The 288,358-nt window shown below is 41.3% G+C and overlaps 15 protein-coding genes and 2 non-coding genes across 21 annotated transcripts in view; 12 read left to right on the top strand and 5 right to left on the bottom strand.

The window, feature by feature from the left end:
* Positions 1–83,695, top strand: part of LOC110956441 (membrane-associated guanylate kinase, WW and PDZ domain-containing protein 1-like) — a 102,061-nt gene extending 18,366 nt beyond the window's left edge. Inside the window, 30 exon segments of the mRNA XM_051950056.1 lie at positions 21,527–21,643; positions 46,022–46,101; positions 46,103–46,142; positions 48,342–48,373; positions 48,376–48,501; positions 48,503–48,533; positions 49,681–49,739; positions 49,742–49,804; positions 49,806–49,851; positions 49,854–49,871; positions 49,874–49,901; positions 50,196–50,240; positions 50,510–50,592; positions 51,170–51,208; positions 54,121–54,178; positions 54,407–54,519; positions 56,312–56,434; positions 57,472–57,657; positions 57,882–58,493; positions 65,449–65,483; positions 68,213–68,468; positions 70,710–70,801; positions 71,656–71,851; positions 71,979–72,281; positions 75,774–75,977; positions 77,156–77,243; positions 77,362–77,422; positions 78,549–78,692; positions 78,807–78,945; positions 80,460–83,695. Coding sequence (XP_051806016.1) covers positions 21,527–21,643; positions 46,022–46,101; positions 46,103–46,142; positions 48,342–48,373; positions 48,376–48,501; positions 48,503–48,533; positions 49,681–49,739; positions 49,742–49,804; positions 49,806–49,851; positions 49,854–49,871; positions 49,874–49,901; positions 50,196–50,240; positions 50,510–50,592; positions 51,170–51,208; positions 54,121–54,178; positions 54,407–54,519; positions 56,312–56,434; positions 57,472–57,657; positions 57,882–58,493; positions 65,449–65,483; positions 68,213–68,468; positions 70,710–70,801; positions 71,656–71,851; positions 71,979–72,281; positions 75,774–75,977; positions 77,156–77,243; positions 77,362–77,422; positions 78,549–78,692; positions 78,807–78,945; positions 80,460–81,568 — 4,526 coding nt within the window. The 3' untranslated portion in view covers positions 81,569–83,695.
* Positions 83,696–86,638: 2,943 nt separating this feature from the next.
* On the bottom strand, positions 86,639–88,137 carry LOC110956443 (rhodopsin). The gene has a single exon (XM_022201932.2). The coding sequence runs from the start codon at positions 88,045–88,047 to the stop codon at positions 86,989–86,991; it is 1,059 nt and encodes a 352-aa protein (XP_022057624.1). The 5' UTR covers positions 88,048–88,137; the 3' UTR covers positions 86,639–86,988.
* A 45,912-nt stretch (positions 88,138–134,049) lies between these two features.
* LOC110948281 (prickle-like protein 2) lies at positions 134,050–169,858 on the top strand. Its single transcript, XM_051950057.1, is given in 10 exon segments — positions 134,050–134,552; positions 159,865–160,029; positions 160,032–160,048; positions 163,843–163,956; positions 164,055–164,192; positions 164,428–164,631; positions 165,808–165,994; positions 166,581–166,735; positions 166,851–167,652; positions 167,739–169,858. Coding segments are annotated over 9 exon segments (2,691 nt in total). The 5' UTR covers positions 134,050–134,552; positions 159,865–159,917; the 3' UTR covers positions 168,701–169,858.
* Positions 169,859–171,431: 1,573 nt separating this feature from the next.
* LOC110948282 (periphilin-1-like) lies at positions 171,432–179,862 on the bottom strand. The gene is given in 8 exon segments (XM_022189738.2): positions 171,432–171,954; positions 172,763–172,872; positions 172,875–172,920; positions 174,996–175,054; positions 177,167–177,384; positions 177,524–177,627; positions 177,742–177,822; positions 179,507–179,862. Coding segments are annotated over 8 exon segments (840 nt in total). The 5' UTR covers positions 179,546–179,862; the 3' UTR covers positions 171,432–171,771.
* Positions 179,863–182,509: 2,647 nt separating this feature from the next.
* LOC110948284 (receptor-type tyrosine-protein phosphatase beta-like) lies at positions 182,510–186,686 on the top strand. Its single transcript, XM_051950060.1, has 7 exons — positions 182,510–182,779; positions 182,876–183,201; positions 184,135–184,257; positions 184,397–184,557; positions 184,696–184,831; positions 185,680–185,741; positions 185,850–186,686. The coding sequence occupies exons 2-7, from the start codon at positions 183,121–183,123 to the stop codon at positions 186,067–186,069; spliced, it is 783 nt and encodes a 260-aa protein (XP_051806020.1). The 5' UTR covers positions 182,510–182,779; positions 182,876–183,120; the 3' UTR covers positions 186,070–186,686.
* LOC110948283 (transcriptional regulator QRICH1-like) lies at positions 186,637–194,569 on the bottom strand. Of its 3 annotated transcripts, none has more exons than XM_022189739.2 (12): positions 194,334–194,569; positions 193,368–193,646; positions 193,183–193,275; positions 192,945–193,085; positions 192,061–192,849; positions 191,779–191,956; positions 191,487–191,641; positions 191,252–191,366; positions 190,029–190,137; positions 189,641–189,789; positions 189,452–189,542; positions 186,637–187,892 (listed from the first exon to the last, which is right to left on the bottom strand). In XM_022189739.2, exons 2-12 carry the CDS (start codon positions 193,620–193,622, stop codon positions 187,706–187,708), a joined length of 2,262 nt encoding a protein of 753 aa, XP_022045431.1. In that variant the 5' UTR covers positions 193,623–193,646; positions 194,334–194,569; the 3' UTR covers positions 186,637–187,705. The 3 variants fall into 3 exon arrangements, with proteins under 3 accessions (XP_022045431.1, XP_022045432.1, XP_051806019.1); XM_022189740.2 differs by having other exon boundaries at positions 192,073–192,849; XM_051950059.1 differs by lacking the exons at positions 193,368–193,646; positions 194,334–194,569 and having other exon boundaries at positions 192,945–193,102.
* Positions 194,570–195,337: 768 nt separating this feature from the next.
* qars1 (glutaminyl-tRNA synthetase 1) lies at positions 195,338–203,662 on the bottom strand. Its single transcript, XM_022189741.2, has 23 exons — positions 203,445–203,662; positions 202,934–203,084; positions 202,305–202,414; positions 202,139–202,214; positions 201,992–202,056; positions 201,841–201,894; positions 200,819–200,879; positions 200,667–200,741; positions 200,466–200,551; positions 200,280–200,366; positions 200,089–200,188; positions 199,912–199,990; positions 199,589–199,828; positions 199,386–199,478; positions 199,125–199,262; positions 198,083–198,170; positions 197,834–197,980; positions 197,602–197,703; positions 197,399–197,491; positions 196,521–196,648; positions 196,372–196,438; positions 196,152–196,277; positions 195,338–195,973 (listed from the first exon to the last, which is right to left on the bottom strand). The coding sequence occupies exons 1-23, from the start codon at positions 203,553–203,555 to the stop codon at positions 195,923–195,925; spliced, it is 2,328 nt and encodes a 775-aa protein (XP_022045433.1). The 5' UTR covers positions 203,556–203,662; the 3' UTR covers positions 195,338–195,922.
* Positions 203,663–203,807: 145 nt separating this feature from the next.
* On the top strand, positions 203,808–206,670 carry ogg1 (8-oxoguanine DNA glycosylase). The gene is made up of 7 exons (XM_022189742.2): positions 203,808–204,364; positions 204,492–204,856; positions 204,955–205,134; positions 205,499–205,677; positions 205,795–205,942; positions 206,052–206,101; positions 206,190–206,670. Exons 1-7 carry the CDS (start codon positions 204,255–204,257, stop codon positions 206,400–206,402), a joined length of 1,245 nt encoding a protein of 414 aa, XP_022045434.1. The 5' UTR covers positions 203,808–204,254; the 3' UTR covers positions 206,403–206,670.
* A 4,526-nt stretch (positions 206,671–211,196) lies between these two features.
* On the top strand, positions 211,197–224,998 carry LOC110948287 (mucin-5AC-like). The gene is made up of 4 exons (XM_022189743.2): positions 211,197–211,837; positions 218,833–219,754; positions 219,856–220,182; positions 223,990–224,998. Exons 2-4 carry the CDS (start codon positions 218,914–218,916, stop codon positions 224,877–224,879), a joined length of 2,058 nt encoding a protein of 685 aa, XP_022045435.2. The 5' UTR covers positions 211,197–211,837; positions 218,833–218,913; the 3' UTR covers positions 224,880–224,998.
* Positions 224,999–229,175: 4,177 nt separating this feature from the next.
* LOC110948288 (cytosolic sulfotransferase 2-like) lies at positions 229,176–233,090 on the bottom strand. The gene is made up of 7 exons (XM_022189745.2): positions 232,854–233,090; positions 232,621–232,749; positions 231,390–231,490; positions 231,177–231,303; positions 230,990–231,087; positions 230,554–230,728; positions 229,176–230,437 (listed from the first exon to the last, which is right to left on the bottom strand). Exons 1-7 carry the CDS (start codon positions 232,990–232,992, stop codon positions 230,325–230,327), a joined length of 882 nt encoding a protein of 293 aa, XP_022045437.1. The 5' UTR covers positions 232,993–233,090; the 3' UTR covers positions 229,176–230,324.
* Positions 233,091–234,807: 1,717 nt separating this feature from the next.
* naca (nascent polypeptide associated complex subunit alpha) lies at positions 234,808–243,378 on the top strand. Its single transcript, XM_022189746.2, has 8 exons — positions 234,808–234,875; positions 235,492–235,566; positions 241,889–241,974; positions 242,218–242,295; positions 242,408–242,554; positions 242,700–242,828; positions 242,907–243,029; positions 243,256–243,378. The coding sequence occupies exons 2-8, from the start codon at positions 235,497–235,499 to the stop codon at positions 243,268–243,270; spliced, it is 648 nt and encodes a 215-aa protein (XP_022045438.1). The 5' UTR covers positions 234,808–234,875; positions 235,492–235,496; the 3' UTR covers positions 243,271–243,378.
* LOC127534606 (small nucleolar RNA SNORD59) lies at positions 242,051–242,124 on the top strand. The gene has a single exon (XR_007942849.1). It is a non-coding gene; the product is annotated as a small nucleolar RNA SNORD59 (small nucleolar RNA).
* LOC127534605 (small nucleolar RNA SNORD59) lies at positions 243,106–243,179 on the top strand. The gene has a single exon (XR_007942848.1). It is a non-coding gene; the product is annotated as a small nucleolar RNA SNORD59 (small nucleolar RNA).
* A 3,210-nt stretch (positions 243,379–246,588) lies between the features above and the next one.
* ptges3b (prostaglandin E synthase 3b (cytosolic)) lies at positions 246,589–252,667 on the top strand. The gene is made up of 8 exons (XM_022189747.2): positions 246,589–246,773; positions 247,934–248,047; positions 248,167–248,236; positions 248,331–248,429; positions 248,575–248,664; positions 251,298–251,354; positions 251,537–251,564; positions 251,659–252,667. Coding segments are annotated over exons 1-8 (480 nt in total). The 5' UTR covers positions 246,589–246,771; the 3' UTR covers positions 251,679–252,667.
* A 1,328-nt stretch (positions 252,668–253,995) lies between these two features.
* On the top strand, positions 253,996–271,718 carry baz2a (bromodomain adjacent to zinc finger domain, 2A). The gene is given in 31 exon segments (XM_051949324.1): positions 253,996–254,190; positions 255,471–255,594; positions 255,752–256,624; positions 257,643–258,839; positions 258,871–259,677; positions 259,915–260,190; positions 260,288–260,662; positions 260,780–260,840; positions 261,187–261,295; positions 261,438–261,539; positions 261,697–261,919; positions 262,668–262,729; positions 262,815–262,880; positions 262,991–263,383; positions 263,489–263,743; positions 263,842–264,056; positions 264,179–264,253; positions 264,350–264,521; positions 264,597–264,659; positions 264,745–264,889; positions 264,981–265,597; positions 265,694–266,027; positions 266,428–266,583; positions 266,673–266,833; positions 267,146–267,211; positions 267,312–267,595; positions 267,690–267,825; positions 267,988–268,134; positions 268,267–268,496; positions 268,602–268,745; positions 269,763–271,718. Coding segments are annotated over 30 exon segments (8,028 nt in total). The 5' UTR covers positions 253,996–254,190; the 3' UTR covers positions 269,923–271,718.
* A 3,077-nt stretch (positions 271,719–274,795) lies between these two features.
* LOC110948291 (aquaporin AQPAe.a) lies at positions 274,796–280,135 on the top strand. Of its 3 annotated transcripts, none has more exons than XM_022189750.2 (6): positions 274,796–275,026; positions 275,537–275,674; positions 276,764–276,925; positions 277,045–277,209; positions 278,783–278,863; positions 279,561–280,135. In XM_022189750.2, the coding sequence occupies exons 1-6, from the start codon at positions 275,012–275,014 to the stop codon at positions 279,771–279,773; spliced, it is 774 nt and encodes a 257-aa protein (XP_022045442.1). In that variant the 5' UTR covers positions 274,796–275,011; the 3' UTR covers positions 279,774–280,135. The 3 variants fall into 3 exon arrangements, with proteins under 3 accessions (XP_022045442.1, XP_022045440.1, XP_022045441.1); XM_022189748.2 differs by having other exon boundaries at positions 274,800–275,026; positions 275,537–275,731; XM_022189749.2 differs by having other exon boundaries at positions 274,802–275,026; positions 275,540–275,731.
* Positions 280,136–283,806: 3,671 nt separating this feature from the next.
* On the top strand, positions 283,807–287,185 carry mipb (major intrinsic protein of lens fiber b). Its single transcript, XM_022189731.2, has 4 exons — positions 283,807–284,973; positions 285,287–285,451; positions 285,554–285,634; positions 285,751–287,185. Exons 1-4 carry the CDS (start codon positions 284,614–284,616, stop codon positions 285,934–285,936), a joined length of 792 nt encoding a protein of 263 aa, XP_022045423.1. The 5' UTR covers positions 283,807–284,613; the 3' UTR covers positions 285,937–287,185.
* Positions 287,186–288,358: the final 1,173 nt, after the last annotated feature.

Here is a 288,358-nt window from a genome sequence, read left to right as displayed (position 1 = left end):
TCTTAGGCATCAAATGTGTGTCATTTGAATACTGCGGCTCATTGTTGTGTGTTTGTCGTGTGACTGAGCATCGGAGTGTTCGTATTCGAGACACCAAAGGAAGTTGTGCTTCATAGTTAGCACAGCCTCTTCAAAAGATATAAGCTCTCAGTGTCAAGAAACAGTGTCACTTAAATTCACTTGTTTCTATTTTCGTCATTATTTTTATTATATTTCTATTTTGGTTTAATTGTAGTCGAGCTTGTTAGTCTGGAAAATAACGTTTTCACTTACGTTAAACTATCAGTATTTTATGCAGCGGAGAATGAAGAGTTTGTATAATTCTTCTGGTAAAAATAGAAGCAGTTGGCCGTGCTGCTGGCTCTGATCTCAGTGATAAAAGCTCCATCTCAGTTTATAGTTCTAAGACAAATGAACCCTGAGCTTCCTCAGATGAAGTCGTCCCCAAACAGCAGCAGCAGAAATAGGATAATCTGAGCAGTTCTGAAGGAGCTGGTTATTTGATTTAACCAATACAACCTTTACCAGGTAAATGGGAGATGTCTGAGAATAAAATATACTTTAAAAAACATCTAATGGCATCAATAGTGGAAGACATTGACTTTGTTTTCATGGATAAATAATTTAAATGAATAGACCACACTATTAATCGAATTATTGATTAATGTTATTGACACATTACTACTAAAATATTGATAAATCACATGTTTGTACATATTTATAGAGACATATTGTTTATACATAGATTATATTCATTAAAAAACATCCTTATCTGGGTTTACAACTAAATCATTGTCTCCAATAAACAATGCTACAGTTGTTTGTTTACTGCTTATGCTTTAAATGCTGCACAGGTGGACTTCCTGCATTGGAGGAGTTATAACCTGTATTATCTAACATACATTTGCTGCTCACTCAGTGTGTGATTTACTGCCGTGTATAGTATTGTGTTCTGTAGCTTTGCTTTTCTTGTATGATTAATGTCACTGTATCACTCTACACATGTTTTTATTGTAGTGCCCATTCACTGCAGATAAAATTAGCTCTAAGCTCACTCGGGGACAATAAATGAAATGGCAACGTTTGTGCTTAATATTGTACCTGCTCTTTACAAATTATAAAAATAAATGAAATATGACAGGTTTGAGCAATACCATGATTGACATCCTGTATTCTTAAGTGCGAATGAAGAAAATTTTCTCCATTAGCTGATTAACCCTCTGAGTTTCTGCACTTCTGTTGAAACAGCACAACCCTGGCTAGAAGTAGAGAGAACACAAAAATGTCTTTTGTGTAGTATGACATAGATATAGTACCATAAATCAGAAAAAGAAGTTGAATTTCTCAGATTTTTTTGTGTTACAAAAATTGAAAAAAAACAAAAAACAAAACTGGAATCAGCATATACGACAACATACAATGTTGCCAATACGAGAAACTAGAAAAACACTCATTGCCGACGGCTGAAATATTGTGGATCCAGACGATAAGCTGCATGACTGCCAAGTTCTGATCAACTGGTCCTTGTGTCATTTATGACTTTCCCTGAAAATTTGATCCAAGTCCAATAATCCATTTTTGAGTAATGTTGCTAACAGACAGACAGACAGACAAACGCCAACTGTCACACAACTCCGCCTCCTTTGCAGAGTAAAAATGGTGCTTGTGCATACTATGCATTTTTTACTACTTAGATTTGTTTTAATACTTGTGTCTTCTCTGCTCTGCATACAGGGCTGCAGCTTAGTTGAGCCGAACTGTCCCTGAATCCCGACACATGACTTTTGGTTGCAGTGAATCACTAAAGATTCATGGTGAAGACATTAGAATTTTTGTTTTTTCCAAACTTATTTTTGACAAAATGTCACAAATTTTTAGCATAGTTTTGAATCTTTTCCCCAACACAGCAATGCATTACAGCTGCATTGTCGAAAAGTGGAAAATATGATCGTTCTGTGAGATTTCATAGTTTCTAGTTCTGATAAAAAGCATCTGGTGATTTCATGATTACACAAAGATAACTTCAAACTTTCAAACCCACGGACAGTTTTGTTGGTTGAGAGGGTTAATCACTTGATCTATAAGAAATAGTAGAAACTCTAAAAGTGATGTCTTAAGATTTCGCAAACCCACTGTCTATGAACAAAAATAGAAAAGGTTGTATTTAATGTTATCAACTTGCAACTTGAAGCAGGAAATTTTTAAACAAACTTCTCAGTATGTTCATTTTAAAGTAGTACCGTGCATGTAAGACATGACTGTGAATGACTGTTGCATGATTTCAGCAGGAAAAGCTGTTAAAAAGGCGCAAGGTCTTATACGTTTGACTACAATTAATACACATCCTCCCATGTGTTAGACCTTGAACTCATCCCTGACTTAAATATGCCTGGGTAAGCACTGGAAATTTTCCAGTCCCATTGTCATAGCCTCTCCAGCTCTGGTGGATTTCTTGTCATTAGTATGAAGGATGTGGGAAGGAAGGAATTACTAATCAGGTTTTAGCATTCATGAGACAATAGCGTTGAATGCAGCAATGATACCAGAGAAGGAGTTGAAAGAAGGCGACGAAACACAAAATACAAGGCTCCATGTGAAATCTACAAATGGCTGATGGTTTATTTTGTGCCATTAAATGCCTTAATAAATATTCCTAGTAATATCTGTTCTTGATATATGGTCACCAGTTTTGGGTGTCAGCAGGCTCTCATTACCAGAGAGCTGAAAAGGACGAGGACTTGACACTTTATGTCACATCAAACACAATGAATCGGTGCCTCATTAAAGAACTCACAGCAGCCACAATTAAACACTACAGAGGCAGACCTGCTTTGAGTAGGAAGCAGCACTCAATCTCATTTTAGTGATCGCAATGTGGTAATGTATTAATTCTGTTATCATTTCTCATCTGGAGAACTGCTCATTTTATTGTGTTTATTTTTAAACTGTAAACACGTTTTGACGAACTTCTTGCTCATCAGTCGACATCAGTAGTTTCTAGCTGCTCAGAAGCTTTGATCAGAATACGTTTGATGCAACCATTTGGTCTCCTTGTCACACTCTTCTCCTTCTGTTTTCTTTCTTTGAGCTTTGAAGCACAGCTGCTGCAGCTAATGACGTTACTGATTACTTTTTTATTGTTCGGTGAATTGTTTGGTGTGAGAAATGTCTGGGGAGAAAAAGGAAGTCTGTCCAACACTATAAGAGGGCAAGCGGATGTCAAATATCTCGTTTACTGAGCAAAAGTCACAAACTAAAAACACATCAGTTTTCTATCATAGAAGATTTAGTGTGTTCATGTAGTGTTTGCTCTGGATCAAAAGAAGAAAACAAACACTTTTCTTTTTATTCTGGTTTGATTTGTGTTCATGTTGACTTTTTGTTTCTTTTACAAAGATAAAGCTTTAAAGATGAAGTCAGAGGGACTGACAGTTAACTCATTTATTGGACAGTTTTGGTGATTTCATCCTCCGTCATCAGTGCATCATCTGGGGAAACTTCTGTTACAGTCCTGTACGCTCAGTTCTCAGGGCCTCTGGGCCTTTGTTTGGGCTCACCAAAAACAAAAACAAGCAACAGTTTGCAGCAATCTCTTGAAATTATGACAACTTCTAATGAAATCACATTCAACTAACAAACTATATTAAGTTTTGGGAAGTAAGGGAATTAGCCCTTCCTCTGCAATCAAACGCATTGTTAATTACCACTTGATTCGTAGCATAAATGTTAGTTCTTAAGTTGATTACTTATGAAATTCTGTTGTTTAATTAATATTTCCACTTTATTTGAAAAGACTTGTGTTGTTTGCTAAAGTACCACAAATATGAAAACAAGTTTTTAGGCAAATTTAAAAAGTTAAGTAAAGGAAGGAAAACTATATTATCTGCAGAAATTTAATCCAATTAACAGCATAATTATGTCAACACAACCCATCAAAAATAATGTTTGCATTATGAAGCCAAATCTGAAGATGTATTAAGTTTTAGCACTTTTAGACATACAGCTGCTATCATAGCCTCAAGGCTTATGTTTACATTTGATAGTCAAAGCTAATTGAACAAGACTGGACTAATTACCAGACAGCGGAGTCAAAGCTCAGTGTTATTTTTTAAAATTATTTTCAGCATTTTATATTTCCCTGTCATTTCTTATGCATGTCATTTTTCTGTAGAGAATAAATGAGTGATTTATTAATATTCAGTAAATGTGTTTGTTTCTTGCTCATTCTGTTCTGTATAGAGCCGCATAGACTGACAGATGGAGCAAAATGCTTTAAAGGAGGGAGGATGGTAGTGGGACTGTGCGCTGTCAGGTGTGATTGTGTAGAGTATCAAATAGTTTACACTTCCTCTTGGCAGAGTTTTTCTCAAGGCTCCAGGGAAGTCGGAACCGGCTCTGAGCACATTAGGCTGCGCTTTAATGTACAATATTCTCTGACTAATTGCCTATTTAAATGACTTGAATAAATGTATACACCCAGGCAGAGTAGTTGCACAAAGTCCTATATAACTGTATTGTAGTGATTTTTAACTTCACAAAGACGAGGGGTGCTGAGTCAGCATATTAGAAGTTTGAAGGATTCAGTGGTGCTGTTGAACCGTGTTGCAATATACTAAGAGGTGTTTTTAATATTTTGTGTCCCCATTAGTAGAAGTCAGTGGAGACTAAATGTTGGAGAGACTTCTACAATGCACTTAAAAAAAACCTGCAAGTTTCAAAATCTGATAATATCGCTGAACAAAATAAAACATTGTAAACTAAAAAAAAAAAGCATTATTTATTGCAGGGTTCTTGTATTAGACGGAATTGCTTTCCTTCCTGGTTAGTGACTGCTTCAACTGCATATGTACTAGTATCTGGTAATTAAATCGTGTTGTTGGCAGCTTTTTTTAGGGCCCGATCGATTTATCGGCCGGCCGATTATAGCCCTTTTCAAAATAATCCTCATCGGCAGGAGTTTTTCCGGTTAAACGCCGATATATTCTTAATTTTTCATAAAACAGTAAATGCTGTTACATGTCAGAGTCGCGCAGAATGATGTTCTTGTGCCGTTTGTCCAGTACATGGAGCTCTGACTCCATTCAATCCTCAGTAGCATACAGGAGCAAGGTACAGCCAAGCAACATTACAGGAGTGGGCTGAGCCAACAGGTAAGTTTATATCGACGTTAACAGTGACTCAACATGTCTCTCATTTCGGTTTAACTCTCTTTCCCATGTGCAATAACGAGTGCTTCATTGCGTTGGTCATGCTTCTCATTTACGTTGCATTGCTAAAGTTGTGCTAATCTCGCTTAAGTTACTTTGTGTCTGTTTATGTTAGCAATAACATCGCTGTAGTTAAGCTAACCTAGCATAGCGTTAGCTTATAGCTTAAAAGCCGGTAAGTAACTGTAGAAATAATGTAAATGTACAAAATAGTTGAGAGTACAGAACAACCGTTCATCACTCTATCAGCACCCTTTTGAGGTGCATTTAAGGAGCGATGTGAACGCAGAGGGGAGGGGGTTTATTCAGTACAAACCCCAAAAATTAAATTGATTAACATTACTGTCTGTCTTCAGCAACCGTCATGATGTCACTCTTAGTTTTACTTTGTCAGAAAATACTATAACATGACACAGGCTGTAACAACAACTCACTGTGTGTGTCAGTATGGAGAAACATTAGTGTCGAACTATTTGTGACCATTATATATTTGAAATGCAACTATGTCAAAGATGACATGTTTTGAAAGGTGAATAGTAAAGGGCAAAACATTGTAAAACTGTAAAATGTTCTGCCTGTAATTCATATCTTTGTTGTTGTAAGTGTTAAACGACCAAAAAAGAAGTTATTTTATTCATTATATGTATTTTAAATTAATCGGCCGATTAATCGGTAATTGTAATTTTTTTCTGCCAAATATCGGAATCGGCATCAGCCTCAAAAAATCCATATTGTTCGGGCCCTATTTTTTTTTCCACAAAAAAATTGGCAGCAAAGTAAAGGCCTGGCACTTCTTGTTTGAAGAAATTTCTGAAATTTCTGAAATTGATCCCCAAAAGAAATGTTTTTCAATTTATTGACATATGTATATAAAAGACAGGACTGCAATAAATGCTCACTCATTGTGGAAACAATTGCTTAGTTATTAAAAATAAATTCTCTCAAAGGCCTTTCCATCTTTTAGGATCACTGCTCCCAATCACCATTTCCTTGCTGCAGCCACATAATGACCCGTGCTCACTCCGTCTCCATCCATTTTATCTCCATCACCTGTGGGTTATCCCCTCATACTTCCATCTCAAATGTCTCGCAATCATCTGTGTTCAACGCTATCTAGCTGTGAAGAAGAATCTGTGATTTCTTACAGTCTGAAGGTCAGGTGTTTCATAGTTTGACGGTGAGTGGTTTGTGAAGGCTGCACAGTGTGATTGCAGTCAAACATCTCACACAGATACGTATTCACCTTTATTCGGAAGCAGTTGAAGCGTTTGAGACGGAGATGGTTCATGTTAGTGGCTTAATAAACGCTCCAGTTTAGTGTCTCCACTGAGCAGAATGAGGAGATCTTAGACAGCTGACATGGTTTGTCTCGTATGAAATGTCTTTTCGATGGCACAGTGAGCATTTTGCAGGAAATGTCAATCTTTTTGTGTTTTGTCGACTTCTTTTTGCCTCTGTTTGGTAAGAAGAGCATTTTAAAGAATCTTTTTATGTTGATGTCTGTCCATTTTTGCATGTTTCTGTTTTCACACAGTGCTCACAAAAAGGGACAGACTCTTCTGTTCTCTGGACCATCTGTTATGTTGTCACCCCATCGGAATACTTAGATTTACCCGACGAATCAATCATGTTGCATCACCAAAACCCACCAGCAGTGCATGAGTTTGGGAAGTAGCATCTTACAGCATATCATCGCTTTTTGCTGTTTACTTTCGATTTAGTCAGCTTTTAGTGTTCCGTGGACATATACCAATTAGCAATTTTTCTTTCACAGCTTTATTTGTGCTGTTTTCTGTATCTTTTTAGCAGGAAATAGAGCTTGTTTTGGTGGGCGGTGGAGGATTAAGTGTGACGAGGCAGGGCTGAAACACACCTAGGAAGGTTTTCAGCATCATAATAAGAAGACTGGCTGCTGATACCCAGGCCCCCTTCTTTAATCTTACCTCAGATGTTGATCCCCAGCTGTCAGTCTTCTGAGTGCTACCTCTGCCCTCAGACAGTTTTGATAGTAACTGAGACATGTGCTCTGCTGTAAGAACATCATTCTTGCATTTTATTTTCTCCATCTGTCTGGAAGCCGGATGCTTGAACTCCAATTTTAAAACTGTAATTTTCCCCAATGTTGCCTCACTTTCTGGCAAAGAACACTTTTTTTTTTTTTTTTTTTTAGCATATTAGCTAAATCCTCTGACAAACATGCCCAGTTGGCATTTCTGAAATAGTGCTTCCTCTCAGCACAAAATTCTGGTAGCAGCATCCATTGGGTAACAAACTGAGGAAATTCACATGACAGATTAATTTAATGAATCTCCCTGTGGGGGCTCTTGTCTGTCAGCTATCTCCCTACACACAGCTCTGCATATCTGATGGATAGCCCCTCAGTTAAAGGGTTTATCTTTGTAAAAGTGGTGCTCCATATATGTTAATTAATACGAGGCGTCACACAGCAGCGAGCTCAGACACTGTAGGTCACTGGATGTCTCATCTTCTAGTCTTCCCTTCAAGTTAACCGACTTGTTTGTGCAGCTGCTTCAATTACAGCCCTCAAGGTATGAATTAGTGGTTATTAAACTCAGTGGAAATGCTTTTTCTATCCTTCAACCGAATGCATATAAACAGTAACTCACGGATAACTTCTTAGCTTGTGTTTTATTGTGTTTCATCATATTAGCGGGCTGGTGATGACACACTTTTCCCCATGGTGTGATGTTTTCTCGACTGCTGCCGCTGCCGATGGGAGGAAAGAGGGAGGAAGGAGGGACATAGGGGGAGGTGTGTCTCTCCTCTGTCTCATTGCCCGTGGTCATCGGCTCCTGTGAAAGAAGGGGCTTTAATGACAGAGGGGCTCTTTGTGTGTGACGGCCAGGCAGGCAATGACATTTAACAGAGGCAGCCAGTTAGAACTGATGGTAGCCTCTCATACCGACTGTGCTTTCTATCAGCATCAGGGAGGATTCAGCTCGGAGCTTCAGCATTTCTACACGTGTTGCCCATGGGAGGAAAGAGATATAACGGGAGAATGAAAGTAGCTGCTTTGTGGCCATTTTTTTAGAAGTATATCACAAAGAAATGTTTTTCCTTCACTTTGCGAATGAACCCAGAGGTGAAGAATAGAGATCCTGCCATCTGGAGTGTGTTGAGTTTACTGTTCCAGTATTTGACAGGAATAACTGTCCATGTTTAGTCTCTGTTCAAATGTTTTGGGTGCAGGCCGAATGCAGAAGTCCACATCTTTCAAAACTGACCCCTCTCTCAACCCCCAAGGTTTGACTCTTGCTTTTAGTCGTTACAATTGCACCAACCTTTCTTCTTCCTCCATGCCTTCTTTTTATTTCCTCCCTCCATCCTTTGGCCTACTCAGCTGGTAACACAGAGTGGAGGGAGCGGTAGGCCTGGGTTCCTCTGGTTATATTTAGCAGTGAACAGATGCAGCGCACTGGAGCGGAACATGCCGCCTCTGCTCAGTGTGTGCATCTGTGAGTTTGTGTGTGTCTTTGTCTCTGACTCTTCCTTCAAACCAGTTCTCCCATCATGCACTGCTGACTCTGACTCAGCAGCATGGCGCTGGAGAACTAGGTCAGAACTGACCCACCCGGGCCTCCTCAAAGCGTCCATACGTTTCTGCACGTTCAATAGTCAAAACCGGAGGGTCCAAATCGTGTCTTCAGTCAACTATGTGGCGTTCTCTTTCTGTACAGCATCATGGCTGCACAACAATACCAACTAATCAACTATTTTGATTGATCGGTGATTTATGTGACTTTAAAAGACAAAATGCCAACAATTCTCTGACTGCAGTTTCTTAAATGTAAAAATATGCTACTATTATTTTGATCAGAGTTTATTTGAGGGTTTTATTGTTGGTCAAACAAATCAAAAAATAATGCCGGACACAATTATGGGAATGTTTCTGACTTTTTAGAGAAATTGTTGATTCACAACACAATTACCAAAACTAATAATTTTGATTAAAATCTTGCTTGATACATTTCTTTCTAGATTATTCTGGTGTTGTTGTTATATTTAGTTTGGTTTTTGGTGTGTCACGTATGAAAATAGCATTGCACTCTTCTACACCAGTAGACAAAACAATTAGAAATCATTCATGTCGTGTTGACAGCACTTGCAGATGTTGCTGTTATGGTATGCTGCAGTAGAAATAGACCAATATTTTCACAAATATTTTGTGAGACAGATGTTACAATATAAAAACATCATGCCAGATTTGAGACTATGTGAAACCTGTGTCTCTGTTAATGTAAAATGTGAAAATGTATATAAAAGAACATATAATCTGATTTTTATCAGTATTGTTTTGTTCATGTTGAACAGAAATGCTATATTCTGTAGTTAGCCTGTAGTAGTTTTCTCTTAAACTCACAAAAATTGTTAGCAGTACCCCCATCCCACTCAGAAATCCAAACCTTCTACCAGCACTTAAATGCACCACTTGAATAGGTTCCTAAAACATCCCATAGAAGGAAATTTAAACTATTCATGTAAAATTGCTAAAATAGTAGAAACCAAACCAAATCAAATGAAATTGAATGTTGAAGTCTGACTATACTGAGAATAATCTATGCAAATGTATGCTTGAATACAAGATGAAAGCATTTCCCACAATAAATGGCTGTCATACACTCTACAAAAGCAGTAATGTAATACACAGCTTTTATGGCGACTTAATTTTACTAAAGTGCCTCTCTTGATAGAATAACACTCTGAAATTAAGTCAAACTTTTTGATTTATGTTTATTAGTGTTGTTAGTTTGAAATGTAAACAAAAGTTAAAGTTATTAAACAAATAAAGATTGGAAAAAGACTTTTGCTGAATATGATGGTTTGATTTAGGGCTCCTGCCTGGTTGCTTCATGTTCCCTGGTCCCACTTAGCGAGGCCTTACAGTGGGAACAACATGAGAGGAGCTCTGGGTGTGGCTGGTTATGGAGGTAATTACAGGAGGAGACGGCAGAGGACCAGTCCAGAGCTTTATGGCAGACCTCTCTGTGATTGTTGTTTTTTCCTCTCCACCCCTGCCACTCCTGATTGCAGGGCTCATGGTTGGCAGTAATAAGACGGCGGCTGCTAGTGGTGAACATGTGCAGCGGACTCAGGCTAAATATGCTGCTTTTATATCAGTGTGTGTGTGTGGGGGGGTGTATGTGTGTAACAGATTGTGCTTAATTGACATGAGAACAACAACAAGTGAGAGCCATGTTTAATGTCATTATTATCGTGTCTTCTGTATCAGCTGTCATGAACTCTCTCAGTCAGGATAATGGCTGTGTAGTAGCTGGAGATTGCAGCTGCTTTATCAAACCAAGAGAAGCACTTCACTGAGAGCAGGAGCATTTGATTAGTTTTGTCTCTTGCATCCCTCACCTCTCTCCGAAAGCCCCTCCTTATATTACTGGATAATGTAGAGTTAAATGCTCTCATCTGTAACTGGAGAGTCCAGTGTTGACTGACGGGATGTCCTGAGACCCACAGGAAGCTGCTGAAACAATGGAATTTACTGTTTAAGAACCAGCATTTCCAGTTCCTACTCTGTGGCCATTATTTAGAATCTGCCAGAGGAAATACAATATTATTTGTCCTCTTGAGGAAATGCCACATCTTTGTCTGTTTGAGCTCTGGGTTATCAGCCCGAGATGACTCGAGACTATCGCCGAATTCGAAGGTGTAGAAGATGCTTCGGATAGATAAATGTCTAACGGACAATCGGTGTGTGATTTTGTGTTTAGTTTCAGCTGCTCCTGTTGTACGACCACTCCCCAAACACATAGAAGGATGCAGACAGGCTGGAGCCTTCTTAATCAGAATGTGATAACAGACAGGCTGGTGAAATCACCAACTGATTTGAGCTCTTTCTAACTTTGTAGAACCTTGAAGTTTATTGCACTGCTCCAAACATCTGGATGAAGTGTCTGCTGTCTCAGTGATCGTGTAAATAGAAGGACACACCTCCCTAGCTGGGAGTTAGGAGAGGAGATCAATACCACTTTTGTATTTGTAGAGTAGATATGAAAGTATTAGAACTGGAAATGGGCCGAACAGTCAGACTGCCTGTGTAGCTGCATACCAACACGTCTGTAGCTCATTTATTAGCATGTTATACCTGTTTCCACCTGTTTTATGGCAAGATAAGCTGGCTTCATATTCAGCAGACATTTGAGAGAGATACTGATCTTCCGACAAACCTGGAATGTTCATGCCCAAACATCCAGACAGGGTCAATTCAGCCCAACAGCCTCTGCTGAGGATCAAGCTTGGGAGGGCGTCTTGTCTCGCACCATAATCCTTTCTGTCATCACTACAGGTGGCGTTTCATTAGCCGGAGCGGTGTGCGTGTGTGTGTTTGTGTGGGTGGGTGTGTGTCTTCCAATTACTGCAGGATTGTCTGTTCTCCTCTACAAGAAGTAAGGGCAACCTGCCTGTCATTTAACACCTAATCTGTGCCAGCAGCAACTTCCACGGGAGAGAGAAACACACAAAGACAGATCTGACCACTGTGGACTCTTATTGTTGCCATCTTTGTCGATTTTTCTTCTTTCTGTCAGGTTCCTCCAACATCTGGGTGGAGTTACAGCATTCTCTTTTTTGAAGTTTGTGTTTGTTTGGAATCTGTTTTAGTGTAAATATAATGGGAAAACCAGAGTTTACTGTTCTGAACACAACCACGCTCATCTTATCATGTAATACATATTTTGCTTGCAGTAATTACTCAAGTACTAGTTCCAGAGTATTAACTGTGTGGCATTCTCCCAGGGAGCAGCTGTAATTTAAGGATTTTTCCTGCTGTGGTCAGAACAAACCTAGACCTGCATGTGTGGTCTGTATCTTGAAGTTAAACAGTTGTGTTGATATTTTACAAAATCCATTATGCTAGATTTGTTCCAGCTTGGTGGGAGATTGTTTGTGTGTGCTAGCCAACTGGTTTGCGCTGCCAGGAAGTTTAAGGTGCGTCTTCAGTCATTTAGAGGTTGGAAGAAGTTTTCAAATAGTTTGTTTTACCCTCTGAACTCCAAAACTTGCTGGCAGGTTTGAAAGGCTATCTTTTTTGAATATCCCCAAAAGTTGCACCATTTTTTAGAGCCAGAAACTGAAAAAAGCAGTAGATTTTTAACTTTCAGATGGTCCTTGCGATGCTCATCTGTGTCATGCAAAAGTACTCAAATCTAACCTAAAATCATGCTAATGCATCAAAATTACTTTATTGTGCATGCATTTAAAAAAAAAAAACATATGTTGTCTAACCAGTTTTTGTTAAAAAATATCAGCATTTTCCTCCAGTATTAATACCATCTTTGGATATTTAGAAAAAGGTATACATGCAGATTCTGGGTTTCCATTTTTATTTTTTTTGTAAAAACAAAACAAGACAAGGCATTTTATTTTTATAGTGCATTTCATATACTGTAGTAGCTCAATGTGTTTTAGGTAGAAACAAAAAATCCCAGCAATTAGAACGTTCAATTTAAAATACAATAAAACCTGATTATGAATACAATTTAAAAAATAAAAAGAAAATATGAAGGCAACAAAAAAAGAATAATTTGCATTAAAATTATTAACAGAACAAACGGTGCAAATAAAAGATTAAAATGTGAGTGATTTACAAGGAAAGTTTTAACCTGGATAAGAAAATATGTACAACGACCAAAACAAAACAAAACATTTTTTCTTGTTATATAATTTCTGACATTGTAACTTTGTTTTACTTCACTTGTAACATTTTTGAGTTGGCTTTACTTCCAGCCATTGTAGTTCTGTATACATTATTGTGTTTCTATTCTGTTTATATAATTGTGAAAATTGAACCCACAGTGAAAGAAAATGTGACGGGAGCAAAAACCACCCAGCTTGGGACTCAGAGCATTAAGTGAAAGTAGGAGTACCATTCTATATAAATTAGCCTAATATAAATATATAATCAGCATAATGTGCTCATAGTGTCAGAAGTAAAAATAATGCTCCTTTTTGTTGTGTTACAATATCATAGATATTCTTCTTTTTGAATATCATTAAGGATGCACATTTTACATTGACATTTTAGGGTTGCAACTTTCAGATTAATACTTTTAATAAGAATGTTTTCCGTTGAAATATAGTAAAAGGGGCTGCACAGTGGGTAGTGGTTAGCACTTTCGCCTTGCAGCAGGAAGATCCCCGGTTCAAATCCCGGGGTGGGCCTGGGATCTTTCTGCATGGAGTTTGCATGTTCTCCCTGAGCATGCGTGGGTTTTCTCTGGGCACTCCGGCTTCCTCCCACAGTCAGACTGACAACCTGTCCAGGGTGTCCCCTGCCTTCGCCCGAGTCAGCTGAGATAGGCTCCAGCACCCCCTGCAACCCTAGTGAGGATAAAGCGGTGTATAGAGAATGGATGGAAATATAGTAAAGGAAAAGTATGAAGTTATACTAAATGGAAAACCTCACTTAAAGCAAACATACCTCAGACTTTCACTTAAGTCTGTCCTCCTCACTTTCCAGTCGGTAGCAGATCTTAAAGGCCATTTGGAATCTTTAAATTACCTCCAAGTGCAGCCACAAGGGATTAAGAGTCACATCTCTGAAGCCACATTCGAAGGTCTGTGGTTTTTTTCTCTTCTTTTTCTTCCAACTTCATCTTATTAAGATCCACCATTGGGGGGCAGCATCCTATAATGACCACACATGGCTCGTATCAATCTCTGGTTGGCTCTGGGTTGCCATGGTAACGGGTCTGCCGTGAAGCGCACTTATTGGTTGTGAGGCTCGGAGACACAGAGGGCAGTGTTGAGCTGCGGCGTTGCAGATGAATCCCAATCAGCAGCTGAGCAGAGCGCCACAGCACACACACGGATGTGGACGTTTCCTGAAATGAATGTCAGTTCTGGAGATGCTGTTGGTTTAACTTGGCTACTTTTGCATACAAAGAATCACACACACCCACAGCACAACTGCTGCTTGGATGTCTGACACTCTGCTTTGAAATGGAAACCACCTGGAATGTTTATTTGCACAGGCGTGATTGACAGGCAATAGCAGTGACTTGTAGTGACGACAGCTGCTATGTGGTACTACAAACATGTAGCTGCTCGGTAGAGTCTAGTGCTGATGTTTTAGGCAGCTGCGATTATATATTTGGGCCCTTTTGCTATCTGTTTTAATGCATGAGTTCTTCTTAAATCCTCTCCGAATTTAGCTTTTTTTAGGACCATGCTAAAAGGACCCCTCATGAAAGCCATTCCAGTTAAGATCACATCTCCATGCATGTTGTGCGTGCATCTATTTCATGTGTGAGAATGTGTGAATCGATGTCTATAGACGTTTGAGTGCACACCCCCCCACCTCTATTCCCAAAATGAGACAGGGATGCATAACTAGATTTAAGGTTATGTAATGCTGACTGGAGGCATGGAGGATGTGTATAATCCACTCTTATTTGGGTTAAATCCATCTCTCTCTCTGTCTATCTGTAAGAGGACAGGAGCCTCACATCCTCACACATCTCCCTTCTGCCTCATCAGGCTTGAAAAGCACCAATCGCTGTCACACACAGTCTTTTACCAGCCAACTTCACAAACACAGCAGCTCCCAGGAACCAAATCTGAACCCGCTAAGGTTTCTAGCATCTTAGACTTTTCAAGATGATGTGATTTCTTCATTTTTTGCCATGAGAGTCAAGAATATCCACTCCAAGCTCTGACAGGATCAATCTTATCTGAAGACAGGCTGATTGGCAGTAGTTTTCCTGCCAGAATAACATGGCATTTTTAAGGCTGCAACATAACAGTTTGTCATTAGTTAATCTGCAAAGTCCTGCACACCATCAGCCAGTTGCACACACTGTACTGAGATGCTTCTGTCCAGGAAAGGTTCATACACCTGAGATATGAAAATCTGGGGACATGAATATTGTTTATGAAGTACAAGTGACAGTTTGCTGAAGTTTCTGGGCCTTTCATTGTTACTTTATGACCCAACACACCTGTCAATGAAATTTTTTGGAGAACAAGAACTCTGTGTGCTCTTCGGGTGTGAGATGATGTCTGTAAATTGCTTCTTTTTTGTCACTTCATATCACTGAAGCAAATATTCACATTTAAATGTTAAAAGCATACATTTACTTGTGGAATTTTAGTGAACACGAGTCAAAAACAATTGCCGCAGGTTCATTTTCTGTTGTTACAACAATTTGTATCAACTCATATTTTTAGCTACCTTAGCAGTCTGGTTCTCTGGTCGGCTATGTTCATCTAAGTCCTCCATTTCCCTTGATTCAAGCTAAAATATCTGAACAGCTACTGAATGGACTGCCATGACATTTTGCTCAGGCTTTCATGGTCCCCACAGGATGAGCTGTATTGATTTTGTTGATGCCACAACCAGGTTGACATTTGCGGGTTTGAGGTGAATCATTTAATGTGAACCAAATTTCATGGAAATCCATCCAGCTGATGCATCCCACCATCCATGTATTCAGTTCATGTTTCTATCAACAATATTTGTAGTAACTTGGGTGATGCTTTAACTTTTGATTTAGCACCATTATCACATCGATTTTTCTTTTTTCATTTGATGCCTCAGTTTCTGGCCAAATTCCTGCAAAACTGACCGACTAAATTACCTTCCTCAGCTACATTAACACTAATCCTGCAGTTTTGTTTCGTGCTATTTAACAAATGCTTGTGAGGTAGTACACTAAACTAAGTGCTGTACTAAGTACTGTTGGCATTTAGCTCCAAGGACTACCATGTCCCTGTACAACGTCACAGAAATGCCAAAGTGTCTACAGTGTTCCACAAAACAGTGCATTTACTGGTGCAGAAAGGCAATTTCATGAATTACTCTTTTTCTTGGCATATTTATACTATAAACATAAGTTTGTAGAGTGCAGGGAGTAACTATAGTATTCATTCAGATGTCCTTGAACACTATACATTCCAACCAAATACTTACATTAATATACTGTAAGTGATATTGCAGACTGACTGATGCCAGTTCACTATAAAAGAGCTTCTCTTCTCCTACGCCATTTGTTTACAGACAGTAACATCTTCTTATAATATTATATTGAAATGCAAACCTGTAACAGAATGTTTAATCCAATAATGCCTGCCATTTTTAGTCAAAATATCATCATTTTGCGGACTATATTTGGGAGAAACAGACGGCTGTGGATTAGCAGATACTATATGAGAATGCCCAGCACATTCCCACTAACAATACGCCGCTCTTATCGTACACAATACTGGGATCTCCATTCAGTACGCATTGTGAATTGAACAATTCGCTGTGTGTTTTGTTCAGAAATCTATGGAACACTGCAGCGCCCTGATTGCTGAACTGAGATTATATCAGTTCAGCTCCACTTTTCCCACCACATCTGGTTGTTTTTGTTACATCTTCCAGCTTTATTTTTGTTTTTTTTTGGTTTTTTTCTTACATGCTGCTGGGAAACCGCTTTAAATGGGTCATCAAAACAAAATCTATTGTTTTATTCCACAGTCACAAAATCCATATAATACTTTTGCAAAGCTGATCATTGGAAGAAAAATAAAATGAAACTAGCGTGTGCTGAGGCGCTCCGTATTTTTCTGTATTGAAACTGTGACACAACAGAAATGTATCAAATCTAACCATGAATCTGCCGTCTGCCTTAATTTGATCTGCTTCTTTTTTTTTAATTTCCATTTTTTGACGTTCAGAATGCTGCATCTACAGCACCACAACATCTGCTTATTTGTTTCACGAAACGGCTATTGTGATTAAAAATCCATGGAGAGACTGAGCAAACAGCATATGAGCTACACACACACACACACTCGACACACACAGACATGCACCCGCCACAGTGGTGTGATTGTAATCTCTGATTCACACGGCTTTAATCCTCATAAATATTGAATATTTGATGACTTTCTCATTGATGGAGCATGACACCTGGGCAGCCCGCCCTCTGCTCACTGTGTGTACCCACAGGAGGGGGTTGTTCCTGACAGCGGTCTTTATCTCAGGCAAAGCATCTGAGCCAGCAAAACTGACAAGACAGTGAACGCAAACACTAATGTATGTCTAACATATTTTATTTTTGATGAGGTGCTGTTTATATAAATCAGATTGCTACAGGGATGGAGCCACAGAGGATTGAAACACTGCATGTTTATGTTAAATAAGTGTGTGTGTGTGTGTGTGTGTGTGTGTGTGTGTGTGTGTGTGTGTGTGTGTGTGTGTGAGAGAGAGAGAGAGAGAGAGTGTGTGCTGTTGTATTTGTTTTTCCTTTTTACAATCTGACTTCTGCTTGCCTAGCAGGGACCGTAATGATGGTCGTCAGCACTGGCTGGTTGCTAGGTAACAATTACCTGACAGTGCTTTGCTTGCACTGAATTACACAGTGGGCTGTGTGCATCTGTGTGAGTGTGTAAGTGTGTGTGTGTGTGTGTGTGTGTGTGTGTAGAGGAACGGAAAAATACAGCAAAGTAGAATACCAACCAGTATCTCCACTTCTGGGAAGAAAATGCCCCACACCAGAATCACATTCATAGCTATGGTAATATTAGCATAGCGCTGCTAACCTTAAGCTGAATCATGTATCATGTTATCGTTATTGTTGTCATTGTGCTTCAAATTATGCTGCTTCACATCTCGTCTCATTCATTCTGACAGATGTATTAGTGGCCTGTTTTGTTCAGATGTCATTTTTATTTTCGTTCCTGTTGTCGCTGTTGTACTTTGGGTGCTCATGTTTTCAGATTCGCTGCTTCACATTATCAGTGTTACTTCAGTATTTATAGTCCATGGGGGGAGGAGGTGCATGTGAAGCCGAGGCTGACAGATGATGATGTCACCATGGGGCCACACCTCGGGGCAGATGACTGATACTCCTCTGCTTTAAGAGGAGTTTTTACTTTCTCAGCTGCTGCACTGATGCTTCTGATCCGTCTGTCCCTTTTCTTGTTTTTATCTACAGTAGTCTTCCACTCGCACTTCCTGCCTCCTCTCCGACTCATGTAGTAGAATTTCTAACCTTCAAGTACAACTCTGGCTCTAGCCTTAAAGGTATAGTGTGACAGATTTAAGAAATATGATTATCTGCTCAGATGGGAGATCAGAATTATTGTCAAATCTGCGCTGTGTATGTGAAGCCAGCAGCTTTGGTGTAGCATAAGGACTTGTAAGATGGCTGGTAACGTACCAGGTGTCTCAGCTGGATGTTCTATCAACTTGTCCAGCTAGGAAATAGTTCAATGCATAAAGTGTTATCCTCTTAACTCTCGTTTTTAATTGCATTGTTGTGTCGATCCCCCTTGTGTCACCAAAGCTGCTCTGTCCATTAGATACAAACAGGACTATGGACATGGGTGTCCTGTGATATCTAATTCGAAGACTTTGGCAGAAGATTCTCCGTATTCTTTGAGTGTAAGGGTGAGGCCTCAGTGGATCGTGCTGTTTTGGTGCATCTATGGATGCTCAACTGGATTGGGATTTGGGGAGTTTGGAGGTCGAATCTACTTTGCCTGGGGATCTTTAGGGCTCTGGAGGCCTTTGGTGTTGGGCTATGCCAAGGCTATAGGGGGTTGTCTGGTCTGCAGCAAGGCAAGGCGCAAGGTACATGTCAAAGTGTCATCCACATGTATACCAGAACCCACGGTTTCTTGACAGAACATTGCATTGTAGAGATGAAGATGAATTGTGTCATTTACTGCAGCTGTCTGTGGTTTTAATGTTTTTAATGCTGATTGGTGGATGTTGTGCAGCTGTTTCCCCCAGTTTCCACTCTATTCCAAACTAATCTAATCACTAATCGTGGTATTAATCTAAACTAAGTCTTGATGAGTAAGTGAGAAAGGCTATGGTATTACTGAAATATACACAGATCAAGTGTTTTTGTTCAATTATTATTGACATCTATTTTCATGATAACACGTATCTCTTTCTTCTGTTTTATGACTCATCTGAACTCCATCCTGATTGAATTATCCAATCAAATATGACGTTTGTGTGTCACTGAGAGCTTTTTGGCTATGGAAACTAATAGAGAGATACTGAGGCAGCAAAATGGCCTGATAAATTGTTGTGCAAACATTCAAAATGTGATTGTGACCTATTTCATTGTGACAGCGTCCTCTAGTGGTCATAGTGTCAAAGTCCTTTATAATGCCCGTGTTAATGGTCAGTCATGTAAGGTCAAGCCCATCCCAATTGTCAAAACATGATTTACATCTCCAGAGACTTTATCAATTTTATTAATTTCTCCTTAGTCCTTCACCAGTTGGTCTGAAAAGGCTGCTGAAAGAGTTGAATCCAAACTTAACAGTGTATGTTACCACATTGTTTTGTAGTTTCGAAGCCAAGCCCACTTTTTTATCAAAATTAAGAAATTTGTTTAAATCCTTCAAAACAACGTTCTCTGTGCAAAATGCAGCTGAAAAAGTGCTTCTCTGCTTGAGGACAACACTACAGTAGTGTTGAAATGTGAGTCTGTTTGCATAGTAAATACTGTTAATTAATCACTGAGCTTCAGTTCTGTTTATTACTGTTGATCAAAATTCTGCCCTTTAACTTATTTTACCCACATATTCTGTGTCATATGGCTGTATGTAATAGAAACTAAAGATGCTGCGACTGGCATTTCACTGTGGCTTTAAATCACGTTGTAATCCCCACCAGTTCCAAAGTAAACTCTACCTACTCGGTTAGCACACTGACCCTGCCGTCCAGCCGCACAGAGCCAGGAGAGACTCCTCCGCTGTGATCTGAGGCCGACAGGAGGCCGTGGCACCTCCCCCAAGAACTGCTTGCCAGCTCTGCCAGACATGGATGATATATTTGGAGATCATTAAATGGTCCTAAATGAGACCCTGGCGTGAGAGCGAGCTCTGACCATCTGGCCCCATTGTGAGCGGCAGAGCTCTGTTCAAACTTAGCCAACAGCATCAGCACGTCTGATTGGATGGATGCTTAGTACGCCTAAGAACTCCAGCCAATCAGAGACTGTGTTAATCAATTATCCAAACCTGCCTCAGTCTCTACCTATCGCATTAAATGAACCTCTGTGTTACGTACCAGGTCTTTCTCATCTCCTCCCACATTGCTGATATGGCATATTTCTCTATAATTGCTCCCTACCATAATATGGAGTAGAATGAAAATTCTCAAAATGATGCATTCAAGAGTCACTTTTTTCTCTCTCGATTTCATATCTGTGTCAAAAGTTGCAGGGTTTTTAGCCTGGTAGTGATAGGATGACCGCTGTGGTCAAGACTGAAATACCCCAGAATCTATGTGACAGACTGCCATGATGTTTTGTACGTAAATTCAGGTTGCTGGAAGATGAATCCACATGATTTTGATCCCTTAACTTACCACACTCTTTTTGAGTGAAATGTTGCCAGGACATTTGTTGAGTTACCCTCAGTATGAATGCTAATAACTTTGCTACACCAATTATCCAAAGTACTAAATGCCTGCAATCTGAACATATTTCAGCCTGTGCTTTAATTTGATGGTAATTAGCAAAAGTTAAAAATGCTAAAAAACTGAGTTAAGGATATTTAACACTATACCTGGTAAATATCATAAACATTTAGCACACAGCACCACTTTGTCCAAGTACAGCCTCACAGAGCTGCTAGCATGCTATAGACCTGTGGCCTTAGCTATTGTACACATTGCATTACAGTTTTTCAGTTATTTTGTTTATGCAGCTTTACTATACTAATTTATATTGCCTATTATTGTATGCATTTGTGTTTCAGGACTTTGCACAATTGAATTTTTGTATAATTTGGAATTTTATTATCAGTTATAGCCCTTTAGCATTTTATATGTATATTTATATATGTAACATTTAAGCAGCCTATTTACTGTCTCCTTGTCTGAGAGCGGTTTTGGTTCCTACATGCAGAAGAACAGATGTGAGTGGACTGGTCTCTAAATAACATGTGCTGCAGAGATTAGGCTGAAGTGTATACTGTCCTATAGAGAAAAATTCAATAAGAAAATGTAGTTCATCCGCAGACTGGAGAGTCTGGAGAATATGCCCCACTTGTGCTTTATATTAACTTAAAAAACAGTTTAATATGGTTTCAGATTTGATTTTATTCTTCGACACTGAATTTAAACACTATTCTAAACACAAAAATTCTTTTACTTGCCACAGGAGGTTGACGAGGCCTTTCTTGTGCACTGTCAGTATTTGAACAACTGAAATGTCGTGCCATTTCATGACCTTACTTTAGACAGCACGAAAACATGTAAACAGTGGAGGGATGACCATTTCTTTTGTGTAGAGGTTTGTTTATTTGAGCTGTTCCTGTCTGTCTGAATTTTCCAGGTCACAAGCTCAACAAGGACCTGAAGCACTACCTGAGCTTGAGGTTCCAGAAGTCTTCCCCCGACCACGAGCTGCAGAAGACCATCCGAGCCAATCTGTACCGTCATGCTGTGCCTTGTGAGTAAAAATATCTCTGCTTATGATTCCGTGATGGCAGATGATAAAAACCAGGACATCTGGCTGACGAATGGTGTCTTTAACCAGCCTTAAACATAATTTCCTCATCTTTACCCCAATGACCCACTTTCTTTTGGCTTCTTCCTCATTTGTTTCATCTACTTTAAGTCTAATTATTATCTTTCACTCACCCATAAATTATCTTTTTACACTTGATTTCCACTTTATCGTTTAAAATCGTCACTAACCCTGCTGCTAATAAATGAAGAGAGAAACAAACATGAATTTTCCAAATACCCTGTAGCTGTATATTTAGTTATTACCGCCCATTAAAGCCACTCTTGTAATGATCGCACCAGAGCACCATTTTTGCAGCTGTCTCACATAACAGTGAAATATACAAAAAGTGTGGCCTGAGCCAAAGCCCCAGCACCATGCCAGACTCCACAGCTGGGCTGGGTTACGTCACAAACAGTTGGATGTGCGGGTGGGTGACACAGTCCAGCTCTACCGAGTTCAATTTCCTACTGTACTCATGTCATGTTTGTGTTTACAAAGCCTTTTGCTTGAATTGTGACGTCCACAGGGCCCAAGGCTTTAAGCATTTCAACAAGGCACTACAGTGGATCTTCTGGGGATGTGTTAACATGTGTGTTTGTTTATGTGTGTTTCGCCCTAGAGAAATTGATTTGATTGTCACACAAATGCACAGACAATAATGAGCCAGCCAAGAAAGGGATCATCGTCCCCATCAAACGCTCCCTCCTGTTTCCGTTGAATGACACATGTTGCTTTGCATGTTTTTGCATCGCAGTGCTCCGTAATAAAATGCATCGTCTAGACTTTTCCTTTCTCTTTCTCTCTTGTTCTTTGCTTTTTCACTGTCTGCCTCTCAATCTCCGGCTTTCCGTCCTTCTCTTGCGCTCAGCCATGTGACTGGTAAATCCGGCTCTCTGAGCCTCCCCGGGTGCCCTGCCTGGGATTATGATGTTCTGATATATTGAAAATAGATTCCTGCCTGATTATGTGACGAACACGTTGGGCCCTTGCAGAGGTCACAGTGCGATGGAGAGGCCCCTGTGTGCAGAGGGCAGACAGCATTAATATAAATATTGAACACAGGAAATAAAAAAGCTGAATATGTTTCAAAGTGATGGTTGTAAGGCAAACTGAGGACACACCAGATGGTTGAGGAAAATATATTAACATATTTTTCAAACTTTTTGATAATTTTTGCTTTTTCCCTGCAAAACCAGACACATTTGATCCTATAAAAATCATTACAATGAATGAAATATATGTGTTCACCTCTATAGGCCTGTGAAATCTTTAACATGAATAAAATATGATATGAAATAAAGCACATGCATCTATCACTACGCTTAGAGTATAACTATTACAACAGTGCTTGTTTTAAGAAGTGAAGATTTTATTACAGATACATCATCAGCCATATAAAAATAACTTTGGGCTGCAACCTTTCAGTCACTGAGGACTGAGATATAGGAGAATCATTGTCAAGGTCAGGAGTCAAGAGTTGTTTTTAGACCTGTTGTCCTTCATTTGGCATTACTGCTGTAAATGAAATCTGTTTCCTATTTTAGTGACTGACAGGACTGCTTCACACCCAAGACAGTATCAACAAATATGCAGATACATTATATATATATAAATGCATTAATTCTTCGTTCTAAGCAGAGTTCAAATACTGTAGCAGCAACATGCTAACATGCCGATGTTTGTCTGTTGTAACGTCTACAGCGTTCAGTATCTTAGGTTAGTGTGTAGGCACAATAACATTTGAGTAATTTTCACGGAATACACAGTGCACCCTTGATTAGTATAACTGTATTGTATCCCTCTTAACCGCAGCTTTACAGACAGAGTTATTTAACACATGTGGTAGTTGTCTTTGAAAATGTATAACATGACATTATGGGTTCAAATACTGAAAATATAATATCAAGTCCTTGGACTAGGGGCCAAAGCAGTAAAACACTGCTTTGGTTTTGGTTCATGAAAATGTTCCCAAATGTTTACAGTGCACCAGCGACAGTAGAAATACGTTTCCTTCCGTTGCTTTTATATTTTTAAAATGTAAAAATCTCGACCACTGACCAACAGATGCAAACAAAAACAAGCATTCAGTTGAGTTTTTTTTTGCAATAAAACAGTCAAAGTGAAGGATTATACAGTGACCACTCAATGTGCATAAAGAATATTGTGATGAAAACTTCAAATCCTGCTGACCTTTTAAATAGCTAAATAAGCCTCTACTGAAACTGGACATTAGATAAGGATACTGAATAGATGGTATTTTGGACAGAACACAGTGTTAGACAGTATATTTTTACACATCCAGTCACCTGAACACATGAACACAGTACAATTATTAATTATTCTGCTTATTCAATAATTAGAAATATTCCATTTTTTTCTGCTTGCATCACAAAGAGGCTCCAGTGTTTCTCAATATGGACCATAATCATTGACTGGCCTCAGAAAAGCTGGTGCTTTGTTACATTTTTCTTTTTGCCAAGAGCCAGCGTGTTAGTCCATGTCTAAATACTTTCAAGCTTCTCTATCCTGAGGGTGGAACAAGCTCACAGTTTCTAGCAAATGTTTGTTTCAGGAATGTGTAGTTTCATTGTTTTTCCATGTTTCTTCCAGAAAGCACAGATTCCGTATTTAACAAAGCGTTACTCAAGCAGGAGGGAATAGTGTACTTCGGGGAGACATTTTTAGACATGAATTTGCTGCATAAGTGAGTGTTTACAGCAGCAGGGCAGCATATGTGGGATTGACTTAAAATACAGTACGCTGCCTACATTCGTTGTGATAAAAGAACGTGTCAGCTGTTGAAACAGTATGGCTCATTGGTGTATTTTTAATCGTTTTTGGACTACGGTGTAAATCTGTCACGTTGTATCAGGCTTTTTCTGCGCTGAAAATACATTTGGATGCATTTATTGATCACCAGAAGTAAGTTTGAGATCATTTTAGTGCATTTTTTCTAATGTTTCATCTGGTTTTGTCACTAAAAACAAGGCGACAGTGGGTCACAACACAATCCTGGTCATCCTGATACTGAAATGTTTATACTGTTTACCCCTCCTTTCTCTCTCTCTCTCTCTCCCTCTTCCTGTCCCTCCCTCTCTCCCTTTCTTCATGACCTACTATCGCTGCCACCTCCTCTGTTTTTTTTTGTCTCTCTCTCTCACACACACACACACATGCAAATATTTTCTTAGCATGACAAGGCAGGATGACAAAAGCAGTCACATAAAAGCCACACTTCTCGGCCCTGTGTTCCCTTTGTCTCCACGTCTCCTCCCCCTCTCCTGAGTACATGTGTTGCTCCCTCTCCCCATGCTTGACTCGAACAGGTGCCTTTCCCTCCACCACTGGCCGAGGTGGTTTTTTTTCTTTCCTCTCTCTTTCTCTTTGGGCCATGTGTGTTTATAGGAGCAGCACCCTTCCTTCCTCCCTCCCTCCCTCCATCCATCCCTCCCTCCTCCTCTCCTTCATAGCCTCGCTGCTACAGATGGCCATTGTTATCATGTGCGGCAAATGTCACAATTGATAGAGAAGTCGCTCTCTCGTGGGATTCATTTCCCTCTCTCACGTCTACAGCTGCTGCTTGCGGATGAGGGTTATCTCGGCGTTATCCCAGCGTTTGAGCCACAGAGCGAACCAATCCCCCCCCACCTGATCTCTCTTCTCCCCCTCCGCTCGTTTTCTCTCTCTCTCTCTCTCTCTCTCTCTCTCTGTCGTTCTCCCTCTCTTCACTTCAAATCCTCCAGTGAGTGTCAGCGTCCCTGTGGCTCGGCAGTGGCTGCTGCCTTCCTCCGTCTCTCTCTGTCACACTCTAGCTGCTCCCACTGTCTCCCTGCCTCTGCTGCTCTCACCCTCCATCTCCTCTCTCTCTCTCTCTCTCTCTCTCTCTTCTCTCTCTCTTCTCTCTCTCTCTTTCTCCCTCCCCTCCTCGGCGTCTTTCACTCCCTCGCTTCCTTGTTTTCCACTCCATTGCCGATCTCGGGGAAAATCATTGTGGGAGACAAATTTCTCTGTTTGCCGCTCACACAAAGAAAGGGATTACGGGTTGATTTGCTGGCTCCGGGCTCACTCTGCATCCAGGCAAGTGGCAGCTCCTTATTCTCTCCTTGTTCTCTCCTTCTTCTTCTTCTTTTTTCTGCTCTGACCACCATCCGCCATCCAAAGCCTGTGATGTATGCATGGCAGAGAGAGAGATTGTGTGTGTGTGTGTGTGTGTGTGTGTGTGTGTGTGTGTGTGTGTGTGTGTGTGTGTGTGTGTGTGTGTGTGTGTGTGTGTGTGTGTGTGTGTGTGTGTGTGTGTGTGTGTGTGTGTGTGTGTGTGTGTATGTGTGTGTGTGGTTGATGCTGTGTATATAGGCTAAGGGAATCAGGGAAGGTGGGGGTAGGGGTGGGAATTATGTGAGGGGCAAAGAGGGGGGCAGGAACACTCGGAGCAAGCACGTCCAGCCCAGAGGGACAGATGGCCAGTAGCCCTGGTGCTTTTTCCTCTTTGGTTTTCTAATTCACCCTGCAGGCTTTGTATAAGGTCCACTAATACACAGACCTTCTTTTCAAGAAGCAAGAGATGGGTGCTCTCCTTCCCTGGAAGAGGCAGGGAGGAGGTGTGTGTGTGTGTGTGGGGGGGGGGGGGGGGGGGAGTGGGGGGGGGGGGGGCATCTGTGTGTGAAGAACGGACAGGGTATATAGGAAAGGAGAGGAGGAAGAGGTGGTTGGAGGGTGGAGGTGGAGGTGGGGGGGGGGGGTTGCTGTAGAGGCAGAGCAGGGTTGTTTTTTTTTAAGAGGAGGCTAGGACAGGAGAGGATAGGAGAAGATATGAGAGGGTAGCAGAGAGGGGGGTCATCAGCCTTGAATGCATGGAGGTCAGGTCCAGATGCTGCTCAAACAAAAAGGCTTCTCTGGGGAACGGCAGGGGGAAGCGTGGCACTCGCCATTGTGTGTGTCGCTGCATTGCAGGGAGCTGCCGGGGAGCCTCATGCTAATGATGGCCATTCATTCTTGTAACGGATGAGTGGGCCCCAGCTTCTGTTTGCCTGCTTTTCACATACGCACGGCTCATATTTTGTTCATGTGACCGCCTATCTGCTGCGTTAACGCTCGATCCTCTCTGGAAGCAATGAGAGATGGGGGGGGGAAACTACGGCTCCTAAGCTAATTGAGGACGCTGGGCAAATATGTGTTTTTGCATAGTAATGATGTATGAAGACAGGTGCAGACTCTGTGCGTGTGTGTGTTTACAAGGGCTGTGTGTGTATGTGAGGTTAATGTTTAATGCATGTGTTGGTGTATTCTGTGCCACGTTTATCATATTTTATAGATACAGTCACAAACAGGCACCATTTGTCACCATTAAAATGAATCCTATGCCACATACAGGCCAAAAGAACTGCAAATCTTCTTGTTTTGTCGTCAGTGTGATTGGCAAGTGGGTGGTAGGTGGCCCTAGAGGCTGTGGTCTCTAACGTTGTTTTGTTATTGACAATCTCCTCCAGGGCCATTTCAAAGGCATCTGATTGTACATTATCCATAACAACAGGACAACCACCGTTTCTGGTACTGCACCTGGGGTTTAGAACAAGCTGTACCCTGAAGCTTAGATCAACTTAATCGATCCCAATGAAGAACCACAGTGAATATAAAAGTATAGCTCACAGTGATGGTGTTGTTGTTTAAAATCCTCATTCATGTGTCTTGGCCAGTCTCAGGTAAGACATTTGCCTTTTGCTCTTGTGAAGTCTCAAGTAAGGATGAGGTGGTTGTTGACAGGATCACCCCAGTCACTCAGGTGAAGTTAAAGTGATCAGTCCCTGATTAATGAGCAAGAGTAGTAGTGCTTCATGTAGTTCTCTCTGTACTACTGTGGAGGACGGCGGTCTCTGCATGCTCATACTCACTACATACAAAAAAAACAAACAAAAAAAACAAACAAGTCCAGATTGTTGACTAAAACAGTGTTTGTGGATTATTTTTCAGTCACATCACCACTGTGTCAGTATATGGTGATGGTGACAATCTTGCCTTTGAGGTCAAGGAAATAAATTGTTTAAAGCCAGTTCAGTGACTGAACAGAGATTCTCTGTTGCAATTATGACGTGATCTTTGTGTGTGAGTGTCTTGTGATGATATGGATCTGCTGTGGTAGCCCGCTAGCCTACATTCAAGCTAGGCCCAGTGCCTCCGAGCTTTGAGTGTGATACTGCTACATTGATCTAAAATTGAACATGCTTTGCCTTTCCTCGCTAAACGTTTTGTTCATGTAGCTGCAGTATATGTTAATATTTCGATTATATTTACTGCTGTGGACAAGCACTCCCCTTGTCCCTGGGCCTTATTTGTTGTTTATCTATAATAAAGTGGTTTTAGATGGTGAATTGCACACAAATCATTGATCTATTGGAGCAATTTGCTTTATTTTTTTAAGCAGTCAGTGAAGTAATTTAATGCTCTTAGGTTGAGCAGTGCTTTTGGCCAACTTGCACATGATATACAGCATGTCACACTGCTGCCATTTTGTCTATGTAAGAAATAGAATAATAAAACTAATAGAATAGTTGATTTGGGGGGCAGATAGAGAAGATTGACAGCACTTTATGTCCATACACTGAAATGAAACTAGAGCCAAAGTTAAAGCCTGAAACTGGGGGAGTCGACGAGCTATTTTACATGGTATGGCTGTTTGCTTCCTGTACAACTCGCAGTAAGCTGCAGATTGCTGTACTGATTAAACAAACCAGATATTACAGAAGCATCAAGGTGCAGTTATGTTCACTTTTTTGTCTTTACGCAGCCAGTCATCAAGGTAGTCTAGGCTAATCTGCTGGCTCTACCTTCATATTTTGCATACATTCATGGGAGCTCTTCTTGATTGTCTCAGTTCCTGTGTTGTTTCACTTCAGTAATCATATTAAAGTTGAGTTAGTTTTTAATTTTTTTCTTACTTTTAACTGGGGTACAATGAGGACATGTGGCTGAAATTTGGACCATGTGAATCCAAAAAGAAAGCTGCAGTCCTTTTCCCTCAGGGCAGCTCCTGGGTTTTGTGGTCTGGTTGCCTGGGCAGCAGTCCATGTCCGTGCAGGTACAGGCCTGTGCTGCCAGGTACAAGCTTTCCTTTGGTCAGCCGTTGGGCCCTTAATCTCCCAAGGTCCTAATCAACTTCAGCGCTCTGGCCTAGCCTGGTCAAAGGATAGTAAACAAATCCGAGCTGCAAAGAAATAATGCATCAAAACACTAATCACTAGCCTTTCTGAAACAATTTGCCATCTTGGTCTTACCATCAGCTGCATTTTCTACATCCGCTGAATGTCCCTCACAGCTTTCTGCCCTCGACACCCTTCTTTAACCCGGTGTTCACCCCTGGAGAGGTTTTCTCAGTCGAGAGACCTGCACGAAGCTGGCGGTTTATCACGAGGGACCATGTGTTAGGTAATGTCAAGAGTCTATATTTATGACTAAGATAGCAGGAGAAGGAGAAGGGAAGAAGAGAAAGACAGAGGAGAGAGAGGGAGGGAGGAGGCAGTGGGCGGGAGTACGCGGGGGGGGGGGGCTGTGGAGCTGCAGCCATTGGCCTCAGACGGGAACTAGAGTGTGAATAGCTCACATTGGCTTAGCCTCTAAGCTGGGCTGGACCTCTAATTTGCTCTGCTTGTGGAGCTTTGAAGAAAAACGGCAGCTGCCTACTAGCTGCCTGCCTGAATGAGCTTGCAAGCTGGGAGCTAGCACTCGCTCACAGACAGCTGGATGATCCATGGATGGTTTGGATGGAGCAGGGAAAGCAGAATTCAGCCGCCTTGGATTTGTCTTTTTGAATATTTCTGTGGAATAACGTGCAGGGAGGAGAGAAACAGAAGCGGCAGCTGCGGCGGTGGTATAGAGGTAATTCTGTGACATTTACTTCTTCTCCTGGGAGTGATGCCCTGGCTTCCGGGATTAGATTGGAAGAGATGTGGGTGGGGAGAGTAGACGGATACGCTGAGGCAGAAATACAGGCAGGTGGATTTTTTTTTTCTCAGAGACTGTGGGAATCAGTGCCAAAGCAGATTTGTGGTGTGATATTGATAAGATGTGATGTGCTGTGCTTTGTATCTTTGATGATGGTGGATCTGTGCGTGCACACATATGCATGTTTGCCTGTCTGAGATTGTGTTTGTTTAGGGGCTGAAATTAAACACTGATCTGTTGACACACTCGCCTGCTGTTAGAGGACATTTTCCCCTACCGCCGGCTCCTGCAGCCACATATTTCCCCCTCATCTGTTTCTTTCCATCGTCCCTTCATTTTTACCTCCTTGAGTCTCCCTGTTCTTGTGCACCAGCTCCCCTGTTCTCCTCTTGACGTTACCGTTTAAATGAAAGCTTCTTTCTCCTTTTTCCATCTTGCTTTTTCTCCGGTAAACAGTGGCTTCTAGTAGGACAAAAAAACAACTGCCATCTTTTGTGTCATTTTACAAGATTTTCCAGCTAATGACGCTTCAGATTGTATGTGCTTGCCCACTATTCATTTCCAGCCCCCCTCCCTTATTCTTTGCCCCCATACTGAAAGGGGAGGGATGGGGAGGGAGCAGGGAAACAGCAGGAGAATAGTGGCTGGACTCAGCTGTGAGGAGTGTTGTGGCGCGAGCTGAAAGAATGGCCTGTTGTGTTGGCAGCAGCAGTATTGTGTGTCTGGCCTCTCTCTCCCTCTGTCCTTCTCCTCTTCAATGGGCAACTCCATCATCCCTTTATTCAAACAATCACAGCGAGGAACCTGCTCTTTTTATGAGAAAAAAATAGGCTCTTTGATAAAGAAAGCTGCCCTTTATGTAAGTATAAGGTTATATATTGTTTGAAATCTTTCACTTCTAGTGTCGATAAAATACTTGAAGTACACTTGCGAGCACAATACTTTGCTATATGCCTTACTTTAAGCAATAGATGTATCTTTGGAGCATACTTTGTACTTCACAAAAGAGGCCTTGAAGTCTTAAAGGTACGCCTCAATAGCCATATCAGAGGATTTCCTAAACAAAATAGTGTACAAATATCAAACATTTGGAAAAGACAAAATTGTGTGAAGTATGAGCAAGTACAGGTATAAAGCAGACAAGGCATTTATTGTCACATGCAGTGAGGCTGCCTCTTTCCTACTGATTATCTATTATTTTCAGAATAAAGAGTTTTCACAAATTTAGAAATTCTCCAAGCTCAGTTGAATTTCCAGGTTTTCTGCCAAACAGCCCGGCACTTAAAAATAGAAAAAAGTAGCAAACATTCACATCTGAAAAGCTGAAACTGGAGAATTCTTTGCGTTATCACTTGAAGATGACTTAAACAGCTTAGTCGCAGAATAATTTTCTGCCATTTGACTAATCGTTTAAGCTGCAAGGTCACGTTTTTGCTGCTACAATAAAAACACTGACATACATAAATGTGACACTGCAGATACGCAGCACGGAAAATCCTCAAAGATTTTTTAGGGCTTAAGGTTTAAGGTTTTAACATTTGCATTGTTTTGCATGTGTGTTCTGCTTTGGGAGACAAGAGGAAGGCACTGTGGCTCCTCACTGAAGCTTTCTCAGCCCCACGGTAGTTAATTGAACCTACTATAGCGTGGTGTGGTCTCAGCAGCACCTCGGCTCCTGATAGGAGTGGGTCTGCTATTTTCTTAATCATTAATCTGAGGGCCTCCGCTACATTGATTCTCTCTCTGTTCCCCTTCATAAATCATTATTGGCCAGCATTCCCTTTAATGGAGGATGGAAGTGCTGATTGAACACAGCCATAGCACTCAGGACGTAATACTCACCTCGGTCTCCAGGTCAGCGGATCGGGCCTAAGGATACAGGTCCAGTACCTGTCCAGCAGCAGACTTCTTCTTCTAGCTTTCAGGCATGAAAAAAAAGGCACATCCTTCATGTTCAGAAAACCTTAAACTAAAAAAAACTTGTAATACTCTGTACTAGTCCTATTAGAATCCCTAAAAAGATTTGTCCCACTGATACCATAATGGATGCAAATGGCCATCCATCCGTAGTTTGTGGTTGAGACGCTCCCATCATCTGACCAGTGTATTAAGGGACTACTTGTGTAGATGAGGCCTTAAAGTGCTGCCTCAATCAATGCAGCTCCAGTAATTGGCTTAGAGGCCCAAGAGAGTTCCATGCTAACTCCCTGTGTGACTGTTTGCCTCCTCTGCCCCTCCTCTGCTCTGCCTGCTCTGAGATGCATGCACGTAATTTCTTCTCACGTCACCTCTCAGCCTCTGTTTTCATAACACACACTTCCCCATCAACGCAGAGCTTGTGTTTGTTCTGGAAACAAGACCCAAATTTATGCCGTAGCTATGGCTTAGCAGGTTGTAGAGGGGGTAGTTACAAGAGTTTTTGGGATTATAAAGCCTGTCGTTTCATTGAATTATAAATTAATATGTGTTATCCACCTGCTAGTTTCATTCATTAACTATTGGGGCATTGTCCAGCGTTAATTTTCTTAATAAGAACAATTTCTCATCACAAGTTAAACTCCCACCATCAGGCTATTCTCACTCTCAGGCCAGTGCCTGTTCTCCCACCGCCATGATCACACTCACAACCAGCAGGGGTTAAAACAGCAGATGTTTGGCTGAAGCGGTGTGCGTGTGTCTCTGTGTGTGTCTACAAGTGTGCGTATGTCTGTGTTAGACAATGAGTGGAAGCTACCCAGACCATCAGCAGCAGGAAGGCGATTGAGGGTATCAGATGTCACCAGAGTGCTGTCAGCCCACTGCCTATTGTTAATACACAGGAGGACAGTTTTTTTTTTCCACCTGGGTTTGTGTGTGTGTAAATAGGATTGTTGTTGTGGTGCTGTGTGCATATAAGGGTTCATTGTCTGCATCATTTTATAAACACAGAAATGTAGCCTTCACTGTGACTGATAGTTTGTGTTTTTTAAGATGACTGTCAGAGCAGTAAAAAGTCTGAGCAGACAGGACTGTGCTGTAGGTCATGTGAGTGTGGACGGAGAGGCTTTCAGGCCCCAGGTAACGGTGACCCAAACTGAACCGGAGGTCAGACCAGGACAACAGGAGAAAGGCTGCAGAGATAGAACAGATAGATATCACTCTTCTCCTGACATCCTGCACCTTACCTGTTTTTTTGTTTGTTTTCTTTGTTTGAGCAATACAAAATATAAACATCAAATGTGAAAAGTCCGAGCAAAATCCTAACAGGTATACCACACAAGCAAAAAAATTAATACGGTAAGAGCAGGAAAAGCTGAGAAGCTTACTGTGTGGCTCCCAGTTTGGCAATACGTGACCATAAGGAACTGAGTCTCAGGTGCAGTGATTGAATGAAATAATCTACAAATTCAATGCCCAGTTTTAAGTAGGGTTTTATCTATAGACATAAAGTCAATGTTAGCGATACTGAAAATCTGAAAAAATTGTTTGCTGTCACTTCCTTACCAGGCGACTAAAGGCCCTTTCAGACGGATCATAATTTGCACTGTGGTTAGCATTGAATTATCCATCCATCCATTCTCTATACACCGCTTTATCCTCACTAGGGTCGTGGGGGATGCTGGAGCCCATCCCAGCCGGCTGGGGCGACGGCAGGGGACACCCTGGACAGGTCGCCAGTCTGTCCCAGGGCTACATATACAGACAAACAATCACACTCACATTCACACCTACGGGCAATTTAGAGTAATCAATTAACCTCAGCATATTTTTGGACTGTGGGAGGAAGCCGGAGTACCCGGAGAAAACCCACACATGCACAGGGGGAACATGCAAACTCCATGCAGAAAGATCTCAGGCCCAGGCTGGGATTTGAACCGGGGATCTTCTTGCTGCTAGGCGAAAGTGCTAACCACTAGACCACTGTGCAGCCCCTATTGAATTATGGTTACAGCAAATAGGCAGAGTTTTAAAAACATCCTTTCAAGCAAGAAGCTTCCAGCTTGATGCAGATGTCTTAACAGTGAAGGTGTGTCTGTCCTATACTAGGAAGCAGGTACTAGCAGTAGCACTTAGCACTGTTAGCACTAGCAGCATTCTGACACACATCTTTTTCCTCATTTTGCTATCTGTGCCATAGATCTGTAATTTCTGTTGGCCGCTTGGGTATATACGTCATAGTGTCCAACATAGTAGAACTTCGAGCGCTGCCAAACTACTGAGTCAAGTAACAAAACAGTAAATGTGGAAAATAAAAGAAACTCTGCACAAAGAAGTGCATTGACAAGAGACACTGGTAAATGCATAGAATCCATACAGTATTATAACAAGACTACAAGTTTACAGTCATGCAAGTGGTTCTGCACTGCACTCATTTCAGCTAAATGCTAACATGCTAAGAGGTTCTGCAGGTATAGACCTAATGTTTGGCATGTTCATCATCTTACTTAGGGATTCCACTGAGGTCGGCTGCTGGAGCTGATGGCTTTCACTGTGGACACTGCCTGTGATTCCACTGGATGCACTGCAGCACATTTCAGAAGCATCCAAGAAACAACTCCCCATTGTGCTCCGCTAAAAATATGAGCCAAAGTATTTTTTGAAGGAAGCCACATCAAGCTGCATAGAGCAGATTGAGCCACACTAGAAACCAGACATAGGGACAGCAAAGAGAATATGGTCAGTTCTCAAAAGAAAACACCCCGTGAAAACTCCAGATCATATACAGATCACCACATACGTATCGTAAATGCAAGAAACACAAGTGTTCTCCTCCTGCAAATCAGATAACTTTCAAAATCAGGTAGATGCAATGCTTCCCTTCTCAAATGCTCCTGGTGAGGTGTGAAGTCTGGATCTCAGATGCAATGTCATAGTGCGGTGCCTGGTGGAATCCATAGTTTCGTCTAGCATGCTAGCTTGTTAAATCCATCCAAAAATTGCTGAGACATTTCAGTTAGATCCTCAAGTGTCAACAAATTATCGAAATACATCATCTGGGAAATTTAGTATCAGCAGCACATAGTAAAAACATTGATTTACTTGTGATGCTGGAGGAAAAATGAGAAATTACCAAAGGTATCCCCTGGGAAACACGAATACCTGCATAAATAGCCACCCATCCAATAGTGCAGATGTTTTAGTCTAGACCAAACAAGGACTACATCTGAAGAACCTCACCATCCCTACATCCATGCTGCTTTCATTGCTGCAAAACAACACTATGTAGTGTGTCCTTTAAACTAAAGACTTGTGAAACATAAATTAAGATGATCTCTAGATCTAACTGATATCTTTCCATATTAAAAGTTCAACGTTTTTAATCCTTTTCGTGTCCAGTACATTGTGTTATATTCTGTTACGGGTGGATATCCCTGGCAGGCCTGGGCCACTTTTAGACAATACAGACATTCACTCGGCTACATGAATGAAATATTTAGTCAGCCTCCACAGACAACAGCATATCTAGTCTAAGTATAAACTTGCACAGCTTGTGTCAGCCCACCAGAAAGGGCTTCAGTACAGCTTGATCCTGTGTACAATGTCAATTTTCGTTTTATATGGTACAATAATAAGACCTTGTTCGGCAATAGAAAAACTCTTATTTATGTTTATCCTTGACCTTTAATGCAAATACTCATTTTATTGGGTGTATGTTAGCTCAGTGTTGTTGGTGACAAAATGCCAAATGATGTGGAGCAGTATTAGAAGGAAAATATGATTTTTTTGGCTGCCAATACAGTGAAAGTTGAGCCTTGTGCATTGTAAAAGATTCAGTAGCCAGATGGCCTTAGAATCTGCTTTTCTCTGAAGCTAGATAAAATAGCCTCTAAATACTTTGCCATTTACAGCGTGCAGTAGCGGAGGCCTTCAAAAACATTTGGAGAATGCAAACTCCAGACTCTGTCTGAGTCAAACTTAATAGGATAAAGGAACTTGTGTGTTGTTTAATTTAATTGAACATGCTTTGCAGGTGGAAGTGACATTAATGCCTTCTTCTGTCCCTGTGGTCTCATCTAAAGCAGCTCTCTGTATCATTTCATGACCAAACAACAAAAATAAGATCTTTGCCAAACAACTCTCTCTTGTGTGTAATCTTTTTAAGTAATCAAAAGAGAAGACGAACAAATCAATCAGCCATTACCTTTGTGTCAGGACTTGAGTTTCAGGACTTCGCTGCTATCATGTAGGAAGAAGCCTGTCGATATCAAGGCCAGCACCTTCATTACAATAATTGCTGCTTCAGATAAAAACCATCTCAATCCTTTGTTTACATTTTCCTTCCTTTTTGCAGTGCCTTACTTAGGGAGGATGCTGATGCACTCTTTCTTTTCCTCTTAAAAATCTTCTTGACCCTTGAAATTGTGAGACAAAGACATTTACTGCATGTGTGAATGAAGTGTCTCCATGACAGAGCTAAAGATGTCTATTTAACATCGCAATTCATTTACTCAGCGCACCTACTGGAAGGTGATAACATTTCTCTAAGGTGTGCAACTTCAAGGTCTGTAATTAATGTCTTAGCACAGCTCTGATGCTCCTGCAGTTTATGGTGCATGTTCAGTAGCAGTGAGTGAGTGGCCCAGTATTAGGAGACAGGATGTGGGTCATTGCGTGCACTCAAACAGGCCACTTCAGGGACACATGTCCCCTGCTCAGGAGCTTTTTATGAACTGCCAGTGAGGACAGAAACTGGCTTCACTAACCTGATATTTATAGTTCACACTCTGAACAGGCTATATGTGTTTACACACTCCCTCTTCTCTCTATCTGTGTCTCGATCTGTGTTTGTCCCTCGGATTGTGAGTCTGTGAAGTTGTCAGTGTGGCTCATACCTGCAAACGTGTGTGTATTTACTGTAAATTTTATGCCATATACATACTGCAGTTAAATTTAGAGGAGAGTGCAGGCACGATAAAAATTAAGCAACCGCCACTCTTAGGTTTGTACTTTGCTTCCTGTGGGAGACATTGTAATACAAACACCTCACAATGCAATGAAAATTTTAAAAAAAAAGGAAAAACTCTTGGTAGTTGGACTTCATATGCTTCATTAGGCAGGTTTGTTGTACTGGAATGGTTTAGGTTATCACTGAATATTGTGCCAAGTTCCTCGATGTTCTAGTGCTACAACTTATGACTTTTTTATTGCTGATCAGTCTCTGGATTGTTCCTTTCATTATAAGGCACATTGTTTGATCCATATTATAACAAAAGAGTTAAAAATGTCCATGACAGTTAAAGCCTAGGATGATTTATTTAAATTAGTCTGTCCAGTAGATCAAACCCCAAATAAATACTCAGTTTGCAATGAACCCAAACAGATTAGAACTGCAATGATTAGTTAATTAAGTGAAAAAGTTCAAAGAATATCCTGGCTTCATCTCCTCACATGAGGGAATTTGCTACTTTTTTTTTTTTTTTTTTTACATTTTTAAATTAAATATTTTAAGTTTTAGACTTTTTGTGAAACTTGAAGGCAATTTCAAGACATCCCCTTGGCCTCTGGGATGTTTTCACAGGCATTTTTTTAAGGATATTTTTTAAAACTAAACAGTTAGGTGATTAGAAAAATATCAAATAATTAATCATTTTTGACAGGAAGTATCAGCTGAAGACTTAAAGCATAAAATAGAAAAACATCACTAAGATTTAAAATTGCAGCAGCCAGTGAACACTGAGCTTTTTTTTCTTGTTAAAGGACTTTAAATTAGTTCAGTTAATTGACTGCATGTTTCAATTATGGAGCTTTAGGTGGTGCAGCAGTACAGTGACGATGTTAATGACCTGACAGAGGGGACGACAGGCCTGCATGGACTAGTTTATCCTTTTAGCAACACTGAGATCAATACCTCTCTGTTTCTCTCATACAATCACATACATGAACATATTCAGCTTCTTCCTTGTGAGAAAGCGAGAGAGACGCTCATCACTCAGTAACATTCAGTCCTGTCTAGTTGAAGTTGGAGATTTGAGGAAAACCAGCGTGGAGAGTGTGCCGCACAATAAGCTAGAGGTGCTGTGTGTGTGTTTGTGTTTGTATTCTCTGTGGTGCGACGGTTGTTTGTCAGACAGCGAGAGGTGAGAATGAGGGAGAAAGTGCGAGTTGCCCGTTGTGCGAGGGATTTCACGTGCCCATTAGGTGATTGTTTTTCCCCTTGTGTGTGTGTGTGTGTGTGTGTGTGTGTGGCATGTGTCTGAACTGCCTTCATTCTCTTTCGCTCTCTCCATCTCCTCTGTGATGTTCCACCATTTGGCAGATGCTCCCTGTCACAACAGTCCTGTACGTCCTCCCCTCCTCCCCCTGTGGGAGCAGACTGGAGCTGTTGATGGATGTTGTTGTTAAGGCAGAGTTTGATGCTGATTGGATGTTTTGTGTTTAGTTTCTGAAGTCTCCAAAGTAGCAGGGAAACATCGAGTATACAGTGGACGCCACGTGCCACCAAGACATGATCTGCTCTAAGATTCATGAATTCAAAAGCAGGTAGACAAAAAAAAAAGAAATTCATCTTTCTTGTAGCTGACAAATGAAGGTATAGAGCTCTCACAGCATGAAAAAACGAGACACAAATGAGACTCAAGAAAGATGTTGGGTCGGACACAAACTATGCTGAGCGGACAGTGAGAATTGTATTTATTCATTTCACAATAAAGTGAAGGACAGCAAAGAGGAGCCGTATGTACAATGCTGGTGATTTTTCTTTCTGTTTGAAAGCCTTATACCACTTCATGGATGCAGTTCAGCTCACTCATTTGCACAATTGCCTGCAACAGCCAAAGACAACCTGGAGGATTAAAAACACCTCTGTACCTTTGCACTTAAACTTTTAAACTTGAATATAAATGTAGGCTATGGCAAAACTATGCATTGCTGTAAATATCTAGAGACAGTGGACCAGGTTGTAATTTGTTTATGAGGGACTTTGTCGGCCACCATAAAGTCAAACACTGCATCACATGATTCATAATCCTCTAGTGGATTCCTGTTATTTGTGCAAAATCTTCCTCGTTAAATAGCAGTATTCATCTCTTGCAATGGTTTGTTCGCCACTTTGGTCCTAACTGAAGTCAGTATGGCTTTGATGACCTCCTGCTGTTTCCTCGACACCACCATGATGTCGATATTTGTGTTTTGTAGTGGAGACTCAACAGCTATTGGATGGATTGTCGTGATATTTAGCTCAGACATTTGTTGTCTCCATCAAGATGCATTATGTTCCCGTCACGATGGTTAATATGGTAATCAGATCCGATAAGCATCAGTGTACATGTTACCATTCTGATTTTATGAATTTATGTTTAACTCACAATACCTCTGTAGAGGCTCACAGATGTGCCAGCATGAGTGTAGTAGAATTTAACGCTTTGTCCTAAATCAGTTTCTACTATATAGTGCTCTGAATTTACTGCCTGTCATTTTTTGTGCCAAAATTATTAGTGTGTAAATTTATCCACTAATGCCCTCAAACATTTCATTACAAAACATAAAGTGCCACTGTCTGTGGCAGGTAAACTATTTTCTGCTGGCTGCCTCACAGTGATGCCAAAATGGCCGTTGGGTGACTCAACAGCTGATGGTGATGATACAAAATGACAGATTTTTGTAAGTAAGTTTCCAAAATCTCTATTTAGTGTCAGTTATATAGGGAGTAGTGAATGCAGTTACTACACATGTTGGAAGCTGTTACACTGAAGCAGAATTCACACACATTCATGTCCTGCTCATGCAGTATGTTATTTTGAAACTCCCCATGAGATAAAAGCAAAAAAAAGGTTAAGAAGCAGTCTTTCAGTCTGACCATTTTATGATGGCTGTGAGACTGGAAAAGTCATGCGATTATTCATTCACTGTGCAGTTATTGTTTTTATTGTTCCAACTAATATCCTGGAGTCTTCTCATTAGTGTTTAAACTGTTCCAGAAATGATCAGTCTGTTAATTGTCTGAGCTCACGATTTTTTTCTTTGACATTCATAGGCATCTCGCATGAATTTTTAATTGAGGTTTATAAGCTTTCATCCGACAAAAGTATCTAAAAAACATGCTGCACTGGCAGAATGCTAACCATAGCAATACCAACAAATATGAGAAGTCTGTGATTTATTCCGTAAGTCTGATTAGAGTATTAGAAATACACAAATCCCACAATAAATCTGACTGTGGATGTAATTAGATAGTATAATTAGATGACTCAGAGGTTTGTTAAAAGTAAACTTCAGCAAATGTTTGATGAGACGTTCCAACTCACTCTCAGAGGTGAGAAAATTCATCTAACAGCATCTCTGAGGCTTATCAGTTGACATAAATGGCACGTCGTGTTTTTGCAGCCAAGAAATTGTCCCACACATAACCATATTTCTTTAACAATATGCATATGAGCTATAACATGCAGATTAGTGTGTTTTAGAGCAGTGGTTCTCAACCCTGTTCCTCAGGACCCCATGTCCTGCATGTTTTAGATGCTTCCCTGCTCCAACACACCTGACTCAAATGATCAGCTCGTTATCAGGCTTTTGCAGAGGCTTGATGACGAGCTGATCATTTGAATCAGGTGTGTTGGAGCAGGAAACATCTAAAACATGCAGGACATGGGGTCCTGAGGAACAGGGTTGAGAACCGCTGTTTTAGAGAAGCTACAAGATGTTTTTGTTGCAAATGTTTCGCAAAATGTGGAACTATTCCTTTAATTAACCGTCCTACAATGTTTGGTGGGCAGTGAATGCTTGACAGTGTGCTACGAGTTCTGATCATTGATTTGTCTGCTACAGTAGTCTTAATAATGCAAGCAATCTTTCAAGTTTGACTGACAAGCATGAGGCTGAGAACCTGAAAAACTTCTCATCTTCTCTTCTTTTTTTGTTGTTTTTTTTAATCAAATGGATTTCTGGTCTTAGCATTTGGTGGATTTAGGACAAATGCTCAAACCAGTAGTGAACACACTGTCAGCAGCGAGTCCCTGCGGTAGCTTCAGTCTGGGTGAGATTAGTATGTTTGGGTTACTGTTGAAGAAGCTCCTGTGTAGACTTGAAGCCTGACATGAAGCCTTTCTATCTGTAACAAGCTGTCAAAAAACACTCAGCCTTTCACTGTTATATAATACCACGACTTTGTTCTGTCTCACTTCTTTGTGTGTTATAGTATTATAGTCGCACACGCTGCATTGCTAGATATAAGTAACTGTCTTTCCAGAAATTTCCCAAAAATTACAGTATAGTGACGGAGGAAATGTTAGAAAATGTAGAGGAATACTCCTCTGTAACACCACATGGACTAACTTTAATCACTGACACTAACTATTAGCTCCAGAAAATCCTTGTTGCATGTTTTTGTTTCAGTGCACCAATGTCAGGAACATTTGAAGCAATTTTTGTTTTGAATTAAGATGCCATCAACAAACCTGCTGACAGATTTGTCGCCTTTATTGAATTATCATGCCCACTGACACCATTAAACTTGAAATGCAGTGTGCAGAAGTGGCATTTCAAAGCATATATTTATTGCCTGTTGATAGAGGCCCGGGCCTGTCATATTTGACTTTCTAGAAGTCAAACAGAGTACGCAGGAAAACATAAAGATCTTAATTCACTGCAGTTCAAAGCTGTGGTTATTATAGGTATGTTTAGGAATTAATGAGGTTGCCTTTGTAAATCTTTTTTCCACTGTATTTGGATGCACAGAATAAAGAACACAGTGAGTGGATGCCCAGAATGAAATCCAGAGCAATAGCCCTGCAATGAAACCACATTTGTGAAGCTCATATTCTTTCTTCATAGTAACAGATATGTTTCACTATTTTGGATATTATAAAACTGCTGGTTTTTGCTGTTGCTGTATTGAATTACATTTATTTTATTTGCAGGTGATAGCGTTTGAGCCTACCCTCTGTACTTCGCCTTTATGAAAACTTTATACTGATTTTAAAGCTCAAGTTTGAAAGGAATGTGAAAACTTGTGCGTTGTTAATACTCTCTAGTATCTTCTGCGTATGAATCGGTGCCAGGCTTGTATCTGAACAAAGCTTTACTGGCATTATTCAGCTGAAGATGTTTCCAAATGTGCTTGTGTTACATTTTCCATTCATGCATGAACAAGCTGGTTTCTCACAGAGAAAGAATGGAGCCCATTGATGACTGTCAGCGTAAGTTAGTTCATCAGAGTCGAGGTTACAGCTGACTTGTTATCATTGTTTCTCGGGTCAGGGAAAATGGAGACTGACCACAGTGATAGTAAGGAGGCAAGTCTGACCTCACTGTTTTTCTCGTACACTGAGAGCATTCAGGCTCTGTCTGATCTCCAGAAGACCAACTGAAGACAAGCTGCTGGATGTTCAACAGGAATTATCTCCCACACAATGTCCTTAGTTCAGTTTATGAATCTGGCAGAAGTGTCTTTTGTAAAAAGATGTCAGTGGTTCTTTGGCAACAAGTGAAGTGTGAATTTCATCATCATATAGACTGTCAGGTGTTGGGAGTTTTTGGCTTCTCAATTTTCTGTTTATTTTCTGTGGAATAACAAACAGGAATGTGAATCTGTATACCAAGACAATTAAAAACTTGCCATCAGTATTCTCTTTTTGTATCAGGCCGTGGTGGGCGTTGTTAGCCATTAATGAGTTAGGCTGCTTCATAGCGAAACATAATTTTTGTGGTTGCACCAAGCAGTGACTTTGATTTTCTGGTTTAACCGATCACTCTCTTAGCCTGAGACTTGTGAAGCAATCCGAGGATATTTAGCTTGCGGTAATCTAAAACACAGAAAGTGAATGGCAAAAATGAAAATACTCACATTGAAATAACTGGAGCTAAAAATGTTTTGATTTTTGACTGAAGTGGCTTAAACAGAGGATCAATAATAAATTTTCTGGCAGGTGACTAATTGATAAATCACCCACACATATCAGTGCTGAGTGATTGTTATCAGTACATTTACATACTTTAATGTGTCAAGTAGGTCATTAGCTGGATTAGCAGAAAACAGACAAAGCAATACACACAATATTCCCTTTATAAGTCAATTTTATTGGTCGTCTATGTCACATGTGGTTTGTGAAGAGAAGAACAACATCCCAGCAGAGGAGCAGTGAGCCAGTATAGTATATATATGTGCGCAGACGGTTTAGATGCTTCAACACAGCTAACGCATTAGATGTAAGAAATCATTGCTGTTGCTGTTGCTACAATTGCAGAATTGTAGCAACAGCTGTGTAAAAGTTAAAGTTAGTGTTTAGGCTATAGCTGGTGGTGTCACTTTGTAAAGCTAATAACTGTGGTGGAGTTGTTTTATCAGATAAGTTTTCCTTTGACTTGCGTTCACTGGTCATGCTCATCTGGCCAGTGGAGTGACTCACCAACTCGAGCAGGGGGCAGTGGACTCCTGCAGAGCCGCTGGAGGAGCAGGACACAAAACACTGTAAATATATAGTGTGTTTTCAGGACACAACAATGTTTACCCAGAGAGTTTCAGCAGTACAGTTCTTACTGTGTAGAAACCAGAGCCAGTTTAAAACCAATTCATAGCCTCCCTGAGTCATTTCTGACAGAAATAAGCATCATTTTTTCCCACACAAAACAAATAGACAAGCATTTACAAATGTGGTCATCACAGTGTCAAGTTGGAGCCACAGCTTTGATTCTAAATCTTTTATTTTGAAGGAAGACAGGACACTTATTCCTATGTGGTAGGACACCCCTATTAATTCTGCTTGGGTGTATTACTCTGATAATTGTCAGGACATATACTGCCCAGTTTTTTTGAGTTGTTCATTTTCAAACTGAGCACAGTACAATATTGATTAATAGTCAGGGAATTGATTTTCAGCTTGCGTATTTATTTATTCATTAGCTTTTAGAAAATAGAGCTGTTGCGTTTAATTTCTGTAATTTTCTGTACTGTTTTGTCCAAAGGATTAGTGTTGAATTTGGGTTTTTTTATGCTTCTGTCTAATTTCTTGTGGCTTTGTGAGATAAGTGTAGATCCGCAGAAATAGATATTAATTAATTTAATGTTATTTTGTTAACAGTGCAGTAATAGTCTAATTAGAGTTTATTGTGCTTAAATTTTCCAGTAAAAATGAGAGATTCTCCTAGCCGGAGACACTGTAACTCATCGTGGATCTGCATTTAGCTTGATTTGATTGAATTCCAGTGAATATGAATCTACTGCTTCATTTAATACACAACAACATGGTGACATTTTGGTGATAATTGTTTCCATCCTGCTGTACTGCACTTATTTTTCCCAAACCTCCATGTCAAATTCATGTACTGCTAGTTAAAGATGAAAGAGGAATGTTGTTTATACAGACATCTGATGATGATGGAACAAAACTTCAGTATTCTATAGTACAGGCGCACTGGAATTAGTCAGCCTATCAGAGCCCTCCACTGTGGGGGAATAGCCTGGAATAACAGCTCCATTCCCGGCTCAGCAGACGGTGTCATTAGAGCACACTGAGCCTCAGAAACATCATCTTCCACCGTGGGACCACACAGTCCTGTGACTCAAACTCCTAGACAACTTCGCTTTCATCTCGTTCTGATACGCTGAGGTGAATACAAAGCAGCACTTTGCTCGTGTGCGCTGCTGTAGAAGGGTCAGTTGGGTGATTTATCATGTTGTTTTCTTCATGTGAGGGTTGCTCACAGTCCGAGCACCATGTCTTGTCTAACAACATTACTCCTCCTTATCAATTTATCCTGAGTATCATTTTCAAAATGGCCATGAAGAATAGTGATCAGTGGAGAAGAGAGAAAGAAGTGTTTTCTTTAGCAGTGCAGCTGCAGGACAGAGCAGTGTTTGGCAAAGACTCGACTATTATAAGGTGTTTGTGGGATGGATGTACCTTGAGGGATGCAGCATGAGCTTGAGGCTCAGGTAAATACTCAAACACGGAGGCTTTGTTTGTTTTTCACTCGTCTGGAACAGAACACAGAGATGTTGTTAAAGTGGTAGAAGACAGATAAAGTGTAATTTCTGCAACTGCATGCTTTGTACCTTCAGCTGTATGGTCCAAAGTAAAATACATTATCAGCTGGTAGATGAAATGAGGGGAAAATTTGTGATTTTCAGTTCAACAACTACTGGATTGAGTGTCATATAAATGCAGTCTGGATACATGTGGCCCCATAGGATCAAATGCAGTAACTCTGATTTGTCTGACTTGTGGTTTGTGTGAAGTACTAAATAATCTGAAGCCTTCTAACCATCCAGCAAGCAGTTCTGACACAATATCTGGCAGCTTTTGTTTTGTTTTACGTTAGTTATTCCACCAGTAAGGAGCAACTGAATCTGGCTTACCGTGACTTTACCCTCTGCATGTGTTAGAATCAAGTCTACCTCATGAGACGAGTGTTAGAGGGCATCATATTCATGTGTGTGTGAGTGTGTGTAAGGACTCCTGTCCTGATCACAGTGGGTTATCAACTTTCGTCAACCAATCTGGCATGTCATCTCATCTCCTTTGTAAAGTCAAAGACACAATAGCCCCTGTCTCTATTGTCTGGTTTCAGCTTCTCCTACAAAGTGTTCCCACTCCAAAGTAAAACGTTGCAGACCACTAATCATTAACTCCAGCGGGGGTTCAGGCTCAGGGCAGTTGGGCAGCAGGGAGAATCTTATTGACGCTTTACCTGATAGACAGTTTGAAACCACAATGTTGACTGAGAGGCTTATGAGACGTCTAATGTGCTATTCTTTCAGAATTATGTCAAATATACTCAGTTTCTCTGTCTTCTGTTTGCTTCTGGTTTCACTGCACAAAGCACGAGTTCTGGTTTATACTGTCTCAAACTGAAAGGCCTTTATTGTTACTACAGTCAAACCAAACAACTCCACAGAATGCAGTGAGTGTAGCTGCTGAGCAATGCAGTCGCAACAGGAACATGCAGCTTTCACAATCAATAGCAGCTTAGGCAGTACGGCTGCGATAGTATTATGTCAGTGAATTTTTACAATTCCAGACTCACCTTGAAGAAATTGATAGATTGATAACAGTATCAGGATTAGTGTAATTGCTAAAGGTGACCTTTATTTTATCTTCTGACTTAACAGGCAGCAGTTTCCCATGAGGCAGAGAGACAGCTCGAGATGTGAGCCTTGATTTAATTTCCTGACATAATATTCACAGGCCACTCAACAGACACTGTGCTTCCAATGATGGTGCTGAATTACAATCACACCCTCTTCATTTCAAGAACCCTTTCTTATGGTCATCATCTCAAAAAGCTGAATGAATGTTGGGATACTGGCTGCATTTTTAACATTAATGACATGCCTCCAGTGTTGTAGTTGTGAGCGAAGCATATTTAAGATGCTGTGCCAGGGGGGAAATACTGATTCCACCCACCAGTCTTGAATTTTAATGGGTTATTAGCAGCCACCTAAACTTTGTTTTTCTTTCCCGTGCATAGGTACGACCCGCCCTCCTCGAGACGGAGAGGTCCCCGGGGTGGATTACAACTTTCTGTCTGTGGAGGACTTCTTGGAACTTTGAGGAGAGTGGCACACTACTGGAAATAGGAACGTATGAGGGTGAGGATGATAATGCATCATAACCTGGCACTTGGTATGTGACTCACGGATAGCGCACGGTGTCCCCATTCTCCACGGATACAATGAGTTGTTGCCATGGCCATGCAAAATGTATTTTTCCCTACATGCTGGCGGCTGTAAAAGCCGATACACTCAGTTGATTCTGATTAGACTGTGCATGATGGGGGGGAATGCATCACAGGAGACAAGCAAGGTCACTCCAACATCTGCCCCTCTCACTCTGATTAGGACAGTGTTGTGCAAGTGCTAAGTCTCATAGTGACACAAACCTGTGTGTGTAAACATGTATGCATGAGTGTGCGGGTGAGTGTGTGTTTATGTGTTACATGCCGGGCTAAGTCTGTTTTGTGTGTGTGTGTGTGTGTGTTTTGCGTGTGCTTGTGAGTGCATGTGGCTGGGAGAGAATGTTACGACATTAATCTGCTTGGCATCGGTTCTCCTGTGTGTTGGCACGTTTCTCCCTTTCACACAGACAATGTAAATACCACAGGAGTCTGTGGGCCGTCCCAGACGACTGACAGAAGAATGGATCATTGATTTGTGGCAAAAAATGTGGATCTTGACCAGAACATAACGATTGTAATAAAACTGATTGGGATGCAACTTAACGTCTAAATATCCCTCAAAATATTGATGGATATTTCTTGTTTTTCATACTGTAGTAGCCAGAGTGGACAAAAAAGTAAGAAAAAGGGTATGGAAGAAAGGTAAAAACAGTTAAAGAACTACTTTGACATTTTGGGAAGCATGCTTTCTACCCTAAAGTTAGTTTTAATGATCCCATATCAGTCCACATGTTTCTGTAAATATAAAGCTAAAGTCAGCAGCTGCTTAGTTTAGCTTAGCTTAGCTTAAGCATAAAGATAAGAAACAAGGGAAACTGCTAGTGTGGCCTCTTCCCAAAATTTAACGGAAATGTTGTTAAAATTTTTAAAAAGGTATATTAATTGTATTCAAACTGTTTGACTATATGTAACTCTCTAAATATCCCTCACAATTTTGTTGAAATTTCTTTTTTGGACAATGTCATCTTTTTTTGTGGTAACTATATGATCGACTGTTGCTCTTTCGGCTATACTGATATTGTCAAATGAATAATCATATTTTTACAGGACAGCCAGATTAGTTAAGATAACTGGTAAGAGTATTTTGCTACCGATGGGTAGAGCTATTTTAGCCACAAGCTACACTAACTGGCATTGACTGTCGATACTGTATATTGATATTTTCAAGTGACTAAGCATTTTCTTTTACTACATAACCAAAGGGGGATTCCAGGAAGTTATCACATCCAGCCAAGAATCCACATAGCCCCTGAAATATGCTTACAATTGTCCTTCTTTTTTAAATGTGTGGTTTCTGTCCAGCTAAAACCAATGAGATAGATAAGTGGAAACTGACTGGTAGATGTATTTTGGTAGCTGTGGATATAGCCAGTTTAGCAATCACCTGTCTTTATGCTAAGCTACGCTAACTGGTTACTGTCTCAAGGTGATTGGACAGAAGCAAATGTGCTTTCAATCTTCTAATTCAACTAGTGCCTGAGGGCAAATTAACACATGATTTTAATATGATTTAAGAAAGCCATTACTGGTATATTTTAAACTTAATTTGCACTGTGAGAGGTCTATCTCATCAGGATTTTTGTGAATGTGGTTTTTTTTATGCACATTTTGTATGTAACTTTTACCCGTGATGTTTTTCTTACCTACATTCATGTCAGCTCAGTGTAAATATATATGTAAAAATGTTGCAATTTCTCTTAAATCTATCTATCTATCTGTCTATCTGTCTATCCGTTCTATCCGTCTATCTGTCTATCTAATCAAAAACGCGGTTGAGCTGATTCATTGTTTTGCTCAGTATGCTTTCTGAAGGACTGGACAAAAACAGCTCTACAATCTCAAATACAAACTACAATCTTTTTCTTTTTTTTTCGCTTGCCACCACCAGCTGCTTATTTCCATTTTTTTGTGGTCACATTGTGATCCAGCTTCATGTCTTTTCCTCTCTGTGTAAGATTAGGAGGTTTCATAGATGCTCAGCCTGCTATATCTCTGTCCCCCGCTCTGCCTGTTTTGTTTTTTTTTATCCCCGGATTCCTCTCTCTGTCTCAGTTTCTCCTTCTCCCTCCTTCTGCGTCTCTCTCAAGCTGCTAATGTCCTTCTTGTTGCCTAGGTAACTATTATGGGACCCCCAAGCCCGCCAAGGCAGCCCATCATTGGGACAAGTGATTCTCAGTGATGCAGGCTCCCGTCAGTCCACCCCAACGCGCACCAAGTCCTACAATGACATGCAAAACGCCCGCGTAGTGCCTGCTGACGACGACGATGACGATCCAGGCCACGGAAATGAACAACAGTTTTACAGGTGAAGGCACTGCTGCACCTCCTCTGGTTGTCGAACTTTCTCATTCCGCAGCTTGCGTGGTTTCCTCCATCTGTGCTGTGTTGTTGCTTGTTTAGAAGTGTCTGTATATACATGTGTGTACCCAAAGATTAGGAATACACAACGGGAGAGATATTGTGTGTATGTTTATGATCTCTCCTGTGTTATACGGTGATGGGTGTCTGGCGGTTACATCATGTCTTTGTGATGCTGATTCTTTTTCTCTGCGCCTCCAAACACTGCCATCTGCCTGTGAGGAGGGTGTAATGGGGGAAGAAGTATATTACTGACTACACTCACTGAGATTCAACTTTTCTCTCCGTCTTTCCCCACCTATATCCTATTTCTTTCTTTCTTTTTCTTGCTGAATTCCCTCTAGCATGCATACACATTCACCAACTGTTCATATCTCTCCCTGGTGATAAAAGAGTTTTTATGCATGCTACATCTCAGCACATGTCAGAGGGGTTGCTGTGTATGTAAATTAAATTCTGCAAAAAAAACAAAACGAAATGAGATTATGAGATTTTAAAGCCAAAGCCTCCCATCTTTTCCTCTCTTCTTAGATTTCTATCCTGTTTTGAGTGCAAGAGAGGTTGTGTGTTTTTTTTTCTCTCTTGATGCTGTGAATCTATGCCCTCTCTGTGTCCCCCTGCCAGACTGCCAGAGTGTTGAATTTGCATTTGATCAACCCTGAAAGGCCCACGGAAGTGGTGGAGGATATTTGGCCAGAACTGAGGGAGCGAATGGGATTGGGGGTTGGGATAGCTAGCTTTAGGAGAAAGGAGCTTCTGGGAGGAGAGGTAAAACGGGTGGGGGTCAAATTGAGTTTGGGAAAGACTGTTGCTGAAGGAATTTGCATATTCCTGTGACCTTTTATTACACTAGAAATGGGCGGGGGACAAACTTAGAACAGGGGGAGGGGAAAATGCTCAGGATATGTTGTGGCTAAAGTTGCAGAGGAGACATCAGAGTGGGCATGTCTGCTTATTCTTTCTGTTCTTTTCTTGCATGCATGAGACATAAACTGTGCTTTTGTTCTTTTTTGTCGTCGTTCCGTGTTGTGCTTGTTTGTGTTACCCAGGATCCTTAGTGCGTAGTCTCTTCCCCTCTCCTTTGTTGTGCACAGGTAACCCTAACGACCAGGACGAGAGCCGCGGCGGCATCCTCCGGCCATACCTGCACGTGAAAATGCTCTACCCTGTGGTCTGAACAATGCAGCCACCTCAACAGCAGAAAGCGGGCAGCAGACGGCTCGCAGAACCGCAGGTCTCTCCAGAAGACTCACTGGGACCGCTGCCTGAAACTGGGAGATGGCCTACACGAGAATGGAGAACTGTACTTCATAGAGTATGTATCGACAGACTGCATCAGTTTAATCTGCTTAACGCAGTCTGCCTGAATAAGCATTTCTCACCGCAGTCATACTGTAGCTGGTGTTTTCTGTATTTTACCTGCACTATTATCCCTTTTGTTCGTCCAGTGGCTTGTCTTCCCCCATGATTTGGTTTTTAGGCCTCCCCAGCCAACCTGCCCAGCCCCCTGGGTGCTACTGCTTTCCTGTTAATCCCCGCATGTCCCGATCTCAAAAGGAGATCACATCCTGATCACCTGACTACCTCCACCTCTCTGTCCTCTCTGCAGCACGGCAAAGACACACCAGGACATGGCTGTGTATTTTCAGAGCTTGTATGTTCATTTCTGCTATCACTGATTTACAGTATGTTCTTGTTTAACAATAGAGGGAAAAGTCAGGTTGTTCATTGTTGATATCCTGCCTGTGTCGCTCTGTTCCTTTTATTTGTTTGCAGCAGACACCTTCTGTCCTCTGTAAACTTGCTGACGCCTTTTTTTTGTTGTAATTCTTATTGATGCATGCATTGCCCCTGCTGTGCTTTTATATGTCAGTTTGACAGCTTGTGCTGAATTACTCTGTTGTCTTGTTTGTTTCCTCTCAGCCACAACACAAAGACCACATCATGGCTGGATCCTCGGTGTAAAGACAAAGCCTCCAGGCCTTTGGAAGAGTGTGACGACGATGGTAAGCCTCTATACAACATTTACAAAACTAAACTGTATGTTCACACTTGAGTGTAGTGGTTTCAGAACAGTTGGTGGTGTTTGAAGCCTCAGCACACAAGGCTCCTCTTGTGTGCTGAGTGATGCTTTTGTCAGTGTCTAGCTGCGGTTTTAGTCCTTTGAATTGGTTTTTGATTACAAGATTTGTTAATTTTGTCCTACATTTGTCATGTTGTAAATGCTGTTGTAATTAAAATATGACATGTCTCACCACCAAAGAAAGAGAGAGAAATTGAGAAATTCCAAATGACACTTTGTTTATTGTTTGTTCAGAACACCAATTGCAAAATTGCACCATCAAGTGGTGAAACTGAATTAGCACACTACACTGGATTGCTCAGGTTGTTTTGAGATGTTATGTCTTCATGATTATCAATTTCTAAGGGCTTTCTGTTTCCCTATTTGCCTTTCTCTCGACTGTCACTTCACTCCTTATTTGCTCTTGATTCCTCCATCCCCACCCACTTCTTTTTCTGCTATCCATCCCTTTTCTACTCTTTATTTTGTTTTCTTTGTTTCATTCCGCTTTCTACTTGGAGAAGAAGGGATACATACGGAGGACCTGGAGACGGATCTAGGTAAAGTTTTTCTATTTTGCATTCAACTCTATGGCTTTGCATATGGTATCACAGTTTTAAGCAAACTGTTCTTTAATTTTCTTCCTAAAGTGAATGTAAGAGATGATCAGTAGGAAATCCAAGCTACTGATTCCTTGAGATTTTGACCATTGTAAATTATGAAGTTTGTATTTTGTCCTCTATCGGTCTGTGCTCTGCAGAAGGTGATGTGACTGATGCTTTAGTTACCTGCAGAAAACAGCGGCAAATATGTCCTGTATAAACAATGTGACTGGAAAAGAATTAATAAAGGTTTCATTAAACAATAAAAAATCATCAGGAGGTTCAATGTAATTGCTAAGACCATACAATAGGGCCTCCATGTGTTTCCTTAGAGAACAAAAACCTTTTAAGGTACTCAGTTCCCCCACCTGGTTCTTCGGAAGTCAGAGTTTAAATTCTGTTTTAGATGTTTCAGGACAAGAAACGTCCAGGAATGCCAAGGGTTGCTCTGGCGTTTGACTTTCATATCAGAACTAAAGCCTCAAGACTAATTAGTCCGCTGGTATATCAAATATTCAACATGTCTGTGAAGATTCTCAGTCATCCAGGTCATGTAATTGTAGGAGCTTCAGTTAAAATCAGCTGGACTTCTCTTGTAGGTTGTTGAAGACAAATCTTAAACAGTTTCAGATTCCTACCTACAGCTGCCCTCTGCAATAATGGACAATAAAAACCCGGCTCCTGAGCTTTCCCATTAAGTTAATCATTCATAAAATCTATTCATACTGTTTCTACGACTGTGTTTCCAGTTGAAAGTTTTAGAAATGCTTGATGTGTAACAATGTCGTAGAAAATACTTGCACACTTAGTCATCATCAGCAACGTCCAATGCTGCACGTTTTACCCTGACAGTTCCCGAACCTTCCTTAGTTAGGTTGAAAAACACTGCATAGTCAGAAGGCGTAATAGATTTTTTTGGATTTTGTCCATGTTTTTTTTCTATTTTTAGACATGGTAAAATAAACAATCCAAAGCAGTGTCTCTGTCTGGGTAAAAAATAAATAAAAACTTGTTTTTGATTGTTCTATTACATTTTTGATTGTGGTTCATTAAATGTCTCCCACCAGACTTTCATGTTGTAATGATATTAATCTGCAGCATTAATCTGAAGCATATTGTATGCAGTGTAGCCAAATGTAGTTGATCACAGTAATTTAATTTGAGTTTCATGTAGTAAAATGCACTCAAGAGTTGTTGGTTAATGCACAAGAACTCATTGAGAACATATTATGCTAAGGTTTTGCTGAAGATACAGATTGTTATATGTCCTTAGAGTACTTTATAGTTTGGCAACTTGCTCAGCTGCTGGTTCACGTCCCATTTTGAAGTTACACAAACAACTCCTTTATGGAATGAGAGTAAGTCTCAAACCCAACCTCGAGTGTCGGGTTGTAAGCCTTAATAACTGCTGGCTGCTCACATGCAGACAGTCTGCGCTTATTGATTATGAAATCCAGTCTCTTATAAAAGTGTTTACTGGACTTGGGAGAAGCCCACAGGAACTGAAGAAGGTAATGCCTTTGTCTGAAATCAAATACAATGAGAAGGGGAACTGAGATACCAGCATCTTAATGGGAATGTGTCCGTGTATTAATATTCCTTATCTGTCAGCCTGTTCACATGGAGCACCGTTTGTGCAAAATTTGTGTAAAATTTGTATTGTTACTAATCATTACCAAAAGATCTAAAATAAGTTGTTAACTCTTCAGATTTACAAATGATCAGACCAGCGTTGTGTGCTGATCTTCATTCTTCTTCTTTGAAGCTCTGTAATATCTTTTTACAGTTGTTTAGTTTTGGTCACAGTGATTCCAATAGCAGTGGTTATAAGCAGTTGTTGGAGTCATTGCACAATAAAACGTAATGTATTACACATTACTAGTTAAAATAAAAACTATGAATTACTTTCCTTATTTACCCCCTGCAGAAAGTAACTGACTACACATTATTTTTGCATTGCTCCACAACACTGCCTGAGGTGCATTGTTGTGTAATTGGCAGTTAACAGTATAACGTTAAACCTTAAATGTCCCCACATGTCATTTTAATAAGGACACAAAATCTCTCTTTTATGCTCTTTGATGAAGTATTACAAAAGCTGGCAAAAGCCATCCCAAGGGGAACTTCACAGAAAAAGGTTATGACAAGAAAAGGGTTCATTTGCAGGTCCAAGAGAGTTAAAGTGGTGCTAGCATCAGGCTGTAAATGTTCAGTAACTGTAATTGCATTAGTGAATTTAGGAACAGTGATGCATTAGAGTACTCCATTACAGGCAAATGTATTTACTACAGTAACCTGTTACCCTTAGTTCATGTCATAGGCAGCAGTAGAGTGACCCTGGTTTAGATTTATCACGCTTATTGATGCAATACGGTATAAAATATGCATGACTGACACAGCTGCACATTGTTGTACATGAAAGAGACACTTTACACTCTAAACTTTCTACTTCTATTAAATTAATAGAACATAAATTCTGAAGGGAATATTTAACAGTATCTTCTATTCTTGGCACACAGATAATCCCAGCGTTACGACCAGCGTTGTGAAAACAAATGGTTTCATTTCAAGTAAAATAAAAGCAGTGATAAATTATCCTGTTGTGCAGTAGTAAAAAGGCCATTTAATACGTTTTGGCATTTTAATTGACATTTATAGGAAAATCCAAAAGGCAACAAAAGTTAGAATTGCTACCATAAACACAGACCATGCTGCAGACAGTGTTGCTTGTAACTGTGGAGGAAAACAGTAAAAATACATGAAGTAATGACTATGTTAAGCAAACCATTCGACTTCACTTTGCTCCGCTAATACACGAGGTGAAAATGTTGTTATTTGATGTTTAATGCTTTGCCCCTTCTGGATTTCAGAGCTGCCTCCAGGATGGGAGAGAATAGATGACCCGGTGTATGGGGTGTACTATGTAGAGTAAGTTAATCGCTTTATTGTCACATCACAAAGAAAAACGTTTTCTTCGTTATAAAAGAGCTTCTTACAAATCTTTACTCTGCTTTTAGTGAATCTGAGGCTGAACTTTCACACTGATAAGAGAATGTTTGATAAACTTTAATATGGTATAAGTGTCATTTCTTCTTTTTTCTAATCAGTCTTTGCCCTTGTTATCTTCTTTTCGCTCCCTATGATTGTCTGTCTCAGTCATATAAACAGAAAGACTCAGTATGAGAACCCGGTGGTGGAGGCGCGGCGTCGAAAAATCCTGGAGCAGCAACAACAGCCGCAGCCTCCAGAAGGTGAGCGGTATATTCGAGGTTCGTTTCCTGCCCTGGCACGGCACCATTTCTTTCTTTCTTCATGTCTGTCAGTGTCGTGTCCTTCTAGTTCGTGCTTTCCGGGGTTTTGGCCAGACTGCTTTGCTCTCTACTCTGACTTAACCTCAGCTCCTTTGTCCAGACATAATGGGGAAAAAAATGCTTTTATACAGTAAAAGCAAATTTTGATTCTCATACAGAGGTTTCAAAAATAGAGCTGGCCCAAGCCCTGGTGTCGTCTTTGGTGTTTAGATTTTAAGTTATGTGATTTATAATCATAAATGCTGTATACCATTCTGTATTTGATCATTTGATTTGCATTACCATGAAAAGACGAGGAACGGATTTTTACTTGAGCCCTAAAGTTTTCATATTGTGAGGTGAGAGAGGGAGGGAGAGGAGGCATAGATAATGAGTGAGGTGAAAGGAATAGATGTACCAAAAGCAACATGAAATATAATTATTGATTTCTCCCACTTACTAGTACATCAACCACTGGAACAGCTGAGTGCCAGAATTTGGGTAAAGAATTCACCAGGTATTCCTTTATGACTTAATTTAATATGAACAGACATACATGATGCTTGTAATTTTAAAATGTGTGCAACTTACACTTTTAAACTATGTTGTCATGTAAATTAGTATGTCATAAAACCCAATGAAATCCAATGAAAACATTCAGTGAAGCTGCTGTTAGCCTTTATGCTAACATGGTAAAATATTGATAGTTTTGAATGTGGACAAAAGTAAAAACCCATCTATTGAGTCCTATTTTATTCTTCAATAAAATATGTTTGTGTGATTAGCATTTTACAGTTTTACCACAGTCAATTTATTTTGGATATATTTCATAATTTCATTTGCTATTTTTAGTGATTGTATTAGTCTACCCTGACAGTTTCTGAACTTTCCTTTGTTATTGAGAACACTGAAAAATCAACAGGGCAACAATCTGAATTATTAATATATTATGTTTTAATCGGTGACTTGTAAACTTTAAACTGACTGATTTATTTGAAAAGTGCCCTACAATTGATTTGTTTTATTGTTTGGTTGATAAAAAGACAGAAACTTCTTTTAATTCCAGAATGTTTAAGAGTACAATCACATTTTTAAGCCGGCTTCAGCACCACAGTAACTTAGAAATAGGTGTATATGAATCTATTACAGCTCATTGCAAACAGAAACGGTTAATAACTAATCCAGCCTTCTTTGTCGGTGCCAGTTTGACCAAATGTAGACAAACACAGGCTACAAGACTAAGACTCAAGTTGCAGCCAACAGCTCTTTCACTGACTGCATGGCAAGTTCCTCTTTACGTATCCAAAATCCCACAAAATATGACAACCGTGCCTCCAAAATTTGCTCGATTCAAGTCCAAGAATAACAGGTGCGACAACATCAATTAATATGAATATTTAGCATCTTTTCCCACAGTTCTATCACTCAGCCTGTCTAATTAAAATGATTGGTTCTTATATTCCTGAAATGACTTCAAATTAAACTCAAATTTATTGCCACATTATAATCGCTGACTTTAGATAAAGATATTTCTAAACAACATTAAGAAAAGTAGCACATGTAGACCAAATAAACCCCAGTAGACTCTGAGAAATGTAAAGCTGACAACAATCGAGGTGCAAAAACAACTATGTCTAGTATTTGCTTAAAGCTCTGTGTTTGTACGTGTGTTGCTGTTCAGTGTTTATATGTGTGCATGTATGCAGCATGTAAATACATCTTTGTGTGTAGTGTGTGTGGATTAACGAAGGGGATGGTTGTGTCTGTACAGAGTGGATAGAGGAGCACTCCTCAGCTGCAGCTCCACTGGCAAACTATGCTCCAAACCACCTGGAGACCTACAGGGACCCCCAAATCCCACCAACTCTACCTCCCGGCCCTGCAGGAGTCAAACGTAAATCTTTATGCTCATCGTCTTTGTGTATATTTCATTGCTACAACTTGATTTTTTTTCCCGTTCTGTGTTCTTGACAGGAGCCCAAACCGAAACAGGAAAATATCAGAAGCAATTACAATGTCATGCTGACAGTTTTTTTTATCTGTGTTCTGGAGGAAAATGTTTGCATACAGTTTATTGACGTGACATTTGAATAGGACACCAGTGATTTTGGAAATTATTTTTTGTGACAAGTGAAAAGCGAAGACATGCAGAGCAAATATTGCTCGACATATCTGACTGTCTAAAGCCCTATTCACCCAGATCTAGCATTACCTCGGGACCTCGTGCAATTTAGAAATTATGAGGTTTTGCTCCTCTGATGGATTAAAGCTTGATCTTCCTGTGAATAGGTCTCTGTGCTGTGTAGCTACATGAGCCTCCTGAATTGGCACCCAAAATGCAATCCAAGCTTTCATCTATTGTTATCAGTACAGCCTCCACAATTCTTGAGCAGCAAAGGCAGAAGAAAGGTGCCGAGATAACAAAAAAGCCTTGCAAAAAAGCAAAAAAACAAAACACACCAAAGCACGGAGATGCTGATTCACACAGGACTAATATCATCACAGGATCTCTGTGTTTGGCAGAATATGATAATTTGGAGTGGAATTTTCCCTTTACAAATTACGGATGTGGTACATTTGCTGGGGATTTGCAATTATTACAAATTACTAAGGTCCCCAGGTAAGATTAATCCTCTGTAAATAGGCCTGAAGCTGTCCCATGTATCAGCAAAACAACAACCAGGCAACAAACAATCTGTCAACTCTTTCATTTAATGCCACAGCAGATCTTAATGATGCTGAGACCATTAGAAGAATCAGCATTTATTAAATCCCAGCCTTGCTCTCTCTGTCAACTCACAAGAATGCTGCAGTCCTATTTGAGAGGCAAAATTAGCGCTGTGCCTCGCCAGAAGTGATTCAAATATGTTCTGTGTAACATAGTATGTAGATGAACACAAACATCAGAGTTGTTTCATTGGTACTCTGCAGGGGGGAAGCCTTTCTTCACAAGAAACCCAGCAGAGCTGAAAGGAACCTTCATCAACACGAAGCTGAAGAAAAGCCGTCGTGGCTTCGGTTTCACTGTGGTCGGAGGTGACGAGCCTGATGAATTCCTGCAGATCAAAAGTCTGGTGCTGGATGGGCCTGCAGCTGTGGATGGCAAGATGGAGACAGGTGCAGTACACAGCCACCATCCACAGGGGGCACTGTTCTCTTTCAACAACACACCCTGCTCTTGTTTCAGTGCAGATATTCCTTTTCTCTGAGATGTCACCATCGCACAACTGTGACTAATGCCAACCATATCAGACTATTTAACATGAATTTGACCTGATAGGTGTTTTTAATTGCGTAAATGACAGATGTAACTAACAGTGTGATTTTCCCTTTTTTTGCAGGGGATGTGATAGTCAGTGTGAATGACACCATTGTGCTGGGATACACCCACGCTCAGGTGGTGAAGATCTTCCAATCCATCCCCATCGGCTCCATGGTGGACCTGGCCTTGTGCCGTGGCTACCCACTGCCCTTTGACCCCGACGACCCAAACACCAGCCTGGTGACCTCAGTGGCCATCTTGGACAAGGAGCCCATCATCGTCAACGGACAAGAGACGTTTGACTCGCCTTCCAACCAGGCCGGACCTATTAACGGCATGCGTGAGCCTCGGCCGCACAGCCCCTCAGCTGAGGTGGCATCCAACGGCTCACACGGGTACTCCAGCGACGTGGTCACCCTGGCCTCTTCCATCGCCACCCAGCCCGAGCTGATCACCATCCATATGGAGAAAGGTGACAAAGGTTTCGGCTTCACCATTGCTGACAGCCTGACAGGAGGAGGGCAGAGGGTCAAGCAGATAGTGGACTATCCTCGGTGCCGTGGCCTAAAAGAGGGGGACATTCTGATGGAGGTGAACAAGAGAAACGTCCAAAACATGAGTCACAACCAGGTGGTGGACCTGCTGAGCAAATGTCCCAGAGGCAGCGAGGTCACGATGCTGGTGCAAAGAGGTATGTGTTACATTTGATGTCAGATATTTTTCTGCAGGGGTGGATAAATGGCTGCCGAAACTGAAGTTTTGACACGAAAGGCTGAGAGATCAAATGCACAAAAGAATGCACGGTTGTCTGTTCAGCAGACAACAGCTTGAAGAGTTGGCACTGAAAAAAAGTGACATAATGAAAACGCAGGAGAGGAAAGTGAGGGAGAGAGTGGGTGGTGGGTTGAAAATGCTCGGACTGGATGGGATGACATGAGGAGAGGTAAAGAGACGATGGGATGAGTTAGAATAGCAGTGGATGAGCAGATGAATGTGGGAAGGAGTGGGAGGAATGAGGGGTGAGGAGAGAAGGAGCACATTCGGTCAAGGGCTTGTATATCGGAGACTTTGTTGGTCTTTATGTTTACTATGTTGCGTTTATAAGACGCTGAGCATTGTGCAGAGCAGGACTGTTTATTGTCTTTTGTATATTATCCAAATTACAATTCTAGAATGAATAAGTGAGTAGGTTGTATGGCCTGTGTTCATGGATTGAATGATTTTGAGTAAAATGCCTTATATTATAAGTTATTTTTACTTTTGCTAATGTAGCTTCACATTATTTAAGTGTTTTTTTGTTTTTTTTTGGGGGGGGGGGGGGGGTTTAGCAATGGATGCTACTTTAGTGCATTTCTCTGCCTGCTCACTCCCACTCATATTCCTACATACCACTCTTTTGGCCTGAAATGACCCGGAGGTGAGTGATTTTCTCATTGAAATGTCAAAAAACAAATTGTATGCCAGAGTGTAAAGTATCCATGCAGACACCAAATGACATTTGAGGTCCCTCATTTGTGTCCAGTCCTTATTGTTGTTAAATTGTCATTTGTGTTAGCTGACCCGGATCTGTATTGGTGGCAGGTTGAGATATGCACCCACATCAATTATGTCCTCTAATGAGCTGACCTTGTGCACTGCTGCTGGAATAACGCTGCTGTATTGTGTTAAATGTCAGCATCATTATGGGCCCGTGAATGTGAAGGAGAATAATACGGATGCAAGGCAGCATTCCTGCTGCCGGAGCAAAGAGGCAGAGGTACAAAGAGAGGGACTAAAGGAGAGGGGAAAAGGTAAGGAGGCTGCAGGCAGTCAGTGGGGTAGGTAGGGTAACTGACAGCAGCGTAGATTTCCCCTCTTTGCTCTGACACCAGCCTGTCTGTCTTACTGTAGGTTCAAGTGAGTGACCCGGTGAGAAACTACACACCCACAGACAACCGGAGGGCAGTGGTATTTAGATGAAAAAAGCTGCTGTCTCTATGGTTTGTAGGGCAGAGCATTGCTTTCAGTTTGAATGGTGAGATACAAAATAATTTTATCGCATATTTTACTCTTGGAGGTATAAAATATGTAGAGATGTTGTGCTGTTGTCCTATACAACATTTTGAAAGAGGCCAGATGTCATCGAGAAGCAATAATGAGCAGCAGTAAAAGAACTTTGCTAATAAGAAACATTTTATGCCAGTTTTAAGTGATTGTTGACACAATATATACTGAGATGAACATTGTAAAATCTGTGAGCCTTGAACCAAAACAGTGATCCGTGTGACATGTTCACAGCAACCGATTTGGAGCTTTGGAGATTGCAGCAAAATTCAGACAGTGTTGAAAGTTTACTACTAAATTCTCCTAAATTGTCACACCTGTATACCAAAAAAAATCTGATATAAATGATGCAAATTAGGCTGACCAATGCAACGTTTTGAAATTAATCACACAATCTGAGATGCCTCAAAGGGATATTGTGCAGTCTGACATAGATCACAGCCAAGATTTTATTAGACCTATAGATGCTCTGACATGCAGTAAACTGTATAGTGCAAAGACACCTCTAGTTGCTCAACGGAAAATTTAATTTGCTGTCATTTGTCAGGCAAAAATGTCAAAAAGTCACTAGTTCAATCTTCCAAAATTGAGGGTTTGCTTCCTCATCCTTCTTCTAAATGGAATATCTTTTGGCTTTTGACTGGTGGGCGGACAAAGCAATATAATAATGTCACCCTGTGTTCCGGAAAATAACACGTGATACCAGTTTCAACATTTTGTTGACTGCTTTTATCAATGAATCTAAAATATGCACGACCGATTAATTAGTTACAACAATAGCCATTAGCTGCAGCTACACTCGATAATAATGGCTCTTGGGGCTGAGATTTGTGCGCGGTTTTCTGTCGGAGAATGATGCCGTGACCTTTCAAGTGATCGCTAGCAGCTAGCGCATAATTGTTCACAAACAACGGTTACGGAGGCTAAAAGGAGCGAGATAAGAGGAAAGTAGAGGATGAGAAATAGGAGAGCCGGGGATCATGTTTTGAGAAAGTGGAGGTGGAGGATTAGAAGGAAGAGAGTGTGAGATTTGCTGAGCAGCGCTGGAAGTTCAGCGAGAGGAGCGTATATGAGGGGATTGGTTTTAGAGATGTACAGGCGGAGGAGAGGAGGAGGAGGAGGAACAAGGTGGACTTCAGCTAGAGGAAAAGAAGAAGCCTTAATCTGTTCATCTGTGACTCATCAATCTGCACTGTCTGACTCAGTCAGTTTTTTGAGAGAGGGCGCAAAGCACAAGGTCAGAACGTCACAACAATTTTTCACCAGGATTTGTTTTCTCTCAAACATGACTGCTATTTTATTTTTACCGCTGCAACTCTTATATTCCAGTTTTGAATAGTTTTTTTTTTCCCACAGAAGTTTTATTTATGCAAAATATTCTGTGATAAAATATTATTCATAAAGCATGACAAAATGCGAGCAAAACAAAACTGAACACAACATAGTTTAGGTGATTTTTCTAAGATTGCGATTGAGTCATCTGCGTTATCAGATGTGCACAACAAAGTCAGAAAAGCATCTTTTGTGATACTACACCAGTTTATCGTTATCTCTCTGAAGCAGCATCACTCTGAACTGAAGAGTGTCAGAGTTCTTTGCTGGTGGCTAATCTCAGTTAGATACGCGGTGAGCTCAGGAACTTCACAAATAGAAACACTCCTATGTGTTTTGTCACTAAGCATTTGCGGTAGTTTTGTTGTGCTGCTTGTAGTGCATTCTGCATTACATTCCTGCGATGAGAAAACAGTGCATCTGAAATGAACAGCAGAGGCACATTTTGGTTTTTAGATTTATCAACAAGTGGTCTGTCCAGTGGGAAAATGTGGTTCTCGAACATGCAGAGGAAAGGAGAAATTCAACACGTGGTGTAGTTACAGTTGATAAAAGAAAAAAAAACACCGTCTGTCTTCAAACCAGATGGGAAATAATGTGTTTTTGTAGCATTTACACCTGTCGAGATCAAACACAAAGGGCTTAACCCTCATCTGACAAATGTGGAGTGAACCAGAATGTTTAAAGCAAACATGATGTGCAGTGATGTGTTTATCATTTAGCAATACTGCTCATGTTAAAAATACCTGCTTAAAATACCTATTATTACTTTAAGGTTCTGTCTTGGAAATGTTATTTTCCAATAAAATTTTCAAGATAACATCTGGTGTTCTCACCCACAGGATCCTCCCCTGTAAAGGAGGCCAGGCCAGCTATGATTCCTTCGTCTTGTCTTCCCATCGTTGTTGCCATGACAATCGTGCACAGTGCTCTTGTCCCCCGAGTAACAGAGAGAAAGAAGAGAGAAAATGAAAAGACAGAAAGAAGGGAAATAAAATATAGAGGAAATGGGAAAAGGAATGAAATATGGTGATAAGAGATGCAGAAGAGAAGGGAGACAATATAATTTAGAGTAGATGAAGAGACAGGACCACCGGATAATGGGACAGTCTCATAAGTAGAGCAAGGACAAATGTTTACAGGTTTGGCGCTACAAAAGAGAGCATTACTCATGTTGTACACCCTCTAACAATGTATATAGAAAACGTGGAGGAAGGCCCATTCGCTCACTCTGTGTGGGCTTTGCTTAGACCCACCAAGGCCACAGTTTCAGCAGCGTATTGAAATAGTCAGCCATTCACTGTGCTGCAGATTCAGTTTAAAAAGCTCGAGCTTTTTCTGCCGCTGTTACTCCGGGATGAAAGAATGATCCCCCCCCCCACATACATACTTTGTACCCACACAACAATGCCAAGGCGCATGTTTACCTGAAAATTTTTGAACTTGAGCTCCGTTGTTGCTTTTCACTGCTGAAAACTGTTGTTTGCGTGTGTGATTTCTCACTTTTGGATGGTAGTGAAAAATGTTACAGATGGCAAGAGCATTCATTTCAAGGCAAACTGAGATATAAGTAGACCTGACCCACTCCTTCATCACCAGCACTTGTTTGTGCATGCAAATTATCCAAGCTATTCAGCAGACATGCTAATTGCTGTGTGCTTACATTGGTGATTTACACTGAATATATTCTCATAGGGCCTCCATATGTGTATCTTTAGAGCCTTTAGTGTTGATCAGTAATTACCTCATTGCCGTCTTTACTTGTGATTCTGCAAGCTATACATACTCCACTGTCTACTGTAAAAGATGGAGGGGAAGCAGCCTTCTCCACATGGATGCATAGAGCCAGTTTAGGTCACCAAACAATTGACAAGCTCACTTTTACTCCCAGTTTGTTTGCTTCCATTCTCATTTGAATAATAGAGCACGCTGTCTTAGTCATGCTGGGTTGCCTCAGTAATAATACAATCAGACCTTTGAAGTCTTAAGTAAATGAAGCCACATTTATATGTGGGGTATTGAGCAGAGCTTAACTGTCATTCAGCAGCTTCAGCAGAGTAAAAAATATTATTATGGAACTGGTGCACATTGTAACAACTGTACCTCTTTGCATCGGTGTGCGCCTCTGCATTCTACCAAGTGTTTGTGCTCTGTGCATAAATAAAAGTCCGCCTTCTTGCATACCTGCCGTGCTGATGTTACATATGTATGGCATGCATGCATTTATGGATGCTTCTCTAGAGCTGCATGTGTGCAGCAACATGCAACTCCCATATTTCTTTCACTGAGCTTTAGCGCCTCATAATTGTTACATTGAGGCAGATTCAATCAGCTCTGAATTACTTGGAGACATCAGCATCACAATGCCAGAGTAAAGTTAAGCAGATTTAAAGACCGCATCGCCGCATGAAGATGCATTCACACCGTGCAGCATGTAAATCGAATGTTCTAGCTGGCACAAGCTGCAGTAGAGGAATTTAGAATTGGGGTCCCTCAAATCTTTATTCCCCTTTAGTTCCATGCTCGAATTTTCTAACCGTATGGCCACAGGTAAATCCCACTTTTATACGCTTAATGCTAATTAATGCTGACCTCGTTGCCAGTTTGCAGATTTTCAGAGGATGTTTAAAGTTAAGGGGTTTCTGTTGACCTTCCAGACTGTGCAGCTGACACCTTAAGGGTCGCATAGCCTGCTGTTGAAACAATCACTGACACCTGACCTTGTGATTCAAGTCCTCCCTCTGTCAGACACACCCACAAATACGTGCGCAATCCCTTAGAGCCCAAAAAAAAAACATTCTTCAGCACGTCAGCAGCTGAGATGTTCCGCTTGCTCCAGTAACTGGCACCCCATAATCTGAGCGAGAGAGAGAGAGAAAATAGGGATAAATTATGAATCGTGTAGAGAGAGGGGCTTTGCAGCAACAGAGAGTTTTAACATTTAATGATTTTTTTGCCAATGCAGCAGAAAGAGCCTAAGATGGATGCTTGCATGTTGTTGCATGCTGTTGTGTCACTGGAGCCTTCCATTAATACTCACAGTACACGCTGGGCATCAGATCTATCAGGAGACAGCACTTTTTTTTTTACTGGCCTCAAAAGCAGGAATGAAGGAGAAAGAAGTTGTGCTGGATCAAAGGTGTACAATTTATATAAATGTGATGTGCTGCTACTACTGTACACAGAACTATTGCCTTGGCAACAGCAACTCCTTGTCCCCATCCTGCTTCCCGCCGTTCATGCATTCATTTGTCTATTTTCGTCTCAATACGTTGTGCTGTAATGAGTGGCAGGGAAAAGGAGCTCCGGGAAGGCAAATGAGTTTTCTTGGAAAACCATGCATGAAGCTGTGTTTGGGCTAAATAATCAGGTGAATAGGTCGGTATTAATATGTTTGAGTTAAACGAACCTAGACGGGGAATGACGGTTGGAATGTGATGTGAAAAAGTGTGGATGCACGTTATCCCTACACTGGTATTCTGTGAAACATCTCCCCTGACAAGTGGCTCCAAGTATTAATATTTCATTAGCACAAATGAGATTGATCTTCTTAGTGACTCTCTACACTAAGTTAACTGGTACACGAGAGAGAGAGGGAGAGAGAGAGGGAGAGAGGCACAGTAAGTCATGGTGCACGGAGGAAGGGGGAGGGAACGAGAGAAAAAAAAAGGCAGAGAGAGAAGATGAGCTTCGCAATGTAAGCCTTGAGCAAAGCAGTGGAGTTGAGAGGAGAGGAAACAGCTCTGTAGTTACTCATAAGATGTGTATAGTAAGGCAGCAGCTCAGGCTCTACTTTAATATGATGCTCAAACTGCTGAGCTCCTTCAATGTGGGTAATAGCTGAGAATCTGCCGGGGGAGCTTGTGCTGGAAGACAGCTGGCGAGCGGACTCGGGGAGGGGATCTGTTTGTGGGGGACCTGTAGCTTGCACCGGCCGATGCTGCAGCATCGGTCAGCCCGTCTGATGCAGATAGATCAGTAGCTCCTCATCTAATAGCACGGGTGAGAGCGCTGAGCGGAGCGGGATACAGGCTCAGGGGGAGGAGATCACTTAGATTAGTGAGCAGCCTAGCGCAGTGTGTTGCTCTGGAAGAGAAAGCAACAGAGAGGGGGAGGAAGAGGAGAGACGGACCCGGGCAAGTTGCGCTCTGCTCTGCAGCAGGAACCAGGGGTTCATCCGCTTGTCCTGGGGAGTTTTTGATCAGAGGGGACAAGGGGAGAGCACCGCAGGTCATTAATGCTCTCTCTGTCTCTCTGCCGATGTTTTGCAGGAGTGGTGCCAGCCAAGAGGAGTCCAAAGCTGGTGGTGAGTACTATGATCTTCAGCTCTCTTCCATGTGTGTGTGTGTGTTTGTGTGCTTGTGTGTGTGTGTGTGTGTGTGTGTGTGTGTGTGTGTGTGTGGTGTGTGTGTGTGTGTGTGTGTGTGTGTGTGTGTGTGTGTGTGTGTGTGTGTGTGTGTGTGTGTGTGTGTGTGTGTGTGTGCATTTCCTTGCGCTTCCTCCTGACTAAAGGGAGTGCTATTTAAAGAACAAAAGAAACAGACACATATCTAACTCTTGCTCTACTGTTCTGCACCCAGAGCTTCAGAAATATTCTTTTTTTTCATCATTCCTCTTCACTTCTCTTTTCTCAGGCTGCCACTTGCTACATGCTGCTATCTGTCATAGTTTCTCTTTGCCTTTCTTGCCTCTGTGTTTCATATCCTCTCGCTGTCTCTCTTCATCCCTCTGCTGCTGCCATGCTGCCGTTCTGTGACTGATTAAGAATAGCTTAGGCAGAACAGTGCAACAGTGACCAGCTGTTGGGGAGGGCAGATATCTGAAGGAAGATGGGAGAAAGAGGCACGAAGAAAGGATGGAAAAAAGGGATGGGCATGAGGGAGGCAGGGGGAGGACCAGCATGGAAATGGTTTGACCCACAGCGGTGAATCACTATGATAGCCCACAGATACAGTGAGAGCACAGAGGCTGAGAGACAGGGAGAAGAGGGCAATGATGCCGGAGCAAGCCGAGAGCAAAGAAGAGGGGAATTTGGGGGAAGCTGGACGAGAGATTGCACCAGGTTGCAATCTGGCTCATAGATGTGATTGATAAGAATGATGGAGAAAAGAGGGGAGAAAGACAAGTTCAGTGAGCAACGTGAGGCTTTTTCAGGGGACAGCGCAGTTATTCAGGAGTTTAAAGAGCAAACGCCTCCTCATTTTTACGACTCATCTCAACCTGATAAAAAATCAATACAGGCTCACAGGAGATGCCGGTGTAGCTTTAAATTGCTGTCACCCTATTTCACCCCTGGAGAGCCACCGAGTTACAGCAGAGGGTTGTTTCCTTCAGACAGACGCATTCAAGGTCAGTGACGGGTTCAATTCTCACCACTTGAGTGGAAGAAAACCTCGTCTCGTGTCACTTAATCGACATTAAAAGCCCTCCCCTCAGCCGGCTGGATATTAGAAGTAGGATTAGCATGGCATGGTGTCCATCATAGCCGTAGGTGTTACCTAGTCAGGTCACATGGCGTGGCGGATGGAGGAGGGGTGGGCGCTGTGAGGGGGTCGAGCGGGACCCATAGTGGCCCTGCCTGACTGTCATTCTGGATTAGCTTTCCGCTGAGGGAAAAGCCAGTTTTCCCTCCTCTGTGTTATGTCAGTGAAATGTCACACTGCATGCGACTTTGTGTCAGCCCAGAACAACCATTTTGCCTCCAGTTCAGAGTCTAAATAGATGCTCACAGTAGACTCCCATATGCGAGAGAGACTGTGCTGTCTCAACTCATTAACTGAGTCCGCAGTGATCAAATGATAAGTCAATTTTGCATGGCTGTTGTCCTCATTAGGAAGCATTACTAGAATTTGACCCGTCATCTCATACAGTGTGGTGAGTGAGAGACAGAGATGGTGCCATAACTTCTCTGCTATTTCATGCACTGGTTTATTATTCATATTAGATAATAAAAATATCCAATCATTTCACTGTCAGTAATTACATTTTCTCAGCCCAGCTAATTTCTTATGAAGTTGTAAAATATTTTGCAATGTTTATCTTTAAATAGTAACATAGTGATATGTACATTTTCTGGCAGTAGAAGGAGTATAGCAGCATATTAAAAAGCTGTAAAATATCATTGTACTCTATATGTCTTCTCTGCAAGCGTTCAGACCCAAAACAGTTAAAACAATTCTAAGGACTTTGTAGATAAGGATGTGTTGCTTGAAGCACAAATGAAATGTGACTCAGGAAGTCCAGTTTGAGTAACAGATCTGAGAATATGAAGCCTTATCCAATTTCAAAACACTGCACATCAGTTTGTAGTACTGTAAAGTTATCATAGCAACAGTTAATCCATCCAGGTAAGCAGAAAAATGGTCAATTAAAAATTAATCTACCATCTAGAATAAGCTTTTTGCTTGATAAGAATTTTGGTGTGTTTTCTCCAAGCAGGGCTTAAGTTTCTCAAGACACAACCAAATGTAGAGTACAAGATTTACGCGGAACATTTTTATTGTGAAAACATTTTTTTTTAATTCATTCCTAAAACATTTAAGTATTTTGACCAATTTCAGTTTCTTTTCCACTGTTAGGACTTTACAATTTGCTTTTACACATTTCTGTTCCAATTGAGACCAACCTTGATTCTGTTTCTGTGCAGAAGACCTTCCGCAATAAACAAAGAATCACGGGATTCATAAAATGCAATATCTTTGTTCATTAAAATTCCCTCATATTTCAAACTGTCTTTGTCTTGCAACCATGGAAACCGAGTCATTTATCCTCACACTCCAGCAGATGTGTTTAGCAAGAGATGCTCTATTGCAATGTCTAAAAAGAATGACCTTGGACATGTTTTTTTGTGTCCTCCATCAACGCTTTTCTCACTGATCTCTTTTGTCCTCTATCTCACCCATATCACTGACTCACTTATCCCTCTTACATTTTTCCCCTCCCTCTCTGCCCTCGATTTCTATCTTCTGTCTATATGTTTATATCCACCCCCTTCCTTTAAACACATACACCTCTCTGTGTTTTCTGTCCACCCAGCACCAGTTAGAGAGAAAAGACAGCCAGAGCAGCTCCCAGCACAGTGTGTGCAGCCATCGCAGCACCCACACCGATTCTCCCAGCCACCCACCCTCTGCCATGCCCAGCGAGGCGGTGGCTCCAACTCCTGCTGCCCCCACCCAGCCTCTGCCAGGCCTGCCCCCTCAGGACCCCGCAGATGGCACCCTCACCCTCCAGAAGAAGCCAGACCCCTTTAAGATCTGGGCACAGTCCAGGAGCATGTACGAGAGTCGACGTGAGTGGAGCTTTTTTCATGTCTAATTTTAGAAATTTGAAAGTTTTGTTGACTGTCGATAATAAACAGTTGGCAATGTTTGTTATCTTTTAGCAATGTTACAGGCATTCTCACCTTCTTTTCTATACCTTCTATCTATGATTTTGAGGTTAGACGCAACATTCGAGATGCAACAGGTTTTAAAAAACAACTGCTAATTGAATCATCAAATCTCTTTGCTTACACCCTGCAAACATCTCTGATTCTTTTTCTTGGAGTCCACTAGCAAACGCACTGCTTTTCATTTATGAACTTACACAGAGTTCATTGTGGTCAGCACATTGAAGTATGTGTAGTTTGCAAAACACTTCTGTGCTTCTTAAGTCGCAGTGGGTGCTCTGACAATCGAAGCCTCTAAGAGAGACGTGTCCTTGAAAACACAAAAGTGTGAACTGATGAGTGTCGTCGTGGTGCACACTGTTATTTTCATCCTCTCTTGCAGGAGAGACTAGCACATCTGTCTGCGTATCTGTCTGCATGTCATCCAGGGGAAAGATAAAGCACCTTTTCTCGAAGTTTAAAAGTCACCACATTTGCGTTATTATCAGCCAAACAGCTTGTGTCATGCTATGTTTAGTTGCTGGAAAACAGAGAAGCCAAAATCCAAAATTGGAACCCCAGAAAGTAGGCGAGTCTCTCTGTAAGACTCCTCCGTATCATTTGCAGTCACGGCCTGTTCTTGCATTCTTTATGGTGAAACACTGTGCAGCTGTCAAAGCACTTACCTCGTTCTAATAGAAGAGCCTGTGAGAACAAGAGAGCCTGTGAGATCGTCCAAAATAACAGGTCCACTCGCCTGTTCTGGCTGAATTACATCTTTCACACCTCCTGTACTTGTACCAGTGGTGATATTAAAGAGGCGTATGGGTGTGTGTATATGCTGTGAAATCCATGTGTGTTGCAAAAAGCTTGCACAGTGATTGTAGAGCTGTGATGTCTACGGCGGGTCTGTTGTGTTCGCTTGTCACACATTTGTGACTGTTCCCAGACAGATATGCGGGTCGCGCACATGCTGTGTATCGCGGTGTTGGTTAATAATCATGGCTGCCTGTGGAATCTAGGACTGCTGCTGATTAAATATTAACTGGGCCTGGAGAGGGCTGCTTTAAGCTGCAGCTGATTGGTATATCTGTTTGATAACCCCAGAAGGAGCTGCAGCCCCTTTTTGATTCGGCGGGGGAGGGAGGAGAGGAGACACAATGAAACAGGGAGGGAGACAAAGAATGACAAAGAGGCCCAGATTCTCTGTCTGTAGTTTTCATATTCGTGTGCATGCTTCCACATATGAGTCCACTCCGCTTGAATTTGTGAGTAGGCGCATTCATGCATTCACTGAGCGCACTGGAAGAGCTCTATTTCAGCGGCAGGACAGTGTGACGGAAAGGTGAGGGTTCGGGAGTTTTGCTTCATGTCACCTGTCGCTTGATGCGGCACACAGCTCTTGCTGGTGGTTTATGCTGAGGTTTGATCACTATAAACACAGGTCAGTGGAGGGTTAATTACAGGTCTAATAGTGGCAGTTAAATTCACACCAGACAAGTGACTGGAGAGCTAAAGCTAATGGGTTCACTACTGGCCTTGCGTGGCAGCCGTGTAGACAGCAGGCGGTGCAGGAAGAAATGGCCTGTGCCTCCTGTGCGTACTGGCCCTGTGGGTTGAACAGACTGGCACCAAATTGCCTGTGTCCTCCTCCACAGTCTGCTCCATCCATGGTGAGATGCTAATGTGTGAGGAGGTGTGTGTGCGTTTGATGGAAGGCAGAAGAGATGCAAGTACATGGGAGGGAGATGCTGCAAATAAATGCATGCAAGAAAGGTTGGGTTGTAAATGAGGGCTAATAATAGGAATCTGCATTGAGTGCATTTTTAGATTGTGGGGCTCTGTGAGTTTGACGACATGATAGCGTGAGACTTTGCAGCCTAGTTTGTGGTCTGCAAGTGAGATCAAGGAGCCGACAAGGCAGAGATGAGGTGAGCAAAGGAGCAGCTGTTGCTCTCATCCTGACACTAGTAGAACACCTTATTGATCAGCGTGTGCACAACTGGATACCTATTTGTGATCATTAGGCAAAACAGGAGAGAGAACCTGTTGATCAGAGCAATAAGCATTCAGTGATTAGCCTACATAGATCCTAATCACTGAGCGGAGCTAACAGATCTGCGGTGGGTCTGGTGGTTGATCTCACTGTTTCTCTTTTTTAAGTGCCAGATTGCCAGGAGCAGGACATTTTCCTTTGGCGGAAGGATACAGGCTTTGGCTTTCGCATCTTGGGTGGAAATGAGCCTGGGGAGCCTGTAAGTACCCCTTCACCTTTGAATCTCATTGATAATTAATTAATAGCAGCAGAATTAAAAGACAAAAGTGTACATGCATACTCACACACAGCAGCTATACCATCTCTGAATGTTCTCTCCCATAAGAGACTCTTTGCTTCGTTACTTTCCTTCTGTTGCTGCCTTTAAACCGGAGCAGCAGAAAGTCTCTCCCTCTCTCTCTCTCTCTCTCTCTCTCTCTCTCTCTCTCTCTCTCTCTCTCTCTCTCTCTAACTGGAACTGTTGCTCTCTGGAGGATCATATAGACAGCTTGTTAAAAGAAGCAAAGGCCTTATCCACCAATCCTTCTAGTTGTGTGCCATATATTTGTCTTAAAGTAGGGAGCAAGAGAGAAGAGAGGAAGGCAGCTATTGAGAAATGGAGGGAAATAAAGTGGCAGCAGACTCCAGGTCTACCCCACAGGAGTTAGTACTTTCTGTTTGTGCCAAAGATGCTGCATGGTATTTTGTGCGCTTGTTTCTGTCAGAGCTGTGTGCACACTCCCACACAGCGCCTAGAGCACACAAGCTTGTCTTTGGCCCCCGTAGGCTGCATTGGCCTTCTTGGTTTCTCCTATGTCAGCCACAGATATCTTTAAGTAACCCAGCAGTAGGCTCTGAAAGGCAGCTGAGATTGATTTATAACAAGGAGAAACTAAGTCACTGCACTCTCTTGTCTAATGGTTTCATTTACTACAGTGCATTTAGAGTAGTTTCATTATTATAAATCTGATGCACTGATGCCGCTAAGTAGACAAATGCAATAAAATGCTATAAATTGCAGCTTAATTCCACAAAAATATTACATAATGCTCTGTGTGTGGTTGCCTTTTCCAGATCTATATAGGACACATAGTGAAGTATGGGGCAGCAGATGAGGACGGGCGCCTGCGGTCGGGCGATGAGCTCATCTGTGTGGACGGCACAGCAGTCGTGGGCAAGTCTCACCAGCTGGTGGTCCAGCTGATGCAGCAGGCAGCCAAACAGGGCCATGTCAACCTCACTGTGAGACGAAAGACCCCAGGATACGGAGGTGATGAGAGTTTTATGTCAAATTTGTGCACGTCTATGTGTCACACAGTGTCACATGCATGTTATGTAAATCTATCACACGCTGAAGATCGTCAGGTTTGTCTGATCATCATCCTCCTTATCCGCAGTGTCCAAAGGAGAAGGTGACGTTCCTCCGTCGCCAGCCTCCTCCCATCACAGCAGCACCCAGGCACCCAGTCTGACGGAGGGTAAGCGGACCCCCCAAGGGAGCCAGAACTCGCTCAACACCGTCAGTTCCGGCAGCGGATCGACCAGCGGTATAGGCAGTGGCGGTGGAGGTGGCAGTGGAAGTGCGGTGGTGCCCGCCTCCCTGCAGCCCTACGATGTGGAGATCCAGCGAGGAGAGAACGAGGGATTCGGCTTCGTCATCGTGTCGTCAGTTTCCAGGCCCGACGCCGGCACCACCTTCGGTAAGTGAGGCAGACTGCGCTGGAGCGAGTTGAGACTGACAGGAGCGTGAGTTGAGTTTGACAGGAGAATTTGTTTTGTTTAGTATGGACTGACTCTGTTTGACTTCAAAAAACATAGCATGGCTCAATTTAGACCTTAATCTGATTCAGCAGTTTGATTGTTTGGGAATTTGTGACTTGAATTGGTGCATGTTATGTGAAAAGAGTCTTTCTGAAGATCGTTATTGTCTTTCTCTGTGATTAATCTACTCCATGGCTGTGAGCAGCATGCACAAATAACTTCACAGATAACATAACAGATCTGTATTTTGGTCTCAAAGCAACATTCTTCAAAGGTCGGCACATGGCAATGACAACAATACTTCACACGTTTGCATTACACATTTATTTGATAGACATTCTGCAGGAAATATAAGATCTTTGGAATTTAGGAATTGAGCACCTATTTCACGATGATACCGTTATACCGTACCTCAGCACAGTCACACTAAGATACAGAAACACTGTGTGCCTGCCCATCACAAGAAAGATAACATTTCATTTACACACGACTAAATTTAATGCTTTTTAAGCTTTTCAGGGCTCATATCCAGAACAGATTGTCTTATCTCCAAAACCTGAAAGTTGGTTCATGAAACAGCTTTCGTCTCCAAAAGCAGACATCCAGCAAAGAGTCGTGTCCAGGGAAAGTATGAAAGCACCACAGAGTTAAATGATTGATGTCGTCTCCTGGCAGAATTACCATATTTTAGCAAATAGTCCTTCGTGAGTTTTGTCTGCTTATGAATGGCAGGGGAGTGGTGTTTGACAGGAGTGAGCTGAATGCCACAGACAGGTCACAGACCTGCTACCATGAGCTTGAGGATATTAAAACTCTACATATGCAGATCACATTCCCTCAGGATCAGACTGGCTGCAACTTTATCACAAACACCATCATCACAGATTCATGCCATACACCAGTTCATTCAGAATGTAATTGCAGTACAGTCCACAGCTGTCTGTACCATTTATGTATCACAGCAAAGCAGCAGAATTGCAAGTATTAAAGTTGCTCAGGCATTGATGACGAATTTTAGATGTCGTCCTTGAACAAATTTGGTATTAACCTCTCTGAGTGATGAATTTCCAGCACGAATGTCATAGCAAGGTCCCTTGTGTACTTAGCCATTATGATGATGTACTGTGGTGTGTCATAGGCGAAACGCAAGAATGGATGATGTGTTCGCCATACTGTCTGCCCAGGGAAAATTTCATTGATCCCATGGGCTAATGGTGTTGCTCTGCAAAATGCAACACAAGAATTAATGTGTAATTTATAATGACACCTGTGACAGTCAACAACCTTGTCTAAACGTCTTCTAGCCTTCTGCGGTTCCTGTTTTTGCTGCTCCCTCGCTGTGCTCCCCTTCTCCCTGCTCCCCTCTTTAGAGGATGAGATGAATAGACTTTGGGTTAGGATCATGCTTTAGCATCCTGCACTCACTCTCCTCGTGGATTCTAACTATGTAGGACATAAGCTGAAATCTGACGGAGGAATGCGTAGGCCTATTACTAAAAAAACACACATGGCGTGACCTTGCTCTGAGGATTCTTCCAGGAGCGCTGTATGTTTTTTTTCAGTCCTGGTAAAAAACAAAGCAGTTTCAGCTGATTCAATTCCCTACACATCAGGGATACATAAACCATTCTGCTCCCGTCCGGCAGTACCCATCCCCCTCTCGTTCCCTCCCACCGTGACCTGGGGTTGGTGTTGTGCTTAGCAGATTGAGCATTAAATCCTCGCCACACCCCGTAATGTTCCATATCTCATTATTTAGATAGAGCGACAGGATACAAGTGCATTTTTCAATCAAGACAGAGGAAGGGTAACTGTGAAGTAAGGTGATGTAATAAATATGGATGCTGCCAAAAATACTGGTTGGAGGGGGGCGAGTGGAGGGAGGAGCAGAGATAAAGGGACCATGGTGGAGGGAGGGTGAGGAGAACTGAAGATCCCCAGGGTCTGTTCAGAGCTTCTGTGTATACAAGATGTGCAGTTCTGAATGCTGTCACTCTGGTGCAGCTTGTATTTCTTGCAGCGTTTGCACTGACTGCATGATTAGTGTCACATATAAGTTACAAGGATGCACAGCTCACCTCAGAATTCTTATCATTTTTAATTTTCCTCCACGCTCATTGATCCCAGACAGGTTAGGTGTTTGGGGGGAAATAGCGATGCTTTGACCAGTGATTCACATAATTTACATCCCCTCGATTAACACATCACACTACGGGGCCAGAGGACATCTTCTGCATTTTTCCGAAGCAGCCATCAATTTTTTTGAACATCACAATGTTTTCCTCCTCTTTTACAGGACATGTAGTATTTTGCATGCTAAAATGCAACATGCTAAAATATGCACACAACTTAGGCTCGTTCCATTTCAAATCATCAAATTTCAAATCATAAAGTTGACGATCTATTAATTGCCTGCATTTTTTCTAACATAAAATGTGTATATTACTAAGAAATCTGTAGAATTGTCTACGGCGGGTAGACAAAAATCTGTAGATATATCAAATACTTTCTTGAAAAATTCCCCTTTAGTGTATGAACTGTTTTTAAATGATGATATCTCAAGAAGCATTACAGATAAAAATGTAAACTTTTCACATTTTTTTTCTCATCATGACATTGATACTGAATCTGCAATATTGGACAAGTAGATCAAATATTCTATGATTATTGGTAAATTGAAGCATAAAAAACTTGTCATACTTGCTCAATCAGTTATGAAAGTTCAACAAAGACAACTTTTTGTTCCCATATCTGTGAATATTTCATATTAGGAAGTATTTGATATGTTTTTCGTGTATTTTTGTGACATGCAACTACATATGGTTCAGAAAATATTGCAATTGGTCTTTTGTAAAACCAATATTTTTGTTAATGTATGCTCAAAGATGGGACCTTTTAATGTGCTTTTGCATATTTCATCTCACCCATGAAAAGAGATTTTTTTTATCTATTTGTTTAATATTAAAAATAACTGAACGTTTTCTTTGTTAGTTTTTGAGTCACAGATAACCTCAAATTTCAATGTGGGGAAAAAATGTGCTCAAAGTTGGTTGACAGGCGATTTAAAAAATATCTGGAAAGCACTTGACATATCAATCTAAAATTTTGCACATGCTATTTTTTAATATTTATAGTTTATGATAAAAAAAAAGTTTAAGTCGGATCAGACATGGTCGAGCAGAAGGCCCCTGATGATTTGAGATGGAACGACCCCTTTTTGACTTTCTTTGGGTGAATTGGGATGTGCCGATTTGGATAATTAACCTTCCTTCTTCTTTCTTTCTTTCTTTCTCCACATTTTCTTTCTCTTCCCCCCTTTTTATAAAATCTAAACCAATATAACCAATCACAACACAATAAAAACAATCCTTTCCACGCACTATTCTAAAATGCAATATATACGCACAAACAAACATGTATTAACACAAAAGCTGGAAATGCTTGTGTGGCCATGCCCCACAAAATAGGACGCATCATCGAGGGCAGCCCGGCGGACCGCTGCGGAAAGCTGAAAGTCGGGGACCGAATATTGGCTGTGAACGGCTGCTCCATCACCAACAAGTCACACTCGGACATCGTCAACCTGATCAAGGAAGCCGGGAACACAGTCTCACTCAGGATCATCCCGGGTGATGGTAAGGCTCTTAGCTTCCAGCCTCACAATGGCTGTTTCAGAAGGCAGCATGTTATATCTTATTCATGGATGTAGTGGAAGGCGAAGGGTGCTGATGCTCTTCACAGGCAAGAGCACTTTTCATCAGGGTGTGACCCCTTGCATCTCTGAAAGTGACTCACCGAGTAGGAGGAAGGTGAAAGTGCCCCAGAAAGTACTGTACCTCACTTCCTCTCTCTGTAGTTTTTGTTTATTTTATTTGCTGGATGTGTTGTCAGTTTGAAAGGATTAAAAACACTGCTCACATTTAATCAAGTGCTTCCTGCTGGTGTTAATCTCTTCAGCTTAGCCTAGAAAAGGAAATGGAACTGCATAATGTCATCTCAGCATAAGCAGTTTGTGACCCGTCTACAGTTTGGGTAAAACATGCCGAGAGCTGAAAGGAAGGTGTTTGTTACCATCGGAGCCACTGGTCAACCAACAAAGACACTGAGCAGAGTGGAGCTGCGAAACCCTCGCACAGACATAAAATGAGGCTTAATTAAGACTGGAGGTGGGAAAAAAAAACCTCCCACACGCACATGTTCACCAGCTCACAGGCTTGTGCATGTAGCAGCACGATGCAAAGTTTTATTGGTGCAAAGTGTGGCTTCAGCAAACTGTTCACCTCAGAGAGACAGAGAGGTGGCCGTGAGGAAGTCATATTTCTTCTGGTAATGAGGGAAGAGTGAGTAAGGAGCCCGAGACGAATGAGTCAGGCTGATGTTCCTGCTAAACACAGACAGAGCAGTGCTCCTGCCACGGTCACTGGAAACTAATATGCAGTTCTGTTTTACTGCTGGTGAAGAGAATTAAACAAAGGCAATAAAAGGCAGTCACTCTTGTTTTTTTTTCCCTCCTGGAATTACAGATGAAACAACAGGATGTACGTCATGAGCTTGTTTTATTTTTTCTTCGCTGCTCTTTTTCTTTCGTGCAGCAGGGCCAGAGTTGTCCATGAGCAAATGGCACATGACAACATCACAGGCAGTTAGCATCAGGTTGAATAGAACTGCCAGTGGGCGGTTCAGGGAACTCCTCTAGACAGTAACATTTTGTTCTCCAGAGTGTCTTTGAAAAACAAAGCTACAGGCGAATGCATTTAATGAAAGCAGTCGCTTTGCATGTTTTTTCATCTCATTTTTCGTTGTCTCTTGTCAGAATCTTCCAATGCTTCTCTGCTGACCAACGCTGAGAAGATAGCTACCATCACCACCACACACACACCTCAACAGTCCACAGAGACCCGGTAAGCAATGCTGTGTCATTTATGCAAAAATGCAACAGACTTTCTACAATGTATTTGTTAATTTTCACGCTATGCATTCAAATTTGTATTCTTATGAGTTTCTTTTTCTTTTTTAAAGGAATAATTCAAAGTCAAAAGGAGCTCCTCCTCCTCCCCCAACACAAACTCATACCACACAGGTAAGAATAGATATTTTCACTCTACACTACATTACTTTTCTCTGGAGCCAGGTGTGTGATTTAATCACTGGTTTATGGGACACCAGTCGTATTAATAGCATGTGCTATAGCAATGAACAGAGGACAGCTATTGATCATGAGCCTATAAGAAGTGTTTTTGTCCAAGCTGCCATGTCTGACGTTTTCCAACTGAAAAATAGAAAGTATTTCTACTCACAGCACCACGGAGCTCTTCTTCTATGTGTAGACTCTGTTTGTTTGTCCTGTTCAAATGCATGAGACATTACTCAATGCAACCAATAGTATCATACAGTTTCACTGATCAACAGGTGTCCACAACACATCAAGACATCATGCAGTACACCAGCAAAAGCAAGGAAAGAATGCAACCTGCTAAACTATAAAGTGATCAGAAAATCTGCACTGCACAAGTTTGTTAGACCTCAAGTTTTAATGTCATTTTTAGAATAACAAAGTACTAAGTTATCAGAGTTCTGTGTTAAACAAAAAAAATTAAATTGTTTACTTGTTCTTGGGATTTAAAATGCATCTTTGTTTTTTTCATTCTATATTTGTCTACCACATAAACCTTAAATATCCCACATCGAATCACCATATTCCCCACTTTTTGACTTTATTTTGAAATATTTTGTTCTTTGGGTTTTCAGATGCACTCAGTGCTTATTAGCAGGTGTATTTACACCCCTCACTTTAACAGAAATCTTTCTTTTTTATCTTAAATTTAAATTTCAAAAGCACCTGTGAAATCTGATATTCCATTGAGTGAAAGCTGCGGTTTGATCAGAGAAATAAAGCTTTGGACCTGCACCAGACAAAATCATTTAGAGGGAAAACACTTTTGATGAGTATGCTAAGTTTTGGATCCAGCCCTTGGATTGCCCTTGCTTAGAGATCTGTACCCCACTCACAAGCACATGCGGCATTAATTATTCATGCATTCCATGGTATTGTACTGCCACTGACATTTTGTGAGTTTTTGTGGGACATGGCTTGATTAGTCCTGAAGTTTGAACTCACCTTTCGACTCCCCTGTGCACTATGGATTAGTCACTCGTCTCTGTTGACTCTGTGACTTTCCCTTTATCTCTCCTTTTCTGCCTCTCAGGATGCCGAGTTCTACTCTGTGGATCTGGAGCGGGACAGTAAAGGTTTTGGTTTCAGCTTGAGAGGAGGACGGGAGTACAACATGGACCTATATGTGTTGAGACTAGCTGAGGACGGGGCTGCTGTCAGAAACGGCAAAATGAGGGTATGAAACTAGAAGTTTTTTTTCCTTATTATTCTCTTCCATATATTTTGGCACACTACTGATGAAATTCTATCAAACGGCAGCCGTCTCAGTAACATATTAACCCTGTTTTAGGTGGGAGATGAGATCCTGGAGATTAATGGTGAGAGCACAAAGAACATGAAGCATTCACGTGCCATTGAACTGATCAAGAACGGTGGTCGGAGGGCACGGCTCGTACTCAAACGAGGAGATGGATCCGTACCTGAATATGGTAGGTAAACATGTTGCAGTGTTGTAGTCTTACTTCTCTAAATAGTATCAGCATTTAATGTCATTATTGTGCCTTAGTCTAGAATCCAGTTTCTTTCTTCTTCAGTGTTTTACAATATATGATAAAGATGTAACAGAATGACACTTTCTGACCCATTAATATGAAACAGACTGTCAGGGTTTCAGCACAAGATTGAACTGTCAGATACTACTAAACAATGAAGGAATGCTTACCACAGAAGCTTGTTAAGTGATTTATACTCTTGGATCCGTAGCGCAGATACTCTTCTGCTGAAATAACAGTCCCTCCAAAGAGCTGTTTACTCTGCTGATGGATTATTCCTCGTACAGCTTCTCAGAATTATTACTGGTTTATCTGGAGTTTGATTTTCTGACACATTCTCCTCTCTGATTGTTTTTAGAAAGTGTAATATTTTCTTGCCTTTCACAACAAAGCCCTTCTTCTCTCTATTAAGATGCACTGTGAAACAGCTTCTTGTCTGTTTTATTTGTTTTCTCCTCTCTACTCCTTCTTTCTTTCTCTCTGATCGTCTCTTGTTGCTGGGCTCTTCCTCCTCTCTCCAGCGATGATGGCTCCTCATCTCGCTGTTGGTACAATGAGGAATGACAAGATGGGAGAGCCCTGTTTCTACCTAATGGGCCAAAATCAGACAACGGTTTGTAGCCAAAAGTCTGTCCCAGTCCGCTCCCCCTGTCATCTTCTTCCTTTCAGTTTTGTCCACCCTTTTCTTCCAGCTCATCCCTCCCCCTGCATCCCACTTTGTGTGCGTTTGTGTGCGTTTGTGTGCGGATGTGTTGATGTTGTGCACATGCTTTTTGTCTCGTCATGCCTGAATGAATTCTTTGACTTCTGTGAATCTGCACATGTACGATCCTCCCCCTCTGCCAGCCTCAGACCTGATATTTTTTTAATGGGACTAATTTATTGCCACTACTCATCACACGCTGCTGCCATAGCAACCTGTCTGTAATTTGGCAGACCTTCAGCCAACCACGCTGTGTTTTATTTTTTTACTTTGGTTTGTTCTTCCAATTGGTTGACGTTGAGTTGTTCACCATTTCGTTTTGAATGATTTCCTAGGTGCCTGCTGTGTCATTGATAACCCTTTGCCCTACACTTGCTGATGTGTTGCACCTGCTGTTGTCGCTGACATCACCTTGTGTTTCAACCCGCAGCCCTATAGAGAACACATATTGAAGTGATTTATTCCTTCAATGCATTTTATGTGTCTAGATGTAAAACACAATGTTACACATCAACTTAGACCACCCTGTCGTTACTGGGAAAAAAATATACAGGAAGTGCACATGTATGCATGATTTCCATAAATCTCTGCATTGACTTTATGTCACGTCAATGCACCAGCTCACATGAACCAACAAGGAAAGTCATGTCTGCTGAACATGATACATGTCACGTGTTTTTGGGGTGATTTGTTCCTCTTGTAGATATTTCTCGCCAACACCTTTCTCCTCCTTTTTCCTCTCCTGCAGACGGCAGCAGTGACGGGTACCCTCCCACACCCGGGGCACAAAACACTCCGGAAGTGAGAACGCTGCCACCCAACAGCCGATATCACACCTCATTGGAGTCCAGTTATCCACCAGACCTTCACAAACCATCACGCCAGGAGGAGGCTGCGCGTGGCCGAGTCATGGACAGGAACAGGGACAGGGCTGGGTCAGATCAGATGGACTACCAAGGCCGGCAATTTAACCCCCATCATCATCACACCTGGAATAACAATCACAGTCAAAGTACCCCCAGACAGCAGTCTCCAGACAACAGTAACAGCAGTAGCAATGGCAACAAGAAGAGCCGAGGCCGCAAAGTCAAGAAGTCTGAGTCGGAGAGCGGCATCTCTAAACTCCTAAAGACTCTGAGGAAAGACAACTCGGGGAAAAAGGCTGCAGCTGCCGAGAAACTGAGGGGGCAAGAGCTCTCCAGCAGTAGTTCAACTTTGGACGGGAGGTTTCGTCTACAGCGCCGTGGCTCCCTTGACCGCTCACCAACCCAGAAGCGTGCCTCGTCCCCTGATCGCCGGCGGGCCAAATCGATGGACCGCAGGGCAGAGCGAGCGTATCGGGACCGTACACCTGAGAAGGAGTACGATGATGGAGGGTTCCTCGCAGTCACCCCTGAACGGAAGTACTACGAGCGGAGGCTCCTCAAGGACTCACAGATGGCTGGGCGAGTCAGGGAGGCTTCAACTCCCGAGCGCAGCAACAACAACAACGGAGATTCTTTGTCTCTTTCCAGGGGCCGCACACATGATAGAGCCATGAAGAACGGCAACCTTCTGAGAGACTCTTCCTCCGAGAGGAGGGAGGAGAGGTATCGGATGAGCGGGACAACAGAGAGACGATACAGAGCGGAGCGGGACTCTTCCCCTGATAGCAACTATAGCCGCGACGAGCTGAACTATGCAGCAGCGCCAAGACTGAAGGACTACTACAGCATGATGAAGAACAACGCTGCACACAACAATGCTGCCTACAACAACATAGGCAATAACAATAACGCAGTGGGTCGCAGCCCAAACCAGCTCCCTGAGCCCAAGAGAAGGCTGTACAAAGAAAGCCCCAAAGACCTCAGCATCTAGAGCAGAGCAGAGATCCCCCTCGCCACTCTCTCCTCTATCTGCGCAAACCATGTACCATACACTGGAATTGGACTTCTGAGGATACTAACTCCTGTGCTTTATTTGGTCGAATGGTTCATTGATTAATTTGGTTGACTTAACTACTTGTGATCCCATCCAGAGATTCATAAAACAGCAGGAGTACAATCCCTCAGTTCATACTGGTTGTTTTGTCATTGTTATAGTTATTTTGAACATAACAGAGGTTGTTGTACTATAGTAAAGGTATTGTATGTGCCTGCATATGAAATCAGTGATATTGCTTTTTGTAGGCATTGCTGACAATAAATATTTGTTCCCTCAGAGGTATGAAACATGCTTCCAGTTGTGGTAACCACTAAGCTTGTTTTCAACTTGTTTTTCGATGTCTTTCTCATTCCTGAAATTGCTTTACGGAGCAAACTATAGCACAAGACACTGATGGTTCACGAGAACTGTGAAAATCCCGTTGGATTTAAGGCAGAAATCTAAATTTAAGATCTGATGGTAAAACTAGAGTGATAATTATAAAAAATAATATATGACCTTTTTGTTTTTGCTCACTATTTATTTTTAATTTGTCACATATCTTGAGCAAGCTTCATTAAATCCGTAAGGGCCAAGGTAGACGTGTAAATTGTATGTGGGAACGCATGCTGTACCCCTTCTTGTGTTGCATCGTTGAAATGTGTGGCAGCTCACTCTCCCTTTACCTAAGTACACCCACACACACTTCAAAAATGAAGAAATCAGATAAGCGATGTGATAATTGGCAACAATATTGTCCACCTGGAGTAGAATTCAAAAACAATCCTCAGCGTGTACTGATGCAACGGAGAAGGAGCTTGGCTTTTTCTCAGTTACAGTCAAATAAAAGGTTTCCTGTTGTGGGAGGATGACTTATCCAAATTTGTTGTTCATCAAAATTTCAGTATAGTACTTCAGATGAGTGTGCATCGCGCCATAATACCAGCTGAAGCTGCCGTGAAGTATGATTTTTTTTTTTCAGATATGCCAAAAAAGCGAATAAATGTGTAAAATATCCCTGTGCAAGATGCATGTGTAAATGAAAATGTAGTGTAACCACTTTATCTGATAGGTCTGAGTGAGAATAATCAATAAGGAACATGCACTGTAATCCCACGGTAATTGTTAGCCCTGTCCTCATGTTTATTATGCCCACATTTGTGCACCGACTGCCTCCTGGGTCCCGACACAGAGAGCTGCTGTGGTGTGTTGTGCTGGTAACATACGGAGAGTCCTGGTGCAGGAGACGACTAATCTGCCATGCTGAGCCATGCTGTCACGCCACTGGAGTCTGACTGCTGCTTTTTAATGTGTTTTTGTGTGTATTCTCTGTTTTATGTTTCATTTAAGAACTAAAAATATATTGGCTTAAACACAACAAATGCATTGTTTGATCACTGTTGTCACCATGGTACTGTATTTAACAAAAAAAAGGAGAAAAAAAAAGAATCACATTTAAGAAGTTAACCTGTTGGCCATCACCTGTAAAGAAATTTTTCCAATGTAACTACTAGGAACCTGTCGAGGAATAAAATGTTGCCTTTTTCTTGTACAAAAGAGAAATTTATGAAAAACCTCAGCAGTGAGGAATGTGATATTGTGTTTATATCTCTTAAATGGACCTGATGATTTATGGGAAATATGTTGATTTACTCTGGATCAGGTATGTAAAGACATTTTAAAATGAAAGACTGTATTTGGTCAATCAGAAACTGTTTAATGGTTTGAATCTCTCTCGATGGTTAGCCTGCCTTTGTATTATAAAGCACTTGTATGCAGTCTGTGTTCTTCAAGCATTATTTCTTGCAATGTGCTCCAGACATAATGCTGTCTCTGTGTTGATAAAAGCAGTACATGTATATGGGCCAATCTTTTTTATATAACTATGCATATATAAATACTACATTGTTCATAGCTTTATTTGACCCATGAAGCTATACATAACATTAGTCAAAGTACAAGTAGATGTGGACTTATCCAGCTTCTTTCCTTGAGATGGATTACAATGTATATGTAGCTATCAAAAGAAGTCTGTGAATGCTATTTTTATTATCAAATAAAGTTTTCCATACAAATTCAAAAGGATTTCATATTTCTACATGTCTCGGGAGAGCCTTTTGAGCTTGTTTACTCTTTGAATAAATCACGCGTTTTTTTTTTGAATATGCACAATTAGAGAATTGAGAGTGGAAGAAAATTTACACATGATTAAAATACACAAAGGAAACATGGCAATAGAAGATTAGAAAGAAAAGAGACAAGTAGGTTTTCAGCTGCATTGCCTCTCTTGTCGACACAGAAAGTCACTGTATTTGTACAACATATAATAATGAGGTACTGTAGAAAAACACTACTGCCTCATTCCATTCACACCCTCCTGTCGTCCCGTTTTAAAGTTTGAAAATGTGTGTGTGTGTGTGGGGGGGGATTTTCACTGTGAAACTTCTGATGTCCACATTTTCAACAACTTTGGGAAATCTTTGAACATTTTTTGGTAAAAAAAAGAAATGTTACAAATGAAAATTAAGAACATTCACAAAAAAATCTACCAGATTTTGGTTGATTTTTTTTGTGAATGTTCTTAAAGAAAAGATTGGAAGTTTTATTGACATATATGTGATCATTTTAGATATTTTTAGGATTTTTTTTTTTTTTGGAAGATTTTTAGTTATTTTTTGAAAATATTTACAAGAATTTTCTTGCCAAATTTGGAGGTTTTTTTTTTTTCAAATAATAATTTTAAGGAATTATTGGAGTTTTCTTCCTGAAAGTTTTCAAATTTTCAGAAATTTGGAGAATTTTTTTTTGCTGAATTTTTGGATTTTTTTCAGACAAGGAAACAATACTTTTTGGTGCCTGTAAATGAGGACAACAGGAGGGTTAATACTGTCAGTGTTTTACCACCAGCATTCTTTGTTTTCTTAAATAGTAAAATATAACAACTCTGCAGTAAAAGTTGACATATCAGTGGACACTGCATAGATTTGGGATTAATTTTATTCCATTGAACCATTCACTACTATGTTGTCTATCAAATATTTTCAAATGCCGTAAGTGTTCTCTCACTGATGAAACCCCTACAAATGCACCTCTGTTCATCAAAATTAAATATGTAGCACTATTTTTCTCTGAAAAATAATCCTTAAAAGCCCTAAAAATGGCTTGGATGAGACTTCACACCTTTGTCTTCATTGGTATGTGCAGATAAAGTCTCCCCACCTGTTTCTCCTGCTCACTTTTGCTCTGGTTTAAAATGCTGTATAACTACTCTATGCCTCACAGTGGTAGGTTACCATATTAGAGTAATTCATCCATACATGTTTGAAGCAGATACAAAGCCCTGCCCTGCATGCTGACAGCATCGTTTCTTTAGATTTGTTGTTTGAGACTCTGGATGTCTAAATCCATGCATTTAAGGCTGTCGTCTGTAGGCTGTTCAATTTGTTCATGATGTAAGATAAGAGGAGCCTTTATTAATCCCATAGTGCTGAAATGTGCAGTGCTGCAGCAGCAAAGGGGCCGATAATGCACAGGATTGTTCATTATGTAGGAATACATGGATACTACACAGAATGATACTATAAAGACTTTTCCATAAGCAGAAAAGAATGAATATTGCACACATCCCTATATAAGTAGAAAAAACTTTTTAAATGTATAAAAATAATTATAGTGCACATGTTAAAAATACTTCATATGAAGATGTTGAAAAAAATAATTCAAAGGTGTCCGATTCAAATTTTAGAGCATTATTATTTAGTGCTAAATTAAAGCAAAGAGTGACCGATTTTTTTTCTTCACACCTGGAGCTTGACTTCAGACTGCATTTACTCCACTAAAGTTCCAGTGGTATTATGGTTGGTGAAGGTCATTATTTGTTTGTTTTGGTTTTTATCAGTCAGTCATATTTCACAATTATCAAGAACTGAGGATAAGGACTCACACTCATGTCGTTTATCATACTGGTGCAACTCATTGTAGTGAGTTACTACAAACTTGAATAGATCCCAAATGTATCTATAAGCTTTGACGAATAAACCCATCAGGAGCTGCAGTATTTGTCCTCTGTTAGTGCTGCTGTTGCACTATAGAGTGGTACAATGCAGAGAAAAAAGAAACTTTGATCTACAAAGTAAGAATTTGTTTAAAATCTACTTAGGAATGTGCATTCATTATTTCTCCTCCATAATCTTCAAGCAACTGATCTGGTTTATGGTAAGATTTTAATTGAAGTCCCCTATTTAGAATTAGGCAAACATTATTAATCACTACCAAATATTAATGCAGTTGTAAAGCTTTGTAGTGTTTTCATTTTGAAGTGTTTATTAATGTTCAGTCTTTTTCAGTAAAGAAAACTTCTCCTTTGAAGACATATTTGACATTATTACAGCTGTATTTTACTATACTGTTATTCATTTATATACCACTAAATGATCAACAAGTATGTTAAACACTTGCTTACTACTAATGTTGCAGTTCAGCATTTTATAAACCATTGTTAAATATTTGCGTACTGCTTATTAATGCCAAATAGGCTACAGTGTTGTTGATTCCTTCCCTTGACAATAGTTTATTTTAAGGTCTAAATCCGTAACCTTTCTCTTGGTAATACAGATTTGTGTTATCCTATAAATCTTTGTTAACCTATGATTAATGTGATTAATATTCGTCATCAGATAAACTTGGCTGTTGTGTCATGTGTATGTTCATCCCTGAATAATAATATCATAATCCGTTTGCTAGGCCAAGTTCTAAGTCCAAGGTGACCTGTGACTGAAATGAGATTACAGTAACAATGCAGACGTTTCCCCAAAAGATGTTAAACGCCCTCCTCTAAATATTTAAACCATAAAGTTCTACATTAGAACAGCAGTAACCACTGAAATAATATCTCTAAAGTAGGTACTGACTCAAGACATAAATGCATTCTGAATAAGTCATTCACATTTATTCATTTGATTAAATATACTACAGTCATATGAACTTTGCCACTCAAATTTTTAATTAAAACATGAACAGGATGAGTCATTTGCGAAGTGCGTTTTATTTTACGTTGCCTTGATTACATGCCTCTACATTCAAAAATAAGCCAGTATCATATAGGATCCAACTGTAAAAGATTAACATTTTTTTCCCCTTTCTTCTCAGGAAAAAACAAAATCTCATAGATTGTTAAGTTGGATGTTCTGTACATACAGGAACAACTCTGTAATGGGCTGACCTTTCCTGCAACTGTCTTTAGGTTGAACCAACTCGTTTGTAAAAATACAAAAAGGACGTTATTTGTGTAGACATTAGCCTTCAGTCGTTTCCCTGGGGGAGCAGAAGTCTTCTTCTTGAATTGTGGATATTGGAGCCTTTGCTTGTTACCCCTTTTATGCAGGAGACACAGAGCTGGAGGAGGCAGAGGAGGCCTCGGTCTTGGTAGAGGATGCTCCCTCCTCTTCTTCGAAGGGATTCTTCCCGCAGCACAAGGTGGTGATCATGCAGTTGCGGAACTGCTTGTTCATGCAGATGTAGATCATTGGGTTGTAGATGGCTGAACTCTTGGCAAAGAAGGCGGGGATTGTCATGAAGACTGGTCCAAATTCAGAGCCCTGATGTGTGAAGATCCACCAGGCCACACCGGCATAGGGCAGCCAACATACCAGGAAAGCGATGACCATGATAACGACCATGCGGGTGACTTCCCTCTCAGCCCTCTGGGTGGTCTCAGACTCCTGCTGGGCAGCAGCAGCCTCCTTGACAGCACAGAGCAGACGGCCGTAGCAGAAAAACACAACGGTCAGTGGGATGCAGAAGTGGCAGATGAACATGTAGATGACAAAGCTCTCATTGTTGAAACCCTCTGCACGTGTGTAGTAATCAACTCCACATGAGCACTGCATGCCCTCAGGGATGTAACGAGACCAGCCGACAAGAGGGGGAACAGCGCAGGCATTGGCCATTGTCCAGGTGAAGGCCAAACCCATAAGAGCGTGATTCTCCCCGAAGCGGAAGTTGCTGATGGGCTTGCAGACAACAACCCACCTTTCAATAGCCAGAACAACCAGTGACCAGAGGGCAATCTCACCACCGAGGGTAGCAAAGTATCCTTCCAGATTGCAGCCGAGGCGTCCGAGGACAAAGTAGCCGTGCATAGAGGTGTACATCGTTGTGGTGAATCCTCCAAACACCATGAAGAGGTTAGCCACCGCAAGGTTCAGCAGGATGTAGTTTAGAGGGGTTCGCAGCTTCTTGTGTTCGAGGGTGACGTAGAGGGTGAGGAAGTTGATTGGGAAGCCGGCAATGATGAGGAAGAACATGTAGGCACCCAGAGCAGCATAAGCAGCTGGGTTGACAAGGTAGTACTGAGGGTATTCATAAGGACTCCGGACAATGCCGGTGGTGTTCACCATAGGGACATAATAAAAGGGTCCCTCTGTGCCATTCATGGTTGCGGATTGCGGTTGCGATCAGCCCTTCGTTGATGTTTCTTCTGGCTGTTTAGGAGAGTGCTGGAGAGGGACCTTGCTACAAATGGACCCAGGTGGCCACAGTCTGGCTTTTAAAAGGCACACCTTGGATTATCACTTTCCAAATCCGTCAGCACAAATTGATTTAGGCCACGGTTAATATCTAATCCAGCCACCACTGCAAACATATCTGACCACTCATCAAGATATTAAGGTTACACCTGGTCATGCCTATCATGGCAGTTATCAGTGACTGCTTATTTTAAAACCCAATGGCAAAACATCCTGAGAAAGATGAGAAAGATTACTTTGAAAGTTATCTCCGAGGATGACTTTTTCTGTTCACAGTTCAGATGTTTTCTCCAGGTAGTTCCACCTTCTTGAGCCAAAACATACGTGTTTGAGAGGATTGCAACTGCTAATTTGCTCACCTACAATTTTAGTTTCATTCCCAGTCTGCTTCATTCTCCTGTTCAAGGAACCTTTGACTTTTACTGGGACACCTCCAGAGCTCTGACATAAAGTGCAACTTTATCCTAAAAAACATAACCTAAAGTAATCTGTTTCATTCTAATAATTTTTTAAAATAATAATAATTATCTGCAAAGAACTGGTAATTTTATATGTACCACTTTAGTGAGCCTTCTCCCTGCCGCATTGGTAAAGAAGCCATGTCCTGGTGAGGAGTTGAGGACAGCTGCCGAAGAAAACAAGCCTTTAAAATGTCCTCAAATACATCCCTATCTTACATATTACCATGTGGTAAGTAGTGATTTTTTTCTATTATTCTGAATGTAAAGCAGAGGCTGTGGTGTTGCTGAGTGGTGGCCCATCTTAGCTGTTCGTAAAGAGCTCAGCACTTTCCTAATGGGTGTTGTATTAAAGAGATTTGGGGCTTATGGATGTGTTCTCTCACAAGCCTGTAATGGATTTAATGTCGCGGAGGGTCATTCTCACTCAGTAGGATTCTGCAGTCCTCGGATGTGATACCTTATTTTACTTTCATGTTCTTTTCTTATTCTAAATGTTGCACATGAATGAGCAGGAGAGTAGAACTGAATGAACTTGGACGAACCTTGAATTATCTACAGAGTGTGTATGTTTGCAGCCTGGCCTGTTAAGTGTCAATAATTAGTATGATTCAATCAATAAGCTGCAATCTCTCTATATGTTTCAATAATAGCTTTATATCAAATAGTAATTTTAATCAACAGAACAATGTAGCAGGTGTAATGAACGTACAGAGAATTATTGCTTGACTTTGTAGCTCTTCTATTGAATTTTATGGTGAGTTTGAGGTCACTGTCCAGCCTTTAACTTTACTATTCTGGTTCATTCTCAACAGCCTCATAGCATCATCTTCAGTGTCAGAAGGGCAAACATGAATTTCGTTTTACAGCACAGAAGAAATTTGGCAGACTTTTCTGGATTTTTTTCCTCCACGCTGGAAGCAGCAACAGTTTTTAGAGTGTGAAACAGTCCCTGCTAGGTGTTTGGTGTTGCATCATCGCTACTTCGGTTTAAATTTTAGTGTGACACTAATGTTCTGCTTTTCTGTGATGTTTCATGCTGTTTTCTTTCTCAGGTGGGGAGCAGTGATTGTGGGCAGCCACGTAAAGGAAATAGAGAACTATAGAAATATACAACAAGCTAAATTTTTCACTTTAGACTGTGAAATTTGGCTTTTTGTTCAACCATATTGATCCATTTTTTCATAATGTACATGATCATGGCCTTGGATTTCATGTAAGGATGCATCTAGAGCTGAGACAGATGATCAACTGCTATTTTGACAATCATTTAATTGGCAATTTTTTCAAATAAAATCACTAAAAAGAGATTAATTCCTACCTCAGTAACATGAAGATTTTCTGCCATTGTAATATAAACTAAGCCTGTTTTCAGGACATTTGAAGACGTCATCACAGAGATTGGGAAGCTCTCATGGGCATTTCTTACTTTGACATTTTTAAACTGAAACTAAAATCCAATAACAATAAAAAAAAAAGATAAAAGAAACTGGCAACCTTTAAATCTGGAACCATAAAATGCTAGGTTTTTTTTTTCTCGAAATACCATCCACCGTTCTTTATTTCATATTTTCATTTAAACCCATTTTGCAAAACTGAGTAAATGATACACTGATAAAACACTGATTCGGTGGACTTGCTCTTTCAGAATGCAAACACTGAACCCCAGATTCACCTGTTGTGGGATAAAAAACACCCACTTATCACTTTTATACCTGACTAACCTCTCACGTTTATCTTGTGTCATCTCCTCTTGTTGCATTGCAAAGTTGCACCAAAGAGGGTCAGGACATTACGGACTAATCTAGTATTTCTGCTGTGGTGTGGGAGTGAGGTAAAGTGGACAAATGGTATTGTGGCAATTTTAAGTGTTTAAGGGGCTTGAGGAAATTTTTGCTTTCTTAGCAAACTATGCTCTCTGGTGGAGAGTAACAGAAATTCAACATCATAGCATTTTTTTTTATTGTTTATTTTATACGAACAAAAACACATCTCAGAAACTTTTGAATCTAGTGACTCAAGTTTTAACACAGAGTTGCAATGACTACATGGTGGATCACATGAAGCAAAAATACAAACTGTGGCTCCATCTTATATAAAGGCAAAAAGTAAATGTGGAATTATCGGCATTTATTTAGGGATCTGTCTTAAACACACAATTACATTTATAGGCAATCTGTTTTAAATTATAAGATAAACAATAATTTATTGTGACAAAAGCTAACTGGAGTCAGAAGTTGGCAAACTTGGACTTAATAAAATGAGACCGGCAGTGTGGGTTACAGCTATTTTCACTTAAGAAAAACAATCAGTTTCGTGGACAATAAGGAGCTGTTGACCATGAGCTGATCCCAGGAGCAGGGTTGGATGTAGCTCAGCTCGCTTTGGCCTGCTTGGACAGTGGTGGATGTTTCTGTCTTTGCTGGACTGTGGATGAGGTAAGTCCTATTTTATACAAATCTCCAGGCTTCTTCTGTTGTCTTACTTCAGTTCTCTCCTACTCTCCTCTTCGGCCCTCCTTCATTTCTCCCAAACACACCCTTACATCTCAGAAATAACTTTTTATTTTATTTTTTTTAAAGCCCGTTCAGCTCCTCTGAAAACATTCCCTCATAACGCAAAATCTCAATTAGCATTTCTCGATCAGAGATTACCTTACGGCTATTTCTTACGCAGTTAATTAAGGAGCATTTCCTTTTTCCTATCAGGATGTTGAATTTAAATCTGGCTTCTGTTGATTTCTTGGACGTTTGTATGTGAGATACGTGTGTTTGGTGCTATTATGAATTACAAAAGAACTCAGAGTGTTTAAATGTTCATCCGTCAAACACATGATCTATAAATGGACACCAAAAACATCTGCTTGAAGTTTGTTAAAGAGCACTATGACACCCTAAAACACCATGAAAAAATACTTTATGGAATAATAAAAGTAATATTGAATTGTTTGGCAAGAACACTCAACACTAATTTGGCTTGAACATGGCATGAAACCGTGATCCCAATGGTGATGTATAGTGACAAATGAATCATAATTCAACACCGTTCGCTGCATTTGGACAGTCATCAAAAAGAAAAGAAATTCCCAAGTTTATTAATGTATCTTACAGGATAATGTTAGGATGACTGTTTTGCTGAAGTTGAGTAGGAATTGGGTGATGGTGTTGCAGGAGAATGAGAATAAACATCTCATAAATCCATCACAGAAAGTCTTCAAACAATAAAGTAAAGCCTTTAGTGTGTCCCAGTCACAGTGCAGACCTTAACCCAACAAAACTGCTGTGAAATGACTGTCAGAGTACTGAATGATGCGGTTTTGCGATGAGAACTGGTCCGCAGCATCGCCCAAGTCTGATCCATAGCTGCTAGAAACACTTTATTTACATTGTTGGTGTGAAATGAGGATTCAGGGTGGTGTTAAATCCAAGGGATCCTTTGCTATTTCCATAATCACATTCAATAAAGATGTGATAGATTATAGTTTTTTGTGTATTATAATCTGAGGTAGCATTGTGTTTGTCGATACTGGTGACTTAGATGACAATCAATTCCATTTTATGACACCTAATTCAGAAATCTATCAAGGTTATGTTACTGTCCTGATGAGCAGCCCTTTTCTAGTCCTGAACAAATTATAGACATCTAGGCTCTGACCCGGTCACTCCACAACATTCACCTTGTTGTCTTCAAGCCATTTTTGTGTAGCTTTGACTGTACTTTAGTTCAAAAAGTCATTGTCTTGCTGGAAAACAGTAAATCCCCAAAGTTACAGACAGTTCTGTTACAAACTGCATCAGATTGTCCTCCAGGATTTGCCAATACTTTGTTTTTAACTCTCTACCTTTACTAACCTTCAAAGACCTGCTGCCGAGGAACGTCCCCAAACCATGATGCTGCCACCACCGTGCTTCACAGTGGGGATGCTGTGCAGCGTTTGGTGTCCAATTCAATTCAATTCAATTCAATTCAATTTTATTTATATAGCGTCAATTACAGTCAAATCGTCTCAAGACGCTTTACAGAACCCATATGCCTGACCCCCAGAGCAAGCCCAAAGGCGACAGTGGCAAGGAAAAACACCCTTTTAACAGGGAAGAAACCTCGAGCAGAACCCGGCTCAAATAGGGGGGACCCATCTGCCTGCTGGCCGGGCGGGTTGAGAAGGACAGAAGAGGGCAAGGGGGAGGGATGGGAGAAGAGGGAGGGGTGAGAAAGCAAGGAAAACACAACACACATTTGGATACATGCATGACAGGATATGTGACACAGACAAAGTATAAGCTAACATTGAAAACTGACTCATAGTTTACTCTTATGATGTACGGCTCTGACATTAAACATACTCCTTATATAGCTAGCAGTAAAATTCAAACAGTATGTAAGTTAGCATAACAGTATATTGAAGGCGATGCAGAGTTGACTCGTGGAAAAAGGGAATTGGAAGCAGAGGGCTGGTGGAAGGTCAGTAGCAGCATCCCACAGTGGACATGGTGGAGACGGGACCAGCTGGTGGAACATCGACCGCAGATCTGAAGCATCCAGCTCTGGGACCAGGGACACTCGGAGAAATAGCACAGGGGGAAACAGAGTGAATGTACTGCAATAACGGTATACATATTAAATGTAAAGGTAGATAGAGAAGGGCTCAGTGCGTCAAGAAAAGTCCCCCAGCAGCCTAGGCCTATAGCAGCATGACTAGGGGCAGAACGAAGGGACGTCCAAGAGGGGGTCAGCTGTACAATGAAGACACAAGCCGAACCTCTGTGGGTCACCCAGTCAGCCCCAACTATAAGATTTGTCAAAAAGGAACGCTTTAAGCCTGGTCTTAAAAATAGAGAGGGTGTCTGCCTCCCGAACCCAAACTGGGAGCAGGTTCCACAGGAGAGGCGCCTGATAACTGAAGGCTCTGCCTCCCATTCTACTTTTAGAAATTCTAGGAACAACAAGTAAGCCTGCAGTTTGAGAGCGAAGAGTTCTACTAGGATAATAAGGTACTATCAGATCTTTAAGATATGATGGAGATTGGTTATTAAGAGCTTTATATGTCAGAAGAAGGATTTTAAATTCTATTCTGGATTTAACAGGAAGCCAGTGAAGAGAAGCAAGTATAGGGGAAATATGATCTCTTTTGCTAACTCCTGTCAGTACTCTCGCAGCAGCGTTTTGGATCAACTGTAGATGTTTGAGAGAGCTATTTGGACAACCCGATAATAAGGAATTGCAATAGTCAAGCCTGGAAGTAACAAAAGCATGAACTAATTTTTCTGCATCACTCTGAGACAGAATGTTCCTGATTTTTACAATATTACGCAGGTGAAAAAAGGAAGTCCTACAGACTTGCTTTATGTGTGAGTTAAAGGACATGTCCTGGTCAAAAATAACTCCAAGATTCCTCACAGTAGTACTGGAGGCCAATGTGATGCCATCCAGAGTAACTATTTGCTTTGAAAGCGAGTTTCTAAGATGTTTGGGGCCAAATACAATGACTTCAGTTTTGTCTGAATTTAGCAGTAGGAAGTTAAAAGTCATCCAGGTTTTAATGTCCTTAAGACAATCTTGCAGTCTAGCTAACTGATCAGTTTCATCTGGCTTCATAGATAAATACAATTGTGTGTCATCTGCATAACAATGGAAGTTAATACAATGCTTCCTAATAATATTGCCTAAAGGAAGCATGTATAATGTGAAAAGTATCGGTCCTAAGACAGAACCCTGAGGAACTCCGTGATTAACTTTAGTCTGCTCAGAAGAGTTATTGTTGACATGCACAAACTGGAACCTATCTGATAAGTAGGATTTAAACCAATCCAGTGCTGTCCCTTTAATGCCAATTGAATATTCTAGACGCTGTAATAAAATGTTGTGGTCGATTGTGTCAAACGCTGCACTAAGATCTAACAAAACAAGTATAGAGACTAGTCCATTATCTGATGCTATGAGAAGGTCATTAGTAACTTTCACTAGAGCTGTTTCTGTGCTATGATGCACTCTGAAGCCTGACTGAAACATTTCAAACAAATTATTCCTTTGTAAGTGTTCACATAATTGATTTGCAACTGTTCTTTCCAGAATTTTAGAGAGAAATGGTAGGTTGGATATCGGTCTATAGTTAGCTAACACATCTGGATCTAAAGTGGGCTTTTTAAGCAAAGGTTTGATGACAGCAACCTTAAAAGCCTGTGGTACATAGCCTGTTACTAGAGAGAGATTAATCAGATCTAACATTGAAGAATTAATTAAAGGTAAAATCTCCTTGAAGAGTCTAGTTGGGATAGGATCTAAAAGACATGTTGATGGTTTGGATGTAGAAACTGTTGAAATTAGTTCAGAGAGACATATAGGAGTGAAGAATTCTAAAGATTCATCAGGTCTAACAGCCAATTCAAAAGCATCTGTGACATTTGTAGGAAGGGCCAGATTAATTTTAACCACCGAACATAGTGTCCCTAAACTGACAGCTATAAAGTTCACTTTTGGTCTCATCAGACCAAAGAACGTTCTGCCAGTTGAGTCTTACATGTCCTCTGGCAAACTATAGTTGAGATTAAATATGAGCTTTTTTCAGCAGCGGCTCTTTGTCATTCTTCCATGAAGCTTTGACTGGTGAGGAACCCATGAAACCATTGTTGTACGAGCGGTCTCTCCCATCTCAGCTGCTGAAACATTTAACTCTTATAGAGGAGTCATAGGTTTCTTGGTGGCCTCCCTCCCTAAACTTTTCTTTCAATGATGATCAGCTCTAGACAGATTTGACATTTTCTTCCATTTCCTAATGATGGATTTAATTTAAGGCCAGTGGATATTTAGTGACTTGGAATTTTCTTTTATCTAGGAAGTGATTTATCCTTCTCAAAAGCTTTTTCATTGAGTTGCTTGGAGCGCAGTTATTGCCATTACTGATTCACCAGTGACAGAACTCTCCAGATACAGACGTCTTTATACTACTCTGTACTATAGTGCAAACCCTGGAGACACATTTACTGCTCTGCATGATTTCCATTTCAGTAACTGTGGGACTTCTCACACAGAGTCATTTTAAAGAAAGAGGTAAATACCTATGCAATCACTTATTTTACATATTCTGTTGTTTATCATTTACATTTCTTTATAGAAATATGTTTTCACTTTGACCAGAGAAAGGCTTTCTTTTAGTAAATTCTTGTCAAAAAAAACTAATAAATCGACCATGATTTAGTGCAAGGAAATGAGAAAACTGAATATTTTTGACAGGCACTGAGATTTGAACGAACCACATGAATTTTGGGATATTTTAATCAGTGTTTTTCACAATTTCTTAATGTTTTTTATTGACTCAGCAATTGTGCAATTAATTTAAAGAATAAGATAATCAATAAAAAGAATTACAGAAATAGTCCAACATTATATGTGTGAAATTCTAAGACAATCTTTAATAAAACTTAAATTAACATTAGATCATGGAGGTATGATGACTAACAACAGTTATTTTTACATCTTTTTTAGTTCAGTCTAAGTGTGTAAATTAATGAAAGCACGCCTAAACATACTGTTGTGTGATACCGATGTATAAAGGTACATTTAAGAAATCAAAAAAAAAATTAAAGAAATATTACCCAAAGTCAAAACAGACCAGAGCCATTTGGACAGTCTTGGTAGCTCCAGTGTGTACCTGTCATTCATGCACAGCTACAAAGGATTTACAGATTCTGCAGGAGATCAGGACAGTCCTTTCACTGAGCTGCTAAATCTCTCCACTTTAACATCTGTAGGTGTTTTGCTGCCCTCTTCAGGAAGCCAAACAAGGTACACATTGATTCGTAATGCCCCTCGCTTGATTTTTCAAGATAAATCTAAAATATCCAAATTCTATCCACTTCTTCTTCATCATCTTTGGTTTGTTTATACTATGATCAACTTTCCAACTATTTCCAGGTTTTAATCTTATCATAATTCTGATGTGACAACCTTTATTCCTTCTTTCAATAGAGAAACAAACGGTGATAGAAAGTCACATTTACTGTAATCTTGTATTACTTCTGCTCTATGCTTTAATAGTCTCCAGTTTAAAGGGAAAAACTACTAGTATCCAGTAGCTATAGTCACTAGTTATGTTTAATATTCAGGTTTTACACTGAAAAGAAAACATGACATGCATTTAAAGCCAGTTAGACTGTGAGCCCTTACAAGAATAATGTCCTATTAGGAGTCCTTGTCACATTTCAAATGTTTACATGTCATTTTTTGTTCCCTATTGAATCGAATTTAATTATTAATGTTTCAGATAAAGCAATATTACATTAATATCACTAAAATGCATGAATATAGTATTTGGAGGGAACCCAGAACAACTGGACTAAATATTTAAAAGGTAAAGGTCCATTAGAACCAATGACAGTTTTATGTAACACATAAGAATAAATTAATTATATGGACCATTTTTCATCAGAATGAATATTTCTGCTTTTATTATATTACATTATAATATAAACCTTTGCTTGAGTAATGCTTTAAATGTCAGACTTTTATTTGTAATTTAGGATTTTGCATTGTTGCAGTGGTACTTTTGCTTACGTGAAGGATCAGACTACTCCTTTTGTCTTTCTGCTGAATTATTTTTCACATTTTATTGCTGGGAGAGATTTTTTAAGGAATTAAATTAACCTGTAAAATCACTGTAATCTAAAGATGAAACTTTCTTGCTGCAAAGCATTGCAGAATTGTTTAAGAACTGTGGTCTTGTTCATAGTTGTGACCAAAATAATAGATGAACTGTTGGATTTCTACTGAACTCGCTTTCAAAAATGGACATTATTTTGGTATCTCCATTGAGTTCTTACACAATAGATGCTTTGGACATGGAGTGCTGTGATGAATAATACACTAAGAGTCAGCCTCCTTGTGAATACTGTATGACTTTCTCTCCAAACAGAAATGCATGTAAACACAGGAGATGCACTGTTCCTTCTTTGAGTTGTGCTTATTTGTAAAAGAGAGAAACATTTTTTTTCTAGGAATCTAACCACATCTGAACTTATCGGCTTCAGGCCTGAGGAGCACTCTGGCGACTTTTCCTCAAACGTCAGTGATCTTACCAGGCCGTATAGGCTATACTAACATTTTCTTTTCAACAGAGTCTGCATGTCATTGCACGGAAGGAAAAGCACAGACAAGACAGCAACATATTGACGTAGGATGCTGTTACGTATAGAACAGGCAGCGTTCCAGTCCAGGAAGTGATGCTGGTGAAGCTGAGACCTTCAGTCTCCCTGTCGCTGTGGTGGGAATGAAGCCATGAGGAACATTAAAGAAAAAAAATGTAAGTCTGAATGACAGAATGCTGTCTTTTAAACAGATTCATGAAAGGAGCAATTCTACCTATCCCATGTCTCTTAGCATCCAGTGTTTCTGCGGTGAGATTTTTCAAACCTTGCTGCATTTATCAGCAACAGCAATGAGTCTCATTTGACAGCAACATTTATAGTACAGTGTAAAAATAAATAAATACACATAAAACATGTGCAAATTACAAAAAACAAAAACCTTATAGTTAAAGTTATTTTTTTAAACAAATCGACATATTTCCAGACATTTTCATCACGTGTTCTTGAGAAACTCTGTTGTTTTAAAGATTTTCCTGAATTTTTACAATCAAGCACCTTCAACAAATTAATTTGCAGTTTTATTTTACAGATTTCGCCTAAATTATTACAATAGAACATCCTCCATATCTGTTTCAAATAGTCTTATTTTAGAAGACAGACTGCACATCATTACTGACTTTTCTTAGATTTATTCAAATGAAAATTCACAAGATCGTCTAACTATTTCCAAGAGGAACTGAAAAAATCCGAATGGTCTTTGTGGGCTGCAACAGTAAGTGGAGATGTGGACAATTTTTTTAAAAAGTACCAAAAAAATGAGGCACATTCACCAGCCAAAAACTCTTGTAGTGAGACTGCAAGGATTTGTGGGGACTATAGAGAATGCATCATGCCTAAAAAAATCCAACCTGGAGAGCAGTGCATCTTTATAATATTAAAAATTGCTAATTTTATATAGACTATATGCATACTTTTATAGTCTATTCTTAAAATTTTGGATTTAAGGATTAAAGCATAAGCTCTGCAATCTCGTTATACATTGTATTGTATAATGTCAACAAATAATATTCTATTATATTCTTAAAAAATAGAATCTAGAAGTATGCATATAGTGTGTATAAAATTAATACATTTCAAGATTTTGAAAATGATGAGGAAAAACTGTTCAATAGATAGTGGGAGTATCTACCTTTATATAAGAAGCTACGTATTTAATAAGGTGTGCTTCAGTGCTTATGCAATGACACAATGATTGTTATTGCTTCAGTTTATTCTTCTTATGGATTATTTCGGCCTGATTTTTAACTTGTCCCGCAGCTTTGAGAAGCCGAATACAAATTATATGGCAAAATGTACAGCTCAATCAGAAATGGCGTGCTATTTCTTCTGGTGGTGATTAGGGATGTACAATACTATCAGCCCACAGATATTATCTGCTCAGTATTGGAACAAACATGTAACATCGTTCAGCATCGTTGTCAGGGTTTTTTTTTGGGTGTCATGAAAACCAATAAAATAATGCATGGATTTCACAGGCATTTACTCATAGAAGGAAGGAGAGAGGTAAAGTGTGAACTGTTGTTCCAAAAAAAAAAAAGAGGCCATTTTTCCATAACTTAAGTGAAATTTTTTCTTATTTTGCACAGACAGTGGCTGCACAGTGGAGTACTGTTTAGCACTTTCACCTTGCAGCAAGAAGATCCCCGGTTCAAATCCCGGCCTGGACCTGGGATCTTTCTGCATGGAGTTTGCATGTTCTCCCTGTGCATGCGTGGGTTTTCTCCAGGCACTCTGACTTCCTCCCACAGTCCAAAAACATGCTGAGGTTAATTGGTTACTCTAAATTGCCCATAGGTGTGAATATGAGTGTGATTGTTTGTCTATATATGTAGCCCTGTGACAGACTGGCGACCTGTCCAGGGTGTCCCCTGCCTTCGCCCAAGTCAGCTGAGATAGGCTCCAGCACCCCCTGCGACCCTAGTGAGGATAAAGCAGTGTACAGAGAATTCAAAGTAAAAGCTCAAATATGTTAAAGGTACTGGTGATTTTACCTAAATTTGTATTTAATTCAAGAACACACTAAATGTCATAAATAACATGATATATTTTCTAGAAAAACTTGGAATAAATGTACTACAAACTACTGCAGAAGTGTTGTTATTTACTGTGGAATTGGAAGTGCACGTGTGTTTTACAAAGAAAACTATGTCTGAAGTCTCACAACCTGGTTTCTTTTTTTTTTTTTGTGAGAAGATGACTGGATTTTAGAGGACGAGTGTGTGGGCAGAGTGCGATGCTCTCACTCTGCCCACAGGAACTCTCTTGCTGAGTGACCGGTAGAGAGGAGGGAACACTGTGACCAGGACATGGCACATTCCACACCTCTAGCTCCCACATACATTTCACACCGCGGGGTTGTACATCATCAGGCCCATAGGAGCAAAAGTAGCATCAGCTGGTGTCGAGCATGACAGGATACATGTGGGGCTCAACTGTCCAAACAATAAACACTCTGACACATATTCCACTTAAAAGAATCTTTGTCCTCATTTAACTTAAAGTTTCAACACAATTCAGTTTCATTGTAATGTCTGTCAGATTTCTTGATTAACTGACAAAAATGTACTCTTATCATCATCTTTGTGTTGTTGTTTTTTTAAGTAAAAATGGCAAAATGTTCCAGCTTCTGAGATGTGAAAATTGGACATGTTTTTTTTTTCCTTTCAGGGTAGTGTGTTGGACTGTGAGAGATTGTAACAGGTGTTATTCATTATTTTCACACATTTTATTGACAAACAGAAAACATTTTTTATTCTTATCTGCAATTCTAACCTGTTGAATATATTTTTAAATTAATGATTAAATCGTTAATTCTAAAAAAAATCACAAAAGCAAAAATCCTATAGCCCATTCTGATATCTTCATATTTATTAGTTTGTTTAGCAAATGATCCAAAATGTCCAAATTCCAATCCAAATGGGCTAAATTTGACCAATATAAAAACAAGAAAATTTAATACAATACACAAATAATACAATATAAAACACAGAAACCAGCAGCTGTTAACTGATACATGGTTTATTTATTTTTTTACATTTTCTAATAATGTGAGACCAAATCCCACAAATAATACTTCGTGTACGGAAAACACGCCCAAGACAAAATAGTGTCATAAACAAGTATGGTGCTTATAAAAAACATTTCTAAATTTTTTTCTACACACCTTAGTTACAATATTTTTTCCAGCCAGTGATGTGCAAAGGTTGTGTTTAGGTGAAATAACATGATTCATCTTGTGCAGAAGAGGGGAGGGGGGACACTACACAGGACAGAACAGATAAATGACCTAAATGAGTAATCGTTTGTCAAAAATTACGGCTGATTACTTCGTGGGCTAATAGTCTCAGCAATAATTTGCTTTTAAGTAATTATCCAGTGTTTTGCTGATGAAATCGTGGGTTGGGTTTGGTATGGTCACACACAAACCAAAAGGTCGGTGCATAATATAGTAGTGGGTTATTATATATTTTAACAACTCCACTGGAAAGCAGATTCTGTTTTCTCTGCAAATTCACAGCTGAATATGAGCCGTAAGTGAATCAAAGCCTCATAAAAGGCGGCTGAGAAGAAATCTGTGGTGTTTCAAATGCCTGCTGCTTGTTTACCAGCAGTGGGAGCTGTTTGCCTTCACTTTGCTGCATGGCATATATCGTTTCCACGCTGCATTATTATTGATTCAGTAATCGACTGAAGCAATATTTGCATCTTGTTGCTAAATTAGCAGCACCATTTCAGGCTGACAGGATTTGAGGCTGTCAGGCTGCCTTTTTTTTTAATAGTCTCATCACATTGTCTGAAGCTTCTCCTGAATCCTGGCGTACGGCAGCTGATGCGTGTCCGTGTTTCTTTAACTAAATCAGTGTCGTTTACACCGTCACGGCTATTATTGTGTGGTGCTAATGTATCTCAGATAGACCTCTAAGACCAGCCTTCTTGTCAGCAAAGCCTGCTATTTGTCAGGAAGAGCATCCAGGCCCATTCAGTGGTTTTAAAGTATAGAGAGGATGAGGTCAGAGGTGTTGTTGCAGCCTCATTCACTGGAGCCCTGCAGGAAATCAAATGATACTGCATCAACACCATCCACTCTCATCTGAGATTGTCTGGGGGTGGATTGTTTGTTAGACTCGGACCTATATTTACATCATTATTACAGCTTTTTGATCCCTGGCGTGCGATGAACTGCGCAATAGTCGAAATGTGCATGTAGCTGACCTTTAAACAGCCGCTTATTGCTTTTAAAAAAATATCTATTTGTATTGTGAGGAATAAAAATAAGGCATCTCCAGAGGGCTGATGAGGAACTCGCAGTGCTCTCTTATGGTTAGTCACAACTACCGGTATTATCAACAGCACCAGGTCTCTCCTCTTTCTGTCGATCGCTGCCCTCCGATCAGCCTTGATTTTTGCCTCTTTTCTGTCTCCTTATGATTTAAGCTTTCAAGTCCACACACACACACACACAAAAGCACACGCAAAAGATTCTGTCTGTGGTGACGTTTCTGTGACTCCTTCTTACCACCCATTGTTCATGTTTGACAACTGCAAAGAAATTAGCAGTCTTTGGCATGATTCATCATCTTTCAATCGACTGGTTGCTAAGGTGATGAATCCACGGTGTATGTGCAGAGTGCTGAAATCCTGCAGAGTATGTGGAGTGCAGTGTCCTCAGTTTGACACACACACACACACACACACACACACACACACACTGGCTACGCTGTGGAAACGGGTCTAAACTACCTCTGCTGGCTTGATGTTTTGGGGGTTTAGAGAAAGAAGTCCCAGATGCTGGTGGTTAAACCTCTCACTGTGCGCACAAATGTCACCCTCATCAGCAAACACTTCCAGACACACACACACACACACACACACACACACCTCCCACGCTCTCATCTGCACACGATCACACAACCGCTTCAAAGCCACACATATTCATCAGCCCTCTCTAAACTCCTTTTATCATATCTCATCATTCATATGCTAAACAGCCACACAGATTTCGGGGTTGTAAACTGGAGCATGACATCTGGTAAGGTAAACACCCAGGTCAGCCTGGATACCAGCTTGTGTCGCCTTTGTTATTCTATTCCGCTTGTAAGGACAAATGTTTTTCCTCCTTTTCTTTCGGTGCACCGCTAAAGAGCCTCTTTCTACCTGAATCCTCCTGATGTGGTGATCACGTGTAGCCAAACGGAGGACTAAATCAAGCTTCCCTGATTTGCCGGCCTCGTTCCTGAGTAGTGATGCACCACAGTCGACACAAATAGCCACGATTTTACTAATGGAAGCCAATTCTCAGCCATGAACAGCTAGTAAGTGCACAGCTGAAGCTTCAACCAAACTAGCATCCAAATGGGAATACCCAAAAATAGATCCAAATATAATACACTTCTCGTCCATGCATTTGTTACTTCCAGGCTTGACTTATGTAATTCCTTATTATCAGGTTGTCCCAATAGCTCTCTCAAACATCTACAGCTGACCCAAAATGCTGCAGCCTGAGTACTGACGGCAGTTAGCAAGAGAGATCATATTTCTCCTATAATGTTATCCAAAAATAGTTTCCATCAATCCACTGGACTTTAAGAACGTTCCTTGAAGACGTTTCACCTCTCATCCAAGAGGCTTCTTCAGTTCTGGTGGTGGTTGGTGATGCCTCAGCTTTTAAACCTCTGTGAGGTGTGCCCAGGGCTATTATTCCAACGACCAATACCAAAACTCATCTGACTACTCAACGATGGTCGTTGTGAGTATCGGTGGAGGTCGTTGAAATGCACAGATGTCACTGAGCCCTCGTATGCTAATGGTGGTCATTAGCATGAGTCTGCTGAGTAGTTCTTTTGGGGAGTTTTGAAAGGACCTGATTGTAAATTGGCGAAAGATGATGTCGCAGACCACCACCCCTGTTCAGAGATGGCTTCTCTACTTTGACATGGATGGCTTCTTTCACTCCTCTCTCAAACCAAAAAGACAGGGATCTGGTGACACACATGTGTCTGGTGTGTCTGAAAAACTGAGGAGGATTTTCAACAAACACCAGATCCCTGTCTTTTTTAAGCCAAATAACACCCTCAGGCAAAGACTGGTCCACTCAAAAGACCCCACACCACACAGCCAGAAGAGCAACCTGGTGTATGCAGTTAAATGCATCGAGGAATGCTCAGATCTCTACATAGGGGAAACCAAACAGCCACTTAACAAGCGCATGGCTCAACACAGGAGAGCCAGTTCCCCAGGACAGGATTCGGCAGTCTTCCTTCACCTTGAGGAAGAAGGACACTCGTTTCAGGACACTCGTTTCAGGACACCAATGTTCAGATTTTGGACAGGGAGGACAGATGGTTTGAGAGAGGAGTGAAAGAAGCCATCCATGTCAAAGTAGAGAAGCCATCTCTGAACAGGGGTGGTGGTCTGCGACATCATCTTTCACCAATTTACAATCAGGTCCTTTCAAAACTCCCCAAAAACTACTCGGCAGACTCATGCTAATGACCACCATTGGCACACGAGGGCTCAGTGACATCTGTGCATTTCAACGACCCCCACCGATACTCACAGTGACCATCGTTGAGTAGTCAGATGAGTTTTGGTATCGGTCGTTGGAATAATAGCCCTGGACACACCTCACAGAGGTTTAAAAGCTGAGGCAACACCAACCAACACCAGAAATGAAGAAGCCTCTTGGATGAGAGGTGAAACGTCTTAAAGGAATTTTCTTAAAGTCCAGTGGATTGATTTAAACTACTTTTGGATAACCATGACCTGGATGAATGAGAACCTACACAGACTTCTCCTATAATGGTTTCAAAATCCTTCTTCTGACATATAAAGCTATTAACAACCGATCTCCATCATATCTTAAAGACCTGATAGAACCATATTATCCTAGCAGAACTCTTCGTTCTCAGACCGCAGGCTTACTTGTTGTTCCTAGAATTTCTAAAAGTAGAATGGGAGGCAGAGCTTTCAGTTATCAGCTCCTCTCCTGTGGAACAAGCTTCCAGTTTGGATTCGGGTGGTGGACACCCTCTCTATTTTTAAGCTCAGGCTTAAAACCTTCCTTTTTGATAAATCTTATAGTTAGGGCTGACTGGGTCACCGTGAGGGGGTCAGCTGGTGTCTTCCTCTTGGACGTCCCTTAGTTCTACCCCTTGTTCTGCTGCTATAGGCCTAGACTGCTGGGGGACCTCTCTGGATGCACTCAGCCTTTCTCTAGCTACCTTTATATTTAATATGCATATCATTATTGCATTACATTCACTCTGTTTCCCCCTGTGTTATTTCTCAGAGTGTCCCTGGTCCCAGAGCTGGATGCTTCAGGTCTGCGGTTGCTGTCCCACCAGCTGGCCTAGTCTCCACCATGTCCACTGTAGGATGCTGCTGCTGACCTTCCTCCAGTCCACTGCTTCCAGCTGCCCATTTCCACCAGTCTAGTCTGCATCACACTCACTATACATGATATGCTAATCTACATATTGTTTGAATTTTACTACCAGCTATATGTGTAGTATATTTAATGCCAGAGCTGTTCACCATAGCAGTAAACTATGAATCAGTTTCAATGTTAGCTTGTACTTTGTATGTATCATCTAGCTTATCATACATGCATCCAACTGTGTGTTATATGTTCCTTGTTCCCCAACCCACACTTCTCCCATCTCTACCCCTTTCCACCCCTCTACCCTTCTACCTCTACCTCTGCCCCTGCCCTTCTACCCCTCTACCTCTACCCTTCTACCTCTCTACCTTTTCTGTCCCTCTCAACACGCCCGGCCAGCAGGCAGATGGGTCCCCCTACATATAGTGCTGGGTTCTGCTTGAGATTTTTTTTTCCTGTTTAAAGGGTGTTTTTCTTGCCACTGTAGCCTTAGGGCTTGCTCTGGGGGTCAGGCATATGGGTTCTATAAAGCGTCTTGAAACAATTTGATCGTTATAAATAAATTTGAATTAAATTGAATTAATCTTCACACACAAACATGTCAGCATTTAAATGCGCTTTGACCCACTTGAAATGGCAGCAATAACCTGTATAGTACTGGACTTTTGAAGTTGACACCATTATCAATATTTTTTGTTAATTGAAATTACAAATATACATATATATATATATGAATATTTCTACCATAATGATGATGACTTTTTGACAAAAACACACACATTACCAATATGGATTCCATTAGAGATGAAACAATTGGATTAATTGGATTAATTAATCAGGAGAAAATTAAGTTAATTGTATCATTTCCAAATCTGCAAAGCATTTGTGTTTCCAGCATCTGTCTTCTCTGATAATTTGTCGTTATTCTTTCGTATAAACCAATCACCTCTGAATGTCATTCAAACAAAAACATGACACCAAAGACCTCGATATGATCCTTGAAAAATGCTGATGGATTATTTCAACATTGTCATATTAAAGCGAAATAACATAAATAACTGTTTAAGCAAAAAAAAGATGAACAAATCTGTCAGTGATGTAAATAATTAGCTGCAGTCTCTGATCCCTACAATTTGAATGAATTTCCATCTTTCATCTTTCTTGGCTTTGACTTTAATTAGATGACGTATAACCCGAAGGGGATTCATGTTTGTCCTCCCCATCAAGCTCTCTTAGCCCTTCCTCTGAATGTGGAATGTCTTTTTAAATCTGGAGCATCAGAAACTTTTCTTTGATATTCTACATTTTCCCACCTTAATCCAAGTTGCTGTAGCATTCTCAGACTCAGTCATCACAGTTGCTCCTCACTTTATCTCTGGCAAACAATCATTGCTAGTTATTTAATTGCAAATTGCAGTGACTGTAACAATATTCTATTCTCTTCTGTGCTGTACTGGTACTGTGCTATACTGCAAAATGCATAGAGACTTACCAGGCACTGCCAGGCTCAATCAGCACTGTGTGAACTCAAGTGGAGTGGGTGTTCATTTATATATCAATTAAAGCAACAAGGATGTAAAGTTACAGAACATTTTGCATTTAAAACATATATTTGCTGCTGCTCCCTGAAGGAAAAACTATTTAATGAAGATTCTCAATAGCCTTTGGTACTTCTGGACTGCAGCTACTTGGTGCACATTCATCATATACACAGAGATATGTCTTCATTGAGTTAATATCTGAATGAGCAAAGAGGCAATGTTCAGTTATATTGGTCTACTGGAAGAAGCAACATTTTCACTGGGGCTTTGTGTCCTTTGTCTGCTGCATTATAAAAATATTGCATAAAACAAATCCAGCTGACAGCAGTGATCTGGCAGAGGCCCTGTAGGTTCATCTGGAAAAAAAAACTGCCTGTAGCAATAACATTTAAGGCTGACAAAACAACCCCAATCATAATATTTGCCCGATACCCAGCACTTGCCTTAAACTAGGCGTTTTCCAGACTCCAGCCATCTAAGTATAATAATTCATTTGAGTGTGTCCAACATGAGCAGAGTTCGTTCAGTTTGGCTCACAACAAAATTCTTATTCATGCGTGGCTGTAAGAGTAGATCACCATTACTCATTCCAATTTCCCACCACTGATTAGTTCTGGTGATCCAGCATATTCATAAGTTTTCCAGGCATTAATCACTGGGCTCATAATGTGGTGTGAATAGTGGAAAGTGGGCGAAGATGAAAACATTGAACCAGGATGTGCATCAGTGGAGCTCCCTCCCCAAATCTGTCAAGTGTGTCTCCAATTTAGAGGAAGTGAAGGGAGGAGGGGAGGTTAGAGTTTCAAATGTCAGAGAATTAACACAATTTTCAATTAGGGCTTTGCTTCCCTTAATGAGAGGGAGGGACTAATGCAGAGACAGATCAGCAGATGATGGATTGCACTATGGAGGGGTGTGACTGGGAAAAGGCAGGAAAGGCGTTACATCCCATCTGCCTGGCAGACTTAGTTGAGTCCTCCTGGGAGGACGTCCTGCTGCAATACCTGATGTATGGATCAAATGTTTGCACCACAGTTTCCTGCAGGTATGTGTGAAAATTAGGTGTTTTACGGTTCTAAATACCAGAGGTAACACAAGAAATGATCAAACTCACTTTCCTCGCGTGTTTAGCTTCCTCTGTTATGAAAGACTCCAGCGTATCTCTCGAGGGTTGAAAGTCTGACAGCTACATTTGAAGGCTTCAGCTACAGACTGAGCTTTGACTGAAGTGTGTTCGTCAGACAGAGTTTCCCCCAGAAACAGCAGAACCAGAAGGCCTCAGGTCTGTTTATTGAATTACATATGAGGGTCTGATGATTGGCAGAGCATCTGTCCTGCTGGGAAAAGAAAAAGAACGTAGAAATCTGCTGGTTTTGTCCAGATGACCAGGTAAGGAGAAATAACAGTGTATGATCAAACTCACTTCTGTTCACAACCATTAAGGACATCCATTAACACATTTAAGGTGATACTTTTGTAAGACTAAGCACCTCTGTTAACAGAGGCATAAGGTTGACTTGAAAAAGAACATCATTCTAGTGCTAAAATTAACAAGAAATGACTCAACTACACTGCTCAAAAAATTAAAGGAACACTTTGAAAACACATCATATTTCAATGCGGGGAAAAACAAACTAGATATGTATATTGATATAGACTGGATAATGTGTTAGGAAGGAAAATATGCCACATTGTTTGATGTAAAATGAAAATTATCAACTCCCAAGAGGGCTAAATTCAAGACACCCCAAAATCAAAGTGAAAAACTGATGTGGCAGGCTAGTCCATCTTTCTGAAATTCCTTGGCAGCAACTCAAAATGGTATTCAGTAGTTTGTATGGCCTCCATGTGCTTGTATGCAGTCTGACGATGTCGGGACAAGCTCTGAATGAGACGACGGATGGTGTCCTGAGGTATCTCCTCCCAGAACTGGACCAGGGCATTGCTGAGCTCCTGGACAGTCTGAGGAGCAACCTGATGGTGTCAGATGGAACAGAACATAATGTTCCAAAGGTGTTCTATTGGATTCAGGTCAGGTGAGCGTGGGGGCCAGCTAATGGTATCAGTTCCTTCATCCTTCAGGAACTGCATGAATTCTCTTACCACATAAGACTGGCCATTGTCCTGCACTAGAAGGAATCCAGGACCACTGCACCAATGTAGGGTCTGACAATGGGTCAAAGGATTTCATCCTGATACCTAAAGGCAGTCAGAGTGCATTGTCCAGCCTGTAGAGTTCTGTATTTCCCTCCATGGATATGCCTCCCCACACCATCACTGACCAAACCGGTCACACTGAACAATGTTACAGGCAGCATAACGTTCTCCACAGCTTCTCCAGACCCTTTCATGCCTGTCACATGTGCTCAGGGTGAACTTGCTCTCATCTGTAAAAAGCACAGGGTGCCAGTGGTGGACCTGCCAATTCCTGTGTTCTATGGCAAATGCCATCTGAGCTCCACAGTGCCAATCAGCAAGCACAGGGCCCACTAGAGGACGCTCTCATTCACACCTACGAACAATTTAGAATCATCAATTAACATCAGCATGCTTTTGGACTGTGGGAGGAAGCTCGAGAACCCAGAGAACACCCACACATGCACAGGGAGAACATGCAAACTCCATGCAGAAAGATTCCAGACCGGGATGCAAATTGGAGATCTTCTAGCTGCAAGACAACAGTGCTAACAACCAAGCCACTATGCAGCCCCCAAGGTAGCATCTTCTTTAAAATTTGCTTTCACAATAATGATTTCCAAATATTTTTCTGGTGTTCAACTATTAAATAATCAACAGGTTCAGCTGTAACCGATGACTCACTGAAGTCATCTATCAGGTATTAGGATTTTCTTGGTTCAGTTTCTTCCATGTGCCACATTAATATTATTACGTTTCTCTGGGTTTACCATCCTAAATCATCCTAAATAAAGGGTTCAAAAATGACAACTTGAGCTGTAGGAAATTATGTTAGGCTGTGCTGTGAAAAGGCTCGACATAGGACATCCATTAAGACATATAAGGTGATATTTGTGTATGACCAGATAACCCTAAAACTGGTCGCAGAGGCAGAATTTTGAGAAGATGCTCCTCATAATGATGTTTGAGATTTATGCTGCTGTTATTTGTTTAGTCCAGACTAAATGACAGAAATCCACAACTGTAATTTTATTTCAAGACTCTGTTACTAAATGTCAAAACAATCCATGTGACTCTAAAAACTCAATAGCTTTATAAACTCTAAGACTGAACTCTCCACAAGGATCCAAAATAAACTGGACTTCTACCTAAGAGCTTTAATTATTCTTCATCGACTTCCTGATAAAAAAGACAAAAACTAATATTTTCAGCTAAAGTAAAGACAGACTTTTTGATTTTTCTGCTCACATGTTGTGTTGTTGTAAACTTCATCTTTCAAATAATTAGCCTCCTAACCACCTAGAAACCAGTGTTTGTCCTGTTTTTGTGTCGCACCTCGGCGACCCTTGACAGCTGTTCGTAATGTTTTTTGAGCAACACACCATACTATGACGTTTTTACAGTGAAGGTTCTACTATGGAACCAGTTTGACATGTTCAGGTGTTCTATGTGTGAAAACTCAGAGATTTCAGGTATCAGAAGGTGGGTTTCAATTTTCTTTGTTAACTTTCTGCTTCAACTTTAAACTAAATTTAATTCACTAAGCCAGCCTTCTGGACTTCCAGTAATCTGTGTTCCTATTGGCTGTCCAGGTTGCTGCTTGGTGTTATCAGGAACACCTGAGCAGGTCAGTATCTTCCTGCTGCAGTTTGGCATTCAAACATTTCAGTCAAACGTTTCCTTTGCTTCTCTTCACCACTGACCGGGTTTGGCTCTGTTGCTTTAGTTTGTTCTTTAGGTGTTGGCTTGCAGCTTCCAGCAGTAAAATCCTCTTTAATGTGTTTCTTGGTGAGTTTTAGGTAGTGATGGTGAGATGAAGCCTCATGAGGCATTGAACCACTTGAGCCAATTGGTTCGAGAAAGGGTTCATTTCTTGAAGCTTCATGAGCACACGAAACCACCTACTGGTCAAGTGTATAACCACAGGCAGCTGTATCTAAACCACATGCCTGACGCATTGAATCATTGTTCATTATAGCTGTTGGGAATGACAATGAAAAACAAAAAATGTATGATCAAATCATTTCTATAGATAAATGATCACATATGTGTATAATATAATATATTTTCAGGTATTCTGTGTGTGTAAATTTTCCCCAAAATGTTAGTATCATATAATGTTTCAGGTTGTGTAATAATGTCTCTCTGTCACCTTAGGAAAATGGCATGGCCTTATGCAGGCAGAGGACAGTGAAAGTGCGTGTGGAACTAGGAAGATTGTACTGAATATGCTTGTGTAACTTAGACAAGGATGTACAGGAAAGGGGAGATTTTATTCAGAAGTAACAGGTTTTCAACAGTTTCTGGTTTTAAACGATTCCTTTTTTTGATACACACAATAAACACCTCACCATTGAATAGAATAAGAAACTGTGAAAAATACAGTTATTGATAAGCAAACCTAATGTGTCTATAATAATGTTAGATTTAGCTTACCTTATTAGGAGTTAAAAAATCAAAATGTTCCCACACAGAGAAAATTTTCCACTTCCTGGTTGGCTCCATCCAATGGGAGACGCCAGTGTTTACAAACAGTGACGTCACGAAGTCACGTGATTACCACGCTGGTTGGCAAGAGGAACCAGAGGAACAATGGCTGATGTGAACTATCCTTCCGTGAAATTGTCCGATTATGCTCAATCCTTATCACCTGAGGCCCGACAAATATACGTGAGTAAGCTGAGATATCAGGGAAACGGTAAAACCTTGCCAGATCCCTACAATTTGAAGACTGGGTGGGTTGACGATCCTTCATTGTGACCGGACATTTCCTTCACCGGCATTTATTTTTAATTGATTGACACCGCTGGGCAGTTCACCCACCCAAAAATATATAATTATGAATTAAAAATAAAATATCTTCTGTTAATCTTCAACAAGATGTCAAAGAAACGTCAAGAAGTTGCTGTATTTTTTGTCTGCAGTATGGCTTCTATGTAACAGTAACAGACCCACAGCATTGGTGATCGAAAATAGGACAATTCTAAAAAACGATCGCTAGACGCATACAGAAACAAATATGGTTACAAATAGGAGGCTGCTCGCTTAAGGAGATGTTATTGAATATGCTTCATTCGACTTTAGTATACTTTCATCGCCTAAAAAGCGATCGGTAACACATGACAACACTGAACCAAACCGAAAGTGTAGAGATCGCTTCACGCGAAGGATGCGACACTAAATCAATATCTTTTGGTAAAGAAGCTCAAAGTTGGACATACTAAACATGCTAAACTGTTGAATAGTTTACCTGAAGAAAAGTGGGAGCCACAAACACGATCTCTGCTGCTTACTGGGGTACAATTTTTCCTGTTGATGGCTGAAGCCACCGCCGTCTTCTCTCTCCTGGTATTCGGTGAAATTTCAAGCCTGAGCCCTTCTCAAAACGCTTCGTACAACCAACAACTACACACGCTATTACCATTGTGGTAAATCCATGTGCAATTTCATTCATGAAAAGCGATAACTTTACGTATTTGTTTCAAACCCGATACCGTTCTCGTAGCAAGCCGTTATGTTACTGCCGTTCTTGCCAACCAGTAGCAGTCTTGTACCACATGACCATAGCAAATGACGACACGCTGGCGTCTCCCATACACCTATCTTTCTCTCCTCACTCTCCTAAATCTCCAAACTATCTCTGTCTCTCTAAACTCTCCAAACTATATAAACACTATCCAAACTCTAGTATCCAGACCATCAAAACTCTATCCAAACTATCCAAACTCTCGACTGACCGCAACTCTCTATCAAAACCCACATTTTGAACGGAACCTGAGGAGTTTATTCTGCTGTCAGGCCTCGCGGCAAAATCTGAACCACTTTCCGAAGCAGTCAAGTGGTTCAGCCAGGCAACGAGGCTTCGGACGTCATCATTTTTGGCTCCTCCCCTAAATGAAGCAAGCCTCGATACGCGCTTTGTGGAAACGCCCCCTCCATTACTCGACACACGCTTCGAAGCCTCGGCGCATCTCGTAACATCACTAGTTTTAGGACTTTGTACTGGGTGGTTGTCTTGGTAAATGTGGTTCTTTAGCCACAGTTAGCACATGGTGCTAACGTGTGCCGTGATTAGTGGATTTGGTGCAGCTGAGTCGTCTTTATCTTGGCTGTAGTGAGTCTTTAGAGGTTTTTGGTCAGACACATTCTGTATTCTTGTTTGTGAACCAACGTTAGTTGTCCAGAAGGTAAGAGTTCCTGTCCTGATTCTCTGTTTAAAGAGGTTCTCTGGTAGGCTGCAGGAGACTTTAGCATTTGGGTTGTGCTAGTTTGGTTTTTGACACCCACCTGAGTGAGACGCTGCCTAAGACCTCAAGGCTGCTTGGTTGCGGTCTTCCTGGTCCTGCTCCAGAACATCTTCATCAACTACATCTTCTTTTGAAGAGGCCCTCAGATGCTGCAATCTCTGACCTTAAGGAGGAACTCTTGCCATTTGTTAAAGTGATCTTTTTAAAGTATTTTTCGCGATCTTTTACTGATAATGCACCCACATGGCTTGACAAGCCACTGCCAGCCGCCACACTTCCGTTGCCAGGGTGCGCGCGCAGCCCTCTTTATTTAGCTACAGTAAATGGGTCTATAAAATCCTCCTGTTCACTGGGAGCTGAAGCCATAGATATATATCTATCTATCTACTGATTCATATCTATGCACACTAGTCTGGTCCAATGCAGTCTCGATGATGATGTTTCACGAGTACGTGAGAACGCAAGTACGGACAGTTACATCCTGAGAAACGGCCACAGTCTCCTTACCGCAAAGGTACAAAGCTGCTTGTCTTCTCCTCCGGCATCAGGAAATGTCTTCAAAGCTTCTTCAAATCCAAACGAAATACAATCAACAGATCAAACTAACGTCATTGGTGCATTCAGGTGCAGTCGGACAACAAAGTTGTGTTCAGGAGCGTCGTAAATCGGAGAATCAGTAATGTAAATTTCCAAAGAAAATTTTTTTGGCCATTCGGATAAGGTACTGACCGCCCCCACCCCACCCCACCCCACCCATTTTCTGATTTTCGTTTCTTCCATGTATCACATTAAAATTACTGAATTTCTCTGGGTTCTCAGCTGGAAGTCAGACAAAATAAGGGATTAAGCAACTTGAGCTTTGGGAAAGTAGGATGAGCATTTTCCCCTTTTCTCTGTAAAAAATACCAACAGATTAAAGCAAAACAACTATCATGATAATCATAAGTTGCAGTCCAATCAGATCAGTTTGGTGTTTTTCTGTATTTTTTTCTGGCTGCTCACACTCTGTTGGCCATTACTGCTGCTGTGTCTGGTTACAGTTTGTTTCTACCTGCTCCACACAGCTGCTGCTGCTTATTTCTCCTCCTGTCCAACCTCCTGGCCCATGTTTTAGTTTTTTTTTATTAATCATACATTTACTGGTATTTCTAGCCTAGTGCATTATGGATTTGCTATCTCTCTCCCTCTTTCTGTTATACCCTGCAGTTTCTGCAGCCTGAATGCTGAGTGGAGCATCCTTTTTTATTTATTTTTTGTACATCAAATACAAATATAAATCCATTTGTAGCTATAAATGGTCATTATTTTTATGCTGTGAGTGACTCTAAATTATTCATTCCTGCTGTATGTTGTCAGCGGACACAGCCAAACATAAAAAGCAAGCATGAGACAGACAAAGGAATGAGAGCACAGAATAGATGTTTACATTCAGCTGCCCGATCAGTATGTTGTTTGGATGAAAATCTGTGAGCACAAAAGGAGGTGTTAATCCTGCATTAGCCACACAACAGATTTTCAACCGTTTTTAACAGACAATGAAAAAGGGAATCGCTGCACGAACACATGCGCACACATACATGCGTCTGAATTGCCCTCCCTGCTTTTGGAGATGCTGATTGTTTCCAGCAAGGAGTGTTTTTCATTTTTAACTACACTCTGCCTGCCTTGGAAATATGCTTTAGACATCGCCTTGTGTGTTCATGCGTAGTGACTGACTAAAGCTCGATCTGAAGAATTTCTGTCTGTGTGTTTGAAATGAAAGATCGTCTTAAATGAGAACTGCAGGGTAGCTTGTGCTATTCAAGTCTGCTATTTTATACACTGCTCATGAAGTATTTCACTGCACACACGCACTCTCCCGTCTTCCTCTCTACTTCACATATAAACGCACAATTGTGCTTCTTCAGTTTCATCCCACTCGCACACTTAATGGCACAGCCCATATTAGATAATTCCTCTTAAATGATGTTGCTAAAAATATGATAGGCCCAGCAGTAATCCCTGCGAGGCTCGGAATAGAACGGAATAACCAAAATGCTAACATGATCATCTAGTACTTAGTTGCGTAAGTGTTGCTGCTCACGTAAACAGAGTGGTTAAGTACTGCTGTCCTTCACCCTTGCTCTCGGTTCTTGTGAATCCGCTGCCACACAGTTTCATCCCTGTGTTTTCAGAACTGTTCATTGCTCGCCTAAGAAACTGCTGGCACAACACCACCCCAAAGCTCTGAGCTCATCTCGGAGACAGAGCTGCTCACTGTCTGCAAAGGGTCTCAAAGATCACGGCCAAACAGTGTGATCATGTCTGCTGAGCTCACCGTCTTAACCAGGAACCAGTCTGGCCAGTTTAATATTCCTGACACCCAGCACATGAGCTTTTGCCAGTAACACAGCCTCAATTCCAGCCTTGCTCTGGCCTTATCTTAAGCTTTCAACAGACACACGAGACCCAATGATGAGGCTGGGCACATTGTCGAAATATGAAACAAAGACAGAGCAACCGATTTTGACTGGATCATGTGGCTCAAAAGTGCTTGGCAGGAGAACACAGCGGCGGCGCTGCAATAAATCATAAAACACCAGAACATAAAACAGAGAACAGCAATCCCTGTTTTCCTTTATCTGTTTTTTTCATACCAATTAAAACTCTGCCTATCACTTTAATGTGAGACACTAATGTGATTCTGTGTGTTTTAAAGAAAAACAGCCAGAAGAAAGGAGCAAAAGCTGTTACTTTGTTTTTTCTCTCTCTCTCTTCAGTGTCTGATTTAGAACAAATCTGAACCTCTTGAACTGCAATTGAGGTTCCTGGTCAAGTAATTTAACCTCAAATTGATAAATCCTCCTGTGCTCAATATTTATGCTTCTTTTTACTGTACAGTGGGGAGGTCTCTGGAGCAAATATGTTAAAGGAAATTTATCTGTAAGGATTTATCTCCACTTAAGCATTCCCTGCGGTGGCAGCCGCCTGAGTGTCAGTGGTAGCAGAGTCTTTTAAAATCAACTAGCATGGAGTAAAACATTTACTCAGCTGTATTAAAAATAGTTTTAAAAGATGTTAATAGATGCTGAGATACACGAGAGAGAAAGTTTCAGCTGACGCAGAAATCCCACTTGTTGTACTCACAGCAAATTTGTAGCTCTAGTTGTGAAACGTAATCTAGCTTAATTAGGAAGATGCTTTACATGAGAGACACCATAAGGACTGAGATGATGATGATGTTACAGTTTGGCAGAACAGAATCATGTTGCACAAATCACAAGACAGGATCCTGTGTCTGATCCAAATGTTATGCCTGGGAATTTAATTTCTAGTGATATGTCAATGTGCAACAGACAGACTATTATCAGATATGGGTGATATGGATCAAATCCTCCTTATGTTTACATTAACCTCACATTTAATACAAGACAAATGAATTTCCTTCATCATATCAGTGCAAAAATGGGCTGCACATAGGTTTGGTTGTTAGCACCATCACCTCACTGCCAGAAGATCCCTGGTTCGGGTCCCGGCCTAAGATCTTTTTGTGTGGATTTTGGATGTTCTCTCTGTGCATGTGTGAGTTTTCTCCAGCTTCCTCCCACAGTCAAAAAACATGCTGAGGTTAATTGGTGATTCTAAACTGTCCGTAGGTGTGACCTTGAGTGTGCTTTGATGTCTCTATGTGTAGACTCCAGCCATTAAGCGGTGGGTATCAGTGCAAAATGCAATACTGAGACTTTCACTGATTGGTAAAAATAAGCACAAAATGGCACCTTTAAAGAATCCTAAACCAAAATCTATCACAATCGCTCAAATGCAGTGTGGTGACACTGTGCGTCGTAGAGATAGAACCTGTGAGGGGAAACCCGTTTTTTAAAACCTTATTTTAGGGCAACATTACCAAACTTTTCAGATGTTTTTTTTAATCAGATCTGATTGATTGTAGTCACATATTTTCTATGTCTTGCTGTCCATTAAAACTGCAGTTATAGCTCTCTGTCCACTCATTTAGATTGAAGTCTGGTCTTGTTAGCTCGAAATATCAGCACAGGGATGTGACCAAAATGACTGCCATTTGCCGAGACTATCCAGAGCTACTCAATATCAAGATGGCGCTCTCAAAGAGTTATTTAACCACCTCCTCTAACAATCTGGCTTATATATAAAGTTCTTCAGTTCGTTGAATGTTAAATAAGGTTTTTAACCTTTTACTGTATCATCGCTCTATTTTCTGCCCAAGTAGCTGCTGGCTATTTTTGTTTTTATTCAGAGAAAAGAGCTCAATTTCACTAAATGTTTTGGTTTCTTTTTTCCTAATCTTTTAGTGGATATGGTATTTTTTTTAGCCAGATGGTTAGAAGAGTCTTAGGGGATTCTGGAAACAACTTCACCACAAACAAGTAATTGTTTTTAAATGACATGTTTTTCAAGCACTTACATTTAATTACCTTTTAGAAAAACAGATGCCTCTGCTAAATAATCACTATTTATTTCAATCAAGCTGAGTGTCAAAACTTATTCTTGAACTTGAAAACAATAACTTTCTCAAACCCTTCCAACAAACCTTGTGGTCTTCCTCAGAGGACAGAGTTTGCTCAGCTGTAATTGACATGAGGGAGAGATGAGTTCTTGTCTCTCTTTAAATCAGTTGTGTGGCCTCCTTGACTCCTGATTGGTCTGTTCTGGAGAATTATGCAGGGATTACAGGAGCATGGCCAAAAAGAATAAGGAGTGCTGTGACTTTTTATTGGATATTCTACAAGATGTTGTGAGGGGATGTGGTTAATCCTCTCTGTACGAATTGCAGTTTTCTCTATTCTTCCCAGAATAGTAAGCAGTAATGAAAAAGATCTGATGAGGCAGCCTATTTGCCAGGAAATGGGACTGAGTTTTCCCCATTATATGACCCCTCCACCAGTGTTAAGGTGACCTGCCCTTTGTGCATGTTAAGCTAGCAATCCACTGAAGGTGTTAATCAGCCATGTAAACTTGACAGAGATGCAAATGGCGATAGCTGCATGACACCTCACATTGAAGTCATCAACCTGATCTTGGTACTTTTATGTGCTGGAGTCTTTTACACAGTGCAGTGTCAAAAACATACAGATCGACAGATATGCTGATACACAAAAAGCTCAAATGCATAGAGACCTTTGGTTGCCTTTATGTGGTTGCAAGGATTGGGACTGAAGTCTCGAAACACATGCTGCATGGGAGAATCTCTGTGTAATAAAATAAGCAATCTGAACACCAGATGTGTTCAGATTGCAGCACTGAGGATTTATTAAGCATCACATAGAGGCTCATAGTTGTGCTTGTGCGGTTTGTTGGACTAATTTGTGCCTTTCTTGTTTAAAGCTGAGCCTTTGTATGTTTGCTTTTACTAGACCTAAAACTGCGCTTGGTCACAGATGAAGGAGGCTCTTAAACATTTAATGGCCTCTTGCGTGTTTCTTGCGACGGTGGCATCTCGTGAAAACAGTGGCAGATAGGCAGAGTTAGGGGCAGACTGCACACAGTGCCCACGTGGTTCCCATCTCTAGTATTCAACGTGCTGCCGTAAAGAGTCTCATGTAATTACTTCCACCTTAAGTGAATGTGGTAAATCCAGAGGGCTCGTCCTCAAGGCTCGTATAGTTCATGTCATGCTGTGGTGCTTAATGCTAAGAGACTTACGGATACAGACCATATAATGTATGATTGTAAAACTTATTAGGCACAAAGTAATTACTGACTTCTCCTCACAGACATATATATAATCCTATGCAGTATAAATGCCCACTAGTTCGTTCCCTATGGTCTGTTTTTGTTCAGTTTCAAGGCAGGTTGAGGAAAAGATCAAAAAGCTGTAGTTATACTGAGCCTTTTCATTTGCCACAGATGGAGAGTAGCACGGGATGAAACAAAGGCAGCGTTTGAAAGAAAAACAGCCAGAGACCTTGCCTATCATTCCTCCAATATTCATTTTAATTTCATTTTGAATAAGCGATCTCCACATAAATGTGTCTTTTTTTGCTTCAGCGAAAATGTCTCACAAAAGAGATTTTCGAGCAAGGGGTGAAAAACACTCAGCCGGGCAGTTCGAACGCCATGTTCAATGTCTTGTATGTATTTTACTGCAGACTTGCATCTCATCCTGCTGTGGAGCTGTACTTTCATTGGCAATGTGCTCCTGCAGCATCACCTCCATTTGTATGTGGATGTGCAGGCAGGTATCTGTATTGTGACGCCTTTCAGTTAAGTCTTCTTTTTTTGAGGGGTTGAAAAATCACAGCTCAGTATATAGGGAGTTGTGATAAAGAACATTATCATCATCATCATATAAAGATGTCTGCGAGCTGACATCCTCTCCTCTGTGACATTATAACACGGCGCGCCTCTGGAGGAGGGCTGTTTATCAGTTATGGGCTTTAAAGGGAATAGGTGGACATGAAAATATATAGAGGAGACAGCTGTGAATGCACTGAAAATGGATGAAAGATGTGAAAATGGGCAGGCGAGGAGAGTGATGTTTGTAGGGCGAGGAGAAGAAAGCATGCTGCAACATAGCTGCTGCTGTCAATATGCATGTTAGCAAGTTTTTACTTGTGGTGATGCACCGTGCATGCGAGATTTTAGCACAAAGCGCTATCTAATTGTACCTTAATCCTCTTTTTGAATTGCATGTTGTAATCCAGATGCTTTTTCTCGCCTGTGAAAGTAGATTATCTTTGCTATATGATTGTCCTTCTTGTGAATTGTGGCTGTGCGGTTGTGCATTGAGCCACCAGGGAATCAATGGCTCATCTCCTGGAAGCTCTCAGTGGTCTTAAGTGGGAGTAGTTTTGACCGGCTGTTAACCCCTTAGATGCCTTCATTCAGAAAAAATCCTTAACAGCCTCCAAATGAACACCAAAGTTGAAATTGCACATGAAAAATACATATTATTTGCATCTTCAAAGCCTCTTTATACCAAACAGCATTTAGTTTGCAGTCTTTCCCTATGTGACTAGTCAAATCCTGGCAGTCTGGATGTTATTAGATGTAGTTTCAATTGTTGCTATCATGTTTCACATTATTTCCACCAACGTCATCTACTAAATGTGGTCAATTAAGGCAATATTTACTGTACTGGAAAAATTATCTCTTTCAACTGAGGCTCAAACGGCACAAAATGTAATAAACCGGCCTTGTTCTAGTGTTATTAGATTTCAGTGAAAAGGTTGATATTCCCAGAAAAAAAGAAACGCACACACACACATACATAGGGCTTTGCAGCAGCCATGGTAATTGGAAAAGGGACACTGGGACATAATCACTCCATCACAATTCTAGTATGGCTTGTAAATATTCACACTTTGGTGGCACAAAATAGCGCTACCTGGAAATGGTGATGCTTTGTTTAGATGGAGAAGGTCATCTATAAAAAGCAGTCTGAAAAAATAAACACTGCATGTGCAGCAAAATGTGTTTTCACCCAAAGGAAATACGTATTTTACATGTTGGTCTTTGTGTATGTTGTGTTTCTGTCTTTTCTGGAAAGGGGACTGCAGGTCTTTCACCCTTTGAATAATAGTGTGAATTGTATCTGGTCTCAGCTGAATAGTGGCAGTTTCAGAGAGGATTTTTTTATTTATTTTTTTGTCTGTGTTTGTGGACCTAAACTGAGTCCAGCAGCTTCAACAGGCTGTCATTCTTGTTTTTTTATTCTTTTGCTGGATGAGAAGGTTAAATTGTTGATGGGTTTGAACCAGATTCTGTCATCGCTGTAATGTAACTTGACTAACAGTGAAACTCTGGCAGCCTGGTTAGTTGGTTCACACATTGGTGTAAAATTCAGTATTTCAATGGTTTTCAAATGGGTTGATGAAGCAGTAAAAGACTTCTGCAAAATCTGTTGCTCCTCAGAACAAAAATAACAGCTTTGGCCTTCAAGATGAAAGACAAGAGTGATTTAAAGCAAGGCGCAAGGAGCAATCAAATGAGGAAAATGTGTCAGTGTTATCATGCTAACGTTAGCGTGTAGCACAAGGTCTCTTAGTTTGTCAAGAAATGTATACACATATGTACAACATAGATGAGCTTATACATATACACACACACACACACACACACACACACACACACATATATATATATATATATATATATATATATATCATGGTAGAGACTGCGATTTGGTAGAATTGGAGTTTCTACCAGTAGAGATTGCGATCGCAATCTCTACCAGTAGAAACTCCAATCCTACCAGTAGAGATTTGTCAGGGCTAAGGTTAGACTTTTAAGGTTAGGGTCAGGGGTCAGGGCAGGGGTTAAATTTAAAGGTCCATCTCTACTGGTAGAGATTACAATCGCAAACTCTGCTGGTAGAGACTCCAATTCTACCAAATCGCAGTCTCTACCCTGACATATATATAAGCAGTATTTGGCAGAGATATCACAGTTTCATCTATTCAATATTAAACAGAAACAGTCAATATAAGAACTATTTTTAAAAAATTGCATTGTACAGTACATGAGTTTCAGTTTAAGAGCAGAATTATTTGTATTTGTATTATTGGACAAATGCTAATGTGATTTTCAAAATCTTTTTATCATTAAACAAAAGAACTCAAATGTGTTTTAAACTATAAATCATACTTGGAAGATGCTAAACCAAACAAACAAATCTACTAAAGGAAAAACAAAACAAGAATTGATTTCAATTTTGCAGTGCTGAAGCTGTAAGGACATATTATGGTCAAATAACTACTGAGGCTTGATACCTTGCCTTATGAATGTTGATATTTTAAACAATAGAAGCTTCTGGAAGTTATTTACCATTGTGGTAAATAACTGTGCATAAAAATCACAAAGGTACAAAATATTTTCAAATTTGATTTTAGAAAAGAAAACAGGCTGATACAAGGTTTAAAAGCTGCCAGCCAAACTTAAATATCTATAGCTTTTCTAACCATTTACACAGCAAGAAATGTCTGTGATTGACCAAAATAGCCTGAATTAGCATCGACCGTTCAATATATTAGTCAGGCTCTGTGTCACCGTTTCCTCTTTGTGATATTTCCAGATTCAAGAATGACAAATGAAAACTAAACAAGTCAGTAGACTGAGTCCTGATTGGTCCGAAGTTGAGGCTGAGGGAGATGGGGTCTAAGGGAAATCAGAGAACAAGAACACAAACAGGAGAAAGTAATGCTATTACACCAATTTTTTCCTCCCCAGTGCAGTTGTGTATTATGTTAAAATTTAGTCATTGCTTGTTCTATTCCGTGACTGAGCCTCTGTTTTGGTGAGAGTCTGGGTGTCAAGCGTCCTTGTTGCTGTGACAGTGAAGGATGAGAGCAATGCTTATCAGGTTGTGGAACTTGTGTGATCAAATCAAAGGGCACACAAGATGACACAGACGCTAATAGAGGCAACATATCACTGTCATTCTCAGTATCTCCCTTCTCCATTGACCTCATCGCCTCAGTAACACTGCTCACCCAGCACAATGGGTCGTCAGTCTACAAAAGTGTAAATAAGTTTCTCTCTGAATCATACCCTCAGACGCAACTAAATCTCCGGAATCGTTCGTCCTCTTTGATAAGAGATGACCATCTTCACTAGGGGGGTGGTGAAGATGACTTGCGCGTGAGTTTGATTAAAGTGAGGGAGAGTTGCGCAATGTCGTCTGCCTCACTCTCTCGTCCCAGCCCATCTGAATCCAGTGGCAAGACAGAGTCAAGACGGCTGGAGATGGGTCGGGATGCAGTGGATGACCACAGTGTTCTACGTGTCTCACTGTGCCCTACTTGCGCTCCACAACGCTTTGCTGGGCCCACCTTCATGCCCGTTGAACCAGACTAGTGGTTTCCTCCACGCAGTCTGCCGGGTCCAGGCTTTACATGCGTAGGTAGACAAGCCCTACAATAACCTACTGTCTATGTGGCATGCTCACTTAGACAGGGAGACTCGTGGTGGCTGGGACGCCTAACCCCATCACAGGTCAAACAGACCTGCCCACTGCCGTAGAAATCTCCGGAATACATACAGTGCATGTAACATGAATGTCTGCAGGGACGGACGTGGCCTGATGTGGCCACAGTATGTGTTTTATCGCACTGAACACATGCACGTCTACAAAGTCACACCCAGCAACACCTTTTTAAAAAGACAGCCTTTCGGGTTGAGGCCTGACAGCTTTGTCATCCCTCGATGCCACACAGCGATGGAGGAGATAAAACCCTCATGTGTCTTATTCACAGTCCCCCAGCGACACTGAAACATCCCTCAGTAGCTGAAATGGAGTATGGCAGGATGGAGCTCCCCCCTGCTTGGAGCATTTAACATCAGTACGCTGGTATCAGATGTGGTGGCCCTCGAGGGAGGCAAGAAAGTCTGCTCTGGGTGAGAACCTGACAGACACACTGACTGGAAGAGAGACAGAAAAGTCCTAAATGGGGTGTGAGCACCCCGACCAACAGATATTGGTCTGAATAATCACTTGTGAACCAGATTTTATCCTCTATTGTTTCCTTGATTCTGTGTTTATTTTACCTGACGCGGTGCAGCTCTGCCTTTCCTGTCATGATTTGTTTTTTGGCACACAATAATCACTGACGTTTTTTTTAAAGTCACACTGAAAGGTGACAAAAATTACTTGAAGAAGGTTCATAATGCATTTTTTTTAAAAGAAAACAAAAAAAAAAACAGCTGATCCGGCTCAGAGAGGTGAATGTAATCACGAAGCCAACCGATATTATTGTGCTACTGTTTGTGTACAATGGCCACTAATGAGCATTCTGAATAATGGTGTTAATGGAAAAGGCCAAAGCTGCCTGTTTTAATGTTGAGTGGCACTGCAGAAAAATATCCAAATTTGCCTCCATCTTGTATTTATTTATTTTTTTATCCTTATAAATCAAATTTCGAGACTGCCTGGGGTTAGCACGAGGCTTTTCTAACACATTTACTTTACAAAAGTCATCATGTGTCAAAGATTTGACAAACAGTAATCCATTAATATTAGACAATCCAATGGGATGAGTAATGTCTTCACATCTCAGCTGGTATTTTCAAATCTACGATGTAAATGTCAAGCACAGTTTTTTGTGGTTGTCATGCCATCTATCCCTCTCAGTTGGATGCAGCTGCCTTAACAGGGTCCTGCATTGTGTAAGGACAAGCACAGGCCTCCTCCTGCTTTGTATCAAACAATGAATCAAAATGTTATCGTCTTCATTCTTATTTAAGTCCATTTGCATCCCTCATATACTTCTGGCTTGAAGGGGAACAACTTGAGATATTCTGGCTGAGTAGCTTTGCCTGTTAACCACAAATGTCCCAAGCCAAACACATATTCTAACTCTTTAGGAAAGTCAGTTAAGTTGAATAAAAAATGCAAGGGTTTCATCTAAAATAAACATCTAATCTAATCCTTTCTTCATCATGTTGCGTTTTAACACAGCCTGCATTTGCAAAACTGCTGTCAGCAGCTTGCTCTGGTGCAGCATTTCGCTTGTGTATGCCAGTTAAAATTAGTGTATGAATGTGAAAACTCATTTGGGTGCAGTGGTGCGAGTGATTCTGCTTCTGATGTCCATGCTGGAAAAACACATCTGTTGTACAAACAAAAGTCAGGTAGCAGCTTCTCCTTTTAGCCAGTGCTGGTTGCTGTTGTCTAGACTACACAAACACAACTGGATGAAGAGAGTGAATGCTTAAATTATAGACAACCCATTTCTGGCATTTTCATGTGGCCCGTTGGTGTGCTCACGGTTAATTTTTCTTAAATTTTTTAGGCTTTGCTGAATACAAGACAGTCTGTATATTAGTTTCCCTTTGCCAGAAAGAAACTACTGACAGAATCAGGCTAGGGTGGTTAGGGTGAGGATCAGCAGGTGAGAGAATGGGAAAACAGATTGAAAACAGACAAACAAATGATGAGAACATGACAAACACTTGGGAGGTTGGTGAGGCCAGTAACTGCAGGTCAGAAAGGTGCAGCTCCACCACCAGAAATACCAACCGAAAGGAAAAAAACACTTACCCCAGGACAGAGAAGACGCAAAGTTGTCGACATGCACTTGTGGTATTTAAATGTGTAGAAAGAGGACTGCAGAGGAGAGGTGCTCATGTATCAATTTATGACACGATGGTTGCTTAATCTAACTGTGACTATTCATCAAACAAAAATAACATACAATTTGGCCGTGACACCAGAAATAATGCTGGTGACCTTTCATATCTGCTGTTGCTGATTAATCCACAAGTAACTTAATGGAGGGCTAAAATTGAATTTATCTATCCTCTGATTTTTACTGTCTTTGCAATTAGCAAATATCTTTAGTGAGGCAAGAAACTTCACATTGTAATGCTTATGAACAGCTGCATAGTGACTGTGTTTTTATCTCATTACACCAGTACAGCGAGGCATTTTCTCTTTACCTAATTGCATCACACCTGTTTCACAAGCCACAATTTTCAAGTTATTTCCATTCATATTATCGATGCTTCAAAGCTGTACAGTTTAGAAGCAAGGATCAAGTAGCTCATAATTATTATTTTTTTATACGCACCTTCAGTGAGAATTTTTGTGTCATTTATTGCACTGAAACTGTTGTCCTCTTTTCTGATATCAAGAAAAGTGCAACAAAATCACACTTATTATATTTGTGTTATATATATTACACAATACTGGCAAAATCGCACAGAAAAAATAGAAAAAACTGAAAAAAATACTGGATAACTTGAAGTATAAACTGTTTAAGCTCAGCAACGGTGAAAAGGAAAGAGTGATTTATCAGGCTAAAGATGAATAATGAAGGAATGACAAGCTTATCAAAACTCCCTCAGATAAAACTGAAACTAATTCTATGTACTATCAGCATAAGTTCTATTAATAACAGCTGAAGTTCAGTTTTAGTGCTGCCTACTCGTTCACAGCAACAGATTGACTTCTTTCTGTCAGAGCCCGACACTGTTGTATTTTGGGTTGGTGTTAAGAAGCTCCCCAGCGATGTGATTCTCCCCAGGATGCTGCAGTTTGAGGCCACAGGTTGTAGCAGGCTTTTCAGCTGCTCTGGCAGTCTTCCTTGCCAGCGTTTGATGTAGCGGGTTCAAAGCGATGCGCAGCCCTGTAATGTCGGTCTTGTGAGGCAAGCAAGAGCTGGCGGGCAAACAGCTGACGTTGGTATGACGGATGCCGACTACATTCTGAGCTGTCACGTTTTCTCAGTGCACTGGGTCAAACAATTCGTATGCAATGGTGCTTGTTGCTCTTTGAGTTACTATTTTCACTTTTGGCTTGTTAAAAAAAAATGGAGAAAAGCAAACTTGACAATCAGTTACAAAAAAGTCTTCTTTGATACGTAATACGCAAAAACTACACAAAAAAATTAATAGTGGAAAAATGCGAAAAAGGCTTTTGAAAGCTGGTTTATTGTTCACCCTTAGAATCTTTAGCCTTATCAGAGAGTACAGTTAGAAATGTCAGCATCCTGCTTCTGTCAGATTCTTCTGAGAAAAATCCCTCCTACTTGGTGAAGATGCAAGGAGTGACATTTTGAAGTTCCCTCTACAAGCTGTGTCCTTAACTCTATCTGAGTGCATGATCCTGACACGTTAGCTGCAGCTACACTGTTAAAGTTTAAATCAGTGGTTCCCTACCTTTCTTGTGTTGTGATCTCTTACAAATTAGGCATCCCGAGTCTTCATAGGAGTCCTCAGGGATGTCCTTCTTTGATGAATCTGAACATAACTCGCCTCATGGCACAGAGCCCTCACTTGGTTTGACGTTTGACGTTTTTTCTGCTTTTTGTTAGGATTCAACATAGCAGTTGTGTTGTGACCCCTCTAATTTTTCTTGTGACCTTTTAGAAGGAGGTGTTCTCTAGCATGAGTACCATCAAACAAAACTACCTTACACTTATTCAAGCTACTAGTAATAATCATTGAACATGCATTCTTTCAAATGGCCAGCAGGGGGCGACTCCTCTGGAAGTCTGACAGCATAGAAGTCTGTGAGGAAATGATACTACTTCTCAACTGATTTGATACCTGGGTGAACATTTTCCTAATGAGTTTGTGGTCTCAATTTTGAGTTTCACGTCTACTTCAATACAGCCTGATGTTTATTTAGTAAATTTTGGTATAATTTAGAGTAAAATAGAGGATGAAGCAGAGTGCACTTTAGGGCATGGCCACCTTGTGATTGAAGAGTCAATTTTTTATGGGCATGGGTAGTGTCGCCTAGTTTTCAGTCAGATCCACCATGTCTGATTTCAAAGGACCAAGATGGAAATGACTAAATATCGAACTCGAAGCTTCAAAACTGGTTCTCAAACGAATGTGTGATGTCACATTGCCTATGTTCATCTTTTATCTACGGTCTATGGCCAGAACTAATAATCAGATCATGTAATATTCAGTATACCACACAAGTGAGCACATCCCTTGAATGTCAAATATTTTAAATTGCATCACCTTACAGAAATTGCATTAATTCTGTGTTGACAAGTAGTGTTTCCTCTTATGAACAATCAGAAAGAAAGACTTACAAAGACTACACTGAACATACAGGCCCAAAAGTAAGACAACAAAAGTGAAGACACCTGTGATCACTGTCATACAAGTTAGAAAACCTGTGATCACTGAAACACCTGTGAGTTCTAATCAGACTAATTGCACGAAATATTCAGACATCAGAATGATTGAAACAGATGCAGGAAAATCAGTGATCAACTAAGAAACGCAGCTGCTGTAGCATACAGTAGGTAAAGAATGAGCCATCATGTCACTAATCACAGCTGCAGTGGCATCTTCCTAAAGTGATGACGCAGAGTGCACAACCTAGATAAACAGACAGATAAGCGCTTCACACTTGGCACAGGAGTTCAAAGGAAATCTGAGTTTCTGTGATGGCTCAGAGAGTGTGAAGGTCAGTTTATAACATCAGTCTCTGTGGACAACATCCAAAAAAAAAAAAAAACCCTAACAAAATATGGTTGCTCGTCGACAGAAAACTGCATGATGAAATTTTTTAAAAAGAAAGAAAGAAATCTACTGAATATTAGAATCATGTTCCGTGGTTAGTTGGAAATTAAAATTATTTTGCTCAGATGGAGTCCAGATGTTTTGAGTTAACCTGGTTAGGATATCACAGTGAATGCATAGCGCTGACAGTGAAGCACAGAGGGTAGAGTGTGAAGATGTGGAGCTGCATGTGTGCAAAAGGTATCGGAGAGGTGATATTTATAAATGACACCATGGATGCCTGTGAATATACTAAAGTATTGGCTGACAAGATGATTCCCTATCCGCACAACCTTGGCACAAGAGGAATTTTTCAGCGTTCTAACGATCCAACACACTGTTACAAAACCATACAAGAGTTACAGAAGAAGAAAAAAGTAAAAACCATGACCTATGTTGTCTGACTTGAATCCAATAGAACCCTGTGGGGCATTTTAAAGATAAAGGTAGAGCAACACAACCCCTTCAGCAAAGAGCAGATTAAAAAAAAGGCTTTGAAGATTGGCAGAACATCTCTCCATGAATTTGGCATCCTCTCTGCTGAGAAGAATTGAATCCGTCATGAAAAATATAGGTGCGCATACAAATACAGAGAAAAGAAAACCTTTAGTAGAGTTTTGTAAATGAAAGGTGGACTGAGTTTTGTTGTATTGAACTCCTTCTGTTGGGCTGGTATTTTTAATGTAGTAAACCTAAACTGATTGTTTTTAATTTTACGTAAGCGCAAATACCCTGCTGTTCATCTTAAAGGTAATTATTGTAAGATAATTCAATTCTGAATCATCTGACATTCATGTAATGTGTAGAACATCAGTCACAGAGGACATCTTTTACTGTAGATTGAGTACTTCTCATGTTTCATTGAAACTTTCCAAATCCAAAAAGTCATCTCAATCCATCTTTAGCGAATTCACTTATTTTGAAAATATACACCAAAATGCATCCAACTCCTTACACCAGTGTTTTTAGTAAACACAAAAAGTATGAGGATTAAAAAAAACATGAATGTCCAGAATGAGCATGGGACAGCTGCATAGTTCTAAAGATATTTGTATCTGATGCTAAAAATCTATTTTCAGCTTGCAACTGAGTCATATCAACTAGGCTCCATTTCTTCTAATCACATCTTTTTCTTGTTGTTCTGCTCTCAGATGGTCAGTCATTGATTTATTTATTTTTTTACATCTCCGGTCCTATCTTTTCCTCACCTTCGCACCCTTTGGCTCAAATCATTTCTCCATCTGGCCAACAGATGACAGATATCATTTGGACGTGTGACCCTGGCAACAGATCACCCCAGTTTTGAGTCTACAGTTGTTAAAACTATTTTTGGTGGCAGTGATTGGGTTACATTTATTGTATTATGTGCTACACAGTTCACAGATATCCCACATTTTATCTGATTTCCTCCAAATTAAATCTTGCCTGGGCCATAAGTGCTGCTCAGAATTGATTTCCAGTGAAACCCTTGAAAATAATCAATTTATTCAGTAAGTGGGATGTCGATCATGATGAAAAAAATGCTCGAAGATTTCAATAAACATCAATCAGCATTTTTTGGTCTTTATCTTGGCTTAGAGGATGTCTTATTAATTTTTATCTTGACATAAATTCAGTCTGGTCAGTGGAGGAGTGTGGTAAAAAGGTTTTGAGGTCACAAGGTTTCAATGGGAGTTTCAACCCTCTAATGGGTGTTGTATTGATATTTATACTCCAGTTTTTGAATGTTCTCAGTAGGTCAGACAGAATTACTGCTGGATTAAAATTCTCAGTTAGTCTTTAAAGAGAAACAAGTTTTAAGATTTTAAGGTGGACTGCCTCATGGCTATAATTTCCTTCTGCTGGCACCAGTGCCACCAGGTCTCCTAGATAATAGCATGAGTGTTAGATTAGGTGACACTGCTTCGGTTCGGTGGAATATTGTACAAAAAAAAAGAAAAAAGGGGAAAGAGTGTGTTATTTCAGAAATTGTTCAATTCCTTTATCATGATGGTTTTTATTATATTAGAAAGGAAGGCAGCATGCCCCTGGGGCAATTTAAAATATATCTTAAGAAAAGAAGAATGCTGCCAGCCATGCCCAATGTTCCCTCCTATCAAAAAAGGAATTGGAGAAAAGGTTTCTCCTCTTTGGTGGTGTGATGTGACCGTTTTCTCATTTGCAGGGTGCACAAGCTCCTGCACAGCTCGTGCTGCATTGAGCTGTTTTAAAGACTTTGTGCTGTAAGTATGTTGAGGCTGTTGCAAATCTTTGTTACCAGCACCGGCAGCACCTCTTTCTGCACCATTTACATAGTGTATCTCTTTCTTTTATTTACAGTGTCTTGGGCAAGGAAGCTCAACTAACTAATCATGTCGATCCATCAAGATGAGTTACACAGTACCACAGCAGGGTCTCCTACTAGTTGGACATCCCCGGAAATCCTATTATGGAAAACGACTAGGAGGCATCTAAATCAGATGCCCAAACCACCTCATCTATGTTAACCTTTCCTTGAGGGGCAGTCCAGACACCCTACATAAGTTATTAATTTTGGTCACTGATATCCACAATCACTACCCAAAATTCATGACAATAGTTGAGAGATCAAATGTTGATTACCTGAAATGTTGCCTTCTAGCTCAGCTGTGCTTTCCTGCTGACACCAGGTCAGTCCACCAGTCAGTCTCAGACTCCATTTTACTCTCACTGGTAAAACAGCTCAGGGTACTTAAACCCCACTTGAGGCAGCAAATCATCCAATTCACCATTTTTCAGAGAACCACCGATTTTCATGCTAACCATTTTAAACTCGGCTTCAAAGCACCTCACTGCATGCTGAAGGTCATATTCTAATGAAGCTAACTGAACCATGCCGCCTGAAAGGGCCAAAAAGGAGTTCTTAGGTCCCCACATTGGACACTGTCCTCCTACTAGCAGTGCCATGAGATCGAGAAAATCAGAAAAGGTGCCTCTTCACTGTGGAAACTTAGGCCAGACACAAGATTGTACAGACATTTCTCAGCCTTTCTGTTGCCATGAAAGTGTAAGCTCCACTAAACTTATAGGGTGATGTAATAACTTTGCGACAGCTTCAATGACAGCATTGATTCTGAAAAGAACAACAACAATGAAGGGGTTGGGCTGGCTGCTGTGTTGCTGTTTGTTGTGTTTGCCTATACCATGAATTCAAAGTGAGAGGAGAAGTTTGTTGCTTAAAGAGGAAATCAGGACCGCAGAAAAATGGCGTTTGTTGTTTTTATCTCTTTCAAGTTTAACCAGTTACTTTTGCTCAAAGTGTGTACACTAGAGGAGGTACTTTACTCTCATCAAATAAAACCCAGAAAGTGGTCAAATAGTGGTGTTCCTGCAATGCCAATCTAAAGCAGAGTTCCTGTATCTCATACTAGGAACATGTTGTCAAGAATACAGACACAGTTGTATCAGTGGCCCTGGTATATCCATCCATCCATCCATCCATCCATCCATCCATCCATCCATCCATCCATCCATCCATTGTCTTCTGCTTGTCCGGGGTCGGGTCGCAGAGGTAGCAAACGCAGCAGGTCATTCCAGATGTCAGCAGCACTTTCCAGCTCTTCCTGGGAGATTGCGAGGCGTTTCCAGGCCAGACGAGATATATAATCCCTTCAGCGAGTTCTGGGTCTGCCCCGAGGTCTCCTCCCAGGCGGACGTGTTCGGAAAACCTCCAAAGAAAGCTTCCCTGGAGGCATCCAAATCAGATGGCCAAACCACCTCAATTGGCTCCTTTTGACGCAAAGGAGCAGCGGCTCTACTCAGAGCTCCCTCTGGATGTTTGAGCTTCTCACCCTATCTCTAAGGCTGAGCCCAGCCACCCTGTGGAGGAAGCTCATTTCAGCCGCTTGTATCCACGATCTAGTTCTTTCCGTCACTACCCAGAGCTCATGACCATAGGTGAGGGTTGGAACGTGGATGGACTGGTAAATTGAGAGTTTTGCCTTGTGGCTCAGCTCCCGCTTCACGACGACGGCTCAATGCAACACCCACATTATTGCTGCCGCCGCACCAATCCGCCTGTCCATCTCACACTCCATTTTCCCATCACTCGTGAACAAGATCCCACGATATTTGAACTCCTTTGCTCGGGGAAGCAACTCTCCCTCAACCTGGAGGGAGCAATCCAAGGGTTTCCGGCAGAGAACCATGGCCTCAGACTTCGAGGTGCTGATCCACATCCCTGCCGCTTCACACTCAGCTGCTCAGGTACAATTCGTCAATATTAATCCCCGTCAAACTCAGGCTCTAAACAACCTTAAGTTGAACCTGAAAGTCTGCTCTTTAACCACAGTATTGCTGTTTCATTTCAGGTCCATCATTTTGAAAAACTGAGCAACCAAGTCAAAACATTCCCTGTCACTGTACTAATATGCTGTGACTGTGTTGTATAAAATATTTATAGCAATAATTTCAAACACAATATCAGAGCCACAAAAAAGACTTAATATTTCTGCTCACCTCTGAGTGTCTTCCAGTGTTGTAACCCTCCCTTTCTGTTTCTCTGCATGAATAGTGTAAACTGGTCATAGAATGTTATCACCTTGAGGTTTGTCCTGAAACTACGACACAAAGCTGCACAGTTAATGTTTTCAATTTTGCAGAAAACAATCTGCATTGATCGTGTTTGGGCACCAGCATTTCATAGGAAAGTAGAAACCCAATATTGGATACTCATAGACGTCACACTGATTAAGAAATGCTATTTGTTGGGGGCTGGATATTATCTGGATTACAGAAGATTTTGTCACTGCTCATATCAACAGACACATTCAAACTATAACAATATAAGCTTTTCTTTTTTACATTTTACACTCTGGATTATTTACATTCGTGTTTACTGGCTAGCAGTCTCCTTCTTTCCTAACTTTGTTGAAAGATGCTGCATTTTTTTGGTGCATTTCTGCCACTTTAAAGTCAACCTTGTGTGAAACAATAAAAAGAACTTGTCTGTAGAGTTAAAAAAAAAACAAACACCTTTAATTATTAATGTAGCCATGACTTAAAAATAAATGTTCAAAGTCACGTATTTTCTTAGGAATCTGTGATGATGTCATGCTACTTCTGCTGTTGTTTCTGTCAGAACCAAGTCACACAGGCAACAGCTTGTCCATTTGGAGGACAGTCTGCAGTTTGTACACTTTGTGATTTAACACAATCCTCCTCAAGAAGGTGGCTGATGTCTACTGTTCAGCCTTTGTTATGTTTTTTTTTACCTGTTTGATCTTTCATCTGTGGACCAGTTCTTTCATTTCCAGCTCATTGTTTGGACGAATAATTCATCCACCCAAGCTTTGCTCTAAGTGCCAGTAACCAAATATTGTCAATGCAGAAACAATCATTTAACTTCTGCCACACTGGGCGCCCAAAATAGCTCCTCCCACTTCACACAAGGGCACTTGGATCACCAGTGCGTAGTTACCAACTGCACCACGCAGTAGCGGAACAGTGATTTTGTGCTCTATTTCAGGAATTTACCTTCATTTTTTAACCATAAAGTTACCACAGGGTCAGACTGTACTTTTTTCAAATATGGCTGCAGCCTTGATTGAATGAATCATATACCACAGTGAGTCACACCACACAAGTGATGCAGTGATGAACACTGTACATTTCTAATCGTCTGGTATCTCCAAGCTGCATCCTCCTTGCTTACTAGGTATTATAATAAGAAATAACAGATACAATTGCCTGTTTACTCTGTTGTTTTTGAAAACCGATGATACATCATTTATTGATTTTATATATCACCTGATCTCCTTCACCCAGCGCAAAGTATGCCAAGTCCTCCCCGGACAATTCTCCATTTCATTTTCCTCTCCTTAAAACAGGAGTGCATAAATATTCGTTATTCTAATTCGAGGCTGTGCTCCGGCGTATGATTGGATGACGGCTGATGACTCATTTCAACAGGCTGGTGTCGGGCTGGCGAGAAGGGGTGGGTGGGTTGGGTAGGTGGTGAAACAGGGGGAGCAGGAGGTGGGAGTAAAGCTTTTACTCCCACCGCCTGTATACACTGGTGTTGCTGTCAAAGCACAAAACACAACATAAATACTTGCAAAGGGAATCAGCTCCATCCCTATACACACTTTCCTCCCCAGTTTTTTTGCTTTCGTTTTTCTGCTCACCTCTCCAGTCATGGTTGCCTGTAGCCATACTTGAGGAGAGACACAGAAGCCTGGAGGAGAGAGAGAAAGAAAGAGAGAAAGAGAGAGAGAGAGAGACTTGTGCTGATCACAGACTCTGCAGCCCCCAGCCTTCCCTCTGCTGCTGCTGCTGCTGCTACAGTACGTGTGAAAGGCAGGGAAGGGAGAGGCAGCAGAGGCAGAGCTGCTGTTTGTCTCCAGACTCGGAAGGAAAGAGGAGAGCGCTGTGAGCTGTGCAGTGCAGAACAGAGCCAGTCGGTCCTCTGGTATGTGTCCAGTGCAGAGCAACTACAGTCCAGTCCCTTGCGCACTTCTTCCTCTTGTCTGATCAGCTCTCGCGCACTAGGACTCTGACAGCAGACACACAAACAGGTGAGTGTCAACATGATGAAATGCTCAGCAGTGTAGCCCCAATCTGGCTTCAGTGTGATTGTTCTCAGGATTTCCTCTGTTATATCTGTGTTTTACTGTTGTCATTAAAGTGATGTGTTAATGCAGGGATGTGTTGATTTAAGAAATGCCAACATGGATTGTGAGAACTTCTTAACAAACGAGGCGTATCCACCTTTCCTTTGTGTGTCTGATTAAAACAGGTGGGGGTGTGTTTTTTTCTTTCTTTTCTTTCTTTTTTTTTTACATGTTCATCTGTGTGAAGGCTTGTTTACCTCTTGACTGACAAGTGAGAAAGACCACAGGGACTTGGGGAGAACGTTTGCCTCTGATAGTGAACGCATTCGATTTCATCCCCGTTCCCCCATGTGTGAATCCATGTGTCCCTGACGGAGAAAGTGGGTGGAGTGGGAACTGCTTCAGCTCTGCTACTGTTCTCTCAGTCTTGTTTCAAAACAGAAGAGAGAGAAAGGAGAAAAAAGGGGGAAAAAAAACGATGAAGACAGTGCCCTCTCTCAGATGCTGTGCTTTAGGCGGACTACAGTATTTGATGGAATGCAGATTGTGTGTAGATTTCATCCCGCAGTGTGTCTGTGTGAACACAGTAGTTTGTCGACAGCTGTCTGGAATATCTGCAGGTGTTTGCATTTCAGATTTCCGCTGTTTTTCTTCAGCTTAGTGTGAGCCTTTTGTCTCAACTGCGCAAAAGAAGCGCTGCATCCATCGCCAACTGTTGTAGCATTGCGATCACTGTGGTGTAAGACGACAAGCATATTTTCAGTTTCATGTCTAATCCATTTCATAATAAAGTTCTCAGCTTACTGGCGTGATTTCAAAAACAGAGCTGACATCAAATCAAAGACCTGTTTAATGAGCAAGAACATGCTTGTTTATTCTCTCTAATATTTAATGCACAGCGCAGTGTGGGGTTGTCACGTTAAATAGTGGATTTTCCCACATGTATGCTCTTTTTAACAGTTTCAGTTAATTACATTCATGTCGATTAATTGCTTTGAGCTCAAACTTGATGATTTGTGCTGTGACACGAAGCTGGCTTCTGATTTAGCACCTTCTCCTCCATGTTAGTAAGGAACACTTGTCGCTTGTACTGCATCCTGGGATGTAATTGTGTGTAATGGCAGCTCAAGAGTGTTTACTGCGGGGAATCAGCAGACTGGTCCAGAATCTCTTCCTGCAGAGCACAACTTGTTGAATCAGCTTTGAAGTTTCGTCTGCGAGTCTTCACGACTTACTTCGGCCCTGTAATGATTTGCGAAGAGGAAGGACAGAGGAACCTTTGAGTGGAAGCATATGGCTGAATGAGATTTCACAGAGAGACATTGTCAGTGTTTAGATGGTTTAAACCCCTGAGCCATGACCGTGATCTGGACTGCCACTGACAGTGAAAAATTCCCTTGGCGTACGTCTTTCTCTCGCTGTGGATGCTGCTTGTTGTTTGCCTCCGACTGTCAATCTGTCAACTGGCTGCGATGTTGAGGAATCAGCCCCAGCTCCACAGTGACCCTGCCACATCCCTTTATCACCCACCGCTCAATATATCTACCCCCATCCATCCATCCATCCATCCATCCATCCATCCATCCATCCATCCATCCATCTATCCATCCACACATCCCTCCCTTTATGTTTCTCCCACCAGGTTTCAAATGTTTGTCTCTTCACTTTCACCGAGCACCTCCCTCCACCCCTCTCCGCTCTGGTCGCCACAGAAACGGCTGATTCAGGAAGGGTGGGCGGGTGTCTCAGAGCTCTTGCTGCTCTGCCCCATGCTGTGCTTTCACAGTACATTTCTGCTTCTGTGCTGCTTTTATGGCCCTGATATGCTGACAGTTCAGGTGGCTCAGTCAGATGTTATACAATTGTATCAACTACATAAAGGCTGTTTGTTCGGTTCCCCTCAAAGGACATGTTCGGTATTTAGAGTTTCATTGCCATTCATGTTCAGTTTTTCTCCTGACAATGAGAGACGGAGAGCCTCTTCATTGCCCAAATCATGAGCAGTCGGAGGTTTTTTTGTTTTAGCGGTTTGCTCTGCTGAATTTGTTATTTATGATTTGTGAATTTCCATCTCTTGGCTGCTGCTCTAATTTCATGATCCGGGGAGATCGCATGCCTATTTTTACATAAACATATATGACACCTGGGTCAGAGCCACAGCGTGTGTGTTTAGAGACCGTACAGAGGTGATTAATAATGTAATATACCATGACTGAGATATTTAATAATAGATATGTGACCTTTTTCTTACATAAGGTTGATGAAGCAGAATAAGAGTGATGGAGTACAGGTTTTCAGTGAGTAGATAGAAATTAAACATTTTTTTTTTTGTACGTGTAGAAATTGTCTTACCCGTGTATTTCAGCAGACCTCCCACTCGAAAAACAGCGAATGCCAGATAAAAGATTTGGTTCTGCAATTACAGATGAATTTATCAGAAGTGGCTTATTGTTTTGTGTTGCCGTTTTATCCATTTTGTTGCATTTTTTTTTTCTGGATAGCTCTGGTTGCCATGGTGACAGTTTGTACAGTAGCTTAAAACAGTGCCTTTTAGAAAAGCTTCTGAGCAGGAAATGAAACCTGTGTTGCACCGCAGTCGATTCCATGCAGGACCTCATGAGTTTGTCCTGCTGCCGCTGATTAAATTAAAATGGGAATTGTATCCACTGAGGAGATAATAGGGAAGACCAGCTCTGTCTAAATTACTGTGCTTCATGAAAATCCTGCTTTTGAAGTTTTTGCTTTCCCTGTATATAGACATTACTGATTATTGAGTCTTTCTGTGGCATATCATTGACAAATTAGCTGCTAAAAAAGTTATGCATAGTTAATATTTTACCATTTGCTGCTCTTAAACAAACGGGAACAGAGCCTAGTGAGTTTAGCTCAACATTAATCTTACGACGTGTTCATAACACTATTCAATTGTATTCGATTAACTGTCGCACATATTTGCAAATATGTGCCTCCTGTCTAGTTGTTGAGAGCAACTGGGTATAAATATATGCAGGTTGCAGAGGTTTTTCCACCCTGCAGTGTTCAGCCATTACAGTCAGTGGTGACGCAGCCCGAGACTCACACAGGCACACTGCAGACCCGTCACGAGACACAGCCAGAACAAAGAGCACACACTGTCATCTAAGAGAAGAACACAACACGGAAGCATCCTTCACACAATACATCAAATGACTCTAGAGCAAAAAAGTGTGAAATACAGCGTGACGCCAAGTGCTGACGCCTGACTGGTGAACTCTGTCTCATGTAGCTCCGTGGCACCGGACACCTCATATGGGTCACTTTTAAGTCACCTTTATATCTGGTAATGTATATCTACACCTGTTAAACTTCTATATAAATGTGAAGTTTTAATGTATGAGGAGGAATTCATGGAACACTTTGATCGTGTGTGACTTCACCAAAGTTTATAAACCAAAATTCTGGATACAATTAATGACAAATAACTGAAATTTATAGACCTACTTAAATTTTTTTAGAATATAATAATGACATAACAGCCAATGGAGTGCTACATACAACACATTAAACAATGATATTGTTATTTTCAGCAGTGTATTGATTTATTAAGTTTGTATAAAAGGTCCTGTGTAAAACAAAAGCTGACTTCCACACTTCAACTCAGTTAATAAAACTGGCATGTTCCAATGGAGCAACAACAACAACACAAAAATAATATGAGGTCCTACCTACCACCAGGTGACTTAAAATACTAAAAAGATATTTCATGCACAAAAAAACGGCTGAACGGCTGTGAGAATAGACTGATTCTGCACTCCTACCACATCACTGCACACTGCTCCAGGAGCAAGATGATAAAAAATTTAAGAAGCCGGTTTGACTTTAGAGGCTGCAGTCTGTATAAATGAAAGTTTGTGAATCACAATGAGCCGTATAAAACTGTCTAAGGAAGATCTACTATAGGAGAGAAAAACAGCACCGTGTACCTTGCAATTATACAGGCAATTCGACCTGATTTACCAGATTAATAAAAAAGCATGATTGTGAATGTTTAAGGAAAAAACAAGCTTAAAATGGTCAATATGGGACCCAGCAAGCCAGAGGATCTTTGGCAAGAACAGGTGCAGCTCATGAATCTAGCTAGCGACAAAAAAAACTGCAAAAGTCAGGTGATATTCCATCATTTTCTTACTGACAACATATCCTGAGAAAACACCAAAACCAACAGTGTGCTGACCCCATTAACAGACTTAAAATGTTGTTCAAAAATTATTGAAAACACATTCCTGAACCACACTGTTGCACCAGATGACATGTTTGTTCAATATCTGAACTTGTGGTATATTTTGAGCCAGCTCCTCCTACACTGTCCTGCTGCTGTAGATTCTTACTAGAGCACCAGTCGAAAATTGTCCCCAACAAATGCACTATTTACACCTGTTTAAATAACTAAAAACTACATGGAGACATACTTTTACATCTTCAGGCCATTGGACTAAGACATTAGTGCTTTAAACAGTTATTAGTTACCCAGCAGTATCTGTGACTTTGGAATTATTGTCTACAAACTAAAAGCAACCATGTATATATTAGTTGCAGAGTGACAAAATACAACCCACCTTTTATTGTTAATATGATATGAGGAGCACTAGTGTAGGAATATTTGGAAATATTTTCAGTTAAACACACTGTTAATGAATACATTAATGATTATTGAGAGCTTCTTCCTTCATTGACTTCACTCTACTACGCTCACCAGTCACCAAGATTGATTTTTGCAATAAGTTGGCCCTGATCTTTTAACTGAGCTATCCTGGTGATGGATTGGGTGATAGTGTGGAGTAAGGAATTAATTCAGACAACTTCTTGGCGAGTCAAAAGAGGCCCATGTTTGCTACCCAAACGCTGAAAGCAAAATGCACTGAGAGGAAATCAGGTGAATCATGTTCTATATAATATCTGAGGTGCAGACAGCTTGGTTTGATTTCCACGTGGAGCAAAAGGTGAATATTTACCCTCCAACCGCTCGTAAGCACAATCAAGCTCGCCTTGAATTGGATCTGGGATGATTCCCTGAGGTCGGCTGCTGTCTGATGACTAATGTTCTCCCAAGCGCCATATTAAAGCCCCTTAATTGGTTCGAATAAACCAATCATTAACTTGCTCATTAAAGCTTATTGTAGTGCTGAGACCTCTGCGACTCGATCATAGCAAACTTCTGTAATTGTTCCCAAAGCTGCGTCGTGGCCTTGTTTGCGACATTATTCAGGATTCATCAACACCAACATCCTGACTCACTTTGGTTCTTTAAAGATTCCTCAGCACTTAGTGTCAGGGTGTTTCTGCACCAACTTCGCTGTTCTGGCCAAAAATTCCCATCTGGACCCACTCTTCCTACCATCTGCTCCTCTGCTTTCTCATTGGCCAGTTGTGAGGCTTCTAGTTCAAACGGCCCCCACACACTTTTGTTGGATGAAAAGAAGGAAGGAGGTGGATTAGAAGAATAGACGAGGAGGACGCAGAGACACCGAGATTTCGTAAAGCTCGGGGTTTAAACTCAATTCACCACACTGCGTTGCTTCAGTGCCGTGCCACTGTACGCCTCAGCAGTTTCCACCCAATCTCTGTGTATCCCCAGAAAGTGCTGACTGGCTCCTGATAGGGATCACTAAGAGAACAATACGCAGTTTATGCTTAGTCAGAGAAAGACTGTTTCCCTGAAATTAAAAGTTAACAGAGAGAATCAGACACAAACGGAGGCTGCGGTCAGAGTGCAGGTATATGGATTGTTGCTGGGGGAGAGTGACAGCGTGGTGTAAAATACTGCCGCCGCCGCTGCTGCTGGTGTTGTTGTTGATTGTGGTTCTAGTTTGGCCTTGCTGACTGATGGATATGAGGAAAGTTAACTCTGGGGGAATCATCTGTGGTGCTGCTCTGCCCTGAGGTTTAATACTCACTCTATCCTCACACTAATGGTGTCATTACTGGGCGTCTGAAATAGCATTTTCATGCTCACAAAAATGTACGCACGCACGCACGCGCGCACGCACGCACACACACACACACACACACACACACACAGAGTGTATGTAAGACAGCATATTTCCACAAGCAAACGTCTTTAGAGGGACATAAAATGCAGTGAAAACATAATTAATCTGGCCAAGCTAGAAATGTTTGCATGTTTTCCTTTATTATTCCTCTGTACTTCTTTATTATTCTCCGTCAATTTTACTCTGATCCATACAGGTTGACAATGCAAACAGCCTGAAATGTACATGGCTACTCTGATTTAAGTCCTGAAGTGCATAGCATGATTCTTTTCACTGTCATTCCGTCCCTTTAGCAAGATAACTGGATGATATGAAAAGGATGGAGGAACTTACACAACATGTACATCCTATTTGTCAGGTATCATTTCAACGTGAGTCATTTTATAACAGCCACATCACATCTTCATAAACTGATGGAGGTTGTAAAAGCCTGTTCAGATAAAGCAATGTGTTATTATGATCTTGTACTTGTTAGAGAATTTCTGGCCTCATTCTTTTTTTTTATTATTTATTACTTCAGCATAACATAAGAATTGTAAAAATAAGATTCATAGTCATATCAGTCTGTATTTTCAGTGTCTTATAACTGATTAATAAAGGATACAGCCTCATACCATGTAAGGTTTTTCCTATCTTTCCTTGAAATGATGAGACCTTGATGGACATATAATTCACGTTTTTCAGACACATTTTTGTGATGCTGAAGTCACGTTTCAAAATGTCCTCGATGTGAGAAATGACCCATGACATTTGTAGATCAAAAGAAATAAAGGATTTTTAGTAAACTAACCACCGACTGCAATATTACAATTTATATAAAATTTAGTTGGACTCCTTCGTGATGCAGAGTTCCTATAAGAAACTAAAACTTTTTTGCAAAAACTGTCGTCAAATATTGATCTATTTTACTACTTTACTTTAAGCTTTCCTATTTATGCTTTATGAGCAGTATAAGCATGTAATAAATGTTAGTTACACACATTTAAGTACTTGTAAACAGATATAACTGTTCATTTGGGGTATGTTCTGAGTGTTCGTCTGTTTGTCTGTCAGCAAGATGACGTCGCAACTATCAAACTAAATGTCATTTAACTTGATGGAGAGTTGGAGCTCAAGCAAAGGAATAATGCATTAATATTACATTATTTTTATGATAGTCTTTTTAATTAGGCCACTAGCACTCTCAGGTGCATTTCTAGTTCTTAAAATGTTTGTAAAGAACCGTGACGCCTCCTGTAGACATTCAGAGGAGGATGTATATGCTAATGAAGACAATACAGTAAAACAAGACAAAGCAATAATTAAGTGTTTGTATTCTGCGTATTAACACTAAATGGAATGTTGGTAGGTTCAGTATTTAGCGTGACTGTGCTGAAATTTGTTTTAGCAGATTTAAATATGAGTTTTAAAAAGTCTAAAAAAATGCAAAGGGTGTACTTTATTTCTTGTTTTAAGCTCCTCTGGAAAAGTTTGTGCACTTTGTCAGCTTCATAAAGCATTTCAGACCTCAGCTGATTTCCAATTCACAGATGAAGAACTAGGATGTATAAACGCAAAGCTGGAAAGAACCCCTTATACCACAACAACCTGGATCCAAATCCAGCAGAGACCTTTGCTACTTTGTGTGCTGCACCATTTTCCATTATCATATCAAAGTAAATTTATGTCTGTTTATTCTCCACTATTTCACTTCAGTCTGTCTTTTACCCCCTTCACTTTCAACAATACAATTCAAAATACATGAAAACCATGAGAAATTTTTGTATTTTCTGTGTTCACACTCAAATTCCATTTTCTCAAAAATACTAAACAAAATAAATAGTCAATAAACTATTGCATTGGGTGGAGGAGAGTTTCTCAGAAAAAAACAGAAAGAGACTAAATATTGTAAATGATTTTTGAGGTTTTTGGATTACAATTAGAAGTTGTTTTTCAGAACAAACATTATTGCTGTAACAAAATAATTATTGTGTCAAACTTATCACAAATGAACATTCCCTTAAACTTAATGCAAAGTCAATAAAGGCATCCTCGTGTTTTCTTCAGTGTGGGTAACTTGGAGTCTGCAGAAATGTTAGCAGCTCTGCAAGACTGTGTGTAAGAATGGCGCTTCCAGTCAAAAGCTAACATTAGCATGCTAACATTGCTTACAATGATGCTAACATGTTAATGGTTCTCATATATAATTTTTGGTATGTTAACAATCTTAGTGTAGGACTCATAGCATGCTAATCCAATATATGCACTCAATACAAAGTAGAGTAAAAGACAAATTTTAAACCCAATGAATATCCATAAATAAAACGATAAGGATCACCAAGGTGATTAAAATAATTCTGAGGAGATTCCTGCATGGCCAAACCAAATTTAACGGCAATCCATCCGATGGTTGTTTATTAATTTCAGTCTGGATCAGAGTTGTCAACAGACCAACAGGCTTTGGAATGACGTACCTGAAGAGATCTGGGCAGCAAATTATGTCTTGTCTTCCAAGTATTGTTGAAAAAGACTTTTGTAATGTTATTTTATCATATTTTATTTGTTTACATTCTCACTCTGCGGTTGGTTCTTAGTTTGTTTCAGTCTGTTGCTGTTGTTGTAAAGCACTTTGTAACTGTGTTTTGAAAGGTGCTATATAAATATAGTTTATTATTTATTATTATTTACATCCATAGAGAGTTGCTAAAAATGAGAGCACCCTCCAAAAGAAAAAGCAAATAAAATGCATCTCTTTTAACGGCGAGAATCAAAGACTATTAATAATTTAACTTGACTCAATTTTGGATTTTCCAACAAGGCGATTTATGTTCGGTATGTAAATGTAAACTACACCCTAGAGGAGATGAAGAAAAAGTCAACAATGCCTGCATGAAACACTGCCTTTCCCTCCCGTGACGCTGCAGGGGAATTGGTTTCCTCTTACGAGCTCTGCGTCACTCTAAGCATGTTTGACGAGACGAAGATGTTAACTATTACACCTCTTTTCTGAAAACCGCACACTCAGATACTTCTAACCAACAAATCCTCTCCATCGCTGTACCACCTGCCTCTCATCAGCCCCCTCATCAAGCAGAAAAAGATCACTGTTAATCCATTTGTCTCAGCCCATGGCGTACCAACAGGGCTCCCACTGCAGGGCTCAGCTGTTCCCTCAGGGCTCCCTGCAAACCAACGGTATATAGAAAGGTGCTCCCAGCCTACACACTCACTTTATGCCTCTCACTCTCTGGCTTTCTTTTTCTCTCTCTTTATGCACACATCCATCTTTGTTCTTGACTTGTATTCTGTTTTTCTTGTGTCTAAAAGGCAGTTGAAGAACTAGCGGACAAGTAAGTCACACACAGGAGATTTAGTACCGCTACTTATCTACTATTCTTCAGCACTGTTTTGACGTCGTTTACTTGAGTTTTAACATTCTGTGCTGCTTTTGGCCACTACATTTCAGAAAGAAATAATGTGCGTATCCTCTACTATATGTATGTAGCAGCTATACCATTATTTGCTCTTCAGATTAGTATTTTGGATTAAAAATGCATGATACCCTTATGAAAAAAAATTCTAAAATAATCCAGTCTTTTCCACTAAAGAGACATTTCTCCTCTATCCTTCTCACATGGTTCCATTTAGATCTGTTGTTTAGGACTAGATGTTGATATGCCTTCAGTTTGAGGCCCAAAGCTGTAAAATTATCCAGATTTCCACATTTCCCAAAGCAGCAAAAATTGCAGAAAAGTCCAAGAAAATACATGAAATCTGTGTCAGAGCAGCGATTTTTCTTCCTGACTAGACCGTTAATCATTTCATGACTTCTCAGATTTGTCTTTTGGGCCTTTGGAAGGGCACTACAGTAATATGCTCATCGATGCATCAGGATTAAAAAACAAATGAGGACATTAATGGTAATAGAACAGTCAAAGTGGCAATTTTCGTCCAAAAAAATGTAAGATTTTGAATGCATTTTAGCATTCTCGCATTGATCCTTTCACTTAAGTAAACCAAATGTGTGCTTTTTTCCACTATTGGATGTTTAAGTTTGATTTTAATGGAGCCCACTGAGTAATAACCCTCACGTTTCTGTGTGTGTCCTGCCCCGCTGGTGACTGCTGTGGCAAAACAAATCATCCTTCATTTGGACTTGATTTGTATTTGTTTACTTTTGCTGCTCCCCGCTAGGTGTCCAAATGTTTTTGTGAGTGTCTCTGATTGTGCTGTTCCATCGATGGCAACTCCTGGTGCTGGCCCTCTCATCGGGCGGTGGGGAGATCACAAAGGTGGGGGAGTTATGGGAGTTATTTTGGCCACGAAGTCCTCCAAAGGACCATCAGGGGAGATCCAGTGCCGAGGAAGTAATTGAATTTGAGGTTTCAGCTAATGATTTTTCCAACAGCAGGACACTTTCCTGTTCTCAGGGCTCGCAGCGTCATGTGATGCCTCCATAGAGCGTCACTCAGCCAAGCCCTAAATCATCCAATAACGGCTGTAGAGAAGCTAAGTACCTCTTTTAACAGGCATGATTTAATAGCTCTTGTTAATCCAACAACATATACACAGCTTTGCTTTTTGTGCAGCATCATAGGCTCCGCTGAATAAATGTTACACCAGATTCATTGCCTTTGGACAAGAATGACATTGTTAAACAACAATTAAGGGGTAAGATGAGATCAGGAAGCTATAACATACCTTCACGTTTTAGTGTGTTCAATGCATAGGCGTCAGTTTAGGGGGGGCGGTGGGGATGTGTCCCCCCCACTTTTTGTCAGGGGTCATTTTGTCTCCAACACATTCAAATTCTTCACATGTAAGCCGTTGTAAACCCAGTTATTTTCAGCAGTATAGAAAATTCCTATGATCACGAACGCACCAGCCGCACTCGGCCGAGAGTTGCACAGACAAGCAGCACACCTTCGTGAGGTTAAAAAAAAAACGCGCAGATGCTAAATTTGCGCCCATGCCAAGTGGAAGCTCCGACCAGAGGCGTGCAGGGGCAAAATTTCGGCCCGGGAGAATTAGTACTATAGTGGCCCACACACCCCTCTACCTGCAGGTACCGATAGCTCAACAAGTTAAGCCTCCGTGTTTGGTGTGGTGAGTTCAAGCCCAGCTTGTGGCATTTTGCCGCCGTTCTTCGACATTTTCTCAAAGTGCTGTGGTCTCCATCCCCCCCACTTTTAAAAACAAACTGACGCCCTTGGTTCAATGTCTTTCTTAGATACTTAGATGTGTCTACTAAGGGAATGTGTTTAACCAATCCACTTACATCTACATGAGTGTTTGCTGACAAGAACCTGTGAGGGCCTCAAGTTTGAAGTTCCCTAATCATCCATGACCAGAGCAGCGCTGGTTTGATAATCCTTATTTTTTTAAGCTAGACTACTCCTGAAATGTTAATTTGACACTTCAGCCGCGGGTGATACAGTAACAATTATAACCAGCTTTCACATCTGTAAGACGAGATGATAGTAAAGTACTTCTTATCTGTCTGAGTATCTTTTAAAGTAGTTTAAGTATAAACTCCTTTACACCTTGAGCTGTCTTTTGCCCCACAGACAGATTGACGGCTTTGAAGCTGTTCTTAAATCTGAAACCTGACAGCTTCAAGGCTGATTGGTCTCCATTTGTAGTTCAGTCAGAAACAGAGACTTCTCCCCTTGGACCCCTTGTCTCCTCACCTCCATTGTTATCCTTTTTGTGTCACTCTGCATAATCTCCATCTCACTTTCTGCCTTTTCTTTTGCAAGATCTTTCTCTGCTATCTACCCTCTATTAAGCTGCTTAATATATTTATTTTTCTTTCCAGCATGGAAGCAGCTCTTATCACAAAATGAGTGGGTATCATAATTGTTCCTGTTATTCCACTCCGTCTCAGCCCACCACTCTTTCTCTGTCTCTCTCTCTCTCTCTCTCTCTCTCTCTCTCACTCACACACACACACACACACACACACGCGCACACACACACACACACACACACACACACAAAACACACATGCATGCACACTATTGTCATCCCTGGTGCGCTGCTGTAACCCATTTAGGTGCGACATCTTGCCGTTGCCCTTCTGCTGCAGAGACTCACCGCTAATGGCCACCAGGTTTTCCTCATTAGTTAATTATGTTTTGTGATAATGTCTACAGCTTTGAGCTGTTAGCTCAGTCGCTTTTAGGCTAATGGTAACTGATCACCTCTGTACGCACACCAAAATTCAAAATTAACCTTTTTTTGCACTTGTTGCGTTGTTGTGGCCGTCTATTATACTTAACTGTGTCTTTCATTCAGCCACAGCCTCGCTGCTGTTTGTCTTGGTGAACTTGATATTTTCTGCAGCATCATATCACGGTGTGACTGAGGTTATAGGGTAGTAAAAACGGTTTTAACAACAGTAATGGTGCCGCCTGGAAATCTATATATAACCATACTCTAAAACAGAGAATCTAAGTCACTATTTTCTCATCCTGTACATCCAGATTACCAGTCGTGGAGGTGAAGAGACTCAGAGATTTGTAATTTCAGTCTATAGTAACACCTGCCGCAGCATCTGACTGTCACATGCATTTACAGATTTATTCTTTTCAAAATCTTTGTCTAGGTTTGACTTGATCTATTGAGATCTGATTGATTTGTCCCATCTCGTTGTCTGCCTCTCTTGTACTGTCACAGTCAATTTATATGTCTTTGTTTGCTTTTGAACGACTGTTGCATGAGTCACTGGATGCCCATTGTTGACTGCGTTGCACCACAATTGTACTGGATTTGAAAAACGTTACAACAGTGACAGAGGGTGTCAAATGAATCATGCTTTCGCTGGCTACTCTCTCCACTCTTTTCATTTTGGGTTGGTAACCTACACTGCATAGTCAGATCTGGATTCCCTCGCTATAAACTCAGGGTTCGATGGCAACCAAATGTTGCTGGTGGTGAATTTTTTCAGTGAGTTAACTGTTGGTTTATTGTTTATTGCACAATGATGCACGGACTTGTGATGCTAAAGCGACACATAATAAAACAATCAGATCAATTTAAACCTCATGGCCCCTTATGCTGAATATTAAAAATGTCTAAGATGGTTATTGCTCATTCTCCAGTGTACCACTTAAACTTAATCTTGCTTCTTTGCCGCATTGACAAAGTAATCCAGAACAGTGTAAAGGAATCAGACAATTCATATCTGGACTAAACACTGAAAGATGTCTCTTTCATATGGACAGCACTTAACACAAACATGTAGAGAAATAAATGCGTCCCATATGGCAGCATCCACACATTCATCAGCCCTTCTGCGTTGGCTTAAGAAAAATGCAGCTGGTTTGCTGCCAATAACAGAGAGATTGTGGAAATATATTGAGATTTATAGCATTATTCCTGTAGAGAGTGCTGAGATTGTGGAATTCGCACGGTGTTGTCGTATATAGCCACGTTGTTATCAGTCAGGGATGTCAGAACAGGAAAAGATTTTCTTTACACGGCTCTAAATAAATTACCTCTTTTATGATTTATTACATTAGCAGTGCATGGATACTGCAGTTTCATTTGTGTGCCGTTGTCAGTGCAGGAGGTAACCCACTGAGCATAGCCGTAGGTAGCACTGATGTAATTACACCTGTCGACATTGGAAGTAACATATTGCAATTGTTTTTTTTAAAAGAGGATCCATAATTATGTGAGTTAATTTTCATGTCATGTTCCTCTTTAAACTGTACTGTATCTACACGACATCACTGGATCATGCCAGCTGCACATATTTCAAGAGCTGATAAAGCTGTAGTCTAACTGTACACATTTTCATTTAAGATGGCAAAATTATCAAGGGAATCTGTCCTCCTGAGAAGAGGACATATATGTAGGAGTGACATTGTGCTGTAGAAACCAAGGAAATTAATACAGGAGCAAAGGCGGAGGTCAGGTGATAAAGTGTGCATGAAGAGGAGATCAGGGTAGATGGATGGGTCAAAAGAAATTATTTTAACACAAATGAGCATGGTTTCTTTAGTTTTTATCATTTGTTTAATTGCTTATTGTTCCAAACTGATAGTGAACCATGTGTTTTTAAAAAACATATTTGATCATTTGGTTATGACTGTAACAACAACAATAAAAGATGCCAGGCTACAATGTTACCCTAACTTTAAAGTACTAATTTTAAGTAAATCATAATCATTTTCTAAATGTAATTAAAGCATTGTCACATTTTAAAAATTTTAATTTTTCAACAAACAATCTAAATTTAGGAAGGCATGGGGCTTGTTTAATTCATAGAACATGTTTCAAAGTGGTATTTGAGAATGAGAATTAGAGAAGAAGACATTGTTTGGTGGTGTCTTCACTGAAGCCTCACACACTCCTTTATTTACAGTCAGTGGGAGAAAGGACCAAACCGCTTCAGTCAAACGTGCACCTAGTTTTTGAACCATTACGTAACTCAAAAGTTACATAATGACCCGTATTACATGACTCTTCACAGGTTAAACTGCAAAATAACATACAGCTTTGGCTCAATGATAAAAAACGCTGCCGTGACTCCCCCACTGCGCTAACCCTGGAATCCGTCGAAGTGATGGAGCAATCTGGTGAAACAACAAGCTATTTAGGGGGTTCGAGCCCTTTTCCCCTCCATCACAGCATCAGGACGGCACGGGGATCCGCTGAGGCTTTCAGCGCTTTTATTGCTAAAATGTTGTTGCATCACAGGAAAAATGGCTCGGCTATGTGTGTTCGGCTCCTCTCTGCCATGATGTTTCATGTGAAGAGACCAGTGGGAGGACGTGTAAAAATGCATAGCAACAGACTCTCTCTCGCTATTTCTCATTCTCTCTCTCAGATACTCAAACAGGCACATTAACCGACACACACACACACACACACACACACACACACACACACATGCACAGACAAATAAATACACACCTGCACAGATATAGCACACGTACCCTCCACCCCACCACCAACACAAGGCTCTGTGGAATAATAATGGCCCCATATTATAGAGTACAACCTCAGGCGAGTGATGTAAATGGCATCACACAACAGGAATTAGTCGAAGTTTATGAATCACCACGAGCAGCTGAGAGAGAACATGCACCGCTGCCCGCCCAGCTGCACTCCTTGTACAGGTCACAGGCTTGGTCTTGGAGACTGATCTGCTCTGTGGATTCGTGTTGCCATTTCAGACAGAGTCACTCTCCTGTGACAGCCCGGCGCTCCTGAGCCTGGCCTGTCGTCATACCTGATCATGCCTGTCTGTCACATCATTTGCTCGAATTCCCAACAAAGATAGGAAGGCTTGCGAACACAGACTGTATCCATTTCCCTCCTTGAGCCGCAGGATGGTGCCTGTGCAGTGGTGTAAGAGTGCAATTCGCCTGTTGAAACCCTGCAATTCTATTTCAGGCCATCCCACACACAGTGGGAGAGGAGCAGAAATGTGTCACCCTTTTAATTACAGCTTTTCAGGTCCTTGTGAAATTTTGTGCATCTGTAGGTAAGAGAGTTCTACTTTGGATTTCAGGAACACACCTCCAGCAATTAGCACATCAGAGACATAAACACTGATGTGTGTGTACGTGTTAGAGAGAGTGTGTGTGTGCTTTAATTTGTTTGATTTACGTATTTTTGGTCTTGTTGCCTGCACATTGGGTTGCACAGCTTCAGCACATGAAAATCATGTCCCTCCAGCGATTGATGACAACACCGCATGAGTAATGCAGACGGCCAGTTTGAGAGCGTGTTATGTTCCCAATTATATCACCAGCATTGTCACTCACTCTGAGCTTTTCTCAGTCTGTTCTGCCAGCTGAACTGCGGAGCTTTATTCCTATAGGGTCAGCCCTTTTCAATTAATTTCTTGTTAGTCTTGATCCAAATAAGCTGCGGTAAGAATTTAATCCTCATAAATGGATTATGGGCTGATTGGCGCTACAAGAGAGCTGTTTGTTATTGAAATGAAAGGTTACATAATTCTGGATGGATGGTGTATTGACAGCCAATCAGAACACAGCAGGTTAATGAGCTAAAAACGGAGACTTGTCTCCCCACCCCCCACCCCGAAGAAGTGGGTAATTTCTAGCCTGTGTCGGGTGACAAGATCTAGCAGAGAACTGGTTGTTTTTATGAGTGTCCTTGATAATGATTTTTCATCCAGACCTCCGAGAGCTATTGAACGCACAAACACACACACACACACTCACACACACGCACACACCTCCCCTTCTTTGCGTGTTAGGATTAAGAAACAAGATGGAGGAATGAAGGACACTGAACTTGCCTGAATGATTGCATTTTAAAAGATTCTTTTTTCTCGTTCCATCTTCTCAGCAAGAGCAAACCTGACAGAAAAAAAGCTCTTATCTGCAGTCGTCCATTTTACCTTATATCCTCAAAACACAGAATGCACTTTGTCATCTGCTGCATCAGTGTACCGACATTTAGATAAATGAATAACACATTTCCTGTCAAGCCTCTTGCTCGGCTGCCAAGCTGTTGCTGAGGGTTTTTTCCTGTTTATTATATAGGGGTATATATGTGACAGTTTGGCAGGGACCACTGCATTTATCCAGCCAGGCTGCCTCAATGGCGACTGTCCCCGATGCTTTTATCCTCTATGGAAGGTTACCGTCCTCTGCACACTTGTCCCCTGCTGTGTACGATAATTCCCCCATCACCGGAGGGCAGACTAAAAAGGTTCGAGAGTCGTGGATGTGTGCAGAGAATCTTTTTGTGTTTGCCTCTGTGTCTATAAGCCTTTATTATTAATCAAGGATAACTGCGAGGTCAGCAGGGGAGGGGAAAGAGGCCAAGGGTTGACATTTTGGGCTGCTGTTGGTCCAGCAGGGAGGCTCGCCAGCGTCAGTGGAGCAGTAGGTTACTGTTTCATTCCTGCCCACGGCGCTTTGTTGTGTCACCGCGAATCAGCGTGAATGCCTTTAAACGCTTGTGAAAAGGACATCGCTTTATGGCTGAAGTATTCTTCATTTTTAAACTTTAAGATTTGTCACGGTGCTTTTGCTGGTCATGTCCTAGAGTGTAATTGAACGTACACAGCCCAGAATGCCGAATCCAACTTCTTCCTCCAAGCCGTTTGCATCAGGAGACTGTGTCGAGGTGAAGAGGATGATACCAGATTTCATCCATCTGTGCTCCCGTAAAATTGATTATATCAGTCAATTATGTAAGTGAGAAATGAGAAGAGCCACCAAATTAGTTTCACAGGGCAACACTGGGTGCCAGCATGAAGGATCCCAATGCCAGTTAATGAGACCAGCGATAATAAACGGATTGGCAAAGTGCATTAGTTAAATCTACCTTTGTGTAAAACATAAAAAGATCATCTAAAACCCAAATCCTGTAGTTTTTGCTACAAATTTTACAATGTCAACAGCATATTTACCAGTAGATGTGACCTAAGAATGAAAGAGATTAGGAGAATATTAGTGACTCACAGGTGCCATCTTGGAATGTTTCCTACATCATGTATGTTGAATTTGTAGAGAGACACTAGAAAAATGAAGACCGGAACTGTTTCAGTTCATGAAAATTTACACAACTACTAAACAAATATTGACACATGAAAGCTGCTGATTCTGGAACGGCTCAGTTGTAATTTATGACTTGGTATCTGCATAATGTGCCGCCTTAACAGTATCTGCAAAATGAATGAGTAAAGAGTGAGGCCTCGCTGATAACACAGTACCTGAGAAAACTGATTACAGGGCAATACGACATTGTATTCTCTTGTATTCTCCGTCTGAGCTACACTGAAGCCCGCTTAAGCTCTAAAAAACAAGTTTTTCAGTAAATGACCTCCACTGTCTTTGTACTTTGTCGCATTATGTGTTTGCATGCCAAACTCCTATGACATTGTTAGTCTTCTGTCCTTTTGCAGAAAGAGGGCAAAGTAAACTGCTCTGACTTCTCTGACATATGTTCGGCCACTACACACCCGCATAATGTGAGCCGAAAGCTTCAAACCTCCCACTGTTACTCTGCCTTTAATATGTCATCGGATGTGCTGAGTCTTTGAGAAAGTGATGCTGTTGAAAGTTGTAAAGTGCTGCCATTACCAACAGAGAGGAGCGAACGGCATGAATATCTGATTTTAGTCGTCCTCTGCACATGGTAAATGGTTTAACAGCACCCACAAAGCCGGAACAGTTGTGTTTCCTAAAATAATGCTGCGGAGTCCGCAACAGACAAAGGGTGATTAATTACTGTATGTTGGAACAATAATTCCACACGCTGTTTGTTTACAATGACATAATTGCCTCCATACAGCACTGACAGTAGCTGACAACCTGGAACCCGGTGAGACTATTCAAGTCCTCTGTTTGTTCTGCTTTTGTGTATGAAGGCAGCGAATACATGCCAATTCTTTTTAGATTGCAGCCTTTAATGTTTAGTCTAAATTCAAGATTAAATCAAAGCACTGGTTTATGTTTTTGATCAAAAATGTCCATGAAAAGATGATGCTGAAAGGGAGAATTGTAATATGAAGAAGGAGGGACTTTGTCAGTCGAGTAAAACTGTAGTCTTTGTCAGCATTACCTTTGCCGACATGCAGCACATACAGCTGATTCTGACTGGTGTGGCTCAGACTGTGAAGAGTTAATGGAGCCTTGGTCAGGCTCTGTGCTTCAGCCGAGCACCTCCTCTCATGTCAGCTTTTACATAAATAAGAGCTTTTTCTCTCCATCACTCCCTCTCCTTCTCTTTCTCTCATGCACACCCACACAGAGCCTGTCAGAGGCACATGAGGATAGGAGGAGGAAGGAGGGAGGTGGGTGAAGCATGACACGTGAAAAAGGAAAAGCGTTGCTCTTAACACTGCATCTACAGCCATTTATCTATTGTTTCTTTATATTTTTCATCCCTCTCTTCCTCTGTTTCCAAATACCGCATGTTTCCAAGATAATTTTCTCTCATTGAAATTTGAGCTATTGTGATTTCATACGCAGAGCCTCTTCTCTTTGTTCTCAAAATTACCCAATTTGTGGTGAAGATCTTCTCTCCTCTGGCAAAGAGATGTTGATTAATCTCAGTTAATTTATGTGTAAATGAAGACACTGCTAATTGGATTCAACTGAAGGAGAGGCGAATTATGGAAAACATAAATTCAGGTTCTGTAATGATTTATGATCTGTTAAAGCGCAGTATGCCTGCAGCATATATATTTTCCATTATTTATTCCATAAGTAGAAACAAAAAAGAAAAAAAAAACAGCAACAGGAAGATTCATGCTTCCCAACAAAGACGTTAGTCGAAAGAAAAATAAATGACAGGTGTCTCTCTGCTTGTACGTTCTCATTAAATCCATAAAGTCATACATTTGTACAGACACTAGTAGATGGGTGTTGTTTAAGACTTTGCACACCAATTGGTTTCCATGGCAACTTGCAGAGTTTTTCCAACTGACCTACAGTTGGCTGACTGCTGCCTCACCGAGGTGCACTTGAGTTGTCTTCTCTTCGGTGTACTAGTCACTGCACCTGGTTAAAATAGCACTGATCACAGTCAAATATTACATTTCTGTGTAACTCAATAAAGCTGCCTTCCATCACTCAGTTCTGATTATTTGAGAGGTGTCGAGCAGGCACAGCTCGAACTAAAGGCAAGGGTGCTGGTTCTTCAAATAAACTGTAGATAATAATGAAAACAGACCCTGCTTCTGGTTTTCTTGTTTTACAACATTGAGTAACAGTCAGTTTAATTGGTTCTTTGTCGCAGTGATGAGCAGGGAGAGCCCCTGTAATCTCACAGTGGAAGTTTCTACAAAGGCATCCTAATTTAATTACAAATATAAAACACTTGATTGCTTGATTGATTACTTGTTTACTTGCTTTAACAGTGATTTGTATCATCACTGGTGCAGCCACCTGGTTTCAAACGTCGCATAATTACTTGTGTGCAGTCGAAGTGTTTCAGTCTATTGCAGTATAATAAAATCAGCCCGAGCAAGTCTGGGGAAAAGGTGACTGACAAGCACCAGCCAGGAGATGGATACGAGAGCATTTTCAAGTCAGTGAAAATTCCTTGAAATCCAATTAAATGAATTATTAAGAAATGGAAAGAGTGTGGCACAGTTGTAAATCTACCCAGAGAGGGCTGTCCTCCAGCCGCTCAGTGACCTTTCAAGAGCGAAAAGTGACGGAGAGCAGCAAGAGACCCAAGACTGAACTCTAAACAGCAATGCCTGGTGTTACAGCATTATGACAGAGCGATGAGGAGAAAACCCCTCTTTATAAAATTTCACTTTCACATTGACACTATTTTGTTGAACTGTATCAAAGAGTCCCTTTAAACCTCTTTTGATTCTGTTTCTTAAAGATAACAAAACATGAGATCAATTCACAGGTCCTCCATGCATTATTTTATCATGCTTATTCAAATATAGTGTAAAATCTAATCATTGTGGGAATCTGAAGCCTTGACAATTAACAATATTCTTATACTTTGCTGTTCAAATGCAGTTCGTCGTGCCTCTGTCAGATTCCTCTTCACATTACTCTTGTAACAGAAACACACTTGAAGTCATTAAATACAGGAAGATAAGATCTGGCACATGATGGTCAGGCTTTCCTCATGAGAAAAATGTCAGATATTTTTACTTTAATCTGCTCCATAAAGTGGCTCTGATGTATTATTGATGTTAATTGGGGTCTCTTAATGGTTTAAAGGTCAAATATTGAGTGAAAATGGGAGAAAATCAAGCCAGACTGTAAAATGTTTTTAATGATTGCAGGCTATATATTGGGTGAAGGACGGAAAGTCTGTGGCCAGTTCCAGCTAATAATGTCATCAGGTAATTTTACTGATTAGTTCTTTGTCTGACTGAAACTGTATTGATTATTTGCACAATCTCTTAAACTTGAGTGGCACAGCATTGCCTATTTGGGCTGCAGACCTTTACACGCTGTTCATTAGAAGACCAGAATCCTTTCACAGCTGCTCTCATAAAACCCCAAAAGCCAGCACTGAATATACCTTTAATGAGCTTCACAATAAGTATTTTAATTCTTTGTTCAACATCATGCATTCTGCCAAAGAAATATGCTTAATGGTATTAAATGAAATTACTTAATAGATGTTGTTAAAGTGGTATCTCCAGTCTCTCCTAAATGGTATTTATTGAAAAATTGATGTGGAAACATTTCGACATTAAATAATTAACATTAATGGAGTGTTTCTTGGCTAAAATCTCTCCAAAAAAGGTTCAAATTAAAGATTACAGTCATGCAACTAAAAAGAAAACCTTGATTGGACAACACAATGTATTGTCTTTTTTTTTTTTTTTTTTTTTTTTTTTACAAAATAGGCAGAGCAATCACTAAAATCAACCATTAGTTGTGAAATAGTAGGAATATTTACCAAAGCATGTTACTGTGAGCACAACGAACAAGGCTTCACATCCAGGAGGGCAAACAAATTACAATAGTGTCAAAAATTACTTAATAACAAACTCTGAAACAAGCATTTTCTCTTCTCTCTCCTTCTGGAAAAAAAATGAATAACCCAAAAGTAGGCTCCTCCAGGAAGCAGAACTTCACAACTTGTCTCTCCTCTCTGCTTGTGTTGCTGGGGAAGAACAGAGGAGTGTGCTATGACTAACCAGTCGGCCTGGTGAGTGTGTATTACGTCAAAAAGTCACACACTCATCAGCAGCCTTCTGTACCAGCTGAATGTGCATTCAGTCAAAAGTTGGGGTGTAAAGACGACACGTTGTTTTGGAACTGTTGGACACTAGAAGCTGTGTCTTTGTTTAACAATGCACAGTGGAGACTTACAGCACATCTTAATAAGTGGGTGTGAAGGGACCATTAACCGAAGCACTGGTGCAAACAGTGACGCTGGCATCCCCTCGATCTAAAAATGTGTGTGCAAAATGAATTCCACATGCTTCTCAATGGCTTTCCTAATGCGTAGCTGCAGCCAGTAAGAGCAGGATAAACACTGTTTATAAGGAAACCACTTGGCTACTCTATTGTTCGTGTTAATTTGTAATGCCTTTACCCTACTCCATATAACATTACACAGCAGACCGATGTCAGAGTCAGCACGAACAGTACCATGACCTCAGCCATCACTAATGTTGTTCATTACACCTGATGTTTTCCTGCTTTGACAGCTCAGAATGTCTTCCATGAAAAGGATTATTAATAATGTGATGTTTTGGTCACAGGCCAAGAATATCATGGGAAGTGTTGTCTCTCTTACCTGAGTTTAGATCATTTCTCTGGTTTAAAGAATATTCAGTTAGATATCCAAAAAGGGCTGCTATTTGTCCACATCATATCGTGTGTATTAAATACTTGCAAACATAGAAAAAAAAACACTGTTGCCACTCGAGCAGTTCACCTTTACAAATTGGAGGCAAACTGGACCAAGGAAGTGACCTTTTAAAAAATCCTGTCACAGACAAAGCCGCGCCGACTTTGTACACTTTCCTGCATCTTCCAGTGTTTATTTGTGTGTCATTTTTGGCTGGCTTGTTAGTTTACAGGACACAGTGTGTTAAAATGTCATGTAAGAGCTGCTGGAAACCGTGTTTTTCTACTTAGATAAAGGCTTGATTTCAGTTTTTATGCTAAGCCAGGATAAATCTAAGCAATCTGTTCTCAGAAAACGCAGGCATCAGTCAGGTAGAGGTGTTCAGTAGGGGTTCAAACACATTTTTAATATGCTACTGTGTGTCAGCTGTGAGAGCTGGGGATAAAAATGCTTAAAATGAAAAAAATATTTCAGCATTTTGGTAAATGTATTTACTTTTGTGCCACTTACGGACATGACTATTTCTTGGTCTTGCATTGTGACTTTGTGGAGCATCTATGGTTTCACAGTGACCTAGCTGATCGTAGTCTGGGACATAATCCATCCTAAACTGTATTTTTTTTTTATAAATATGCTAAGGTAAGGTTAGTATAAGGTGTTATGCTAGCTGTTCAACCTCATTTCCGCTAACCAGCTGCTGGCTATAGATTTATATTTAACTGCAAGTATTAGTCTTCTGAACTAGCTTTTGGTTGTAAAGAAATGGTCCTTGTATCAATGTTGCCACATGAGTCTCAGATGAGGTAAAAAAGATAATCCCAAAATGTTTGAATATTCCTTTAATACTGAGAACAAATGCATCAAGGGAATTTTGGCACCATAAAAGCAGCACTATGGCAACACAAAGCAAATTCCAGCTTCCCTGTGAAACGGATAGTGATAAAGCAGAATTCATATTAATGAGACGACAGCTAAAACTGTCGCTAGCTTCTTCAGCACTGAATCACTGATCTGATTTCATTTTGCCAGCGTAAGGAATCTTTGAAGTGATGCCTAAGTGGCGCAACAGGCTGTAGGTTACCCAGCAGGCCCACTCTCACTCAGCCTCCACACACTAATGACGAACAGCCTCGGGCCAAGCTAGAGGCTCAAGGTTACATACCTGCGATCTCTCCTCACAAAGAAATCAGCAGCACCCATCTTAGAGAGATAAACAGTACTCAGCTCTGCTTGGATGGAGGCTGACTCACTGGCTCGGTCTGTGGAAATGTCTGCTGTTCCTTGGCCGCTGCTTAAGCTCTGTTTTTCTGTATTTGAAATCTGTGGAAAATAGTGTTGCTGTCTGAAACTGCCGGAGAGGACCTGTGTCATAGTTTGGGAGAGGAATCAGTTTGAATCACAAATGTCAGGGCCTGTTCACACTTTCTCACCGACCATCATCCAGCGTTGTTTTTGTCAGTGAACTGCTGCGACCTTGATAAATGACTGACAGACACAGAACAAACGCCTCATCTGCTGTAGCATTTTCTGCACCGGCTTGTCCACGCTGATCAGAGTGCGCTCTCCGATTACATCACAACAACCAGTGAAGCAATCACTGCAGGTTTTTTCGAACTCATACGAGGTGCTGACATTGCTAGAAAACCCCAATTGTCTCCTTCAATTTACAATAAGTGGTTATCTAATATCTTTCCACTCATCCGCTATCAAAACAACAACCCATGAGATGTAAACACAAGTCTATCTGGTGCTCGTTGCTGGCTGACTAGATATTCTTGTTGTCTGCAAAATGACTTGCATTTCATTTTCATACTTCGCTGGTGGAGGCAATACCTACTCCTGTTAATTATTCATGTGTCAGTAATGTGTGCAGCTGTTCTCCTCTCTGACAGAAAGAAGGAGGAGGTGGAGAAAATTGATCTCTAATCTATACATGTGGGTGAAGCAGTGAATGCAGATAAAATAGTAACGGACGTTCTTGGGATCCTTGCAAGGGTGATATTGCTAATTTGCATTTTTCCACTTAAGGAAAGGTTCAAAAGTGTAATGAAATGAAAAAATATTCATTCATTTAAGCAGGATTAGCAACAATAGCAACAATTTTCATCTCATAATGTGCAAATAATAGCTTATTGTCTTTGTAGAGCCTCCCCAACAACAACAACAAAAAAGATCGAGCAGAGCAACTAAAGAAAAACTGCGGTTAAAGCAGACATTGTCCCTGTAACCTTGTTATTTATAATCAATATCCAAAGCTATTGAGCTAGCTGGCTGTTACAGAGAAGAGCTACAGGTTACTGGCATATTCAATTTAGGTCAAAGGGCACGTTCTACCAAAGCTGCAACCCATAAACGTTACAGCAGCGCAAACAATTTCTTGTTTTGCTTTAATGTATAGATCTGCTCCCATTACGAGGTCATGGAAGCTTCTTGTTGGCAGCACACAACCAATATAATTCCATATTTATGAGATATCAGACAAAACATTCAGTGTGTTGAAATTAGGCTACACTTTGCCAGCCAGTGCAATATGATTTAGAAGAAATTCCTTCACACTAATCAGCATCTTCTCGATTTCAACCTAAAATTGTACAAATTACCCAAGTGATTGAACTAATTTGCATTTCGTGACTCGCTGATGCTGGAACCGTGTTTCAGCTGCTTGAAAAGAGGGGCAAAAGAGGTCTTAAACAGTAATTATCATCACACAGAAATCCAGGCTGGAGCTCACTGGGTGACATTTGTGTTTTCATGAGAAATGTCTCATATATTAGATGAATTGCTGTGGAATCTGATGCAGATATTCATCAATCTCTACCACCGATTTGTTTCTTTTTCTGTTAGCATGTGAAGGAGAGACAGGAAAGTCTCTTTAATGGTCGTGTATTGTATGTTTACCACTTGAGAATTTAAACTGCACACAGATTGAGGGCAGGAGAAGCAATAAAATGATGAACTAAAACGTTTGCACTTTCTTTCTGTTCCCTCACCAGGTATACCTGTGTCCACTGAAGCGGTCTGTGTAGAGGAGCATGTTGTGACAGCCATGTCTCTGGAGATGGAGAAGACCATCACCAAGCTGATGTACGACTTCCAGAGGAACTCCACCTCTGATGATGACTCCGGATGTGCACTGGAAGAATACGCTTGGGTTCCCCCGGCCTCAGTCCTGAACAGGTACACAAACATACCCAAGTCACAGAATTTCAATTTACACTTGATACCCATTTCCTGACTCCTAACTGCCTCATTAGCTATTGCTTATGTTTGTCTGCTGCAGCCAGACCATAACAAATTGGACCGAATTGGTCAGAAGAATTTAATTATTCGGATAATAAAATATCTGTGACATTTTCCTAATAATCCGAAGATGGAAAATTCACAGATCTACAAAACAAGACAATGGATCATCACTGTTGAAATCCCCTTCATGGTTTTTTAGTGTCTTTGGGTTCGAGTAGAGAGAAGTGAAGGGCAGGGATGACAAAGAAATTACTGAGACTCATCCGTCAGACGTTTCATGGAGGAACAATTGTAAGGACATGTTTCGTCTGTCAGTGGTAAAGTTGGCACTGTGTAGGAACCAAATTCAAAGTAAGACAGAATGACAACTGAAATCATGAAAAGAAACCGCACACTGATTACACTGTCTGAACATCAGATGTGAATATATTGATAAAATGTCTGAATTGCTCTATTTTACAAGTAAAAACTATGACTTTTTATGTGCATCTCAATGTAGAGGCTTATATTTAAATTATAAGCAGATTTTACATTCAGACAAAAAGCAGCTCCCATGATCACCTTAAGGTACATGGATATTTTTGTAGGAATAAAATACAGTGATACTTTATGTTGTCATTTTCCATTTAATGATGCTTTTGTTCTACTAAACCTAACTTTGTCCTGTATTTGAGTGCATCAGTGCAAATTTAGACCCACGGGAATGGAAGTAATTTGAGTCAGTGAATGTTTGGATGAATCTAATTGACAATGTGTAGCAATGTGTGTATGCGTGCAGGTTTCACAATTCCCTGTCTGGACTCATTTGCAGTTTAAATGCCTTTTAATTGCATGCATGGCCAAGCTAATGAAATCAGTTATGCAAATCTAGAGGAAGATATTTCCTCTTTCTTATTTTTATAGCGTGCCGTTTTTGTCAGCTCTGACAAGACAAACACGGTTGTGTTCAACTATATTGGGCATAAACACTTCTGTCTTTATTTAGTAAGAGAAGCGCTCTAATGCAACAGGCCTCCTAGGGCTCTGTTAACAGATGACAGGATGGGCTGATAACAGTCATTTTCTCCAGTCAGCCATCTTGACAGGATGCTGAAAGAGGCTGCAGCCTCTGTCATCCAACAGGAGGTGCAGCCAATTGTAGTTGCCTGATTCTTTTGTAAAGCACTTGAATGTAATGATTTTTAAGCCTGTCACTTCTGGTTTATCTCTGCACAATGTCATTAAAAAAAACTTGCATTCTAAAAGAAAATCATCATTTCATGTGGTGTAGTTCATCGAACTGTCAGATCTTGAGATCCCCAATTTTGACAACACTGACTCTGTCGATAAAGTCCAGTCTGGATTTTTATTTTTTTTACCCAGTTTCAGACAAAATGTTCTCATCCGTGGCTAAATTGTCTACAAGTGGTCATTTCTGACCCACTTTCCAGCAGCAATACAACACCTAAAAGCATACACCCATCAGGCAAAACATTATGACTACCTGCCTCGTATTGCATTGGCCCCTGTTATGCTGCTAAAATTCCTCTGACCCAGTGGGGCATGGACACAGGACCTTTGGGGATGTCCTGAAGCACCAGGATGGTGGCAGTGAATTCCGTGGGTCCTGTGGGTGGCACATGTCAAACATCCACACGATTGTCAGGACTCAAGGTTTCCCAGCAGAACGTTGCATTACAACAAGATGATTGATGTTATTCACTTCACCTGTCAGTGGTCGTAATGTTGTGTTGATTGGTGTAGCTTCCTCATTTTCCTCTGATATTGTGAAAAAAAAAAATTATCTGGCTGCTAATCAAGTTCTTTTAAGAGCTTCAGGAAACAGGATTCCAATAACTGCAGAACAGAACTAATGAACAGATTCATGAATGAGATGATTGACATTAAATTAAGTGACATTCCTTTGATAATTGGTAAATTGATCAGTTATTTTCTAAATAAAATACCAAGAATATCCTGGTTCCAGCTGGTTCTTCTCTGACAGTAAATTAGTTATCTTCTGATTTGCACTTTTCCTTTAAAACTTTCCTTTTCTTGTCATTTCAATCTCAATTAAGGGGACAGATTTTGTAGAGTAGCTACTTACCTATAGTGACCTCGACATGGGCAGTGTCACCCTGCACAGCGTAGAATAAAATAAGAGGGTGTGAGAGGAAAGCGCTCAGAAATGCAATTTCTCTCTCTCTGGCTCTCCACCCCACTGATTATGTAAATAGAATCAGAGAAACTTGAGCAAAACACATCTTTACGCTGCGCTGAAAACTCAGCCATTTTGTGTCAAAGGCTGAAAATCACAGACAAGACTGATGAGATTGGCTTCCATCCTTCTGAGTGTTTACTTCTCAAATGCCAATCAAGGTTTTCTCTGCCTCACCCACTAACATACAAATACAAAGGAGGTTCAAGTCGTGGATACCAAGCGCTACTGCATCATGAATTCCAATTGTGTTGCAAGTATCGGAGATTTCCTTTAAGCAATGTGAATATTAGCTGTTGAAAATTTAAAGAACCTGATGCTGCTCAAGGTTGAGTCTGCAGCAGCAGCACAGTGCTCATTGTGCCTCACACTTTTAATTCCAGACACTGACTTCCAAGGACAGCGATGATAGAAGGAAAGACAAAGAGTAATTCTATTGGCATGAAGACCGTGATGAATTCATTTGAAAGTCATTTCAGGTTCATTTGAATGGGTTTGTTACCGTGAATTAATGAAATAAGGTAGATTATGTAAACTAGGCAACCTTTAACTCAATGTAATGGACACATAATGATGCAGATACCACCGTCCTAGCCAGCTTGACATTATACTTAATGCTGCTGTAATTGACGTCTTTATATTAATGGATCACATAACCCCTCCTACATATATCACATGTGCACTGCTGTTCAAAAAAATGCATTCTCTGGAAATTTCACATCTAGCCTTTTATTGTACTGTTATATAAACTATGAACTTACTGAGGTTAATAATTAAGACAAAGCCAGCTAGTATATCACAGGTGCTCTCAAATTACTCCAAAATGCAAACATGACATTTATGACTGAATCATTATCAGAACCCTTCTAAATTACTTCAGATTATCATTTCCAATGTAAAACAAAGTGAAAAGTTCAGCAGGTGCCATCTTGAGACCAGAGATGAATGGTTCCATTTCTTGCAGAGCGAGCTTAAATAGCTGACAGTAAGAGCAGCGTTACATCAACACCTACTCGTGTCATTCTTATCTGACGCAATCTCTAAGGAATTTTGCCGTATACTCTTGTTAGTCGGACCAAAATTACAATTTCAAGGATTGATGCACTTTCTTTGAATACCAGCATATTGCCAAACCCACAGAGAATTATCACTCTGCTCTTCCCGCCAGCTCCCGGTTCTTTCTCAGTCCAGCAGCTTCACGGTTTTGGTTCGCTCTCATCAGCGCTGATTCCAGCAGCAGTAGGCAGCTGTTTTCAGTAACAACCTGCTAAACAGTACCTGCCTCACACCAAACAGGTGGCAGGCAAGATTCGCAACAAACATATTGGAGCATATTTGTCTTGTGGGTAGTGAAGACTAAACACAGCGCTAAGAGGAGAGTGAATATTTACCATACCATGTGTAAGCAGGTAAATCATATATTTTGTTTATACATGCTATTTTGTAAGGTCTCTCAGTGCATTCACGTCAGTTTGATATTGTTCAAATGTTCTAAGGCAGAATAAGAACCTCGTTTTTGATTTTGTTCCAGGTGCATCAGTATTATAACTCCTTACCAGAAGAGAAGGTCCCCTATATCAACAGCCCAGGAGAGAAATATCGCATCAAACAGCTGCTCCACCAGTTGCCGCCACATGACAATGAGGTGAAATATTCTCAACAACACAGCACAGTTATACACAAACATTTTTGAAGCGTTCTTTTTGTTGCAGTGATCCCTAATGATGAGAATTGCTCTTTCAGGTGCGTTATTGTAATGCTCTGGATGAAGAGGAGAAACGAGAGCTGAAGCTCTTTAGCAACCAACGAAAGAAGGACAATCTGGGCAGAGGCAACGTCCGTCCTTTTCCCCTCACCATCAATGGAGCCATCTGTGATAAGGTAACAAGTAGCAGCTCCTCGTTTTGATCTGGAGCCCTACTTTTTACTCCTATTAACGACCAATCAAACAACTCGAAGGGTTCTGTTTGGAAACGCTTCAATAGTGAAAAGGACCATCTTCTCACCTTCCCTCTCCACATCTCACAGTTTGTGTCCTTTTTTTCCCTGCCTTTTCTCCCACCGCTATGTGATTCCTCTCCTGTTCTGTCCTCTCCTTTCCTTTCCTCTCCTACAGTGTGGTGGTCAGATAAACGGAGGGGACATTGTAGTTTTTGCTGCGAGGGCAGGTCATGGAAAATGCTGGCACCCTCATTGCTTTGTCTGCAGCACATGTGAGGAACTGTTGGTGGATCTCATATACTTCCACCAGGATGGCAAGATCTTCTGTGGCCGTCACCATGCCGAGAGGCTGAAACCCCGCTGCTGTGCATGTGATGAGGTACGACTGTCTGGGCTGGGAGCCCTTCAGGGTTGGAAGGGGCTGAATGCTTTAGAACTCACGGACTTGGATGAGGTTGAAACTGGTCTGGAGAAAAAAATGTCTCAGTATTCCTGCCATGTCTCCAGATGTCTGCTTGTTTTCTGACCGTAATTTGTTGAAAGCAGGCCTGAGATAACAGCAATAATTACTAATGAAGTTTAGAAAGGTCTGTTTACTTAAAGTATAGGGAAATGTTACAGTCCAATGCTTTTATTTGATAAAATAGGTTTGTTTTCATGAGCCAATACGTATGTAAAGCCAATATCACATCCTTATATAAAAGCAAGAGACCTTTCCTGATGATAACAATAACTTTGGATTAATTTGAATTTAGTATAAGAAGATTATCCACACCCAATGGGAATATAATAAACATAAACTGTGACAAAAGACATCTAGATTATTAGCGTTCATTTTAAACCTAGTCTGTTTTTTCCTTAATGATATAATGAAGCGCAGGAGTGATTATACAAATATAAGGCATCACAAGATGATTAACAGTGTCGAAGATTAAATAAGATAGTTGAAAGACAGATAGCTGTCACACAAGTTTTATTTTAGTGAAAGTGAGTAGTTTTACATCCTCAAGTCTCTGAAAATTACCCAATCAAGATCAGATGAACTTTACTGATCAATCGTCAGGGAAATTCACATGTACATTAAATTATTCCAATTAGACCATACTGGGAAGATGTTTATCATCATATCATATATCATCTGCTGCAAAGTCCGATATCCGTGGGATCAGTGTTAAGAAAAATATAATGAAAATCACTAATAACCCGAGAATGGAGCCCTAAATTGCCAAAAACTCGATGGCTACTCATGACGATCTTTCTTCAGCAACAATAACGGTCACTGTTGCTTGGATAGAGATAGGAGCGTAATTAAAATCCATTTATTGTTAGCTTAGTTGATATGGTCACTGTTAAACCAGTCATGTGGTCTAAATAGCTAAAGTCTTGTCATATTGTTGTATAAAAGGTCCTTCAAATAAAGAGTCCTCAAAAAAGTCAATATTATACAACTAATTTAAAAGCATTTCATATTCATCTTTTTATAATATCCCCTTGTAAATGACGTTCAGCTCAATTGAATCTATGTGTTGATGAATGTAATGTCTGAATCATGCAGATAATCTTTGCTGATGAATGCACCGAGGCCGAGGGCAGGCACTGGCACATGAAGCACTTCTGCTGCTACGAATGTGAGACCACTCTGGGTGGGCAGCGCTACATCATGAAGGATGGACGGCCACACTGCTGCAACTGCTTTGAGTCTCTCTATGCAGAGTACTGTGATGCATGTGGAGAACACATAGGTACAGCGCATGTTCCCTGCAGATTTTTTATTGTTGCTTAAAGTCTTGCAACATATATGAATTATTCCCGAAATACATGGATACGCTTTTCTTACGCGAGCGTCCTAGAGAGCCTCCAACACCCATTTATTGTAAGTGTGGGTGTTATCAGCTCTGTGAGCCTTGTGTGGCACAGCTGTGGAGAGGCGGATCCAGTGCAGTGAGATGTGGATGGTTATTATCATCACAAGCTCCAGTAACAGTAAAAGAGTGTGTTTCAGAGGCTGCTTCCATGTTGTATCCAGATGGGAGCTGTGAAAGATGATAACTTCCTCTAGCAGGGGAGCAGGCCTAGTGAAATGTATTGATGCTACCTTGCAACTCGAGTGATCATGTAAAGGCATAGAATCTCAGATGCTTTAATGTAGGAGAAAAAGAGCTCTGTTTGTACAAGAGTTTAATGCTCCATGACTATTCATTAGCAGCACAGACTTTATAGAGTAGCACTTCCCTACACAGTCAGTGTAGCCCTACACAGACAAAACTACAAAAAAGCATGCTTCTCATGTTATGTGCAACAATTAATTCTCTCCCATCCAATCCAAAGGTATTGACCAAGGCCAGATGACATATGATGGGCAGCACTGGCACGCCACTGAGGAATGTTTTTGCTGTGCCCGTTGCAAGCGCTCTCTGCTGGGCCGCCCCTTCCTGCCAAAACAGGGGCAGATCTTCTGTTCACGGTCCTGCAGTGCTGGACAGGTAAGGGAACTAAAAATAAAACTAGATTTAAAAAATAAAAGTGTATGTTTTTATGGATTATTCAGTAGTACACTGTTAAATAATTGTATTAATCTGCTTTGTTTGAACCACTCAGGATCCAGAAGAGTCTGACTCCTCAGACTCTGCCTTCCAAAGCGCTCGTTCCCGTGAGTCTCGTCACAGCACCAAGGTTGGGAAAAAGGAGCGGAGGAATGCTGAGCAGGAGCGACGGAGTTCCGAGACTCGCCAGTCAGCTCCTCCACCGATGCCCGACCGTCTGTCTGCTGAAATCGACCCTCTGTCTGTTCAGATGGATCGTTTAAGCCTCTCATCTAGCCAGACTCCAAGCAGGACACCTAACCGCACGCCGAGCCGCACTCCAAGTCGTGCACCAAGCCTTAACCAGGTGTGGATGAGCCGGGATGACCCCTACATCCCTGCTTCCTATGAGGGCCCCCAGCGGGATCCCTCCCCTTCCCCTACACCCATACATCTGCTGGGTCAGTGTAACGCCAGGCAAGGCTACAATCCAAACGCAAACGCTCATCCACCAGCCCAGACTCCTGCCAACCAAGGAAAGAGGCCTGATTCCTGGGGGAAGGAACAAGGTAATGCCAAGAGGACCCCTATGGCAGCCATGAGAGGCCACTCCTTTAATGAAAACTGGATTCAGCACAGCCAGGATGAGTTCAGACCCAACAAGCTGCGCACCCAGATGAGCTTCAATGAGATGTCTAGCCAGAGCCAGGGATTCTCTGACAAGAGGAGCATCAGTCTGCATGGATTCCAGAGAGACGGCAGACCTCCGCTGACCAGGAGGAACCCCATCAATGCCATGAGCTTCAATGAGCCCCTCACTCCTCTTGAGCAGACCCCTCGTGGATCCATGGACTCCCTTACTATGTCCAATGCTACAGGTACGGTGATATGCATGATACCGCATGATGCAACACTATATAAAGGTAAATGATATAACAATGCAATGTTTGATTTATGATTATAGCAGGTAACTCTCTGGATGGAGTCACTAAGCGCCAGGAGCATCTGTCAAGGTTCTCTATGCCTGACCTGAGTAAGGACTCAGGTGTAAATGTGTCTGAAAAGAGCAACATGGGCACCCTCAGCTCCTCAGTCCAGTTCCACAGCACAGAGTCACTGTCCTCCTCTCGCCCCTACAACAACAACAACAACATGTATGCTCCTCTGAGAGTCGGCTACCCACTGCAGTACTGGGATGGCCCGCAGCCACTAGGCTTCGATGGCAAAGGTCGTGTTGGAGTGATGGGCAGCAGCGGAAACTTGCGGATGGCTCCAATGAGCGACCGAATGCCCCGCCGTCGTATAAGTGCGCAGGAATCTGTGTCCCAGCAGCAGCAGCCGCAACCAAGGCGCCGCAAACACCATCGTGGGAACAACGGTAGCGGGCAGCACCGCAGCGGCCGGCACCACAAACGCTCTCGTCGCTCTCGCTCCGACAACGCCTTGCACCTGGTGGCCGACCGGCCCACTCAAATGGTGGAGCTACCCTACCGCCGTGTTCAGGAGGATTACGATCGCTTCCCTTCTGGTCACGCCGCTCGGGAGTTGTTCGGTCTGGAGCCGGGCGGATACAGACAGCAGCCACACCGGCCCTGCCCTCGCACCACTTCCGATCTCACCTTGCAGAATGCTGGCTGGCAGCCTGTAGGACTGGGTGGGCCATGCTGGGGCGACGGGTACATGGAGGCTGCGGACCCCTGGTGTTCCAGCTGCTCCTCCTCTTCCGAATCTGAGGCAGATGAGGGTTATTTTCTGGGTGAACCGATCCCTCGGCCCGTGCAGCTGTGCTACATTAACAACGAGGAGTTACGCCATCGCTATAGCCCCTCTGGGATGGGCGGTCATCATGGACCTCTGCACGGACCAATTCATGGCCAGCTGCACACTCGCCAGAGGAGGAAGAGCAAAAACTGCATAATTTCCTAGATATAGAGCAAGGAGATGGGGAGGGATGAGCAGGAGAGTGAAAGAGATGAGAGAGAAAGGTAAGGAGACGGTTAAAGCAGCATAGAGGAGGAACAGAAGGAGTGGGAAGGTGAGAGTGAGACAGATGAGTGTGAGAGTGAAAAGAGAGTTTGTGCGTGCGTGTTTGTGTGTGTGCGTGTGCGTGGTGGGGTTGAACAGAAAAAAAACTGCCTATTTTTTGTGCTTGTGAGCTTACACAACTCTACACCGGGTAGTGTTTGTGTACACCTACACAGAATGATCTAATCATAAGAGGAAGCTCAGCTGGCTTACACAACAGGAATGTTTACAGTGATGGAGATCAACTCCACCGATGGTAATGGGAAGCACTGATGAATTTGACTGCTAAATATACTGCGGTCAAGGTAAATAACATGACGTATGTGCGTGTCTGTGCGTGTATCCACGTTACAGAGAGATCGAACAATTCCTTTACAGTTTGAAAATGGAAAGTGAAAACTGGTCAAACTGCAGTGATCTGACTGTTCACGTCACAGCTCAGTGATCCAAGCCCTGGGCAGTTAACTTATTCTATGTGGACAAACCAGAAATTGTGTTGGGATAGTGAAAGCTACGTGCTAGATTCCAAGCTATGTCATTGTTTACCTCAGTGGAATCCAAATGCTGCTGGAATATAGTGTTGGCTCGCTAGCCCTGTTATCACCTTGTACAAATAGTCTGTTGAACCTTGTGCTCTACATAGCCAGCTCTCCATGCTTTACCAAGGGCAGAGCGCCAGACAGCCTCTGCTCCTTGACCATTCAGGCACAGTAACGTCAGGTATGGTCCCGTTTTCTCTTCTGCAACATGCTTTGTTTTTTGAGAGTTACCTATAGATGATTAAGAATAAAAATAATAATATTGCTAACAATAATAATAATAATGCAAATAATAATTATAACAATATTAAAGAATAATACCTGCTAAATGTATATATAGTAATAAACTTTAATAATGGATGTAGTAATGTAAATGTTCTGTACATATGGTCTTAAATATTTATATATTTTGTAACTAAAGAATCATTATTTGTATAACATGATGTAGAGATAGGGAGGCTTGCATGTTAATTTGTTGTTGTTGTCTCATACTGAAAATAAAGTGTAATTCAATGAACAACTGGGAGGTTGTATCTATGAGCTGCACTGAGTTCTGTGGTTGGTTGAGAGGCTGTACATATATACTCTGTGATATGTTTACACTGGGAGAGCGACAAAGAAATTAACTCAGATGAAGTCACCATTGCTTTGCATGTTACAGATTATGCTGAAACACAGCAAGAAAAGCACAGGTGACAGAAATGCTCCTTCAGGTGTCCTCCAGCACAGTCGCATGCACCTCAAAGTGGCTCAGCTAAATGGAGCGCAGGTGCAGGCTTTAATTTGATCAGTGCACTTGTCCTTCTCACACCATGACAAGGCATGGGTTATAAAAAAAAACAAAAAAAACATCTTCTGTTAAACAATTTAGAAGATGAGCTCTTCACAGGTGCATAAAAACAGGTCACTAAACACAAGCTGACCAGGAGAGGAATCTGGAGGAATGGCAAGGGGATAATCACAGGTGTGAAGACGTGTTTTCTCAGAATGGTGGACATTAGTGTCACATTTCATTGCAATCCCTCCAATCACTGCTGACTTATTTCAGTCTGGACAAAGATGGCCACATTACCCACACTGCCATCCCAACAGCCACGCTACTGATAAGGATCAAAATGCAATATGCCGTTAAATCGTCTGAAACAAACACTGCTTTCTTTTTGTGATGTCTGTCAGCGGCTTTCTGAAGGCACACTTTGACTTTCATCTGTTGCAGCCTATTTTGTCAAGTTTCCTGATGAATAACAAAATACGTACGCTGACATATCTGCACACTGTGATAAACAGTTTATAGTACATTTTTGTACAGTTCATACACATATATATAGCATGGATTTGGGATATAGCACCTTAATATTATCAAACTTTAACCCAACCAATACGGAGCTCTTTCCATTATCAATGCATAAATAAGAGAAAAATATGTATCATGTGATATCCTTCTAATCTAAACTACTCCACTCTTAGACTGAAAAAGACAACACTGAAGCAGCAGAAGCCAGACTATCCAAACCTTAGTACCTAATTTAGGCCAAAAGCAACTGAATGATGAACAGTGTTACTTTTACAGGCTTGACCAAACTACTCTAAGAGTCACTTAATAAATTATACATTTGTTTCTACAGGGTGATTACGAAAACCTCATGAGTAAACTGGACTTCATGTGTGAGGTGACCCCAAAGGCGCTCTGTGGTATTCAGTGTTCAAGCACATTCCTAACACCCTGTTTTCGGTTTGTGGTTTGACCCTTTTCACACCCCTGTCAGGAGGAATCCACCACTGCTGATCAGGGACACCTTAAGCCCTGCCACAGATGCTCCAACACAATTATCTGGTGATAATGGCTTGGCCCTTTTCATATTTGCTCAAGTCTTTACCCCTGCCATTTCTCCCACATCCAGCAGGTCATCTACGAGAGGCAACTGTTCTCTTATTACACTATTATCCCTTCAACTCTCTCAGTGTTTTGGTTCTTCAGATATATCTCACAACAAACGAAACTTGCATTCTCTGTTTAAAACATAAACTACAGTGTGTGCTCTAGTATTTCCTGCAACGATTTGATTTTCCAAAAAGTCCTGTGATGCTTAATATGTCGTAAACAATGTTTAATGATTGAAAATGTCAAAATACTATACATTTCTGAGGTCTTCATAAGAACATTTAAAGCAATACAACCAGTGTATATATTTTGGTTTTAAAATCATCACATCTTTAAAAATAGTAATTCTATAAAAGCTTCACAATGTCTTTCTCACTTGTCATCAGTGATGCTCAGGCATTAGACTGAGCACAGAGAAGATTTGGTCCAGGCAGCACATAAGAATAAACAAGATCGTCACAAAGAGGAAAACACAAAAGCAGCAGCATTCAATCAAACTCTAAACTAGAAGGGAAAAAACGCTCAGAAGACAGGCAGTGCTGTGCGCCTGATTAGTGCGATTGCTCCCTGGAGTCGTAGTCATCAATGAATTTCTCCATGGCCTCCACACAGCGCTTGCCAATGTCCCTGAGGTTCTCCTGCAGCGAGGACTGGATGGGACGCTCCAGGGACGGATCCTTCGCAATCAGCATCTTGACTACAAGGCCAAACATTTCACATTCCTGATAGTACACCTGAAAGACAGGCGTGATTGTGGTTTTAGGGTAAATGTCCCAAGAAGGAAGAGATGAAGCATGAGAGGGAACAGGAACGCAGACAGGAGAGTAAGTGGAGGAACGGGGGAGCAGAACAAATGAATTAGGCGAGAAGTCTTGTCATGCATTTCCGATTACCACTGAATGGATTAACAATTCACGGAAACGCTTGCATGCAAACTGTGAACAAGTGTTGTGAGCACAGAGCTTTGTGGACATTTTTGCATCAGCTACCTGTTGCCAGACTGTTTTTTTTTTCCCTTGCAGTGCCTCTATAATCCTGCAACCATGGAGATATGAAAAGCAAGAGGCCATCTTTTCCACAAAGCGAGTGGAGACACACATACACTCCCTCACATAAACACACGGCCGACGTGCAGAGCCTCATGTGACGTCTGTCACATTGAAGGCAGCATTAAAGCACGTGTTGGAGTCTCTTGCGATACAGGTGAGCCAGCCTCGCTGTATGTGTTCGATCAATTACAGAAAATAAAAATAGAAGAATACCACTATCAATCAAGTCAAACAGCGACTAAGACCCTCTTTGTGAGGCTTGGCAAAGTGAAGCCAGTGACACTCCTGTTGCCTCGGGCTCAGCATTTCAAAATTAATGTTTGTACTACAGCAAACAAATCTCTTTCCCTTGTCTCATGTCTCCCAGCGCTTTCTAAGATCTTCTCAGTGTCATCCTTTCTCTAATCCCGGCTCCTCTTATCTCTTCTTCCCCTATCTGTTTATAACTGTCCCCTCTCCCAAGATGTGTTTGTGTGTTATGACACTCCCCCACCTCATCTATCTCTCTCCTCTTCTGTTGGATGGCTCTGTCTCGTGCTGCCGTCTGGCTCACAGTTGAAGGGAGCTCCCTGTCTCTGCTTCGTTCTTTGTCTTTGCTTTTAGTCCCCTGTGATCTCTCTCCCTGCTTTGGTTCCTGTCGCTCTGAGAAACCTTCAAAACAGAAAGAAGAAAAAGAAAAAGGCAGGAGTTGGACTGTAGTAATCAGACAGTTGGACAAAAACATGGCCGCAAACGCCGATCATGACTGATGGCTGCTAATGGCCAGAAGATCACTAAAGCGAAGCCTCCCATGTCAACTTGTAACACTGAGGCAAATAAATGAGAGATTCTGCAACTGTTCTGACTGCGCATGTTTTCAGTGGCACAAAATACACCAAAAAAGAGAAATGCAGTCGATATACCAACAGATAAACAGCATATAGAGAGAGTTGCCAAATAGCCAGTGAACACACTGGAGCATAAAGCAGGTAGGAATAGTTGGAGACCAAAATTTGAACCAGAAGCACCGCTTTAAGTGAGTTTAATGTTAATTTCTCACCGTGTAAACAAGCTACTATTTATTGTTCAGCTTTACAGGGTGATGACATATCAGTGCTGTGTTGGAAAGTTGTTGCTGCTGGCCTCAAGTGACCACAATAATCAGTTAATCCAGATTTTAATCCAGATTTAATGAGTCATTTATTTGCTCACCTTCTAGTAAGCTTCCAGTCTGTAGTTATAAATGTTATCAAGTCAATAATAAAGGCGCACATAGTGTTTCCTACTTAATTAGCTGTCAACATGAATTAAAGAGCTTGTTATAAAGAGAACAGAGTTGTATTAAAGAGAGAATTAGGACAGCTAAAGGGGCATCTCTTAAACTGGGAACCTAAAAGATCTTCTTACTAACTATAGGTCAATAAAACATACCTAATGGAAGAAGTCGCACTAATAAACCTGAATTGTGCACAAGACAAGAGGACCTTTGTTGGTTATTTTTTTACATTAGCTGCATAATGAAACATTGTCACTCCATAAATCATTAGTTTGGGTTAAAGAGTTGAACTTCAAATGAAACGAAGCAACTTTTTCATCTTTTCATTCTAAAACCTGCTGTGTTTTGTATCAGGAGACATTGGCTTATATCACTGATTTGTGCCTTCAGGCAGCTCATGTTATCAACAGCTCTGGTCACACTTATTAACACAGTGCTGATATTGAGTGATAGGGGGGAAAAAACAGCCACTGATTCTTTGATTTCTCCTGTTCTCTTCACTCTAACTTCTCCAACTTCTCTGCAGCGGTCACCGGCTGCGATTCATCATGTGCTGCTCTGCTCCGTGCTGTGCTGAGGTCAGCCAAGAAATGTATGCATTCATTTGATTTCAGCCTTTCCTGCAGCACCTGGGCTGTTTGCAATAAAAACAGTCGCCTGCACTTACTGTAAGTCTGATGTACAAACATCATCTACTCCAATATATACATACTGCAAGCACAATTAGTGGATCACATAACTGATTGATCAACAGAAAAGCAATCAGTGAACCACAAAAGAATTGAAAATGTTACTTTTCACTTCAGGAAACGGGCATTTGTCTGTATTTTCTGTCATTTCCCATACAAATAACTTCATCAAGAAACTGTTGTGCAGATGATATAATAATGAAAATAATTGTTAGTTGAAGCCTTTATTTCTTCCGCTCACATGGCAGGAAATCAATCAGAGCATTCACATTCGGGCTGCGACAAAAAAGTAGTTTCCTCATCAACTGATCTGCTAGTTTTGTCCTTAACTATTTGGTCCATGAAACATCACAAAACTGAGAAAAAAGCCCATAAAACTCCACAAAATCCAAAATACTGCAATGTAAGACCAAGAAAACCAACATATTCTCTCATTTCAGAACATGAAGCCATCACTTATCCGGCATTACTGCTTAAAAAATGACCTAAGCCACGAAATGACTGTCAAAAGACTGGCTGACTAATTTTCTTTTAAAAGACAAAATGAATTATGAACTGCTGGACCCATAATTTATCCATCTAAAACACGGTTTACATTTTCCCTATTAGCATAAACCTGGTATAAATATCAAGCTTGGTGTGCTGCAGTGTATCTCTTTAATATTCTGCAGGGAAAAATAGTACAATATTATGTCAGTTCTCAGGAACGGGTGGACCACTGTATTTTTCATCATTTCATAAAAAAGTGTGAAGCAGAGCAGAGTTTCTGCTCGTGGACTTACAGTGAACGGCACGTCCTTGTCTCTGCTGGAGGAGGACCTGGCTAAGAAAGGTTTAGTTGCTGGAAAACAGGCAAATCACAATGTCAAAACAACACCACAACAAGAGAATCTGTGTGTTTGATCTAAAACAAACACTAATACATGTTAGTACAGCATTCTCTGTCCATTTGCAAAGCCTGAAAGTACGTAGGGTATCTGCAGTTGTATCTTTATATCAAGAATGATGCTATGCTCATGTCTGAACTCTGAAATTCATACAAGCTTCGGCAAAATCTGTTGATATCTGGGAAATTTGCCTTCCAGTGTAGGACTGCAGTGCTTCTATGTGAACCAAAACCTTGGTTATGGCTCATTATATGTGCACTTCTGGCTAGTCTCTCCTTCTCTTTCTCTCTCTCTCACTCTCATATACACACAAATCAGTGATGAGTCACCATCATCGCACCATCACTCAGGCACACAAAAAAAAACCTGTTCCATACTCACACATACACAAACACACACCTCCACAGTGCTGCAGTGTGCGCGCAGATACAGTGGCTGTGTGCAAGAGAAGATAAAAACATACAGTACCAGCAGTTGAGCTGCTAAAAACACAGCATATCATACCACTTCACACAAGGAAAGACTGGAAACTTCACCATTAGTGTTACAACCAAGGATTTGAAATCTATCCTGTTTACTTGAAAAACTCTCCCCACTAGCAAACGATGAAGTAATTCTCTTTAAATCTACCTTCAGCTGACTAAATCACATGTTCACATGAGACATACACTCTCTACTAGCAATTCATTGATGACATAACCCATCTATCAAGCCCAGGGAAAGCTTCTTACTGATCAGCATTATGTAACATTTCTTTGTTGCTACCAGAGTGTGACTACCTACCAACCACCAGATACCATGATGAGCAAATGCCCTCCAAATATTTGTAATGCAAAGTGTTCATGATGATGCGCGTGGGCCTCTGCTTGCTTATGCTGCCACCCAATGGACATTTAATAGAGTACAAATACACGATGTAAAGCTTGGAAAGGACATCATGGAACGTTCTGTACATGAATGTGTAAATATGATGACATATACAGGAAGCAGAGGTTAGAACATTAACCGTTTGCAGAATGTAGAATATTGGATTTTAACAGGGATTGTGTCAGAGGGTTATTTATTTGCATATGGCAAACAAATAATCTTCTGTGGTTTGCGGTGATGCTTTGAGCTGTATCTATTTCCACTAGAATAAAACCAGGCCGCAAAAATGTTCTCCATTCACTCACAAGTGCATTTATGTAAATATAAGCAGTGCAGCTGGCTCAAAATGGATTTAATCAGTTTAAAAGATAGTTGAACCAAAGCAGCTTATATATGTCTAAATAGGACAGCTCATGTCTTCTTTCCACTCTGTGTTGAAAATATGTTGCTTTTGTCGCTTGTATTTGAGTTAACTGTAAAAAAAAATGCTATGTCTCATATCAAAACGATGTATAACTTTAGTTTTGTCAACAATCCATTTAGTCTGAGTGCACTGGGGAAACAGCAAACTTGTGATACTTGTTAATTAATCATATTTAAAATATACTACATTGATGAACTAATTCAATTTTGCTGTCTGTATCTACAAATATCCTCCATGCAGAGGCTAATCACTTATGTGCAAATGTGAACAGAAGACTATGGTTGCAGTCTGAGTGCAAGCCACTTTGCTTTCTGTTGCCCTACACAGTGTGAATATGCAATTATAAATTCATTTCATTTTGGTTAATAACAATCACTGTAATTGAATTTCATGCATTAAAACCCATTAAAAGTCTGTGTCTGTTTAACCTTGATTGAGGAGGAAGTGTTATATCAGTTTAGTGTATAAAATGTAGTATCTTTGCACACATGCACTGGTATTGTGAAAGCATGCCCTTTTCCAAATTGCTATTCATAATTGCTGCATGTCACTGACTTCTCTGCAGCTCATAATTCCTGGCTGCACGTGAGTATTACATAAAATAGGGAAGGCAGACATACTATGTAACTCAAGCTGCTAAGAAAGGTGAGTTCAAGTTGTTCCACAAACTATAAGTGTCCTTTCTTTATGGAACTCACCATGTGCATGGAGTCAACTCCTTAGTTGACCTGATCTCTGCGCAAATGTTTGATTTCTGCTGAAGAAGTCAACTTACTGCTGCTTTGTTTTGGAGGTGAACCTCCCTCAGAGCTGTCTCTCTGCTCGTAGCGCTCCTTCTTCTCATCTCGCTCCCTCTCCCTCCTCTTCAGTGCGATGTGGTGAAGCTTCGGATGGAAGTGCTCTTTCCGGTGCATATAAACTCGCGGGTTGAAGTAGTGGTGCCTGTGGCTGCCAAAGCTGGGTTTGTAGAATGGATAGTCGTCCCTCTGAAAACTGCATTAGAGGGAACAAAAAGCTTTTGGCGCAGCACAATCACTCTCCGCATCAACATCAATACTTCGCAGGACACTCAGCAAAGAAAGTTGCCTGACTAATTACAAAGAGCTCTTTGTTCTTGACCCGTCAGTCTTACCGGGGTTTGAAGAATCGCCCCGCCAGCTTCGGTTTGTAAGAATTGGACAGCCATGCCCTTGGTCTGGATGGACTCCGCACCCTCCTGATCGCCCTCTTCTCATCCTGAATCAAGGGGTAAAACAACTCATCACACTCTGGTGCTTTACAAAGGGAGCAGAACAATCGTACCGTGTAAAAAGGTCATTCCAAAGACATGGCGTCTGAGACAGGATGTACCTGAGAGGGAGACGAAGCTCTGTCACCGGACCTCTTGTCCAAAGGCTCATCCCCGTGTTCCCTGTACCGCGACACTGAGCCCTGAAAAGAAAAAGTACCATTTTAATCACAGCAATTTTTCCCATATTTCTCTGTCTTTTATGATACTAGAATAAAATATCTTGTGTTTTTGGTCCCTGGGTTCCACAAAACAAGCAAGATGAAGATCTCAGCTTGGCGTCTGGGACATAGCCTTTCACAAATTAATCGAAAAACTCATTAAAGTAATCAAAATGGACAGATTAATTAGTGATGATAATATTTGTTAGTTCCAGTCCTAAATATTTTCTGCAAACAACACTGACATTTTAAGCAGATATCCTAAGAAATTTGCTTCATTGGTAAAAATATAACAAGGTTTTTAGTCCGTGCTTGGAGCTTTGAATACAGTGACGGACAATGAATCAGCCACCCAGGAAATCTGATTTGGATCAGGACAGTAATGCATTTCGTCAGTCGGTGCGATTTCTGATGCAGGTGGTGCTCCACTGATTAATATGTTGTTTAGAGGTTGCTTACTTGTAATTTGGTTCCCCAAACTATATTCTGTCAAATATTTTTCTCTGGATTTGGAGCGTTTCATATGTGTTCGCATGTAGGAATGTTCATTATTTCACCCTGAAAGTTGTATTACCAGGGAATCCATTTTAAAATGTTCAAAATACACAGAAATATAACTTTCATCACATAAAATTTGACCCAGTCAGAGTTGTCTTCAGCAGATCCAAATAGTCGAATGACTCCAACAGATGCCAAAATTGGAATTAATAGCCCTTGAAAATACAAACAATGGTGGTTCTGGGGCTACTGAAAGTTCCTGTAACTGAATATATGTATACATGTATCCATATTTTCTACTGAAAATGGAATCTTTGGTTGACATTTCACCAACTTCTGAGGCCTCAAACATCAGTAGAACTTGATGTGTGCCAAGTATGGCAAGCCAAAGCTACGTTTTTTTTCTGTTTGACATTCCAAAATGGTTATAAGGACCCATACGTAGAACCAGAAAAACAAAGTAGCACGTTGTCTTCATGCTGAAATTTAACAGCAGCTGAGGCTTATTTTGTCTTAACGAAGGTTTTTAGTGTCCTCTGCAAATTTCATGGCACTGAAAGTTACATTTCTGGAGACATTAACCCCTAAATATGGCTCCCCAGCTAAGATGTTCTCTTTATTTATCCAGAGTAGAGACTTTTCCAAAATGTAAAATATATGAAACTATCAAAATAAAGCCAAAGTGTTATGCAGAATTTAGTTTTTAAACACATCTGACACAATACAGCAACATATCTCCTGAATTCTGACACACTGACCCAATTGCTGGACAACACACAGTAAAAAAGAGCCGCATCATACACACACTTGAAGCAGAAAGTCCAAAAAATAAACAAAATACATCATTATAACTCACGATGGTTGAAAATAAATGGCAATATAAAAACATTTTACAGAGGAGTGTGTGATACTCATTAGTGCCCTCATGTGCCTAAAACTGGACTTTGACTTCATCTTTCTGCGTAGTTTTTTTTTTTTTTAAAGAGATCATTACAGTTTTGCTGGTGTCCTTCCCTGGATTTAATAACTCACATCTATGTGAAATGATTGAAATGACAGCAGGTCTGTTGGTTTGATCACACCATTAATGAATGCGCACAAGACGCGCTTCGGACAACTGCCAGTTTTCACACTTTACTTCTGGAAGTGATTTATTTTGTCTCTTTACCTTGCTCTCCTGTGAGTCTTGCGGTCGCATATGATCCATTTCTGCCTGTTTGCAGCGCAGATTGATGTTTACGAGCAGACTTTGATTCTCTCTGGAGTCCAAAACAACCAGGAAGCGCCTGTGACCTCTTACATTAAACTCGTGTGTCCATCGGTGAAAGCGAAACCTTCACATTACTTCCTTTAAATTTCGCCCTCACAGGCTGCTCTGCGCACACAATCACTCCTAAAGGTTTCTCCTGTTAAAGGTCCCACAGTGTCGACAAAACAAAACCTGACTTTTTTTGCTGTGCTTTACTGCGCAGGAACTTATTGCAACTTGTTTTTTTACTTCCTTTTTCTGCAACCGACCAATCAGGCTCAGACTGCGGTCATAAATGCTTATCAAAAAGCGAATAAAGAATCAGACGTTTCTCCTGAAAACACGCAGGCGCAGTAAACCACTGGGACTGTCACGATCACACCTGATTGTACCTGTTTTACAGCCAGGAAGCAAAATCAGTGTGTAATCTGAGATCTGAATATGGGAGGATTTTCAAACTCAAGACACAGTTACCTGTTTGCGTTGCAGTCTTTTGTGAGTGGAAATATTGGATATCTCTTGGCTCTGTTGTGATTAAGAATCATATCTGAACCATGAAATTAACAAAAAAAAAAAGTTTCACCAGGACATCTGTGCTCTCATGTATAAATTAAAGAGCTTTTTATCTAGTTAAATCATGCTATTTAAGTTCTGTCAAGCAAACATGGTGTACAGGACACTAAAAATACTTTTGTGGTTGAAATATTTCAACTTCAAGATGTAACCTCTTACATATAACAGGCTCACACAACTTTGGTTTTTGTAATAAGTTTGACAAACAAAATCTGACGCGAATGAATTCAGTTCCATGGCAAACTGACTTAAAATTATACAAACGAAGACACGCTGTAAAAAGAAAACAATGTTATGAAATGATACACAGTTAAAACACTCACACAAACACAAGATGAGACTTAGTTCTATTCAGATGGGGTCTAGCATGTTTGGCATGAACTGGTCAGGACTACCACAGTGAAAACGTAGTCCTGACAGTGAAGCACAGAGGTCAGAGTGTGATATTTTGGGCCTGCATGAGTTATGACATCGACAGATGGACTGAAGGCCTGGGAATAAACGTCAACAACAATAACATCAGTAGAAGATGAATATTCCAGCGTGGTAATAACCAAAAGCAGGCACCAGAGTTTCTAAAGAAGCACAAAGTGAAAGCTATGACCTAGCCAGGTATGTTGTCAGACCTGAATCTCTTAAACACCTTTGGTATGTTTTAAAGACAAAAGCAGAGCAACATAAACCCTCCAGCAAAGAGCAGCTGAATAAAAAATGTCTCTGAAGAATGGCAGAATATTTGTCCAGAAATTTGTGCAACACTGGTATCGACTGGTAAGGCCTGAGCCTGTCGAAGTAATGAAAAAATTAAAATTAGTTTACTTTAGTTCCCATTGTGGTTCCTGTGTTTTTGATGTAGTGTATGGAAAGTGTTAATTTTACACAAGAACTAATTATTTACTGGTCAAGTGAAGCAATTACTGTAAAGTTAAGCAATTATTGAATCATTTAAGTGAGATTACACAGAAATGTACTCACTTCTGTATTTCACTCCATGTATGATTGTTTCTGCTGATAGTAATTGTTTACAATAACAAAGTACTGATGCTTTATCAGTTGTAACCTGAATACCACAGCAGGTAAAGTCATGTGCGGCTGTACTTCCTTCTAAGCGAGGACATTTTGTTTTTCCTCGTGTGAGGAATGGCACGGTGAGTACAAAGAAAAGCTGAGGCCATGATACACTGACATCCCTCCCCTGAAGCCTAGTGTTGCTCTCTCCACCCACAGTCTCCACCCAGCAGACTTGTTCCTGCCTGGAGAGACACGCAAAGACAGGCAGAGAAAGCACTACTAAAAATCAGATAACTTTAAGATGACTTGGAGCAGTTCAGCCTCTTTCTCTTCAACCTGTGACAGATTTAAAACATTCATCCGAAGTCCATTTACCGAGGTAATACTGACACGAACATACAATTCTGAATCTGTTGGGACTCTCCTTTGTCCTGTTGTTGGTGTCTGGGTTTGACAACTTGTTGGAGCAGGTTTTCCCTCTTGTCAGATCGGTAATTGTTCTGTGTGAATGTTGGGCTGTGCTCGCCATGTACGCTGTATTATAATGAGGCCATGGGAAGAGAGGTGTAGTTGGCCTGAAATTAATAACTGCTCATACAGTGGAGCTATTTTGTGGTAATAGATGTCGGTGTTGAGAAGGTAAAAGTACCTGTTAGTTATTGGGGGTGGAGGGGGGGGGACAAAAGGTAAACATAATGTTCAGTTTGTGTATTCATTTTCTGGTTTTAATTTTTCATACAGGAATTTTCACACGACCAGCACTGAAATCATCCTGGCGTCATTCAACGCTCCGAGCTTCTATTTGTTTATTTTGAAGATAGCCTGTTGGAGAAGACATGAGGTAAGGAGGACCAAAATGCCTGTTGTATCCTGAGCAAGTGTGTAGCTGGTGATATTTGACAGAACTATCTAAATAACTAAAAGAAACACAAGTGTGACCCTTTACTGGCTCTAAGCTCCTTACTGAAGACACAATTTAAAAAAAATTAGATTATATTATTATAAAATTCTGAATGCAATTTTCAGCCATAAATATGATGTGCTTGTGAATATTTATGGTCAGTGTATAATTGTGTTTTTGACTCCAAAAACGACTTCAGTGCCCAGATTTATTGTAATAAAAGAACACGCCATCTGCTGGTTTTGTGTTTTTAACAGTTTTTTTAGACAACAGTGGAGCTCTATGGCACAGAGAAATAAGTTTTGGCTACACAGTGAACACTTTGTTTTGACCTTTACTGTGTTAATAATCAGAAAAAGGCAGATTATCACCACGTTTGTTGGAATTATTTGGTGCACCGTTCATGATTTAATGCAATACAATTATGTTTTACAGGGTGCAACCTGTTTCAAGAGCGCAAATCCTTCAGGAGTTCAATTTGCGATGCCAGGCCCTGGCTGCCAATGACAACAGAGGCTTTAAACAGGAGTTTGAGGTAGCTAGTTCGCACATTTGGAGTAGATTTATGACTTTTAAAGTGTCAGTCATGTGTGGTAATATCTTTAACTCTGTGCAGGAGCTGAGTGATGTTGGCAAAGACCTTCCCACCAGAGCAGGAGACTCAGAGGTCAACAGAGAGAAGAACAGATACCCTTACATTTTACCATGTAAGTACAATACTTGTCAAATTAGAATTGATTGCAGCAAGTATGTGTAGCAACGCATGGAATTTTAATTTGTCTGCTTTGCTCATCTGGGTGTAGATGATTACTGCCGGGTGAGGCTGTCCGTCCAAAACTCCTATCCACACACGGACTACGTCAACGCAAGTTTTGTGCCTGTAAGATCTCACTCGCTTCTTCAGCCTAATTCATTTTGCCTGTCATCTTTATTATCTTCACAGTCTTTCTCTAAGTCTGTCTGTATCCGTTACTGACTGTGTGTCTGCTTTCAGGGTGGAGGATCAGAAAGAGACTTCATCTGCACTCAGGGTCCTTTGCCCAACACCATGGCCGACTTCTGGAGGATGGTGTGGGAGCAAAATGTCAGGATTATTGTCATGGTGACAGCTCTGAGGCACAAGGACATAGTAAGAGGCACACCAAATCTGTGTGGATGTGTGTTGATGTGTGGCCTTACATGCAAATGTTTCTACTGTTGTTTGCTTTGTTAAAGTCATGAATCAGTCCCCATCTCTGGTGAGCTTAGATTGGCACAAAAACAGGAAATAGGGGCAAACGACTAGCCGGACTTGATATTGTCTCTTTGAAGAAAAAAAAAAACTTGTGGCCATACAGTGCTTATCCATTGGGGGCAAAAAAGGAAATCTGGTGTCAGACCAGGATGTGTTTCCTTGTTGCCTGGTCTTGTCTTAAAAGGTGTACAACCACATCTAAAGCTCACATTTACCACAATGACTTACAAGTTGTAGTGTTTGAAAGTACCAGACCTTTTCGTTACCATGACGTTCCCAGAAAGGCAAACTTTGCGACAAAACTACCAATTTAATTTACGTCATTTTCAAATACTGTCTAAATTAGTGGGGTTTGGAGGAGCATACTGATCATGTCATATGGCTGTGCACAAGAAAGTCTCCCATATCCAAGAAAAAGCAACTAAACCTTTGGGAATTCATGTATATTGTCCCAAAGTTTGGTCAGATCTTTATCTAATTTACAAAAGTTAACAGACTAAATCTATTCTAAGTCACAGCCAAACCACAATATTCTTCTTGTCTATATCAAATTCATCATCAAACAGTTTTGAGTTTACTATTTACAAGAAGCATCTGCTAAAGTAACCCTCCTTTGCAAAACAACAGATATGCAGAAAATCGGTATTTGTTCCACTAATACTGAGACAAACATGGATCTAGTCATTTGTGTGTATATCTTGAGCACATCCTCTTCCTGTATTTGTTCATTTTATGACCAGTTTACTCAGAAAACATGGTAATTCTACAGAGATTCACATACTTTACCTGATATCCTTCTGACCTTTCTGTTAATTTGTGTCTGTGCAGGTGCTGTGTGATAAGTACTGGCCTCTGGAACCAGGGACAGTTTATCATGGGCTGATCCAAGTGACAACATTGGCTCGCAAAAAAGCTCCAGATTATTTTATCACGACCATTAACCTCCGACGGGTGAGTGAAAGACGCATTCATCACTCTTTGGAGCCCTAAAAACCGCTGCTGTTGACTTCTGTGTGCACCGACCGTGCATGCAATCAATCAAAGACGTGAGTCCTTGTGGTCGGATTACAGCAAAGTGTTTGTGTTTCAGAGAGACTGTCCGACAGACAGGATCATCACACACTACTACTACCCCTCCTGGCCAGATCGGGGCGTCCCTAAGAGCTCAGCTTCTGCCTGTGCCTTCACAGAGCATGTGCGGCAGCATCTGGAAACCCTTCCTCGTCTGGGGCCAACTGTGGTACACTGCAGGTGTGACCTCTGACTTCAAGTCCATCACCTCTAGCTATGTTAACGTCTCTGTCTGCATTATTTCTGCCTGGATTTCAGTGGATATTAGACGAGATTTGAGACCATGCTTAAAGCCAGTACTTGATTTTTGTGATCCAGTGCAGGTATTGGCCGAACAGGGACATTTGTGACGTTGCTGTGGCTGATGCAGCTGTGTGCGAGGGGAATCCGGCCTAATATACGAGCTGCGGTGGAGGACCTGCGTCTCCATCGAATGTGGATGGTCCAGACTCTGGTCAGTTCATACTGACACTAACCTGCAGTGGTGGAAGTAGTACAAAGTCATTTTACTTAAGTAAAAGGAGCATTTTGAAAAGTATTTGATCTAGTTTTGCATTCTAAAAGATAGGCCTACATTAAATATTAAATGTCTTTATACAGAATAGCACAATTTAAAGTGTAGCGTTCATCACATTACTTGTTATCCAAACATTGTGTATTAACTGCTTCTTGCTTTTTTGAACCAGTAACATGAAGTAGAATGCTAAAAAGTACAAATCTCACTCAGCTGTATTTTCACCACTACTCATGCACTTCAAGACATAACTGATGAGAGAAATCTAATGTCATAGTTGTAAAATTAATATATTTTACTGTTTAGTGACAATACAGACACCATGGTCCTAAAAACTAAATTTTAACATTAAAAGTGCTCATTATGCTGGCCTGCTCTGTCAGTGCTTATATAATACATAATTAGTCACGTATTAACATGGGAGCAACATATTAATGTTTCAGATTGCTGAGGTGAAGGCCTTCCTAATGCTGTTTTGTTTAAAGGAGCAGCTCAACAATCTGGGCAACAGATTTATGGACTATTAAAGAACATATATAGTACCTTTAAATCATAGCATAACTACATTTCCCACCACTGCTTAAGTGTAGTTAAAGCATAAAATATACATAATAGCCAAGTTAAATGCACCATATTCCACTATAGACTGTGCTATTGTGAGTTTTAAAATGCATTTACCTGCAATAAATCTGTCATCTCTATGCTTGTAAGCAATGCGTGCTACACCAAAATGCCAAACATATGATCAAACATCTTCATGATCTGCTCATTCCTTTGTGTGTACTCAGGAGCAGTACATATTTGTTCACCTGTGTCTGCTACAGTGGCTCAGTGGAGGAGGCCCAGCATGGTGAGAACAAAGAGATGAGCCACCGGGAGCACCAAACTGATTTTCAGGCTCAAGCATTATTATTAGTCACTGGAACGACATTTTAATTAGGCGTCTTCTCTTTCACAGCACCCCACAGGGAGCCACTTCCAATGCTCACCCCCACATGCAGGACCCATCTCACATCTCCTCAGGACGGGGAGACCGAGCGGGGACGAGGCATCACCGCCATCGACAGAGCAAACCTCCATCAGAACAACCGCAGAATACAATGCAGCTGATGTTAAACCCTGGGAACCTACTGAGGAGATTACTGCCCTCCTCGTCACCGTTTTATCCAGGATCCTAATCTAACATAATGTGAGATATACATGTGCAGAGACACTGAGTTAAAAAAAAAACACTATGCAGTTCTGAGATGCAGAAATAATGCTGCGTACACTGCATGAGGACAGGCCCCGCAGGTGAAGAAACTGGCTTGACAACATGCAGATAAATGCAGGTGAGGAAACAACAGACGCAGCAATTTGTATTGCTACCACAAAGCGGAATAAAGGAAATAATCTGCCGGATCAGGTCAAACCTGTTGTTCTATCATCAGTGACCTACTGAGGGATTCATGAGAAAAATTAAGCCGCTGCCTCTACAAGCAACAAAATGCTGCCTGCGCAAACTTCAGTGCAATCTGTAATGTTAAATATGAAATGTTTCCTGTGTGTCGCTGATCTGTACATAGTATTTTTGTAAGTTTGTGTATCTCCATTACTGATAAAGTGCTGCTGTGACATGACTTTTATTTAGATTTTTTGAAAAAATCATTGTGCATCATTTTATATCACACAATGCAGGCTAGCAGTACTAAAGGATGCATGTGCAGAATTGATACGGGGCTTTCTAGAAAGGCAGACACATGGTATAGTGGCTGTACAAAAAAGGTCATGTTTCAAAAACACACAGGCACTGCCATTCTCCTTAAATGACTGACAACCGTTACAGTACATGAAGGAGCTATGAGTTTTATACATTATAGAACATTAAGGGCTAACCCACTTTTTAGAGTCTTTCGTCTGTCTTGTATTAGACACGTATGATACAATAGATTCCTCTTCGGGTGAGTTTTGGGGTTGGTGAGGAAAGAAGGGAGGATCCAGCAGCAAAGCATCCTCCACCCAAACTCCGCCACACCTCTGATGGCAAGTGCTAGTAGCTGCAGGTCGAGTGGTGACGCCACATTGCAATCAAGTCCACAGCAGATTTAAGTCTTGATGCGATTCGATGCCACTGAGCTGGTCCAACAGGGGGTGCTACAGCCCAAGCAGCCTTCACTAACAACAGAGTCATCTCCGGAGTTCAGCGTGTCCGCATGAGAACTCGGCTCACGACGGACAAGAGTGAAATACAAAGAAAGAGAATTCACACAAGTTGAAAATGAGCTTTTTAGCCTATCTTGGGCTACTTAATGTAGTTATAATACCACTGAGGTACTCACTGTGAGACATAACAGTGACCAAGGCAGATGAAGGAAAGTAGAGCGACAACGAGGGATGTCTAAGAAAAGCAGCATAGCGCAGGTCAACCCCAGTGAAAATGTATATGAAATATATTACAGAATAAAACAGAACAGGAACGAAAATTAGCAATTGTTCCAGACTATTGGTAAGGAGAACCAACAGTTACAATACATTTAAATTAGAGTTCAGGTCCAACAAAAAGATTAGACACTACATCCTTTGGCCAAATAAAACAAAAGAACTTGAGTGATTGCCTCAGTGAGACAACTGATTAGCTGTAGCTGGTTGTATGTGTATGTACAGTCCATGTGTGTAAGATATGCTGACATATAAGGAATATAAACATATACATGCCACCCTTAAAGACCACAAGAGGGTGTGAGAGAATAGAAAACTACTCGTAATGAGCAATCAAAGGCTGGGTGAAGAAAAAAAGGAAGAGTCTAGTCCATGTTTCATTCTCCTCCAGTCCAACTAGTGCACGCTCTCAGACATGTTAATGGCTTCTTGGATTTCGCGAACGACAAGGATGCGGGCGAGCATCTGCTCCAGCTGTTCTTTTGGGATTGGCTGGGTAGAATACCAGATGGGGCTGTTTGGAGCCACGACAGGTTCAGGAGTCAGGTAGAAAGTGTCATTACGACCTTTAGCACTCTGTGGACTGAGAGAGAAATAGTTGAGAATATTTACTGAAAACAGTCTATCTGTAAAAGTTTGTCTTATTGGTAGTGAGTTGGTCATTACTCCTTTCATTTTCAAATGAAAATAAAAAACCTGAACCCTTTAACGGCAGCAGTGGGAGGATCCAGTGAGTGTTATGCTGCAGGTGGCATTTCACTTTTCTCAATTCAAAACAAAGCTGTTCTGAGTGATCCTCTTTATCCTGTGATGAAACATTTCAATCCTGGTAAGAGTGGTCCCCTCCAGGATAACAATGCCTTTATCCATAGGGCACACGTGGTCACTGAATGGTTGGATGAGGATGAAAATGATGTGAATCATATGCTACAGCCTTTGCAGGCACCAGACCTCAACCCAGCTGAGCACCTATTGAAGATTTTTGACCAACTTGTTAAACCATTCTCTCCACTATCATCATTCAAACACTAAATAGAGGAACAGTGGACAGAAGATTGGTGGAGAATCGATGACAAGGTGGCTTAAACTGTTCGGGCATCATGTGGAGAAATAAAACTTTCCTAATTTACTGCCTTTCTAAAATAGTTTTAATGCTTTTATCCTAACTAATGTAATGTAATACAGCAATTCTGCTACAAAAGTTTATTTTTGTTGAAAGTTCTAAGTAAACTTTTGGTCATTTTGGAGGCTGCAGTTTGTAATGTTATTGTGTAGTCAATCGTATTGGCTAAATAACACCTCTCAGGATAAGGAAATTCAGGACTAAACTGATCATAAAGTTGAATCAACACCTCTCTGATCGCTTTCAATGAAAACTAAACATCACTGCATTCAAAGTCTTGTACTACACTGCTTTAGTCTTAGCTAAGTGTTCCTAACAAAGTGGAACAGGAGTGTCTTTGGAGTCTGAATATTTAGGTTGTTCCCTAAAATGAAAGGAATAGTGGACAAAACTAATGAAAGACTAAAAATGATTTAAGTGTGGAGGTGTTCACTTAAACTTTACATAAATAATACACTCTGTGATATTTCCAGTTGGTATTTTCCCTCATATTTAAAGAATTATGAAACGCTGACATTTATCAAAGACAGCGAAGGCCACAGACGTTAGTAGCTTCAATCCTTGATAAAGTTGGAAGGCATAAAACATAAAATGTTTCACCTTTCTGGAGATGAGAGCAAAGAAAGGGTTATACAGCATCCATGTTTTTCCCCAGTTGCCTAGCAACAGTGTTCTCACACATTTAAGCACTTCAACACAGAGTGCAACGTGTACTCCACTTCCCATGTCAATAACACAAACAAAGAGTTTCACTGGCAGCATCTCTAAAGAGAACTTCCAACTCTTGTTATGAATTGATAACTCCAGCCTCGGCCAGAGTGCAAAGCTCCACGTGGTTGTGAACACATCACATGGTGTTCTTACCCATTTAGTGGTTTTGTACATTTCAATTATGCTTCAATTATAGTTCAAAGGGTGTAAAAAAACTATACTCCTTGAAAAACATATTTTACCTTTAAACGTCTTAATTTATGTTCCCATAATATCCTTTTACCCCTGTCATGCTGTTCTACATTTACCATTTGAAGAGGTAGAAATCATAGAGTTTGATGGGGCATCGCAGCGGGTTCTCTGGGTCTTCCAGCTGTTCCGAGTACATGTCATCTGTCACTGAATCAAAAAGGTTTACACAGTTATGGTTGGTCATTCCTTAAAATGGGGTTTCCACTCAGACATCATAGCACAAAGGATATCCATAAAGCACATACCTTTCTGTCCTATGAACCTCTCTGTTGACTTTAGGTATCGGATGCTGGTGCTCTTATCTTTGGGGTTGTTGGGACTCTTCCTCGTGTGTCTCAGCACCTTAGAAAAGGCCACTTTTAGATGCTGATCCACTGTTTTCAGGTGGAAGTACCTGTAATAAGACATACACACATTGATCAGTGTGGTCAGAGTGTGTTGGTAAAACAGCATCTCATTTGAACTGTATTTTGCAGATCTGTAAGTTGGGAAGTATTTGTGTTCTCGATGAGCATAATGTTCGTATTTACATAGGTGTATGATGGGCAATATCATTTCATATCAATTAAGCAATGACTAAAAATTAAAACGAGTGTCAAATGACTTCAGTTAGCGCTATAACTGGAAACTGACTTGGTGTTGAAGAACATTAGAGTTGTAAGCAGCGTCGAAGGAGAATGAGCTCCCAGCTGTTTGCATTCCCACAGCATTTCCTCTGTCACATGGCTGGGGATAACATAACCTGGTGGGAGAGGTAAAGAGAGAATAATGAAGACTTGGGTCATCTACAACAAAACCATGCTGCATGCTACCATAACCACCACAAATTCAGAACAGCTAAAAATGTGCAGTAGATAAAACTAAACAACAAACACCACATCAGCTGGGTAATATAAATAGTCAGTTTTTCTGTAGTTATAATCAACATTAACTGCTATGACAGGTGACTGTCAAAAAAAAGCAACAGGTTCTAAAACGTAACCATCACACAGCTGCAGATCTTCTATTTCCAAAGGTGCTTTACATTTTGCTTCCAACAGGACTATCTAGTGACAAAGAAATAAATAATAGACAGCAGTCTGACTTAATTGCATCTACAGAAACGACTGTTTCATCAAGTATAATGGACATTTTACATTGTTATTTTCACAGACGTGGCTTATCTGTATTATCCATAGTATTATTGGTCAAAGCTTTGCTTGCTTGGATTTCACTCTGAAAAGCTGTGCAAACCCAGTCAAATGTTTTGTGCCAAAAACTTAGACTGACAAGTAGCTCCCAATGGACTGTACAGAAAGGCCCATAAAACATTATATAAAACAGAAACCATTTTATTCTCAGTTTGGAGCAATCTAAATGGCTTGACTCATTTAAATATATTTTGGGTTACTCCATGAAGCTAGATTATTTGGGGACATTAGTGTAGAAACTTGGTGGCATCCTTAACATTGCAGGGATGGGATCAGCAAGTTCTGATTTTAGCGGAAAGTTGTTGACGGGAGGGGGGTGCGGTGCGGTGGCGCAGCGACTCCCAATCGCTGGGCCGTTTACAATCGTCGTTAACAAGCTATCGTTAACGTCGTTACCATCGCGCGGGAGTATCAGCGGCAATAAAGTGTTCAAACTTGTGAAATCAGCGTTCAAATAAATGGAATCCGCGGTAAATTCGCATCCCTGAAAAAGCGGAATTCTGCGAATTCGCGGAAAAATCACATCCCTGCATTGTCAGGCTGTGCATTCGCTCCCATATACTGTATCTAAAATAAGTTGCTAAAACACTATGTTTATTGTCGAGAACAAGGTGTTGGAACATAGGAACAGGCACAGTAGGTTTCATAAACAACTTTTGTTCTCACCTAGTGGATGAACAGGTGGTCTCCAAGGATCCAGGATCTGGTGCAGACTGTGAGCAAAGCGAGTGTAGTACTGATCTGAGAAAACGTCGTCCACACGACCATTATCAAACAGATACTGCAGGGAGAAAAAGAGAGAAGAAATTGCAGTCCATCAGTCTTGCACATAGACAAATGTCAAGAGAACTTTAATGGGCAATCAGAGGAAAGTGCGTGTTCGTGATAATGATCAACTCACTTTTTGTAAGCACAGAAACACGTAGTACAGAACATCAGCCTCATAAGACTCCCCTTCCAGTCCCCTGGCCTCTGTTGTCATCAAAGAGAGACCCATGCAGAGCTCAGCAACTGCACATGACACCAAGTCCTCCTGGAAGCGCAGTGCCTGGCGTCCTAAGACACACACAGACAAACACCAGTGATTACACTGACAGATAAAAATAAGGGGGAGGAAAAGGTAATACACAAGCACCTCAACAAAGAAAGATATTGTTTATACTCCTTTAAAAGCATTGTGTTTGTGCACTTACGACCAATCGGGGCCAGTTTATTTTTGTCTGACTTTTCCAACTCTGCGTTTTTCCGCTGAGCCCAAAGCTGCCACACATCCAGCCCCTCCTCTGGCTTCAGGGTGGCAGGCAGCAGCAGTTCCTGCACCTGCACTTGCTGTTGACCTTGACCATCTACCTCTGCGACCACAGTCTGACCCTGTGCAGACATAAACACACAAACATCATCACCTCAGCCAATCTGGAAATATATATCTGCATATGTTTATCTATTCAAGATGAAAATTCAATATTGCTGAATACCTCGGTTATTACCTGCAGCTGCTGTGCATCCTGCCCTGTCAGGCCCTGTGTGTGCAACACTTGCTGCTGTGGGTCCCAGATAAGTGACTGTGTAGCATTGGAGTAGCCCTGCACTGCCACTGGGATGTGGATGTTTCCATTCATCAGCTGAGCAGGGAACAGTGTGTTGGCAGCCAGTGTGTGCACCACTTCCTCCTGGCTTCCCATTCCTCCAGAGCTTGTAATGCTGGAAACTGCCTGCGCTGTCTGACTTTGACTAGCAGGGTTTTTCATCTTGTCATTTTCAACAGTAACTTGTGTTGGCATCGTAGTCATTGTTGTAGTGTTTGCCCCCGCCACCTGCACTGTTCCATAAGCTTCCTGCGGGATGGCAATATGTGTGACCTGCTCACGACCTCCAGACCCAGCAGGTGCAGAATACACAGGGATGGTCCAGGTCTCCCCTGTGGGACTGGTAATAGTGCCTGTAGCACTGTAAAGGTGGGAACTGTCCACAGTTAAAAGGTCTGGCCGCAGAGACACATAACTTTGCTGCTGGCCCTGTCCCTGAGGGATAGCCAGAACAGTGGCGACCTGCTGACCGGGCAGAGCATAGGACACAGTGATGGGCATGTCCACCTTGCGCTTCTTGGCTGGCTGGAGGACACCTGCTCCCTGTGATGTGGCCACTGTAGTCCCCATTACTCTCCTCTCTGCAGTGTCCTGCTGCTGAGTGGGAGAGAGGGCCCCCACTGTCTGGATTTGGATCTGCTGTCCTCCTGCAACGGCTGCAACCAACTGGGCTTGCAGCTAAAATGCAATTGAACAAAGATAATCAATTAGGAGTGTCTTAAGACAAAATCTGCAGCTCTGCCTGAACGTTGTATTGTCGTTGGTGTGTCTACCTGTTGGTGCTGTTCCTCTGTCAGTTCCCCAGGCTGTATCAGCTGTGCCGTAGTTACACCTTGTAGCTGTTGATGTGAGCTAGAGGGCACTTGAAGAACCTGACCCAGCATCTGACCCTGCTGCTGGCCCTGGATCTGAACCTGAAATAGAGATTACGCTAACAATTAGGGTTCCAAGAATTAAACAGAACTGATTTCATTGATAGACACAACACACATACATTACAGTGGTACAGACCTGCACTATCTGTTGCTCTGTGTTCTGTTGTACAGTCTGCTGCTGAGATGTAGACTCCTGTATCTGCTGCTGCGGCTGGACCTGCACTTGAACCTGAGTCAGAAGACAGTGACTGTTAGAGAGCTTTGTTTTAAGGACAGAGTTCTGTAACAGAATATATTATGGACATCCATGCGTTGACTTACTGGACATGCCAGTTCCAACAGTGACCCTGCCACCTCAGTGCTATCTGTATAGATGCAGTTTGCCTCTTGTTGATAGACCATAGTGGTGGTGGTGGTTGTAGTATCGCCACTTTGCTGGCTGAACTCCTGCAGGGCATCTGGACCTTTGCTGGCCAAGGACTCCAGGAACTCTTTCATGCGATGCTGAGGGATGCTCCGAGCTTTCTGCCTCACAAGCTCCTCATAGGAGCCTGTACCATCCAAGGAGTTATTCATAGTGCCCTATTCTGTAGGGGGAACCTGTAGAAACAGTTATGCATTTGTCAGTGACTTTAATTAAAACAAAGATCATTCTGACAACGCCTACTCTGAATCATCATTAGTTGTGCTGTCAAAACTCTAAAGTGTAAAACGCATTTGAACAAACTTAGTTGTTTAAAAGAAAAACAACTTGATTGCTGCGCTGACATTTACTTAAAATGCGTTGTGTTTACTGACTGACCAGTGGCAACGCAGGCGGATGGTAATACGAAAGGGTTAATTCTAGTTGAGTGTAAACGAGCTGGGACAAAAGCGCGGTCACTTTCCAAATCCGATGCAGTATTCAAAGCAGCGACGGAAACTGCTGCATAATGACAACGTGCAAGTTTTACATAGCTATTAAGTTCTTATAATCTGTGTGGTACAATATCTCCACAACAGCCAACCTAACAGCTGATTACACAACAAGCTAGGTTAGCCAGGTGCACGGCTAACTACTAGCCGCGTGTTGTTTGCAAATTAGATGTAGCCATAGTTGTGTTTGGAAACGCGTATTAATGCCATCTAATGCACAAACGACATAATGGTAGCTTCGTAGCGGATGGTACCGATACAGAAAACAACGAAAAAATGGGGTAACGAACTTGTATTGGTAGCGTTACACCGATTATTTTTTTCTGTTTTCTCCAAAGCTAGCAGGCTAACGACAGCAGGCGCGTTAGCTACCTCTCTTCCTCAACCGGGCCGAGGTCTGAGCCGCCCACAAGCGCTTCTCTACTCTCACAAAGGCGCTTTTCTTCCAACAAGCAGGGAAGCGAGGTGCTATTGTTGTTTTCTGTGGCTGGTGTATTCTTTGTTTTTGGTGGTTTTCGTTAGATGGCTAACTGTAGCTTTTCTTTCTCCAGACCACTCATATTTCGCTGGGCGCCATCTTACAACAATGCCTTCAGACCAATAGGCAAGCGATTTGTAACTCTGTCGTGTTATCGCGAGATTTCCAATACATAACATCGCGGTAAGTGACGATTATGAGGTAGTCCGTTAAAGGCGACACATGAGGGTGAAGTAGCCGGCAAGATCGGGTAGATGTCAGTCCACCTTAAAACGCACTTCTGCCAGACAGACGCTCCTAGTGGTTCACTGGCTTCTGAAACTTTTAAGGTAGTCCCAAAGAGATGCGCTGAATATTTGGGTGGTGTTTAGGAAGTTCTGGGCAGTTGAGAGTTAATTCCCACGCACTACACTTCAGCATGGTCTGCATCTCCCACACCGATTTCTATTATGGACAAAATATGTACAAATACATTTTACTTTATAAACTCTCCATTACTGACTGGGTGAAGTGGCAGAATGTAGAGATTTCACATATTTAATATCCATGGGAATAAAAATAATTTACAACCCATAAACTGGTGTGCTGCTCCTTTACATTGCAATTTTGTTCTGTTCACAGCTATTTTCCACTGTGTATTGAGCAATGACTGTACTGGCTTAATATTAAATTTTCTGTCAATACTGTGATTTTTTTTTTGCTTCACACAGCTGCCAAATCAGCCATAAAAACCAAAGCTGAAAAATAATAGACTATTAGTAAACTAAATATTATCACACAGTAAGTCACCATATGATTACTGTATATCAATAAAATATCACAGGTAGGTAAATATTGGAGATTTATATTGATATGAAAACATACCAGTTTCACTAACTCACACCACTAAACACAGAAACAATTTATAAGAGCATTTTTTATTCTTCTCTCCCGTCAAAAGGCCACATGAGCACCTTTATGATCTTAAAAAACAAATGGTGGTTTGGCAGTGACTTGCCACCATTATAAGAAAGTTATTTATGGCATTTGAGAGCATCTCCGGCATGTAAAACCAACTTGGAGTCGATATAAAATGTACATTGTTGAACAATGATCAAAGTTGCATACATTCAACAGAGAAGAGAAAACACAGTAATAATCAAATACTACTGTAGCAGATGTTCAAATAAAATAATCCAGATGACTCTGAACACTGGACAAGCACTGAGATAAGTCAAAGTGATACTGCAGTGACTGTTTTTGCCAAAATTCTCTTCTAAAGAAACCACAAAGAACAGCCAACAAATACAATTAAATTTTCCAATTTCCATCAGATAAATTAATGCTCGAAAACTGCTGCAAATATAACAGTATCTCATTCGACTCCATCTCAGCCTGAACATTCTGTGCCCTTGCTGATATTCCACAGTCAGAGATGCAAACAAGCTGGGCATGTATCTGTGTGCTCATGGGAAGCAGGAAGTGCAGCTTGATCTTGAGTCAGTCAGATCTTCCCAGGGTCTTCTTTGAGGGTGACCGTTCTGTTGAAGACGAGCTGCAGCCATAGGAAAGATTCAGAATACAGAAATGATTTTTATATATATATTTTATATTTTTATCCAGATCCCAAGTAGGTGTAAGAAAGCATTTCTGAAATTAGCCACTAACTGGAGCTTTGGTAAGTGAGAATTTGTACTATAAAACTGTAGGAAAGTTGCTTCGTCTTTCTATACCTTGTCTTCGGTGCTGTCGGGGTCCAGAGAGAAGTAGCCGACTCTCTCAAACTGAAATTTGTCCAAGACTTTTGCTCCTTTGACTGAGTTATCCACTAAGGCACTGCTGATCACCTGCATGGAATTCTGAATGACAAAAAAAAAGAAGAACTATGTTAAACTATCTCTGTATTCACTGGCACGCCTCAGTTAATCCAAGCGAGTCTTTAGAGGTACTCACAGGGTTGATGTCACTCAGGAAGCCGTTGGGAACTTCAGATGGATCCTCTGGGTGTTTGTGCATGAAGCTGCAAGGAGGATATGGTTTAGTTAGGTAGGTTTTGTAAAATTAGTGTTCGTTGTGAATGACGGTGATTGTTTGTGACTTACAGTCTTTCATAGAGACGCATTTCGCACACCAACGGCTGGCTGACCCAGTGGATGAAGGCCTTTGGTTTCTCTGCAGTCTCAGAACTGCAGCAGGTCACCTCCAGTTCCACCACTTTACCCTGAGCGTCCTGAGAAGCAGAGTAGAAGAAAGCGATGTGGACATAAACACGGTGCATCAACCACTATTTTACTAAGAGAATACATGGAAGTAAACACAGCCACGAAGGGGAGCAAACATTACTAGGAATGAAAATTAACAAGATCACCAGTTTTGGTAAGATTTATTGTAAAGAGATCAATGAAAATGATTACAGATAATTTAAAAGTTGCAGTTAGCGTCTTTCTCTTCTACAATATGAGATACTTCCGAGTTGAAACAGAATTACATCTTTCAGATTTGACTGGATCGCTTAAGTGTCGCCATGTCTATGAGATTACAGAACATTTGTGAGCTGTAAAGGACTGTTAGTCTCACAAACACACACACTTTCCTTATGTGTTGTTCAGTTAGGAGGTGGAGAAATTAGTAAACCAGATCTCAAGGACCTTCTTCGGAATTGCAGACAACACATTTGCCCAACAAATACCTAAATATAACAGTTAGTATTTTACTAATGCTTTGCTACCTATTGAACCTGTTACTACCTTGTAATTGATACATTTAAGTGTGCTTTTGTAGAATAACAAGGTGTAGTTAGTTGTCTCAAATCCATTTGATTGGATAAATATACATCAGGATGAGTCCTCAAAAATCAGAATTGATATTTAGAGAGAGATAACGGAACAAGTACTACAGCAATAAATGAATACAGCTTTGAAAATGTACTTTTATTTTGACTGTGTCTTTAAAGAGCCACTGAAACCACTTTGAGGCTTACCTTGATGACCTTCTGGACAGAGATGACATACCCAGCATGCCTCAGGCCTACAGGCTGTTCTGGGGTCAGACGCTTGTAGCCTTTCTCCATCACCTGCACAACGAAAAGAGTCCATAATCAAGTTCTGTCCTCAATGTAAAAATTGCGCAGGAATACTGCTAAGTAGACTGTGAGGATATTTATATTGGGCTTTTCTGTCTAACCTCCCTGAAGTCGCTTTGTTCAATGAAGATGGTGCGTGTGAATGGAACCGTGTGGCTGCCTTTGGCCTCATTGGCAGGAAAGTCTGGCACCCGTACATCTGACTGAAAGAAAAGAGGAGGACAGCAGGCGGCTTTAGTACTCATCAGGTTTAAAATCACGTAAAAGATACAATATAGCAAAACCTCTGATATCAGTTTGACATGTCTGTGCATTTTTAAGCAGCGTACACACCTTTGAGTTCGCTGCGAGGTTAGTTATTGTGACTTTGAGTGGCTCCAGCACAGCCATGGCTCGAGGTGCCGTGTCATTCAGCACATCCCTCACACATGCCTCCAGGAGGTGGGGCTCCGTCGTCGTCTGGGAAACTGTGACTCCCACCTACAAGGGAGGAAATCTATGATTACACATCAGCAACATGTGCTTAAATTTAATTACTTGTTGCTCCATCCAACACTTGGTCGCTCCACACGTTCTGCATACCCGAGCACAAAAGTTGTTGATTGCCTCCGGTGGGAAACCTCTTCTCCTCAGTGCAGTCAAAGTGAAGAGTCTGGGATCATCCCAGTCTCTGTATTTAGAAAAGGTAAAAGAGGCATTTCACACAGTCTCGTAGGATGAAGATCAAACAATTGTCAAAATGCTGCACACTGAATCAAAATAAGGCGTACATATGATTAGAATTTACTCACAATAGTTTGTTATTTATATGGAGCATGATATTTGTGTTTATAGCTTTTAATAAGCTTGGGATGACTCGAGCCTTAATCAGACATGGAATCTGTAAAACAGCTAAGTGCATGCAGCTGTTAAAAATCAAGTCTTTTTACACAAATGTTATTTTTCTGCAGCTTTATCCTGATAATAGGACATTTACAGAAAAAGCCAGTAGCCCTTCCTTGCACATGGGAAATTGTGTGGACTTCATATGCACTTGTTTTCTTTACCTTAACTTACAATTCAGTATCTTTCCCAAGAACTTTTAAGCATGTGCACAGGAGGAGATCTGCATTGAACTGCTAACTCTGCAATTAGTGAACAGTCTAACCACTTAGCTTGAACCAGTCACCCTATAACCAACTTTTAGCTTTGCAAGTCCCATTCATATTTTTCTGTGTAGCATATGATCTAGAAATTATGCTGACTAATTATATTGTGGATAATTTTGGAAGAATTATTATAATTCAGTGGTTAAAATCTAGTTGCCCCAAAAAATGTCGCTGTAATAACATTTGTACTGCTAAAAAAAAAAAAGCAAACAACCAACGATAGAACAATGTCATCATTTACTGTAAGTCAAGATTGTGCCTGCTTATTTTTTACTCAAAGTATTTGTAGACATCTTGAGCAGTCCACCATAGGGCCCCTATAGCTTTTAGCAGGTAAAAAAAAAAAAACAGGCTCACTCCACCTTTTGCAGGATTTACATATCTGGAAGTGTCCATGTAAATATGGGCAGTGTAGAAGTGGAAGACATGCATTGCAGTTTATACGTAAAAGTGACTCCAGTGAAGTGCTACTTTACCTGACGACACCAGTCTCAACCAGTTTGATGATTTTCCTCTTGGACACAACAGTGTAGGTGAGGTTCAGGCGGCCATATTCCCACTGAACAGGGCAGTAGACGTCCAGAGCATTACACAGCCAGTAGTACGATGAACGTCTGAGAAACAATAAGAAAAAAAAAAGAAACAGACATGAGGGTAAACATGAACAATGTCATCATACAGAAGGTCTCCAACAAAGTTTAAAATTAATTAATGCAGATCAATGAGTGTAGCTATACCTGGCTTGAAACTCTTTGGTGCACAGTGAATGTGTAATGTTTTCAATAGAGTCACACAGACAGTGGGTGTAGTCATAGGTGGGGTAGATGCACCTGCAGAGAAAGATAAGCGAAGTCATATAAACTTTGCTGTGAGTAAGACGTCATAGTTAAAATAAACTATGTGGATTTTTAAAAATTTTTTAAGTACCACAGTTTCATACCATTCATCTCCTGTCCGATGATGCGCCGTGTACTTGATTCGGTATGCCACAGGGTCCATCTTCCCATCCTCCATGACCATCTTCATCCTGAGTGTGGCCTCTCCCTCTGAAAACAGACCCTTCTTCATCCTCTCAAACAGCACCAGTGACTCTTCCATCGGTCGGTCTCTCCACGGCGATGGAGGAACATTGTGGCCCTTCAGCTCTTCACCCTTCTGATGGCACACATATGCATGACCCCTGAGGACAGATGAAGGAATGAATCAACCGTCATCTTTCCTGATAAATTTCCACGCACATTCACATACAATCAATACACTCACCTTCGAATAAGATCCACAGCGAGGTCATAGAGTTCCTGGAAGTTGTCAGAGGCGTGCGTCACTGCATAAGGTTTGTAGCCTGTGTAATACAGTGATGCTGATTAGAAACTAGCTTCATGAATGTAGAGTGCACCTGACAGCATCTTCACAAGATCACAAAGGTGCTGATTAACCCACCCAGCCACTCCACCATGTCCTTGATGGCAGTGAAGTATTTTTCCTCCTCCTTCTCGGGATTTGTGTCATCATATCTCAAGAAACAAATCCCGCTGTTTGCCTACAGGAGGACAAAATGTTTCAAGAATGCAGCTGCACCAAAGATGCTTACATAGCTCATGTGGTGGAGAAACAGGACAAATAAGTCATACCTTTGCATAACCAAAATTGAAGTTGATAGCTTTGGCATGTCCAATGTGAAGGATACCGTTGGGCTCCGGAGGAAAACGGGTACGTATCTGAAGAAATTCAAACACAGACACATCGTTGAAAGCTAGTCATTTATAAGCCAGCATGTTTCAATTTCAAAAGTTAGGGTGACTAAATAAAGCTTATACCTGTCCACCAGTGAGCTCCAGGTGCTTTTTGAGCAAATCCATTGTGTTTGACGTGAGCACATAGCCCTCAGTTTTGTAATTCTCTCCTGTTTGATGAAAGGCAAAGATAAAAAAAATAAATAAATAAAAAATCAACAGACTAAGTATTTTTAAATAGTTCCAACAAGATATCATTTTGGATCTAATAGTTTTTTTCCTCACCTGTCTTATGGAACTTCAGTGCCTCTCCTCTAAGCTGCTCCATTAGCGACATTCCCTCCCCAGAATTCACATCACCTAAACAACCAAAACGCACAGCTTAAAAAACAGCTTAAAAACAAACCGTTAAATTCCCCCCGTATGCCGCTGCTTACCATTTACTGCCACCTCCTCTTTAACCTTTACGTCATTCTCTGTGGCTTTAGCTTTCTGTGGCTACAAGATGATGAGATATGAGCCACAAATGAAAGTAAAACATTTAGAGTGCACTTTTTAAATGAACAGTTAAATATGTACACTCCCTTTCTTGTACTGTGTTAAATGACAGGAATAATGCTCTTCTATTTGTACAGTAAATATGAAACTAGAATGAAGATAAGGTGGATATGATAAATCATGCTCTGTCCAAAGGTAACAAATTATTATCCCCCGCCTCCACGAAGTGGAAAAGGGGGATATAGGTTTGGCCTCCGTCCGTCCGTGCTTTCATGCGTCCGTCTGTCCGTCCGACATGAAGGGGACAGCTTTTCTCGGAAACTATTACAGCTAGGATTACGAAATTTAGTGTGTAGCTTCACACCATGGACACCTTGATCAAGTTCAAAAATGAGACCTGTGCGATAATATTTAACAGAGTTATGGCCCTTGATCACTATTTTGGATGTAGACTCAGACATCACATGTGGCGGGGGATATTGATGACCGTGTCATCTTGTTTTCACTAAAACCTCAAAAGCTCACAAATAGCACATTATATCTCATATTTAATATGCACAAAAATAAATGTTTAAAAAAGTAACTAACTGATGTTTTACAGCAGGTTACATCTTAAACTGTGTCTTGATTGGCCACATTAGGAACAAGACGACATGGTCATCAATATCCCCCGCCACATGTGATGTCTATGAGTCTATATCCAAAATAGTGATCAAGGGCCATAACTCTTTTAAATATTATCACACAGGTCTCATTTTCGAACTTGATCAAGGTGTCCATGGTGTGAAGCTACGCACTAAATTTCGTAATCCTAGCTGTAATAGTTTCCGAGAAAAGCTGTCACCTTCATCTCGGATGGACGGAGGCCAAACCTATATCCCCCTTTTCCACTTCGTGGAGGCGGGGGATAATAAACTATGTGCAGCTGCAGAAATGTTCCTTTAAATATGAGCTATCTTACCTTAGGTTTCTTCTCCAAGTCAGCCTCTGTTTTGGGCCCCAAGAGGTGTAGAACCTGAGCAAAGGGAAAGTTTTCCATTTAATACACTAAGAACACCTTGTGCGAAAGATTCAGTCAGAATGATAAACATACTAGTATTAACAAAACACACCTGCATGTCCACCTCATTTTTGATCGCCTTTCCATCAGCCCATTTCAGCGCAGAGCGAGCTTCACCTGGGATACAAAAATGAGACATTCTGTTTGCTAGGCTTTTTTGGCTGCACTTGTATTTAAACAAACAACTGTGAGTCCATACCCATTAGCAGTCCCATGTTGAAGCGGTACCTCTCTTCTAACAGCTGCTCCTTGTGCTTCTTGATCACAGACTCGACCTGTGTGACATTCCACTGTCACTGAGCACATCCTGACTAATAACACTAGTAAAAAAGGCACATTTGGTGATCATAACATCACAAACTTACTGCATCCTCAATCTGCTCGGGTGTTATGACGATACCCACTCCACATGTTTTGTCGAACTCCTTCTGGTTGATGGGGTCGTGGGGATGACTCTTTACAAACTCCAAGGCAGCTGCAAAGGAATTAGTAGCGTAAAATCAGGCTGCTGGCAGGCACAGAATTTTTTTTTTAACAGTTTTTTATGTCAACTCTCATTCAGCCAGACTGCCTAGTGCTCATTCTCCGGGCTTAATTGAATCGTCACAATGGCTCTGAACTTTAACTGCTGCCACATTCCCACTCTCCTTCAGCATTAGGTGTGTTTTTTGGATATATTTCATGAAGTATTTTTTTTTTTTTTTTAAAAAGAGAGCTTTTGTCAAGTTTATTTCGATTTGCTCCAGAACATTACATGAGCACAGCCACAGTGCCGGATTCAAATGAAGATCGTGTTTAAATAAATCATCAAAAACTTAGATATTCAGCATTTTGTGTGAAAGCAGCAGTTGGTCAGTGAATGTAATGAACTTCTAAAACTCAATTTCTCACATCTTAGGAATCAGTCTGTTAAATAAAATGTCACAAAATGATCCAATTTGTCATTTTAATGTCGTCACTTCCTTTTGTTTCACATCACACATTCAGAATTTACCTGCCAGTTGTAGCTCAGTGCAGATTTTGCGCAGAGCGATGCTTTCAGAGAGAAATGTCAGGCGTTTGGTGTCTTTAAGGCGAGATGCCATGCTGTACAGTAAAGTACCCATGGCTTTGTCCACTCCAAATGGCCCATGGATACTCTGGGCCTATTGGAACAAATGAGGAAAGACAATAATTAGTGTTTTTACTACTTCAAATCGGTGTAATGGACTTTATTAAACATACTAAAAACATGGCAAATCAGTGTCACTGACAGGAAGGTCTGCTAACAACAACAAGAAGGTGATAACGAAAGTATAACTGTGCCACAACATGCATAAAAGTTATGAAAAGCGTCTACAAATATATTCAGCTACATGGACACCAGTGAATCTATAATGTAAGCACATTTAAAAGATGAGAAACAGAGGTTGGGTACAGTAAGTCAGCAATTTCAGTGAATGTCAGTCACATTTCACAGCTGTCCCTCCAGGCAGTTGAGTTACCCCACACACGTTAGGTCGTACCTGAGTAATGGCGCTCTTCAGGGCAGAACTCAGCGCTTCATTTTTCAATGTTTCTTTCGCTTTCTGCTCACTGAGCCCAACAGAAGTGAAAAGTGTCAACGTATCCGCCATTAGTGCGCCGTATTCACCGGATATATCAGAGCCACACAGACACGCCACCACCGCACACGGCTTTTCCTCTTAGGGGAACAGGCAGAGGACGACTTCCTGTACGATATGTAGAAGAAAGCGATTTATACAGAATATCCACCAATAAAAAACTGCGAGGAAAGTCGGAATTGACCAATCGTAAATGAACTTGAAGAAAGCCCCGCCTACTACTAGCAAAAATAACCAATCAGCGGTTGTGTTGACATCAGTGAGGGTAGGGCTAGCGGAGTTGAGGTAATGTTGCATCAGATTGAAGTTTTTTGTGATTTATTTTCTTACTATTAAAATGAATTTAGGACCATAATTGCTTATTAATGTATCAGGTAAAATTTTTGATAGCTGTTACCTAAAAATAACACTTTCTGAAAACGTTTCTTCCATAATATGTGTGTTTTTCCAATGCAGCGTAAGGTTTTTGTTGTCCATCACTATTAATGCTAAGCTACCGCCAACAACTCTGCGGAAGTTATTTACTTGCCACTATAAACGTAAACAGGACAATGTTCTTCCCGCAAACTCACTCTACAGTTTAAAATAGTCTGCCGATGTGACAGCACTCTGGAATGCGTTTTATAATACCAGGACACTGTAGTCGGCCGTTTTGTGTTTGTTTTATCCTCTAAACGGTTAACCTGGGAAACTATTAGCATCAAAACAGGAATGGCCAAACACGCAGTGTTGTCATCAGGAGCCAAAATGTGGAGATCAGTGGCTTGTGCAAAGTCAGAACTTCGTCTGGATCTCACTCTTGCATGTGGACAATCCTTTCGGTAGGTTTATTGAACTGAGACACATCGCGTCAACATTAAATGCATCAAGAGAGCCACAGGTTTAGATCTAGATCTAGACATAAATTATCATCTGGATCTTTGCTTTAACAAACTTCTCCTCCTATAGCTGGAAAGAAACTGCTGTAGGACACTGGACTGGAGTGATGGGAGGGCGAGTGTGGACTCTGACCCAAACAGATGACACTCTCTGGTACTACATTTACAAAATCCAGGACACACAGAAGGAGGAAGGTGACAAGAAGAAAAGAACTGATGGTTGTCTCCAGAAAGGAAACAAGGTAAAGAATGCTTTCAAAGCTGATCTGAAGAAAGAAGAGGAAGAGCCACTTGCTGTTACTTCAGTACAGAACAGTGAGGAGGAAGAGAAGATGCTGAGAGATTACTTCCAGCTGAATGTGAACCTTGGTGATCTGTACAGGGATGTGGGAGCAACAGATTGCCACTTCAAGCGCATTGCTGACATCTTCAGCGGTCAGTATGTTTGTGCATGCAGAATATCACTTTTAACACAGTAATGACTAAATTTATGTTGCCGAATGTTTTCAATATATTGTTTGGTCTTTCTCCAGGTGTGCGAATGCTCCGCCAGGACCCCACTGAATGCCTGTTTTCCATCATCTGCACCTCCAATAACCACATCTCTCGTATTCAGGGCATGGTGGAGAGACTGTGTCAGGCTCTGGGAATGCCGCTGTGCCAACTGGATCAAACTTCATACCATGACTTTCCTACACTGTCTGCACTTGCAGGTGCTTTCTTTTGTTACAGATATTTAGCAACACTGTTGGTTGGTGTTGATTAGAACTGTTTGTTCACTTACTTCTGTCATCATCAAGCCAACCATGCAGTTAAGTAATATTTTCTACTCCTGTCATATTGCAGGAAAGAGAGAAAGGAACCATTTAAATGACAGATGAGTGATAGTCTTTCTTCAGGTTTTAATTATACTAGTAACCATGCTTCCTCGTAAGCAATTAAATGAACCTTAGGTATTTTCACCAGCTATGAATTATTACTGATTGACTTTAAAAAGGATACATATCAAATGTTCATACAAAAATGATCTACAAATTGTCTTTGTGTTTGTATTGTTTTCTGCTCTATAATTGGCAGAGAGCAGCGTAGAGGCACGTCTCAGGGATCTCGGCTTTGGATACAGGGCTCGGTTCCTCCAGCAGAGCGCGAAGCAGATTCTGGACACCCATGGGCCTCAGTGGCTCGACAGCCTACGCGAAGTCCCATATCTCGAGGCCCGTGATGCTCTTCGTACTCTCCCTGGCGTTGGCGCCAAGGTACAACACTAAAATAAAGCATTCGCCTCATACAGCTGATTAATATTATTGTGGAGAAAACATATGAGGGTAAATGGTAACAATAAGTTGTAATGAAGACTTTGTGTCTTTTTGTAGGTAGCAGACTGTGTATGTCTGATGTCCCTGAATAAGTCGGAGGCTGTGCCCATCGACACGCACGTTTGGCAGATTGCCAAGCGAGACTATAAATATGCTGCTGGCAGTGGACAAAAGAGCATCACAGACAGGCTTTACAGAGATATTGGTTAGTATTCACGCCTGCTTGGTGGTTTGCTTCAAAGGTTACACTGATGGTAAACAGCAGGTAATGCTCCTCTTCAGCTGTTAACACAATGGGGAATATTTCTACACAGGAGATTTTTTCAGGAAGCAGTGGGGACCTTATGCTGGTTGGGTACAATCCGTGAGTGTTACTATCCAGTAATTGTTCATGAGTTTCTGTCTCTTACAGTCAATCCACTGTAACCACAGAGTGTCTGTCTTTGTTTTAGGTGTTGTTCTGTGCGGACCTCAAGAAGTTCCAAAGCGTCAAAGAAAGGTCACATGTGAAGCAGGCAAAGGAAGAGGATGTAGAGGAGAGAATAGCCACATGCAAGAAAGCGAAAATGAAGAGAGAATACAACGGCACTGTGAAGAATCTGAAAACAGAGCCAGCATGTCACAAGAAAGCAAAGGTGTCTGTCAAAAGGGAGAAGGTGGTATGAGGTGAACAAGCTCCTTACATCAGGATTTACATAACATTATACTACTGCACATCTTCACACATCTTTTCTGATTCATTTGGAAACTAAATGAAATCATATATAGGTGATTTATTATTCTGAAATGTGACATAAAACAGGTTATTGTGTGTAACTTCTCAGGGGTTTTGTTTACATGTGTGTTTTCTGTGACATTGTCTGCTATCCTGTGAGTCCATTAGAGAACATATGAAATCATTGCAGATTTTTACAATAAAAATGAAATACTTAATATGCTTGTTTATTTATTGGAAGTATTTTGAGGGAAAACTGTCCTGTATAGGGCTGCACAGTGGAGTAGTGGTTAGCACTTCTGCCTTGCAGCGAGAAGATCCCCAGTTCAAATCCAGGCCTGGGCCTGGGATCTTTCTGCATGGAGTTTGCATGTTCTCCCTGTGCATACGTGGGTTTTCTCCGGGTACACCGGCTTCCTCCTACAGTCCAAAAATATGCTGAGGTTAATTGATTACTCTAAATTGCCCGTAGGTGTTAATGCGAGTGTGAGTGTTTGTCTGTATATTTAGCACTGCGACAGACAGGTGACCTGTCCAGGGTGTCCCCTGTCTTCGCCTGAGTCAGCTGGGATAGGCTCCAGCACCCCCCGCCACCCTAGTGAGGATAAAGCAGTGTACAGAGAATGGATGGATGGACTGTCCTGTATAGTTCTGCCACATGTTACCAGAAATGGTCCCTAGGTGGCAGTACGCATTAGAAGATAATGTTCAAGACAGTACTGCATGCATGGACTGTCTATGATTACATGTGGGCCGTTTGCTTTTGGCAGTTTCTTTTTTTTTTTTTTTAAATTTCAGAACAAATTGCACTATTTCCCTGGGTGAACACTTTCTGTCAAGCCTCCTGGCTCTTGTCACACCACGTGCCAACACTTCATGGCATCTGTGGGCATGTTGGAAAAGGTCAGAGGCTGCAAAAAAAAAAAGGTGCTGTGTGTTTCCAGAGTGCATTCCTTGCATCAGAATAGTATTTTTGTGTTTTAGATCATAGAAAGCCATTTGACTGGGTGGCTGTGAAGTCTCATGGTGTCTGTATGTTTATCTATAGGCATCGGTTGGCTGCGTCAGCTGTTTTTTTTTATAGCAGGGATTGCAGTTATCTGCTGTCAGTGCTTGGGGCTAGTGTGACTGTCTCTGGTGACAACATGTTTATGCCTGTTGGCGTGTTTGACCTATCGCTGTCCCTTTGCGGCAATGACTGAGCAATATTTTAGGTTCTTTAAAATGTAGAGAGAGAGCAACAAACAAGACTATCAAACCCTATTTTGAGAAATATTTTTTTGACATATAGGCTTAAGTGAGTGGGTGCATTTTGTGTGTAGTTGTTGCATCTGTTCATGTGTCTGTATATCTTCCTCTTGCATCTGCAGAAGAGCTTTATTTGTGGAAGAGAGTGCAGCCATGTGAGCTAATGAATATGTGAGTCAGCTTTCATCCCTTGTCCAGTTGAGCTGGGCAGAAGCTGGGGCCCAGCTTCAGGGCAGAGTCACAGTGAAGAAGAAAAGCAGAGTAAAAATAGAGCTGAGAGAACAGGAAAATAACAATAAAAACCAAGGGAGCAAGAGGAAAGATAGGTGGATGCATGCTGGAGGTAGGGACAGGAATTTCAGTTGATACACAATGACTGAAACAACACAACAGTGGCCTGAGCATTATGTAAGAGATGGGTCTCAGCTTGTGTTATGCCCTCGAGGATTGTTCAGCTGAAAGGACATCTCGGTGAGCCTACTTTTTCTAATAAGAGGGCACCATTACTTCCTACAAGCACCAGGAGGCGCCACTTTTGGAGCCCCAGCAAAAGGAAGAAGGCTGTGGAGTGTTTTCTAGGAGGCAGAAGCCACTGTGTTTGTTTATGACAGATAATAAGAAACCGTCTTGTGGGAGACCTGTTGTAAAGTGTGCATGCACCTACAATTCTGTCCCTTTCAAACAGGTGAATAAAATGGCATAATATATTCTATCGGCATACTGGTGTAGTGCAGCATCTGTGCCATTTAATGCAATCTAGTAGAGCAGCTGTGACACACATTTTCACATACACTATAATTGTGTAGTGCACTGTATTAACTGCTATCCCAATACAGTTATATTGAGTTCCTCTGTTACAGAGAGAATCAAAACTGAGCTTTGTTATTTTTTCATTATAGCCAATTTTGGACAATTATGGCTGAGATTTTGTATCTGATTTCACCACAGTTGGCAGCTTTACCAAATGAACTGTCTGGAGAATCATTACAGTAACAGTTTATGGATAAAACAACCAAGCGATTTTGTCTGCACTGGGTTGGTTCTGCGAATTAGATGACAAATCAAGACATGTCATAAAAGGGATGGTGTAAAAAATAAAAGAACAAAGGAGTTCAGCTCAGTGATTGACTAATACTAACTTCTTGCTGTGAGATAGCTCTCACAGCTATTATGTATTGCTACAGCCCATATTATGTTATTACTGCAATCTTTTTCCATATCTAGGCTCTGTGTTGGTTTTTCTTTGCTCTCAGTCCAAAATTGGTTTCCATGCACCTCCACATTCTCCGTCTACTTCTTCAAATGATTGATGATATTATTCCTGAATGGTAACAAGCGATATTATATAACAGTGTCTGATACAATACCTAAAATGGATAAAAAATTAAAGACATCTATGTTGATTCACCTTGGATGTGGTGAAATCTAAAGCTCCTGGAGGCAGCTGTGGGAGAGCCTGATGGACGGGGGAGGCGGCTCCCACATGGAAGTCTGTCTTTGGGGCCCAGAGATGGGGAGATTATTCTTTGGTGTCTAGACAACCATAGGATGAAGGGAAGCCACAGAGCGAAAGTCTCAGAGCACAAAGCTGGCAGAAGTCTTTTAGATCTTAAGCTTTTCCGAGTGTGTGGATGGACGTTAGCATATAAGGGCTGTTCTTAATGAAAGAGGCTTATTTTGTAGAGAAAAAATAACTTTTTTTCTACCATCTGATAGGATTCCTGCTTGGCTGGCTGTGATTGAGGTCCATGTAGATTGGGAGGAAGAAACAGTTTGGTCTGCTCCAGTGTTAGATTTCAGAGCCTCGACCAGGATCAATTTAAATTACTAAGTGGAATGTATTCACCACATTCCTGGACAAAGATGGTACAGTGTATATGGGTGTATGGTGGCACGGGTTCCATGTGTGGTTTCACATATGTCAGTGAAGAGAACTCCCTCCTTTTTAAGTAATTTGTTAATTTAGCACGCTTTAAATACAACTCCCCTCTTCCTTTTTTTGTAGACTACTAAAAATTCCCCAATAAATCAAGAGCTGTCAGCTTATTATACATGTAAGTGCTGGGGTTGGCCTGCTTTAATTCAATAAAAGTGGGGCATGTAAACATACATTCATTCAGGTTGTTTTATTCTCAGTCATAAGGGAAATTATTATTATTTACTTGAAAATGAGATGACATGCACCCATGTTTTCCATAGTAGGGCAAACTACTTTGCTGCAGATATGAGCAACGTGATATTAAATTAAACAGAAGTCTTCAAAAAAAATCATGTGGATGATATTCATCCTAAAAGAAAGCTCCAATTATACTCAATATTACAACATGCCACCACCAATATTCACATTTGTCACCTCCTGCTTGTTTTCTGTAGGACTGGAACACATCTGAGTTACCCCTGCATTGCCTGTTTAAAATTCAGACAAGACTAGGGCACACCTGTGCAATAGGAAAGACTCACCGGGTTCTTCTTATTTATTTGTATTTGGCTCACAAGGGCACAGCAATAGAAATAAAATGAATCTGACAGGAAAGGTCATTAAGCTACAGGCTTATACAGGCTGTCCTCAGATGGGCAGGAGGAATAAAACAAGCAACATATAAATCAATGCATCATGTGCAAAGAAAGATGAATGTATAAATGCACAGAAAAGACAGAAAGGGGCTTCTAAGTATCTCCAACACAGTTATTCAGGGGAAACTGGCCAAACAGACTTAGACTTTGACAGACTTTATTAATCCCCAGAGGGAAATTCTGTAATGCAAATGTTGTTTTTGTATAGAGAAGATAGTGTGCCTATTTGGTATTATGCGAATCAGAGAGAGTGAAAGTTGCAGGCATGATGGTAATATATGTATATAACACACTTTGAATGAATATTTCTGAATCGAACCTGTACTGTTACACCAGATTACTGCAATCTTGTTACAGCTGACAGCATTCAGTTACTCAGAAGGGACAACAAGCAGATGATGATATAACTGACATTACATCTTTTATATAAACATCCACACCCTGTTCTTCTGTAAGTGCTTTATATTAATATGATATTAATACTTATCCCCTGCCTATGGATTGCATATCATAATCCATGTGCAATAATATGATTACAACCCTGAAGTGTCCCTGCTCCACTTGTCCAAACCCTTCAGTGTCCCCTGCTGGCTCAGTAGTAATGTAATGGCATTAGCACAATCCTCTGAGCTGCACGTTATTTTAGGACTCCACTGTACAATCCGAATGATCTAATGAAAGTGACAATTACACAGTGGAGAGGTGATCGAGGGTGAGTCCGCTTAAGTGTGTGTTTGGGATGAATCGGGGTAAAGCTGCAGCCTCAAAGGCATGTCCAAACTGGAGAATGTTGTGTTTGTGTGAGACAAGGGAGGCAATCAGGCAGGAGATGAAGCAGAGGCACTGAGCCAAGGGGGCAGCATGAGGAAACAGTATCAACTTGGCTCAGGGTGGCTGGAGGACAGGACAGGAGAGGAGAGGAGAGGGAGGGTAGAGTTTCATCTTATTGTTCCTGCTGCTGCTGCACCGGTCTGCAAGAAATATCAGGTGTCTCCATGAGCATATGTCACTGTTTTCACACCACCTTAACAAGCAGGTCTTTGGAGAACAACACCTTATTTTTAGCTTAAATGTGTGTGAGAGGAAGAGAGAAAAAAGCCCCAGAACGTGGATAGTGCTGCAAGCTGTGATGATGTCAGTGCCAGTGTCGTCATATTTCCACCGGGCACCGTCCAAACGGACTGATTTGTAAAAAGGTGGATGAAGCGCTTTCAGGCTGAAGCCGCTGTTGTGTAACAGACGTGCCAGGCGGTAGGTTGGTAGGTAGGCAATCGTGTTTATCCGCTTGAAGAAAAAAATGAGAGGGAGGGAGCGATGTGGAGAGAGATGGAGCGGACGGAGGGGGCGTGCGTCTCCGTACTAGCTCGTGGCTAGAGAGCTGGCAGAAGTACAAGGCTGCTCAACCTCCATGTATGTCGGTACAGTAGCGGCTTCACCTCCATTCTGCGGGGGAAAAGGGGTGATTCTGGGCTAGACTTTCACCCCACCGCTGACTCGGTATGTCCTGGACTTGATATCCTGCCGCAGCGGACGCCATCGGAGAGGAGCCGCACAGAGATACAGGTATGTTGGGCTGCTATGCGGCGATACTTTGCGCAGTGACGTTGCCGCTACCTGTGCCGCGGCGGTAACGGCCGGCGGCTCCGGTTTACTACGTTAATTTGACACACTGAAGATTGGAGGTGTCTTTACGTGTTTTTAACCCTCACCTGCGCCAGGTTTTCCCGTGTCAACTTTATGGATAAGTTACCGGGAGTAGGAGCGTGTTTCGACATTGTATTGTGAGCGAGAATAAGCGGCAGTTTGGGCGATTTTTATCAGTTGAAGCCATCGCGCCTTCTCGCTGCTGCTACGGCGGTAACGTAACGCCGTTACTGGTTTTCGTGACCAACTGAGAAAACGTCAGCCTGTGACTCAAAGACACAAAAGCAGAGTTAAATCAAGGCCTTTACGGGGTTTATTTTTATCCTAAACCTACCTCAACCCATTCATAGAAAAGTTTACACTTGCTTATTTTAGCTAACGTTTAACGTCTGTGTTATTAGCATAACTATGTTTTCAACAATAGATATATGAAGTGGATCCTTTGTAACTGTTCAGTATAGTGTTAAAAGCTATTGCCAGTATAGCCGACTTAATCAGTCTGTTTATTGCGTTACTTTGAATGCAAACCCTAAAATCCCAGATATCACAGGAATTGAAAAGGATTGTTTGATCATAAAATAGAAAAAACTGGAAGCACTTTGGTGCAACAGCAACAAGTGGGGTCCTATTTCTTTATTTGGCCACTGCTGACAGGTGCATGTTGTGTGTCTGTGTCTGTTTACAGTATGTTTGCCAGATTTATCCAGTCTCTATATAGACATAACCGCTGCAGTACTTATTTAGATTATCTGTTTCTTGACCAGCGGAGGGAGAAAGAAAGCAAAAGTACTGATGTGCGCCAATGCGCCTCTCAGAGAGCATAGACAGAGCTGCTCCAAACAGTGCGACTGGATGCTATAGAGAGCCGTGCCAGATGCCTTCAATACAAAAGAAAACCAACACACCCTGATCTTCTGACAGCAGACTCTATCCATTTCTAAAGCAGCTCAGAAAAGATTTACTGGCTACTTTGATAGTGTTTTCACGGAGAAGTGAGTCCATGAAAGGGAAAAGCCGTGTAACAGGACAGAAGATGATCCATGACTGCATGCTTCAGTATCCCATAAAAGGTGTACTCCAATGGCTTATTTGGTTTTTAAAAAGTTATCATTCACTCATTTACTGGGCCAGATGCTTTTAAACTGGCAGGACAGTTGAATAATACCTTCCAGCTAACAGCAGACATGACACACTTGCCAAAACAGAACAGACAGACCTTTAGATGGTGGAAAATAAAGCAGATTTTTTTTATGACATCAATATATCAATAAAGTACAAATCCTTGAAACACTAAACCTGATCTGGTTGTAAGCTGTTTTATGACTCTAGATCTTTTTAGCTTTGGGAAGATAAATAGGTCCACTACCTGCATGTTTAAACTTTTTAAAAGTTGTAAATACATCAAGAATGTTCATGTACAAGGTAATACTTTGTTTGACATAAAAATTCACTCGCAAACTTAGTAGTTGGCACACAACACAAGTTTATTGCATCCAGCTGTAACAATGTGAGAGTCTTGGGTTGAAGTGAAACTGTGGTTAACTCCCCGTAGTGGCAAAGAGTTTATGACTTATGATGCCTGTAATCTGTTTTCCTGAGAGTGTTTTGCGGCTTGAAATGGTTTAGCAGAAGTCTCAATCAGTCACAAGACTCATTATCTTATAGGGTGTGTTTCTGGGAATGTGTGAGTGCTAATTTGAACATCATTGTAGGCTCGAGTCCTGGCTATTTACTGAAGTGGTGTAGACAATGTGAATTTTCTGGCTAACTCTCTTTCCTTGGCCACCTATCATATGTCGGTATTCCCAGTCTGTGTTTACCCTCGTGCTCAGAGGACTGTCTGTCTAGGTGTGTGTGTTTTTGTGCGTACGTACGGTCACAGTGCAGTTAAAGTGCCTTACCCTTTAAGGCTGACCTTCAGCCTTTGATCTGCGGCTTGGATGAAGGCGGAACATCAGTCAGAGATGTTGTGGGGCTCAACACTTTTAAGCTGGACATCCGTTTCAACTGGGGATCAAAAGCATCAGCGATTGGTTCTGGAACCTCCTCTCCTCGTATAGCATGACCTCTCCGTGTGGTCGGTTGCTCCGCTGGAGTTTTGACACCCCCCCAGGCAGCAGAGAGCCATGAGAGAGGCATCTTTAACAGGCTTTGGTTTGTCTTAAGAGCTAAATGGACAGTTTTAGTCTGAGGGAAGAGGTCCAGAAGTTGTGTGACCACCTGGAAAACTTTCTGGAGATTGTGTTTTGAATGTTCAAAGCTTGTGTATGTCTTAATTTTCAAGCACAATAATTAACTGCCTGTTTTATTGAGATAATTTTACGTGGTAGTGATAGTATAATGTTGGAGTTGTTTGCAATCCATATGTTATTTCAAGGTGTGGAATTTTTAACGGTCAAACCAGCAGCCCCCCCCACCACTTGCATACCAGCATAACCACACGCACTCCTTCTTCCATTTCCTCCCTCGCTCTGCTTCTCGCTCTGTCTCACGTACACACAAATTCGCATACATACACTGCTTCACAGTCTCACCTCTCCCTCTCCATAACGCAGCACAAACAAGTTATGCATCTGTACAGCAAGCTGATGCATGAGCAGTAATACTTAACTGCGTTGCAGCACTGAGTTCCACAGAGACACACAGCTCTCTGCTGGTTTATTCCAGCGTACGTCTGCCTTTATTCTGCCAGCTTTTCTCACCGTTTATCTTTCCTATTCCTCTGTCTTTGCTTTATGTCTGTCCATCTCCACTGTGTCTGCAGTGACCTTCGTAGTGTTCCTCCCCTGATTTTTTTGAAAGGTTTATATCTTTTCTTATTTCCTCTGTATGTGCATGTTCTTCCCTCTCATTACTTAACAGGCTTTCCTTCTCAACTCAGACTATTAAGTCCTGTTCATTAGAGAGCCACCTTCACATTGGATGAGTCAACTAAGGTATTGGACACTCAGTCTGTGCTTAAATGAATGTCCATGAGATGTGGTACAGACATTTATTGTTCCCAAAGGATGAATCCCACTGACAGTGGTTATCCTGTGATTTTTTTCCCTCTAGTGCAACCATAAGGTTGACATATGTGGTTATGAGTGAAACATCTTAACAATTAATGAGTAACTATTGCCTCTTTTAGTACAATTTACTAATTAGAGAACCCCTTACTTTTCATCTAAGATCTTCATCAAGTACGTATATAATTATTTTTTTCAGTCCTTTAGTTTTTGACAAAATATTTCCATAACTATGCAGACATCCCCGTCAGTCTCAGCTTTACTTTGGTTTTTAATTCTAATTAGCAAATATTTTCATGGCAACACACAATAGTCACAGTGAACATTACCTGCTCATGCATTTGAATATTGAGATTATGAGCATGTCAGCATCAACATTCAAGTAAAAGCCCCACTGTCTCGTACAACCTCACAAGCCAAGAGCATGCAAAATCTGTTGCAAGATTTGTGTAGCAATACCTGAAATGCAGTAGCAGAACCAAACAGTGCATATTCCCATACCACAGATAAGCACTGAGGAAAATATACTGGTTTTATGCAAATCTTTTAAAAAGAAGCCAAATACTTCCATGTTGTTGTCCAAAGACAAGCAGCTGTGCAAGACATTAAGAAAACAAGTGAATTACATTCTAAATTTAGCCTAATTGTGATTTTAATGAGGAGCTATCTGATCAGCGACTGAGAAAACAAGATTGCAAATCTAAGCAGACGTTCAGAGCGTTTCCATACTCTGTGCTTTGGACATTTTTTTGGTCGTAACTGTTGAAGTTTGATACCCAGCCCTGGGGGAAACAAGTGCACATTGGTTCAGCTTTTGTTCAAAAGACAAGTTTCCTTCTGTCCACAGATTCATGTCTGCCCATGGAAATATTACTGGAAATTTTGCACTGTCACACTGTCTGGAATCTGGAGAGAGAACATTTTCAAGAAATGAGGGAGATTCTCCAAAAGCTTGACTGCACCCCCATACCACCTCCCACACCCTGTGCTTGGTTACTTACACAAAGTTTGAACATTAGCTGTTCATATTATTACATTAGTGGAGACATGACATCACTACTGCAGCGATTAACTGATTAGCAACAGCTGCTGTAGTACTGAATCATGTGATTGTGTAACCAGCAGGTCTATAGTGTGGGCAAGGAGTTTACAGTAATCTTCAGATTGTTGCTTGCTGCTGTACTATTGGATATTATCCATGGGCATTTCCTGCTCTGGACAAAGCACATATTGTGCAGGAGAGTGTGACGACATCGACACAACATGCTCACCACATTGCAAATGAAATACAAAATGATGTGTCCCTTGCCCTCCAGGGGCTGAACATGATAAAAATACTCTGACTGACTGTGCGCTCATCTGCCTTCTCCCTCTGGACAGTCACAGAGGGATGTGCTGTCTTATTTCTGAGAGTGTATATGTGTGTGTTTCCATCACTGCTGATGGATAGGGGGGTGCAATATGCAAATATGTGCCACGGAGGGCTAAGAGGAGGCTCAATTTTATTAATGCCAAACACCAAAACAGCTGGTTAAATTGATCTGGTCTTTGTAGTGCGTGGTGAGAAATAGCAAGCCTGTTCCCCGTCTATGATTCATACTGCTTAGAAGAGCTGCCATTCTGCCCAAATGTACTCCATTTGTATTAGTTCAATGGAAAATTGTGGTCAAATTGCCCAGATCCAGTCAAGAAGAACATTTTGGGGAACCACAGCTGTGTGGGTCTGTGTGTTTGTGCTTTTGGATGATGTGAGGAGATGAGATTAGTGCTGACAGCGTTTCAAATACAGCAGCAGAGTGTTTTCCCCCGCTAACTAAAGCTTATTTGGCCAAATGCCTTGTGAGAGTCATTAATCTCTACTACCTACTTTCATACATATACACATAGGCTGACACATACTGGATTGCTTTGGATCAACATATTTGTATTTTTACTGAAAGCCATGCCTCAATAGGCAGGCTGTTTATGTCCAACTGCCGGAGACTGCACACCTGCCAGTTAACCTCAGAGCAGAGGTGAAGCAGGCTCAGTTTCTCTGCATGCCTTCTTGGGCAGATGGTCATATCTGCACTTGGCCCATAACAATCCAGTTTATCCTGAAACATTGTTTCCTTGTGACTCTTCCTCTGTTTCTCAAGTATTGTGTCTCTTGGTTTCTGCGAACTTCTGTCAGTTAGTTACCCCCACTCCTTATCCATTATCTAAATTTACAGTCCTCACGACTTCTCTCAGTCTTAATTTTGTCACACATCCCCTCAGTTGTCACCCCTTCGCTTAATCGTACCCTCCACTGTCAGTTTCATCACATCATGCCTCCTCCACAACCTTCTCCACTCTTCCATTTCTCTGCCGTCCCTCTTGCTCATCCTCTCTGCGAACCACTTTCTCATCTCGCCATTATTTCATTCACCTCGTCCTTTTTTTAAACTTGTTTCTGTCTTCAGGGCTCTCTGTTACCCAGGAGTGTGCTGCAGGACTGTGTTAAAAAGAGTTAAATGGGGGGGCATGAAGAAAAGAAATAAAAGGGGGGGGGGAACGGTTTTTGGCCAACAGCTCACTAGAAAGAGCAGAAGAGGCAGCTGAGACTGGAAGAAAAATAAACACTGAGGCTACTGTGAGTGGGTGGAGATTGAGATATACTACCACTTATATTCCTGTATTCATTGACAGCTTTTCCTTTCAGATGCTCTTGTGTAACACTGCAAACACTTAGTAAACAGCACACTAGTCTAAATTTTCACACATACCAACAGTATACACTGTGACGTCCCACTTGACTGCAAATACACACATTTTCCATACACTCACACAGATTAGTCAGACTTTACACGTGTTCAGGAGCGTAAAATGCACATGTGCAGCTGGATTAATTTCTCTAAGACCTAAACATCATGGCTGTGAACAGACCCAAAGTGAGTCATAAGCAGCAGAATGAACTCACCTATAGGCGCTGATTTCCATTTTCTGTGCTTTCCCTCCTGTTGTTTCAACTGACGTTCTAGTATGATCCTGACTCCCGGAGGTTATCTCCTCCTGTGAGTCATAGGTTGAAACTGGTGTGAACAAGCAAGGTTTATGTAAGTTAGAGGAAAAAGAAAAGGGGTCATTTTGATAAGAAGTGCTTGATTAGGGGGGGATGTGACTGGCAGCTGTTTGGCTCGATGACTTATAGGATTGTGTAATCCTCAAGGGCCTGGAGGTTTCTGTGTGTCACTGGGCTCTCTGAGATTCACCACACTCGGTGTTACAGCTGTCGGCTCCTGGCATCCATGACTCAAACAGCACTAGCACTAAAGGAAGTAGAGTCCTGCTGTTTCGAATACAGAAAACTTGGAGACTTTGGAAGAAGACGAAGAAACTAATATTCTTCCAAAGAACATTTCGTGACACAGATAGTGAGGACATCTGTCACTGAATGAAACCATCTGCAACTCCTTTTGGGTTTTTGGCTTGATCATTTTGTTGGCGCAACTTGTTATATAAAGCACAGGCTCAACTCTCCTGTCCGTGTGTGTTTGTGTGTTGGCATATGTGCTATGCATTCTGACACCATGCACCTTACCACACCCTGCGCCTCCGCTGGTCTCTTGCAGCTAAACCTCTGTGGGAGTTTCCGTGACTTGCCAATCAGCCTAGCAAGGCTGCAACATGTACCCCTGAAATCAGATATAATCACAAGATTCTTACTGATTCACACTATTCCCTGAATTCAGTTCAAGTGAACGTTTGACTGATGCTGCTACATTCGCAAGACTTCTACAGTCTCTACAAAGAAGTCAGGCCTTTTCTACTGAGCCAAACCAACAGATATAACCTGTGCAATGTGTTTCTATTAACACAATGCTTTTCTAAGTCTGTGCCTGTGTGGTGTGTTTATGACATTTGCTTGCCTGGTTTTCTCAACAGAACCACAGTGGAAGGATGGTGTTACAGACCGACTGAGGCATCCAGAGGGACCAGTACCTGCTCACCACTCAGAGGCTAACCATGGCTCCCATGTCCCTACCATTCCTAGTGTTCCTCCTTTTCTTCCTCCATATTTCAGATGCTCAGACCATCATAGGCTTGTCCTCCTCTTTCTCTCCTCTGGACCTGCCTAACAACCCTTCACCTCCACCAACCAAGCAGACTGCTCGATTCTGGCCCTCTTTGCCTCCCAGAGGGCGCAGCGATGTACCCATCAGAGTTACAGTCCGGGATAGGTTAACAACGAGAAATACGGTGGAGCAGGGGCAAAGAATCACCCGCCCAACCACGCAACACAGTCCCTCTTTTATATCTGCACTTTCTACGCATAACCTTAGCAGCGGGCCAATTGTAACACAACCAACTGCCTCCAGACCCAGGACTGACACGGCTAGTTTAGCATTCAGCCGGGCTCGCACAAAGGGAGATGCTCCTACAAAAGGCTATGCTCCTCCTCTGCCCACTTTGCCGTCCACTGCTGTCGCTGAGCCTCCAGGTGATAAGCCAGTGATAGCCGGGAAAGCAGAGGAAGGACCGGTCAAAGAGATGGAGGATGGTGATTCACAAGGGTTGGGATCAGGTAGTTCTCCAACAGTGATGCTTGTGAAGGAGGAATCACCTGCCCCTCTGCCGACAGTTGGGGATGAAATGGCACAGTATCGACCACAGGCACAGACTGTAATATCTAACGTTTCTAACATAGAAACCCCATCAATGGACAGTCAGACTGCGGAATCTCACCTGTTTGTACTGACAACAACCAGCACAACCAGTACGGTCTCTACAACTGTACAAACCAAGACAAGAAGCACACCGTCTCCTGTGGTAACACAGCAAACACATCAGACTACAGTATTAACAGGTTTGAAACCACATATGTTGAAATGAATGCTTTAGGGCTGTAAGGAGTTGAGGTAAAATGTCACATCATGTCATAATTTTGTCTTTCCCTCAAATTTCTAGGTGACCTGACAGCCAACACTCCCGCCAGTGACAGATTTAGTCCAAAACGGGACTCTGCTGCTGTGACATTACCGCAACCCACGTCTAACACCTCTGGTGTTGCTGAGAAACACCCACAGACTGCAGGACAGCCAGTTACTGCCCAAAGCCAGAAGAGTTCACATTCAAACACAACGACACCACAAGTGTCAAGCACATCTACAACTGGTGTGCTTACTACCACACAGGAGGCTGTCAGAACATCCTCCAGGACAACAACCCAACTAAGCAAAACAGTACAAGTGGGAAGGAATACAGCAAGCACAACTGTGCAGTCCTCGAGCACAGGTAAGAAACAAGAGTCTTGTGTTCTGTGGTGGACTAGTTTTAGAATTTCCTCTGTCCTCTGATAATTTAAAATGGAATTATTTGTGCAGCTGGGACTTTCTCAGTGGAAGAATTTGAAAAAATGTTTCAAAGCAGGGAAAAAGCAGAGACACTGTTCCATGGAAAGTGGGGTTGCAGTTGTGTGGGGTAGACACAGTGAGGGGCAGGATTGAAGAGGGGGTAGAACTGCAGCCAGGCAAAGAGATAGGAGACAAGAGGGAAAAAGGGTGTCTAAAAAAGAGACTGTTTGGAATGCAGAGAGAGAGAAGACTGGGTGGGTGAAAGTGTGGTAGAAGAAAGGTACGGGCACAGAAATGCAGGGAGTGGGACTGGTAATGAAAACCAGATGCAGTAAGAGAGGGATGAAGGGAGGGGAGATGAGGAAAAGTAAATGGAAATGCATGACACATGGGGCACATGATCCAGTTTCTTAGATACCATGTGAATAACATCCTAATGTCTTTTAAACTTTCATTCTTTCATACAGAGCACATTTAAAGTAACTGCTCATTATTTTTGCGCTGTAAACATGGATTTTTGTTACAGGCGATTCTTTTTCTGTTCAAAATTAGGTTAATTCAGTTCAACCAAATTCGCTGGCTTGTTCCTGACAGTGACATAATAGGCAAGACTCTGAGGTCTGTTTTGACAGTCCCAACTGTGGTAGCAGCTGCTGCACTGAGTATAAAAACTAGAACACTGGCTAGCCCCAGGTTGTGAACTGTTTGGGTCTCTCACATACATATCTACGGAGATATTGGCATTAGGAAATCTGATAAACACTTAAGACGGACATTTTACGAGAAAAAGATTTACTTCTCTGTTGTAGCAGTAAACACAACACATGGGTCGTGAGCTCGACAGGATATTTAGGACTGATAGACACTAATCTTAACTGCAGTAAAGATCATAACTACTGCTGTACGCATTCTCATCAGGCAGCTTCTCATAGCAGAGCTGCTAGCACCACTACAGCACAGGTACCTACACAGACACTGTCAGTGGGCCATGAATGTTTTTCTAGTGACTGTCCAAGCTCCACCAGTCTCCCCATCTTTCAAGTGGAAAAAGGAGTAGCCTTACAGTTATTCCCCGTTTGAGCTGACTGAGAATATGCTGTGATGTCCAGAACTTCACTTAACCACATAAACCCCAAAATTGGCTGGAGATTTTAAAAAAACATGTTATATTTTTTAAATGACTAAAATTACACCATTTGTCGGATTCAGAAACTGTAAAATCAGAAACAGTTGTTGGATTTTCAACTTTTTGAAGGTTCTGAAACCACTCATTTGTGTTGCGTTACTCCTTTAGAAAATTTTACTGAATCTAAAGTTAATATTGTGATTTTTAATCGAAATTATTTTATTTATAGTTTCACATGAAAAATAAGAAATAAATCACATTTCTCACTAGATTCTGTGACAAAAAGTCTGCACTGATCATAAAGCCGTTAGTGACTCAGCTCCAACCAGCTGTCATGTGACAAAATTGTAGGGGCTTTTTGGCCGATCTGAGCTGAACTGCAGGCTGTGTTTACCCAGAGCAGATAGGAGACAGGTGTGGACACAAACTGAAATAGTAAAGGTAGTAAAATATCTATAGTACGTAGAGTCATGATTTTTCCATTATTGGTAACATCTGGGGACACTTGGAAAACATGTTGATTCCAGTTTTTTTCAATTTTTATACAAAAAATCAATTCCACTTTATTTTTTATTTTTATGATTTAAAGTATTTTAACTTTTTTGAACTGCACAAAAAGCATTTTTGACTTTTCCACCTCTAGTCATGATTGTGTGGTTTCCATAGAGGGGCAGGACTTTATATTGCAGTGAAATGCGCCCACAGAGAGTAAAAATATGACAGGAGCAAAAAAAAACGTCCAGGAGCCATTTAGGGTTCAGAGGGTTAAAAGAAACATAATTTTTAAGACTTTCCTAATGTTGTTGGACCAAAGTGGTCAAATTATGTTAATGAAAAAAGCAAGACTGTTTTATGACATTTGGAAAAAATGTCTTCACTGTTGTACAGCCACTCCTTTTTTTCCCAGGATTGTGTATAGGAAAAAAGATTTTTGGGCCCATGTGCATCACACCACGAATGCAAAGTTGTAGTAACCTGGCTTGGCCACTATGCAAAACTTACTTAATGTTACATTTTAAAATCAACGACACTCCTCTCCGTGTGCGTGTGTTCCCATTTGTAACTGGCTCATAAAAATAAGTGTATTTCCTGTTATTTTTAGTTCATTGCAACATGTGGACATATAAAGCAGTGTGTGTGTGTGTGTGTGTGTGTGTGTGTGTGTGTGTGTGTGTGTGTGTGTGTTAAAGAGAAAACTCAAAGGTAGGGGTAAGTTTAAGTATATCCAGCTGTGAAATGTGATCGGCACATCTGGAATGTGTCTGGATCTTGGTCCTGTTAAAAAAAAAGTCTGAGGGAAGGAAGGAAAACATACCTTTATACAAATAAAGAAGTGTGTCTGTGATCTGTGTACAGTGCTCACCTACGTGAAGCCTGGAAGTGAGGTATGTGTGTGTGTGTGTGTGTGTGTGTGTGTGTGTGTGTGTGTGTGTAGGAGTGACTCATTAATCAGTGTGTCAATGATATGCGACTTGTACATGGTTTTGAGTGTTTTACCTCTGATCACGTTCTTCCACCATCCATCAGGTTTGAACGCGTGTGAAGCAGTTCCTCAGAAATCATTCAGGAAAGACACTATTAAGTTACACATTTCTTAGTTATGTATCAGGCATCGAGTCATTATGCTTTATATGTTCACCTTTTTCATTCATAGTATTTAGAAGTGATGACACTTGTCCTCACTTGGCTCCTCTACGTTCTGTATTTGTACACTGTATGTTGTATTTACAGTTGAGTTCCTCACAAAGCACTCAGTTATGATTGGCTCTATGATTATAATGCTGTTGGGTGTTTCCAGAGTGTTGCATGAGGTTAAGGAGGAGTGCCTTGAACAAACACAAGTGTGTGTGAGTCTGAGAAAATTAGAGAGAGACAGAAAGAGAGTGAAAAAATATATTGTCAAGGTGTCCTGTCTCATGGGGTTGTTTTATATTGTATAATGCTGCAAAGGGCAGAGCAGAGAATGTTCCTGGTTCATAGATGCATTGTGACACTGTATTGTGTTGCATAACAAAGATGTTCTTGTTAATTATGTAATCCAATCCAATTAAATCACACAATTACTTCTAGGAATTTCTCACTCAATTCACACATTTTTATGAACATATTGTGAATGATTTTTGGGTGCTGTAACTACTCTTTCACCAGTATTCTGGTATTTGTAGACCCATAAATTCTAGTTTTTGGATTGCTATTGAGTTCTATGGCATTTAAGTGAATGCATGTTCTCTGTATATTTTGACATTTTGCACAAATAGAAACTGTCTGTGGTTTAGGTTTGTTATTTCAATACTATACTGTGTTTTCATGTACAGTTATACAGCTGATGGTAACAACACACTCACTTAATGTCTGTGGAGAGAAGAGGCCAAAACTGATCCAAATTTATTTTTGTAGAATCTCTCTTTACGTTTAAAAACAACACTGAGACCTTGGACAACGCGTCTCTGCCAAACTGATTAAATTACTACAAACAGCCCAAAGGATCAGATGGTTCCAGCTTTGATGGTGTGCTGCATCCCTCTAGTGGGGCTCAGAAGTACTTCATGTACTTTTATATTATTCTGCTTTGTCTCTTATATTTAACATTTTAAAAACTAAACTCTGTTTCTTTTTTTCTAGGGGCCTCTTCCTTAACTACCACCACTGTTGTGCCTGTCACCCGGTCAAGACTTGGACCCACATATCAGAGTGGTATTGGTCAAAGGAACCGATCTCTCCTCCTGGGACATCCTCATCTAGCTCCCCATTCCACCACTGATCCAGCCCCTACTCCCAGTGCTAATCCCTCTCCTAATGGCACACTTCTATACTGGGGAGATCTGAGCCGGACGCTGACTTTTGCCTGGGAACTGCATGTCTATGGCTCAGCAAGCCTCTTCCTCCTCCTGTTTGCTGGAGCTGCTCTTGGCCTGACCCTGTCCCCTGGCACAAACTGTCCTCATCGGGGTGCTCTTGCACTTGCCAATGCTCTGTTGTTTCTGGCGGGGGGCCTTAGAGCAGCTCTCTTTTTCATCGACCCGTATGGCACACGAAAATTCCTGCCTCGCACTGCAGTTACAGCCCTCTACAACTTACCTCTACACCTGCTGGTGTGGGCGCAGGCTGCCCTGGTTCTGCTGGCCTTGAGGGTGGCAGGAGTCAGTGTGTTACCTTCAACTTTGGAGCGCCCTCCTTTGGTGGCTGTGTTAGCTGTGTTGCAGTGTACCCTCCTGCTGGCGGCTGATCTGCTCTCCCCAGCCCTCTCTCCTTTGGTTCCTGTAACCCTACAGGTCCTGTCCCTTTGCTGGGGCCTGGCTCTCTGTCTGGGCTTTCTATGCTATGTCTTTCCACGCATACGCTGCCCTCCTGTTCCTCACCCTGCAGTCCCTGGAGAGGCCAGAAGGAAGACTTGGACAGGAAGTAGTAGAATAGGAGTCATTCTAGGGAGAGTGCTGGCTGTTTGTGCAGTTCTGGGGCATTGTGTTGTGGTTTGCATGTCCATGCTACTTTGTGGCTGTATGGACTCTTAGGAGACTGGACACGCTTCAACTGGGGATGGTGGCTTGTGCATTTCTGGGCCCGGCTCCTTGAACTGGCCTGGGGGTTCTCACTCTTACTCCTGGGTTCCTGGGTGTTCTGGAGGCCTCACAGTTGCCGGGGAAGGGAGGAAGGTGGACAAGATGGTAGAGCGGCAGGAGACCTGCCATCCCCTGGACAGTCTGTAGCCTCCACTCAAAGACATACCTGCTGGTCGAAGATAGTCCAGAGCCTGAGAGGGAAGCCCTGCAGAAAGTCTGACAGTAATGGTGTGGGAGGAGGAGGAGGAGGAGGAGGAACAGGGGAGGTGCCCAACAACTGGGCTGGCCAGGAGCGTCCTGGAGCTGACATTAGCAAAAGTCTAATCAGGAACCAGAATCATGAGCTGGCCACTGCCCAGCCTCGATGCGTCAAAGACAGCAACCGAGGACGCAACCATAGAGGCCACTCTGCAGAACGAGGCATATCTGATGGTTCCACCGGCTCCCTGCTGAGACTACAGGCTTTGGGCCGACCTCCACAGCGCTCAGTGAGTGGCAGTCTGGATCAGGACAGGGATACTTCCCTTTCTCTCTATGAGTTTGATCTGCGGCCCCCTTCCCCCATAGACCTGACCCGCAGTATTGATGAGGCTCTGCACAGAGAACACCTGCTTGGAGGAGGGAGCCTGTTTCATCCATTGAACCAGGCCTCGCAATCCCCTTCCCCAGGCTCAGGGGTCAGTCAAGGGCCCTGGCTCCGCAGGAACAGTGATCCTCAGTTGCTTTCTGAGAGTAGCGATGCCCCGACAGAGTCTTCCATGCCACTGGGTGGGAGTGTCCTCAGCAGTGTGCCCAGTAGACAGGTTACTGCTCCCCCTACGCCATCCCACCAGGGACACAGGTGGGCTGTGAATGGTGTAGGAAGTGTCCCTTCATCAGTGTCCTGCCCTGTGTCACTGCGCCCCACCAGAACGTCAACGGGGCATCTGGGGGAGGATGGAGTGGATGACACACGACCATTTATCACCCCAGACTCTGAGAGGGCGCGAGGGAGAGCTGGGAGGCCAGTAGGGTCCCGCAGTTACCTGGAAGTCAGTCGACATGACGATTCTGCTAGTGTCAGCAGTGAAATTATTGACTTATGAAGTAATCCACGGAGGACCAATGACTGCACACCAAACACACATACTGTTCCTAACCAAAACCTTGATTAGGAGCATTGGACTTTGTTAGGACTTTTGTTATTGGGATAGTTTGGTCATTAAACTGCCTGAAACTAATTATTTTCAGATGAGATGGGAAAATATGAAAAAGAGGATCTGGGTGATGAACATAAAATATATCACCTAGTTGCCTTTTATCTTATTAAATGGTTTAACAACTATATTTGTGGAAAAGATATATGGTAAACATTTTATTATGGGAGCAAAATGGGGAGATACAGCACAGAAAAAACAACACAGCACACTTACTTCTTCCTCTTTCCATCTCTTTCTCTTGCACACATCATGTCTCTGATTTTCTCATCTGTATAACACTGGTAAAATTTAACGTACACTGGGACCATGCATACTAAGAATGGCTCGTCAGCTGGTCAGTGCTTATGATTGGCTACAGATTTGTGTTGGTAAGGAATTTCACCTTCCCATAATGTATAAAATGCATAAGATAGGTTTTTATCTTTAACTCCCTGTGTGGAACACACCTACCACCACAAAGTTTTGAAGGGTATAAGACAAACATGGCTCGAAGTGTTTGTGAGTCCCATTTCTATTCTTTCTAGTAAAAAATATCTGCATATCAACACTCATCAATTTAATTGCTTACATAGAGTTTATTTGCCGTTTTCCATTTTATATGCTTTGTGATGTAAAGACGTGCCATATACTGTCATGGTCAGCTTCTGTGCTAGTTTTAATTGGTCTATAACCCCATTGTTTGTGTTGACTCCCTCTAGCATCTTAGCATTAGTATCATAGTGACTCAGCTGCAGATTATTACATCTAAGTTCTTAACACGCTGCTGCTGTTGTACTCGTCCAGGTTGCCTTGTATGTTAAAGCCGGTTATATAAAGAGGCGGGCAGTAAACAACGGCCAGAGACATAACTGACATGCAGACGCCTGCTTACATGTGAAACTGCTGCTGAGGCGTTTAGCTGTGGATGAAATTGCCAGACTTCAACATGAAAGTCTCCTGTGTGCTTAACGCATTTTATCATGTTTATTTCCTGCAATAATCTTGTGTAAGTGAAGCATCCAACTGCATTTTTGCAGAGTCTGAATAAGAATGATAAATACAATTATGATCCTGTCAGTTGCATTGAAACGATTCAAACTGTTTAATATCTAATTATGTGCTATACAGCTTTGCAAGGCTGCAACACACAAGACCGGCTTGGCATGGACCTCAGAATTCTTATACTAGACCTAACTCATTAACAGAGCACTTACCTGTAAGCCTGAGCACTAGACTGAAGTATTTTACTACTCAAGAGGAAAATATCTTTCAAATATATGATGTATAATCAACAGTGTAAATAAATGTTATTTTTGATGTTCATGAATAAAGGTGTATTTGAAACATAGTCATAGTTGTTACTGTGAACGACAATCTAAAGTGGTATTGCTTTTGTGTCTGAGCTGTGCAGACAGTTATGCTATTTTGACGTCAGATTGTGGCCTATTTAGGACATGCAGAGCTGTGACAGTTGATACTTGACCGCAGAAGTTAAGTCAAGGACTTTCTGGGCTGTGCTCAGGATTGTAATAATGATGCAGGCATTGCAAAATGTATAGGTAATGGTCATTTTGATTTCTGTTTTATATTTTCTGTCATTAAATGTTGAGAAACATACTGAGAAAAAACAAATAAAACACTCCTGTGGAACCATATTTAGTGTTTTAACTCACTTGAAACTGTTCCTGATCCCAAATATAGCTCGGTGGTTCCTTCTTAAGTTGTACATTTGAGATGGCATAACTATTGTTCAAAAAACTGCCCCCACAGATTGATTAATGTCACTGTGGGATGCTGATTTTAATATGTACTATTTTTTTTTCAGGTGGATAAAATATTATTTTGGATAAAACTCAGTTACTCACGCCTCTGTTCCTGACTAGAGCCAGTCCATTACTTGTTTATTGGTTACCATGAGGTGACCTGCAGTACCTCCCAGTGATGTGACATGTTTGACTTGTTTCATATTTGCAGTACAATGGCCTTGTGTTGCTGTATACATTCCAATGCGCCTGTATTATTTAACCGTATCAGTACTCATCATTACCCTAGTGTTGTCCCACAAAGCAGTACGTGCCACAGAAATACAATCCGTGTGCCCCCTCCTCTGGTCTGTAGCCACTTTGCAGAAGTACAGTGTTAGTCTCATCTGTTTGTTTTTGCTCATTGGACATTTGTTCTTGTATTTCTTGCTGCATTTCATGTCTGGATTCCAATAAAAATGAGAAAACTCAAATTCCACTTGGTGTTGTATATTGTTTTAAGTAGTTTTTAATTACATATTTCATTTTTTAAAAATCACATACGAGTGAGAACTGTGCAGAAATCAAAGTTGGTGTTTTCATCCATTTATAGGGTGCATCAAGCTGTTGACATGTTAAATAACAAAATGATTCATCCAGTCATGGCTTTGCCCGTAAAACAGAAACAGCACCAAAATTTACTGTCTTTCTATCTCTTATTTTCTTTTACACCCTTAATATAAATACAAAGAGGCAAATACACCTAATTATTGTGCATGAAAGGAGAGATATCTTGAAATCGCTATCGTTATCCTATTTTTCTAATCTTGGCAAAGAGAACTTTATCTATTACTTTTTTTATCAGCTCTTTGCCTGCAGATAGTACCAGGAACAAGCAGAGCTTCTGTACAGTATCCTGCAAAAACAAACTGTTTTAAATCCCATATGCTGACATTAGTTTTCACCTTAATCAGGCCCTCATTTGCACCAAATGTAGAATGTTAGAACTCGTCTGTTTGTTCTCCCACCAGCTTCCCATGTGGTCATACAAGGGACCAAACATCACTGAGAGATGACTGAAAAACAGATCAAACAACCTTTTATATACTATATATTCAGTCAATATTCATGTCTCCATTAATCTGTAAAGATAACTGCTCTGGTTGGCAGGCTCTGGATGGACTATGTTCATGCAATCGAAGTAGGAATAGCATGCCACAGTATCCTTAGCACTGCAAGCTCAATAGATTATCAGCAACCAGACAGAAGTCAGGAAATTATGTTGACACAGCTTGGATCTATATGTGTCCTGACTCACAGCACTGATTATTTTGACGTTCAGGTGACATCTGGCTGAAATATAGAAGATCAGGGATATGAGACACAGATGTGTTTCCTTAATCCAACACAGATGACGTTCAGTTGTGTAAAGGCAGTTGAAATAGAAGTATAAAATAAAGTGAACACATGCTACCACAAAAATGCCAGAGTCATTTGGAATTAAAAAAAAAAAGCTTTCCCACATAAAATCTCACCTGCTTAAGGATGAATAGCTAGAATGACATCTGGATGTAAATGCTCAGTTCTTCTGATTGTGCTTGATTTCTGTATGATACTTTTTCGAATATTAAAATAGGATGCAAACTAGACTAAATGAGTAGAAGAACCATAAATCACTGTGCTGAACTTGGGGATCGAGGTGGCAGGCAAACACTGAGGTGTGTCCAGGGTCCTGCCTTATACACACAGAGAAGTAGACACAGCAAACACACATTAAGTAGGTAAATATCTTGTTATCACATAGTGGCTTTTAGACATAACAACCAGTGAAAGGGTTTCACCTTGCCAGTCTGAGGCCTACATCTCACTAAGAACATTTGTTTGCAAACAACACACAAGATGAATCTGCATGAAAATATATTGTTCTGTAAATGTTTAAAACAAACAAACCCTGGTAAAACAGTCAAAACGATACTAAAATATGCTAAATAATGCAAGCCAAACAAGGTATCAACAATTTACCCAGAGCCAAACAGGTAAACTAAGACAATGCAGCAGCAGGTGAGGACACAACAAACATGACTCAGCGCTAAATATGTCAAGTTTTGCCAAAGATCTTGATTGTGCAATAAGGTAGATCATCTCGATGCTTTTGGAGAATTTTAATGACAGAGCAAATAAGTCTTCCACTAAAACATTCCAGTGTCATTGGTTTGCAGAGGCATCCTGGGCTTAGCAACACCCACCACCTACTTATGATTGGTTTAAATAAACACAAGCAAACCAGAGCTTAGATAGATAGACAGATAGATGTTGAATATGATTACAAATACAAGCAACTAATCATTAACATAAGATTAAGATACAAAAAATGACAAACAAAGATCTTTATTTACAAACCCTCATCCAATAATATGTAGCATTTTTCATTTATTTTTTAATCACAAAACACCTCAGGACTCCATCAGGCCCAGTCATTAAATCTCCGAACAAATCTTCAGTGTACAATTCTTCATTTTCTGCTTGTAGACCTCATCAAACTTTTCATTCTGGGCCACAGTGAAATGGTTCTTCCAGTCCGCGACTTTTCCTGGAGAAACAGAGAAAATCATTCAGGTCATCCAATCGTATCAGTGATAAATGGAGTAGATTTTGTCAGAAAATCTGAGAAGGAAGCTTCTTTCCATGTACAGTTTTCCGCAGTACCTTTTCTCATGAAGGGAGACACTTTCTGGTCCATCGATGGGACGGTGGAATAGTTGACCATTTTGTTTTCTTTCATGTTGTCAAACTTGACTGCAGCTTTTAATCTTTCCTTTTCTTCAGCTGATGGAGACAAACCAAGAAAGGTGCAAAGTCGGTCCAGTTCTCGTCCTAAGTCCTGCTCACATTGGAGAATCTCAGCATCAGTAAGCTAGTAAACTAGAACCATTCCTGTCATCTAATTCTCTGCAAGAAGACGAATTAGCAAATGTCTCAAAATGCAAAGCACTTTCTTTCATAATACAGCAGATATAGTCACTTTCTTCCAGTCACTAACAAAATGACACACATTAATGATCAGGAGAAAACATTAGGTGTAAAAAATATTATGCCAAAGTTTTCAGAAAGGTTCACATTTGAACATAAAACACACACACACCTGACTTAAGTCTTCGTAGGACGTGAAGTGAATGTTTGAACAAGTCTGCTTCTTCTCCCACCAGTTGATCACATGGTCAAACCACAAGCCATACGTCACTGGAGCGACACAACAGAACATGAAGGAGCATTTATAATGGAAATGAGATAACATTGTGTTTTGCTTTTTTAAAACTTAGTAAACTCACCCTGTCCCTCCATATATTTCTCTAGGTAGCTGTTCCAGTCTCCCGGGTCTGGCTGGCTCTTGTTCATGCGGCCAAAGTGGAAATAGGACACTGCACAGTCCTTTGCATTACGGGCCACATACACTATCTGAAAAAGAACATTAAATTCTAATCTGTGGGTGTTTTAGCTAACATATTTCACTCACTTGATGTATACATGTGCACAGCTTTTACCTTGCAGCGCTGCTCCCAGAAAGACTTTGGAACAAACTGGACTGGTAGGTGGCTTTTAATGAGACGAGGAGTTGTGGTAAGCTGGTTTATCGTCTCTGTCCCTTTGTGGAGAGGATAGGAAAACTTTTTAAGATGCCACAGATTAACAGGAATTCTAGCCTAAACATTGTAAATTGCTTCTGAGAAGTGTTTATCGGTTTGTACACTGAAAAACAGGTAGTAATGTCACTGATAGAACCTGATTATCAAGCAGAAGGAAGTTAATATAGAGGTGAAATCAAGATTTAAAAGGATGTATATTTTCATTCTAAAAACATAGTAACACGACTAACATGCACTACTTTAAAAACTGTATAACTATTAAATGTGCAGGTATAGGAGCTTTCAGGACTGGTATTGGGTCTCCTTGTATGACTCATGGTAAAACACTTCTTTATGCAAATAGGACTGTTTGTTAGGGTTAATGGTTACCTCATTTAGTAGCACAGTTACACAAAGTCTTATCTTATCCAAGCGAACGCAAAATGTCTGGCTTGAAAAGTAATGTCTTTGATGTTGCCAACTGCCATCAGAAAGTCACTGAGTATTTTTAATAACTGCCCTTTCATTGTCTTGCACTCAGATTCTTGTTTCAGAACACACAGTTTGTGAAAAATGTGGCAATAACATCCAACAACTAACTTAACATGATTGTGGAAATAAAGAACACCAGTAAGACCTTTAATATGGGGTAAATAATAAAGATATGTGACTATGATCACATGACCCAACCTTAGTTAGTTAGTTTTTATTTCTTTCATTGACAAAAAAAAATACAAGACAAAACTAAAGTTTAAAAACTCCTAAAAGAAAAGGAGCAGAAAGAAGAATAACCTTTACGTAATCTGCCGCTTTAAATCAAACAATTAGTTTACAATGAGCATTAAAAACAAACAAAATGACTATAAAGTCTAAATGGTCTGCACAGCCACAGTCATTCATATCAGTTTTCTCTCATAACAAACACTATGATACTCTTACTTCATTTCTTTGCATTTTAATAATATACTGGTTTTAATTAGTACATTTTTAAATCTTGTGTGTGATTTAGATTCTTGTTGCAAATCTGTTCTGGACATTGACTGGTGAAGTTTCTTTATGAGCTTTATGCTATAATCTACTGTGTTGTGGAATTTCAACAAAATAGGTATGTTGGATCTCTATATGTTATTTTAACTGATTATGGCTTAACCTGTGGGTAAAGTGCGTTTGGCCATCTCCAGGAAGGGCACTCTCTTATTAATAGGGATGGATGTCTGACGCTCTGGACCCATGTGCCCAAAGTACAGAAGATCAAGGATATAAGAGACCCACGTGGTTCCTGAGATTAAACCCAATAAACACATGAAGATTAGTGGGAATCAATATAAAATGACACATTTCTAATAAAAAAAAATCACTATGATGACAAACACATAAACTCACCTGCTTTAGGATAAGTAACTATAAGAACATCATCCGGTTTTGCCTTAAAGTCCTGTACATTATCCCAGTTGCTGGTAACAATTTCGGTCATGCAGACTCCATGGAAGTTAAATGTTGCTGGCCGAGGTGGCAGCTCCATCTTTGACACTGATTTTCTCAGTTATTCTACTCAACTTTTAAACCAGGTGTTGCCTTTTCAGACCAGCCTCTAACATTTGTCCTGCTTGTTGCACTGAATCTACCTCCCTTCTGCTCGCCTGATTCCGCTGCACTAACATCCGTATTTATATGCCCACGTTACTCCACCTTTTCTATGCTGACTGCAGTGTCTATTAGGCACTGAGTTTTTTCTGTATTTGTACTTTGTCACCGATAACTCCCTTATAATTTGTTTTTCTGTCAGATCTCTTGATTCAATGACCTGTTGTTCCTTGTTCTCTTAACCTCTGTTTTCCCTTTAAAATAGGATCGTTCTTATCCTGTAGCACATTTCAAATTTCTATTCATTCAATAAGTTAATCCAAACATACAAGCTGACAAACATTTAGTTTAGTCACTGTCAAAATGTTTCCATAACAATTCACTGCCAGTAGAGAACTGATGAATAATTTGTCGCTTTTGTGTTTATTGTATTTATGACAAACAAAAGACAATACAGCCCAGAAGACCACATGTTAAAGCATACATTCATGCATAAATATAACAGGGAAATGCAACAATTTCAATATGTTCTTTTTAACAATGTTGCCTAATAAGATTAATGTGAAAAAAGGAAAATATGCAAAAGTTCATGACAGACATGGAATTGTTGTCACAACTTAACCTCCAGATTTAAGGTAAGGCCCACAGTTGATACATACATATACATACATACATACATACATATACATACATACATATATATATATATATATATATATAATTATTTAATTAAATTTAAATTTTATCTGTAATGATTTCAAGAGCCAGCAGGGGTCAGCGTGGAGCGACACAGCGCGGGCACAGCACCGGCACAGTTCAGAGGGGGGGGGGTGCGCGCCGGGGAAGCGTCTTATCGGCCAATCACTGATAGATACGGGTACCTGATGATGACAGTAAAGATGTATTCTGATGAGCGTAATCATGTTTATTTTGCTGTACCAGTGAACCTATGATAATTTTTTTTTTTTTTTGCAAAAATTTGGTCTGGCTTCCCAACGTTTGGTCTGGATTGTATATGATCCAGTATGATCCAGGCTAAACGTTGGTCAAGAGCCAGCAGGTGTCAGTGTCTTGATTGTATATATTCATATAAAATCAGTTCTCAGTATGTCTTGAGTGATAAAATTAAATATACTTAAATCAGGCTGTGAATGACAACGTTTGACTAAAGTCCTTGGAATATAAATGTAAAATCTGGTGGATGTAAGTACTGTGAAATGAAGATTTCAGGCTCAGAAATTAAATTTTAAAAATAATTTTGAAAATGAAGGATGCATATTTTGTAAATACATGCATTTTTATTGGAAACCACATTTTTTCCAAGTAAAAATGCTAACTATCAAAATGAAACTTCCCCAGGTGATGGTTTACATTTCCCACAACTATTTTTCACGTTTTCTGAAGTTTAATGGGTTAGGATTAGGACTGTTATCTTTATATACAGCCTATGGGGTTAACAGTTAGCCTTTATTAGCCTTAGTGCAATGCAGGTTGTTATGCTTTCTTGTTGTTTTTTTGTTTGTTTTTTTGTTTGTTTTTTATTTCTCTACAAAGTCTTTCCGATGTCAATTTTCATGGTAAGATATGTGAAAAAAAGAATAAAAAACCTACAAATTGTCATTATAAGTCTGCAACGACTAAACATGTAATTACTGTGTTGAGTGGTAAATATATATACAGTATATGTATGTATTTTTCAAAAGGTACAGATTGCACCTTTAAATAACCCGGAAATGGAAAGTGAGCTCGAACGGATATTACCGTGAAACTGAGGTCAGAAGTTCTCTCTCACAGCCATCTTGGATATAACGTCCCGAGTTGGTGAGTGTCTCCGTGGATAATCCAACATCATCCAGCCGCTTTTCACTCATTTCTGTCTAAATCAAAGGTTTCGTGTGTTTAATTAAAGTAGGGCTACCAGGCCGGTGCTGTTATTAATCTTGTTTGGTGCCTCCTTTCAGCTATAAATGCCTTTAAGTACCGCTGATTACCGGCTCAAAATGGGCGAACATCATGTCTTGCCAGTTCACTAGCAGTCCGTCAGGGCCGCAGTGAACTGTATGACAAGATCTGTGAGGCTGATATGTGTGACAAGTAGCTGCTTACTTTAGAGAAGTCAGATTCGAGAGAGAAGTGTCGGTAGAAATGCTTTCTATCTGTTAGCTTCCCCCCGGTGATGCTTGCAGAAGCTGTTGTCTAACTGAAGCTAACGTTAGCTAGACGCTTCTTCAGTAGCGTTACAGAGTGAGCCCACAGGCTAAAGCATGGGCTCTGTCACCTGTTCAACCAGTTATGACAACTGAGTGTCGGCTTATTCTAACGTTTCTAATTACGTGTATATCAAGCTAGCTGTCTTGAATTTCTTTGCGTTCGCTTCACACCATTAGGAGACCTGGCTTGTGCTAACAAACTCTCTTTTCTTCATTTTCCTGACCAGTAATCATGCCTGGCGAAGCCACAGAAACGGTCCCAGTCACCGAGCAGGAGATGCAGCAGCCTCAAGTAGAAACTGGTATGTATATTTTAGCTTTCAAGAACTTGCATGCAGAACTTCACATTAAAGAGTGGGGTCCTGGATCTCTCGCGGTGTTACTAAAAAATAGCTGTGTGTCTAGGAGATAGGAGGAATTCGGTGTGATTGGATGATTATTGGGTTCAGGGAGTTGACTCAGCTGGTAGCACACTGAGTTCATCTAACAGGTGACGAATGTTGTGATTGTCACCAGCCACGCTCTGTATCAGTAGTTGCAGCCTAAGGGATTTGCAGTAACAGTATTGCTTGACTTAGATTGAAAAGAGTAATCCAGGACCCTGTTACATTTACACAGACTCACAATAGTGTGTGTTGACTTGAACTGTGGCTAGATTTGGCACACAATGCATGGTGTTGAGTGTGGTTTTCCATGTGCCACTGAAATGCCTTGGAAATCTGACGTTTAACTTGGAAGTAACGTAGTTTGCACTGGCACAGATCATTGTGTGTTTTATGTTTATTTTGGTGTGACCCTTATAACCTTGTAAACCACTCGTCTCACTCTCGGCTCTTAATATTTGATAGTTTGTTTACATAGAGTACATGGTGCATTTTGAGCAAAAAATTGAGAATAAATCGATGTATCTAGGGGGAACTACATTAACTGGGGGCATCGAGTTGGAGGGTTGATTGTGATTTGTCGAAAAACTGCAAACGGTTTGAAATTCCACTGAATTTTCAAGCTTTCTTTGTATTTTGATGAATTCTTGTGCATCAGTTTTCACTTTTGCAACAACTAATATGGACTTTTGCACAAACTGATGAGTTGGTGTAGAAGTCCATTTCAGCTGGCATCAGAGACACATTTAACAAGCTTGCTCATCATTCAACAGTTAGCTGTAGCTGTCTCGCTACAACCAGATGTAAAAATACCACGAGGGCTCACTAACATGTGCTGTACATGTACTGTGATATTAAATGCAGAGCATTTGTTTGGAAATAGCTGGAAAAGTTCAGTGCGTTTCTCAGCAAATAAGAGTCCCTTGAATGAAGCCAATAGCCCATAACTGATTTTTTTTTAACTTCTCGACAAAGAGCACAGTGTCACCAAAAGGTTCAGAATGGCTGCTTTGTTTTTGTTTTTGTTTTTTAATAAACCGACTCTTTATACAATAAATTAATTTGAAATGTGCTGCACGACAGCCAAAGCAGCAGCCTCTCTCTGTCTTGAATTATCACACTGTGATCTTGACCGATGACCTGCTCACAGCACTATCTGATCGATTACACATCATGAGTAATAGCCTGTCAGCACAGAAGGATAAATGTGCAAAAATTTTGTGACTTAAATACTTAGAAAACAAATGTATAGAAAAAGTACACAAGTGCAGTTGTAGTTTCTCTACAGCTTTAAGTGAAGGTTTCTGCATGTAAAATGATCTAATTAGCATGTACAATATACAGAGTCCAGTACCAATATTTGAACTTGTGTGTTGCCATGTGGACGGACGTTGGAAAAAAAATGGAATCATCCAGGCTTTGTAACTCATCATCTGTACGTATACCAAGTTGAGGTGTCAGAGGATGATGTTGAGCAGGTGTAGCGCTTATAGCGAATCGTACTGTACAGCCTTCATCAGTAATTGACAATGTTTCAGATGTATTATGGGCATTTATTGGAACAAGAATACTCTTTCGCAAAGAAAGTGAAATAAGAGTTGGATCACTATTCTAGGGTGGTGTCCTCTGTTAATGCTGGCTGAATTTCTGTCATCCTGAATAGAAGGTCTTTTTAGTGGTTTTGCATATTTGGTGAACTACAAATTAAACCATGACTTTACGTTGGTTTAATGATTATTATTTTTCTGCGTCTGGTTTTGTTTTGGACTATTGTGGTCTACCACTGACATCACTTTGGACACTGCATGGAGTTTGAGACACAGACACTTTTATTTTTCAAAATTTGAGAGTGCAAAAGGACATCAAGTGTCACTTTCACATTGCTGCAACTTTCTCACAAACTCAGTGTCTGTTCACGTGTGGAGCACTGTTTCTTTTGGTTTTTCCCATCGAGTGCTTTCATTAGGCTTGAAGTCGTGCCCCCAAACAGCTGCAATGATTTCTCTACCTCCCATTACTCCTGTAGCTCTTCCTTCATCAGCTGCAGGAGTATTGAATTCTTCTGCTCCTCTCGAGAAAGCTGTTTCTACAGTGAGCGAGGCAGTCCCACTGGCGAATCCTCTAGAAACCTCTGTTCCTGCTCCAGAGATGGGCTCTGCAGAAGAATCCAGCACTCAGGCTAGCTGTGATCAACCAAATGGTGTCGCTGCCACTGAAGACATGACCAAGCAAGCGGAAGAGAGTGAGTTGAAGGCAACACCTGTGTCGCAGCAAGGGCCGACTGCTGACCCAGCAGAGTCTGCAGCTGATCTGCCAGCTCCTGAAGAGTCTAAGCCTTCTGTTGAGGCTCCCATTGCTTCCTCAGAGCTGAACATTTACGACGAAGCAGCTACCGCTGATGAAAAACAAAGTCAGTCCTTTGTTCCAGCTGAAGCATCAGCTAGTGATGAGGTCAAGCCAACTTCTATTGAAGCAAAACCCTCTGGTGAAGAGCCTGGCCCAGCAGGAGAGGAAAATGTTGATAATTCCAAACCATATGCTCCTGAAGATGCCAATGCAAACAATGAAGAAGGGCTGAAGACTTCTGAAGAATGCCAGATTAATCTGTGCTTGAATGATATCAATGTCACCATGGCCACTCAGAATGAACATCTTGACAAGAAAGAACCTGCTATCCTTCTCCCTACGGCCATTCAGTCAAAGGGGTGTGATAAATGTGAAGCCCCACCTATTTCCACCCGCCATTTGTCAGGTTGGTTTATCTTCTATGAAAACCAAGTGCTCTTCTTTCCACACAGTTTATATCCATATCTTTTGAAAATACTTTGATCAGGATTTCCTTACAGTATGTAGTCACTGATATTTGAAAGTGTGAGTAAGATGGCTGCTACCGCTGTTAGTGGGTTGTAACTTGTTCAAACAGGTTTTTTGTCTGTAGTGTACTGTTGCAGTCTTCACTAAAACGGTCGTAATTCTTTCTGTAACTGGCTGTCATGCAGTCATGTTTCTCTTAAGCTAATTACACCCCCTTCACCTCTGGATGCAACTGCTGATTGTTTTTAAAATGGACAAAAATATTTTTCCCTCCATTTCATTTTTCATTAATTCTAAACCCACTGACTTTGTATTAAAGGAAAATACTTAGCTTTAAAACATTTACTTACATAGGGTTCAATCGTGTCTAGTTTATTTTGTCCAATGTTCTCCACTGTTTTCCTTGAAGCACCTGATCAGTGGTGCTATGCTTGTTTAGCATAACTTTGTAGTGTGATATTTCCTGAGATGTGGTTGACATGACCTGCATTGCAAGATTGATTTTCCTTTTTTGCCCTAAGTGCATCCTCACTAAATATAGAATGAAATTTTCTGTGTGGAGATATGTAATGTGCATTTTGAGTGGCAATTTGCATCAAACTGTATGACTTTAGGGCGGTGTCCTCTTTCCCTAACCCCTAGACAAGAAGTTTGCGTCTTGGTGTGAGAGCATTTAACCCGCATGAACAAAAATTCCACTGTCGGGTCAACAATTTTAAAAGACTGTCCTTCTATTCAGCTCCACCTCCTGCCCCAGCTTCCTCCCAGCAACCTCAGGCAGCTTCAGGCCCTGCCAAACCCAAAGGCAAAGATGCTAAGAGTGCGCAGGGATCCTCTGCCCCAAAGGCTGTCCCCGGCAGAAGAAAACGATCATCTATGTCTGCCTCTTCCGCCTCTCCCACTTCCCCAAAGTCTACTCCCTCCTCCACTCCCCTGTCACCTGTGCCATCTCCTTTGGCTTCCTCACCTGGTGGCTCTTCTGCTAATCAGGCTAACCGTGCTGCCCCAAAAGTCGTCAAGGCTGGCAAACAAGCAAAACCTAGAAAGGGAGAGGCATTTGTCCCTGCTCCTGTTGCAGAAAAACCAGTAGTTGCTGAAGCTAAACCAGCCCCAGCTGAGACAAAAGCTGCACCACACGCTGCTACGAAACCTGTTGCACCTCTAGCTGCTTTTAAAGTTACCTCAATGCCTGCTGTGGCGGCACCAGTTTCATTTTCAGATGCTGTTGCTGCTAGCCCTCCCAAATCAGTTGACACTAAGGCAACTTCACCAAAAGCTACTCCAGTTATTGTAGCTGCTGATGATGAGCTCCCTCCACTTATCCCACCCGAGAAACCCGTTAAAATGCCAGTATTTGTACCCCCTGTTGAGAAAGAGGTTGCAAAACTTGCTACATCTCCTGCTAAATCTGCTCCTCAGTGTTCTGCTGTTACTCCTGTAGAGGCTACCAAAGTATCACCCAAACCCAAGACAGATGATGAGCCCAAGTCTGTGCCTGTTGAGGTTTCTAAGATAGCAACCCCAGTGAAATCTGCTCCTGTTGAAGCTCCTAAACCAGAGCCAGAGGCCAAAGCTGCTCCAGTTGAGGCTGCTAAGCCAGCAACTGAGGCCAAAGCTGCTCCTGTAAAGGCCACTAAGCCAGCTGTTGAGGCCAAAGCTGCTCCTGTAGAGGCCGCTAAGCCAGCTGTTGAGGCCAAAGCTGCTCCTGTAGAGGCCGCTAAGCCAGCTGTTGAGGCCAAAGCTGCTCCTGTAGAGGCCGCTAAGCCAGCTGTTGAGGCCAAAGCTGCTCCTGTAGAGGCCGCTAAGCCAGCTGTTGAGGCCAAAGCTGCTCCTGTAGAGGCCGCTAAGCCAGCTGTTGAGGCCAAACCTGCTCCTGTTGAGGCTGCTAAGCCAGCTGTTGAGGCCAAGACTGCTCCTGTAAAGGCCGCTAAGCCAGCTGCTGAGGCTAAACCTGCTCCTGTTGAGGCCACTAAGCCAGCTGCTGAGGCCAAACCTGCTCCTGTTGAAGTCGCTAAGCCAGCTGTTGAGGCCAAACCTGCTCCTGTAAAGACTGCTAAGCCAGCTGTTGAGGCCAAACCTGCTCCTGTAAAGGCCGCTAAGCCAGCTGCTGAGGCTAAACCTGCTCCTGTTGAGGCCGCTAAGCCAGCTGTTGAGGCCAAACCTGCTCCTCTAGAGGCTACTAAGCCAGCTGTTGAGGCCAAACCTGCTCCTGTAGAGGCTGCTAAGCCAGCTGGTGAGGCTAAACCTGCTCCTGTAGAGGCTGCTAAGCCAGCTGTTGAGGCCAAACCTGCTGCTAAGCCAGCTGCTGAGGCCAAACCTGCTCCCGTTGAGGCCAAACCTGCTCCCGTTGAGGCCAAACCTGCTCCCGTTGAGGCCAAACCTGCTCCCGTTGAGGCCAAACCTGCTCCCGTTGAGGCCAAACCTGCTCCCGTTGAGGCCAAACCTGCTCCCGTTGAGGCCAAACCTGCTCCCGTTGAGGCCAAACTTGCTTCCGTTGAGGCTGCTGAAGCTCTCTCTGTCAAGGTTGTTAAGGAAGTGGAAGAAAGTAAAGCTGCATCTCCTACAGTTGTAAAGCCAGTTGCAGAGATTAAGTCTGCCCCTGTTGAGACTGACAAGCCAGCTGCAGTACCCAAGCCAGCTGAGGCTACCAAGCCAGCCCCTGTCAAGCCTACTGAGGCCAAAGTGGTTGAGGTTGAGGCAGCACCTGCTGAGGTTGCTAAACCTGCCAAACCAGCAGTAGAGCCTGCTGCTCCACGTAAACTCACATTTGCTGAAGCAGTGGCAAAACCGGCTCCCAATAAACCTGAAATTGAGGTAATTAGTACAACTCCCTCTGAACCTAAACCTGCTAAAGCCCCAGCCAAGGTGGAGCCTGTGATCAAGAACGACAATGGTATTTCCTTCTTTCTCTCCTGTTGTGCCATCTGGTTTTCCAACTGTCACTACGTTTTAGGAACTGCTGAAATGCTTACATATGTCATTCTCTTAAAAAAGACTAGCTTGTGAGGTTTACTTAAGATTTAGATGCTAATCTGTTAGATGCTATGTAGCTATCACTAGTTATTCCTGGTTTTGGAAATGGTCTGTTCTGTTGTTTGCATACTGTCTGCCAGAATATTGTGTGTTTTTAATAGTGAACTGATATGGTGCTAGTTTTTATTTCATGAAGATGATTTGTATCATTCAGGTAAATTAGGTTTCAATGGGGTACTATGTTCTCAGCATACCGACTATGCAAATTTTAAGCAAAACTGCTCTAAACTCCAGGCGTAGCATAGAATTTAGCCATTATGAGCAAGCTGTGTTTTGGATCACAATTGATGTACATTTTATTCCCCAGGATTAATGCAGCTTTTGACTTTCAGATGTACACAATGTACACATGTGCAATAGTTGGCATGTTGTGAATAACTTTTGTTTTCTGCAGGATCCGGCACTGACTCGGACAGCGATGACTCAGTCCCTGAACTGGAGGAACAGGACTCTGCACAGACACAGACTCAACAAGCTCAGGTGTGACTCTAGTTAGGTCTTGATTGTTGTGTTGCCTTGAATCAAACCTTTACAGCAGCTGTTGTTGATTTTTGACTCTTCAGTGATGATTAATACAGTGACTTTCGTTCTTCTGAGCCTACTGAAGCCAACCTTTCTGTCCTGAGAAGAGATGTATATTGTAGTCAAACTTAATTAGTCCTTGCCTCTACATTTCTTGGCTGATATAAAATGAATAATTAATGAATTTTCTACCTCCCATAGCTTGCAGCAGCTGCTGAAATAGATGAGGAACCTGTCAGCAAAGCCAAACAGAGCCGCAGTGAAAAGAAGGCACGAAAGGTAATGATCCTAATTTGCTTACAGTGTTGCTTAAATGTATTCTGGTTTCCTGCGATATTTACAACAGTCAAATTTGGCCACATTTTTAAAACATTTCTTCCATTTCTTGCAGGCGATGTCAAAGCTTGGTCTCAGACAGGTAACAGGAGTCACCAGAGTCACCATTCGCAAGTCAAAGAATATCTTATTTGTCATCACCAAACCAGACGTCTACAAGAGCCCCGCATCAGACACATACATCGTCTTCGGTGAAGCCAAGGTAACCGGACGGCAATACCACTAGCGTTGTTTATCAAGTGATCATACTGGACCTGCAGTGTGTCTAGACTTGTCTTTATGATGTTCAAAATTTTCTTTCTATAAGATGTATGGGTTTCTTATTTTATTGTCTCTCTGTGCCCCAGATTGAAGATCTTTCCCAGCAAGCCCAGCTGGCCGCTGCAGAAAAATTCAAGGTCCAGGGAGAAGCTGTATCAAACATCCAGGAAAACACACAGACGCCCACAGTACAGGAGGAGAGCGAAGAGGAAGAGGTAAGATACGCTTTTATTCAGATGCAAAAAAATGCTATCCTATGAGAGCTAACACATCCTCGTCCTGATATTTAACAGGTTGATGAGACCGGAGTTGAGGTTAAGGACATCGAACTCGTCATGTCACAAGCCAACGTGTCGCGGGCGAAGGCTGTACGCGCCCTGAAAAACAACAACAACGACATTGTCAACGCCATTATGGTAAGATTTTAGCTTTCTCTACTTGTAGTAAAATTGTGTAGAGTCTATTAAACCATTTCAGTGGTAAATGTGGATCTCTTCAGTGATGATTAATACAGTGACTTTCGTTCTTCTGAGTTTACTGAAGCCAACCTTTCTGTCCTGAGAAGAGAGAAACTCTGAAAACTGAGGAAAACCTATATAAACATGCTTTAACTTGTGCTTTTGTTTTGTTGTTGCTTTGCAGGAGTTGACGATGTGATGGGACCCTGTCGACAAAGGGTAGAAGAAAGGTTGCTGATTTAATCTGAGCTCATTTATACAATTTATACCCAAGATGGAAATAAAGTTGTGGCTTGATGAAATGAAATTTTGATGTTTTTTGCAGTTCTTTGGGAAACAAGGGGAGGGTTTGTGTTGTTTGTGGGACTGATTATTGACCTGATTAAGACAGAGATATGGATGGTATCTCTAAGAGGAGAACTGAACCCCAAACTTTTTTCATTTTATTCTGTAGTTTTAAAATGTATATTATAAAAATTACACCAAAAAAATGACAGTTTATATGTCTAATGTAAAATAGCCTTTATAACTGAATAACCAGAAAGTTTATTTAAAAAAAACACATTTGCTAATTGTAATTTCTCAGATAATTCCTTTTTTTCCCCCAGTATTAGACCAATTTCAACTTGACATGTTTTTTAGCCACCAGCTGTAAATGGATGAACATTATCAGTGGGTTAGGTTTTTTAATCTTTTTTTCATGCAAAATCTAATGTGGAAAGTCTTAACTGTGTGGTTATAAATATGCATATATATTAACGACCTTAAGAGCATTATTAATGTATAGTTGCAGTTTAAGCTGACGGTTGTCTTCAGTTCATGAGACATTGAAATAAATGATAACGATACCTGCAACATGAAATCAGATCCCATCTTTTCTGTAATGCAGCTTGATATATCTGCTGGTGCATCAGACACCTTTTACACTCCAAAACTAGTTTGTAGTTCCAAAATAGTCAACACACCAGATCATGTCCTTTTTATTATATTCTGGTTTTAGACAAACGTTCCCTCAGACCTACATGAGACAGTTGTTTTCCAGGGTGAGTAGTTCTCTCATTGACTGCTGAATCAAGATAAGTAGTTCACAAGGGTTGTCCGTCCATTCATCCATTATCTATACACCTTAATCCTAATTAAGGTTGCGGGTGAGCTGGAGCCTATCCCAGCTGACTTAGGGTGAAGGTAGGGGGTTAAAAAAACAAAACTATCCTTTAATTGTTTCTGCTGCTGTATTCAAGAAAAAAGTTACAATTCAGTAAAGAAAGACATACACATAACATAAAAAGGGAGCTAAGATCATAGCCTGGATTATTTAATACATTACAAGGTTCAAATTGTAAAAAGTTCATGAGTGCAGACATTTCAGTAGGTTAGACTTTCCTCAGTGCAAAGTAAGGCAGCATGGTGAGTCGTCGTGTGTAGATTACAGATGCATCTAGTCACTGATCTACACCCTGATTAGACACTTGTGAAGTCGGTTTCCAGCAGTTCAGCTCCTGCCTAACACTTCGCAGTAATATATATCTCTGGCATCAACACATTCCCACACACTGACCGATACACATACAAATGTTAGCTGTTCTGTGGCTGTTTCATTGGCTTGCCATACTAGTGGGTTTGAATTTGCCAATTTCTTATTCTACATAATTAATTTGTGTAGAGAACTTTTTGTCTGTCGCAGAGCCCTCTCAAAAAACTACACACATGAACGATGCTGTGACCAATTTCCTGTTGGGCAATTTACCTTATCTTGCTATCACCCTGTCGGTTTGTTCTATTTTTGTAAAGAAAATACCTAGAAATAAAGCAAAATAAAGACAGAATTTTTTGTATGGCTGCAATTAACAATTTTTCACTGTTTTCAATTTCAGTTATTTTCTTGATTGGTTGTTTGGGTTTTAAAATGTCAGACAACGGTGACAATATTAATGTATTCCAAAGCCTAAAATGACGTCCACAAATGTTTTGTTTTGTCCACAGTCTAAAGATATTCAGTTTACTGTCTCAGAGGAGCAACGAAACCAGAAAATATGGATGTTTTAGAAGCTGAAATCAAAGAATTTAGTCTTTTATTCCTTAAAAATATTTGAATTAATCAATCAATTATTATAGCTGTAGTTTGGAGAACTTTATTTTATTTCTGATGGTAGCAGAGCTGACATGATGGACCTCTATACATCTCAAGGAACAATTATAGATGTTTTCTGTTAAATAATTTACCTTATCTACAGTGCAATGATCTCTAAATCTTTATTTTTTGTCAAAAAAGATACAACTATGAAAAAATACATTTATATATGCATTATTTAAATAAAACTGGTTAAAGATGCAGTATTTTAAGCTTCTTGTGCTGTATAATAATGTTAAGTACAAACTACACAGATACACTATAATTCTACAGTCCCTTCTATAAGCTATTCATAGGATTTGATCAATTGAATTTAAATGATCATTCTGAATGACATGGAGACTATAAGTAATTATCATACTTACTCAATTAAGTTTTTAAATCAAATTTGACTTCTCTCTCAGACATGCTGCTAGAAACTGTGACAAATACTTGAAACTTTATTTTATTTCTGTCTATTTCAGAGCTGACAGAAAATATTCTCATTTATAAAGCTGGAAAGAGAGAAGTTAGACACTTTTCTTTAAAAATTACTCAAATTATTAACTACTTACCAAATTCATTTACTAATAATAGTAATAATAATATTTAGTAATAAAGAATTTTAAAAATTACTTTACAAAGTGCTTCATAAAATCTTCCGAATTAAAAAAAAAACAGATAAAAACACAACATATAGCATAAAACCAACAGTGTCAGAAGAGGTAGACATTAAAATAAAAACTGCAGAATTTAGTAGTTTTTTCCTTTCAAAATCACTGAAATTAATATCCATTTATCTAATTAATTTAATAATAGCAGAAATAATCATGATTAATAGCATTCAAAAAAATCAAATTGCAAAGTGCATCAGAAGTCATAAAATCTACAGAAATTTAAAAAACAGATAAACACAGAGCAGAAAAAAGTAAAGCAACAGTGTTAAAAAGAGGTAAAAATATTATTGAAATAAAAATGGGAAAACTTTGACAAGAGACATTTCCTGTTAAATAATTTACCTTGTTTAGTACAATAAAATTGTCTATTCCATTTTAGTAAAACAGTAACAATAAAATAAACATCAAAGTAAAAAATAAATTAACTGTTTTGTTTTAATTAAATCTCAATCATTTTTTAATATAAATGTGTTTATATTTATTATAGCACATATAAATATATACATGTGCTATATATTTTTATATTGAATGCACACTACACAGCTGCTCTCTGTAGTCTTCTTTAAACTTTTCATAGTATCACATGAGGTCATTTGAGGCGGTCATGCTGGATGAGACTATAGCTAATTTAATTCATTTTGTTTATTAACTCGGTAGATTCCAGTCATTAGGTCTAGTCTGAGCTCTGCCTCCTTACATTACCCGCAGCTAAAAGCTCTAGAAACGTCGAGTGCGTCAGAGCCGCTATTCTCATCCAGGGACACGCAACCAGATCCGGAGTAGAGTCCACGGGCGAGAGGCGTTCGCATTGGCTGTGTGTGGGCAGCATTCATTCTTTTTTGCGGGCATTTCCATTCTTTCCACAAGACTGTTTTTTTTATCTGCGATAAAGGAGCTCACTTCACGCCGAGAAATGTAAGTAGCGGCGGGTTAAGGTGAGGACACAGCGGGGGGAAAGTGCGGTAGTACAGCCCGTTTAGCAAGCTAGCACCGGCCGTCTGACAGCATGCTTTTGCAAAGGCGGGAGGTTGGCCTTGCTTCAATGAACTAGGAGCTAACGATAGCTCACCGGGAAAAAGACCGCCGTACACCACCACGGTGACCGTAGCAGACCCGGTTGCTGTGGTTTAGCTGAAAAATGAGCTACATGCAGCCGTAGTGTTGGTCAGGTGCACCGCATGGCTGGAGCAGCGGCGTTAGCATGGCTAGCACGTAGCTCATTGAGATCTCGCCTGGAAGGCTATCATTAGATTAGCATCAGAGCTGTGTCACAAGTCAGGATTTCGGCATTATTAAGGACATCTGGGAATATTTCCAGCAAAGTCAACCGTATTAGCTGTTAGCTGCGTGGCCCCCTAGTCGTGCAGGCTAGTGAGCGACGTTTAGCACTTGTATTAAACTCGAGCTAGCCTCTATCCTCTACATTGATGATTTGTAAGAGGATTTGGCTAATGACACCAAATGCTAAGAGGAGAACAGTGATAACAAAAATGTTTGCATTTAACAAAAATAATTTATGAATAAACACGGTTTTGTTAGTTGGTACTGATTAGCTTCAAGCACTGACATGTGTCTGTACTGGAATTTAATGACTCGTTTCCATTCGGGTTAAATTAACTAATAGTGTCTTAAGTGTTCATGCCTCATCAAGGCACCTTGGATCATAGCAATTAAAATGAACATCTCTATTTGATGATAAAGTTTGTATGATATTCTCACCCAAAACTTAAAAACTCAACTTTGGCAGCTATTGGTTCAAATAATGACAATATGGGAGGATCTCTTGTAAGTTTGGCAGAGGTTTTTCTTTAGCTTCTCCTGACACTGGAGCTCACTATGTAACCAGATGCTGTGCAGCAACCTGATACAAAGGCTTATTGATACCAGGCTGTTGTACCTAAAGACGAACCCACCTGTCACCGTTACTAGGACTTATGATATTTTAATGCCATTTGTGGCTCTAATGATCTCCGATAATTTTACAGCAAATGCATCACAACACTTCAATCTGTTTAAAGGCGCTTTGAATGGTTGTACTGAGTTATGTCTTCTTCATGTCCTCCATTTCTTCACAGGCATCCAGCAACTGCCAAGTGGTACGACAGAAGGGACTCAGTTTTTATAGAGTTCTGTGTAGCAGACAGCAAAGATGTTAAAGTCAATTTTGATAAAACAAAGTGTGGTTTCAGGTACGGTTTTCTGAAGCTGGCTCTTAATAAAGACATCAGTTTCTATTTAACCATGATTTCTTTGTTAAATGTAATGTTTTTTCCCCCATTCTTATGGTCATTTCTGTTTTTGTCCACAGCTGTCTTGGAGGAACTGACAATGTCAAACATGAGAATGAAATAGACCTCTTTGAAGCAATTGATGAAAACGTAAGTTGTACTGACTGCCTGTATCGTTGATTAACATTACTTTAGAACACTTGCGCTGTACTTCAGATCGTCTTTTCTGTCCGTTTTAATGCAGGAGTCCAAACATAAACGCACAGATCGCTCAGTGTTGTGCTATCTACGAAAAGCACAGCCAGGGAAGGCGTGGCCGAGGCTAACGAAAGAGAAAGCTAAGGTCAGTCCTAAGACATATTGATTAAATGTAAGAGATGGTGTCCACCCTGACTATGAAATGCCAACAGCATGATGCAGTTCACATAGTATATTAATCACTTCAAATCTCTACAGCTAAAAAATATGCTGGGTTTGTGTTTCTGCAGCTGAGTTGGCTCAGTGTCGACTTCAACAACTGGAAAGACTGGGAGGACGACTCAGATGAGGAGATAGGCAACTTCGATCAATTCTCAGATGTGAGCACTTTGATTAATGTGTCTTAAATAATTTAAAAAATTCTTTAAAGGTGGCTAGTCTAATACATACTAAAGAACTTTTCCCAAATTGATGCCGAACCACTGTGGGGGGAAAAAAAAGAACCTAGTTAGTATTTTGTCAAGCTGAAGGGAGTCAAAACAGTAGAAAATACAACACTAGCTATTTGGAAAAATTACAGTGCATGGTAAGATTTGCACACTTTTGTTGATCCTTGCCTTATAGAATGTAGCCTCACTTTAATTTAATTAACTCAGTTATATGATTGATGTCACACAACTGCAATTTGCTTATGCCCCTTTCAGACATGATGCAGTTTTGCTGCCGTCTGTTTGATTCATTCACTGCTCAAGGGAGTGGCAATCCACTGAGAAAAATGGGCTGACTTTCCAACCGCTACAACTTCTCGCAGGATAACGTCACTACTTCCTTTTGTTTGTGCGACGCGTAAAGCTCCCAATTTGTTTACAGCAACAAACGTGTTTCTCCCAGGGTGAGAAGCAAGCGTTAGCAATAGCCCTGCTAGTAAGAGGAAGAAGAACTGTTAGCAGACGTTTGATGTGACTTTCAGACGTTTAGGATCAAGTTCTGTCTGTCTTCAGATGGATCAGTACTTGTTGGGAAGCTTTTAACATGAGTTGTTGACAACTTGAGTGATGTTCTCTTCACGTCACCTGTCTCGTCTCTGCTCCACTCTGTATATGTTTGGAAAGGTTTGGCCACAGGGTAAAGCAGCCGAGGAGAGAAAATAACTGTGTGACTGAACAGAAAAACACAGAGACTCGCACACTGAGCTGAAATGAAACGGGTGCACATACATTAGGTAAATGACATACAGCCTTGGAAATAATTATTAAACCACCTGATGTTTTCGTTGCAAAGTTTGCACAGCAGGCATTCAAAATACTGCAAAAAAGTCTTACAATCTACATACAAACAAGTATATATAAAAAAAACATGATTTTCTCTCTAAGTTTCATACACAAAGTCAACAGATATTCCAAACTAAATTGTCACTCATCAAAAGAGAATAGAGACAGGACAAAAAGGCAACCATCTTTGATCTTAATGAAGATGGTTTCAACAAGACAGACATTGCTAACTGGCTTGAATGCAGTAAATCAGCTGTTCATTACAAACTTAAGAAGGAAATGTAGAATGGCTCCACCAAGGACTGCAGAATGAGAGGCAGGAAACAGTTTGATTATTCCTAAGGTGTGCTGAGAAAAGTAAATGTATGCATGAGCGTTTACACTGTTAAGAATGCTCCATTTCATTTATTCTAAGTTTCTTACTTTGCAAGAAAAAGGTTAGTTTGTAACAACTGCACAACAAATGGATAGAAACGGGGGGGGGGTTGTGGCGGAGACGGCCGTTCATCTGGTGTACCGGGTCCAAACAGCGGAGGTCTTCAGCATGTGTTTATGCAACAAAGTGAAGCGTGACGTCAGAGTCGGCAGCCACACGGCCATTCGGGTGGTGTTTACAAACACGAATGGAGGAGCCGAGATGAGCCAAAGAACACGGCGGGATGAGCCGAAGTGGGCCGAAGGCGCAGGGCAGATACAAGCTCTGGATATTTTCTTCTGGGGGGAGGAGGGGGTGATCACATAGACATATGTGTACATGTTTATGTGATCACACCACGGGATGAGCCGATGTGGGCCGAAGGCGGAGGGAAGACAGTAACGCCGCATATTCCTTCAGCCCGGTAATGTCCACCGGGGGTGGGGTGGGGGGTGGGGGTGGGGGGGCGAATATTCGGACACCAAAATTAATATCCGGATACCGCCGTAGCAAACGAATATTCGGGTTCAGCCCTACAATTAGCTTAAGATGACGTCCTCAAATGTGTTGCCACAAGCCCAAGCTGGTTTGGAGAATAGTGCTGTTTTTTCCACCCTGTTATTATCTCTTATTTTCTTTGGCTTAGTGTCTAGAGCAACAACAACAACAGAAATCAAAGCCAAACATGTAGAAGATGCTTAGCAACAGCAAAGTGACCCCAAAGCTTTGAACGGTAGTGTACATAGGGAGCAGGGCTGCACGATTATGGCCAAAATGAAAGGCATGATTTGATTGATCAGTATTGAGATCATGATCATTTATTCTAAGGACAGAATAATTTTTGTGATTTCACAATGAAATGAATGGATTATTGCTTTAACTTAAATGTTTTGCTACATTCCTGGTGTTGTGCAAATGTTTGAATTGAATTAAAACTTAAAATAAGACTATGCTTTACCTGATATCGGTGTACTGTATCTCCCAGAGGCAAAATATCAGTGAAACTGCACCCACAACACCCCACTTGCTAAACGTGCACTTATCGATAGACATTACAATATACTAGTGTTCACTAAATGCCTCACATAGGCTGTGGTGGAAGTTATCCAAGTGCACAGTTAAGCCCATAGTCTCTACTTGATTGTTGCAGTGCATCAGTGTCTGAGTCAATCAAGTTCTTATTATTGTGGGAAGTCAAGATCATGACGGTGATTGACTGTGCTGCCCCACCAAGGTGTGTTTAGTTGTCATCGTGGTAGCTGTTGGCATCTGTCATCACAAGTTATTCTCAAGATGTGGCTTCATCAATGTTGGTTTAATATTGTAGATGATGAACAACATGGGAGGTGAGGACGACCTACCTGATCTAGATGGTGCAGATGACGTAAGAATCCTTTTGTCTTTCATTTCATCAAACTTGTACCTTTTAATGAAAACCAGTTAGAAAGCCAAATTTAATTTGTGTCATTAGAGGCGAAGGGTGTTGCCTTCTTGTCCTGAAATGAGATGATATATGTGCATGTAAAGAATGTTGAACATCCTCTTGCTCTTCTTTGTGTTTTTCAGGATGACTCTGCAGACAGCGATGATGAGAGTGAGTGTTTATGAGCATTTGTACCAACTGCCGATTCCAGCTGTAAATTTTTAATGGATGCTTTAATGTCATTTCTGTTTGACTTGACTTTCAGAAATGCCAGATTTGGAGTAGAAGACCACACGACTCTGGAAAGAAAATGGAAGAACAGAGGGCAAGAAGAATCTTAACAAATGTATATCTTGAAATTGAAGGCAGTGACAAACAACTGTACATATGAGTCAGTAGCCATATTTAAATCCATAGCCTCAGCTCCAAACTCTTGACCAATCAGTCCACTGAAGGTTGATATGCATGGTATTGTACAGAGCAGCTATCTCCACTTCCATTTGCTGTACTGCACCTTTTGGGTATCTCGTTTTATTGTTGAATATTACAACTAAGCACACCTTTATTTGTTGGAAAAACTGTATAGTTGTCCTCAACAGAGCAATACGTGTTAAGAGATTTGCAGTTTGTTTTCAAATTAACTGTGATTTACAGATGATTAGGCCCACTCGTTCCCAATGTTGTGGTTTAAGTTGGTCAACCAGTGTAGTTTATCTCATGATTTAAGAAAAGAATTGGGTGCATATACTGATTGGGTTTCTCTAAAGCCTTCCATGTGCTGTGAATTAGATATCCAGGAAGCCAGTCTTTTGTTTCAGTAGCTCCAGCTTAAGTTTCCCTCTACTTCTTGTTTAATGTTTGTAAAATTGGAATAATCTCAACTCTTTGCCGAACTATTTGCATCTTCCCGGTGATCACCTACTGTACTTTGTTCATCTGAATGAATTCCACGCATTTACTTTCTCTCTTCATACCCACCTAACATGCACACTTGTGTTAGACTGCAGAGGCAAGGTGAAATGTTTCGCAGCTGATAAAGAGGTTTGGAAGTTTCGTCGGGCCTCAACATCACGTGGTTTGTTGCTATTCTCCAGGTTCTTTCCGTTTGTTCATCTAGAGTAGAACGAGGAAGGGTTAGAATGATACGGCGACGTGTAATGACCAAATTATATTTGCACTGTCAATAAAATGTAAGGGGAGACAAGTGATGTTCAATTACAGTGGAAATTCTTTTTTTTATTGTCTACATCTTTCTAATAAACTGTTTAAGATCATTTTTAACGTTGGATTTTTTTTTTTCTTTAAGGGACATTTTTTGCAGGTTTCTTCACTCAAATTCTGAACAATCTGGTATAGAAACACTATTATATTGAGAGCTGTGGGAGCAAACAGGGCTTCTATGGTTGTTACAGATGTAGAATAACTCCTGGTAATTTTGTAGCTCCATTGTATGAATGTAATGCAAATCAATACAACAGATGTGTAAATTGTACACTTTCTTAGTTTATAACAAATTTTTGTTAATATAGTTGGAAATGAGCAAAAGAAGGTGTGGTTACATGTATGTCTTTAAAAAAAATAAAAAAAATTACACTGAGGGGAGGGCAAAAAATGTGAAATGTTGCAGTACAATTATTGATAAAATGCATAGTAGGCATCATGGCAAAAGAAAAATGCAAAGAAGCTGTGGTGGATTGCATTGCATTGTACATGTGAGCTAATAAAATGCCTACAGAGTGGATGATGCTTGAAATATTTTAACTCTAAGAACATAACAGCTTGAAGTTATGCTATTGTGGTACTGGAATTTGATTTATATTTGAGAGAACATCTTGTGATTTTATTGGGACCATGGCTGGATTGTGGATGGATCAGCTCGTAATGCATTTTCATAATTACATTATTTTTTAAGGTGAAAAACTGGAACAGAACAGTGAATTTTGCTGCGTGTAATTGAAGTAATGCTACTCAAAATGGAGCACAATGTACTTGATTCGTCGTGCTGTAAGTTTGACGGCAGCATTTGTCGGCGCTAAGACCCAGAAACCTTTCAGGCTCCTCGGCCCAGAATATTAGCATACTTCCTCTTCAGGCCTGATTTCCTCAGACTGTCATTTACGAGAAGCTGACGCTAATGTGCACCATTAGGTTCCTCTTTTCACCCCGAAGCAGATTAAAAGAAAAGCGATTTCAAACTCTTTGAATAAAAAAATACAATTATTTTTATTTATTACAATTATTATATCGTAGTATGTTAATATTTTATGACGTAGACGTGATGACAATGTTATAAAAATAAATTCTGCTTACATTTTACGCCATCATAAATTATTATAATTTAATGAAATATTATAAATACTGTTTGTGGCCATTCTTTCAAAATTAGAAACTTTTTTTTTGATATTTTCAGTAAATCTAGCTGGTAATAACAAAAGCTGTTATAAAGTCATTGTTATCGTTTATAACATACATATATAGATAGAATTTGTGGTTGTTGAATAGTAATTACTTTGTTTTTGTTTTTTTTTCTTTTATTGTTTTTATTTTTTCCTGGGAATTTCCTTGAAGAAATTATACCGGATCTGTGCGTGGTTATTGTTGGGATGTTTACACTGCTACTGTTCGCTCTGTTCTGTGATCATGGCTGCACTGGACCACACCAGCCATGTTTGCTAATTTAAAACCCAAAGGTTAGGGAATAGTTGTTTATTATTTATCGCCGTGCCATCTTCACCCGCATATCCGTTAAGACGGAGGTTAAGAGGCTTCTGCGCCTTCGGAATCCAAGGACCGAAAGGTTGGACAGCTTTAATTGAAATATCCGCGAAACTTTTGATGGTGGTGGTGTGGGAGGATGATGCTCTGCAAAAATTGTCTGTGCGTGCAGCGTAAACAATGTAACTTCATCTGGCTGCTAGCTAACGTTAGCCCATGAACAAAAGGGAGCACGCCTCCATCTGTTAACAGGCGAGTCTGATGAGTGAGTTAGCGATTATCAACAGACCGGCTAATATTTATTTTCGTTTGCGGTGCTCTCTACTGCTGATGGGGCATCATCAATCCAGACCAGCGTGGCTGCGGTACCTGCTACCTGGCTATAAGCTAACATCGCTGCCTTGACTGTCTGGATGAACGTTAAGGATGCTATCGGTTAGCTGCGCAGCTAGCGGGTGTTAGCTAGGTTCTATTGTGATGATTTAGCTAAATAACCTTGGGAGTGGAGTGGGGAATATTTTTGCCCGATGTTTCCCGCTGAAGTAAGCGGTCTATTCAAGCTAGGAAGGAGCTGAACTCGTGTCTACCGTTAACAGTATCAGTTGTTAGCACAGCCGACTAGCAGTGCTTTAGAGTGAATTGTTCGTTTGAGAGAGTAGCTAGCGCGACCAAGCTAACACGGCGCCTGCTCTCGCAACGGCCTTGTTGAATTAGGAAATGAACTATCCTGGAGGTCTACTTTTGTATTGCAGCGGCAGGGAACTGTTAAACAGCGAATGGCGTGGTAAACACTTTTCCAGGCCTCAGAGTGTAAAATATTCTCGCTAATCCCTCCATTGTTAGTTGGCCGAGGTCGCCGGGTCTTGATGGTGTTTGTGCGGCTATGGCTGCCCGGGCCGAACATTTATCGTGGTAGATTAAAGAGGCTGTGCTGCTCATGTTATCAGCGCTAATGATGAGCTTCTATCGCAATATTCCGGCTGTCCATTACACTCGCTGGGGCCTGGCATCTGCTGTTGCTGGCTGCGACATTTTGACGGTTGTTGCTGGAACGAAATGGTGCTGTCACAGGCTGCAGTTTCCAAAATCACTGAGGATAGACATTTCGTGGTGGGAATGGCACGCATTACGTAGCGTCGACTGTCTTCAAAAACTGCACGAAGAAAAAAGAAATGAAAAATGAATTAAATAATGAATTTGTGATTCACACGGTGATGCATATCCTGCTCATACATTTTAACCCTGTGCATCAGTTGCACCACTGGCATTCATTTTGTACTGGAGAGGAACATTTAATTGTAGAGTGCTTTTTTCATTCATTGATTATTACTATTTAAATGTATTACTCTTTATGTTTTTCAGATGGATTCAAATAATCATTTCAACTATGGCACCCACTCCTCAGCAAACTCAGGATTGAAACTCTCCTCAGGGGATTCTCTTTATACTAACGGGTCCTCCATGAGTTTTCCTCAGCAGGGGAAGAGTGAGTATTCTCAGCCTTTAGCCAGTATCAGAATGCAACATATCTTTTCTACCAACCACCAAACTTTCACAGCACATCCCAGTTCAGCAACACACAAAACACTTTACTAATGCAATCTGTACCTTTTTGACTCGGCTAATCTTCTTGTTTCTAACAGATATGAATGGTGAAATGAATGTGAATGGCGTCTCTACTGTACTTGGGTCCAGTGTGCCTGGTTCCCACCCACCATCAGCTCCTTACCCGCACATGAGCAACCACCACCAGAGCAGCATGGGCTTCGACTACTTGTGGGGAGGACACCCTCAGTACGGGCCAGGCATGAGCACCTCTCCTGGGCACGGGATGCACCAAAAGCAGCCTGCGCCCGGGATGGTGCAGCCTCAGTCACAGCACCACTTCCAGGGTCATGGACAGTACCAGCTGAATGGGGGCATCGAAAGCTCCCACCAGCCCCCTGTGGCAGGCTCAGCAAACCTGCCTCTCACTGGGAACCAGTACTGGAACAGGAGTAACCCTGGCCCACAGCAGATAGGTTATAATTCCCACAGCATGTACGGGAGCTACCAGAGTCAGGCACACCCTGGGATTACACCGTCACAGCATCACCAGCAGCAGTCCTTACAGCCGCCCCCTCATCAGCCGTCACAGCAGCACCTCCACTCCCACCGTCACCCGCACCATCACCACCAGCAGCACCAGCAACCGCAGCATTATGGCATGATGCCTAATGGGATGCCCTTCTACCAGCATCAGGCCCAGCACCCATCCCTGCCATCACCCCAGCAACAGGCATCACAGCAGTCTCAGCCCCAAGCTCAGGCTCAGATGATGCCCCCAACAGCCCAGAATTTTACTCCTCCACGTGGCAGCCCGCAGCCCCACAGCTTAGGCAGAGGAAGCACCGGCAGCCCTCTTCCTGTGGGGGTGTCCTCGGCACCGACAGCGCAGGATAGTGGGTCACCCAAGGGCCACACCAGGGAACAGAGCCCTCAAGCGAGCAACACGGGGATGTCTTCACCAATGCAAGGTGGCCACTTCACACTTGGATGTGTTTTTACGCGGGGAACCTTATAGCTCATTTGATCTTTTATTTTTCTCCAGTTTTTATAAAAAAAAGTAGGCTCCATTAGGTTTGTGCCTGTTTGGTTAGTTCTACATTTGACGGTTTTCGGTATCTATCCATGATTTCCTCATAAATCACACTTCTTCTATTTCCTCTTTTTGTACGCCGGTACTCGAATGACATTCATGGTTTTATTTCTCTTTGGCCATATTTGAAAAGCCATCTCAGCTGATGATAACTGTAAAACATGGCACTCCCTGCTTGTGTTACAGTCTCCTATTACATCGGTATAAAGTAGTATTGTTGAAACTCAGTCAAAGGTTACAGCCCAGCGGAGTAATTTCCTGGTTTTGAAGTTAAACTTAAATTATCAGTTGACCAGTTGACACAAATTGATTAACATGTGCTCCTTCTGGCTTCATAAATTTGAAGATTTTAGATATTTTTAAGATTTTAAATGCATTATACATGTATTTACTCTTTGTCCCAGAAAGTAGTTACAGGGCCAGAATTCATTTGCATCTTTGATTAGACAAACAAACAAATCGATCAATCAAGAAAATAATTAGCAGGTTAGATTATAGTAAAAACTGAAAACATTTACAGTCCTGCCTGCACATGGAGGCATTAGGCCAGTTGCAATGGCAATGCTTAGTTTAGTAGGGGGCAGTGCCAAGATTTAAACAGCGGGTGTCACTATTTGACTGTGCTACACTGTCAAGCCATGAACTGTTACAGAGATGGTTTGATATGGAGAGCTAATATCTGATTTGAATCTATAAATCATCATTATTTCTTTACAGTTAGATGGATAAATATACAAAGAAATATGGAGTACTTTATTGATTCCCTCATAGATAACTGTGACAATTACAATATAAAATTGTATTATGAGAGAAACCATGATGTGCTTCAGTATGTAACACCGCCACCCTGCATTTGTCATAGTATTGATGGTTTTGTTGATTCTTATTTCTTTCAGGGCAAACGCGGGAAGCTGTCAAGGAGGGGGGCACAGGCTACAATGGCAGTGAAAGGACACCTGTTGCCCAGAGGCTTCCTAAGACCGACAGTTACCAACCCAAACCTTCTGGTGCTCATGTGGGGCCCTCGAGTGAATATCGTCAGCATTCTGATAAGCCGGCAGCTCAGCGTCCAGAAATGGCTTCCCCTGTCAAAGATCCCGTCGTTAACCCGGCTCCCCAGTCTGTGTCACCTCAACTGTCTGCATCAAATGCAGCAGCTTCGGCGTCTCTAGCCAAGGCCTCAACACCACCTCGGGTCTCTGCAGCTCCCACATCTGCTCCTGGACCCCCTACAGTTTCATCCCCTGGTGTAGAATCTATTCCCCCTCAAATCTCAACACCTCCCTTTGCTCCATCTCCAGCTGCTTCTCCCAGACTCTCCTCCCCTCCCCCAATGGTGCAAGGCCTCAGGCTTACCACTTCTGCTGCGACTGAGATATCTCCTGCAGCATCTAAGCATCTGTCAGCAGGATCCTCTTCCTCCTCCCCCCTGCCCGCATCTCTTACAGCAGTTTCTTCAGGGCCTCCAGTCTCTTCTTCATCAGGGTCTGTGGTTCATCAGACAAAGTCAGCATTGCCTCCTACAGCTTCTGGACCTCCAAAAACAGTCTCCTCTCCTTCTGCCGTGTCCAAGTCTTCTTCCTCTGCACCCATCTCATCTTTTGAGATGCAAGGGTCCAAGCCACCTTCGATGACACCACGCTTCACTGATACATCTGGAGGTCAACACGAAAAGCCTGGACCTCCAAAACTGATTTCTGCTACTTTGTGTGTCGGTGCAAATTCCTCATCTCCTGTCGTGGCTCCATCTCAGATGTCAATATCTGGACTGTCATCATCAACATCACTTGGACCTTGTTTGTCAAAAACTCCCTCAGTTGGCAGTGGGATTTGTGAACCAGCGCCCCAGTGTCAGACATACACTCCTGCAGCTGTTGATTCAAGTCTTTCTACAGCTTCTGCAGCATCATCACCACCAGGGGGAGTAAACTTACCCTCTCTAGCAGCCCATGATAGTCCTTCAGTCCGACCTCTGTCTACCCTACCTCTTCTAACCACTCAAGCCTCCAGGACTGCACCTGTGTCCAGCCCTCCTGTGCCTCCTGCAAAGGGTACAGCTTCTGGAGCGGTCCAAAGTTCTGACTCTGAGCGGTGTCCCTAACACCACTCTTCCTAGTGTACTAGAGCAGTCGTCTCCAAAGTCAGAGCACCATGGTCACAGTGAGGACAGGAAAGCGTCGGCTAGTAAAAGACATGAAAAACCAGAGGAGCCCCTCCCTCAGCTTGATTCTGGCGGAATAAGGTCATCACAGGTGGAAGCATCCGAGATTAATAAATCTGAAATTCACTCACACAAATCCCTCACTGATCTCCCTGGGAAACCCTTGGAGACCACCGTTACTCCTGATCAACAGCCCAAGAATAAACAAGCTGATTCTGAAAAGCACCAGATGCAAAGCAGTGTCAAATTCGATGCAGAGGACTCCACAATGATGCAAGCTCCACTCAGAAAGTCCCCACAGCTCAACAGCACAAAGGTAGAACATCTGACAGGTGAACAAAGTTTTGAGAATTCTTCATTTGCTGCCTCTCAGTATGATGGCAATTCAACATGTGACACCCCCTCGCGACTCGGTGTGAGCTCTGTCTTGGAAAAGAGCTCTCTGTTGGGTGACTCCAGCTCATATGTAGATGACTCCACTCACTTTGATGACAGCTTTCACCTGAGAAAGGACACGTCTCAGTTTGACAGCACTTCCCAAGCTGAAGAGGAACCATCTACTACATTTCACACCACTAGAGACAGCAGCTTTTCTGTGGAGGACTCCAGAGATGACACATTGGACTCCACCAGGGAAGAGGCTGCCTCGGAAGCAGAGGAGACCAAAAGCAGTTGCCAAACTACAGGAGAATCCATGTTGGAGTCTTCTCTAAACAACAGCTCTCAGATTGAAGAGCCTCCCGTTGACTCAAGTTATGTGTCTCAGCCAGGTCAGCAAGGCACTTTGATGATGTTTTTAATGATTGAAACTATTGCACAATTTGACAAGCAGGGTTCATTAGCTAAAATACACAAATTCATTATCCTAATGTGTTTTTTCCCTAGTAGGGGATTTAATTGCCATTGAATAGAAAGAACTGCATTTCTAATGCAGATTACTTCTCAGTTTTGTGAATTATCTTTATTTTTGTATTCTGTTGACACAATTTAATGTTGTACCATCTCAGGACCTGAAGCAGAGTGGGAGCCCAGAGGACATGATACACCAGACTCAGCCGGACACATTAATATTAAGACCACTGCTAATGAGACGATGACACCCCCGAGTTTCAAGATGAGAGATGAGAACTTCATCGCATTCAGTACCCCAGCAGAGAGCCCCGCTGTACACCCACTCCAACCAGTAACTGATCAGACTGTGTCCGCTGCTGGAGGACTTCTGAAAACCCCAGGGAAACCACGCAAACCTCAAGCTCCAAAGGCAATATGGATTAAAACCACAGGTATTTGATGTCTTGATTCCAACAACATATTACTTTAATAGAATGTCAGTTTTTATTTTAAACAACTTACTTACAACTTTTTGTCTTTTATTTCAAGCTCCTGAACAGGTCCAACGGAAGCCTCGGGTACGAACCCCTAAAGTGGAGAAGATAAAGACTGAGGAAGAGGGCGGTGCTAAGGGCGAGGCACCTAAGGGCAGAAAGAGAAAGAAGTCTGTCAAGGTCGATGCCAGTGAAACGTCTGCTGTATCTGGGGAGGCTGGGCCTCTCTCAGAAGAGGTTGATCCAATAACAGCCACAATCGAAGCTGTTCTGGCCAACGCTTCAGCTATCAACACAGCAGCCGAGAAACCCAAGAAGAAAAGAGTTAAGAAGCAGGACCAAGAAGGAAATGTACTCAAAACACAAAAACAAGATGCCGAAACGACTGCTGACAACGCTGATGAAAATGATGACGACAGCTCCACTGCAGGTAAAGCAGAAGGTTAAAAGTATTGTTTGTGTTGGCACTCCACATGTGATATTTTGTTAAGACATGGCAACACAGATTAAGAATTTACAGCGCATGTTTGTGGATTTTCTTGAACAGGTGAATCTAACAGACGAAGGGTTGCAACAGAGGACCAAGTTCAGTTCCCTCTGCTACACGGGTAATGATTCCTTTCAGTTTTTTGAGGCTTTAAATCAACAGAATCAGCACTGTCACATACATGCACAGTAAACCAGTTGTTTTGTTTTAGTCTGGACAATAGATATAGCCTAGATTTGCATCAGCTGTATTTTATTGTTAGTTTACCAAACCAAACATTGGCTGACAGTGTAAAAACTGATCCAGCTAAATTAATATATAAACTTCCAAATGAGATCTGTGTTTATGACCTGTCTGAAATGATACTTTGAGACAGGTCACCCAGTGCAACTATAGGTAACAATGGAGCTCCATGGCACAGACAAATATGCTAAATCACATACACATTTATACTTTTTAAACTGCAGCTGGAGGAGAGAGATTCGTGTGAAGAAAATGGAAAACCGCATGAAGGGTGAAACCTGGTACTACACGCCTTGTGGAAGGAGGATGAAGCAGTTTCCAGAAATCATCAAGGTAAATTCCCCTGGCTGAACCCCAAAGACCCCAGTGGGTCTCTTTAAATAGTTTAAGCCACAGTCTTGTCACAAACCTGTCAATACACTGACTTTCTTTGTGTCTGTTTCTTGTCCTGTTGTCTTCTAATTGCTTCACCCAGTACTTGAAGAGACACACAGACAGTGTGGTCACCAGAGAACACTTCAGTTTCAGTCCACGGATGCCTGTTGGAGACTTCTATGAAGAGAGAGAAACTACAGAGGTCTGTATATCATTTTTTAAATTTATTTCTATCAAGAAAAATGCTAAATCATTTGTAAAGAAGGATTTGGATAAATTCTGCCTCATAAACTGAGGGTATATAGAAATGTGTAGAAGACATTTTAGAGTTAATGTATTACATCTGCAATACTTAACAGGGTATGAAGTGGGTCCTCTTGGCTAACGAGGAGGTTCCCTCTATGATAATGGCCATCACTGGCCGGCGTGGTCGACCTCCAAACCCTGATAAAGAGAAACCTCGCAGGGTTCGTGGTCTGAAGGGAGGACAGGCTCGCCGCCCTGGTAGACCTCCAAAACCCAAGATGATCGACCTCCTTAGCAAAGTTGACGCTAAGCTGCTGAAGCGTCTTGAGGCCAAGGGTAAGTGGAGGATCGCAGTGGATCATGAGTATTGCTGAGGCCAGAGTCACACTACAGAAGTTTAAAGTCTTAACAGAAGTTGAAATCAGGTTATATCACACACTCAAGGTAAAGCTTTACAGATATTATTCTCTCTTATCTCAGTCATGCACAGACTACAAGGCTGAAAAATGATGGTACATCACACACTACAGGATGTTATTAAGATTATGGTGCCAGAGGGAGCAGTCAGGGAGCAGTGCAACACATCATGTGATCTCATGAGGAAGCTGATGCAAACAAAATAAAGACTGTTGTGCCACAACTTGCTGTAATGCTAATAATTCTTTGCAATGGAAAAAAACAATCAGAAACCTGAACAAATCTGGATGAGACAATGTTTGGTGAGTAAAATAGAATAAAATGTTTAAAGTTGCTTGGCAACAGAATCTGCTGCTCTGAGCGCAAGAGTGGTAATTGTACTCAATGTGATTTTAACTCCTAAAAGTCAAACACGTTTGATATTTATGTGGTCAGCCCTGTCGATACTACTTGGGGAGGTTTAAGTCTGAATCTAAATGCCAACACTGGTTCAGGCAGATTTCTCCTCTGACTGGAGGAGTAAAATAAAGTAAATCTGTCCTAAACTTCTGTAGTGTGAGCCTGGTCTAAGCTTTCATTAATGACTAAGTATAAGACCAGATGGGTTGCTTTTTGCATAACCTCAGATATGTACTGTGACTGATTGTGTCTATTTCCTTTTGAATAGAAGCCCTCACAGAGGAGGAAAAAGAGAAACTAGCAAAAATCAAAAAGAAAATGAAGAGAAAGGTACGTAGTGGAGACTGGTTGTTCTGTTGTTGTCTTATTCTATTAAATCTCTTCCTGATATTGTTACTGCTGTTCATTTTTTCAGGCAAGAATGAAGAGAAGGGAGGATGCAAAGATTAAGAAGATGAAAGCGGAGAAGAAGAAAGCAAAGGTTACAGAAAATGCTTCGTTATCTAAACTTACATTTTTTTCTCACCAATGACCTCAGCACCTCGTATTCATCATCTTCTTTTGTTTTGTTTTTCCCTCTGTGGGTTTTAGCTTGAGCAAGAGGCCAGACACCTCGAGCTGAAGACTGAACCGACAGACCCGACAGCCCCGCTGGTCACGCAGCCTGCCTCAGAATCTGCTGCAGAGCCCAAGAAGCCCGGCCGCAGGAGGGCAGTCAAGGTTGAGGCCACTCCACTGATACAGCAGACGGACGGGGAGAGGATAGCCCAGGGCAAGAGGGTGCTGGGTGCTCGGAGTAAAGCCAAGGCCCTGGCTAAAGCTCAGGCAGAGGCAGAGGCAGCAGCTCAGGCAGCGCTGGCAGCTAAGAGGGCAGCAGAGCGGAGAGCACAGGCCCAGAGACGTCTAGAGGAGCGGAAGAGGCAGCAGTTGATTGCAGAAGAGCTGAAGAAGCCCGCAGAGGACATGTGCCTCACTGACCACAAGGTGAGCTTCAAATTAAACCCAGTTCGTTTTGGTCCTCTCTTTCAAAACTGTGATTCCAGCTGTTTTGTCGATTTGATCATGACCACTGAATTTTGTCTCCCCCAGCCCCTGCCAGAGCTGTCCCGTATCCCTGGTGTAGTCCTCTCTGGAAAAGCCTTTGCACACTGCCTGGCTGTCGTTGAGTTCCTACATGGTTACGGGAAGATCATCGGTCTCAATATACCCAAGGACATCCCCAGCCTTGCTACTCTGCAGGAAGGCCTCCTCGGTCTCGGCGACAGCCAAGGAGAAGTCCAGGACCTACTGATTAAGCTGATGGAGGCTGCTCTGCACGATCCAGGCCTGCCGTCTTATTATCAGGTGCGTGACACTTTGAACATTTTCACCATTAACACAGCTCTTTAGTAGTTGATCAATCATTTAATCTCTTTCTTTTACCTCCTCGTCTCAATCTTCAGTCTGTAAAGATCCTCGGCGATAAGCTGGTTGAGTTGGAGCTGAACCGCAACACAGTTTCAGAAGTGCTCCGTATCTTTTTGGAATCTCATGGTTACGAGACAGAGGTTTGCAACACACTAAGGACCAAAACATTTCATGCTCTGCCTCCTGACACCAAGGCGGCCATCCTGGGGTTCCTGGTGGAAGAGCTCAACAGCAGCAACATTGTGACGAGGTTAGACCAAGAAGCTGATTTATTCTTTGGTTACTCTTTAATCTAAAAAAAAAAAAAGGGTATTTTTTTTCCAATTATCACATTTTCTGTCACTTTATTTATTCTTGTGTTTTGTATTTCAGTGACATCGACAACACATTGGAAAACATGGCAACCTACAGGAAGAACAAGTGGATCATTGAGGGGAAACTGCGCAAGTAAGATCATGGTTTTCCCTCTTCACATGCAGAGCGATTAAATAGCTCGCTCAGATCTATCTATCATGTTGATTTTGGTTGTTTTCTCTCTGGCAGACTGAAGGCGGCGCTAGCACGTCGAACAGGACGTTCAGAGGAAGAGCTGTGCTTCGAGGAGAGGAGGCGCAGTGCCAGAGTAGCCGAGGAGGAGAACCTCAGTCTGGAGGAAACTGTGGTCCTGGAGAGAGGAAACCGTCGGACGCGCAAAGAAGAGCCCAAACTCAGTGATGTACGTATCAGTGCCACTGTTTTCTTAGAGAAACATCCAGATCATTCTTACATTTCAATTCTTTTTTTGCTGCAGAGTGAGAGCCCTACCAATGCCAGCATTCCAGAGCTTGAAAGGCAGATAGATAAGCTAACCAAGGTGAGCCTGATACTGCACTCACACAGTCCTTTATGCATTTATGTTGCTTTATATTAAACATTCTTCTGCTTTGCAACCTCCACAGCGCCAAGTGTTTTTCCGTAAAAAGCTGCTGCAGTCGTCTCATTCCATGCGGGCCACATTGCTGGGTCAGGACCGTTACCGGCGCAGATACTTGGCCCTACCTCACCTTGGAGGAGTTCTAGTCGAGGGCCCCGAAGAGCTGCTAAGTGAGTCTGACTTTGGACTGAACCCTTCATACTTTACAAACTCTTAATTTGTTTGCCTTCATCTGCTTTCTCTTATGCTTCTATCTTGCAGCTTCTGGAGATGTCCTTGTAGCTGAGGTTCCTGTTACTTTCCTCAAAAAGGAGCCCAAAGTTGAGGAGGCTCCTATGCCGACCACTCCACCTCCCACTCTGCCTTCCTCTCCTTCTGCCACTCCGGGACAGGCCCAGACTTTGTCTCCAGAAGAGGACCCCCTCCCTGGCACTGCATCCCTCATGAGCAGGCCGCGGGGACGTGGACGCCCCCGAAAAATCAAACCCGAAGTTGAGCTTCACCTCCGCACGGCCAAGATCCGCCGCCGGCGTCGAAGTAGCGTCAGGTCTGGGGGCGAGGAAGGTCCGGGATCGCCGAACGGCGGCACACAAGACCTCACACAAGCAGCTTTCCAGAGCTGGCTCAGTCAATCCCAGGAAGGAATGACTAACGGCACGTGCTCGGCAGCAGGAGAAGCTCCAGAGGGTAATCGACCAGAGGAGAGCGTGAAGGAAATGGCAGAGAAACAAGGCCAGTGGTTCAACCTGCTCCCCAAACAGCCGTGTGACGACAACTCTTTGACTGAACCCCAGATGCCCAAATCGCCCAGCTCACCCCCTAAACTCCTCCCTCAGCTCCCAAGTGCTCTGTCCACACTCGCTGCCCCACTTATGCAGGTTTGCCACCAGGATAAAACCACGTACACATATGCTGTAATAATGCACTTGTGGTCTGTATGATGTGGAAATGAATAATCTCTCCTTTGTCCTCAGCCGGACCCACTCTTGCCTGGCTTGTCTCCTGCTGACCCTGTGACCTCAGCAACACCACAGGACATTCCCCCTACTGCTTGTGATCCACCAACAATCCCTCAGCTTGTTCCAGCTCCCGTCCCTCCTGTTCCGGCTGCTCCAGCTGCCCCTGCCACCCCTGCCACCCCCGCCAGGCCAGGACGCAGGCGGAGGAGAGGCAGCAGAGGCAGCAGTCCTGCCCGGAGAGGGGCACGAGGAGCTGCAGCTAAACGCCGCGGCCGCCCACCCAACTCTGTTTTCCAAGAACTCGAGCAACAGTACTTCACACAACTGGTGGTCAAGCCCATTCCAGCATGTAAGTCATGTTTAAAAAGGCTGCAAGAGCCTCTCGGAGAGATAAATTGTCTTCCTTGAAAATTATTTGACTAAACTGCACAATTTGTCAAGAATCCAATGACACTCAAACCAGTCAGCACTTCAGCTCAAGTTCCCAAGACAATGAAAGCTTTTAATACATTTCCTTTTCTTCCTCTGTACGAGTTACTGTGAACACAATGTCTCTCCTCTTGTTAACAAATTCCTCACTGATGTTGGAATTTAAGACTCGTAGCATTCCAGTATTTTGCAAGGAACACTATACATGCTAGTAGTACACTTACAATACAATTATTGCGTCTTCTGGCTGACTTACCCTTCTGCTTTAAAGCTTTTTTTATTTGTATAATAATACATAACGTAATGTCTTTATTCTGCAGCAATGGTTCGTGGCTGGTGGTGGATCAAGGATCCAGAGGAACTGTACAGCACCTTACAGGCCCTTCACCCAAGGGGCATCAGGGAGAAGGTGCTCCATAAGCATTTGGCCAAACACATGGAGAGCTTAGCTGAGATGTGCACCAAAAGTATCGACGGTGAGTGTTGTACATAACTGGATCATCACGCAACTGTTTTTGTCCGATGGTCCTTTTTACAAATGTTCCCTTCTGTTCCATCCAACCAGACCCAGTTTTTGAGCTGAAGGTAGAGGAGAAGGATGTGCTGCTGGAGGCTCTGCAGCAGCCCTGGCAGGTGCAGGAGAAAGTAATGGAGACGGACATCAGCACCCTACAGTGGGTGGAGGACCTGGAGCAGCGGGTCATTGCTTCTGACCTCCTTCTAAAGGTGAGCCATGCTGGATGAACAAAGTGAAAATGTCATTAATTTTAAAACTGTAGTTGCGTATATGCTGACTGTCGTAATGGGAGAATAAGAAAAAAAAAGCAGAAAACAGTTATAAAAATTACACACCTAAAAGCCTTAATTGGCACGTTTTTTTCCAAGATGTGAGAAGTTTGGGTTATGCTGTAACCATTTACTAAAAAAATATGTGTGTTTTATTTGAACCACTATAAACAATAGACATGATAAATAATCTACATGTCAAATTTTAAAGTAGTAAAACTCATTTTTATTCGTGTTTTGTGTTTCTTCAAGGCACCTCCTCAGAGTGCAATGAATGATGCTGAAACAAGCCCAGAGACGACAATGGCAGAATTTCAGGTAATCATCAAAACACTAAACGACACATTTAGCCCCAAGTTGAAACCTCATGCGTTTAGGTTCTCTTATTCACTCTCTGCTCTGCTCTGTCTCCTTCAAGCCTTACACGATCCCAGATCCCGATTCCACACGCGATGACCTTCAGTACTACGAACACGACGCCGATCCACGTGATGACTGGATCGTGCGGACCAAGAAGGAGTGGTCTGGCTTGCCTCGTATCGCCACACACCCGCTGGACCTGGCCGTCCTGCGGCTAGCCAACCTAGAGCGAAACATTGAGAGACGCTATCTAAAGGAGCCGCTCTGGAACCCGGCTGAAGTGATGCGTCTCGCTCCTCTCACCCCTACACCCGGAGAAGAGCATCCCATGGATGTCATCAGGTGAAAAGAACAGCCTAGGTTCAGGTTACAGGGGATGCATGTGTTTGTTTCCAGATTTTAGACCTATTTACTAACTAGTTTTCTTCTTTTCCAGTCTGGAAAGTGAAATCACCTCTCGACTACGAACGTGGCGGCAGGCTCTGGATCGCTGCCGCAGTGCTCCCCAGCTCTGTCTGTGCTTACTTCAGCTGGAAAAGGCTATTGCTTGGGAGAGATCTGTGACTAAAGTGGTAAGAAGTCTCACAACTCCTGATTAAGGCCAAATGCCATAAGATTCTGATGATGTGGTTTTTATAGGGGAAAACTTCTGAGAATAGCACAAAATGTTAAGAACAAGTTCAGATTTATTGTTATTTAAATACTCAGAATACCTTCTCTGTGATCTTTTATAGACTTGTCAGGTTTGTAGGAAGGGAGACAATGATGAGTGCCTGTTGCTGTGTGACGGCTGTGATCGGGGCTGCCACATGTACTGCCTGAAGCCCAAAATCACCCAGGTGCCCGAGGGAGACTGGTTTTGTCCAACCTGTGTTGCAAAGGTTCGAACCCATCTCTGACTGTTCGCTTTCTCAGGGCCATTTTGATGCTTAGAGCATCTTCCAGCAGTTGCTTCCTTTAAATTAATGTATTCCTTTCTGTGTTTTTCCCTCATTGGCTGCTTCCTGATTTAGGATGATTGTGATACGCAACGCTCATCCAAAAAGCGCACCAGGGTGAAGAAGAGAAGATACGAAGACGACAGCTCTGAGGACGAGATCACAACACGGCGCAGTGGCGGCATGGCAACGCGGCACAAGGAGACTGTGGCTCCTTCCTCATCTTCCCGTTACTCTGGAGAAGGAGGCGGCACTAAACGGCGCCGCATGACAACACGCAACCAACCCGACCTCACCTTCTGCGAGTGAGTCCTGCTTTCGTTACCGTTGACTTACTCGAACAGTCACACTTGTTCTGGCTGTTCTGTTGTGGTAGATCAGTGTTAATCGTTCATTCATTTTTCTACCAGGATCATTCTGATGGAGATGGAGGCTCATGCAGATGCCTGGCCATTCCTTGAACCCGTCAACCCCCGACTAGTGCCAGGCTACCGCCGCATCATCAAGAACCCCATGGACTTCCTCACCATGAGAGAAAGACTGCTACAGGGAGGGTAAGAGCGGAATATGCAACACATCTTAATCATATTTCATTTATCAGCAGCCATGCACAATAGATCAGTGTCCACTAAGTTAGAAATGGGTCGACAACTCATGTTTTGCCTTTTTTTATGACGTGATTTTTCTTTTAATTCTGTAAATCAGAAATACAGATACATGGCTTTTTTTTTAAAGAGAAACCTCATTACCTCATGGAAGTAAGCTACATAATTGTGCTTCCACCTTAAGCTTTTACACTGATGCATTAAAAGTAGTGCCTGTGTACCTGTGTATAGGAGATAAATGAAAGGCACGAAAAAAATCCTTTTCTGTACATCGTCAGCTCTGATGGTGTGTTTTTTCGATAAGTCCATTAAAGTCAAGCAACCTTGATTATTAGGGATTTCACCCACAAAATGTAATATTAACATCTTAAAGAGGCAAATTCCCCCCAATTTACTCATTAAAGCTATCGGTGGGTAATAGAAAAATTACTACAAAAAATGTCCTTACAAAAGTATAACTAGGCAACAGAAAAGTAGTTCTTTGCAGAGCTGAAGAACAAATGGGATGTCTGAAGTACAAAACAATGAACAAAGCACGAAATCCATACATTGATTCTTCACACTGATGAACATTAAGGCAGAATCACCAACGATGAAGTCTTGCAAGAACACAAGAATTTGCATGAAAAGAAGACAAAAAGTAGAAAATGGTCTCAATCATTTTCAAAATCCTAAAAATCAGTTTTTAGTCCCTCATACAAAAGCCGACAGATAACCAGTGTCTCATTTGTATAAATATAGATTATACTAACTGCTAATTATACACCATATATTGTGATTTCATTAACTTATTGTTAGCTCTACTTAACACTGTAACATGCATTTTCATTCTTAGATTGGCCCCTAAGATTGACTGGTTGTTCTCTGTTTGCTCTTCTTGTTCTATCTTGTATGACTTGTGCTCAATAATCAACCCCCTTCTTGTGCTTTTTAACATCACTCTTGTTTTCTGTTTCCTTGTCTCAGGTACTGCAGCTGTGAGGAATTCGCAGCAGACGCTCAGCTGGTCTTCAACAACTGTGAGCTCTTCAACGAGGACACGTCGGAGGTGGGAATGGCGGGACACTCCATGAGGCGCTTCTTTGAGAGCCGCTGGGCGGAGTTCTACTCAAATAAGGACAAATAGGAGCCTACGACGTTCCCCCTGATGGTGGGGCTGTAGACTGCTGGTGCTTTCACCGTCCCGGTCACACACTCTCCATCACTGCTAAGACTGTCTGGAGGTTCTTCCAGCTGTGTGTATTCTCTCATGTATAGATATATATGTATAGATTTTGGCTATTTGTCTGTTATCGTTTCCTCTATCGGCCTAATCTTTTCTAAAGGCTCACAGCTGAACTGGCTTGAACTTGTACCCATTCCCCATCACAGAGCGACAACACGTCTCTCTTCACTTTCCACCTTTCGTGTCTCCTCATCTTCACATCAGCACCTCATCTCCTGTTCGCGTTCTCCTGTCATGTCCTTTCACAAGCCCCATGTCGTAGCGAGGCCTTCGGTCAAGCCCTGCTGTGGGCTGGTGACACGGTCTCAGGCCCTGAGTATTTTGGCTTTCAGACTCGTACTGAAGGTCAGAGACTGATCACACTAGTGCAGCCTCACTGCTGCACGCTGGACCTGCTTAGCACCGCTCGACAACAAAATGGATCAAAACTCTTCACAGAGCTTGGGCCATTTCTTACCTGTTCATTGGAAATGTAATGTAACGTGGTCTTATGCCTAGAAGTAATTTTTTTGCTCAATATATTTTTATTATATATTCTATATATAAATATATATAAAGATTACAATAGCTGGGATTATTTAATAGCAATAGCTTGTAGTGAATGTGTACAGATTACCTTATAGAGATGTCTAGACGATTTATGAAAAGGCCAGTTAAACTAAAAGGAATCTGTTCTTGGACTGTCACAAGTAGACGTTGTATAACCTCCACTTAAAGTCTTGCACGCACATTTACACACTTTTCACCCAAACACACACACACACAAACATGCACACGATTTCACACACACACACCCACCTTCTGCTGCTGTGTGAAAGACACTGGTTTCTGGAGGATTTTAGTGGTAAGTCAGTCAGTCTTAGATCCTTAAATTTCACAGTCCCTCCTGTTAAGAGTAAATATGCAGCTAGTGGCGTGTGATCTTTGTCACGGTCTGTGTTCAACCAAACGGATGCTACTTTAGCACATCTGTTTGCCAGGACACGCCCTGAAGGTTTGCTTTTACACTGTAATCGTCAGTGACAGGTCTGTCCAACATTACCGCACGTCTGACATGATAAAGTCTGCAGCTTCCAATCTGCAGTCGAGCAATTGTTCCGTGTTTAAAGTAACATTCACACTTCTGTTTGTCTATAGCTCACCTGACCAGATAAAAACCTCTAAAAGTGACTACAGTAGACTAAAATCCTCTCATTTTAAAGACTAGAATTGTAAAGGAGCTCTGCTAATGAAGTTTCTGGGCACAGTGCTGCCTGGTTTTCTGTCTTACATTCCTTTTATTTACTTTTTTTTTTTTGTGCTGTACAAGGGCCAACGTACGACGATGCACGGCATGGTTGGTGTGCTATGAAGGTGACAGGACGACTCCGCAGTCTGGGTTTTATTTAAACTTGTTTTCTTACACTGAACTCAAATCCGTTGATAGGAAATAAACTTTGATGTTCCTTATTACACTTAAAGGGACAAGATGTTTTTTCAAAAAAACAAAAAAAAGACATGAAAAGCAAACGTGGTGTTAAGTGAATTTTTTAAAATGTACAGTTTTGGTGACTTTAAATTTGTTCCTTTATATTTTTAGGACCAATTCATCATTTTTAAGAGGAGGTATTACAAGACTCTGTTGTATTAAGGTGATGTAACACGTGTGCATCTGTAGAATGTACTGTGAGTTGAATAAAAACCACATCTAGTAGAGAGTACTTGTTTTGCTCCTGTATCTCCTGTACATTAATCCTTTCTGTCTGGTCTCGTTTATCCTAAATGCTGCTTTTGCATCAGGCACAGACGTGTAAAGTAATTCGGCAGCTTAAAACTACCTATAACTGACCGCTTTTGTCTGTTTGTGTTAAACATATGACCTTAACATGAGTATTAGTGACTCTAACAGACATACATACTGTTGTTTGGACTTTTTTTAATCAGTTTGGCCATAAAAATGGAATAAAGTCACTAAGTCAAAATCCGTTAATTAAATTCCCACATTCAAGACGGGACCAGTAAAAAAACAAAATGTGGAGCTGATGCATATGTAAAGGAGGATGTAATCCAGTTTCATCCACATCTCACTGGTCTTGACTTTGGACCTTAAACCTTTATCAAATTAGTCAACAAATGTTATTATTACCTTTATTCAAGTGCCCTGTGTTGGTTCATTTTCCCTCTAATTAGTCATCTGCACTTTATATTGAATTATTAAACTTTGTCCTTGTGGACTCATTGATGCCAGACTAGTTGACTGCATGCCAACTTAGAACAACTGAAGGATCAACTTTTGGAATTTGTGGTATGTTTGTGAGGTGGTTAAAACATCTCTCTGCCCTACTTCAGCACCATCGATGGTAAATTTATAACTTTACATTGATATTACTGTTCTCTTGATATTGGGAGCTTCAAGAAAGACAAAGACAATATCCTCCAAAATACAATGACAGCATAAGGGACTATTTTTTATAACCGTCTCCATCCTTCTTCCTTCATACGTCTCAGGCAAGCAAGAGGTCATATTTGAGGGTGAAGAAGAGCTCATAACCATGAGGGAAGTGTGGTGAAAGTGTTTGGGCGGGGTTCTGCAGCTCCCTGGAGAGTCCTGTCTAAAGCACATGCTACTGGAAACGTCCTGCCATCACCCCCAGCTGCTCTACAGGGCCAGAGACTCAAGTTCAGCACACAAGCTCATGTGCAGAACCGTATTCTGCACTCAGATCTATCAAACATCCAAAAACAAAACCTACGCATGCGGTCAGATTTAAAAAATTAAACAAAAACGTGCGCACTGCGTCTCTTAACGCATCTCTTACTTTCCCTTTGCCCTCTATCACTCTTTCAAACCCCTGAGCTTGCACTTTGCATGACTGTGTATATGTGTGTGTCAGATTGTGTCGGTGTCAGCACTCTGGATGGGTGGTGGGGGCAGCAAAACTCCCCACGCCAGCGGGTTCCAGGGCGCCCCCCGCCCGCCTTGCTCCACACATTTGGGCTTAGCCCCACAAAAGGGGGGATAACAGTTACACAGTTGCCGTGGAGAGGAGGGGGTAATCCACGGCATAATGGGGCACACCGGCAACCCTACGCCTGGACCAGCCAGTTCATTCTGGACTTGATGTCCCAGATTGAAGGCCCCCGACTCCTGGAGGGTCAGTAAAATTCAATTCACACATTTCCATACATCACCACAAGCATGAAAAAACAAAGCAAAACTGTAGCACAGACAAAAACATCAGCAGTGAGATGAGCAGCCGAAAAGGTGAATAATGTTAGTGTGGAGCTAAACTGAGGAATGCCGTCTGCTTTTTGTGTGTGTTTGCTTGACATCAAGGTGGGGGAAATGAAGAGCGTGCACAGACGCAGCATCTCAATAGGCTCTATGGCAACAGCATCATGAAAGGGTTCGTCCCCATGGTGATCAGAGCGGCACCTCACAAGTAGTTTGTAAGGGGAAGAAACAGAGGGAGTGTGGGATTCATATCTGAGATCTCTGGATGTAATGTCAGCGTACCATCAGGCATTTGGTTGTGCCTTTAAGCTTATAATGTAAGTCTCCTGCCGCATAACACGGAAACACAGTCGATCCTGCTACAAATCTGGGCCCTTTGAAAATCTAATTTCCCCCCAGAAGATAAAGCTTTAGAAAAGAGACATGTTTACCTCACATTTATCTGCAGCTGAAATGCAATGTGTCACACGATGGGTGATTTCAAAGCAAAGGATGAGGTCTGTTGCCGTTGTTCTGGTCCTCTCTGCTCACTAATTGCCCCTTTTCTCCAATAATTGATATGAAAATCAGGCTGAGCTACAGTAATGTGCTCCAGGTGCTCAGGACACGCCAACGCAGTTCAGCTGGCAGGAGAGGACGAACCACAAACACCTTCATATTGATGTAGGACTGTGTCTGCCTTGGTGTTTATGAGGAACTATAGGGCATTTATATTCAACAAAAATGCACAACAACCAACATATTACTGTTTCTAAATGCCTTTAAATTTTAGCATCCTGTCTGTGGCATTCAGTCCCTCAGTTACCACTAAGGAATTTAATATTTTACAATGCTAAGGGTAGTGCTAGGGAGTGACTACATCAAAGGGAAGAGACCACATAATATTAGTCTGGAAAACGGCTTCTAAGTTGAAACATTTTTCTGTTTTGGTCTTTTCATGAGATTTGCTGATAAAAAGAAAATTATTAAATATCATCAGACTAATATTTTAGGACCAGCCACAAGAAAATATTTAGATAGACTTAATAATGCAACCATTTGGCTCTAGTATGACTATTCTAGTTAATGCATTTTTGTTAATACATTTTTGGTAACTTTGGAGGTACTTTGGCTTCGTTTGAGCTGTGAAGTGTGCATCATGTATGTTTAAATATGGCTGACAAATGTCGACTGACCTAGCCTTCAGTTAAAAGGACTCATCTTCGGAGCAGTGCTTCTGATTGAAGTTATTTCCATCCTTTCCCTTCTATGTATTTATGTCATTTTCTGTATTTACTCAGTCCATGTTTTTAGCCAACTGTGCATTTGATTTATCCGGACATTGTGCAACCCTCTGAAGTGGCCACAATCACTTCAGTTAGAAGATGAATGAAAAGCTCCTCGTAGTTTTCTGAAGAAGTGTTCAATTGCTCAAGGTCAGCGGATGTGATGGAGGGAACATTTCAAGGGCAGGATTTTGTCCACGTAACCCCGGAGAGACATATTTGCAGTGAATAATGTGTGTACTAAGGAAGACTTGATAGGGGCCTGAGGTGTGGAGGAAGGAAAGGGTGAGGAAGAGAGAGAGAGACAGAGAGAGAGAGACAGACAGGGAGGAGGCTGCTCTCATCAAAGGAGCTCTCAAGCTCTACAAGTTAATGAGGGACGTAGCCGAGACCCTGAAGCCCTCAGACCCTGACAGCTGCACACAGACAGACGGACGGACGGACGGACGGACGGACAGACGGACGAAGTGACAGGAGAAGCTCGAGGACAAAATACTAATCCAAGTCTGAAATGACGTGGCGTGAGGTGAGCATCTTTATGTGGGGTTTTGGTGTTTATAGTCTCGAGATTTACAGGAGAAGGACTCTTCAATGAATATCTGGAACAAACTGGTTTTAACGACAGATGACTGCTTGTATATTTGTATTTTATGGTGCTTTTAGCAGCATCAACATTTTATTACTCCTTAAGATGGTCATGAAATGTTTTCATTTTGGGATAATCAGCACTTTTGTGCTTAAGTTTGTCAATTCATCAATAACTGTGACTGTGTTGAGGTGTTAAAATACAATGTGCTGGCACAGATTTGACTTGATAGTGTTAGATATGATGATATATGTGTTGCTCATGGCTTTGTAGTGTTTTTAGGACATATTTTCCAAGAAGAAGCAGATTGCTAAACATTATCATCAGGGTGTAGTCTACACTTTCATCATCATCTGAGATTAAAACAAATGTTTGTTTCCTGTTTTTATATTTTTGTGTATCACGAAGTTAAATGGTGGACTAGTTTTGTTTATGTCTCCTTTTTCCGAGGAGCTACGTAGTCGGCAGTTCTGGCGTGCCATGATGGCAGAGCTGCTCGGCACCCTGGTGTTAGTGAGCGCTGTGCTGGGTGCCTCGGTGCCAGGCCCTGGAGAAGCCCCCGGGGGACCCCTGTACCCAGCTGTGGCAGTAGGTGTGGCGATTGTCGCAATGGCACACTGTTTTGGGGAAATAAGCGGAGCTCAGGTGAATGTTCTAAAATGCAGTACCAATATTACACAGTGCAAAAATACTCAGTTTCGAGGTTAAAGTTCCTTCTTTATCATCCTTTTTAAGTAAAAGCATGTAAGTATTACTTGGAGGACTGAAAGTGGCCAAAATGTATATAAAATTGAAAGTATTTATGACAACTTTTTAAATTCTGTCTAATTAACTGTTTGTCTGAAGCATTTATAAACACAGTAAGGTAGTTTAGTTCTTTGGATCCCAATTTAGTTTCTCTTCAAAAACTCATAGGTTAAATATAAAGTGTCTTCTCAGGTCATCTTTTTAAAAAAGGTTACACAGAGGTCCTTAAGGACGAAACAGTCGATATCAAAAACACTGCAATAAAAAGAATTATTTATCGGTATCATTTATCACTTTCACTGAGTCCATTTTGAACCAACATAGTCCCGATCATATCTACCAAATATTCATTCATTTTCATATTTTTAACCCTTTAAAACCAGTTTGTTAATTTAATGCCTCTCATGTGAAATCTACATGAACATTTTCTAATCTACTGAATGCTAGGAATTTTTTGTTTTTTTGTTTAATTATCATAGTCTGGGATATGTGGGATATGAGCAACAGCATTGATTCTTATGCATTGAAATAAATATTTCGGACTTCAAAATGTTTTTAAAAAAGTTATAGATTAGATTTTCCCTTACATTCTGTTTAAAATTATCAATATGACAGGGAATAAAAGGTTTTAAAACATAAATTTATATGTCTTTTTAACTTTAGCTAACTTTCTATGCATGATTTGAAACTAGATGAAAGGTTTACAGCAGAAATGACACTTTGGTGAAAGGACAAGATACTGTTGTTTGTAATGTGGTTTGATCTGTAATAGTTCACAGCATTTGTATTTAGATTTTTTTTTAAAAGTCTTCATCTGAAAAATATCTGATGTCTACACCTGTCTGAAAAATGACAATCAAAGGAAATATTCAGTAAAACACAGGACACTTCAGCATTTTTACATGTCGCTGTGTGTTTGTATCCCATCAGGTGAATCCTGCTTTGACTTTGTCCTTCATGACCACACGGAGGCTGGATGTTCTCCGGGGCCTCGTTTATATCACTGCTCAGTGTTTGGGGGCCTCTTTAGGAGCCGGGGCCCTTTATCTGGCTCTGCCAGTCAAAACCACTGCAGACCATTTTGTCAACAAGGTCAGCTTCAAGAAGATGTTACTTTTTAAAAGTTTTAGATACATGTTTTCAGAATATCTCTGTCTTTCGGTGAACCTTTTCCTCTTCATCTCACCTTACTAATCGTTAACTTCACTCAGGTGCCCATAGAGTTACATGCAGCTCAGGCTCTCGGTATCGAGGTTCTGTGCACCTTCCAGATGGTCTTTACTGTCTTCTCCGTGGAGGACCAGCGGCGGAGGGAGAGTCCAGAACCAGGAAACCTGGCCATTGGATTAGCACATAGTGCTGGAGTGCTCATAGGGGTGAGAGGAGCTTTCATACACATCTATACTTGGTTGAAACTTGGCTTCCAGTTGTGTTTATCTTTAATAATGAAGCCACTTTAGGTTTGATTGTTCCTCACATACACAAACACACATGCACACACACGTGCACGCACACACACACACACACACACACACACACACACACACACACACACACACACACACACACACTGCAGCTTTTGTGCTGCTAACAGTCACAGTGACACACACAAATCAATGATCCTAGTTTGAGATATGTGACTAAAATTAGTTTCACAGACAATGTGTGGATGTGGTTGACGTGCATTTTAACTGATTAGAGAGAAGACTGGATGATTCATGTCAGGAAGAAAAGAACAAACAGTTACCAAAACTTTCCCTTTACCAACAGCAACAGAAGCAAGCCAACAAACAAACAACATAACGGCTGCTGTTCACTGTGCTTTGAGCTAACATTGTTTCTGATCATGATTTTGACAAGTTAAATGAAAAATTTGTCCAGATAAAAATGGTAAGTTTTCTGCAAGAAAGCAATGTTTAAAGGGAAAGGCCTTTTTTTTTAACCCACAACATTAATATATTTTCACATTATATAATGCAATTTCATATTTTCTTTGAGCCTTAACAAATTGTAACCCTTATTTATGTCAGATAATAATATATGTCTACTATGTATATCGGTTTGATGACTAAATAGTTAACACTGCTATGTTGCAGAAATTGTGCCATTTTGGTCTCTAAGAGTCTTCCGTGGATTTAGCATTTAAATTAGCATTTAATTGATCATTTCATGGGTTTTTGTCTTACAATATAAAAAAAAAACATGCAGGTCAAGAAAATAAAACAGACTGAGTTTGAGACATTGTCTCTCTCTGATGGTCCGGTAGTCTGTCCAGAGTATTTACTGAATGTGAATGGAAATAAGGATGACAAAAGTAAAGTAAAGAACCTTTATGTAATCAGGGGATCTCTCCGAAATCAAAATTGCTTTTACAACGGAGAGTCAAGCACCGCCGATGAAAACAAACATGAGCAGAAAAACAATCGAGACAGTCACAGAGATTGCACAATAAAATCTACTGTGCTACAAAGAAAACAAGATTCATCAATTAGGAGAGATTTCACCTGTAAGAATCAATCAGGATGTTTCATAAATTCCAAGATGGAAAGCAGAACCGCATAGCAACAGTCACGGAGGCTCTGTGGTGTTTTCTTTAGCTACACTAGAGTCAGGGACAGCGTCAGGACAACCACTGAAGACACTGGAATATGTTGTTGAAAAGAAATGTTTGATTAGGGAGCACTGAGGAAGTCATAAAATGAAGGAACAATTAGTGAAGCATCAGTTTAAGACTATTCAGGACATTTATCCCGTGGAAACCCGTTGAGAGATCTGTTTTTACGGGAACTTAAAAAAGCGGTTATCTGAGACATGATGCCAAACAAATAACTGAAATGACTGGTAAAAGATCAGCTCTTTACAACATTTTATATGTTTCCTCATGATGTCGTTCCTTGATCTGAACCCTTGAACTGGCTCATTTTTCTGAGGATGCTGTCTGTCTGTCAGGCTCGGTTCTCTGGTGCGAGTATGAATCCTGCCCGATCTCTGGGTCCAGCCATCATCACTGGCTTCTGGGAAAACCACTGGGTATGAGATGAATCCAAACTCTACACCTGTCTGCATGGAAGCGCTCATCACACTGTTCAATCAAGTTTTTTTCTTTTGTTCTAATCATTACTGGAGGATTCACTGAATACAGGTTGATTGCATTAAGTAATGTGCTGAACAGCAGTTAAGTAGATATATGGGATAATGGTAAAGTAAGGTACCTGTGCTTTACTTGAGCATTAGCACCTGCTTTCGTATTTTTCACTTCACTACACTGATTAGACAGCTATAGTTACTAGCTGCTTCTCCAGTAAAGTTTTTACATAAATGATGTGCTTTTTTAAAAAAATCTTGTAAAATCTTAGATATCCACTAGTTGTTAGCAGTTCCACCAAAGAGACAAAGAGACATCACCCTTTTAAGTGTCAGATAATTTCAGTGAAGCCAAGACAGGAAAATATTTTACGATTAAAAGCAAAGTTAAAACAAACAAGCAAAAATATCCAAAGATTTGAGTTACTAAACTCCGTCTAAAATATTTCAAATTAGGTCCAGTTAGACATAAAATCTATATCTATGGGCACATGGATGCATTAGAATTGTAAGACTAATAATGTGAAATATCCCTATTTACATTTGCATCTTTTTTCTTAGTCCATTCAAACAAACTGAAAGCTCTGCACCTGTTCTTTACTTATATCCCATTTGAACACGTTTCTCTTTTGCCCACCTGCAGGTTTATTGGATTGGACCGGTGCTCGGTGCCGTACTGGCCGGAGTGTCCCACGAATTCTTCTTTGCACACAGCGCCTCCCGTCAGAAGCTGGTGGCCTGTTTGACCTGTAAAGACATTGAGATCGTAGAGACGACCAGCATGACGGGGTCGTCTCTGTCCACGGTGACGCAGAACGCACGAGTGAAGCAGGCCAACAAACAGGAGAACAACTGACACGAAGAGCCACACAGGAACACACACTTTGTACAGCATCACAGTGATTTTTATGAAGATGCACCGTGTTCAGTTCAGCAGGCTTGACTGCAGTGGGGACCAAAGAAAAGGGAGAAGTTGCATTAAAGGTTCAACTTCTCACACATGATATGCTGTAATGTAGAAAATGAGACAGTAGCTGCCAGTGACCCAAGCAAATATTGAACATGATAACATCATTCTTCAGTATAAACATTATTCTTTTCAGTTTTAAAGCACCCAAGGAAGAAATATTTTCTCAAATTGAAATTTCTCAAGTTGTACCATGAGAAAGAGAGAATGTGGCTGTATAAAGGAAATAAACAATGTCTATCAATGCTGATGATGGTGGTTTAAACCCCAGTTTATCCTGTTTAAGATGACAGATTGAATCCCATAACACATCCCAAAGGGATCAATCTACCTTTAATTTTCCCAGTTTATAAAAAAGAAAAAACAGTGGACAATGTGTATCAGATACTAGACTTATATTTGCTCCATAATTGCTATAAGTGTTAATAAGCAACTCTTTGCTAACAAAAATGCCAGATAACTTAAAAGATGTTGATATATCAGTTTTGTGTTCACAACTTGTGTCTGCTGAAAAAAGTCTTGGCTATTGCAGGTTTAAGGAAAAACAGTAAATGGTGTGAAATGGTTTGATATCTAAATCTGAAATTTGCTAACTTTAGCCACTAAAAGCTCCTGATCAAGCTTTATTCATTATGAAATCCCAATCTCTTTTGTAAATGGAAGAATGAGATGTTTTTTGTTTCAAAATCAGATGATCTTGATTTGAAATGGTTAAACTGTTTGGTTGGATTCACAGTCCTCAGCTTAGACTTTTGCATGTTCTGTCTGTGACACATTTTCCGGAAAGGTCATACGTCTGGTTAGGCTGCATACCACATGGGTTCAAAATGATCTGAGCAGCAAGTCACTGATTAGATATAAAGGCAAAATACCCAAGAAATAAGCTTTTTTTTTAAATGAAGCAATGGGAGAGCATCTGTTGTGTTTTCAGTGAGAATCTGTTGAAACACGAATCACCAATACACCCTTGAGGTTCATACGGTTCTAAAAATCCTGACTACAATGAGTTTTTCTCTCTGATGTGGAGAGAAATTAATGTACAACTGCATTTTAAACCGACTAGATGTGACCCTTAAGGTCCCTGTTGTCTGTCATTAGTGCGTGTAAAGGTGTATCCAGTATTGTGAGATCTAGTATTCACTTTCACATTTGCACATCATTATACTATGTCATAGAAACTCATTGAAATCCCGCTGAAAAACACCCTTGTGCTTCAGTTGCATCTCATGTTTGTGAATGCTTTGAAATGCTAAAGAGGTCCTCACTCTGCACTGTGGTCTCAATGATGCTCTCAATCAGTCCAGCGTCTGTCTCATGTCTGTGCCTCCTATTCACAATCAAATGGACCTTCATACCTCTGTAATGGCTCTACAGAAAGAGCACTTTCAGTCGGAATAAGCTTTGTAATTTGAAATGGATTTAATGAGCGTACATGTGTGCGTACATGCTGTCTGGGTGTGTGAGAGACAATACTTTTTGCTTTCATGAAACCTTTGATCAGATTTGTACGTTGGTATAAACTGCCATTTTTGCTTTGTTTTAAAATATACAGTAATTAGCATGTAATTTATAAGGTCGTCCAAAATACAAAAAAAAAAAAAAATCACACTTTGCACATAGATTTGCTTTCATTTGTTTTGCAATGTTTGTCTCTGCCTCTATACCCACAATACCACCAGCGATAAATAAGATTTCTTTCTTTAAAACTAATAATGAATATGACGACATGATGGAGAAACCCGGAAGAGGGTTACTGGAGGTAATGGCCTGTCTGATCTGACCCACTGATCTGGTGTGTTGTTGTTAGAGTTACATACTAGGCATGGATTGGTTACAAGGAACACCATGTTGGAGCAGACGGTGGTTCATAAATGTCCTTGGCATCAGAACACTTCAAGTCAAAGGTCGATGATTTACTTTGTGGTCGTACCACCAGATCTGTGGCTGTATGTCTTGGACATTTGCGTGAAGAGAGGAGCAGAGCTTTCAACTGAGCATCATGTGGTGTTGACTGGATCAGATGACAGGGAAGGCTACTGGACAGATCTGGTGAACCCAAAGGTTGAGTTGGGAATGTCTGATGGAGTTATCTACCCATAAGGTCTTCAACTCCCACCTCAGGAAGAATTTCTCTGCATCCCTTTGAAGTTGGGGAGATGGAATCTGACTGGGCTATATTTAAGGCTTGCAGAGGTCGCTGTTAAGAGCTGTGGTCAGCAGGTCATCTGTTGTGGCAGGAACCTAAGAACCTTTAGGTGGATGATGACAATGAAGGAGGCCTTTTTGGGGATGGCTCTATTCAAGCAGCAGATGGATGCTGGGGGACCGGAAGGGCTGCAGTTGTGGCAGTCATGGATCTAACAAGGGGAGGAATTTGAGGATGTTATGGAGAAATACTTTTGGTTGGTCTTGGGGACTCAAGGGACCAGCTGATGACTCGAGAATGGAAGGCAGGGTTTGTCAGGCTGCGTTCAAGCAGGAGAAGGTCCTAAACCTGAACAATTTGTTTCCTTTGTAGATGGCAGAGTCTGAGGGCTCGGGGGAAGTCTCACCTATCCTTGGTAGAGTTTGCTGAGGTAGTCTAGAAGCTCCTCAGTGACAAGGCATGGATGAGATTCGCCCTGGGATGCATTTACCTTCCCTTATATAAGACAAATAAAATGGACTGATGGATTTTATGCGACAAAACGTATGTTTACATTATATTAATAAATATGGTAGAATGCCAATTGACAGTGCTTAAAATAAAACTGTTAAAAACCAGTATAACTATGACACATACACAGTACACTCAAATGTGCACAGGGTTATACAATAAACTTTTACACAGTCACACACACATACAGGCAGACACACAACATGCACAATAGCTATAACTGCCACTGTGCCGCCAGCAATTTGCATTGTGTGTGTTCTTTCTAACATGTATAAAAGGGAGTTAAAACGGAAAGCTCAGCGTTCTGCATTCATCACCCTCGACTCCACACACACCCACCCACTCATGCACACACACACCTCCAACAGAGATGGCTCTCGGCTGGTCAGCGTGATGCCCCATTGCTGATCAGTAACCACACCGTCCCCCCACATCCCTGCTGCCCAACAGCACCTCTCCCTTTCCCCAGCCTCGTGCACACTGAGAATGTTCAGGGCTTTGGTCGTATGTCCTCCCACAACACACGAACACAGCAAACCTCTGCCAAGCACCTCCTAGAAGCCCCTGTCACAACAGAAGACACAATCTGCTGTGTTGTGTGAATTATTGTTGGTTCATTGCTCGTGGCGCTCGGGGTTCCTGCACTTCTGTGTCCACTGTTTGTGTTCTTGTTTTCTCTTCTTTGCACACATCAACCAGATTTACTTTTTCTCCACATTTTCGTGCCTCCAACACATGGTGCTGGCTGTGCAGTGCAGGCTCTGAGCCCTGAAGCGATGTCAAGTTCAGGTTTTAGTGCAAATACCTCCTGGCCTCTGCAGTGACTGCTGTCACTTCACTTTAGTTTAAGAATACTGATCATCACTGGCCATGGCTGAGGCTTTAATTGTGTCCAGTACAATAACCTGAAGCTGGAAATTTAACCCTGAACTTTATCTGCAGCTTTAGCATTACAGATTTAAGATAACACTTTGCGAGTTTTGACCCCTGTGCTTTAGTTTAATATGGATTTTTGTTTTTTCTCTGACCATACGTAGCCCACATGCTTGCTACAAACAATGGTTTCACAGGGTCAGGCATTTCAGTGTATGGGTCAGTTCAGCGCTGTTAGCTTTGGGTACTTCCGTCTGGGGCCCCAGTTGTATTATCTGTATGTGGATGTGTGTACATATGTGTGTCTTTGTGCATACATGTGTGTTTTCTGTCCTTGTCTACCGGCATTTATATCCCCTGATTATGACAGTTATGATATGTCAACAGATGACATCTGCCCCAAAGAAAACTTTCACTTCTCACTTCCAGCTGCTCTTCACTGTGCTGTTCCTTGTAGTTTCTGAAAAAAATATGCAGTTCTTTATGTAATTTTTTTTCTGCAAAACACGTTTACCTTCCAACATATGTTTTTCATAGATTTACACTCATTTTTGCTCTGTTTCTCTTCTGCCACTCTTTTGGCCTAGCTCTCTTACAGGGGGGCAACAGAGGGGTTAAGTTTGTTTGATTTAGGATGCCCAGCACTACCGTCCCCCGCCCTTGGCCCTACAGGGGGATTATGGCGTCACCTGGGGCCCCTGGGGGGGTATTATAAAGCGCCTGTCTGGCCCTCTCCCCTCCGTCAGAGAGGCTTAAAGGTCCATTGGACACTCTGTCTATCCCCGTCTCTACTTTAGAAACACCCCTTTAGCATTGATGCCCACCTCCTCTTGACAACTCATCCCACCTGAGATCTCCACCTACACTCCCACATTACCTCACACCTATGTCTTTGCGACAGGTGGACAGAGGTGGCAAGCGAACGCAGCTGAGTTGACTTTACCAACCCAGTTCACAGTCTGGTAAAGATCCGCTGAGTGGATTCGTCTGTTGACGTTCTGAAATCCTGTTTTGTCTTGGCTCTCTGGGTGCATTTGGTCAGCCGAGTTAGCTGACTACAAAAGGGAGACCCTTTTTGTTTGTTATTTTTAACATTTGAAGAGGACCGAAAAGGTAAACGCTTATCTTTTCAAGACTCATCCAGATTTATTTTTAAAGAATCGTCTTCTTCTGGTGGAGAGCCTCAAGTGAACAGTCACCATGTGGGAGTTCCGGTCTATGAATTTTTGGCGGGCAGTCTTTGCAGAGTTCTTCGGGACCATGTTCTTCGTATTTTTTGGCATGGGCGCTGCCCTGCGCTGGACCACTGGGCCTCATCATGTGCTTCATGTGGCCCTGTGCTTCGGTCTGGCAGCTGCCACCCTCATTCAGTCCATTGGCCACATCAGCGGCGGCCACATCAACCCTGCCGTCACCTTTGCCTACCTGGTTGGCTCACAGATGTCTCTTTTCCGCGCCATTTTCTACATCGTTGCCCAGTGCCTGGGTGCTGTAGCTGGGGCTGCTGTGCTGTACGGGGTCACGCCTGGCAACATGAGAGGCAACATGGCAATGAACATGGTAAGAAACCAACATGGAAGTTTTTAGAAAACAAGTACCAAAAAGTTTGTGAGCAGATTGATGTGATCCATAGGTTACAGTTTTTGCATCAGTTTGGAAGTTCAGTAATGTACATTTTTTGAATCCAACCAGGAAACCATAGCAAAATAGTAGCTTAAAATCAACAAATACTCCCTTCAAAGTGAAGCTTGTTAGTTAATTTGTCTAAAATAAAGAGCAGAAGTGTACAGATTCACTGCAGCTCTCGTACCAAATGTCTGCCATGAGTTTTTTGATTTGTTCTCCTAATTTGATTCCACTTGTGTCTCTCCAGCTGCAGCCTGGCATCAGCCTGGGAATGGCCACCACTGTGGAGGTTTTCCTCACCATGCAGCTCGTCATCTGCATCTTTGCTGTGACTGATGAGAGGAGAAACGGACGTCTTGGATCTGCTGCCCTCTCCATTGGCTTCTCTGTCACCATTGGACATCTCATGGGGGTGAGTCACACGGAAAAACTTAATGACACAGCCATAAAGATGTACAGCGATGAGTATAAGTGTCTCACAACACAATACAGTAACAAGTGTCTTGTGTTTTAGATGTACTACACTGGTGCTGGAATGAACCCCGCTAGGTCCTTTGCCCCTGCTGTGCTCTTTAGAAACTTTATTAACCACTGGGTAAGCCCTGAAATCTCATAGACCAATCAATCCCTCAGCTTTCACTTCACTCTCAGACGAATCATAAATGACTGAACGGTATGTGAGGTGATTAATGTGACTTTTGTTGCTGGCAGGTGTACTGGGTCGGTCCTATGATAGGAGGTGCCATGGGTGCCCTTCTGTACGATTTCATGCTGTTCCCACGCATGAGGGGTCTGTCCGAGCGCCTGGCCACGCTGAAGGGCAGCCGGCCCCCCGAGAGCGAGACCCAGCAGGACACCCGCGGGGAGCCCATCGAGCTCAAGACGCAAGCCCTATAAACCTGCCCCTGCCCCCTTCTCTGACTGGGGTCGAGGGATGAGGGACAAGGCCCTGAGCTACGCCAACTCCACCTCCACTGCCCCCTCCTCATGCCTTCACACACCACCGCACAACGCTAACCCAAGTACTCACATGTAGACTAACACGTAATGAGATTTTCCAGTGCCACTGTAAAAACCGACACACGCACACACACACAGGTTCACCACCTTCAACCTCAGCACACGATGAGCTTCCTTGACCCCCAGTCCTCACTCTGTATTCTGAACTGGACATTGTGTTATTGAAAAATGGTAATCAGAGCCTGAACCAGTAGCCGTTTTGTCTCTCCCTGCCCGCCTGCTTCCTCCTCCCAGCCAGGCCTTCGTCTGTAATGCAGAGAAGAGTGGAAACCCTGAAATCCAGCAGAGTGGTTCTGGGGGAGGCGGGTGTTGGGGAGGGAGGCAGGATGAGGGTGAGGCAGAGATGTGGGTTTGATATGAGAAGGGTAAGAGGGCATGGGCCAGGTGAGGGTGTAGTAGAGGGGTGGGGATTGGGGTTTGGGTAGGATAGAGAGGGCAACACTCTGGGTTTGTGGTCGTTTCAGGTTGGGTTAGACCAGTGAAGATGGGCATGCTTTTCATTATTCATCTGAATTTATCTCCATTTTAGTTTTTTTTCCTGCACTTCAGACACAAGACGTGGATGTATGATACCATTAGATTTGACCAGGTTTTCATTCTTTTCAATCATTACATTTTATCTGTGGGTTTGTGTTTGTGTGTGTGTGTGTGTGTGTGGACACCTCTGCAGTATGTGTGTGTGCAAGTGTATGCGTGAGAGTGAGCGTGTGCATGTGTGTGCGCCTGCCTGTACGTATGAGTGTGTTTGCAAGTGAGTGTGTGTATATGTGTGTATGTGCGTGATCAAGATTGCAGATACAGTACTTTTTATTTTGTTTTATTTTCATTACCACTCTCCTGTTTCGTACCATTAACTGTGTTCATTTTGTCATCAATTTTTAAGACATGATCATTTCTCCTCCCCTCACTGTGGTATTTGCTATGATATTCATTTTTACATAAACCATCTGCTTTTTTGTTCTGAACCAGCGCAATCCAAAGCAAATGTTGTATCCCAGACTTCAATAGTAGGTCTGCAGATCGGCTGTGCGAGCTTTACATTGAGTCTCCTTTTATTATTTGATCCTTACTGGGAGCACAAGGTGTTTCAATAAAAATTTCAATGATAATAAACATAAAAACTTGATACGAGGGTTGGCTCATTTTTGCTTCTTTAAATTGTACAGGTTATGGATTTAGTGTGCAGCTAGGGAAGTGTGAGTTGCAGTGAATAACTATGGCCAGAAGAGGGTGAAAAGAGCACATGACAGACTCACAACTCAAACTCGAATCAGCTGAGTTTTGAACAAAAAGGAATCTTATGGGGTCTGTGTGCTCTAAGACTAAGTATGCTGTCATATATTACATTAGTTTGAGGTATGTAGTTAAAGGAGGGGTTGTTTGTGTAAGACAGGGTCCACCCCAGAGCTACACTATTGCTAGAGATGAAAAGAACCGTGGTTAAAGCTGACACATGCATGTATCTCCCAGTGTCTTCTGTTGTAATGCATCACAGCTGATAAACCCCAGCCCAGACAGACTCCACCGTCAGAGCCCTGACAAGAAAACAATCCAATAAAAAGATCAAAACCAATAATTTTTTAAACAAACAACTGATGTCAAAAAATTCCCACATTATTGAAACATAATGTTACAGTGACTGACATGTTGACAGCAGGGGCGATTCTAGGATCAGAGGTTTAGGGGTGCTGAGCACCCAGAAGTGCCCGGCCAGGCAAGATAAATTTCACCGTTTTGTACATTTTAATGTAATTTCATTCCCACATTTGTGAAAGAAAGGCATAACACTTTTTGAAAAAGTCGGTGACTAAACCATCTAGTCCGATAAAGGTTATTTAAATGCTGAGTCACAGCAAAGGAGGAATGCACTGGAATCATAAAAGAAACATATCGTAACCCTGGGAAAAGACGACTCATTTAGATACAGCAGCTCCTCAACATACACATAAACAGCATGTATGTTTGTGGAGTAAACCAGCCCCCTATACTGAGTATAGAGGGCTGTTCTTCCCTGTTCGTCTCCTCCTTGTATAGTGTCGTATAGTGAAACTAAGCAAATAGTCAAACATATAGATATTTAGGAAAATGTAATGAAGATGTCCTGTTTAGAATGAAGTCCACTGATATCTGTTAAGTGTGCTTCTGGAAAGCATTTAATGTGGGGAGAACACAACTTCCATGACATATATGTAAAATTATATTGTGAATGGAATATTTTTCTTACAGTAATAAATCATTTTAAAAATGGTGCTACTTTGGTTCTGAACCTTTATCTAGCTGTGGTTGCTCTGTCTTCTGT

Source organism: Acanthochromis polyacanthus, chromosome 6 (assembly GCF_021347895.1).
Source record: "Acanthochromis polyacanthus isolate Apoly-LR-REF ecotype Palm Island chromosome 6, KAUST_Apoly_ChrSc, whole genome shotgun sequence".
Taxonomy (NCBI): domain Eukaryota; kingdom Metazoa; phylum Chordata; class Actinopteri; family Pomacentridae; genus Acanthochromis; species Acanthochromis polyacanthus.
The sequence above is the reverse complement of the archived record's forward strand: the minus strand, read 5'-3'. Positions and strand labels throughout refer to the sequence as shown.

Coding starts and splice junctions, on each gene's coding strand:
- LOC110956443 (XM_022201932.2), bottom strand. CDS start 88,047: ATGAATGGCACAGAGGGACCCTTTTATTATGTCCCTATGGTGAACACC.
- mipb (XM_022189731.2), top strand. CDS start 284,614: ATGTGGGAGTTCCGGTCTATGAATTTTTGGCGGGCAGTCTTTGCAGAG. Junction 284,974..285,286: donor GCAACATGGCAATGAACATG/GTAAGAAACCAA, acceptor GTGTCTCTCCAG/CTGCAGCCTGGCATCAGCCT. Junction 285,635..285,750: donor GAAACTTTATTAACCACTGG/GTAAGCCCTGAA, acceptor TGTTGCTGGCAG/GTGTACTGGGTCGGTCCTAT.
- LOC110948284 (XM_051950060.1), top strand. CDS start 183,121: ATGGCCGACTTCTGGAGGATGGTGTGGGAGCAAAATGTCAGGATTATT. Junction 184,258..184,396: donor CGACCATTAACCTCCGACGG/GTGAGTGAAAGA, acceptor TTTGTGTTTCAG/AGAGACTGTCCGACAGACAG. Junction 184,832..185,679: donor TGTGGATGGTCCAGACTCTG/GTCAGTTCATAC, acceptor GTGTGTACTCAG/GAGCAGTACATATTTGTTCA.
- LOC110948283 (XM_022189739.2), bottom strand. CDS start 193,622: ATGAATAACTCCTTGGATGGTACAGGCTCCTATGAGGAGCTTGTGAGG. Junction 193,276..193,367: donor TGTTGGAACTGGCATGTCCA/GTAAGTCAACGC, acceptor CTTCTGACTCAG/GTTCAAGTGCAGGTCCAGCC. Junction 189,790..190,028: donor CTAATGTTCTTCAACACCAA/GTCAGTTTCCAG, acceptor GTCTTATTACAG/GTACTTCCACCTGAAAACAG.
- LOC110948288 (XM_022189745.2), bottom strand. CDS start 232,992: ATGGAGCTGCCACCTCGGCCAGCAACATTTAACTTCCATGGAGTCTGC. Junction 232,750..232,853: donor AGTTACTTATCCTAAAGCAG/GTGAGTTTATGT, acceptor GTTTAATCTCAG/GAACCACGTGGGTCTCTTAT. Junction 231,491..232,620: donor CAAACGCACTTTACCCACAG/GTTAAGCCATAA, acceptor CTCTCCACAAAG/GGACAGAGACGATAAACCAG.
- LOC110948291 (XM_022189748.2), top strand. Junction 275,732..276,763: donor GGGAAATAAGCGGAGCTCAG/GTGAATGTTCTA, acceptor GTATCCCATCAG/GTGAATCCTGCTTTGACTTT. Junction 277,210..278,782: donor GTGCTGGAGTGCTCATAGGG/GTGAGAGGAGCT, acceptor TCTGTCTGTCAG/GCTCGGTTCTCTGGTGCGAG.
- LOC110948287 (XM_022189743.2), top strand. CDS start 218,914: ATGGCTCCCATGTCCCTACCATTCCTAGTGTTCCTCCTTTTCTTCCTC. Junction 219,755..219,855: donor TCAGACTACAGTATTAACAG/GTTTGAAACCAC, acceptor TCAAATTTCTAG/GTGACCTGACAGCCAACACT. Junction 220,183..223,989: donor TGTGCAGTCCTCGAGCACAG/GTAAGAAACAAG, acceptor CTTTTTTTCTAG/GGGCCTCTTCCTTAACTACC.
- ogg1 (XM_022189742.2), top strand. CDS start 204,255: ATGGCCAAACACGCAGTGTTGTCATCAGGAGCCAAAATGTGGAGATCA. Junction 204,365..204,491: donor GCATGTGGACAATCCTTTCG/GTAGGTTTATTG, acceptor CTCCTCCTATAG/CTGGAAAGAAACTGCTGTAG. Junction 204,857..204,954: donor CATTGCTGACATCTTCAGCG/GTCAGTATGTTT, acceptor GTCTTTCTCCAG/GTGTGCGAATGCTCCGCCAG.
- naca (XM_022189746.2), top strand. CDS start 235,497: ATGCCTGGCGAAGCCACAGAAACGGTCCCAGTCACCGAGCAGGAGATG. Junction 241,975..242,217: donor CACAGACTCAACAAGCTCAG/GTGTGACTCTAG, acceptor TACCTCCCATAG/CTTGCAGCAGCTGCTGAAAT. Junction 242,296..242,407: donor GTGAAAAGAAGGCACGAAAG/GTAATGATCCTA, acceptor CATTTCTTGCAG/GCGATGTCAAAGCTTGGTCT.
- qars1 (XM_022189741.2), bottom strand. CDS start 203,555: ATGGCGGATACGTTGACACTTTTCACTTCTGTTGGGCTCAGTGAGCAG. Junction 202,415..202,933: donor CACTGAGCTACAACTGGCAG/GTAAATTCTGAA, acceptor ATTCCTTTGCAG/CTGCCTTGGAGTTTGTAAAG. Junction 196,278..196,371: donor TCCTGAGTGACATCAACCCT/GTGAGTACCTCT, acceptor TTTGTCATTCAG/AATTCCATGCAGGTGATCAG.
- ptges3b (XM_022189747.2), top strand. Junction 248,430..248,574: donor TAACGAAAGAGAAAGCTAAG/GTCAGTCCTAAG, acceptor GTGTTTCTGCAG/CTGAGTTGGCTCAGTGTCGA. Junction 251,565..251,658: donor TGCAGACAGCGATGATGAGA/GTGAGTGTTTAT, acceptor CTTGACTTTCAG/AAATGCCAGATTTGGAGTAG.